The sequence below is a fragment of the Melospiza georgiana genome, chromosome 2, assembly GCF_028018845.1.
Source record: "Melospiza georgiana isolate bMelGeo1 chromosome 2, bMelGeo1.pri, whole genome shotgun sequence".
Classification (NCBI taxonomy): Eukaryota; Metazoa; Chordata; class Aves; order Passeriformes; family Passerellidae; genus Melospiza; species Melospiza georgiana.
The window spans coordinates 86831057-87119414 of record NC_080431.1 but is presented as its reverse complement, the minus strand read 5'-3'; the positions used below and the strand labels follow the sequence as shown (position 1 = coordinate 87119414).

Sequence of the window (288358 nt, the reverse complement as noted above, 5' to 3'; positions counted from 1 at the left end):
ATCATTACAGAAACTGCTGTTAGCTAAATTATTCTATCATGATCACGTATGTTCTTATATGTTATTTTGATTAGATGATGTTCATAGTGTGTAAGCTGAGCACTTCAGTGGTAAAAATAGTACAGATAAAGTTTATCTAGGTATACTTTAGGTTTAGATAAAATTAATATTTTATTTGGAGTAGCAAGAAAAAGGAAATAATTTTTATGTATGCCACACAGTTACAATTTAATGATAAACATTTTTATGCAAAGATACAAAAATTTTCAGTGTTCCCAGTGGAAGGAAAAAAAGTTTTCTGAAGTGCTTTTGGAATCTTGTACATATTTAGTGAGCTTGGTCCATCTGACACTTTACAGGCTTGGACAGCCTTTGTGTAGATTTCTGTACATGTGAAATACTTCAGTTCTATTCCAAAAGACTTCAGAGAAACTGGATCAGTCACCACACAAGGGTGGGGTTTTCATTCTATTTCAATTTCTCTAGACAGCATATGGCAAATTCATCTACTCTTTGAGGTTTGAATTTACAGTCACCTTTTTCACCTACAGGTCTTGACCTCCCTCATAGATAAAATATCATAATTTCTGTTTTACAGCTGAGCCAAATATAAGGCTGAGAGAAGCAACTTCCTTGGAGTCCTGTGGGGAGTCACTGTGATGGGTCCCCAGGATTTTGTTCAAGCCTCTTGTCTTGGCCAAAATGAACAATATCATGTATTAATAATGTAAAGTACTAAAAAGTCTCCTCCCTGAGAATGGTTACAAGAAAGACAACCCCAGCAATGAAGGGCGGTGTGCAAAAACATACCAGAAGAATCGGCTAAACTAAAGACAGCCTATACGAGGCACTGCATTACACAATTGCATCTGTGTTTGTCATCGAATTCAGAACCATCAAAAGTCTGCAAAACCGAGCTGTTTTGCTACTGTAATACCTCAGACATTTCTGGGAAGTTCAGGTTTTTGTACTAAATACAATAGAGTGCTTATCAGTCATTGTAAAATTAGTGTGAACTGAGACAAGAACCTACAGCATTAAGCAGTGCTTGTCTTTCTCAGGGCCCTAAACCCAAACACTTAACTGAATGTTTTCTACATATATTACAGCATTTATTAAAAACTATGAAAAGTATATCCCATATGCATGTACGCAACAGTCAAGCAACCACACTTTATTGATTTCAGCTCTTATAACTAACAGATAATAAAACACATATAGACCTTAACATAAATACAGCAGCCTGATAAGAAACCACAGCTCTCGCACCATGACTGGGAAAAAAAGCAATCAATCACCATGACAGCGAAGAGGACTATGACTCCATTTCATGGCAGCTCTCTAGAATACCAAAACAAAATTTGTTTTGCATATAATAAAGCAAATTGATGTTTCATTAAAAAACAGAAGCAAAGTGTTGCACAGACACTTTGATAGGACTTGGAAAGTGGTTTGTTTTCTTTTAATTTGGTCTTTCAGTGCTGGTCTCTCTGTGATTCTGAGCAGAGGCTTCATTCAGACAAAATAGGGACCAGTCCTTATATAAAGTCACTCTTCCTTCATCTTCAAAGTTTTCCCAGGGAAAATTTTTGTTCAAGTATAAATATTTCTGCGGTGCTTCTTGAATGACAGGGACACTTTTTGTTCAGCTGAAAATTTCCTCTCTCCAGGTCTAGCCTCCTAGGACACGGCTGGAGTGGCAGGGGCCCATCCCCATCCTCCTGCTGCTCCGCACCCCTCCTCTGACCCGCAGGACTTCAAGCTGTGAGGGTGCTAGGAGGTTGGACGTATCCATGGGGAATAGCTACTCTAATAATCTCCTACACACACACTCTCCCCCCCATCCCCTCCCCGCTCATGAATTTGTCTAGACACGCAACATTTTTCCCCAGGGCAGATCATCCTCCTCGGCCATTCCTGCCCCTGGGCCGGACTCAACGGCGAGAGTAAGGCGACGCGGGAGGCAGACACACGGTCCTAGGCGCTTTTCCCGGGGACAAGCCCTCTGGGACTCTGGGAAGCGCATGGGCGAGCTCTCCGGGACACGAACCCGTGGTCCCCGGACCCACTGCGCCGCCTGCGGGCGGGGGACGGCGCCACCTGGTGGGGCCACGCGGGACAGCAGGTGCGGTGCCCTGGGCCAGCACCGCCCCCGGATCGTCGCTGTCCCTCCCCCGACCCGGTGTCACCCGGCGCTCTCTGGCTCCGTTTCACCGCCTTTCGCAGGACATGCCGCTCCCCCTCCTCGGCTTTCTGCGGGAGGCGCCTGTTTCGGTAGCAGGCGGAGCTGTTTGCGTAAATGCCTCTCCCACGTGTACGGAAAGGCGACTTTTGCCGTATGAACAAATGCTTGTGTAAGAACAGAGGGAAGAACAAATTCAACCCGTCTAGTTTACGTAGCCCCACGCTGTCCCCGTGTTTGTGAGGTGCTACGTGAAATAAACAAAGGGCCAGGAGACTTCTTCTCCTTTTTAATGCCTTTATTAAAAGTGATCAGCTCAGGATTGGGCGGTTCGACGGGTCTGCAGCGTCCGTCGTCTCTCTCCCAAGGCGGGAGGATCCAGAGAAGGAGAATATAGCACAGCTCTGTCCACCAGGGGCAGAGCTGGGGATCAGATCCTCTTGGGAGCTTTTAGGGCTTCCTGATCCCTGTCAGATAGTACCTCGGTCCGGGTCTCCCAGACCTCCCAGACCTGGCCCGGGGGATCTCGAGGACAGGGTGAGGAACGATGAAGGTTTCCCGCATCTCTGCAGGCCTAATGCTCTGCTCCTCACATCCAGACATCACTCCAGTCTCTCAACTCTTATTTGGCTCGTTTTTTTTTGGGGGGTCTTCTCAGTACAGTGGAGGACCATGCTGCATTGGTCTCGGAGTCACTTTGCATAACCCCCCCCCCCACCTTCTCAGGTGTCTTCACTATGAGAAAGGTACAACTTAGCCTCGGGCAAGGCTCTGCTGATACAAAAGGAGCGATTAGCCTCAACGACTCGTGATTACAATAACAAAACACACAGAACTTGGGCAGGGCCAATGGTCTGGCTGCCTTTTTGAAACTTTTTCTCATAAAAAAATATTAACCGAATTTCTGTTCATAACACTACGGGACAGGTAGGAAACTGCCTGCGTGAAAGTCTCTCTGAACCCCACCGGTGACCTGACCTTTATGGGTGGCACCGGAGGTTTGTGAGCCACTGACATGGCAACGACTTCTAGACCAGCCAGGCCTTCCTCTGCGCCTCCTCTGCCCCCAAATGGTACTTGTGGCAACATAACACACGTCGTGCTACTGCACCTCCAGAAAAGGAAGATCTCTGTTCAAAGGCAACAGTTAACCCCGAGCGTCCTGTATCGGTGCTCCACAGCCTCCTTTCCACCGCCCTTCACGGCCAAGTGCTGTTAATAAGCTGGCGAGCCTGCCTGCAGCTGATGCTAAGTGAAAATTAAGTCAGCATGCTTCGATTCCCTAAATGCCATTGCAAACTTTTCATGATGAGCTGCTAAACTCCAGTGAAACCGGGAAATTTTGAGGCTATTACAACATCAGAAGGGATGTTTGCAGCCTCAGATGCAGACAAGTGTGAATTTGCATTGCCTGTCTTTCCAGATGCCGGGATGTGTGCTGCTCCAGAACATGCTTGGATGCACGAGCATGGGACTGGCACATGAGCCACCAGAACACAAAACATGCACTAAAATGGGTGCCCTCCTGAGCTGTCACCAGCCCATGTGGCTTGCAGATTGGGTGGAGCTACCATCACTACGCAGATACACGTTGTAACTCAGCTGTGGTTTTTAAAGCATTAAGGGGCGGAAAGCAGCACATTTGGGTTAAAAAAACAAGTTTTCTTTTCTCTCAGTCACTGTAACAGCTAGGAGGGCTCTTGGGTGGAGGGTGAATGATGAGCAACACTTAACCAAGTGACTGCACGCTGCACTTGTATACACACTGCAAGAACTCCACAGACCTCATTGGATCTATTCATTTGGCATTCATAACAAGATGATGGGTACCCAAGTCCTAATCTTACAAATACCTGCAGGTATGTGAGCATGGATTTCTGCTTTACCTCCTCTCTTTTTCCCCATGTTCAACTTAGACTTTTTAACATTACTTTTGCTTGTCATGTAGCAAAAATTGTTCCTTACCATGCAACATAGGCCTATTAAGAATACCTAAACTGTCAGGAAAGTTAACTTCTGTTATGCAGTGGTTCTGGGAATCAGGTCCTAAACCATGAATATAGCCAGACCTGAGCATCTTAAAGTTAATTCTTGTCCTGATTGGGCCATTGAGGGGTAGGCTGAGAAAAGGTTCAAAATGGTCAATGGGAATTGGCCCCTCTCAACTGCTCCTGTAAGTGTTGGATTGGTTTTTTCCCCCCTTTTGAAAAGCCCTTTAGAGAACAAAGTTCTATGGGAGAGGAAAAGGAAGACTAGAAAAAAACCCCACACTTTATTTATGCAATCTTGATAATGGCAGAAGTTCTCATCTGAAGGATGAGGTTTTCTACTCTCTTTTTTTTAAAGACAATGCATCCTCTTGTTTTGGATGACAGTTTATACACATGTGCAGGCTAAAGGAGCTGCCAGAAGACAGCATTTTTGGGAAACATGGTGCACGGGATAGCAGGGGAACCAGGCTTTACTGTTTCTAAGGATTCAGCATATCAGCTTTGTTACAGATGGAATAATGAACTCATTTCTCTCTTTAATGCATACTAAGTAATCCGTGTTTAATCCCAAATAGCATCTGTAATTAGACAATAATCTGTTTTATTGTCTAAATGGGACAATCACCTTAAAATAAAAACAAATAAAGTAATTAAAAATGTACAGTGGTCCCTAGATCTAGAAAACATGCCATCTGGACTATAAGATTTCAAACAATACAGTTCAGAAAACACATCTTGAAAAGCATAGGGTATAAGAATCAATGGGGAAAGAAATTAAAAGGGGCAGGACATTCAGTATCTGTTTGCAGCTGAACATTTACTTCAAGGTTCTTGCTTCAGGCAATTTGCTAGCTAATAAGTATCAAATTTTCCCACTGTAGTGTCACCTTTAGAGAGAGTTTTCTGCCTGTGTGCCCTGCCATTACCAGTCACACAGCAGCTTGTAATATTCTAAAAACTTCTCACTTGCTTTTTTTTTTTTTTTTTTTTTGTCTCCCCAGTCTGAATGTGGTTACCAGATGCAGTGACAGTTAAACAAAAACACCATTTAAAAACAGACCAAAGAAAGGTCTAGCTAAATGCAGTATTTCTCAGTGGCTTATTTTCTAGTGGGTTATCCTTGCTGGAATGAGTATGTAATAAACTGTGCTAACCAGTGGAAATTCCAGAGATATGTTCATAGCACAGATACCCAGCTCCATGCAGTTCTGGGCAACTGTTGAACAACAGTCAATCTAAACATTCACTGGAATAAAAAACTACTGAATGCACTTGGTAGCTTTTTGTGTGTGTGTGTCTCATTTTGCTTGTAATTCATGGAAGCTCATAGAAATAAATATATAGCCAAGAGAACAATCATGGCGGCAAGGTTTTGGAGATGCTTGTGAGAAGGCAACAGAAACATTCACATATGATGCTGGAAATTAATTTTAAGTTCAAGAATTATCCATTCAAGACCAAGCCCCCATGTTGTCTGGCAATATATCTTTTTGCTCAACAAACCTTCTTGATTCTTGGAGGAAATTATTTGGAAACAATTCATAGTGTGGACAATATTTAACCATCTGAACTGTTCGCTGAGCCCTTCAGAATAACCAATTCATCCTTAACTGTATTTCTTTATTGATAATTTCGAGCAATGCTGGAGTTGAGTTGTGAAGAGAATCTGCCTGGGGACCCTCTAGCAGCGGATAACCTATGTGAAGGGAGGACAAAGTGCAAGGATACCTCCAACCTTCCCATTCAGTGAAAAACAATTTGAGTAGGGGCAGTATCACCAGCCATGCCCCTGAAAGGAAAGCCCTCAGGTGTGTGATGGGAGATCAGATCAGTTATGTGATCGGAGAAACAGACTGGAGAACACTTAAGAAAGAAAAGCTAAACTACAAAAGTGGAACAGGTAGGAACTATCACATAACTTCTTCTCTGTGAGGTCTGTCACTTCTCTAAGGCTCAGAAGTATCTCTGTTACACTCCCATGTGATGTATTTAACACCAGCTCTGCAGAACTGCCAAATTATATGATGAAACTACAGAAAATACAAGCTAAGAGACTAAATCTCACATCACTTCAAGCTGCATTTCAGGCTCTTTCCCTCCTACCTTCCCCTTCTAGAATTGTTCTTTTTGAACACTTGTTTCACATTCTAAAGCCCCGGGGTCTTGATATGCCAGGCAGGAACTGATACATTGTGCATCTGTAAGTTGCCTGCCTTGTAGCTCCTTATTCAAGTGGTGGTGCTTCATTAGCAACAGCTAAAAATTTGATTCAAACATTATGTTCATTGCACACAAACACTTCTCACAAAGCCTTCTGTTCCCATTGAGGCAAAAAAATTCCATTGTATGCGTAATCTTTTATGAGTGCATTCATTGAATACTTTATTTCTTAGAACTGTAACAGTTCTGTTTATAAAAAGAAATCATATTGATAGCAATGTTAGGAACTTTCAGAAGGGACAACTTAGATCTTTAAATTTCCATATTAGTCCTGTTTCAAGAAAAATACAAAACAAAACAAAAAGCCTCGATTACATAGTTTAAATTCTTTAAGAAACAGCTTCACATACCAGGCTAAGAGGATAGAAAACCCAATCTTTACCCACTTTATCAGATCTTGCAGCTTTCTAAGGACAGATTCACACAGGAGTTTTTAATTTGGTACAGGTTTAATGACCAAATCAGGTTTTCATATTGGACTGGGATATTTAGAGAAGATAGCAAGCTGAGGGCTGAGAAGCAGCACAGGGCTGACTCCTTCCTGAGTTTCACAGGGAACAGGGAAAAATTCCCCAGGGATTCTATGTATGTCAGCCAGAATCTGCGACCAAGGAAACAGATGGAATGATGTGCCCACTGTCCTCTTAATATCCACATACTTTTTAATATGAGTTACTGTTAACTCATGCGTGCTGTTCAGAAAAAATTCCCACTAAATCCTCTCACTCTGAGCACAACAGCTGTGGAAATCTAGCATGCAAGGAGTTGGTCTGAATTACAACTTCTTTTAATTTAGAAGAAACATCCTTCTTTTTAATTAACATCCTGTCTCTCATTTTAATGAAGAACAATGATAAATAGCACATTGCTTTAACTACTACAATTACCAAATAATCAATCTCAAGGAAATATTCACTCAGGGAAATATTCAGTCTCTCACAATGACACATGTTGTTGGAAAAAGCAGTCAGCACTGCCATGGGTGACCCATTTTTGTGTGCTTCACTCTACTGCTGGTAAATGCTGTAGTCTTGTACAAATCTGCTGAGAAATGAGGATACATGGGAGGATGGAGAAAATGCCCTGCTCTATTCCTTCTGCAGAGGTAATTACGCAGTGTCTGAAAAGCATTATATCACTGGACAGGTAGGCAATTTTAGAATTCTATAACTCAACAATCAGGGAGAAGAAATAGATCTGACACCCCTCTTTACAAAAAAGCTCTTCAATGCCTCAGTCCGACTTGTCAGAATTAAGTAAAGATTTAAGAGTTCTCTTTCTACAAAGGCACTGCATTAGATTAGAAATAAGAGCATTAGAAGTTTTCAGTGTTCAAAGCCTCTGTTGTTATGGATCAGCACTTCATGGGCAAACTAAGACATTTCTCTGCTCTACCTGATCTCCTTCTATAGCTTTTATTTTATAATACTTTCTTCATGTTGCTAAAACACTATTTTGAAGGAAAACAGCAAAATATGCTGCTGCAGTAAAGCCTTGGAAAGAGTGTGTTGGACAAAAGTACCCACAGTGAGCATGAAATATAGCATCTGAAGAGCTTTGCTAAAGCTACTGCATGGACAATACATGGCACCCTTTTTGCCACGATGTCTCAGTCATGGCAAAGTGAATACATCTTCCATAACAGAGAAGATTTGACCCCTTTGACCACTTGGTTCTCTTGATCTGCTTGAGATCCCTCTTTAATCCTCATGCTACCTTCTGTTTTCTTTCCACATCAAGCCAGTTACAATACATTTATTAATCACTGCATAGTTAAACATTGATATTTAACAAGATTCCCTCCAATTAGCCTGATTTGAAAGCAGAAGATCCAGGTGGGACTGAATGCCTCTATTACCTCCTAATCCAACTTAGAAACAACCAACACTCCATTTGAATTATCAGTTGTTGTATGATGCATAGCAATCTCACATGAGAGGAAGCAACTGAGTTGTAGCTCTAACATCATGGCATGACCTTTTTAATTAATCTTGGTGTTTGTACTGCCTGTAGCTGAGAGAACCTCACTTTTAATTTGCTGCTCTTTCTCTTGCCATTTTCCTGGTTCTTCTCTTATACTGTTGCTTTGGGAGGAAATCACTCCTTAGTCACATCTTCTGTTAATCTTGATAGCAGCACAGGTCTTGCCCATTTCCTTCCTTTCAGTTTGAGTGCTAGTCTGAATATGAATAAGTTTAGTTTATTTGCAAAAGCACTTGCTTCTTTTTCCTCACATTAAAACTAGTGCAAATAAAAAACATAGCAGGATTTATAAAGTACTTAAAATACATGAAGTAGTCACCTCCAGGTGATGCCCATGTAAAGCTTCAAGTGTCATGCATGAATGACATAGGAGCTTGCTGGAAACAGTCTGGAAGAGAGCAACGAGAACAAGTGGAGGTCTACACAGCAAGACCTATGAGGAAAAACTGAGTAGGCTGAAATTATTTTCTTCTCTGAAGAGGAAACCAAAGTGAAGAGAAAACAGAAATATTTCAAAATGTAAAGGGCTGTAGCAGAGTGGAGAGGATACCACTGATTTTTGTGCTCACTGGAAATAGCATTGGTATTTGTTAAGGGAAGGGAAAGAAACCATCTAGTTTAGTTGTTTTCTCTGTGATTCATGAGAATTTCTTTCAACTTTGGTGTATTCTGTCCTTTTCACTACAGACACTCTCTCACCAGACTTAGGGCAGATTCTTTTATTTTATAGTACCAATTATCACCATTGAACCATCTGTGTTGCTATACTCAGAGGAGTGAGCCAGCATTTTCCTGGATTTTCTCTGATTTTAACTGTAGTTAATTTTCTCCTTCCTTTTCAGACCTCTTCTGCAAATCGGAAACCAAATTCCAGTTCAGTGAGGGTGATTATTTGAAGTATGTTGCTGTCCTCACACAAGAACCTTTGTATTTAATGTCTACACTTTATTCTGCCTGGGTGCCAGCCTGCTGAGCAGCACTCCCAGAGGTAGCCAGGTTACCGTGCACCATGAGTGACTGGCTTAAGACAGTGCTACACTTTAGAAAAGAAGGTATATTAACTCAGATTCATTCCTATGTGAATGAAACCATCTAACTTTGAACTGGCTTGAAGAACTGCAAGAATAAGCACATCATGGCTCACAATATATCACAGAGATGTTATCAGAATTTCAGAATCTTTGATTACATTCTTAAGCCACTTCCCTGAACGATTCTTTTAGAACTTGCAACCTAAGCAGTAAAAATTCATGTTCAGCACTTGCAGTGGCATGGCAGCTGTTCGCTGATGGTTTGAAGTGACAGACATGCTGTACAGTGTGTCTCTGTGCAAATGATGGCACATACAAGATTCTATTAGGGCCACAGACTCATTCTTTAGCAGAGTTAGGACTAAAACATACAATTCTCACCTTTACAGAATAGCTTTCAAAAACTGCCCAAAACCTCAATTCGTTAAGATTTCTGAAGAGTCACAAAATATATTTTGTAATGGCAGGTTTTATGGGAGTAGTTAAAATTTTACTTTTGTCTTGCTTCTCTGGTTTGTTGTGGGGTTTTTGTCCCAGCCATTTGAAATTCAGGCAGCTATTAGCAATGTCTGAAAAACATTTTAGCAAACAGTTCTTTGCTGCTATAGGGGATAAAAGCAGCCAAGAAAACCAGACATCCTGATGATCTTTTTGGTGGTAAAGCCTGACTATATAGTGGAAAGGGAGAAAAGGTCTTTCAAGAAGGTATTTTTTAGCTCAGAGGTAATGAGAGGCATGAAACATCAGTGAACTGCCAAATACCAGCAGGTCAGGGAACACTGTAAGAGAAAAAAAAAACTTGGTTGCCACCCAAGTATTTTATATTCAAACTGTAATTGAATTTAGATCGTGAAAATAAATGGGTGAGAGGGAGAGAAGAGACAAATCTGCATTTTACATTAAATTTATGGAGTTATTTGGAGAGTGCTATCAAACCAAAATTGGTGGAGTTTCCCAGAACACCGTGGCAATAAAAAAATCTTTGTATAGGAGAAAAAGCTAACACCAGCAACCCAGTTAGTTGACAAGAGCAGAAATGACAGTATCTACTGCATTTTTTACCCTTGCAAATCTCATGCCACCCTTGCACAAGGCATTCCTACCCAGTAAATGTAATCAGAGTGCTGTAACTACTCTGTTGTGGCTATTTCTGCCAAAACTACCTCCTGTTGACACTCTATTCTGGTACAATTAGTAAGAGTAATTATTTCAAAATGAAGTTGGTTTTATTCCAGAGCACATTGTCCACATGAGGGAGTAACACTGAAGTAAAGCCATTTCTGCTGTAGCAATGCTGATCAAATCTCTATGTAAACAAACCCTTTGACTCTGATACCAAATTACTTTAATACAGATGTCTCTTGAGATTAAAGTTCTGTAGTCCAAGAGAATCAATATTCCAAACCTAAGAGTATGGCTTCAAAAAACTGACCATAAAAAAACCCAGAAGCACATTAATTCACTGGTTTGTGCATCTTAACTCAAGATACGTTGTGTGAAATGTTACAGAAATAACTATAGTTTTAAGCAACTCTCTCACACACACATATACTTCAGAGTTTATTTACTATAAAATTACTAGAAAGTTGGATGGGTGACAGGAGGAGAGGTCAACAAAGGATAGGTAAATAAAACACAAAGATGCATTAAAAGTTCAGTAGTTGCTGCCCTGTGATATAGACTTGCAAAGGCATAAATGTAATGCCACAACATGTTGTGGTCATTCCTGACTGCCATAAAATCCTAAGCATAATCTTGGAAGGAAGTATTGATCCTTGTTCCTGTATTTCTACTTATTCTGTAGGATGAGGATGGGGAGAAAGGAAGGACTGTCTCTTCTAGGGAAAAAGCATTTTTCTCTCATCTCAGGATAGTACAACAGCAGCTTCCTAATTCTTTTGATGGAAGCTCACCTTACCATAAAAATGACAAAGAGCAGGTTCTAAGACTCTAAATCCCATGTGCAAAAATGTGCAACAATGGCATGAGAGGGTTTCTCTGGAGCTCTTTTCATGCATTAGGCTCCTTCTGAAGGCTTTGTGAATCCAGAAAGAGAATAGCCTCTGGTTTTCCCTCAAAGGCAGGTCAGCTTTGCATTGTTCACAAACCTGAATCATGCCAAAGTGACAGCATTAACTTCAAAGGAAAAGAATATATTAAGAATATTCTTCTTTAGCTATCATCCCACCCTACAAAAAAAAAAAAAAAAAAAAAAAAAAGAAAACAAAAAAAACAAAATTAAGAGCTATGTTTTTCTGAGCATATTCAAATGCACAAAGCCCTTTCTGGCAACTTTCCCACCAGATTTAACATTCCACCCACACCCACCTCAGCAGTACATCTGTTCTAAAAGACTGTAAACTTTTACTTTACAAATAAAAAAATTAATTTTCTTTCATTCTCAAAAGGGATTTGGTTATTGAGGCTGAACATTATCAAATAGATTCATTTGAGCATTCAAAAAAATGTTTTCCTTCTCTCCATAGCCACAAACTGAGGAAGTATAGGAAAATCTGAGGCCCTAAGAGAAACTACAGCACAGATGTTTTAGCCAAGGTTAATACAGCTGTCTGCACTTTTCCTTTTATAAAATGAGTTTAAATGACAGTTCCAACAACTCTCATATGCAGGCATTCACAAAATCATACACAGTAATGCATCCAGTGTACCAAATGCAGATTTCGTTCATACAGATCCATTCCATCAAATTCCTGCAGTTTCTCCCTTGTTTGAAGAAAAGACGAAAACTTATCCTTAGTAAGAGAGTGAGGGCATAAAGGATACTTCATTTACAGAAGCTGGAATAGTGTGCTGGTAAATCTTACTGCTCTTCTCTCACAGTGAAGAGATATGTTACATCTACAGGCACTGAGTGAAGCTCTCACTGCAGCCACTTCGCCTCGTAAGAGATCACCATAAACAGGTTGTGAAATCAAGAGATTTATGGAAAAAACTTGAAAAGTGTTCAAGGACTGTATATATTAAATCAATCTTGATTTATTCAACAAAGCTGTTGAAGTTATTTATACAGGGGAAGACACATACAAGACTATTTGCCAAGACTTTCATCCTTACGTAACACAAACAGGTACCCACTTGAAAACACCACACAGAACTTGTCTACCCCATTGGGTGCAGATTGACCCAGCCTCACTCTGCTTGTACTCTGAATAGGAGGGACATAACCTAGTCCTGGTCTGAAATCCATGCACCTTTCAAACATTGTGCTCCATCTACTGGGGTTTTTCTGCCTTTTTGCCTCTCAAAAACAAACAAGAAAACCAAAAATCTAACAGTCTACCCCATCCCCACCAAAAAAACCCAAAGCAAACCAAAACCCATCTGTCTCACCCAACACCCTAAAACAGTATAAAGAAAGTAATCTGACTTCTTCTGGTACTACTGTTCACTTTCTACCTTGTGTCCCAGCAGGAATGGTATAATGGTTGCAAAGAAAAATAGATCACCAGCTTATAAATTAGTCTTATATGGGAACTTTGGCTTCTTTTTATTTGACGGTAAGTACAGAATTCCGGTTTCGGTCAGCATCATTATGCATTCTGACATATCTAACCTGAAGAACACTGATGGCATGTTTTGGATCATACAGAGAAAGCAGATCAGATGACATATTTTTAACGTGCCTTGGACACCTGCTCTTGCACACAGAAAATAAGAGTCTTTGCTTTCAGAGATTCCTTTTGGTTTCATGTGACCAAAGACAACAATTAGAGCATAAGGAATTACAATTTCCTGATTTTCTCTCTTCTAATGATAACTATAGTAAATCCTGTTGTAAGTAATTTAATGTCTTTTCCCAGAATATGTCCATTCATTTTGAGGGTCCCACTTTTAGACATCTTAGTCCTTGTGTTTGTACCAAGAGAAGGAAATGAATCCTCAAAGGGCAGGTACTGAAGGCTTTGGAATACAATGCAATGTAAAATTGCTTGCTTTGAGACTCAAGTATAGGGATTGCCAGAATGTAAAAAATTCTGAAATTTTAAGAATGACAAGCATAAGGTGTTCATCACTGTTAATACTAACTTTAACTGGAAATGGAACTATATAGGGTTTCTGAATAGCAGCCTGGAAAGTCTGGAACTGAACATGTTGAGCAGGTAGTGGTACAGTCTCTTGAGTTTGTTTTCCCAAACCAGTGAAACAGAGGCAACAATCTTCATGAGTTTAAACTGTTTTAATTTGGAATTAAGATTTTGCCACATTCTCAAAAGACTATGCTACCTGTACAAATTACAGAAAAACATTTTAAATCCCCTACCTTTTATTTTGTACCGTTCATAACATGGCTCATAAAATCAAAGTTTATATTAATTGGCAAATAAATCCAGCTCCAACTCAAGAGAAACAGTAGCAAAGACCTTCAGGAACTATAAATATGTTTGAAAGCTGCTTGAATAACTTGCAGATTAAATGAACATACTTTTAACAAAAAAAGGAAAAAATACAGGAAGAGGATACCCTGATTATCTACATCATGAGAATCCAGATGAGTCTACATGGATATTCAGACACTTTTAACCTCTCTCATGGTGAGTCCCTGTGTAAGAGCAGAAGGATGCTGAGGTAAAGTTGATTTCTTCCTGACTGGGAACTTTGTAATCAAAGTTACTGACCTCAGTAAGTGGTGTTTTAAATAGGTTGAATATCCTACAAGCAATGCAATGAAAATCCAGATGTCATAGAAAAAGTAAAAAGATCAGAGTAGGGATTTCTTCCCTTTGAGATGTCAACTGAAGACTGTTCTTAGATGCCAGCTGAAGAGATGGAAGTGCAGCTAATGATTTTAACTTCATATTTTAAATTGTCCAAATCAAAAGATCCCAAAACCACCCAGTTTCACCAAATAATAAAGCTTGGTGACCTCTGTGAGACACAAACTCTAAGGTGAAAAGAAGTAAACTCAAAGCACCTTCTAAAACAACAGATTTTATTTGTTTGATAAATGGTTATGCTTTCTATGCTTCCAGAATGGCTTTCCATGTGTTTCCTTATATGGGCAGATTTGCCTTCCTCCAAAACCTCACTGGGATGCATCTATCCTGCAAGTCATAAGGAAGAGGGGGAAGAAGTCAGCAGATCTTGGAATTTAGGACTACCACAGAGACAAAACAATTGCTATCTTAAATATGAAGAAACAAAGCAGAATTTTTTTCAGTTAAATTCAAAATTATTTGCACTGGCAATGGGACCAAGATAGAGCTAATATATATCTATAAAAAATCAAACTGGCCAAAACATACACTGAAATGTCCTCCAGACCAAATGACAATATTCCATGCATATACTGTATTTTCCATTTCCCAATGTTGTTAAAAAATTAACAAATTAAATTGGCTGTTAGTCCCTGAAGATACACAGCAGTATAGATTATAGTGGTTTTAAATGGGAAATAGGAACATGAGCATCATAAAGCAAGGAGGCTCTCCTGACTACTCTTACAGGCACAGTCTTGCCTTTGCCCATGTTCTCTGCATAAACAAAGGTGATCTGATATTTATGAACTCAGTTCATCTATTTACTAGAAAAGGAACACAGTTTGCCTTTCTAAAACATGTAACTGCCTAAATTTAAGTAAATTGCATTTGCTGTTGCTTGTAACGTACTGAGAAGCATTCCAAGAAACTGCAAATTGTCATGCATACAGAAAATACTGAGAAAAGACCAAGTAGAAAATCAGCATTTTGGGTGGCACATGATAATGAAAATCACTTCAGCTTCCATTTTACAGCAAAAAGGCAGCAGGGGTTTCAGGCTGACTTACTTTGGATAAAATATCTTTCTTTTCCATTCACATGCTACAGGGTTTTGGGTAAAAAAAGTGCTTGCACAGTTTGCAAGCCCATGGCCAAAGAAACCTCTTGGCCTATGTCTAAAGAGAGCTGCAGATTTCTTCCTGCAACTTTGTTCTTGGTCCGTGCTTGCCACAGATTAGTGGTTGTGTTTTAGAATTCCAGATAGAAGACATTCAGCTATCTTCTGCAGTGCAAAGTGAAATAATGGCATTATGGGTTTTTTTTTCATTGGTTTAATTGTCAGGATTGAATTTAAAAGCTTTAACAGTGACACAAATCTTGTCAAAGGCAGAGGTTTGACCTAATAAATTATTTTTTTAAATGCAATAAAATTCTAGGATTATTGATTACAGTGTCCAGAATAGGATGAAATACACTCTTCTCAGTACAAAGATAAAACACTGCCAAGGGAAAATGACAGAATCAAATCCTTTCCACTTGGAATGGAGAGCCAAGAAAATTTCAGTCCTCTTTATTCAGCATTTGAAGGCTGTCTTGTATTCCTTTCAGATGCTGGTACCATACTTCTCTCTTGGTACCATACTTCTCTCTTGGCAGTGGGTGCCTGGCAGGCAGACCTGGCATGGCTGCTGCCATGAGCAAATGGATCATGGCTTTCACACAGCAAGCTCATGAACAGTAAGAACTGCTGGGGTTATTGCCATTGGTGAACTTCCTTGTGAAAACAGCACATTAGAGAACCCCTGAACAATTGAAAGCAGTAACTGAAGTCATTGGAGTTTACCAGCCAAACTAATAAGAATCTTTCCATTCCTATCTATCATCATAGCAAGTTAGAACTTGCAACGCAATATGTGTTTTCTAGGAAAAACCTTTTTCATAATAATTTACAAGCAGGTCTTTCTCTCAGAGACTCCAGATATCCCCTGCAAGTATGTGCAGACCTCAACACACTGCCTTGATTTACAGGTGAAGCAACAGAGGCAGAAATAGCCAGATTATATCCTGTGTAAAGGAAATACTTTAGTGAAGACTTTGAAGTGACTGTAAGTAGTCAGATAAGGATTCAGTCTCAAAAAGTATTGTACTATGGAGCTTCATAAAGGACAACTGTGTCATTGTCTATGATACTACCAGAGCAAGAACTTCATTTTCAGAGGTTCCCACTACAATTTTTTCCCCACTGACACTGGAAGCTTAGGCTACCTTAACATTTACCCACTGATCCTATAAGAAGTATGTGCTTCAGTTTTTATGGCACAAGACCTGACCTGCAGTAATGAAAACTATAATGTTGGTTCAAGTGTCTGAAAGCCACTGAACCCTCCACTTGGACAGATTTCACAGTGACAAGAACACTCAGGTCTTGGCGACAGGTATTCTGCATGTAAAACTATTCGCAATAATATGAATTTTAATTATAAATGTATTCTTAATGATTATTTAATTAATTCCTCAATAAGAAATGTTATCTTCAGAAGAAAAAATGAAGCAATGAATAGAAGGGAGTTTCAGGAATTGAAACAGAAGCTGCATGCAAAATCAAGATGGAAAACAGAAGCCAGATACAGAATTTTCTTCTGGGATCATGAACCCTTCCCTAGAATTTGATCCAAGAATTCATATCACCTACATGTCAAGGAGGATCTGCAGATTTGCAGTGATATTAGTAAGAAGTTACACAAATAAAAGGATCTTCTTGCTGGAGGCTAGAAGAGCTCCCATGATACTCATACATCTAATTAATAACAGCAGATTGGAAGGGACTCTTGGGTCATTAAGTTCCGTCCCTTGTTTTTGTAGGCAACCATGACATATAATCTTTTTCATATGATGGCTCTGCTTATAATCAATTAGATTTTTTTTTTGTTTGGGGGTTGGGTTTTTTGGTGCTTTGGCTCTTGCTACTCTTAGGGGAGAGCTTCATAGAGTCTCATTTCTTTAAGAATCAGAAACCTTTAAAAAAAATAGTTTATATCCACTTGTTCTTGTGTCAGCATTTCCTTAGCTTAAAAAGCACTTTTTCTAATATATTTATAGAATACAATCTTACCCATCTTTTTGTTTTGCCTGAACATGCTGGCTAAGCTTTGTTATTCTTCCTCATAGGGTCCCTCCAATCCTGGGAGCACTCTTTTACACCTGTTTGTTTTTACTTAAGATGTCTTAAGTAACAGGTAATCTGGCTGTACTGAGTATTCCAGTATAAAAACGATCAGCTATTATGTTTCCCAACAATGTTTTTGGAACTGAAACAGCATGAAGCCCATTTCTGTCAGACATACTAAATGAAAATTTCAGAAAAAGTCCCACTGCCTTCAGTGGGTAAGCCCTGTCTGCTTTTTGTTTTCCAATATTCAAACATCATTTTCCAGTAAAAATATAATTTTCACCAACTATTTCAATTTTGGATAATAACAAAAACTAGCAATATGTATTTGAACACGTTTATGAAATAAGAAGCAGTAGTACTTGTACCAGCATTGGAACAAATACCTTTCTGAGAATTAATGTTAAGTTGGTTGAGTTCAAAAACAACAACAGTATGTTCAAATTATTTGAGGAATAAATTTTTTGAGCAATGTTTGTAACAGTGTATACAGAATATTTATCACAAATAAGAATTTTAAAACTCCACTGTAGTTCACATGAAAGAATTCAGTCTTATCTCACTGCTGGATGCCATATTTGGCATGAATTCCAAACTTGCAAGAAATGAAACATTGTGAAATATTTGATCAAAAGATCCAGAAAATTTATGTGGGCAGCCAAAGTCAATCTGTTTGGCAAAGCATGCAGATGATGTTTCTCTCACATTGCTTTGGTATTTTAGAAAACCTGCAGTATCAAAGGAAAAGTCTGTATTCAATGCACTGGAAGCAGTAAGTAATTAAAAGGTGTTTTCTGAAGGAATGAGTAAGCATAGAAGATGTAGGATTTGAGGCTGCAACTTGTCTTTTTTAGTACACTCTGTAGAAGTCCATCCGAAAATCCTTCATTTTTTGCCTCACAATTGTCATGAGAAAAGACTACCGAAGAGTTAAAAGTGCTGAGCCAGTTGGGAAAGAAAGCCTCCTGCTTATCTAGTGTGTTCACAAGTGATGCTTGCAGAACACGCCATGCTGTACTCGAAGGGGGCATGCTGCCCTTTTCTGGACAATTGAACTGGACTTTCTTCCAAACTCCTGAGCTGGCTGGACTGAGCTCTGGGGTGGCTCCCCCCCGCTCCATGAGAAGACCCCTCTTGCCTGTCTTCAACCACCGTGACGGACCAACAGAGATGCGAATCCCCTCATCAAGGAACCAAGAACCCCTCTGGCACCCTATTGACACCCCCATGGCACCCCCATGGCACCCCCCTGGCAACCTCCTTCCAGAGACTGGGACTGTACTCCCTCCCAACTCAGGGAGGGGGAAAACTTAACGTACATGTGAGCATTCGGCCATGAAAACAATGGACTTCTCCCCTCCATGGAAACCTAATTTCAGTTACCTTCCCCCAACCAAGAACAGTATATATATTGGGGTTCGGCCCGACTGTCCTTTGAGATCTCCCCAAGACGTGTACCAGTGAGTTTCGGCGGCAGGACCCTGAAGACATCACGTCTTGGTAGCTATACCCCATTCCCTGACCTTCTTTCCTCCCTTTTTTTCCTTGTCTTACCCTTCTCTTCCCCGGATCCCTTAACCAAACGCATATTTAGCTGTGGTTATAATCAATAAAACTGCACCTTGTTGATTTGTTACTGCAAAACCCCTGTGCCTTGTGTTGGTTATTTTTGCACCCAAAAATCATTCGGCACCCGTTCATTTCGGGCGGACCTTCACACACTCATAGTACAAATCCTGGAAATTCAAAATTTTACCTCCATCTGCTACACTATCCACACTTTCAAAAATGGCAGTTGTTAATTTGTACTGATGATACACCCTGAAGTGATACACATTTCTGATTCTGCTGAAAACTGTGCCCTTTGGAGTAGGTCCTAAAACTAAGGCACCACTAAATTCACATGAACAAGCTGGTAAGCATGCTTAGTATCTTCATATATTATATACTCGTTGAGAACAATAGAACAATAATCCAGCTACAGGATGGTCTAATGATGAACTCTCATTTATGTGTATTTTTCTTTTTCAACCATGTTTCAGTTTTGGAATATGGACTTAATTGATTTGTAACATTTTTTGGCCAACTCATGATTCCAGAGTAATGGCACTAATCATACTGTAAATCAGAACTGGTCCTATATTTACTACTGGTCCTATATTTACTAGATGTGCTTGCAAAAATCTTTGAACACTTTTAAAAGACAGATCCTTAAGCTGGAAGTCTTCCCACATTTCCTTCTTGGTCACCCTACTTAATCAATAGGTGGGATTAAAAACGTCACACTTTCTTCTAAAATGAAGTTGTATTTGGTATTGGTGCAATTGCTAATGCAAACTAACATTTCTATCAGTCAGAAGGAGTCTCCATTTAACAGGAGTGACACTCTCTTCATCCTGGAAAAATGCTGAGATAAATTAACTGTCAAGATAAAAGAGACATGTGTTCAACAAAAACTAGTTCTAATCTTCTAATCTAAAAACTATGTTTTCACTGCAACTATCATTATTGCAAGACATGAATTTATCAATACTTCCAACAAGAAAAAGGAAGAATATGTAGACATATGATTCTTGTCAAATATCAGGCAATTTTAAAAATGGTATCAAGAAACCCATTTTCATGTAATTACTGAAAGTCATGTGGAATTTCCAGTATTATCTGCAACTAAGTCTAGTCCTTCTCTAAGGTCTTATACTAAAGTGTGGTTGAACTGGAGGATTGGGAAAGTGACAGCTTATTTGCCCTGGCTGTCAGTGTGTCTCAGGACAACTTTGATATAAAGCAAGCCAGCTCTAATCCCAGCTTTCAGGAACTGGGCAGTGAAAGAAGAACAAATAGTTTCGGCTTCAGCTTATCCAGGAACTCCAGAGGAATGAGTTATGCTGTCAGTGAAAACTGCTTAAGCCAAACAAATTTAATTTTTCATCTGTATTTGAATGTAGACATGCACAAACTTGGCACACAAAAGGCAGAGGAAGTGTATGTTATTTCATTAATCATTTATCGTCAGCAGTAGCAGTGAGCTACCTCTAAAATCAATTTGTGGGTGCTTTAAGCAAACTCCAGCACTTGATCAGAACAGGACTGAAAGGTAGAATGATTATAAAATCAATCAGTGGTACCCTTCTGTCCCTCCTTGAAGTCTGATTTCAGTGGGATCAGAGTCAAGCTAGTCCATGGCATAGTAGAAATCTGTCATAAGATTCAGGTCTGTCTGGACTACTGCTGTATTAGTCATGGATGTCTCTGGCCTCCCTTCTTTCCTCTTCTTCTGTGCTCACCCTGTCAGAGCTTGTGTTACTGTTCCAAAGGTGCTCCTGCTTTAAAAAATGATCTCTGAGGTCTGTTTGCTTTTCCACAGGCATGGCTCTTATTGCAATCAAATCCTCCAAATCCAGTAGAACGGAACTGAAGCTCTGAGAAGCCAAAGAATACTTCTGAATTTCCATCGTTCCCTGAAGCAAGCACCAGAGCCCAGCAAAGAAACATTTCTCACCTCAAAAGAACTGGCCAGGGAAGGGAGACCTACATGCCACAAATTGACAGAAAACTCGAATCTGTAGTACTTGTACTATGGGAAGGAAGAGGGGAAAGAAGAGCAAACTGCTTCCTCACATGACAGGATGATTAGAGGTGTGCACGAAGGAGAAAGGGGGGCTTGATGCTCAGCTAGGTTAATCAGCTCTGATTAAAACACTTGGATATACAGTCCAATGAATTCTGAGTGTGTCTGCCCATTTGTATGTCCAGCTCTGCCTGAGGTTACATCAGTTTAGCACAGCTGTCCAGTTGAAACTGTACTGCACAGCAGCAATAAACAAACAAAGCCCCTGAGATTTCCAGTCACTTGGAACTGTGCCACTTCCAACCCAGACAGAAATAGGCTGATTTTGCATGGGAGGGGTGCATCAATTTTGTATATTAACGGATTATATCTCACACTTCACATGGCTGTAAAATAATGTTAATAATTTATTTAAGGTGCTATGTTATTTGATTAAGGAAAAAATGCATTTTGATTCTATTTCTGTAATGTTTGTTTGCTGGTACAGTGAGTAGCTTTAAGCAAAGAACCAAATTTTTCTCAGACCAAAAATAATGAACTAGGACATCTTTTTTGATGAGTATGGTCTCTTGTTGCCAAGTGCTTTACATTTATGTAATGGCTTAAATCTTAAGTAAGGCTGTACTTCCTAGGTAAGTCTTTTCTCATAACCTCTTAAAAATTATTTTTAATCAGTCCATATACCATATTAGAACTTCACATGTGGTTGTGAGACCAGATATTTGATTTTTGACCACAAAATTCAAGGTCTCATTGTGGACTTCTCATTATGTATTTGAATGTGCATTTGAATACCAGGGTATAGTTTGGCACCTCCTTCTATTTTTTTCTTAAATCAATTGTCTTGCTTGTTTTATTTTAAAGGCACTTTGCTACTTTTATTTCTGTAGGCACAGGATAAAGCAAAAATGAGCCTAAACACGGTCAGAAATAATGAAGGATGCAATGAAATGCCATCATGAGGAAAAAAATGAAGAAATTCTGTTTCGGGTTTTCTCTTTCCTTTCATATTTAAACTGAAAATATCTGAACAATTTGGTTAATGTCGGTGACCAGAAGCAGCTGAGTACTGCATGCAATAAAATAATGAATGTAAAGCTAACTACCCTGCAAAATAACCAGCAAAACTCATATTCCACTTTAGCTCTTAAAACAGGACTTACATGAAATCCAAAGGGTACATCGGTTTGTGGAAATCGCTGAATAGCTGTCGACTTCCTTTAAAAATCCAGGGGACAAAAAAATTAAAATTCTATTTAATTACTTTCCTGTTTATAATTTTACCACCATATTACTTTGACTTCAGAGAGTCACACTGGAGTCTGTAACTGTAGGTAGGACCATCGCAGTATTTGAAACATAGTGCAATGCAGAAGTACTAACCTCAGAGATCATTGTATCAGAGAGCTCTCATACAGATGTAAGAACTCCTGGTCAAGGCTGAACCTTTTGCAGTTGCTGGCAATTAAAAAAAAAGTTACAGCATAACAATCTAAAACAATGCATGTCTTCAATTTTTAGCAAATCAAAAGGATGATGTGTTTATTTTTGTTTCATTTATTTTTGCTTAATTTATTTTCAAAACAATGGTTTCGAAAATATACTTCCAATAATTTAGTAGGTTTCTTTTCGTATCTGAAAAGCTTTGTTTCAAAGTGTTTCAAACACAAAACTTCAGAAATAAGACTACTTATTTTGAACAGAAAACCTTACCTATACTAACATACACTTATGAAATGTTTTCTTTCACAGTTTTTGCGTGCAAAGTTCTGACCAAGACATTTTTCAACTCTGTTTCATTTTCACTTACTGCTTTCTGTAGATGCACAGTATTAAAATGTCAATATTTCAGTCCAAAAACCATACAAGAGTGCCTAGATGAAAGGATTCCACTCTACAGCTCGACAAGTCACTTGCCTCTCCCAAATTTTTAGTTAATGAGGCAAGTATTTGCTCTCTTGCATTACACACAGAGTTTGAATAGGCGCTTTGGATCTGTAGAGCCAGACTGAGAAGTGGAAACCTGTCAGAGAAGTTAGATAAAACCACAGGATAGCATCATAGAAACATTTACATTGGAAAAGACCCTTAGGATCATCAAGTCTGACTGTTAACCAGTACTGTGATGCCTTTGGCAGATTTCAAAATCTCTGCTCCAAGAGAAAGCATACAATGAAGGAGAAATTTTGAAAGACAGCAAGAATGAAGTTCCTGTGTGTCACTTATGTATATAAAGAAACTGCTTCATTCACACCATGCCCTGCTGAATTTCTAATACTGCAATTAAACAGCTAATGGCATAACTCTATCTGTGACTGTAACCTTAAAACAAAAATGAAATATAATTATACTCATTGTTACCACATGCCTTTTACTTTCTTGGACAAGACTATCTAGCACGAAGAGATTTATTAGTTTCAATTAGCTGCTGCTTCTCTCCATAGCTACCAGCATTTAGCTGACTGGTAACACAGCTTCATCTTCAACTTCATTCATCCAACAGACACTGGAGTGAAAAATACTGCTACTTTTGCTCTAACTGACATGACCCCTACCTCCAGACTGGATATCTAAAAATGTTTTGTCCTCCTCTGTCAATGAAGAGATGCTCTATTACAGTGCAGGCTCTGCAAATGTTACTCAGCAAAACCAAGATGGTACATAGCTTTATTTAGGTAGGATTTTTAAAATAATTAACTGGTTTTGGAGCACCAACACCACTGACTTTCACTGGGATTTAGACAAAAAGGAATACTGGGGGGGATTCCACCTCGACTGGTTGTTTTTTCTGCTATGCTACACAGTAATTTTGAATCTTTTGGGGGGATGGGGGAGAAATGTGAAGAAAATGTGAGAAAAGTCAAGAAAAACAAACTAACAAAAAAATAAGAACAAAAGTCCCACGAGACTTTTAAAGAAAGCAAGCTGCTTTGGGAATAGCTGTTCTGAACACTTACTTATTTGAAAGTTTTTAAATACCACATTCAAAAGTTACCATTTAAATGTCTCCTTCCAGTTCTAAGAGAACAAAAGCCTGCATCACAACACCCACCGAAATAAGTCTGCCAGAGATGGCAGGGATTGCATGAGTTGCAGACATTTTTCCTTCCTGGCAAGGTGGCTGCACAATGCAGACAGCATTTCTTCCAGCGTCTGCCTCCTTGCTGGAAGAAAACCCCCAATGCCCTACCCATGCTGATTCTCCTTGATAATGCCCCAGTGATGCCTGGCAACTGCTGAAAGATCTCCAGAGAAGATGCTCAGATCTGTGAAGTATGTCATCATGCCTCCTTCAGTTTGTTATCTGTTTTCCAGAAAGTGTCAGGCCCTGATCTACTTTATGAATCAATTTAAAAAAAAATCAAAACCACTACACCATTAAAAAAAATGCACCAAAAAACCAACCAAGCAAAACACAATTTAAAAAAATGCAACAAAAAAACTTAGAAATTAATCCTACTACCATCACTTGTCTATGTTCTGTGAGGTTTTGAGGCATTTTGCAAGTTACTGTTATATTATCATATGGATGGCCTAGGCTGAGAAAAAACAACCACACCTCTGGCTTAATTCCTTTGTTAAAAAAGAAAATATATTTATGCCCAAATTTTTTGTTGTCAGGAGCTCAGGGCAAACACCCACATTATGCATTTTAAGAGAACACTATTTAAACATGGAATAAATTACTCAAAGCCACAATGTATGGACACCTCTTCTTAGATAGTGGAATGTCCTTTGTAATCAGCAGGTTTAAGTCCTCTCTACCCCATTCACTCTTTCATTAATTAAGTCTACTCACGGCATACAGATGAGAGAAAACTTTTGCAAGCGTGAGAGCCACATGACTCATTTCCATGTTTTACACTTTAGACATCCCGCAGTCTGACACTGTGCTGATGCTGCTGAACATTTACTTTTGCAGTTACTCAAAACAGCCTGCTCTGAGATACAGCAGAATTTGTCCATCTTTCCCTCCACATGTGGGAAAGGGATACAGATGCCGTTCCTACAAAGCTACAGGTCATATGAAATCTAACCCTAGAAGGCAAAGAGAATCCAAGCAAAGAAATCTTGTGTCCACTTGGATGTCCAAAAAACATGAAAGTTTCAATGTGAGATTCAACAACTGATCAAAAGAATTGTTTTGCTGCTGTTTGTTTTGAAGGTTAACATTGCTGATATACAGAGACTACAGTCCAGTGACAAGCAACTTCATCCAATATTTTGTGAAGAGAAATCTAAATGCTGGCTCTCTTCTTAGTTCAATCAGTAGCTAACAATAAGTTCCTTCTTTTCTAACAAGATTCTTCCCTTTGTCCTTCACCAGCTGCAAAAAGATAGTAGTGGCTGGGATGTGGGTGTTTTATTTCACTCTGTAACAAGTCTAAAAGAGCACAATTACTGTGCTCTTAGATATTTAGATTATTAAATCTGTCAAGATTTTTAAATTCCCAGGGGATGTTTTTTAATATTACTATTTTTTGTACAAGGCAAAGAACAAAGAAGATTTCATTTAGCTTAAGGAGTATAGGCATTATTGTAAAACAAAAAAACCCCAAACATAAATCTAACCTTTGCCACTGGCACATGTCTGTACTGAGGATGCAGCTATTGTGGAAGCTGATGAAATCAGCAACAGCTGCAGACTCTGCCCACTGAGGGCTTAGAATTTGACACTTGTGACAGACAGCCAGTGAGCAAAATAATGGAATGAAAGGGTTACACCACCCTATGGTGTTTACTGGACCAGCTGCTGTTCCCATGTAAGTAAACAGTGGTGAGGGTAGCAAGCCATGAACTCCGCCACTTCCTTCCACCACAGACCTTGGGAAGGAGTTCTGCTAATGGTAACCGGAGGGAGCACTACTAGAATATGGCTGGGAACAAGTTCTGACATCCCACTGAGTTCTTTCCATCTGCTATTTCCTTTGTATTGTATTTACACTTCTAGATAGAAGAAAAATATATAGCACCCATACAAAAATCAGAATCTGATTTTAACACATAATTATTAGCCCTAAGTGCTAAATCAACATCATTAAATACATTTCCAATTTTATCACGCAACAGATACTCTTTCAGAAATTTTTTTTAAGAAACATTTTTTGCCTTAAGTTCTTGTGTTTGGTCTGTAGCCAGAGGAAATTATTTTGGGAAAGTGTTAAGGCCACTTGGACAAGAGATCCATGGGAAAGTGGGCTTAAAAAAAACAAGGGGGGTTGTTGTTACTTGTCACTTCAGAAAAAAGATTGCTTTCCCTCACTCTTTTCTTGCTTACAAACATACCTTCAAAAGCTGGGTTAGAAGACAACTCAAAAATTACCTTTTCTATTATGTAAGAATGCACAGGATTCTCTCTCATAAGAAAAAGCACACACAACTTTCGGAGATGATCACCAAACAACCCAGACTATGACTTCTCCATCATGGAGTGTTTAGTATCTATCTACCATGCCACTCCTGTATATATAATTTGGAATTAACATCGCAGATATTTTCACTCACAGATGGTTTATTATGCATGGTAACAGCCCATACTAATATCCAGCTATCAAGACAACAGAAACTTCCCAGAGAAAGACCTCTTCCACATCCACCACTGTATTACAATTCTATGGCACAAGACAAAGAAATTTCAGTTTGTTCAACCCATTTCACAGAAAGGGGCCAAAAGGAATCACATGTCTGAAAAGTATTTTCATGTCCTCAGACTAACCACACATGCCTTCTATCACCTGTCTGCCCCTAGCATACGTAGCACAGAGTTTCACCTACAGTCAATACAGTGTAATTCAAATTTACCTTGACTATGCCAGATATCTGCTATCAAGAACCATCTAAAGATTTAAGTGCCACTCAGTCCTCTCCAGGTTTTTATAAACACTGTGCCTGAAATATCTTCCTTTATGGTCTATTTTAGACCAACAAGGAAAAGAATGCAGAGTATTTCTATTTCTTACCCAGAAGACACAGAGTGCCTAGTTAGTCCTTCTGCAAGAAGGGTCAGCTTGATGCCTTCACTTGGTGGCATCTGTGGCATTCACACACAAGGAAAAAGTCGTCTTTTCCTTCTAATCATTTACAACCATTTGTTTTGTTGGGGCTAGAAAATTGCAGCTCAGTGTAGAAAAGGGCAGGAGTCTCTCAGGGATTTAAATAGACATGGAATCTCTGACATGGAAGGGATTTCAGTGCAGGCAAGGAAGGATGAAGGTACAAGATAAATCTAGGCATATGCATCTTACTCTTTCTACTGTTTTCCTAGCACATGAGAAAAGGATAAAACCAATAAAATTTCCAAGTCCCCTGAGGTGAATCCCAGTGACAGACCTACCTCCTCCCACAGTGAGGATCTCACAGGTGCCCAAGTGGACAAGCCAATTGTCATAGTTTAGCCCTGGCACAGAGCCAGTGCCCCCATAATACCCTCTCCCTCGTGTCTGCTGTGAGATGTGACCAGGAATAAGCAAAGCAGGCTTCTGCTTAGAAATAAAGAAAACTTTATTAACTAAACTACAAGAAAAGAAGAAAGAAAAAAACCATAAGGGAAAAAATGAAAAAACCTTACAAAAGCACTTTCTTCCCCCCGCCCCCACCAAATTTCCCAATGCAATACATTCCCCCAAAATCACCAACTCTCAGTCCAGCACCACCCTTTAGAATACTCAATCTTCAGTTCATGAAGAGGAGAGGAGTCCTTCTTGCACCATAGGCTTCCCCTGGAAACACGTTGAAACCTCGTGTGCTTCCATGTCACTCAGCACCACCCAGAAAGTCCTTTTGCCATTGTGACACCTTTCCTTCCATGCCCAGTGCTCTCACCACTGTGCATGGACCAGAGCTGCTTTTAGGGTTGTCTTTCAAGGATGCCTTGTCTCATTCCAAAAAAAGGCACAGTCTCTCTTTCGGGACATCTGTCCCCCCCCAAATTTTCACCCCCGGGGGCCGAAGGGTACCCACACTGAACCCTCCTGGTTCTGAGGCACTGCCTTCCCCTAAATGCAGTCTCTGTGTCATAGGAAAAAAATGGTTCAGTCTATGGCCACACAAGAAAAGTCCAGCCAAAAGGCCACTCTGTCATCTCTCCCCCCACTCAAGAGTCTTCTGCACTTCCCTCGTGGCCCATTCCCTGTTATCTCTTAATCTCTCTTCTCATTCAGCTCCAGGAGGATCAGCATTTTGCAAGGTCTCAATCATGCAAGAAAAGGGTTAAAAATTTCAGTCTCTGCCTGTCCCAGAGCTCTGGAACTCCCACGCTGCCCTGGCCGGGCACTCCCCCCCTTCTCCTCCTGGGCCAGCGCTGCTATCGAATTCAGACGCTGGCTCTCCCTCTCTCTCTCCTGGGGGAGGAATGGCTGCCCGATGTCTCTTGGTCTCTTCCACCCTTCCATCCTTGGGCTGGGCCTACCTCATGGCCGTGTGGCTTTTCCCCTCCCCCTGCACAGCCACCAAAGCCTTTCCTGACAGAAGTCCCAAGAGAGACTCCCAGGGTCGAAGCTCTGGTTTTTAACCCCTGTGTGTTCTCAGAGGTGTGTCCAAACCCCACTGGCCACATCAGGTGCCAATATCAAAATCTGAGCACCCATTGGTTTGACCACAGCATCCCAGAATTCCCACTTCCCGGTCAAACCAGCACACCAATATAGCTGGAAAAGGCTCCCCTGTTATCCCTGAGCAACAGGGACACATAGTTCTGTCCAGAGCAAGGCCCACTGAGAAGCCAGGGTACACTCAGAGAAATGTAAAACACTATTTATTTTGCAACTATGACACAATATTACATCATCCCCCTTACTAACAATCTTATATTGCCCTGAAATATAACTTTCCTACATGCTCAGTTCTGTGGTTCAGACTCAGCAGTGAATATTCACAGCTAGTTGTACCTACACTGCAGCTATGATAGAAGCTCTGCAAATAATCCCAATGTACACAAGTTCAAGTATTTTTCTCTCTTCTACATACTCACTGGTTTAACTATATATTCAGTGACATTTTCACTATTGTAATGATTCCATAAACACATTTTTAGATTCTTGCCAGGGCTTTTCCTACGCTAAGTGCTTGCATGTGTATATTTTTGTGTATGCTAGTTTTTTATACTATGCTAGTTTTTTCAGTGTACTATTCTTTCTGACTGCCTGATGGTCAGGAATGGCAGTCCTACACCGAGGTTTTTTTCTATGAGGCTTTCCAGTAACACAAAAACTTATATCCAGATGAATTAATTGACTCTGTGTTTGTTTAGTCAGCTCCCCCCCTACCTTAATCAGGCCTCTACACACATCACTTTCAAATAGAAACTCCAGGTGTAAGTCAGAGTACATGCCACAGGCCACTTCACGAGCGTGTGATTACGTGATGCAGGTATCCTGCACTTGGGCTCACAGACCAGGATATTTCACCCAGAAAATAGTGGATATTGAGTGAGGCCCACAGATTATTATCTGGGAAAAATGACAGCCAAGGAGGGTTATAGTAGTGGCCCATGAAATCATGACTGTTACAAGAAAATTATGATAGTTCTTCATTGCCTCTTCCACACAAGAATTATAGGACAAAGTTGTTGCTCAAATTCAAATTCTTTGGGTGGCTCTGGCAGCAATAAGAAAAGTTAAAAGCATTAAAGAAAACCGTAATCTGTCACAGAAATACACGTACAATGTGCTAGAAGCTCTCTGGAGAAAACTGATAAGGTTCTGCCCAGTCACTACATAAAAATGGTTCCTTACAGCTTTTCTTTCACTTAAGGGAGTCAGACTCCAAGCAACTGGTAATATTACAGAATTAGACTCAAGTCCTCAAAAGGTGCAAACAGAACTTGACTTGAGAGAAAGAGCTTAAAAATGGCTAATCAGGTAGGAAGGCTGTGCACATCACGAAAAAAAGATATGAGGAAGCTAGGAGCACAAGCTGCAAGAAGACAGCTGTATTGCAGTAGCTGTATTTGAGATCAGTTGCAAACAAGAATGGCAAAATGCATCTCACTGTCTAATTTATGTCCTGCAAGTATTTACACAAAAATAATCAAATTTAGATAAGCAAGCATGGTCAGGTAGTTCAGTATTTGAGCCTTCCAAAGCAGTTAAAGCCCTGTTGTACCCCTGGACATGTACAATAAGATCTGGACTGTGTCTCCATTGTTCTTTATAGAGATTTTTTCCCCTCTTTTCACTCATTTAACCACTATTTCAGACATTTTAGGAAGTTATTTCAGATTTTACTCCACAGAATGCAATAGCAAATGCAACATTTTGTCTGTGTTCTTAGGTAGCACAAAGTATCTTTTGTGATGTGTGCAAGAGAGAAAATGAGAGCAACAAAATGATGGGGAAGGAGAACAAGGAGGGAGGAAATTAGAGAAGAAAAAAACCCCTCCAAACAGATTGACAAACCATTGGAATTACCAGCTTTTGCCTAATATACATTCAGTTCTCCCTTAATTACAGAGTCTGGACTTAGCATTGGTTCAATTTCTAAATGATGGTTTATTCCTCATCTTCCTCTTTGGATTTTATGTGAAGACTTCTTTCTCTCTGGGAGGAATCATTAAGGAGATAGCTGCCCTTCTTTTAAACTATCCAGAAATGTGATCTGCAGTTATGGTCTCCATCACATGGGGAATAAGAATCTAGATTTATACTTTGCTCATTGGTGCCCTACAAAGCCAACAGGATGCAATGTTCTCTCTTTGGGCTCCTTTCTTCCCTCTGCAGAGGCACCTTCTGGATGCTATGGAATAGGCTTGCTGACCCAGACCCTGAGATGTGACCCCCTCTGTATGGCCTGCATGTTTTTCTCAGGCCATAGGGATCCTTCTGAGCCCCTGCAACAAAGAACAACTCCCCTGCAACTCCCCTGCAACACATGTGCAGCCGAAATCTCTCTTCTCAATAATTCTTTAACTGTATTTACACTAATTTTAATTTACTACCCCTTTTCCTGTGAGTACATATCACCTCTCCCTAATAAAATTTTAAAGCATCCGTTTTAAGTGAATAAAAAATTGTACTGCAGATACAACTGAAAGTTCAACTATATTTACAAATAACGCAAGTTTGAACAGGAGATGAGAGGGATTCTCCAAAGAAATGTCTAAATTTATGGCATAAATAAAGATGCAACAAGTATCAGTTTTCAAAAAATGTTTCCTTCACCAATGTTTGATTGGCAACAGTCAAACCATGAGACAGTTCAATTTAAAAAAAGTCTAAATTATATTGTTTTGCTAAGAGATGTCCACAAGTAGTCACACACATGCACACAGTAACTCTGAACTGCAGCAGTTTATCATTTGCTTTATTCTAAAAATTAAGAGAGTGTTGGATCATGATTCAGAAACAAATATAGCGTTCTGTAACAACTTTTTATAATAGTTTACTATCTTCTGATACTGTCCCTGATCCCCCATTTTATACCTGCATGCCTCAAAATTAGGATACAATGTGAAAAGCCTGGTTTTGCAGTACTCTTCTCATCTACTGGAAGTCTGAACATTAGCTAAGACTCAGGACTTGCACAACAAGCCTGCTTTCTTCTCTTGCTAAAAGCAGCAATGTGCCATCAGTGGAATCAAAGTTATTATCTAATATAATTTAATAAGTTATATTAGATAGTTAGTTAATTAGTTAGAAGTTAACAAGTTTCTCTCCTAACATCTATTTTCTTAACTTACTAGGATAGTAATCTGATTTTTTTTGATGGATGAAGTCACTTCAAGAAGAGGAGGGAAACTGAAAGGTAGGGCAAAATGTCATTTAGAAATTGTAACTTTTGTTTTCTTCTTGGTATTATCTGATTTCTATGATTCTGAAAGATAATGTGAAGTGGGTCAGTGTTTCTGTTTAAAATATAATTTAGAAAAGACCTTTGGCACATATTTTCTTTTTCCAAGAAACACATTATTCTTTATTAACAGCTCTACCAACCAACAAGGGCATAAACTGGAAACAATGGGCAACTGGAAAAACACAGAAACATAACAGAAGAAGATGGACATGGGAGACAACAGAAAACAACCACACTTTTAAAAATTATGTCCATGTGAGAGGAAGTAATGTGCAACATGAGGACTGAATAAATGGGAAAACCTGGAAATATTAATGCTGAATGATTTACAAGGAAAAAATAAATACTGAATGTGGCTGGACAGTTCATAGATATAACTTAGGTCCTTTTAGTTCAGAATTAATTCCTGAACAGATCAGCATTCAAAATTATTTAGGTAACTTTTTAATGTGACTATATTCCACTTTATAGACTGCACACAAAATTTTCATAATCACAATGGCCCTAAGTACATACTACTCAAAGCATGTAATGTCATTTATAGTGTTTGATACTGATTCTCACACTGTATAACTCCCAGTGCAACACAGAACTCTCTAAAGTTGACTGTACAGATGTTCCAACAGAACCAGACTAGTTGAGATCCTTCTGTAAATAAAGAATTTATATGACAGCAAACTCTGCTTTTTGTTAATCCAAATTTTGACCTTTTATTCATTTGCCTCTCCTTTGTAATGTGCTTCTACATACTTCTGAAGGCTTTTAGTGTCCCTCCTAAACTTTCTCCTTCAACCAAACTACCCAAGCTCTTCTCCATTTCTCATAGGTAAGGAGTCACAGACCACTGTGATAATTTTCTGCTGTATTCTGACCCCTCTGCCTCTGTATAATCATATCTTTAGAAGCTGAGTGCCTGAAGTGGAGCCTTGTCAGCTCTGTCAACAATGTGAATAGTTTCCTATGCAGAAAGACACCTTTTTGCAGAAACACTCATGTTTTAAAATTACTGTGTGTTATGTGAACAACCAAATGCAAAAAGAGAGAAGGTGGCACCCCAAATATTCAGGTGGTAAAAGCCAGAACTGGTCTTTTTTAGTTTAAATAAATTAATTTTCTGTCTCTGGATATCCATAATCTATGTTTTTATTTTGGTCAACCTGTGTTAAGCACCAACAGAAAGACAATGAATAACCAATCAACAGGAACACACTGAACCCATTTAACTGCTGAACATGTATCAGTCCATGCAAGTTTCATTGGAAGTTGCTGAGCAAAAATTCAAACACTCTACCTAAAAAATAGCAGGGTGTTTAATACTTGGGGAACTAAATTAAGAGCTATAAGCCACCTTTCTAATGACTCACTATTAAGCCTTTTTACATCAACCCAGTATAGCACAGCTACATATGTACATGCACACATAAGAAAACACACTGCCCCAATGCTAAATCAAATAATTACATGGAAACAAAACTCAAAACTTAGGTTCATTCTTATTAAAAGGTCACAGATTTTTTTCCTCATATATAGTATAATTTATTCTCAATTGTTTTAGGATTGTGAAAATGTTGTGACATGAATTGCAATTTGGGGGCATTAAGAAAGTTAAATGTTTATATTCAGGAACCACCCTTGATCCTTCTTCTGTAGCCAGTGTGCACAGTGCATATTACAGATTTAAATATAACTGCATTCCCATTTAACTTACTAGCCAATCTACAGACTATGACTGGTTCCCAACGTTCATTTTTAAGTAAATAAATTAATATGTATGTTGGAATTCCCCCCCCAGACAGTCACACTTGGAATACACTCTTTCCTTTCCTAAAGATCCTAAGTTCAGTCAAACAAGGGAAAAAAAATCTCTTGAGGACTGTCCTAGGATGACGTTATGATGCTTGTATCCCCAGTTGTCTGTTCTGTTGGATATGTTCTGTGCCTTCAAGACTGGCTCTGAAAAGCAAAGTTTTGTTTTGTTATCAGCCTGCTCACTCCCTCCCCCCCCCCCCCCGCCTCTGATTCGGCGGGACACAGAGATGGGACAGTACAGCTTTTGCTTTTTGCTGTTGCTTTCACTTTGCTCTTGCCTTTTTGCTTTTGCTTGTTAGTTTAGCTAGGCAGTCCGAATTTTCCCAGGACTGCTTTTCTTTCCCTTTTCTTGGAACCACTCGAACCTGCTCTGGACTGGGATCTGGGAAACACCAGAAGTTTGCACCGTGTGGCTGCAGCAGCCATTCCCAGCTCCGGAGGGACTGAGAAGAGAGCGACCACTCCCAGGAGAGACCTTCTGAATTTGTCATCTCTTCAGAGCGGTGAAAGAGTGGTGTCATCCGGTATTGTTCATTTTGTGTGCTGGAGGATGCTGTGCCTGTTAAATAAACAGGTTCTTTCCACTTCTCTCTGAGGAATCCTTCCCAAACCAGTTGGGGGGAGGGGCCCCCTTTAGCGGTTTTCTTCCAAATTTGCTATAAACCAGGACAAGGACACTCCTATTTTCCCTTCTCATAAGTCTGGAAAAAAATATGCTGAAGGAAAATGAGCTCAGAATTGTACATGAGACCTTTTTTGATTGACAATGAGTATTATATGGGTATGCTAATGTTAGGGTTTTTTGCCAGAATATCTACAGAACCTAGCTGTTATATAGAATTTCTTCCTGAAACAGCTTTATTTGAGGGAAAATGTTGGAAGTGCTCAGTGCCTTTCCAAAATTTGCCCTTTTAGTAGTTTTTAGAGGGTTGTTTGTTTTTTGGGGTTTTTTTAATGTAAGAGATCCATAAATTTGTTAGCAATGTTTACCACAATTTTAGCGACTTCAGTAATGGAAGTATGACCCATTGTAGGGATCTCATTGACAAAAATAACCTCCAACAAAAAAGAGCAAAAAGTGCTAATAAGAAAATAAATTAATAAGACATTTCTGAAGTATAGCCATATTTGAATCCTCAAGTTGTAATTTTTTGTAATTTTAAAAAAAGTTACAAAAACTATAACAGGATTGGCAAATTTCTGGAGTGTTATCTGATATTCACTCTGTCTTGTCTCCTCCTGTGGATTAAGTTCACCTCTTCACTAGTTCTCATGAACTTCACCCTGAAATTTGCTGCTCCAGAATCATAAAGTTGGCTACAGAGACACGGTTTGGAAAGGCCTGATGGAAATTGGTCCCCATTAACTGAACACCATGAAAAAATAAATGAAATCATTTTTGCTGTTACCACACTGTGGCATTTGCTATTATTGTACAACTTCACCACCTGCAATATAGAGGGAAGAAAAAAATAATTTTTTTTTGCTGGGCAGAGGAAGTGAGTTTGAAGGTAAGAATCAGAGTAGAGTGTAAGACAAGAAGTGGTAAAAAACTTTGAAACAATCTTAAGCAAATGGCAAACCTAGATTTCATGGAAAAGAGTGCATTACACAGCCTTCAAGCTATCTGCAACTTCATCCCATTTTGATTTGTTTACCATAATTAAAGAAACACTAAAAATTTTAATTTGCTTCAGGCAACTTGACTGGGATTTCAAAATCCCACTGGGATTTCAAAGTGCACCCTCACAGACAACAAGTCAGTTCACAGACAACAAGTGGGTGAGTGTTGATCTACTAGAAGATAAGAATGCTTTGCAGAGGGGTTTGAACAGGTTGGATTGGTGGCTGAGAGCAGTTGCAGGGATTCGATAAGGTTCACTGAGTGCCAGGTCCTGCACTGGGGTCACAACAAACCCAGGCAGCACCACAGGGTGAGGCAAGAGTGGCTGCAAAGCTGCCTGGCAGAAAAGGACCTGTGGGTGCTGATGACAGCAGCTGAACACAAGCCAGCAGCGTGCCCAGGTGGCCATGAAGGCCAATGGCATCCTGGCCTGTATCAGCAATAGTGTGGCCAGCAGGACCAGGGCAGGGATTGTCCCTCTGCACTCAGCACTGGTGAGGCTGACTTGAGTCCTGTGTCCAGTTCTGGGTCCCTAAATTCAGCCAACAAATTGAGGTGCTGAAGCCTGTCCAGAGAAAGGCAATGAAACTGAGGAAGCACTGGAGCACAAGTCCTATGAGGAGTGGCTGAGGGAGCTGGGGGTGTTTAGCCGGCAGAAAAGGAGGCTCAGGGGGGCGGGCACCTTATTACCCTCTACAACTGCCTGAAAACAGGGTGTCGTGAGGTAGGGGTCAGTTTCTTCCCTCAGATAACTAGTGATGGAATGAGGGATTTTGGGGTCCAGCTAGCTGCCGGGGCCCCCAAAACTGGGTGTGTGCCGTCGTGTCCCCTCCTTGCCGTATGCCGCCGCGGAGGAATCCAGCCGCGGTCCCGCGCACTCGCAGCCCCGCATATTTCAAGCTGACACAGCCGGATAGAGAGGTCTCGGGAGGCTCCGGTGAAATTCCAACAGGCTTTATTTGCGGGAAGTCCGAGGGTGCCGACAGGGGAGCAAAACGAGATGCAGCTCTGTTGAAGAGCGCCAGAGCTGGGGCGCCGAACCCCGAACCAGGGCAGGACTTAGATTTAAAAAGGGGAATGGAGTAGGCGAGCTCGGGGTTGCCCTTTGACCACTAGGACGGGGGTACAGGGGTGGTCTTTTGTGGGGTGACTTAAGTATACCAATCGAAAACCGGGGAGGGGGTGGTCTTTTGGGGAGAAATCCAATGGAAAGGGGGAGAGCAGGGAACTTTCTAGTACAAAAGTTATGTTTTACATTTGATTGATTGCTTCATCCCAGGGGGTCCCAGCTTCATCATCTTTGCCCCTCCCCCCACATCGGAATAAAAGGAAATGGATGTAAATGTGTTTAGATTGGTTATTAGGAAAAAAAATCCTCATGGAAAGGATTGTAAAGCCCTGGAACAAGCTGTCCAGGGAAAAGGCTGAGTTGCCATCCCTGGAGGTATTTAAAAGATGTGTAGATGTGGCACCTGGGCACATGGTTTAATGGTGGGCTTGGCAGTGCTGGGGTAATGGTTGGACTTGATGATCTTAGAGGTCTTTTCAAACTGAGGCCATTCTGTGATTCTGTATTCTTCTAGCAGTGCATCTTACCCTCTGAGATGTCAACAGAAGAAGAGCTCAGTACATGTGATTTTCTTTCTTCCATAATACTAAGCAAACAAATTAATATGAAAATGTTATTAAAGAAAGATTATGGAGAAAACTAGCTGATAGTTCCAAATCATTAACGAAGTACATATAACAATGCCCTCCTCATTCAAAACTACTCATCATAACAGCCTGAGAAAGAATGCAGTCATGGTATTTTCTCCAACACCAGAAAAGTAGAAAGAATCTTCCTCTGCCTTCTGCTGGCTATCCAAACCAATAAGTGAACAAGGACTTACCCCCAGCATTTCTCTGGAATGTATATCTGATTAGACAACATTTTATCATGCAAAACTGTGATAAACCATGGCACAGACATAGGGGTGCAGCACATCTGACAGTATTTTACACCAAATTTCTCTTCCCTGAGTGGTTCTTTGTTCAAAGCTGCCTCAGTTTTGTTGCATGGTAAGAATATGCAGAGTTGTGAAGCAGCAGCTGACTTGCCAAACAAACTACTTCCTTGTATACTCAACTGTGTATACCCAGTTCATTTCTGAACATCTCTGGGAGGAATTACTCTAGAGTTGTTCCTGGGAAGCCTAATGGAGCTACAGAGAACTGACTCCATCAGTTTAGAAAATCAGAACAAAACACATAAAAACCCCACCCAAAAATATGCAAATAGAAAGCTTCTTCAATTCACATAAACTTCATCTGATGTCTGTGGGACAAAACGATTTTGGCTTAGAGCTTATTCAAAAGTTAACCGTAACATAAAAACATTGAACTGTTTGAGAAAACGTAACACTTGTTCACTCCATCCAGTCCAACATAAATAGAAATAAATGCTTTAAGATATGAAGGGCCTTTGCATTTGGATGGAGTAGAAAGGTTTTTACATAACATGGTATGCTGAGAATTAAAGCTTCAGTAGTTCAGCCTGCCTTTTCTTGTTGCAAGTGCACGAATGACAGATGCTGGAAGAGTTCCTGTTCTTTTGTAAAATAAACAACCTTGAACAGAGCACTCACGGAAATAAAACAACGTCAAGTTCTCTATACTTTTAAAAGTTTGTAACACTGAGTTTGGGCACAGAGATGGGACTATAAGCAGTTTGATAAAGAGTATATAAGTATTCTAGTGCAAAAGAGCCGCATTGTTAGAATAAGATAAGTCTACATAACTACCAGAGGAGAATGTAGGGTCTGTACTAGACACATTACTCTCCTTCTCTGGAAGTGGAAGCACACTGCTATTAAAAAGATAAGATAATTATGGATGCCTCACCTCCCTGACATTAATATAACTGGCCTGCACCAGGAGAAAAATTCTGTGAAAGAACATAAAATGTTCTTTTCTTTTACCGATGGTCCTCTTAATATGTTGGCCAAAGGGAGATTGGAGATGAAGAATACTGGAAAATCCTTTCTGCAGGTTGATTTCTAGGTTGCCACTGAAGTCTCTCAAAGAGACAAACACAAATGAAAAACAAGCTTACTAGTATCATCTTAAATGCAAAAGGTCTAAGTAAAGTAAGTGGTGAACTTACTCTCCTGTCATTGGTCTAGCATTACTGAATGCATTAATGAAGGCTACTTAAAGCTTTGGATAGATTAAATTAAAATAGTAATCACTGATCTAACTCCTCCACCTATATGAAAAGGATGAGAATGTATCCATAACATAAAATGAGACAAGTTTATAAAACCAAATAAATTGTTATGAACTTAAAGTTGTCTGAATTTCTAGAGTTAGGAAAAGGCCTTTGTCCAGAATATAATACATAGAAATGACCGTTTTCTATTCAATGTTTCAAGGTAATATTTTCAATGGTCACTAGAAAAGAGGGTTTCTTTCCAGATGAAATGCCATGGCAAAAAAAGAGACCAAAGTATTAATTTGGGAATGCATGCAGAAATGCTGATATGTCATTAAGCATTTCTTTTTTATTCCTTCTCTCCTCCTGGTGAACATGCTGGCAGGCAAATTTCTTACTCAATAATAAAACTCAAACAACTTGAAAAGTCTGAAGAGCACTGAAATTTACTTAAGTGTTTTATGTGCTCAGTAACAGTGTCAAAAAAACTTTTCATCCACACCAGAACTTTTGCTGTAGCTGCTGCCCAGTAGCAATGATTTCAAAGATCAGACACAAACTGGGCAGAAAACTCATGCCTTCTTCATCATATTGCTAAGATGAACTCAGAGGTTTTTTTTCCATAATTCACTGCTCTTTTAGAAGCTCACTAAAGTACTTTGTTCTTAAAAAAATAGGAGGGTGGGGGAGGGCAGGAAGAAAACTAAAATAGGGGAAAAAAACCTGTAGGGGTCCTTCACTTCCATGAGCTTAGCCAGCCTATGATTCTTGGGAATAGGTTAACATTGTTTAATATCTACACTTAAAGAGAGCAATGGAAACACTGAACTGTGAACCAAAATCAGTAACTTGCAACTTAACTTACTGCAACTTAATATATAATAAAAAAAATAGGACTGATGAAAGGTCTGTAAATGGCATTGAGCTGACAGGTTCTTTGCTGAACACTCCATAGCCTATGCTCTGATCTATTACAGCAAAGTAAGAAGACTGAAATAGAATTGAAAAGCAACTGTACCAAAATCTGTGAGCACTGCTAACCATGTCTCTGCTCAAGCTCCTATTTTGCCACAGTACAACTGAGAGCAGAAGCTGCCCTGCTTCCTTCATAACACATTCTCAGGAGTTAGAGTAAAAAAAATACTGTGTCCCCCAGAACTAAAATTTTAGTCAATTTGAAGAAAATGAGGGATGTTGCTACAAGATCTATTTTTGCCAGCAGTAAATATGCAATAGAACTATGTTTTCCCCAGTTCTAAAGAAAAAAATTGTAACGATGTTTGGAATCAATTTCCTATTAGTGCTTTTATCATAATATTAGGCAGTTTGAACATTAATGGAGATTAAAAGTTTATTTCTGCCTTTATACAGCCTCTTTTTTTTTGTGCTGAAGGGAAAATAATTTATAAATGCTGTAACCAGGATATCAAATCAGTCTATTATTTAAAAAATGATTAATTGTGTAGTTAGGAAGTGAGCAATATCTGTGAGATAAGGGATAAGACCTAAGCAGTAAAGATGGATGAGAAAACATGAACATTTTTATTCAGGTTCTGTTTCATTCCCTTTTTAACTTCAGTGTCACTGGGCCAAGTATTTCTTTTGATCATAAATTTATTTTCCCAAGGATGCTATCTTTCATTTGAAGCAGGGCACAAATTGTCTTTCTAAAATAATTTTTAAAAATCCTACACAATCTTTCAGCAGAAAGTTTCCAAAGAATATATATATCTTACAGACAAAATGTGTGCCACTTGGTTTCATTAAATAAAATTTCAGGAAGCTTATATAAAATATTAAAAATACACACACAGAGTGCATAATACTGCCACCAAGCACATTCTGGTGGAATGGAACACAAGTTTTATTTAATCCTCAATCATGTGTTAAAAGGTTATGACTTCCATGTTTTATCTTGGTTACTTCTCAGAAATGGACAAACACTAGGTTTCAATACAGGGACAATTTATCAGGTTTGATCATCATCTGGGCCAATGTCCCAATCTCTGAAATACCAATGAACTGACACCCTTCTAATCTGAACTCCTGTCCAATATCACCTAAGTGGAAACTCAGTATTTTTGTACAATGACATAGCAATACAGCACCATTAGGAATATTAGAAGATCTTTAGTGGAATCAGCTCCTGCTTGAAGAAGGGTCAGTCATGAAGTCAGAACAAGCTTCTCAAGGTTTATCCACTTGGCTTTTGAAAGCTTCCAAGGATGGACCTTGCACAGCATCACCGAAAATCTGTTCTGCTGCCTGAATGCTTTTGAAGGGTGTTGTCGTTATATTGCAAGTTCCATATTGTTGTCTCCTTATTGCAAGAGTTTTATACCTCCTTGATGTTTCTTGTTGACAGCTCCTCCAAGCACTAACTCTTCCTTCTTCTCACAGTAACCAACTGACTCCAGTTCCCCCTCAACCAACCAATTCACTCTTTTATAGCACTCTTCTTTTTATTGGCTACAGCTGTGGCCTGTTAAAGTCAGGCCTGCTCCTAATCTTTAATAATTAGCCCAGCTGCAACTTCTTAGGGGTAAGATTACTTACTATACTACCTTTATTTTCTTATATTCTAACCCCCTACAGAAGGGAAGAAGCTTTTCCTTATATGCAGACACAACCTCCTTTTTTTCAACTTAGGCTGTCAGTTGTCCTTCCATCACCATGGAGCCTGTCTCTACCTTCTTAATAACCTCCCCTTAGGTACTGGAGGCAGCTGTTTGACAAACCCCAAAGCTGACTGTTGGGGCCAGGCTGGACAACAGTCCAGCAGCCTGACCTCCAAGGGCAGGGGCAGCAGCCCCAGATAGAACGTCAGTGGCCCCCGCTTACCCTGATGCATTTCACTGGCATCTTTCTTGCACCAGGAGACTCAACACCGGACATGATCTTCTAAATATGGCCTAGTAAGTGCTGGGCAGAGGGAGATAATCACTTTCCCAAGCTGCTGGCTATACTCCTATGATTACAGTCCAAGATAATGTCCTCCTTTGCTGCCATGAACTACTACTGGCTTGCATTCAGTTTGCTGTCTAGCAAGACTCTTCCAGTTTTACTAGAATTCCTTCTCCAGTCAGTGAGCTCACAAATTTTATATTTTCAATTGGGCTAATGCTGTATGCTCACCTTCAAGAAAAACTGTCAGTCTTTAAGTTAACACTGTAAAGAGTTGCTCCATTAAAAAAATGTATTATCTTCTTTTTTTCCGTTTTAGTATGGCAAAGCATCAACATCAGCTAGAGAATCTCAGTGGAAATTCCAGAGCTGACACATAGATAAAGGAATTCAGTAAATCTAGGAGATAAATTATGCATTTGTAGACTGGATTGACTGAATTGATACTAACAGCTTTGGACTGTATTCCCTTTTCACTGGTGGAAACAGTGAAACACTGGTGGGTGTAACAGAATCAGCACAGTCAAGACATACAAAATGGCATTAGTTACAGTTACAGTACAGTCTGTATCAATTCTTTTTCTTTTTTCAATTCAGCCTCTATCAGGTGAGGTGCTAAAGAATCAACCTTGTAATACTGTAGTAAACATTGTTTGAGGTAGACATGTGCTTCCTCCACACACAGTAAGGCCACGGGTGTATGCTCATCTACAATGCAAGATCTGCATTTTCAAAATGCGTCCTGATTTTGTATCCTACACTGGATGGCATACAGTGGTTTTGTAGCCAGACCATCCCACTGGCACTAATCTACAGATACAAATGTGAAAGGCAATATCAGACAGATTCTCAGTATCATGCAGAGAAAACTTTGAGAACTTTGTTCACTCTCTCACATTACTCTCCCCTCTAAGTTTATGAATCTACTATTTTAAAAAGAAACCCACCAGCCAACAATACTCTATAAAAACTGCAGTAGTTTCACATCTAATTCTTTAAAAGGCAAACTTGCTGGAAAGACTTTGAATAAAACTTACAATGATGGGAAGCATGACAGAAGACAGAATGTTGCCTGAAACCACAGGTTAATAAAATATACCACTGGTGAAATGGAGACATTGTTGGTGTCTGTGGTCCTACAGTCCTACAGTCCTACAGTCAAATAAGATGAAAAGAAGAATATACTTACATGAGGGTTGCATGGGGTAACAGAAATTTTCCTGTAGGCTGTTAAGCATAATTTTATATTAACAACCACCAAAACAAATTTCCTGAATCATGAATTTTTTACATTTATAGCTGAAATTTGGAAGTGTTAACTTTTACCTCACAAGGCTGCTATTGCCTGTGTTATCTCACTTTATGTTAGGAGGCCTCCTTCTCATACTTTTTGGGTTGTGATTAAAAACAACATTGACACTTTTACCTTGATAGCTAATCTTCTGCCATCACCATGCTATCCAGCTGTCTAGGGACTCCCCTCCTTTGAGAGAGTAGCCACTTCCCCGAGCTACTGCTGTGATGCTACATAAACAGTCATTTATCTCCAGAGGTTCAACCTCCCAATCTATCCATGGTTATTCTTTCCACTACCAATACTTTAGGTCACATTATTTTAGCTCTGTCCCATTCAGGGCAAACTGGGGGTAATCAATTCCTTTATGGAACAAATTTAGGAATTTTGGTTTTTAAAAGACCTAGAGTGAAATGCATGCCACTTGTACAGCTATAGTTCTCACCTCTCTTAAGGATGATGCTACTTCTGTTATTGATTGCTCTTTTGCCATGCACTTTGTATTCCAGAACTAATTTAATTTGAAGAAGACTCTACTACTAAACAAATTGACAGAAGACTCATTGAAAAGAAAATGTGCATCATTCTCAAAAGTGTCATGAACCATCTATCCAAGTTTGAGTACTTCATTTAATTGATTCTGTTACTAGCAGTTCTGTTCTGCACTATGTATGTAGACCTACCCTCAAGTAAAGCAAGGACCTGATACAGATTTTGGAAAGGACAGGCTGCCTCAAACAATTCTCTCAAGTTCATAGCAAACCAATCTAGATATTTTGAGGCAAGAATGGAGTAAGCGGGCTAGAGCGCTGGAGAGTCTTATTGAAAAAGTAGCTTTATTTTTAAAAGGCAGATGGAAACTGAAAGTTTGGACATCACTCCTGGTCATAGGATCATGACAACCTTTCCTGCCATGTGTCCACATTGAATTTACTGTCCAGCCCAGCAATGTGCCCTGAAATCCACTTGATCATATGATGACCTAATTCAAGTTTCCCACAGATATTTTGGTGAACTTTCATTTACTAAAAGTCTCATTAGGGAAGATAAGTGTTGCAGTGACCAGAAACCTGTGGGTCTTGGGACAGACAGGTGTGTTTACAGATTGGGGAACAAGAGGCTGGAACGCAGTCCTGTGGAAAGGGACCTGGGGTCCTGGTCAATGGAAAGTTGAAATCTGAGTTAGCAGTGCCCTGCAGCCAGGAGGGCCAGCCCTGTCCTGCAGGGCATCAGGCCGAGCATCACAGCCGAGCAGGGGAGGGGATTGTCCTGCTCTGCTCTGAGCTGGGGCGGCCTTGCCTCCAGTGCTGGGGGCAGTTCTGGGTGCCACAATGTAAGAAGGATATGAACCTGTGAGAGAGCTTCCAGGGGAGGTTAATGAAGATGGTGAAGGGCCTTGAGGGGAAGCCATATGAGAGGCTGAGGTCACTTGGTCTGTTCAGCCTGGAGAAGACTGAGGGAAGTTTTCCAACAAGTGGATATGCAGGGGAAGGAACCAGTCTCTTCTCTGTGGTGTTCAGGGACAGGACTCAAGGGAATGGCCTGAAGCTGTGTCTGGGGAGGTTTAGGTTGGATATTAGGAACAGGTTCTTCACCCAGAGGGTGGCTGGGCACTGGAACAGGCTCCCCAGAGAGGCAGTCACAGCACCAAGCCTGGCAGAGTTCAGAAAGTGTTGGAGAAGGCTCTTGGGCAAAGGGTGTGATTCTCTGTATGCAGAGACAGGAATTGGTCTTTGGTGATCCTTGTGAGTCCCTTCCAATCAGAGAATTAGTAATTCTATGAAGTCTCTGAATAATGTTGTAACCTCCTCAGATAATCTTCCATATAATTTCATCATGATGGTGCTTTAATAAATATTAATATAGGTCTAATACTTTTTATCCACATTATACATTGGTATTTAACACTTGTAAAGTGCTGTAGGATTCCCCAAAGGAAGGAACTAAAGAAAAACATTAATTATTTTCTTCTAGAAGTATAAAAAGGTAAGGCTATCCTTGAGTCTGCAGTACTGTAGGATATGTGATCAGTGCATGCAACCCAGAGCGCAGGGAGAAGTATTGACTCAGTTCTGAGAACTGAAGTGGTGCTTAGCACCTGAAGCTTATGGTCAGAAGTTTAAAAAACAAACAAAAAATATACCAACATACAGCTAGTCCTTTACATTCAAACTTTCATTCCCAAGATAATAAAAAACCAAAACTTCACCTCCTGAAGGTAATGAGTTTATAGAAATATCCACCAGTTTTAGAAGGGACCTACAAAAAGCTCAGCAATTTTGAGAGAGCAGAGCAGTTTAATCATCAAAAAAGGATGAGGGTACCTATTTACTCTCTAACTGACTGAAAATCTCAACCTAGATTTGTCTAAGTACAAAATAATCTGATTATTTAGATGCTAGCTGATTAGCATTCCACTTTATGTGTATCACTTAGTCACTTGAACCACTACTAAGTGCCATAACTGAGCTAACTACATAAGTTTATTGCAGTAAATTGTACCCTTTCTTTCCCTATTCCCCTGTTATAATTAGTTTGAGTAGCCTTCCTCAAAGCACACTGTAACCTCCTCACAGCAGAAACTAATTTCTTCTTGAGAACTGTAAAAATACTTCAAATGCTGCAGAAATAACAAAATAACATAAATTCTTTTCCTAATTAGTTGCAATAATGTGTAAAATACCCTAGCTAACAGCAAATCAATACCGGTGAGAAATATTTGCAATTAAACTAGTCCTTTTCAGTTTGACAATTCCAAATCTCAGAGGCTACATCACCAGGGTTATGCAATTTCTTTTGCCACATAACACTGTCATCTAAGTTTATGGGTGCTTGATTTTTAAGCCTTTTTGTAAAAAGACAAGACTAAATAAAGTTGTATGCAACTCACTATATTCTGATCAATTCACTCAGTACTGCTTTTTAAAAAAGAAAAATCTTACAACTCCTTAACCAGTGATCAGTTTGGCCCTTTTGCAGAAGAAGTAACAGATATCATATCTCATCTCCACAAGCTCTGCTACAAACTTATCTCAACTCTATAACTAAGATACTAATTCATTTTTCTGCCTGCTCTTTGTCAGATTTCAAGTCAGGATAGACCTCTAGACTTTCCCATAATTGCACACTACTGTTCTCCCCTTGCTGTTCTATCTTTCCAGCTTTCTCAACCTATTACATGTTCCAATATGACACAGATTTTACTTGTGTATTATGGAAAATAATACAGACCCAGATGCCTCATGCAGGAAGATACATAAATAGAGAATTAGTGTTTTTTAGATGGGTACAGCTGTTTCACCTGCAGGAGCCAGTGTCTGCAATCTGTGCCATCCACTCTTGTGAGTGGAAAGCAATGAATGAGTTAAAATGAACAATGAATGATTTTACACAGAAACCACCAGGAATGCATATTCCTACTGGTTTGTCTTTTTGGCTACATTTGCCTTTTGAGAATACCAGTTGGTAAAACTGTTTAGAACTCAGACACAGTGAACAATAAAACTGCTCTAAACTGAACTGCTACAAAGTCAGTGTGTAGATGGAATGCGTTACAGCTGCCTCAAGAAAAAGCTGTGCAGCTCAGCAAAACAGAAACTTAGGAGGGTTCCGGAGCTGAGATCTAGCAGATGTTTGGAATATAAAGGAAGTTCAATCCTTGAGAAAACAGACAACTTCAAAGATCAAGGGGCTGATTCTTCATAGCTATCCCTCTTCAGAAAGGGAAACACTGACCTTTCTGATAAAGATTTTGTATTAGTATCTGACTGCCTCAAAAATCCTTCCAACAGATTGAGACCTAGTAGAATTGTAACTGCAACTGGAATAATACAGAGATGTAAATTTAGAAAAATAAATACAGTAGAAAATCTTCAGTTAACTACAGATTTACAAACAAACAAAAAACAGAAAAACAAACAAAAAAACCAAACCAAAGGAAAAAAACTCCAGCAAATAAATCCAACATTATTTTTCATGTATATGCCATCCAGCTTGCTTTTCCTCCCTCTCTCTGTTCCCAAACTCTGCAATGCCTCCTGAAGGCTGTCTGCCTGCTATCTTCACTGCCCACCTACCATGGGGAGCAGCTCCTCCCACCTGCACATAAAAGCCAAGTGCATACTACCAGCAGCAGATCAGAGCACTTTCTCAGTCCTCTACTGTTTTCAGCCAGTGATCTTCTCTCCTTGGATCTTGTGTACTCAAGGTAAGATTACTGCTACTTCAGGTTTCTGTTCTACCCAGCTATTGTGAGGAAGTCTTAATGTGAACTCGAGCACTGCCTTGCTGGGTGGTGCTGGCTCACCCCCCTGCCTTTTTTTTTTCAAATGTAGTGTCATCTGACATTTAAGTTAGTAACAGTCTGTTGTTTTAGCAGAGAAATAAAAACAGATCTTGCTGGGAAACACTGTGGCTGGGAAAAGGGCTTCTCTTCTTTTCTGATGGATTTTGAAGAGATTAGTATACCCAGACCAATTATAGCGATTTATTATCCCTCTTAATAGTCTCCTTTGCAGTCCAGTCAAGTTATGGGGAAAAAAATCACTGTAAAGCTTCCTTAAATTCTGTTTGAGGAAAAAAAAAAAAAAAAGTTGTTAGTGGTAATTTAAGGAAGGAACTGGGTTTTATTGCTAATATCATTGACTAGACAGATTGAGACAATCTTGGGACTGAAGTGCATCTTCACAGGTTTCATTGCCTTTGGAAAAGGTGTGATGGAACTTAAGCCCTCACAGAAGCACAGTAATAAGACTAATGAAATTCATTATCTTGTACCAAACATACTTACAGTAGATATTTTACAAGCAAAGTTGTGTTTCTTGGAACAAGAGACCTTGTGTCTCTATGAAGCTTTTAGATCAGCTTGTTTATATTTTTCTGCAGTTCTACACAGGCATTTCTAGCATTAGAGGAAGGAATAGTTAAGTGCCTTAAAGACAGCTACTAAACAGTTAAAACATTTAAAAGTGGTTTAAAAACTATATTTGCATTCCCATCCATGCATCTGTCTGTCCTCAGAGATTAATCTATTAGTGACCAGTAGCAGTTTTTTACTTTGTGTGAGTCAGTGTACTTTTAGCACACACAGTCACCTGTTTAAAGAAATTCCATCACAGAAATCCTAATCCTACAATGCCTCTCCCCAGTGCTCAGAGAGGAGGGAAAGCATGAGCTGCCAGAACCAGCAGTTAATGCTGTCTGTAAATGCAAAATACAGTCTTCAGTTAAATAGTGGTATTTTCTTCTTAATGTCTAAATCTCTTTCTAAACTGAGTCCTTTTTGGTCTTTCACAAATAGAAAGTTTTCTCTAGAAAATAATTATGTCCATATATAACTGTATTCACGTTAGCTGCAATACTTTAAGTGACAGTACTGTATAACAGCAGAACTCTGCTCCAAGTAGCCTTTTCTGCATACTTTATCTAAGATTTTTTCTGATTTTATATGTTATCTATTCTAACTAGTGGGGAAAGAAAAACACTGCCTTCAGCTATTTGCCTGCAAGATTACATAAGTATCTTTAAAAAAACCCAAACAACAAAAATCCAAAACCCAAATACATTGAACTATTCAGAAAACAAAGTACAGTGTTTTCTACAGCAAACTTACAGTAAAAATATTTTTGCATCCAGGTAATTAATATAAATTTCCCATAGAAGACAGCCCAGTGGTTTTCATCATAACTAACATTAACTCTGAGCTACAAAATTTTATTTCTTAGTTAACATGTGATTTTTACAGCAAACCTCCCCTTTCCAAAAACATCCCTGTTGTAAAACACAGATATGTGGTCTTAAGTTTAATACATACAGAATTTAGGTCTACAGTGAGGCAGTAAAGCCCCACACAGAGTTTTACTCCATCAGATAAATCAAAATTTTTAATAGAGCAAATTTCATGGGGAAAAAAATGCATTTGCCACAGGAAATGTGTATGTAGCAAAATACCTTTTATTAAAGCCTGCTGGGAAATGTAATATTTTGGCATTTGAAAAATGGACTGCAGGACATATTAAGAAAACTTTATTCAAAGGAATGCATCTAATTTAGATCAGAATATCCTCTGAGCAGTTTCTCTCAGGCTGAGTAGACAATTCAGCTTAGCATCATTTTGCAGCAAGGGATGAAGGGAAACTTCGCACAGCAGGTCTCCCAAGAGAACTCAGATGTCTAGGAATGCATTTATTGACCTCTGTGCTCATCTGAAACACCTTTTTACAAGATCAAAGCATGCTGATATTAAAATAAAAGTACTGTTTAAAGTAATGCTACAACCTGAATTAAGGAAAAATAAAAAGGAAATCGTTGGGAGAGCGAGGAATTCAGATTTTTTGAATAATGATCATAACATTTTAAAATAATCAAGGTAAAGAGACTATATTAATTTTTTCAGCCAAAGACCAGTTAAGTGTTAAGCAGGGATGCTAAGTCACTTCTGTTGGCAGTTATGCTTAGTTTTTGAGGTGTTCATTTAGGGCAGTAATATCTACTTAATCCGCTAGTGTAACTCTCAGTGCTGTTTAAAGTGCTAGACTAGATACATAGAAACAGAGGATAAACATATCTCTCCCTGCTTATCTGTGCGTACTTCTGCCACTGCTTGGGAGAAATTCTTACCTTCAGGAATTTATTTTCACACCTCTCTTTAAGGACAGATTATGTTTTCGTCTGGCCCTACTATCACTAAATATATAAATTATTTTACTCAAGGTCACACTGAAAATTCATGGAAGAATGTCAGATTTAGCTCCTCTGGTTTCCAGGACAGCACTAATCCCACACTTCATTTTGTATTCCACCTTATAAAGTCCACCCCTTTGTAGCTTCTCTGTCTTTGTGTGACTCCTTAGGGCTGAACATCAGGGAGAGTTCCAGTGACAAATTTTGAGAGAGGTAATTTACTCCTAACACTTTCAAAATTCCTGTGAAACCCTTCACAAACCCCTTTACAGAATTTACAAATAAATCATTCTTGAAGGGTGTAAATAAACAATTAAACAAATAAGCAAATACTCATCTCTTTCTTACACTCTGTGGTTAAAGGAGACCAGCCGAGTCTTGGCAGGCTGAGGAAGCAGAGATCCACTGCCATGGACAGAGAAATCATAGCCAACATCTGACTATGGAACTCAGCCTTGGTAACTCAGCAGCAGTAAAGAGCTCAAAGAGAAGCTCATAGGGCTTAAGCAAAATTATTGAAAGGATGTTGTAGGGGACATGAAGATTCATCTTCCTTTCTTTTTCACTTCTATAAACATATGGGATATCATTTCATACCCATTCAAACAAACAAGCAAGCAAACAGACAAGAACCAAAGCCCAGATCACCAGCTTTGTCCTATCCCTCAAGTTTTCAGCCCTTAAGTTAATTTATTAGGGTACAGATTCATAATTGCTCCTATGGCCTTGCAAATACTGAATTTCAAGAAAACCTCAAAGCCAACAAAACAAAACCAAAACTAAATAAACAAAAAACCACACCTCATCCAACAAATTCCAGTGCTCAATTTCCAGAGTTATTACCCTAGCAATAGAGGTCTTCTCTCTTACTCTTTTAACTTAAAAATTACTGCTAAGCATGCATTGTTTGTAGGGAAAGTTGTGAACATGTGACAGGTAACTGGAGGACTAGAAAAGGAATCATTAATGGTCATCTCACTATCTGCCACAGAAGGCAATTTTTATATATCTGTGAGCATATCTGCATGGCAGAATTTTCTGCCCCCTTATTCTGTATCTTGCTATGTATCTCAGGGGAGGTAAGATTAAGTTTTATCTCTGGAGCCTAAATACATACCTATACTTTCCCTTACTTCTTTTGCCTTCCAGTTATTGTCGGCTCTATGTTCTTTCTTTCTACAGGGAGATAATTTTTAATTTACACTAATGTCATATTCCTAAAAGAGCAGTGTTTTAGTGGAGGTAATGTAGTGAGGAACAAGACAATAAAAAAACATTAGAGGTGGTGTGTTCAGCCTGTTAAAAAAAACAGCAAACATCTGTACTTAACTGTACAAATGATCTTTATTTTTTGCCAGTTACACTTTCTAGAGTTTTGTATAAGTGTTGTTGCCTTTTTTGTGGCTTTCCCTCTGCAAACAGAAATCAGTTGTGGATATACATATATATATATATATATATGTTCAGAAAGATAATGATGACTCCTGGTTGTGAAGCCTCTTTGTGGGTCTTGAGCAATAAGTATGCGTATTCCTGTAGTCACCAGCAAACAATAATGCTTGCTCTCCCTGCACTCCTGAGATGTTGGATGTGTTTCTGTAATTGTCTTGATGTGTAATGAATTTAATGTCTCATAATTGCACTGCAGGGAGTTAATACCACTATGAAGCCTTGGGCCATGTTTAGGTGATCAAAATTTCATGCAAGTCCATATTTTATAGCAAAAGCAAGATAAATGTAAATTTGTCGCTTATGAATGGCAGATGAAACTGTATAGGGGTGACATGACATGGACCCTTTTCAGAATGTAGTGAGAATCAGTGGCCTCCCTTGGTTATAAAAAACACATAAAGCAGCCCTATGAGAGTGTTTATCATTTCCCTTTGCTGGCTACAAAGCCCAGACCAGATGAGCAGCTGTGTTTGCGGAGGCGAAGGTCTGAAGTTCTATTCTTAGTGCTGTGAGCCGGTGGTGAGCTGATGACTGTGGTGTCTGTGCACATGTGGACATCATTCTTTATTGGGATCTCATCAACAACCACACTGAGTTCAATATGAGGGCAGTCAAAAATAATGTGGACTGCCTGGTAGGTAAGAAATTTTCCACTTTGGATGTGGAAGCATGACCGCAGCTATGCCATTCATAATTCTACATAACCAGGGCATCCTTCTGTTCTGCATCTTATGCACACCTTGCTTTTTCCACCTCTTCAAGACAAATGCATGTCTGTGCTCATTACACTCATTTTAGAGACATCTGGCCAGTTAGCACAAATATTCTTGGCAATCCTGAAGTGTAACACTCCAAAGTGACAGCTTCTGAGAACTCTCACATTTGCAAGTAAGAAGTAAATGGTACCAAAAAGAGCACTCTAACTGTTAGAAAAAAAAAAAAAAAAAAAGCCAAACAAAGCAAAACTAACAGAAACTGCACCACAAAACAAAATAGAAAAAGAACCTAACTACTTCTTTTCCATTCCTCCATTCCTGTAGGATAAGGCCTATATAACCTGGGTACACAACTGGAGAAACAGGTCATAAAATTTATGCAGTCACTTTGAAATACAGCTGAGATGAAAAAAAAGAAAAAGTACTGCAAACTTAAGAAAAGGTTTTTGTTTTAAAAAAATATCCACAGCACTAAAAATAACAAACTCCTGGATCAGCTATGCCAGTTTACTTCAGCTCCTAGGAATCTATCATGGCAATATATAGGATACATAAAACCTATCACATTAAAGGGAGAATGAGGCAGAATTAACAGCTTGACATAGTAGATATCAAAGGTATATTAAAAGCCAGAACTTTGAAACATCTGCAGCATATGTTTCCTGCTAACTTAAAAAGCAACCACTCTTTCCAGACCAACATACTTCTGCATTCTTCACTCTGAAAGTGAGAGGCTGACAGTAGCACACTGTGGATTTGCATAAAGGAACTCCAACCAAAGCATTTGACCATTTTTGCAACAGAAAATTTTGGAGGGTAAAACAAGTTTCTAACAAAACCCACTCTTATTATATGAAGCAACAACACATGTATGTAATACATAATTTCTGGGATGGAGATGCTTACTTTGCCTCTCACTCAACATAGTTCTTTCAAAGGGACAGAATGGAAGGTGGCACAGTCCCAGGGACACACAAACAAAAGGTAATCAATTTACCACTAAAGGAATTTAGCAGTCAAGTCTGCTTATGCTAGCACATAACTCACCTCTGTTCTGCCCTTCCATTCTTCCCAGCACACATGGAGTTCCAGGGAATGCACAGTATCAGAACAAGAGTCTTTATGTAGCTTGGAGATCTGAAATTTTCTTTCAGCTTGCCTTAAAGAATACCAGCAACAATAACAAAGGGTTCTGATATGTCCTAGTGTTCCTTTTTAAATGAAGTAAGTGATCTTAGTTGAGCTCTCAGTTGATGGATATTAATGTAAAACACGCAACTGGGACACTTGTTGGCAGATTTCAGCAGAAAGCCAAGATGTAGTTGCTTTAGGTCAAAGCTGAGCAATAAAAGCAGATGTGTGAGGACAGTTTGTGTTGTCAGCATTAATAGGTCTGCTTACGAGCAGCTATTATTGAGCGAACCCATCTCTGTGGCAAGAGTGGGATGACTTGTCAGTAGAGGTGAAAAGCCAATCGAGCTGGGTGATAGCTGGTTGCCTGTGAAACTAATCTAATTCTAGTTCACTCTCAGTTCTTCTCCAAGGAAAACCTACAAACCCTCATGAAGCAAATTAAGGACTATTCAAAGGGGGTACAGCTCCTTTAAAAAAGAATACAATCTCTATGAGCCAATAAATACTGATTTCCCAATTACATTGTGGGCCCTCAAGCAGCCATCAAGAAAGAGTGTGTTAAAGCTATACACTACAAAAATATAAGAACTTTATGACTCCCTCCCCATTAACAGGCTAACCTATTTCAAATAGGAGAATTAATGCTACAATGAGTAACCAGGGTCCTCCCTCTACAACGTAACCTGCACTATAGATGAAAAGCAAATAAGCAAAGAGGAGTTAAGGAAGTATATCTCATAAGCACTAGCATTCACACAAAACATATGTTAGAAAATTAAGGGGAAAAAAAGACAACATTCAGTACTTATTTCCTTTCAGTCAGTGGCTTGAAGTGAATTTACCATAGTAGCATGTCACATTGTTTGCTGCAGAAAAATGCAATGCTTAGGCCTTTAGGAGTAAGTCTCTTGTGCTTTACTGATTCCAAAAATGTCAGTGCTTGTCAAAGTATTTTTGAAATAAAACCAAAACCGGGTTAATAAAATGAATGTTCCAAGACAATGCTGGCTAAAACTGTATCTTAGATTTCTTTTCAGTAATAAACTGCCTCTGCGGTGGCTGAGTTGATAGGGAAAAGAATTTAAAGAATCAAAGACAAGTTCTCAAGTTCTGGTTAACTCTGGGTAAAAACAAAAAACAACAACAACAACAAAGAAAACACCCACAAAACAAAACAAACAACAACAAAAACCAAAACAAACAAAAAAAACCCAAAAAAACCCCAAAAAACCCAAAAAAAACCAAAAAACCCCACCCCACCAAACAAAAAAACCCCACCACTGAAAACAGAACACAAGCCCTACAGTAAATGGACAGACTTTTGCTGAAGGTGGGCAGAGCTTAGCAAAATCTAGCTATACTTTCAAAAATAGCTGTAATCATTATTACGCTCTAGTTGAAGATACTCCAGGACTGCAACATTCACTATAGGTACACCTTGTGATAAGCTGCTGTAGGTTACTGACAAGCCTCAGTACTTTAATATGTAATCACAGGCTGAATGTTAGGTCAGAACAGCTACCATGCCTGTTTATTAATTCCCTAAGTGAATTAACAACTGGAAGGATTCTGTCCCATCTTATCCCAGCCTAATGGATGAATAGCTCAAAAATATGCTGCAGTGAAGGCTGAAGGTGTTCGTGATTAGCTGAGTTCCTGCTGTGCACACAAGCTGCATTCAAAGCCAGGCAGTGAGAGCTCTGGACTGTTCTGCTTTATGTTCCTGTTGGTGCAGATGCAGCAGCAGGTTGTGTCTTCCATGGAAGAAAGTGGTGCCATAGTTGGACATTCTGTGTCTGTTAGAGGACTTTTTGCTCTCTTCCAGTTCAGCCACCCTGTCTAAATTTAGGATGCCTGTGCACTACAGTCCAAGCTGCCCCTGCAAGGGTTTGTTGGTTTTTTTTTTTTAGATTTTATGCTTAGGAACTCCAACAGACTGTTATTATCTTTTGGATATCTTAATACATCAGGAAACATGGAAGACATTTCAGGATTGTTCCCTAAGCTTGCATTACTAGTCTCAGCTAAAAACATTGTTCATCCAGAAAACTGTATTCAGTCATCATACTTGATTAAAGAGTAATTTACAGGAGTATTTTTTTTTTTAATGCACTGGTAGAATTAGCAGATGGCTTTTAAATTGTAGTTTAAAGGAAATCCATTCATCTCAGGTATGTTTTGTAATGTCACCTTCATTCTGTTTTGATTTTAGATTGCTCTTAAGCAACTAGCTATAAATACTCAATGTTTAAAATCCAAGCGGTGGTTAGTTCTGGCCTGTGATTCTTATGGAATATTTCTGTTCCAGCGTCAGGATGAGATAACTCTTTGATTCAAATTTCAAACATAAAAACTGCCTTTCACTGAGTTCAGAATTCACTTACAATGAATATTTTATATTATTTTTCTAAATACACTATTTTCAACATCCCATCTCTCACTTGTATGCTAAACACTGTCAAGAGCTCAATACAAAATACAATACAAGCAAAATAAATTAAATTTGTGATTGCTCAAACGTCTTTTCTCTGCTACATGTGCTTTGAACTAACTTTTACTAGCTGCTTATCTCATGAAAACAAGTATTTCAACAATAAGTAAACAGAAGCCTATTATATTTTCAATGCTCCACTTGTCAAGCACATTTCAAGAGCTGGGATTTTAGCTTGGAAAATCACAACATATGCACAGCCTTATCCTTCAAAACAATGACTGCAGCTGAGACCGAGAGCTGGTCCTGCAATTCCCCCCAAACCTGAAGGAGACTGAGGAACTAACATGGCACTTTCTGGGGGCATTCAGCATCAGAGATCTCAAGTTCGGGCTGCAGCAACCCTTCCTTCCTGGCTTCTCCTTCTCTACCACCAGACATGATGAGGTGAAATATTTTTGCTCTTTCAGCTGCCTATTGAGAGAGTTGAGAGAGTTGAGAGAGCTTCAGGAAAACATGAAATGTTGTACCTAATGCCCAAAAGCTATGAAGATAGCAGGAGTTTGTCTGCATTTGTGCATTCTGTCTTCATTGTGTCCACTGTCAGTGGGCATCCGTCTTCCCAAGCTTTGTTAATCTCTCACCAGGTCTAAGATGACAGAAGCATGTGAAGGCCTAAACCTTAACATCAAGGCCTAAACCTTAACAAGGCAATTCTACCAACAAGTAATTAGTTTTTCTACCCCCTGGCCATCACTTAGAGTTTGCTTGTTAGCTGGTCTCTGTTTTGTGGATTAAATCTCCCTTCTTGTTGATTAGGCTTGAAAGTATACAAAGATTAAGCATTAAAGAACATCCTTTCTTAAGAAAATTTTACATATTCCATACTTTCCAACAAACGGATTGCATTTAGCCATGGTTGAGTTTTAATGGTGTTGTAGTCTACTCTAAAACAAAACCAAACTGCAGGGTGCCCTGAGGGCTTCACCTTACTCCATGGCCAATACCTGCCAGTGGCACGGTCTTGAGGAAAGCTGCCATGGCCTGGCAGGGGGGTGATAGTTTACTCTCACCAGATTGTAGAGACGTCTCACCCTCAACAGGCTGTGGTGAGGGCAGGGCCAGCCCAAGCATGGCCCTGGCTCAGGGCCCCTGTCAGTCACCTTCTCCCTGACGCACCTCTCAGCTCCTGCGGTGGTTGTGGTTCCCTCACGCTCCAATGTCAGCGCCATTTCTGCACAGGGGCAGTCAGAAAACTCATTTACAACCTGCGCCTCCCATTCCCAAAGGAGAGGCAAGGGTTGAGGAGAGCAGAAGCTCCCCACAGCGCAGTCAGCTGAGGAGCATTTATGGAAACACTCAATACATTTGAGGTTTCTTGGGTTTCGGAGTTACAGACCCTGGGTTTTGCTGCTGTGTGCCAGCCCTTGGTGCCCCTTGGAGAAGGATCTGGGCAGCATTAGCTTGCACAGATGCCGATGGTGCTGGAAGGCCAAAAATGAAGGGAGCTGCGGGGGCCGGAGGGGCTCAACTCTCAGCTGGAAAGAAAATGTCACATCATGTGAGGGAAGGCTGCTCAGAGAGAGAAGGAAAGCTGCTCCAGCACACACTCCAGGAGGTTCAGGACCTTTCAGATTTCCACATCTGGAGGCAAAACTGAAAGTGCTGTACGTTAAAGGAAAAAAAATAGGAGGAAAGTAAAATAAGGTCAATTTTAAAGTTAATGTTCCTGGATCTTAAAATCAAAAAACTCACCTGCAAAAGATGCTATACTGTATATGGTATCTAATGTAAGAGTAGCCAGTCCTGTGGAGTTGAAATTCTGAACCCTCAGAACTCTCCCAAAAATACCAAACACTTGGGTGGGATGTGAGGAAAGAAATATCATGTGAGGAAAGAAAATCATAAAACTACTGTACTCAAGAAGCAGGGAGTTCAGAAGGCAAACAGCTGAATGGAATAGCTTCATCATTTCTTTACAATGTATTTTCCTGGCACTGCTTTGTTCTGCACAAAGGTTTTTAAGTCTGAGTTCTTTTGTTCTGTATGTTACACCTGCTAGCATGGTGAAGTCCTGACTCATGATCAAGGGTTCGAGACAAACAAAAAGCAGTAGCTCCTGAACTTCAAGGCTTGTAAATTGTACACCGAAGAACGCTGACTCCTGGACTCCTGCTCCAGTCACTTTAACACAGTCCTGTTTACACAGATGATTGGTATGTCTGGAAAGACACTATGCTACAAATGCTTCACCTCCCTTTTGTGGCTTCAGAAGCATCCAAGGACCTCACATACAGCCGGTTAATAAATTTGTCCTTACAAGAACCCTGACAACATCACTCTCATTTTAGAGGAAATTGAGGCACAGAGAAAGTTCCTAGTGTAGCATTTCAGGAGATTGTTTCTGTCCAGATTCTCAACTGTCTTCCCATCATGATGGGAGCTAGATGGAGAGTTTGATTTCCATCTGATCACCTCAGTAAGAACCAGATTTTCACAAGTGATCAGCACCCAGTAGCTCTCACAATGACACTTGCAGACAGATTTTCTAAGTTCCTTTGATCATCTGTCCATTGCCTCAGTGGAGGCAGAGAGCTTTCGAAAAATCTGATCCTGTTAGTGGGTGCTGGGCACTTCTCAAAATTCTTCCTTAAGTGACCTGGCCAAATATGCAGACTAAAATCTGAGCAGAACCATTTTCCCTAATCCCTAGGCCAGTGATTGAACCTCAAGTGTATTCTTCCATCTTCAGCAGAGAAAGAATAGTTGGGGGGCAGCAATCAAAATGCCAAACACCCACCAGTATCTGTGCCTGCCAAGAAAAATGCCCAGGTACTTTTGGACAAACCAGACAGCCACATTTTGGTACTTTCCTGAGAAAGAATTATTTCTAGTAGCAGTGCCAATCTGGCAACCTGGTTTATGCTCTTTTCAGATGTACCTCTTTCTTTCTGGGCTAAAACCTTTGTGAACATGCCCCCATAACAGGCACACTCTCTCCACTCTTCAGAAAAAACAGCAGCTATCCAAATACTGTCCTGTCTTCACTATTCTCAGAGAGCCAGGCACGCTTGGGCGAGACAACACTATTTTGTGTTACGATATTAAGAAACAGTGCTTGTGTCAGTGAAGATTCTTGTTTTCATTGAATATTTAATTCATTTTTGAACATAAGCAACCACTTAGATGCAGAGAAGAAACACATGCTATTCTTGGCTAGACTTTATCTCTGTGGGAAGCAGCAGCCTCCTTAAAGCAGTCTCTGTACACTGTATGATTTAGCTGCATTTATGGTTGTCCTGAACCTCAAGCAAGGACCTGAGTACCTGAGAGTGTATATGTGTGCAAAACCCCCAAGCCCCAGCATGGATCCTCTGTTTTATGACCTGTTTGTGTGGGGTCCATTTGCAAATGACAGTTTCCAAAGCCGTGAGCTAATGGCTAACTTATAACTTCTTCTTCAAACTGACTATGTTCATTCAGCTGCCAATTGAGATGCTGCTCTCTGTGTCACTCAGCAGCAGCTTGTTGGACTATCACAGGACTCTGTGTCAGAATCCAGCTATCATTAAATGTTTTGACTTTCCTCTATCCCCAGCTTTCAGACCACCTCCCAAGTAAGTATTTGACCAGTCAGGCAATATGAAGATAAGGCACACATCACTAGTATGCTTTAAGGGAGCACAGATATCACATGGTAACATATTGAATGAAAATGTTTACAGAAAAATAGTTTTGTAAAACAGCTCAGACTAAGTTGTTGCTGATTGTTGAGCTCAAGCTTCAAGCTGTATAAGCCAAAAAACACAGCTGTATCTTTTCTAGCTGCAGCTAAAATCAGCAAAGTGTACTAGAAAAACCTTTTTGGGGGAGGGGGGTAGGGAGATATTCTCCTAACAGAGGATTACATCTAGAAGTAAGTGTGAACATTTTTCTGCTTTGCTGGTTCTGTACCTGCAATAGCACACAACATAAGTGATGATTGTGGTTTGTACTTTGATTGTTGAATGGCTGCTTTCACTTGATTCTGACATCTGCTGCAGTAATTATTCTAAATCTTATCAGAAGCTGGACTTCAGAGTACTGCCCCAGTCTGATAATATAGCCTCAGCTTTACAAACAGAAAAAGTGAGGCAGGAAAGGATGAGCTCATGAAGCATATTTATGCAGGCAATTAATGGCACATGCTTTGATATATGTTGTGACCTAAAATTTTAGAGGGAATGTCACAGAGGAACTTGGTTTGTGATTAGTTGTATTGTGGGCCTTATGGTTTTGTTAGTAAATTCATCACTACACCTTTTCACTTCTTCCATCTTGTAAATTTTTCTTTATTTTAAATTCTCTTTTCCTGTCCAAGAGAAACCAAGGCATTTCAGTGAAAAATCTAGGGTCAACTGAGGGCCAGATCAAGAAGTCTGTCTTGGGTGTCACTGCCTGTAAACTCAAAATCTAGCAACAGTTCAAAGAAAGGTCTTAGTTCAGAGAGCAGTGAGGTAATCAGGACACAGCCTGCTGGTAAAGGACTGTGAGATGTGATCTTGGAGCAGAGGTACCAGAAAGGACTCGTGAAAAAGGCTGGCAGGTTTGATGTGTCCAGCCTGATGTGCCTTTGGAGCAAGAGCAAACAGGAATTCCACTGGTGACAGGGAAGGACGCTGACAGTAAGCAAGGTTGATATGCAAAAGATAGACCCTTCTGTGCAATTGGCTTACTCTGGAGTCCAGGTCTTGGGACAGTAGGGCTGTTCCAATTTGCTTTTCGAGCTATATATATCAGCACTGACTTTTTCTCCTGGTCTTAAATGTAATTTATGGCTTACATCTTTTGTATTAACAAGATTGCACAGAGACTTAAAGGTAGGATAATCAAGTCCAGATAATCAGTCTCATTGTGAGATGCTGTTACTCTGGGAAGTCTGTGTTTCTGTCAAAATTTGTCAAGAAATGCACTCCAAGAATTGGGAAACATTTCCTTTTAGTACAAATGCTTGAATTTCCACTAGGAAGCTGTTGTTTTGAATTTACATATTCTGAGAAAATATTTTGCTTATAAATTCCTTCTTATTCCTTCGGGAAATAATTGGAATTACTTATTAAATATTATCACTTAGGATTGGAAGAAAATTCGCTGTCAGGAGAGAACAGTCAGTATTTCCCAAATCATTCTTCTCTCTGTGCCCATGCAATCAATCACTTGAAATCACTGCCTGACACAGGACTTCTAAGAACCCAAGTCCCCATTTTTAAACCAGACAAGAGAAATTTGTACTTCATGAAACTACAAAAGGCACCCTCCCTAAACTGAGTAGTGTTCCAGCCTTTACAGATTCACTCATGACAAAGCAAAACAGTCTCCTGACTGAATTTACACAGCTAAATAAATAACTTTTTAAGAGTTTAAATGTCATTGTGAAAGTAAAAAGATGAAATGTCCTGTAAATCATCTCTACAAGACCAGAAGTAGTTACATTATAAATAAACAGAGTTTGCTTGGTATTAGGGACATAGGAAATTCCATTCAAGAACAGACAAATGGCACATCTTGTCTGGTATCCTGCATCTGGCACAGGCCTATAACAGATGCTTAAAATACTTGGCTCCCTTGGTCCCACAGTCTCCCCTGTTCCACCTGCCACTAACATTATAAATCACAGTTTTCCTAACTTCTGGTGAAAGTCCTTGCCCTGCTCACTTGCATAATGTGGGAGGTGGAAGCAAGAGCCAAAGGAATATATTTGCCCTGTGTGATCTTTATTGCACTCTTTGGTACTGATGTTGCCCAAACTGTGGTTCTGACTGGTCCATAACATGTAAGGCATTGCTGCCTGTGTTGCCCATGTAGCCAGACAAAGCTGCTTGTAGGTGAGCACTATGCCTGGCTCCAGGGAAAAGGGCAGGGACCCCTTTTCATCCATATTTGCACACAGGAGGCCAGCACAGCTACCACTGGCCTGGAACTAATCAGCTGCCCTCTTTCTATCAAGGCACTGCCTCCTAATTGCCCTCTATTGCTCAATGACATTTATATCCTGGTGTTGCTTTCTTAGTAACTTTGAAATTTTAACGCATGATGACTAAAATTTAAATTAGTTTATTGTTTATCAAGGAGAGTTCACTTTTGTCCTTATTCCAAAGTTTATCAAATATGGTTCATCTACCCAGTGGGCCACTTAATGCAGGTTCTCCTCTTCAGGTGACTTCTGCTTTTAGCCATTATCTCCAGTGTGACATGCCTGTATCCAACAAAACTGACTGTGACATTCTCCCTAACTAGAGATGTTACTTGCCACAGATGATCTCCGTCATAACCAGCGTTAAATTCAATGGTACAGTTCATTAAAGGTCTCTAAAACAGACAAATGAAAAATCAAAACATTCAAATTTAAAAAGTTAAAAGATTTAATACCCTATTTATTAATTGCATTAAAGCCTCTCTGTATTCCCATGTGAAATACAATAGAATATTAAAAAGGTTAAAGAGAACTTATGACTATAGGTAAAGCAACCAGCCAGGAAAAAAAAATTTACATTTGAAGGAAAAAAATTGTGCCCCTCGATTTGAGCATATTGTCTCTACACTTGCTAAATTATGCTTTTAGAGACTGACCTAATAAATCTTTATGTATTTATTAATCAGGGAAAACTCAATCCTGATGGTGTGCAAGGGCTGTTGGATACAGTTTGATATCTCAGTTTTCTCCATGCTCAAGGATTTTCTGATTTTGGTTCCATCCTACTGAATAGAACATTCAGTGTCAAAGGTCTGAATCTAGAGCAGACCTTTGATCTAGCTACCCCAAATTTTGTACGAAGGACAAAATCCACAAGGGACAAGACTTGGCCACATCAATCTTCTTGAAAGAGTGGACATTTTAAAGCTGCTACAGTACCTAGGAGAAGTTTGCATCCTTTAACATATTCTAAACTGATATTACATTCAATGAGGTTCGGTATTAACAGGAGCTCTGGGACTTTATGTACTTCTTTCCTGTTTCACAAGAGCAATGACTTTCAGAATATTCATCTTATTCCAGTCAGGAACAGTTGTAGAGGTTTTTCAAGGCAGACAAATGAGTCAACCACTTGTTCCAAATAAATGAAAATGGTGTTCCAAGTTTCCTAGACAGCTTTAAAAACTACATACAGTAATTCAGCTGCTTAATCTATTATGTTCTACATCTCACATTTAAGAGGACACAAAATTGCTTGCATTTTATTCCAGATATAGGTTGTCCACAGCCACCTCATTTTGTCTCTGCTGTTAACATACATGCTGGCCACCTTGCTCATGCCATTTCTAAAAACACAAGTAGCACTCTCCAGAGCAAAGAGAAACTGCTGAGATTCCCAGACAGCCGCAGATATCCTAAATAATAGTGAAGCAAATGTCCTAATGTCTGTGATTGCATTAGCCCATTTGTTGAACAAAGGTGTTCATATTTTGCTCTGTGAGGAGAAATGTCGCAAACCTCAATTAATATATCCATTACAAAAAGGGCACAAATTACAGCTTTAACTGTGCAGTAAAACAGAACATCTGTGTGAATAAATAATTAAAGGGAGAGATATGAAACTATAAAAAGAACTTCTTTACTGCAAACCTTGCCTTAACAAGAAACATAACTCCTTCCTCCCTCAAGAAATCTGAATACACTGACTCATGTCTGTTTAAGTGTCATGGTAAATTTGTTCTTTTATAACATGTAGTAGTTTAGCTTTGAACTTCTGAGTTTTGGAAAAGGCAGAGCGGAAAAATGTTTTCATAGGAGAGGAGTGCACATTCCAGAGCTGTCGACTGTTACTCATTTATGAGGCAGAGGAAAAACTACTTTGGTTTTAGCTTTGGTTGATGCAATTTGTTGTCTGGTATTTTGTGATAAACCAGAGCTTACACTGTACACTGAAGTACTTCAATTTTCTCTCTCATCTTTCCAGCTTTTGGTTGTTTAAAATTCTGACCAAGCTTGAAATTGACTGCTGTTGAGGAGAGAAAAACTAGTTGTGTACAACTACAAAGAATGATCCTTTGTAATATACAAAGTTGTCCAGTGAGAAAATAACACAGTTTTCTGTGAATTATAGAGCTGCACCAAAGCATAGGCGAGGAACACAGATGATATAACACATAAAAAACAGAACAAACCAAAATATGAGCTGTTCATGGTGCCTTTGTAACCTGAACAACAGTTTTAAACACAATTTTCCCTGCCTGTTTCATGTTTCTTTCATGTATTAATGTCTGATTATGTCAAAAATTTTAAAATAAGAAAATAAAATAAACTCTCAGCAGCTTGTTTATTCAAGTCAAAAATATCTTTTTGCTGTCCTGCCTTTTTGAAGGCTATTAACACACATTCTTTCTTCCTTCTCTTTCTAGAAAAGAAAATGCAGATTGTCAGAATCCTTCAAATTTGATACTCAGCACTGTTGTGATCTCTTCATTACTGGATGTGGACATCAGAATTGATATAGGGAAGTACTCCTCTATTAAACTGAGGTAATTTTCTGACATAATTAATGAAAAAGTCTAATGCTGAAGCAATGCAATTAACACGCCTAAGTTCCATTTCCTAAGAAAAGTTACTGCCATCAAAAAGGATCTATCTTGTAAAAAATCTTCAGAGACAAGAGGTAGAAAGTACATGAGAATGCTGACCTCTAGGCAGAGATGAGAACTTCTCCATTCACAAAGCCAGAAGATGTCAGGATATTCTGGGAGAGGGAGGCTTTGCTGCCAACATAATCTTCTTTTCAGATGCAAATTGAAATCAGTTTCTGCTCATTGGGATAGACATGCCTACAGTGGTTTACTTCATAAGTATGACTCACTCAGCAGGGAAAGGCCACCAGTCACTGGTCAGCAGTGTCACGTTTTCCCTGTTCAGCATCAGAGGGATGATGTAGGCACAGTGTGTTACAGGAACATGCAGCTGACGATGCAGACAGGATGGCACTCAACTGTAGAACTGTAGTAAAAAAATACAACCTAAGCAGGTGGCTCTGAGGCTTGCCCATAAGCATGCAAAGCTATAATTAACTTTAGAACCAAGCTAGGTAAAGATGATTTTCAGAAAGTATCTTTTCCTTTCCTGGCACACCAGTAACCAAGATACTGTCAGTTTTAACATATTCCAAATTGAATCGATGAGGTTGGTATTAACAGGAGCTCTGTGACTTTCTGTACTAATACATAGGGTACTAATAACTCTGTACCCTAATAGCATTGCACAACATTCATAGTATATTACCATGAATCCTGAAGATTTAAATGGGTTGTCATAAAATCACCACTCCAGACAAAAAGAAATAAAATGCAGAGCTGGGAGCACAGAAAAATGAGCTAGAGGATAGATATATCTAACAAAGCTGCTGCAGGCTCCATGTTTGCTTTCAAAGTACTAGAATTCCATTACAAAACAGTAACCAACATGGAACATAGTTCTTTGAGGTCATTTAAAGCTTGTCTGTTCAACAAATGATACTCCAGTTTTATTTTTTTTCCAAGGCTTCATATTTCTTATATATTTTCAGCAATTTTTGTCCTATCCGTCTCCTAAACCGGCACATTGGACTGCTGAGAAATTCTTTGCTTAAAGCCAGAACTCTGATTTCAATACGTTTCTGTTATTAATATTCCTTAAGTTACATTTCAGCTTCCAGTCAAGGTTTGCTGCACCAGTTTCTCTTTTGATGCGAGTCCACTGTACAGTACCTTGGATTTCAGCTAGAATGCACACCATGTCATATGAGCAGTAAAAAAACAATATAGCTCAACTTCCCCAAAGTAGGTTGAATCAAGAGTTTTAAGGATAATCAAAACCATATTTTTACCAGCAAGCAGAGCCAGTAAGTCATTGAAGCTATACAAGTATATTCATGTACACATTGCACTTCATTAGAATAAGAATCTCACACCCAGGAACACAAAAATTCAGAATATTGAATAATTGTGGAACCAAAAAAATGGAATACGGTGGTCTTTGCATGAGAAGTGCATCATAAAATGGATTCCAGTAAAACAAGGTGATTCTTCAGACTTTGTATAAACTTTTTTATGCCTTTCTTAGCAGACACTGGAAAACTTGAAGGACTTTTGTACAGAGCAGTATTACTTACAGAAGAATTTATTACTTCTTTTCTTTAGATGAAACTCACTTACATATTAATTGATATACAAATACTTGCAAGTATGGAAGTGCATGTATGTTTCCAGCAAAGCCTGTCACTGAATATTTAAGACCACCTGATAGTCTGTGGTAATGTCAATAGATAGGTGCCAGTCAATTTGATGTTTTATGTCTACAGGTTATTCTACACACGAGAATACCTCTGTGTAAATGCAGCAGTATGTTTCTTATAGATGTTTATATGCAAATCTTTACAGTACTTGTGCCTAGACCAAATCTGAATTGACTGCTGTCACTGAGAGCAGAATCTGTCTTTGCACAGTTTCTTTTATGTTTATTTTTTATTTTAAATACTGGCTTTCTTTTCACTGCTAACTACAAAGGCTGATTTATCAATATAAGTGGAAATTACCCGAATAGCAGCCAACATAGAACAGAGTCAATAGCAGCAATTAATGAAATTAAATTTAAATTATTTAGTCAAAACTAAACACTTTCCTTATCTCAGAAAGGTAGCACTGACAAATTCAGCCAACTTTTGGCTACCTGAAAAAGGGAAAAATTTGATCACATATGCCTGAAATCACATATTTTTAAGTTGTTCTAAACACAGTGTAGACATAGCTTAACTGAATGATTTCACCATGCAGAGTTATTTCCCATGTTCCTTTGTTAGTCCAGTGGTGTAAAAAAATTCAGGAACTGGAAAGTCATATGATCCATAGAAAAGAGAATATTGTGGTTTCTAAGAAAAATATTTATTACCGAGTAAGCTTTTTTGATTTATTAAATGATAGCTTCCCATCATAGTGGTTTTTGATATGGTGCTTGAAACCACAATGATTGTAAAAAGCCAGCACCTTATTTGTTTAAAGGCACTCACTTGTGTTTTTTCTTAATATCAGACCACGACAATGCCAGATTCATAGAAGCTTGTCCAAGAATACGTTTTGAAAAATTATTTTTTTCCTAGAGTGTCCATTAAGCCAGGGCAGGCACTGTGTCCCAGTGCTAGTCTTCTAACATTAGATTTATAGGATGTTATAATTAACAGCAGGTGATGGGCAGCACTACATGTGCAGCAAGCAAAGTGAAAAGATTGGCAGCTAATAGCTACTTGTGAATCATCAAAGTTTTTCCTTGGATAAACTCAGTAGTAAACCTGATAGGTCTTCTGGCAGTTGTTTTGGGTTGGGTTCTTTTTGTTTGGTTTGGTTTGGTTTGTTTGCTTAGGTTGTTCTTTTATTCCACCACCACCCTTGATCCTTTTTCATATTAAAGATTAGGGACCATCTGTTTGTTTTTACAGTTGTGTAGCTTTTCCACTTCTGCATTTACTATCTATAAAGAGACAAATTATGCTTCCCTACTCACAGAGGACTTAGAGGATTACAGACAAGTCTACACAAAATTTTGAAACTATGCAGATTTTTAAGAGACACTTGTGTCTCTATTATTCCAGCTCTTTCAAACTTGTGTTCTGTACAAATAACAGGAAAAAAAAGGTTCAAAACACATACACCCTCCCCTGCAATGTTAAGCAAAGCTTTGCTTCAGCTTAGGGTTAAAAAGGAGGAGGAAAGACCCTGAAACACATGAATTGGCAAAACAAAAATATGTCCCAAATGAATTTTCCTTTGCATTGCTAAACAAATACCATTTTTCTTCTTCAGCTGTGGGAATATAAACAAGGCAAGGCATGTTGGGAAAGGCAGTGACTTTGTTTAACCAAGTGAAGGACACGCATCCCAAATCTACCAACAGATCTAAACTGCTATGAATAATTCTCAATGTACTAAGCTGATGTGACCATGATATTCATGAGCTAATTATATGTTGTAACATATTGATTATAACACAGAAGTATTTTATTGTAATTAAAAAAACACATCTGTTTTGGATAACCTGCTCTATATTCTTATGGACACTAGTAAATACTTTAAATGCAATAACTGGTAGAAAGATATAAAAAATAAATACTTAAAAAGAAAAAATACTTAAAAGAAGAAATATTTAACAAGAAAAAAAAGTCAGTATTCATGCTGTAGAAAGGATTGGAGATTTTTCACAGATATTGTGCTAATGCTAATAGTCCATGATTTCCTCTACAAATAACTCTTATACATTAAAGTAATTTCTGCTGAAGTTCTTTTAGTGTGTTTCTCCCCTCTTTTCATTCTCCCCACCTCAAAATGCACTTGAATCAGTAACCTTAAGTTCTTAGCGCTATTATATTATATTATATTAGAGAGCAATTGCTATTATTCTAGATTTACATTACCAGGTTGCCAACAGGACCACATGGTGCAGTGGTGAATTTGTCCTACTTGCCACAGAGTTTGCACTTCATTAAAATCCAGACAGCAGTGCTTATCTATAGCTGAGACAAAACATGGCCCAGGGGAACACTTGTTGCTGTGGGTACTTAATCAGAGGTGATGGGAAATTTTTCTTAGTGTTCCTGATAATCTCTAGGGCATCATCCAACTGTGAAATTTTGGTGTTACTGAAGCGGAAAGCAAGTTGCATCAGTAACTAGAACAGGCCAAGACATTTCTCACAAAGCACTTCACGACCTGGTGTCATCTGGCAAAGTTTCTTTCTCAGTACAGTCTTTTTGCAGAGCTGGAGCAGCAGTTCATTCCTGTTGAATATTTCACATGCATACATTACAAGTCCCTTCTTTTGGCAATCATAAGCATATTTTAAGAAAGGTTCTGCACATTCTTTAGGGTAAATATCTTTTTAAAGGGCTTGAATCTATACTCAAAAAAAGTCTCTCAGCTCAGTAAACTTGCAATCATGTCCTCAACAAGAAACTCTTGATTTCACATGGGCAGGGAGAAAATACATAAGACTGTCAAAATGCTTGAAGATTCAAGCACATAGCTTGACACAGCTGGAAAATTTCCCCTTTATAGAGTGAGGCTCAAAGATAATTTTTTAATTAGAAAAAGAAGAATCATTGCCTCCATCAGATGCTTAAACTTAAGGTTGTGTTAGTGAAAAAATAAAACCTTAAAAAAATTACACCCAAACAAATAGCATCTTCTTGTTGTGGTTGCTAGGCATAGGTTTTCAAATTAATTTATGTGGAGACCAAACAGAAGTGTGTTGTTCTTACTGAAGTGCTTCAGGATAGCTAAACTTCTAGTGCATAAAAGAAGAAGGAAGTTTAAAAAGACTGAAAACATTTTCAATTCAAAAGAAGAATCTTCCCTAACCCAAAGGACTATTCAAACATCAGTCAGGTCTCTTAGAAAAAGCTCAGTTATTTCAACAATGTTGGACAGAGCTGAAACTGACTCAGCAATTTTATTTCCATTTAGCTCTTCCAGGTACCTTTTTATTACCGATTGTAAATGATGAATTAACATTTATTTCACATTTTTATAAACTATTCATTACTTTAGCCCTTCTTATCCTATACCTAAAGGTTTTTTTCCAGCTATATTTAAAACAACATTATTTCAAGAGGTATAATACACACAAAATAATTGAATCATGAACAGTTATGGTATATAGGACAGAAGTTTACAGGCTAAATTTAAATTGACCAATATTTAGGTGTTCTTGCAGCATAGAGAACTGCTGAACAGATACTAATGGACAGGTTTATTGAAGCTCACAGAGAGAGCTAGCTGCAAGCTTCCTATTTCTTTTTTAGGCTGAACCTTGGCTCACAGTAAGTTTTTTTTTCTGATGAAGAAGATACTGTGTTACTGCTGGATGCTCTTGTTTTGAGTGTGTTGTACAAATTTCACTGTGACAGGAGCTAAATGAAAGCTCATTTTCTCAAATTACTAAATAGTATCATGAATTCTAGCTAATTCTGGACATTTCAAAAAAGTTTCTCATTGTGATGATTAATACAAGCTCTCCATAATAAATTCACAAAGAGATTAACAATTTTATGAATTTAGCAAAAGTAACTGGATCTTAGCATTAATTGCTGCCTTGAAAGTCTATCCTAAAAAGTCATCATAATGCCTCAGATCCAAAAGAGAATCAGTTCTCTTCTTAACAGGTAGATACTTAGTTGGATACTTAGCTTCTTGATACTATTTCTTCTAAATGAAAGTTCATGCTGGTATTGTGCTTTTAGAATGAGCTACATGTCACTGATTGAGTAAATTATGAAACAACATTTCTGGGGTCAGGGTACCATGCATGCCAAGGTCTGCCTTTCAAGTGCAGGACCTGGATGCAAAATCTGTATGCATACTCATGAGGCATATAACTTTCCCTGAATACTTCAATGATCAGCAGCAAGGTCACGCACTGCTTATGTAAGTCTGAGTACAATTTTTTTGTGTCTCAGTTTCTTTGTGTGAAAACATGCTAGTGATACATTCCTTAATATACGAGTTAGGATGATAAATTGGTTAGTGTTTGTGAAGTAATAGCATGTTGAAATCTGCTTAGCTCACCTCCCTGAACTCAAGGATTGAGCTATATGAATTCTCTCTTAAAGAACTTACAGTCTTGCCGTTTGAGACATCCATGTTGCTTAGATAAGCAATAAAATGAGGCTCATCTTAACCTGCTGAATCTCATTCAGCTATCTCGGTCTGTGAATGGCTGGAGTTAAAGCAATGTATACATTTCATACCAGGGATAGAATTAAGTATCTCCCTGATGCTTTGTTTAATATTTATGCAAGTTTACACATGCTTATATATAGAATTTTCTTAATGGAGAGCTAAAATCAAAAGTCACATAGAAACAATACAAACTGCACCAAATTTGGACTACAGAAATAAGGGAAAAGATGCACAAATAAATTACCTTAAACCTTGTAGGTGAACAGCACAACAAAACTCATAAAATTTCCAATTCAGCAAAAATATCCTTTCTATTTCTGTTCCCTTAATAAATGAATGAATACTACCAAGCCTGCTAGAGACAAATAGGGTGGTATGTGCTTGTCATGCTAACTAACATCCATATAGATACTAGGACACTTGCTGTTATTGTGTCAGGAAAAAAATCTGTGATAGCAGGAGAACAAAGGAAATTCAAAGTCTCTTCAAAGATTATTATGCAAACTTTACAGATTTACTTGCACAGAATTACTCATATCACACCACCAAACAGGTGAGTATGACTGCCCCCAAAACTCTGCAGATAAACCCTGTAGAAACAAGCTGTATCTATATATATTTGCCTGAGTTTAGTACTACATCTAGCTACAAATTTTGAAAGTCGGTTACAGAATATGCTGCACCTCAGACCTGATGGATTAAAATAAATAATAATGAATATAATTTCTTTCAAAATAAGTAAATCCCAAATTACAATATTTTGGAAATTAGTAGGAAAAAGAGCAGCTAAAGAGACCTGGATTATTCACAGACTTAGACAAGATGGAAAACAATTAGATCATCTATCCCATTTTCCTGCCAATGCGACATTGTTTCCTGCAGTACATTTTCTAATGCTTAGTTTTTGAAGTCCCTTTAGAAGGGATATTCCAGCATTTCCTTTGGACACATACTGGCACACTGTCAGGCAGGTTTATCCTCCCTCTTTTCAATAAAGCATTTCCTGTCTCTTCTTACTTCATCTTCCACTCAAGAATTCTTCCTCCTCCTTAGTGCCAGAGCCTTTCAGGAATCCAGAAGGGACACACTGCCTACAGGAACAGATATTCCCAGAATAGGATATTTCACAGTATGGAAACCTGTAGCAGACAATTTTAGGAGAACATTCTAGTAGGCTCCTTTTTCTGGGCAGGATGCACCTGAAAGGTGCTTAACCACCTTGGAACATTTTCAATTCTTCAGTATGAATTTTGGGAAGAATATCTGTTGAAAACAAATGTTGGCTGCCTCAGATCAGGTTAGAAGGACTGCTAAATGGACATCCTGCAGTGAAAAATGTCACTATGTCACTAGTGATTAGCCCCTGTAAATAAGTGAACATAAGAAAGAGGCCTGAAGAAAGCAGAAAAATACATAGAAAAACATTGGCCCAGTAGAGACAATACAAACCCATCTGTGCTGGATGGATGTGCTCAGGAGAGCAGCACATCTAGGTACAATATTCACAGTCATGCTACAAACAGTAGCCCACAGCAACTCATCCCAAGCAGTTCTCTTATTGACAGAGTAGTTGTGGAAAAAGATTTATTACCACTCAGCAGGCTGTGTGCAGACTCAGCATTGTGAAATCCTGGCATGTCTTGGTAAAGAGATCCCTCTGCAGTTCCTGCAAAAGCTGGTGGTTCCCAGGGAACCCCAGGTCAAATATGGTCTAAAGGTTTTAGACATCTGAATAGTCAAGTCAAGACAGGAATTTAAGCAGGGTTTGCTGAGTGGAAGTGTTAAGCTTGTCAGATTGAATAATACAGTGTTTTAACCTGAGCAGTCCAAGTCTGCTGCCTTGACGACAACATTGTACTACAGGTCATGGTAAGTGTCATTCTTGAACTAGAGCTTTAGCTTTGTCTTGAAAAAGCCTTGCCAGAATACTTGGGGATATTTTCTGAGAACAACAACAAATGTTAAATATCTTTTTGTTCTTCAGATTTGAGCAGGTGGACTTCGTAGTCATTGGTCTTGCAAAACAGCTTGCAGCAGGGAAGAATTAAGTTTCCATTATCTAAGTCAAAAGACTGGCCAGATATAAAACAAAAATGATGAAAGAATTTGGTTGTAATTTGGTCTGGGTCTTTGAAGGGATAGAAATATTCTTGGATGTGTCCTTTGTTTTGACACATTTATGTCAATTACAAATGGAAGGGCAAAGTTGGAGTATTATTTTCTCCAACTGCCTCAGCCCCACTTTGTTCTAGTGTCTCTGACAGAATCCCTTTGACAGTGAATAAACTTTCTCTTTTAATATAATTGTTCTTGAAGTTGTTTAAAGCATCCAAAAGAGAAAAAGAAATAGTTCTACAAGTAATTTGTTAAAATCTGTAAAGTATCTATAGCTTGTAACTTACACAAGGCAATGTAATTTTAATAAATCTTTTGCTGCTCTTTTAGAAAAAAAAAGTAGAGATAGAAAAGCTGTTTCAGTAACTGATTTAATTTAAAATTCAGAGAGCTAAATCAGTGTCTTTTCTTTTATGTTTTACTGAAACTGTCCTGGGTGCTGCTTACTTCAGCATCAATTTCAGGAATGAAAGCTAACTAGTGAAAATAAAGACAAGCACATCTGGAGTGAAAAAGAAAAACAGGTTAAAAATTAGATCTTTACATACTTCATTTGAAGAACAGTACAAGCATTCAAAAAGGAGAAAAGCAGAGCAAAAGTGCTGTGAAGTGCAAGATTTTTTGGCCTGAATTACTGAAAATTGGATGATCATCAACTGACATCCAATTTCTATTTTAAAACATAGGTCAGCCTTAAAAAGGTTTTTTTTTAAATTTTGATCTAAGTAGAAAAAGATATACTTGTTGTTTTGAAAAGAGGGGGGAAAAATTTGGAGTGTTTTGCAGTGCTGAATTATTAATTAGTAACACAGTAACCATTGGTCCCACCCACACACAATGCTTCCTACTTCAGTGATGCACTCCCTGGGAGTGCAGGGACAGTGAAGCTCCATTGGGGCACATCTGTGCAGCTTCAATGGGTGGTAAATTTGGGGTTTCAATTAATTATTTTCTAGTAAACTGTGGAAAGGCAGTTCCTGGGAAAGCAGTAGAAAACTTGTCCCATTTTAGTGCGCAAGCTTCACCCATGCCAGAGAATGTTTTCGGCAGCAAATGATGAGGCATCCTAAACTAAATTTTAAGCTGCACCCTGACAGAAAGTGAAGAACAACCATCCACCTCTAGTGAAGGTTATGTTTATAGACAGGATTGCAGCTTGGGCAAGCCTTCTCTGGTTAGGGCTTGAGGCAGTAGCTTCAGGGCAGAGACAGCACAGTAACGCTGCAAAGACCTTAAGATCAGCTCAATATTTGTGGTGAGATTAAAAAAGAAAAAACACCTTCTATTGAATCAACAGTCACAGGAACTGTGAAAAAGAAAAAAGGAGCAACTTAGACCTATGCATGGAAGTTACCATCTGTAGTATTTCCAGCTATTCAATCAAATGCACAGTTAGTCATAAAACTTAGTAAAAGAAGCACAATTCCCCTGAAGAATCAGAGGGAAGAGAAATCTGAATCAGAGGCTTTTTCTCTTATACAAACAGCAAAACAGTCAGGTATTTGCCAACACTTGTATGAGGTCTATAAAATTGAAAAGAGGAGGAATTTAGGTACTTGCACTATTTCCACTCTCACCCACAAAAATCAAAAGCTTATTTTTTTCCTAATACACAGAAATCAAAGAACTTTTGCATCTATGAATTTAGGAATTTTTCATCAGAAAAACTAACAAAAAAAGTAAAACCCAAAAGCCCAAATACTGCACAAAAATACCCAGGCACCACACATCCCCAAACACACCACAATCAGTTTGGTAGGTAGGTATGAAACAGAGATGTAGGTGGACAGTATAACACTAGTTAAAGCTATTTGATTTTGACCATAGCAAAACAGGTGAAGTCTGTTTAATAAGCCATCATCTTTTAGAACACAGGAGGAACATTTCCTTGAGATGCATTTTCTGTTTTCCTCTCATTCTTTAGAATGGAGAGGGATGATGCCTCCTTTTCTGTCTGGGGCAGATGGTTTCACAGCTTGAGCTACTACTTTGATAAAAGCAGAGGGGGAAAAAGCTTTCTAAGTCCAAATTCCCATGAATAAGCACATCAAGCATCTTCACAAACACTTCACAACAGCTTCCAAGCTTAGTGATGGCATTGCCTTGAAACAGTCCATTGAAGAAGATTAAATCAAGTAAATACAACAAACTGTAATGTGTTTATAATATTTTTTCACATCTAAAATAACTTCTTTTTAATGCAATTATGTTATTCCTGGAAAAGACTCACTGCAGAGACAGATTACAAGCTGCTTCATTCCCTTCTGTAAAAGGATCTCTGTTCACTAGGAAGAACTCCTGTAAGGCAAATGACTTCTAATCCAGTTGTAGGCAGCTTATTGACTCTGTATCACTACATGTGTATGAACCACCTTCCTTATTAATCCTTGGAGATTCTACATTGAGCAGAGCAATTGAAAACCCTTTGTAGATAAGCAGTTGTCAGTATGGGTCTTCCAACAGAAGCCAGCTTGACATAAATCATTTCCATTTAAGTTTCAATTGATATTCCATGCCATTTATTTCACGGACATTGCCTCATCCCAACTCCTTTATCTGCTCTACATCATGGAACCCAACCCACAAGAAGTACAAGCTGTGGCAAGCAGTAGAGACCATGAAACCTGATGAAAAGCTCACTGTTGTTTGTGCTGTCCATTGCAGCACCAGCTCAGCCCACAGAGCTTGGTCAGGTATTTTAGCAATGCTGTGAAAACCACAGCATTGCTACACAATTTTGTAGACAGCTACACAAACCACTGTCAGTCTTTGGGTGTGAATGATTGCTGACAGCACTGAACTGTGAGGTGCAGAAGGCAGTTTCTGATTATGGAGGTCACAGTCAAGTCCTCTAAGAAAAAAATTCCAGTGACTTCAGCTCCTGCACAAAGCAAACATACTGACTAATAACACTTGGTCTCCCTTCTCCATCAGATATGACACTTAAGCTCTGTCAGCCACCTAAGAGTTGCTAAAATAAATATGCAGTGCTACTAGCGGGTACTGTTTCCACTTGTTTCTCCCTCCCTGCCCCAATTCATGCTATCAAGACAGTTTCTCCAAAAGAAAAAGAAACTCTGGGTTTTTTGACAAGGAAGGAAGACCTCAATTTTGTATCTGCTTTTTTAAATTTACCAAAGCATTTGCATTTACATTATGTAGTAATAAGTGTCCAGTGAGTCTGACATGTGATGTTCAGACTCCCTCTTTGTGTTGTCCATGTGACATGAAAACTGCACTCAAATCAGAGAGAATAATTTTATCAGATACACTGCTTTCTTTAAGGGTATTTTGAGATGCAAATTCTCTATAAACTTACAGAAATATAAACACGCAGACCTGAACTCCAAGCCTGTTCTCACACAACTAAGTTGTCTTTCTTTCCTTTTTTCTTTTTTAAACTATTTTGGTTTTATCCCATATTTCATCCAGGTTTCACAATTGTTGTACTTTGGAGATATGTTTCTTAAAGCAGGTTCCCACTTCCATGGCAAGGTCTACTGAACATTTCAAATTAAGGGCTACTGTTAAGCTATATGTAAATTTTTATGTGATAGTTCACTTTTGTTTAATTGGTTTAGTAGGGAAACTCAGATTATGCTTTTCTTATGAATATCTAACAGAAAGATTCCAGTGCAGAAACAGCTAAAGCAGAAATGAAGATACATTAATATTTTTTAATTTATTTCTGCAGTTAATTTCTTAGCTGATTCATCTGATTTCTGACTGATTTCACAGGTCACTGGACTTGCCAACACATTTTTGCTCTGAGTCACTTCTTTGCCAAACCAAAGAGGAAGGAAACAAACTTGTCTTTCTTCCTCCACTGCTAAATACAAGATGGGGCAGGAAATAATTATGGAGACAACAAAAGGAGTGCAAATACTTTTACTTTCTGTGCATAAGCACACATGTACTCTTCCATGAAAGAAATAATTTAATGCATAAAATTTTAGCAAATATTTCAAAGCCAACAATACTTGACTGTTTAGTTCTGAATCAGCTCTTCTTTATGGTACTTTAAATGCATACCTCTGAAACTAAAGAGCTTTATATTCCAAGCTAGATCCTCCATCAGATGCCAGTGTGATTCACAAACGTACCAATGTGACAATCCACCCTTCAAAGTGAAGAAAATTCTGCATTTAAACCAGAACACCCTGTTACTAGATACTCAGGTAGTTTCCTATTATAAATGTAGCTAAAGCATCACACTACAACAAGTGTTTCCTGACAAAAGGCAGAAGTGCTCTTCATAATGTGATAGGGACAGATTATACAACAGCTTTCACATCGTTTATTGGGACACCGTTCACCATTTTCTATGGAAACAAACCTTTAAAAACGTTAGCATTTATTTATTTCTACCCAGACTTCACTGTGCTAAATGAAACAGACTGGTTTTTTGGCATCTGTAAGACCTTAAATTTATTAAAGGATGAATCTATGGTAAGTTCAAATGCTAACTCAATTAGAGTGTTTACACAGAGTCTTTGCACAATGTTTATGACATGAAGTTTGAAATAAAATCCAGACATACTCTGTTTCTGTTTTGTACCACAAAGATTGCAGTGCAGCTAGGAAACATACTTCAGTGAGTCACATCTTGGAAAAGAAAAAGATAAATGACTAAAAATGCAATAATAGTCAGATATCTGGAAATAAACACTAACTGAGCTATCAGATTTTTTTGTAGTCCAGCTCACAATCACTTCTAGTCCATGTTCAGGATGCTGCTTCTGTTACCCAACTTTAAAAAAAGGGACACAATCACTTCTCTTGATGACATTATATCTGTAAGAAAGGCAACAGAATTAATTGCTGTTGCTGTCCTGTATTCAGCTGAGCAAGGCCGTAGAGTTGAGAGTCCAGTTGTTTACTATTTCAGCTTCTAGCTTATCAATAGCCCTTAACATATAATTTCATTTAAATAGAGGAACTTGGAGCCCCGTGCAAACACAATGAGCCAGTGCTTTAGTCTTGCGAAGACACACAGCATTGTGCAGGTACCCCTGCCATGAAACAGGAATTAGCAGCAGGAATTGCATATGTACTTACAGCAGCAGAAATTGAGAGGCCAAACACTAATAATTCTCTTCATATCATATACCTCTAGGGGTTTTATTGCACAGAGGCATTCATTACACATAAACATCAAAGGAAAAAGGACACAAACATTACACATAAACATCAAATGAAAAACAATGTCAAAATTCAGGCACTTGATGCATTTGAAGTCTTACCTTTGCAATTCTAACTTTTCACTTCATTCCTGCTTTTTGGCCAGGGTAAGAACTGTGTAGGAAGTTGCAGTCCAGTGCCTCTGTAAAGAAGAGGAGTAGGGTATGTTCTACAAGCAACTTTCTGGCAGTGTTCGGCTCCAAATATCTCTTCCTCACCTAAATACATTGCCACAGTTGAAAGTTTTTGAGTTAGGCCTACACCCTTTGTCACAAGAAACACTGCCTTACTCATGTCCTCTGCCTCAAAGCAGGGCTTTCTTACATTGCAGATGTTTAACCAGAAACAGGACCAAAGTAATCTTTAACCTGAAGCAACCTTTTTCAAAAAGTGCATTACTATAACAGCTGCTTGCTGCATGCATTGCATTTGCAAGCATATACTGTCACCTTTTCCAAGTGACTAGGAATTTATTTTGAAGCAGAAGCAAAGGGAAAATATCCAATAAGTCATCTGATTTATTGCAGTAACCCTCATATACATGCAGTGTTAAAGTGATCATGTGGTTGGCAGTAGAAATGCCATGTAATTAAGTTCAGTGAAAAGGTTTAAAAGATTAAGTGATACACATATGCTTTTGTAATTACATCAACATGTTTAAAAACCCAGTTTTTTAAAAAAGTGCTAAATCACTGTATAGGATATGCAAGCTAAACCAAAAGCCTCCTTTGGAGAGAAAAGTGAAAATATTTATTTGCCAAGGTAGATAGCAAAAGTTTTGGCACCTCTGAAGATCTTGAATGTGTCTACACGTAGGTGTGATTCAAAACAGTATACACACATTTCCAACAGCAAGATCTGCAATTCCTCACCATCCTACCAAAAATCCTAAAGGATTCTGATAGTCCGTACTACCTTGGCTGAGCCTGCATGTTCACTGGTGCCAGATGCCATTCTGAGCAGTTTTAGACTCCAGCATGGACAGCAAGACTTCGTGTCCAAGAAGTCCTTAATGCTGTGTTATTTGTGAGAAGTAAAACATGAGGGCTTACCTTTCTTTCTATAGTTTTGTTTGTTTGAACTTGGGGTTTTTTGGTTTTGTTTGTTTGTTCTTCTAAAAAGAAATGGTTGTTTAGTGTGATGTTTCCTGGTCTATCCATCTATTCCTCCCCTGAATAACTTTTGAGATTGCCAGGCAATAACTCATCCTGAAAGTCTAAAAGAAAGCCATATCCTTGCACAAGTTCCTGAAATCAGTGGGTGAGCAAGGGGTAGAGACACAACTTGGCATCTTCACAGACAGAAAGGCAGACAAGATGCATCTGTTAGTCATTCAGTTTGGCTTCAGAAAAGCAAAGAATGCAAATCCAGGAGAAATCAAAATTCATTGGTTTTGCTGCTAACATAGCAACTTAGAAAATCTTAATCTTGCTATCTTGGGTGATACATAAACAAACCACTAGGGACCCAATCCTGCTTCCTTACTGTTGATTGAGGTAGGAAGGGAACATCAGTAGAAATACAGTGAGATAATACAGTTTAGGAACTTACTCTTGTATTCCACTCCAACACCACATCTTCCAAACATCAGACTGTTTGGTTGGATTCTTTTGTGCTTTGTTTATTTGTTTTAAAGTGTCACAGGACAGTTATATGTTTCAGAATAATGAATTTTTCTTCAGGGAATATCTGTTTGATGAGACTATTCCTCAAGGACCCAATTTAGACTAATGATACTAACTAAATAGCAAAGATACACACATAACTCACTTTTAGCCAGCATTCTCCTTCAGGGTGATCTGCATGGCAGAAAACCAGAATTCATTACATTTTTCATTGGCTTAACTTGTCTTGTAAAATCAGGCTAGGACTCCCTTGTGGCTAACTCTGACTACAGCTCTTGGGGTGCTGTACCTGTCATCAAAAGGTAATTTCCATTAACAATGCAGATATTTTCATGGTTAGGCTGTAGAATGAGCAAGGGAGAGACAGGGATAGGTTGGACTTAAAGGAAAAAATCTCTAGAATAATTCATTATGAAAAAAGCAGACAGGCATAGGAGTTTATATCCCGTTTTGAAATTACCTTTTGCTAACATTAGTGACTCACAAAAAATTGATTAAGATTTCAGCCACATGGATGTTACACTGGTTTTGAGCATGATGGAAGAATTCACCAACTTCAGTCCATTAGGTAACCTAGTTTTGACTTGGGTTCCATGTTTCCTTGAATAAAATTACAGTGATCTACCACAGCTTTTGTCCTGTGGGGAAAGAACTGTTCAAAGCTGTTTAGGTGATCTGAATGTTTTTTCCCACAAAACTTCTTTTATAGCTTTATTAGGTTCTTGTAAACCCTCTGAAAAAATATGAACCCTGATCATAAAAAATCCTAACTAGAAAAAGATGAAAGAGGGCTTTTTCACTTCATTTGTACTAAAGTGTTATCTTCTACTCTTAACAATGTGTTTGTAATCAGTTTGTAATCAGAATTTTATTTAAGTAGATACAGATTTTAGCATCTGATATTTGATCAAAATATCAGATGTCCTTATGGACATACATGAGGACATATATTTCAAAGATTTTTGCCTCGACTCAGTAAGGTAATGCTCAGCTTTGCATTTTAGGGGCCAGAAGTTGCCCTTACAGGTTTAAAAGCCTGCTTGCAGATGGATTCAGCTGCAACTGGCTGCTACAAAGAACGTGCCTAACAAAACATTTTGTCATTTAGAAGCCTAAAGACAGTCAAAAAATTCAGATGAAGATTTCTGGATTTTGTTTTCTACTACTAGTATTTGCTCAGAGAAACAGACTTACCAGAGAAGCTGAGTGAAAAAGTAGGTTGCCATGTTAAGAACACCACTGAATATGGCAGAGCCAACATGCACACCAGACTGTTGCTATTATGCTGAAATAGCCACATTTCTGTCTAGCTTGCCTTCCCATGCACTGTCTGCATCCAGCATCCTGCCTCAGTGGCATATGTGTCCCATTGAATTGATTAGGAGGAATGGTAATTATTCAGATCATCTTAATTATTTATTCTTCTGCAGTGCACATACTCGTGCCTGGTCCTTCCACTGCTCACTCACCGTCAGCAACAAAATTCAGCTAGGTTTCCATGTGCAAATTCTTTTGAATATTATCCTCATCCTAACCAAATGTGCAAATCTTGGGTGATGTGCAAATCAAGGGCACATTACCTGGGTACAAGATCAATGTTAACATAAACACAGAATTTGTGGAAGGAGAACAGCCTGATGATCTATCTTTTTGAAAAAAAAATGAGCCCTTTCCACTGCTTGTTTGTTTTTCCTCATGCAAAACCTTCCATTTAGCAACACATTTTAATCTGGAGGACAAGTTAAAGCACTTCAGATTTGTAATGAAGCAGATGACAGAAAAACAGAGCAACCATCATTCCGATCTACATGTCCCACAGGATGGAAAACAGATGCCAGTGTCCAGTGAGGGGACTGTGTACTGAATTTGAAAGAAAAGGCAAAGGAATTATTGCACTGTTGGGGGGGGGGGGGGGGGGGCAGGGAAAGCCTTGCCTGAGAATGCTGTACACACAGTAGATACCTGAAAGCTTATCACATATTCTACTATATTTACTGCTATTGAAATACCAGATTCTATGTTTTGGCTTTTTTATCTAGTCCTACTCAATCTTAGGGATTAAGCAAAATGAGTTAGTAACAGAACACCTTAAAAAATAGTAAAGTATCCTTTAAAACATTGAAGTCTGCATATTTAGAAATAAACAGTTAATCACTAGAGAATGTAGTCAGACTGCAGAAAAGTAATAAAGTGGTCACCGGCCTATCATAAGCAGTATTGCCTCTTACAGGAATACATACCTTTCCTTTTAACACTGTCAGAGGCCCTTCTCTCTTACCTTTGTAGCTTAGAATCTTATCTGCATCCACCACAGGCATATTTCAAGCTTCAACATTTTCAAATATTTGCACTAAGTTCTTCAGCTTTTACTAAAATATGGAAACCATCCACATAAGGGGCCTGTTCAACACTTTGCCTTCAGGTAATGCTCCTACTTTCTTGAAAACAGAACTTTGCTTAAGATGAGGCAGGTATAGACACAGTTCACAATATCCACAATATTTGGTGTCTTCCTGGGAGAGGTTATTTAGAATGAAAAATAGAAACAGGAACTATGCTCTCTAAACTAAGTCTTTAAAAACAGGGACTTCGTAATTATGAATGCCTTATTCCTCATTACAGTATTTTTTGCTATCAAACTCAGAATGGTAAAATGAAGGAGTTGGGTGGCATCAAATCAAGGCACTTCAAGAGCCTTTGGCGCAACATGGCTTTTCGTGTTATGTAAATCCACCTCTATAGTCCAGAAGAACATGGAAAACACCAGACAGATTACTCTGCCTATAGGCTGGTAGGAGAGATCCCTACAGAGCAGAAACACAAGATACTTTCCCTGCCAGGCCTGGGAAGAGACACACAACCACAAGTAGGTTTAGCTCCCTGTGCTCCATCTTCTACAGTCACCTGCCGAGGTAGCTCTGGTAGTGTTTGTGAGGTTAATGTGCCATTGAAAGTTATAAAGCTGCTGATAGTTTTCAAAAGTATTTTTGTTCAAAACTTACTACATTTGAGTTACATTTAATTCATATTTTTCAGGACTGTTTCAAGCCTTCGTGAAGTATAAGGTTCACAAGCAGATTTACCAAATAAGATTTGTAAAGTAAAATTCTAATATAATCCCTCCCATTTCAGGAGAACTAACCTTTATAACATCTCTGCCTTTATTTTATTAACAGATACAGGATGGAGAAAGTGTATGCATGTATGGTATAGAGCAGAGGGAATTTGGCAAATTAATTCAGAAGTGGTTAAATGCTCATCCTACCTTCCCTCCTTCCTCCCCTCCCCCAAAAGCACAAAACCAAATCACAGCACTTTTTAGAGGCCTAAAGATTGACAATCATTCCTCAGCGGTATTTTTTCAAAGTATGGTATGGCAGATATGTTATCAGCTCAAAGTTTAAAATATATATATATATATAAAAATACACACACTCGTTATTACTTTTTCCCCAGAAGAATGACATTTAACAAATATAAACCCACTTCAAAAGACTTAGTGTTTCATTCTGGTTCTGAAATTCATATTTCCATTTTCACTGTCTCCTTAAGTGTGACAGAGAAAAAAAAAAGAGTATTAAAAATATAGCAAGAGTCAAGAGCATTTATCACTTGGAAGAAGGAGGTGTAGCAAGCTGCAAACAGCTCCAAAATGGCCCCACTAGGGCTGTAACTTCTTGGCTCTACCAATAACGAGGATAAAGCCACAAAAAGAAGCACAGTGAGGAGAAAAATTCTTGTTGCTGTTTTGCCAGCTTTCAGATATGGTATTTTTCATTAAGAACTAGATGTCCTCAAGAGACTACATGATTTTTGCATTTAGAAACAAAAACAATGACCCCAGATCTTTTTTTATTAAAACATATTTGCATAGAAATGCAAGAACAAAGTATGAAAACAGTCCTCCTGCATCCAGCTCCTGAACCAGTGTAAGGACAGGGAGATGGAAATAATACACCATACTTAACAGGCTGTGGGAAGGGCTAAGTGAGACAACAGGTGTACCTCAGTACTAAGGAGGAGTTAGCAAGTGTTTTCCATCATCACAATTCTTCTAATTTCTTCCTGCATCTTTGTTTTTCATGGTCTGTTATTGTTATTTATTCGGTATCAAGAACATTTTTTAGTGTTTTTCAAGTGCTGTGCAAGTTCCAAGTTACTAAAATCGTTTAAAGCTAGTTAATATCTGTACAAGCTTCTATAAGCTCCCGGAAAGTAGCTGAAAATTATCTCTTAAGACAAAACTGAGTAAAGTTAGGCCTAATTTCATGCAGGAGTCAGAACACTTGCACATTGAGAAGTGGCTGGTAGCCAGCTAGGAAATGAACTTCCAGTGCTTTGGCTAGTTTGTGTTATCTGCCCATACATAAGCACTGTAATAAACATGAGATGATTTCTCTCTCAGCCAAAATAAGGAATAATTACCTCTGACTTTATTTTTGGAAGGCAGGAGTAGATAAATCTATTAGCATGGACAATGTAAAAAAAAAAAATCTCAGGTTATCTTACAAAAAGTTGTTAAATTGCGTGTTAGAGAATATAATGGTGCTTAACTGCAACACACATACTTTGGACTGAAACTGTAACCCTAAAACCACCCCAGAGCTGCCACCTAAGCATGAGGAGACCTAAACTTCAAAGGTGCCTCACTTGTAGAACTTCCTTCTGTGATGAAGCCACTTGCCTGAAGACAAGTGGCAAGACAAATGAAAGACAAATTTATTAGGAGAATAGTGATGCTTGAAGTTTGAAGTTAAGTGAAAGTAAGAACATATGAAGAATAAGAATCTGTGTCTTGAGAAAGGCTTATTCCTACCATGTGACTTTGAGAGGGTGTTCCTTTAACACAAATAAGAAAATTTTGCAGGAAAATATAATAAAAGGAGATCAAAACTTGTCACAGAAGTGAAGCAAACTTTGAAATCTGAAATAACATTTTACCATGAACATTTCCCTATCCTTACACTGCTATGCTAAGAACATGCTTGAATTGTGGAAGTTAGTCACATTTATATGAATTCTACTTTACATTTCTTGCATTGAACCTGACCTCTGATGGCTTCAGACATGAAATCTGAAGTCAGTCTTCCCTTTCACTTAGCCTCACTTCTTTCAGAATGACTCAACAGAAAAGTTTGTTGCTTAATGCTGTTCCATAAAACAGTTAATCTAGACTTGACCTTATAAAGCCTGACCCCTGTACATCATATTTCTGGCACAGATCTGATCCCATGCATATAGGGCTGGCTATTAGTGATTTGCTTTAGATTTCCAGGGACTCAGTGCAGACTGGAGTGAATTTTTTTTCTTCTAATTATCCAGTCCAGAAAGAGTAAGGTGAAAAAATCAAATAACTCTCATGCTGATCTCTGCACTAACCTTGTTTACACAATATTTATGGTCCTAAAACAATAACTTTTTCAGGTCAGCAGGCATAAGGCAAGTGTACTTCCAGTCACTCCTTCTGCCAACAGAAAGTCATGCAGAGAGGACTCATGTCAACATGCAGGAACTCAGTCCTGATAGATAATCAGTACGTACAATTTCCTCTGAAGAAAGAATGAAAAATACCTGCAAGATGATTGTAACAGATAATTAGTGTACCCTAAATATTCACCTTGTATGCATATGATAGAAGCTCTGTAGCTCAGCCTTGTTACATCTAGTCCATAACCCTAAACAAAAATACTGAATGCCTGGACCAAGGTGCTTATATCTTTGCTTAGCCATAGCTGAGCACAAAAATTCATTCTCCCAGTCTCTAGAAAATTTTGATGCTCAGCATCTCTGAAATGAAGCCAGGCTTTAGGCAGTGACATTTGGAAAATGTTGGCCAAAGCTCTGTGGTTAAGCTCTATGTACCTTGATAAAGAATTTTGTAAACATGGAGCAAACAAGCAATCATTGTTTGGGCTGTAGGCAGCAGTGCTTGAGATATGCTCAAAGAAACATTTTGATTGGAAGGACATAATACCAATGCAACATTAGCTTGAGGTGGCTGAGGGGGGTCCACCTGATGGCTGATAAATGCAAAGGCTCATAAACCTGAGGCTACTTGTTCCTGGTTGCTGTATTTTTAAGAATTACAAGTTTTGTTTTCCCCATTCCATGGATTAAACATGCAAAATCCTTTATGCCATATCTCAGGGCTTAAATAGCACTTTTCCTGACATTATAGGCAGCACTATGAATTGTGAAGAATTTTTGGAATATTTAATAGAAAAGCAAAAAGCCAAGACACTCTAAGTGTACCCTACTTACATGATAATTGACCCTTTTCTTTCTCTTTTGCAGCACATGCTTTTTTCCTTCTAAAGTTCTTTAGGGATTGTTCTGGCAAAAGCAGATGTTACTTTACAAAACACAGCATTTACTAGTTTTTTAACTCAAGACAGTACTTTTCTGTTGGCTAATTGCCCTAATTCATGACCACTTGCCACAATCTTGATAACAGTGATAGTAAAACTGATAACATTTGTTAAAGACAAGCTTGTGTTCACAGAGTTTCTTAGCAATCTTTTATTTAGGTTGGTTTCAGTTCTCAAATTGTAACTTACTTTTCATTTGAACAATCACTGATAATTATAAAACTGATTTCAATTTTTCTTCTTGCAATCAGTCATTCAGTCTGTGGGCACATATTTAGCTACTTCAAATTCCGCACACATCAGATGACTGGAACACACATTCAGAGGAAAGAGGGATTTTGGATATTTGGCTTTCCAAATGCCCAGCTGGAGACAGCGCAAGGCCAACCTTCATCAAGTACGGACCACCCATTTCTGAGAACAAAAAGGCCTCAAAGTGTTTCAAACTGAGGTTCAGACACTTTTAAAACTTAGGCATACTGTCATCATTTGTATCATGCCCAATACTAGAGTTACTTTTTTAAATAAAGTAAGGAAGGTGAGACATAAATGTTCATTACTTCTAAAAAACAGGTGTGATTTTCTTTTTGTTATAGTCATGGATTGCTCTGCAAATTCCATCACCTTGGTGCCATAAATAAAGCAAGACTGAAATCTTAATCAGACAAAAGCCTTTTTTTCCCCCTGCTAGTTTAAGCTAGAAAAAGAGGAATAGAAGGGATCCATAATATATGAGCAAAATTATCTCTAAATTGAGTGTTTAAAAATGTTTCCATCAGGCATCAGTAGATGGGTCTTTAAATGAAAGTCAAGTATTACAATGGCACCTCTTTTAGGTCTTGCATTCCAAGAGAAAAAATATGAGCCAGATATGTTAGTCTGTGTTGACATGTAAAGTACATCACTCCCATTAGAAGGGCTGTTGTGGATCTGAATGACCGAAAAGATGCTCTGTGGCTTAACTGAATACCAGAGAACAGAAGCATAAATTAATTTGGACACAGATAATTCAATTGTAGTTATTGCACTTTGTATCAGCCTGTATGTAAACTTCCACAGCCTGTATGTAAACAGAAAGCACCTGGAAAAGCTCTGCTAAGAGGGCTTGATTCTATGACAGCCTACTAAAATAGACAGCCAAGAGAGACATTGTCTTGTTTTTTCACTACAGCATTGTTTTTAAGATTGCCTCCAAATGCCCAAATTTACAATTAGAAAGCATTCTCTGCAAAGACAGCATATAATTACGTGCTTGAGGTTTTCAATATATGCTTGATGCTTTCAACACTCTTCACTCCAATTCATGCTGGTTTTCTTTCAGTGCTTATACCTCATTCTCCCCTGAAAGCTCTAAAACTGAAATTTTTGCATACACAAAAGCTTCACTTAGTTATTAACTTAAGGTATGACATCACTTCCTTTTGTTGTTTATAAGCAAGAAGATTGTTCAGAAATATCCTGGATTTGTGTAATCTAAATTATTTGAAAAAATAATCTTCATTTAGACAAAATAATGTGAAAATCAACATGATGTCAAACTGATACTGATTTCAGTAGTAATGAGAGTAATTGATTAACTTCATTCTGCTTAACAACACTGCTTACATTCTCTCCCTGCCTCTCCTTAAAGTCAATCATTTCAAGACTCGAGGGGTTTCTCTTATGCACATCTGCAAATTCAATGCCAGATCCAGATTCGCATTTTGGTGGTGAATCAAGCTGGCCTCAGTTCACCTAATGAGAGCCCAGTTCTTACCAAACAAACAAATTGAGGTGATTTAATTCTAGTGGGGTTTAACTGACATATTTACTTGCTTTTGCCATCCTTTTTTCTCTTCTAATGAATCAAACATATTACTACACACTGTTGATAAATTGAAAATGACAGGATAGAACAGATGAGATAGACATTAACAACTTTAAACAAAAGACGCCCAGTTTAACTCACTAATATCTGATACCACCAGTCCTTCAAAGGGAAGGTTATGTTTTTTTAAAGGATTGGTAAAGAGAACTAAGATTTAAGGATTTTTTCTTGTTATTTAAGCTAGGCATGCTAGAAATACTCGAAATTACTGCACCTTCAAAATTTTATGTCTCAGTAGCATACGCATACAGCTTAACTACACAGGTTACCTATATGTATTCTCTTTTTATAAATGATCAGCACATCAATAGATAAGGAATTTACTTAAATCCCTGGAAAATGAAAAAGCTGAGACCTGTACACTAATGTATACTAATTTGATATGTATATGCAGTTGTTTAACCACACTACAAAGATGAAGTCTGAGTCCGCTTTTTAATACAGAATTGAATGATGCAAAAGAAAAAAAAAAAAGACAATTTGTTACTTAGTGTCTAGTCATGACCTAAGCCAAGTTATGAATTGACATGAATTGGACTTTTTCCACCAATGGGAATGAAACTTGGCTGCTAACATTTCTATTCAAAGAGATACTTGAATCTACACAGAGCTCAGCAACAAGACCTAAGCTTGGCACTGCCAGTGACTTGCTGGGAACCTTCAGGCAAATTCTTTCAATTTTCCTTTGCTTTCCTAACTGAGGAAAGTTAGGTAGTAACAAAGTTGGTAGTAATGAAAGTTGGTAGTAACGAAACCTGAACACTTATCCTAGAAAGTCTTGTGGCTGAAAGTTGTCTTCAGCTCTAACCAGCATTACTACACAGCTGACAGTGTTGAGCAGAGGCATCATTTCATTTCTCTGGTTGGGGTATGTCAGCATGGTCCCAAAGGAAGCAATACCCTTTCACAGCTGTTTTTAAATCCTGACTGAAAACCAGCAGCCTACCCGGTAATGCTGTTTCCAGTGGGCTTTTTACACCTTCACATACATTTGTTGTTATACTATTGATTCACAGGCTTTTCCATCAAGTGGAAATGAGATTGGGCTGCTCATATCAGCAGTGTTGGTTTGCTGCTGAGCAATAGCAATTCATGAGACCTGAAGAGTGATCTTAAGCACATTGCTCATGTTGACTTGTACTGATCACTCCCTGAATTCTTTCATGAGAGGCGCTGAAATCAAACACTTGATCAGGTTGAGAGAAGCAACAGCATCCATTCGTAAGCCAAATCAGGATAACCTCAAGTCACTCTCAGTTTTCTGCTGTAAAGAAAGACTTAATTAAAATATCGTAGAATTCTTTCTTGATCATGTAGAGCACAGAGTCTTCTGCTGATACCATTTGATGCAGTGAAAAAAGTCAGAGGACCAGTTTAAACTGAATGACAGGCATTTCTGCTGAGAAAGCAACAGCTGCCTCACAGACATTGAACAATGAGGTCTGCTTTGAAGAGCTAATGGAAGTTTATTTGCTCTGAAACAGAGAAAACCTTCAGTTCTGATTTTTTTGAAACATTCTTTCAATAGTTTAGCTTGGGTTTTGCACAACCTTTACAGAATTAAGCACTCTAGCAGACTTCTGCCAACAAAGGTTACTTAATTCCTCAGTAAAGGGGGAGTCTTGTTATTTAGATAAAGTAACTACTGTAGTAGATTTGCAGATATGTTAAGAGTATTACAGGATCTAGAGGTAGATTTAGGAAGAAAATACTATAAAGCAGAAAAAAATAAAGAGTACTTATTGAAACTTGAAAGACATTATGACATGTGATGTGATTGCATCAGATACGAGCAGGTGGAATTGTGTTACCTGCAGTGTATTGCATGTTGCAGAGTGACACTTGATCATAGTTACACTTCCCTTTAAAACAGTCACCTTTTAAATCTCCCACTACTAATTACATTGGAGGAAGAAAACAGAAGCCACAGGGTTCTTCTGTCAGCAAACCATCATAGTATGTTTTCCTAAGTACCAGTATGTTACCCACAAATTTTTGTCTGAAATTGGACTGGTGAATTCACCTACCCTAGGTTCACTGTGACAGGACAGCAGCTGCTGTTACCAGACGAACCACAGCAACACAGACTATTTAGTCTAATGCCTTTGCTGTGGTCATAGGGTCACTTTGCAATAGCCATTCTGGAAAAAAAATTCCAGAGTCAACTCAGTTTCCATTCCTTATGTGAACACAATCTTTCATTCTGCTTTACTCACCAAAATGGAAGTATTAAGTACTTCACCATGGTACATTACAGCAGATGGGCTGCCTGTTGCTGGTTGATGGCTGACTGTGCATGCTTTGAAACAAGGCGTCAGGCTCTTGTCCAGGCTTTACATAGAAACCTCACCTAAATCACACATCTGTGTGTTTAACTAGTGATATAGACACTGGAAAGACACAATCAGTCTAGATTTTTTCAGTTTGTGAAAGTTCATCTGTCAAACCAACCTCTTGAACAAACATTCTGAGATTTTGTTGGAAAAAATTACTTGAAATGTTCCCCCAGCACTCTCAAAACCCTGTATGCAAATTTGGTCCCTTTAGAGACTAAACAAATGTTTTAGCAGACTCAGCTGCAGAGGTTTTATTGGCAGGTTATTAGAAGCTGCAATTTTTTTTAATATAACTTCAAGAAAAAAAATTAGACACTTATGGGAGACTGACAATACTAAAATACAGAGGAAGAAAGAGACACTTGGCAAAATACATTAGCAAAACACAAAGCTGGTTCTCCTCAGAGCTTGCTTTGCATAAAATATTTATGATCTCCATCGAAGCCCATGGATTTGCAAAAATTTGAAGAGGAGTCGGTCGATGTGTTTGCTGCACAAAGTAAATGCACAGGAATTCTTTCCCCATATTCTTGGATGATGTTTTGCTACTAGAAATTACAAACCAACTAAGCATTGAAAAGTGCTTTTCCCTAACACCACTGAATGGCCTGGTTTATGACTTTTGTTTTGGGATGACAGTAAACTCTGGAATCAATCTGTTTTTAATGTAAGGTGTGATCTATCTTTTTTCTCTACTAGATATTTATTACGCTAATAATATTCGTTTGGTATCTCAACATCCCCATTATTTGACACTGTGGATATCTGTCAGTGTATAAATATTTCATGAACCTTGTAGATACACATATAAATCAGTAACAATTGTAAGAAAAATTCTGGCATGTATCAAGTCAATGGCAAAACTTTCCTTGACTTCAGCAAGGATCATATTTTGCTTCTGCCCTGTTTACAATGTATCTAGCAGTGTCACTGTCCTTTTAATGCCACCTGTCAGCAGGTGTCTGTGCTAGAAGTTCCAAATAACAACATTTGCCTTATTATCCAGAAAATTAAAACTGTATTTTCTGCTGGCTCACACTGAGCTTTCAGTCCAAGGTGGAGGTGGTGACATCAGCTCAAATGAGATTGCATAGTGCTGGAGTGAATTCCCAGATCATTCCTTGGTGTGTTTGGAGCTAATAGAATCATAAACTGAAGCTGATTTGTGTTCTATATGGCCAGAGAGTTGTAATAAAGTCTTAGGATGGTTGGATCTTCCAAAGCCCCCTGCCAGTTATAACTGTTATTTATACCATTGACCTCATCTGAGCAACTGTCCAACACTGCGTTGCATCCAGTAGGTTTCTGTGCTGGCATGTGGCAAACACGTGAACAAATCATCTGGGTATAGAAATAATAATATTACCAAATATCTTGGATCTCTGGCACACCTTTCAGTCCAAGAGCTTTAAATAACTACACATGTTCATTAATATCTTCCAGCTTCCACTATGAGGTGTGTAAATATTAATATAATCATTCTGTAGATGGGAAGACACTAGCATAGAGCTGTTAAATGCCCTGCCTGCTGTCTGGTACGACTTCTGTGGAAGGTGGACCCTGCATCTAACCTAACAAGGCAGTTTGTTGTGTGCTCTCAGGCAAACCAAGGCAGCTGAAGATAAATTGACAACATATCTCTACATGTTCTGCCTAACGTATCCATCTTTTTTCAGTCTCAGAATTGGATGAACCGTGTAGGTGATAAATGTCTTCTTGAAAACCACATTTCATTTCCTCTGCTGAAGATACTCATGTTGAATGAAATGGTGACCTCTGCAAGAATTCATCTCTAAGTAACGGAGAGTTCATCTCTGGGGGGAAATTAACCCACAGGGTTATCTTTCTCTGAAGAAGAGCTCATTTTAGGAGAATGAAATATTCATTTTCTCTTGTGATTTTTGGGAGTCAGAGCATATCTGATTTTCCCCATCTTTGGTCATTATCATCCCATATCTGTCCTCAGATATTTTTTCACTTCTTTCCCCAATAAAAATTCACCTGAAAATAGTGATATAAAAAGAGGGTGTTAATAGCTGTGCAATTCTGTTGCTAGTTTTGATCTCTAACACAGCTATATTGATCAGTCACATACAAATCTGACCCATCTTCCTTCATCAGACCTCATCCCTGTCAAGTCCAGTATTAAATTAAAATAACATATCCTTTGTTTTACTGTTTTCGTAAGCAAATATGTTATCTACTAAAATTGCCAACTATCCTACTAAGATCTGAAATATCTTTTTAATGTTTGCCAGATGTAAAACTTATCCCAGTCAATCTTGTACTATTACTGCCTAAGAAATTAAAGGCATTAACCAGCTGCTGAGGAGGGTAAGTAATTTCATGCTTTTGTTTGCATTTGTCAGTTTTTGAGGGAAGAAATGGCTTGTATTTTTCCAGTTTCCAAAAGCTAAATGTTCCATTTAACTCTGTGCTTGCATAGCTTTAGATTATAATTCTGAGGTCCCACATGAAATCAATAATAAAATATAAGTTCATAGGAAATATTTAAGTCCCAAGGAAATTCAAGGCCAGGTTGGATGGGGCTCCGAGCAACCTGCTTTAGTTGAAGATGTCCTTGCCCACAGCAGGGGCATTGGAGCCAGATGATCTTCAGGATCCTCTTCCAACCCAAACCATTCTAAGATTCTATGATCCCCCCATCTCCCTATGACTTGGACACCAGTGAAGGTGTTTAAGTCTCTTAAATTCTCCACACTTTGAGTCATGGAAACAGAGGACGGATTTATTTTCTATCAAATACAATACAGAAATTTTCTATGGGTAAAGTTATATCCATGTTGGAAGTTAAAAGTTTATAGATTACTTTGACTGACATATCACCAAGATGTTATCCAGAACAAGGGTGGAACTTACCTATAAAGTGATTTTACAACTGTTGCAGCATATTACTTCAGATTAATTCAGGTTAAAATACCAAGGATAAAAGTAAGTGGGCCTAACTCCTATGGAGTTCTCCCACATGCACGTAAGTTTGACTTCAATAATAATTGTAGTTTGAACTCTAGAACGGAGAAGTTATATTGCCATGTTCAGATGGCTGCAATATGTAGAACAATTTAGATTCAGCCACTCCATCCCATTCTATCAAAATCCTTCTTGCTACCTCCTGAAAAAGCAGACATCAGACTCAATTCTATGTTTATAGAAAAGTAAAATGAAATGAATGAACTAATATCATCCTGAATTTATCTTAATTAATCTAAAATGATACACATCTGATTTAGACTTTAAAAGACCATTTCCATTCTGCTGGCCAGCATCTTACAATCCATATTTATTCAATATCTGTGCTTTCTACACATCTTCATAAATTCAGATGTATTAGAACTGTGATTTAAAACATTCTATTACCAAAATCTTTCTGTTAACTTAGAGGAGGTATCTATTTTTAGAATTAGTAAATATTTTTATTCTCAGGAAATCATCAAAGCCTGGACCTTCTGTGGCTTTTTATAGCTGAAATATTTACAGAATCTCTGCTTAGTTATGTTTCCATTCAAATGGAAACGTAACTAAGCAGAGATTCCTGTTGCTGTCTGTAGGACTTCAGCTAATTGAAAGTACTTACTTTATTTTGCAGTGCTTGTGCTATCTCTTACTATATACATTTGAGGAATTTTTGAATGCTTTGTAGCAGGGGGTCTGGAGCTAGGGGTTCTTTAGGGTCTTTTCCAACCCATATCATTCTGTATTTATTCAATGTCATCATTCTTATCAGCCCATGTTATTAATTATAAATATTCAATGTACTTGCCATGTTTATTGCATGACTCATGCCTGACATCTGAGCATTGTTGCTGACTCGTCATACAACTCACCTTACAGCTGCTGTCTCTTTAAAGCTTTTAATCTTCACAGCTGTACAGCTGACAGCCTAATGCAGTCACGTGTGTAAGTACCACCTGCATAAACCCATCAAGGGATGAAACTTCAGAGCAGAAATTCCAAGCATGATAGAAACACAGTATGTGCTGTAAGCGTTAAGCGGCAAAGTACACTCATAAGATAAAAATAATTCAGTGCTTGGAGAAGTGGAGGCATTGCTTTTTGGGGTTAGGGAGTCAAGGGGCAGGGGAACATGAGATCTGGCTGAGTTCACAAGGACGTATCCCAAGTACAACACAGTTCAAGATGTGGGATGTGTCATTATTCCTTCAAACACAAGCAGTGTTTGTGCTGCTAGTCCTGGATAAGGCTCCATGTTCCTGTAGAAAGGAAGGCAGACCCACTAAGGCAGTACCCTGAGAGAGGAAATACCTCCTTCCTATGTCCCACATCTCTTACACATCTCCTGACCAGCCTTGGGGAGAGGACTTTGCCTCATTCCAGACACAAAATGGGAATAGTACCTCTTCCCTATCTTACAAGGTACTGTGGAGATAAATATGTGAATATTTAGGTACTACTGTAAAGATGACCAAATAAGCCAATGGCATGGGCTTATTAGGTACTATATTAGCATGGAGAGAATTCTCCTTCTTGCCTGTAATGGGAAACTCCTAGAATCTTGCCTTAAAAGGAAGAGACAATAAACAGCATTAATCCCTAAGGGGAATGAAGAGGACGTCATACTTTACAATCCGTGTAGGCATTTTACTTCCAAGGGGAGCATTTTGAACATATTCTCTACTTTTTCCTTGGTAAACCTGAAAGCATTTTCCTCTGTGATAAAATGTACAAATATAACATTACTCCTTTTTGATAAATAGTATTACACCATGTTCCTTTTCATTTCCTACTCCTAACCTAAGTATAAAACATGTCCGTTTGAGTATGTTTCATTACTTTGATTTTATTTAGGAGGAAAAGTATAGTGAAAAAAACACCAGCCATACTTTCCTGTCATTGGTATTTTGATCCTTGCTAAATAGTAAATTCTTTACTGAATATGGGCTCATATTTAAGTGGGGGCATTTCCACCACTTTAATATGAGCCCATATTCAGTAAAGAATCTAATCACATACACAGCTCAACATCTGACACTTACTGTCAAAAATAAATGAGATGCCTGCTTAATTACTTCATCAACTTAGTGCTCTGGAGACTTGAACAGAAAAGTTTTGCCTTTTCTTTATGATTTAAGATTCTATAATGACAATGTAGTAACTGTTTGGCAATTTCATCTCCTTTAGGCTTTTTCCATTTGCAAAAAATCAAAGGTATACAGTGTTCTATATTCAGTTTTCTGGGTATCATCAATGAAAGACAGAATTTACTTTTGTTTGTTTGCTTGTTTCTGCACATATATAGTGTGCAGATGACAGTCAAATTTGTTCTCTGCCCTGATATTTTTCATCTGGATTACATTTATGGAGTTCAGATCATTCTTTCAAATATGCACTACAGAAGTTGGCATAGTCCTTATGGGTCTCCCTAACTTTTAGAGAGAAATTACATAAAAGGATGTGATGTGGGTCATGGAATTTAGCCAAACAAATTAACAAAGCAGCAAGAATTGCCTGGTGCCAGTCAGGGAAAGGAACACTACCTATACCTGTGATAAACAGAGCACATGGGTCATTGCATGATATATTAGCAAATTATGGGTTCTAACTTTTTATTAGATTATATAAAAAATGTGCATTTCACTTCATTTTTCCTTATGAGACTAAGCTGATAAAAATTCCAGAATGGATAAAGAATTGGTTTGTTGAGATTGGCATCAGTAAGGAACTGGAAAGTTTACATTAATTTTCTTCTTTTTTTTCCTTCTTTTCTTTTTTTCTTTAAGAGGCACACACAAATAACCTGACTAAATTACACTATGCCCTTTATACCTACTGTGTCCTTTTACAAGTACCTCTCCCAGAAACAGCTAGTCTTGGCTGCGCTAGCAAATCCTTCTATGTGTTAGTTAGAATCAGGAAAAATTTCAAGGCAAAAGTTCAGTAGTCCTAACAGAAGTTTAGATTTCATCATAAATTTGAATTTCAGTCCAAGTTCATGGTGTATAAACATACCACAGATAAACATGCAGAGATACAAAACTCTGTCCTGAAGGCCTGGCAAAATTTCTGTCTGAACCAATAATACCTCCTTAAAATCTTCTTGGCCCTCAGAGGCCTGCTCCTTAATTGCAGTTCAGCGTGTGCCAACAAACCTTTTCGGGGGAGGTGGTTTTGGAGGAATTACTTTCACTAAAACGCCTGAAAAGCTTATCAGTTATAAGCCACTGTTAACAAGAAACACATCTTGTGATAGTTCCAGTAAGAAACTGAAGACCATTACCCCATGTGCTTGTGTTTACCTCCAGGCACAGATCTCACACATTGCCTGGCAAGCAAATACTAAATTATTGAATTTTCATGGACTAAACAAAATACAGCAACTATACCTATTTGCAAACAAGTTGCAATCACACCCCAGTAGCCTCTGATAGTCATGAAGAATCAAGTTACTGATGTTTGATGGATTATAGAAAATGTGTTTTATACCTATAGAATAAGTCCAAAGTACTGCATAAACTAAGGTAGAAAAATTCCTTGGGTATGATGAGGCAAATTAAAAATTGAGAAAAAGGAGAACTTTATTTTATTGGCTTAAGAGAGCACCTTTACAGCTAGATACTGAAAGCATTGTGCTGGTTCCTAATTATTCAAACACATATTTCTCTGAATAAAGTCCTCAGGAATTGTCTGGTCAAGACTACCCATTTAGTTCTTAAATTTTCCATAAAGTGCCATAAATTGTCCATAAAGTGCCTGTTCACTTTCCATGTTTAGTGTCTCCTACACAGCATGAAAAAGTGGCATAAATGCAGCCCAGCCCAGCATAGTATGCACTAAACAGCTACTTTTGTTATCATCTGAGGAAAAGACAGATTTTGGTAGGGAGTGGGTAGGAACAGGGCCCCTGCTCATAAACCAGAAGAACAAACAAGTGGTGTTGAGCAGTTTATCTACCTAATTCACTCTCATGATGAGAAACATGGCTCCACTTCAGTCCTTAAGAGTAACTGGTGGACTTTACAGCACACATGCAACTGCACTGAAGTTGTCTTAAATGGCAAAATACAGGTCTCCATGTGGATGCTTCTATCCTTCCCCACTGTTTGCTAGAGTGGGGCCTGGCAGGCTGAAGTGTCTGTCAGGTCCGTATTGAAGCCCCAATGGTGCAGACAGGGAAGCTGGAAACTCTGATAGTGCACAGAGACCTCCCTCAAGAACTCTGCTTGCCTCCATCAGGTACTACAAAAAGCGCATCATTTCCCACGAGGTGAGGCTGCTGACAAGCTCATGAAGGAAGTTTACTATTTTGCTGACTTGAGCTCTTTGTTGGGTACCGGATCAAGAAGAAGGAATAAAAAGAAAATGCTCAGGGCCTAGAAAACAGAATACCTTGTTCACCCAACAGTGAGTCAGATTATAGATGGTATTTTCTGATCACATCAGATGGAGTGAGTAATGTTTCTTAAGTCCAATAGTGAGTGGTAACCTACTTGAGAGTGTACCCTGTGTGACTGATCCTAATTACTGTACTCTGAACAAAAAGCAAAATTATGTTTCATACACAGACTAAGTTACCCACATATACTGAAATAGTAAATTCCCTTTAAACGGCAGTCAGAATGATTCTTTTCAAAGACAGAAAACACGAGATTTTTTAAGCAGCACAGAAATCCTATAAAGCTAACAGGAGTACTATCTCAATGATTCTGTATTTACTACAACGGAAAAAAATAGGCAAGAAGATGCCATGACATCCCATCCTTCTGTTGTTACTCTAAGTCACTGGTAGAAACTTGGCACCCCATTTCTGATGCAACTGCAACAAACTCAATTTTTCTTATTTTCTATTTTTTTGGTGTGTCTGTGAAAGAGCATAAAAATGCTTTTACCTCAGTGTTGCTCAAAGTTTTGGTTATGATTCAGTCATCTCAAAATATTGAAAATAATTGCAACATTATGTGCTGCCAGCATTTGCAGTACAAAACTCTGTGTCTTTCTCACACTTTATTTAAAAAAGAACATTTTGCACCTCAATAGCTAGTTGTGGTTTTGGATCATAAAGCGCTAAGAGTTTTGATCTGTTCTGATTCCCACTCCTTCTGTCTCATTTTTCTCATGGCTTAGAACAAAATATTAATGTGACTTATCTGTCATAAGTGATTTTCACATCCTCTACCTCTTATTTCGGTGTGTGATTAGACAAACACTGTAGTTATGTAAAATTATTTGTGGGGTTTTTTTTATAATGGAAGATATGAATCACAGGTACTTTAGGCAAAAAAGACAACAATGTCAGGAGAAAAGTGAATTATAAATGAAAGCAACTTGTCTATATTATAATTAATAAATACTTTAAAACATGCTATTTCAATTACTATTTATTAGTATTAAATATTGCAGCTGTCATCTCAAACACTGTAAAAGGAAGTAATAAATGAGATAAAAACCTGAGTTTATGGACTGTCTTATGCAAAGTGAGTCCCAACTTTGATACCAAAACATTTGCAAGGACACTAATTATACTTGGAAAGCTGGAATTCAAAATTGTAAATATCAGTTCCAGGATGTTAATGTTTTCTGGTACAGTTGAGGAAATCCTAGGTAGTATGCTACTTTCAAAAAAGGCAATTATGTGTATATACTCCTGTAACTTTTCTCCAGAGCAGCCTTCTATCTCACAGTAGTACTTTCTCACAAAAAAACCTTTAAAAATTCCCTAGAAAAAAACAGAACAGTCAATCAGTACAGAAGTGATTTTGCTACAGAGGCATTTCCAAGAGTTGACCAGGTTCTTCTTTCCTCCCTCAAATAGCAGACTGAAATATTTTACTAAGTGGATCCAGTTCAGCGCAAGCTTCATTCCACAAAAGTCATTTGCACTTGGGCTGAATACTGAATCAGTAGGACTTAAATATCTGCTTAAAATAGAAGTTGTGTTTCTGTGACTACTTAAATTAAGTAGGGATCATGCTGTTTCTGTGCTAAGAGAATACAGTGATTTTGTAATTTTATGCCTTTCTGCTTTTATCTTTGTGCATTTGCATTGCAAACAGAAAATGTTGTTTTCCACACTCAATTATCACCTGCAGGTAGCAGACTGGAAAGGAGAGAAGACTGCAAGCCACCTCATTACATTTGAAGATTAGTACACAGAATTGTACTAATTGAAGATTAGTACACAGAAAATGAGTTCTCTCCTTTCAGATACAATTTTGCACAAAATAATTCTTAAAAGCAGAGCAATGAAATGAAACACTATCAGTCAGGAAATGCAATGCTTAAATGTGCTCTTAGGAGTTATTTCTCTCATTCTCCTCTCTCTCATATTCCCTCCCTCCCTTCCTTCTCCAAGAAGCCTTCTTGGGATTTATTTTCTCCATAGCAAAGAAAGACTCTTGTGGTTCCAGTTGCTCACATCATGGCTTGTACTTGGGATTTCTCCCAGTAGTCCTAATCTATATGTCAGGATCTGCACATGACTGAAACAACACAGAGAAGACAGTGATTGTATCAGTAGGAAATCTTTCAAGATACTATTTTGTCAAGTTAAAAGAAATTATCTCACTATTGTATTTCAGGGTGCCCCCTGAGAAGGAAAATTATTGACATCTGACTCCATGGCTTTGGGATGCTCACTTTATTAAAACTTTATTTTAATAAATATTTTGAAATTTATATTACATTATACTATATTAAAGAGATAAATACTATACTACATCATACTTGCTTCTAACTTCTCTCCTAATTGAAAAACTCATGACTCTCTGCCCGAGAGTCCAGACCCACACATGTGGATCCAATTGGTCACCTTGGGTAAACAATCTCCAGAATACATTCCACATGGGGACAAACACAGGAGCAGCAAATGAGATAAGAATTGTTTTGATCTCTGTGCTTCTCCAGGAAAAAATCTGAGAGAGAGAATTATGTCCCTCTGTTCAGAGATTGTGAATGCCACATCTCACCATTACAGGTTATCAGTTCTGAAAGTAGTTAAGTGGAGGAATGCGCATCAAGTGATTGGTCTCAGAACACTAAGAGCTGGATGATGATGATGACAATAATATATTAATGTTAAATAAAGCATCTCAAAGTGGCCAGGAGTTTCCCTAAGAAGAATCAGTGGAAGCCTGTTGAGTGATCTACTGGAACTGGAATTTATCTTATTATTTATTACACTATGTAGTAAAACCAAACTCCCAGCTCAGGGCATCCTTGGAGCAGACAAGGCAGGCAGGGGGTAGCATTGGTGGTGTGGGATGGGGAAAGATATGAGAGTGAAAGGTGGGGATTGAGTGGCCTTTGTGTGAGGAAGTTTAAAGGAGATATGGCATATTTTCTGCTTATGAAGCTGCTTCTCCTCCTTGTGACTCCTTCTTTTCCTTCATTTCTCTCCTCCTCAAAAGGAAGACACCCAGAGACCTTCCCTTTACTTCCATTGTTTCCAACATCACCATCTGTACATTTTTCTGTTCTTTCTTGATTGTCAAGGATGGGTCAGTCCTGTTTTGGAGGGATGGCAACTAGGCCAGGACCAGGGCAGAAAGGCAGAGAAATCCTGCTGCAGATAAAAGGACTGATGTGACTGCTGCTGCTGTACTGGGGCCCTCTGGTACACACTGGCACTCCTTTACCCTCTCCCTAATCGCACAAAGGAAGTAACACCAGCATGGATGGTACATACAGGAGGCAGGAATGAACTGTTTGGCTGAAATGTCTAATCCCTCTCTCCTCAGTCACAGGCAAAGTAGCTGCCATCCCCTTCAGTCTGGCAGGTTTCCATTTTGCTAAGTGCACAACGCTACATCTGACTTAGTGACTTTCCCTCATTGACTCAAGAAGCTGAGCCAAAGCCCCAAACTCAAATACCTGCAAGTTGCAGAGAAGTTTGTATCCCAAGCTGAACCGCAGAGCACTAAGGTGTCTCTAATAGTTCGGATAGGGTGTAGATGTGTTCTGAATTACTTCCTAATCCTTTGAAGCAGAAGGCCTGTTTGGCAGGATAAACAAGGAGAACCTACTCTTCAGAAAACTAGGAAGCAAATGACAACTAAGTTCTGCGTAACGCACTGGCAGTTTCTGCTCTTCAGGTGTTAGAGTCCTCTCAGAAAGGTGGCAAATACACATTTCCTTGTACAGCTCCAATTAATTGGATGAAATAAATTGCAAATAACCCACGCTACTCAGGCATTATCTCCTATTGGTTCCCCAGGTGATTACATATTTCCTAAACTGCACCCCAAACTCATCGGGGATCCGCTTGCAAGAGAGGGTGAAGTCAGGAGAAAATCAACACAGATTATCTATAAAAGCAAGGATCAATTGGAGACCAGATAGGTATTGCCAGAAAACTTAGCCTGCTATCATTAGAGAGATTTTTTAAAATAAATTTTACACCAGAGGTCAGAAAACTTTGTCATGATTAATCTAATCCATAGTCTAAGACAAAAGGCCTGAAAAGAAGCCAGTTTCTATCCAAAAGGGGTTTGGGCTTTGAGAGGAAGGTGCCTATCAGGCTGCTATGATACAGCAGCTCTCATATCCTGTTCTGGGACTAGGTGGGCAACTGAAATCAACTGAAGGGACAAACAGATTCCAGCCAGCAATCAGAAACTCACAGGCTGGGCGGAGATAGTGTACCGTGGAGGTACTGGGGCTGTTATTTAGCAGCAGAAAACTCTCAGCTGTCTAGAAAATTCAGTAGTTAAAATGCACTGTTCTGAGAATAATTTAACTAGTTCTTTTTGTCAGATTTGAGAGACCTTACAATAGCCCTGCTGTGGCATTCAGATGAAACAGGGTAGTGGGCACATTTCAAACAGACTTGAATAAATTCTGAGATAGAACAGTCAAGCAGGGTTCCCTTGGGAACTCAGTACTCCTCCCTTTCCAAATGCTTCATGCCCCTGAGGTTTGCATGGTCTCTTGGTGGCCAGGCCACCCAGGGCAGAGCTGCCTGGGGTCCACTGGTTGCTGGGGTACAGGGCACTGCTGCAGCACAGCCTTGCTAGTGCTCTTGAATTTGCATTTTGCCCTGGCTGATAAAATGCTTAAAGTAAATTGAGAGATACCTTTGGGTGTGTTTGGCTCCTTGGAGTTACTCTGATTGGTGGGAAACCAGTGACTCTGGAGAGCAAAAACACAGGCAGGGAAGCTCTAGGCCAAATATCTCAATTTTCAAACACAAAGCAAATCAGCACATGAGGAGTGATCACCCTGCTTTTCCATGAGCTGGGTTGCAGGAGCCCATGGCTCCCTGTAGGACACATGCTGAGCAGCAAGTGCAGTGCATGGTGAGCAGCTGAGGGCAGGGGCTATGCATAGAGGTGCAGGGCCCTCCCCACCTCTGATCCAGCACAGCACTCGAGCATGTGCTCACTCCACTGGAGAACACTCATCCAGAATTGCCCATCCACAACTGAACCCCAAACGACTCAATGGCAGCTGAACCCAGTAAATCACGGACACTCTTCCCAGTCATGTCAGTGGGATTTGTGTCAGGCAAAGCACATAGGACTTGGTAGCAGCTGTGTGAGAATGATCAGAATATAAAATAGAAAAGCAGATTTTATTTTGTATAGAACTAGCATTGTCTGTGGCTCCCCTTTTTAGTATCCTCATATTATGAATGCAGTAATGCTTGGGACTTTGGTAGTTCCCAAGCACAATGCCTCCTTGGAACTAATGATTTTATTCATGCATTGCATGAAAGGGTTTATATTCAGATTTTCATGGGCATGACACACATGGAGAAATTTAAGACTAGGCAAAAGTTTTTCATCTGTATTTCAGACTGATAATTTTATACCTTGTAATCTGAAAAAGTTATGCAGTGTCTCTGTAGAAGGGTGGGAACAAGGCTCAAGGCACTTTTGAAATCCAAACCCATATTTTGATTTACAGCATAATTATTACAGGATTGCCAACAAAAACACCGAACACTAGGATTTTTGGTCCATATTCAAACTGCTACATCAGTTTTCGCAAGCGCTGAATAACTAAAAAGGCTACTCAGTGAATGAGTTGCCAGGTTTTCATACTTCTGAACAGTAGACCTTGAATAAGAAGCTGGAATAGGGAATTAAAAGACTAGGTTAAGCCACTATGTTTGAAAATTTTGACTAATGGTTCTTAATGTTTCTGGGGGGGGGGGGGGCATGGGTAAAAGAAGGATATTATGCTCATACATTTCTTAAAAGCTTTCTTTTTCCCCTAGAACCAACCTACAATCAACAAAGTAACACCAGGCCTAACACAATCAGGAAATCTGTGCCTCAGAGTGAAAAGCAGCCAACCTGTCCATCTTCTGCCCTATCCCAAAACCTCAATGTAAGTAAGCTTTGCAGTGTAAGCTTTTGTAATGTAAGCTTTGCAATCCTAAGCAAGTTCTATGTAATGCCAAAACCAAAGCCCAACAGCTTAAAACTGAAGTTGTCATAAAGCCATCACCTACACAGGATTTGATAAATTATTCAATTGTTTGCTATACACCAAAGCTTTTGAATTTTGACTGGAAAATTATATGGTACATAAATTTTGGTAATCATCCTCAGCAGCAGTTTTTATCATAGATAAAGAAATCTACCCTTTCAGTCATTCTCCGTTGTTTGATAGGAGAGAACATGTATGGCATTTGGCATATTTGTGTTTCTATAAAGAAGATTGGTTTTATTCTGGAACTAGAGTGAGCCATGCTGTTGATGTGCTTTTGTTCCCCATAATGCATATGTACATGTGTTCACTTCCAAATGTATGTACATGCTAAAATAAACAGCAGTAACATTCATTGAGAAATCCATACTTAATACAGTGTTTAGTTTAGCTCAATAATGGGAAGAATATGTTAAACATCATTCCAAGCCTTAATGGAAAATTTTCTGACGAGACATTAGCTCATGCTGTCCACAGTTGTCTTATGCCTATGAGTATTGTTTGTTATCACATGTGACTTTTGGAAAAAAACCCACATTATTGCTTAACAAGTTGCATTGCAGTAGTGTCCTGCACTGTTTTGATTTCTAGAAAGCTAATTAATTGAAAGAATCCACATGGTAAGAACTCATCATGGAAATCCCTCAGACTTTCTAGACATCTTTTAAGGAGGATGAGTGCCACATTCAGTAGCGTGATTTGTCTGAGATGAAAAACCAGCAGGGTCACACAAACATGGGACCCCACTGGGGAGCTCTGAACTATGAACCCAGTGGGGTGGACTGGTGAATTACAAATTTTAGGATATCTGGCCACTCCATGGCTGGAGCTGTCCCTGGTAACTGTCTTCACCCGGCATCAGCTGCTGTGACCTACCCTACATCAGGTGCTAGAAAAGTCCAACAAGAGAAAAAAGAAGGAACAAAAAGCAAAAAATTGCTCAAGACTCCAGCCCACAAACTACTGACAGAGAATAAAACACTTCTCAGTTTTTACATTCTCCAAGAGCATCCATAAAGTTTTAGAGCTCTTCCACTTAAGAAAACATCCATCCAAGAATGGCAGTGGACTTTGATAATTCAGCTGCGAAGTTTCTGTAGCAGTTGATAAAAAGACTGTAGAACAACTCTGCTCTGTTCATTAGTAATTTCTTTAAACCTTTCAATAAATATCTTCTGGTGTTACATAATATAGATCACTTTTTAAAAGTATTGAGTTTTCAGTGTTTTAGAGCCCTTTATTACAACAGATGAAACAGTAATATAAGCTATTAAATATAGCTGCTAGACAGAAAAAAGCAACAGTTAAGCTAAGTAACAAATTAGCACCCACTACTTTTCATGAGTGGCAAAATTGCTTTGAGAAAAAAAACTGTCCTCAACAATTCACAGATATCAAGGAACAGAGAATTAAGAGGAAAACAAAAAGAGGTTGAAAGTTCTGGAAAACATTGTTATTTCCTCTTTTTCTTTTAATCTATTCCAGTGAATAAAGAAGAATTTCAGCAAAACATTCAGATCTGGATAGAAATATACCTCAAATAAAAAGGAAACAAAGCCCTCTATCTGTAGCAAGAATACAGAAAATTTTCAGACTTGAGCATCAACTGGCAGATAAACCTGAAAGGCATTTGGGTCAAATAGAAGTCCTGAGCTGCTACCAAAATCAACAGTCTAATTGTCCCAGCTGAAACTGGGGCTTAGCTGTTTGGTTTCCTGTAACTAAACCTTGCCACAAACAGCTCTGTGAAGTTTTTCCTCCAATAATAAAATAAAACAGAGCAAAATTGAGATAAATACAAGAGACAGTGAAGATGAGTATATAGTTCCCAACATAAGGAGGGGAGCAGATGTTAGAGAAAACTCATTAAGGTATCAAAATGGTTCTTGTCAGTTCTAAATGGCTGACATAACATTTCTTTAAAAATAAACAATCAAACATCTGAAAGTAATTGCTAGACTAAGGGATTTATTTTATTTAGGCAATAAAGTATTTAAAAAATGTACTTAGAATGTCTAGCCTGCTTCAAATTGCTTTGGTTTTCTACACAATGTCGTGGTAGTCACTACCCACCCAAAAGTGGTATTTTAATAATATTTTAAAATTGAAAAACAACAGTTGAAACAAAGAAAGCAAAACGTTACCAGAATGCACAGCTTGACTTCAGACACTTTCTAATCTGATCAGGAAGCAAAAAAAAAAACCAAAAAAAAACCCAAAAAAAAAAACAAAAAAAAAAAAAACCAAACAAAAAAAAACACAAAAAAAAAAAAAAAAAACCAACCCAAAACAAACAAAACTAAACAAAAAAAAACCCTGTGCTGAATTCAGAGGCACTGAGTCAGGTGATAAAATTATACAATTTTATGTGGATTTACTGAGGTCATATCTCAAAATCCAAAGCAAACCTAAGCAACTGAAAGTAATGTTTCAGTTTATATAGTCTGATATTTTTTCTGTCTATCCCTTTTCCTGTTGAACTGCCTTTTATGCCTCTCAGTGTATAAACTTCTTGAACATAGGCATCTCCTCTGTCCATAGTTTCCTCCTCATTTTCTCATGCTTTATGTACCTCCATTCAGTCCCTGCTTTTCTGATAGTAAGAATTAGTTTACTGGTCTGCCTTTTCCTGACTTGGGGAGCTGGAAATACTGGAAGATTTTAGTGGAACCTAAACCTCAAATTACTCAAGTATTTATGGAAAGGTTACCTTACATTTATTTTAAATAGGAGTCAGTTGTTGGACTCCTTCACTCACTTATGAAAACCGAGCTTCAGACTCCTCACAGCAGCTTTGGATGGGAGGACATTAAAGGAAAACTACAAAAGAAAAATCTTTTCCAAACACAGCAGTATTATTCAATAGCTTAGAAATTTACTTCTCCTGTTGGTGAATGTGGTTTCTTTAACTAATCCAAGCATTATTGTGAATAAACCCAGTGGTTGCTTTTGTCTGTGTTCTGAAGAAAAGGGGCTTGTTTAGGGCTTTAGTAGTGATAATTGACACAAAAAACTCCAGTACAGAAGAACACATAAAAAGAACAGGATAAACTTGCCTCCATGAATCATTAGAATTGGGGATGTTGTATAGAATCCTCCTGCTTGCTGTTAGTAACCACGATGACAAGTTTATGATCTGAGGCTGTACAGAGCAGAGATCTGAGGAACCTGCTGCTCACTAAATTCTCTGCTTCTGAGCTCCCCTACGCCCCAGACCAACTCACATGAAAAGAACTTGAAGGCAGTAGGCAGCAGATTTTTATTTTGGTAACAGGAAGTTTGTGGAAGACTGAAACAATGTGCCTCTCTGATTTGAGAAACAGTTATACCAAACCATAAATGTTCTTATGGGTTTTGCATTATGCATAAATCCTCCTGTTTATATGCTAAAGCATCTAGTTTATTAACAGGTAGCTCATTAACAGTCACATATAGAGCATACAGCTGCCATCATCACTTTGTCAATGTTTTCTACACATTTTCCATAGTTTTTACATTCAGGGAAAAGTAACACTAAGTGAAAACTCTTCTTTCAAAAGCCTTGTTAACATAATGTACCAATGAAATGATTCCTTGTGAACTCAGTTTCTTTTGGATACACCAATGTATTTTCTATGCAGAAATCTCTCAGGAAATGGCTCATTTTAAGACAGTTTTCTAGACCCTAAAATGTTCAGACACAGCTCTATTAATGCCTTTGCCTTGTAAAATTCAATGAATGCTACCACAGTGTGAAATGAAATTTGAAATACAGTCAGAATAATTGCCCATCTAATACTAAGAGTTCAGCTAAAACATTTGTTATATAATTCAACCTTATATTTAATTTCAAAGGAACTTTATGTAGCTGTCTGGTTTATTTAAATAACTGATTAGGCTGTCCTGTTTTAATTGGCAAAGTTATGCAAATAGCAATGATGATTATAGTTCACAGTAGTTTTCCTTAGGAATAAGAATGGTTGAGGTCTAAAGGCACCTCTAGAAGTCACCTTGTCCAATCCCCCTGCTCAGGCAGGAACACCTAGGTTGCCCAGGACCATGTCCAGAAAACTTTTGAATTATTTCCTACTATGAGACTCCACAACCTCCCTGGCAATCGATGGTTTAGTCATCCTCAGTTTTTAGTCACCCTTAGTTTTTGATGGTTCAGTCACCCTCAGTTATCTACTCACTCTACTCACTCTCACAATTTTTACTTTATACATCTGAAATGTCCTATGCACTTGTTCTCTGCTACAGTCTAGCTCCTCATTTACAAGGTTGGATGAATGTTGAAGCACAAGGCTGAAATCAGGGATATTTCATTTAAGAAGGTGATGCAGTTCTTTGCTGCATGTATTTTGGACCATTTAGTCAGCAGTGTGTTCCTGTGTTAATGGAAGATGGTGTAAATGGAGTCAGATGTGCAGCAGCAAGGATTCGCAACACAGCTTGGGAATGTGAGCTATGCCAGCTGATGGCAAAGCTAAGACTTTGTATAGAATATTTTCTGCTTCGGGTGCAAACAGCATATTTCATGCTACTTTGCTTGTATTACAGCCATTTTTAAGCAATTCACAGAATGGAGACTAAGTATTTTGAACGTGCGAAAGGTCTGGTATGTGTTCAGGTCCCCCCTCCTGTGCAGTGTTTGTAAAGCTGTCCCTTGATAAATTACAAACTGAAAAGAAAGAAAAGGCAACAGCTTGTAGCCTCTGCTGAAAGTGTAAATAGAAATTTGAGTTTAGCAGACAAAGTTCACAGTTTGCAGTGAAAGGTCAGAAGGATTTCAAGCATTTTTGGTATTTTGTCTCTGCTGTCTGCTCAATATCAAGCAAATAAAACATCCCTTATAGACAGCTTCCAATTCTGTATACTTGATTTTCCTGCTCAGCCTGAAGGAACACGGAAAGTTCTGTCTTTGGCATTCTGCAATTACTTTAAGACACACCATCCTAACAAAGCTTTAACACGTACTCAATCCCAACTTTTGATGTGATGTTTGGTAAGCTAAAAGACTTACCCAGCTCAGGTAGGCCCAGTGGTCTGCAGTTTTTCTGCTAAAAATTTAGAGTGATGAGGAAGAGTTATATAATATGTTAACTCTCAACAGGACATGTTTGTTTTTTCCCAACCATTGTACACACTAAAATACATCAAAGACTTTTATGAGAAATCTCCTACAATCTGCAGTTGAACCAATTGATTCTTGGAGGAGTCTGACTTTTTATTGTTATAATTTTTGCCTGCAGTGAGTTCATTCCCTCTTCTGGATATTATTAACATCTCTTTTAGGAAAGGCTTAGCTCTGGCCTCAAAAACACTGACAATGACATTTTTATTTCCCAAACTCAATTAAATATATACCAAGTGGAAATTGTTTTCCTGGAGGTATGTAACCTCAGAAATCTAAAGAAGAGTTATATTACTATGTATCTCAGATGTGACTACAACCACTGCTTTTTGTGAAATCACTACTTGCTGTATTCAGGACTGAATAAATAGAAATGAATGTGGAAAATGGAAATGCTGTGGAAATGGGAAAAAAAAATCTTCTGTGTTAGTCTTGTCTTTGGGTGCATCTCTCCTGGATTCAGAATTTTTAAAGATATCTTAGGTGTGTGATTGGGATTAAATAGTAAAAATAGGACAGATGGTGAGCCAGGTGTTGGCTGAATTTTTTTGCAAAGTGTATCCTTTTAATCTCCCAAGTAAGCTTTTTCTTTGTGTTCCTAACTTCACAACCTGTGGCATATCTCAGCATGATCATACATGAGGAGATTGTTGTACACACTGTGAATGCCAAATACCCAAGCCCACTTTGTGTCTACAGGTGTTGAACATGCCTGGTGGGGTTTTCCCTGTTCCTCCCACAGGCATACTTGACAATGTCATGAGAGATCTATTTTCGATCTCAGATGCTCACATACTTTGCACACCTTGTCCTTCAGGCTTGGGCAGAATACCCATTCCAGTCATTGTGCAACTTATTCTTTCATACATATATTTTTATACCTTGAAATACAAATTTCTTTAGTTTTAAAACCTGATGTCCTTTGTACCTGACTCAGAAGTTTCATTACCCGCATGAGTAACAGTGGTTGTGAAGAGCTGAAGATTTAAAGTCTTGCCAGAAAGTCCTCTTTTGACTTCCCTCTCCTTTTGATTTTCTCTCCCCTCTGACTTTTTACCTAGATATGGACAATTCTTCTCCGAGATTCAGTAGTGCTGAATGGAGCAGAAAAGATGCCTAAATGTAGGTGTTTCCTCCTCCCACCATGGCCAGATGTGGAATACAAATGCCATTTCCCATTGTGATTAAACTCAGCCAGGAATGGATCTGTCCCCTAATTGGAAGTTATAATGCATAGGAAGTGCAGACACACTCAAACTTTGTTCTCTTTTTCCCCTTAATCTAAAACGGTTCAGATCAAAGGGCTGATGCCTACCCATTTTCTACTCACCAGCAGAAAAATCTGCAGATTTTGCTGTGCTCAGAGCAAAGCACATTCCAACATGATACATTTCCATCATAGCTAGAAAACAAAGCCTTTTGACAAATGAGAGAGAGTCTAAAAAGTTTAAACATGGTCTAAAGACAGGAAGGCAGAAACGACTAAAAGGAAAGGTATTTCTTAATGCTTAGTTTATATAATATTTGCCCTCACCAACACAAGGAATACAGTGCTTTTAATGAGCTCTCTGTAGGTGATCAAAGTACCTGAAAGAAAGGCAGACTCTCCCCATTCAAAGGCACAGGAAAACACCATGTCTTAAAATACAATTTTACCTTTACCAAAAAAAAAATATCTTTCATTTATCACAACACTGAAGGCATTGTAACACAGCTGTTCTTCAGCCAACACGGCCTGCAGCACCTATATAAAGGACAGTTATGTGAGCATGTTTTTATTATTTTGCTTTTCTTCTTTGAAACACAAGAGGGTTAGATCTGTGTCTGTGCTGATCGGATAACTCACGCCACCTGCAGGGCAGCTTCGTACCAAGACGTATCTGATCTCGAGGAGCACCCATGAAAACCCAATGCAGTTTCCATCCTGATCAAAAATTGTTCCAACTGACATTTGACCTGGCTGTAGTATCTATAAGAAACATTCGATCTTCAGATGCTACACCATTTGGCATTCAGTGTGCTTGATTTTATAAATATACTTTATAAATATTTTTAAAACGCCATTTTTATCGTGGTTACAGATAAGTTTACAAAGACATCTAATTCTTCTTTGTTATTGCCACAAATTAGTTATGGTAACTGTATCTGGAGTTAGAAAAATTATACAAGATGGCTTTTAAATGCCAAACCCATTCTGTCTAAAGACTGCAGTAGGGAGTCTAATAAACACCAAAGTTCACAAAGCTGCAATTGCTCTTAAGAGCTGATCATCCCTGAACTGCCCTGTGCAGTGTTTGCATTAAGCCAAGATGAATCCCAGAGTGCTGCTTTAGTGCTAAAGAGGAAAATGTCTTGGATTATAGCTGTAGAAATAGTACCCTTTCCTTAGGACCAACACTATTGCCTTTACAGAACTGTGCAAGTATCAGCCTTCCCAGTGCTTTCAGAGGCTCATTTGTATCACCCATTTCAGCTCTCTTTTTGCTCATTAGCGCTGCCTAGTCCTTAAGTCATAACAGATCACCTCCAAAAGCAGGTCACAAGCTGAGCTGCTGAGCTTGAAAGTGGCACCACTGATGCTAGTAGGAGTCCTTCCCTGTCGAGCAAAGGGTTAATCCTCTGGGACAGCAGCCCCAGGCTGGCGCTGGGAGAGGGTGGAGGTGGAGGAGCCAGAAACTGCATAGGTGAAGACACAAGGACTGCAGCACTCCTTCCCCACCCAGCCAGAGGACTGGAAACAGCCTGTGGCAGGAGTCCAGTGCATGCCCAAGACATGGCCTACCCATGCATTTTACCCAAATCATGCCTTGCTTTTCTTGTCTTCCTTCAGCAAACCAGGCCTTTTATGGCATGACAAAGACTTACATGGTCTGGAATAGTTTTTTTCACTTACATAAAGAAAACTATTCCAGACCATACTACACTGTTTTCTCTTTTTTAATGTACTAATGTGCAGCAGGTAAGTGTGATTTTTGGTCAGTGCTTCTTTACTCTCTCACCTCCTACTCCCCAAGACTTCTGCAGTCTCAGTGTATGCAATATTGGAAAGTTGGCAGTAAGGAGGGCTCCCTTCCTATCTGTCAGGAGATAAATTAGCTACAAACATAAAGTAGTAGTTCTGTTCAGTTATGATATCCCAATTTTACACATGGGCACTGCCATTGATTCAGTGGAGGATTCTTTTACATTACACTACTCAGAGATGAGCATCAGGGCTTAAACTTCACTCTTCTCTCACAAAGTGTAGAGTTATTGTAAAGTTTCCTTCCAGTAAGATCTTCTTGACAAATGTCTTTTCAGGAAACAACTCTTTTGCATCTCACAGCCTTGAAGAGAACCTGAAGAAATGTTTCTGCTCCTCAAGCAGACTTGTGGTCTCTGTGTGGCTTTATTTGAAGTCAGAGGTTCAGAGACACCTGTAAACAGTCACCTGCAGGGACTGGAAACTGTGGGAAACAATGCAGTGAATAAAAGAGCTTACTGCCATACTTAGAGTAAATTCATTGGAGAAGAGTGTAAACAGTACTTCCTTAGTTTTCTTGGGGCAGCATGTTTTCCTAGGACATGGGAACAGTATTTCACAATTATTATTTTCTAACCCACTCCCCTCCAGCACAGTTGGAAGAGAGAATATTGGATGAGAATAGTAAACATTCAGCATGTGCCTGTTTCACCATTCTGAATCAGAGCACCAGCCCCACATTCAGAGATAGCAACTGTGGGAGGCTGTCTTTCATCTGCAGTAAAAAGCATTGGCTTTTCTGCACACTTACATTTCAACTCATTTACAATGTGCATTCCTTGGCAGCACACAGCTGAACAAGATCATAGAAATGTATTTTAAAATGTGGTAACATTCAAATTGGGTTTTCTTTGAGAAGAATCTGTGTTAAAATGACAATTACACTGTTGCATTTCTTCGCAAAACAATTCAATTTAGGGTTATTATTTTCAGTCAGTGAGGCATCATCACCAAGAGTGTACAAGGCTGAACTATGAAAAAGTTTAAAGTATCTTAGTAATGAGTTTAATATATTTGGAAGTCCTGGATACTCACATGCTTTTTTTGCACTAATTTTCTGTGCTTGGACAAAGATCAAACATAGTTGTGTAGCTGGCACACAAATATGCATGATCACTTTGGTGAAATTATAAAAAAGGCTAACATCTAACTTGTCCATGTCATGTTATTTGGCAAAATAATGATGTAATTAAATGGGTTTTAGTACCAAAAACATATGTATCCATTTACTTTTAAACTTTTTTCCTCCTCAATTTACAAAATAACGCTTTTGTTAGAGAATAAAATTCAATGAGCTTCACATGTAATTGGTGGAATTCTTCATCACAATGGGAAGAGAAGCTTCAGCACACAGATAATGCAGCAGATTTATAGATCTGATTGCAGCACTGACCCTTGGCCTGCAGAGCTCCCAAGCAGGCCAATGAGGCATAGCCTTTTCCACAGGTAGGAAGTGGGTCTGCTGGTGGCATCAGCTAACCCATGGTGAAGGATATGAGTAGAACATTTACAGCCCTACTTCCAGCTAAACCAAGAAATCTTTGGAGTATGATATGTTGATTTCATGAGTGTTTAAAGAAAATTTCTGCAGGCAGTGGGATCCACATGTGTGTTTTCATGGGAGTTCCTTGTAAAACAATAGTCAAGTCTGAACATAAGTATGTATTTTTAATGTGAAAGGTTTACATTACAGGTTCTTTCCTCATTTTCCTACTGCCTGTAGGCCTGTACACCAACAGAGACATCTAAAATCTGGTTTCATTTAATTAAATGGGATCTTTGTCACCAGTTGAAAAAAAAATCTGATATATGAAATAATGTCTGTTCTCTTTACATTTCCAGCACAATTTCCAAGATTTTGGGATAGTTTTGAATAGATGAAAAGAATGATAAGAAAAACATTCCCTTAAAAGAAAATAATTAAATGCAAGCAACACTCCTACTTATGTTCCAACTCTTCCATCTTTGGAAAATTTTCTTTTAGCTCAGAGGGGCTAGGCCAGTGAAGCTGTTCATCTGGGGCATCCCATTAAATGTCATAACTAGCAGCATAAGTTGCAGTAAAATGGACTCAGTAACAATCACTGTTGTCCACTTCAAACCAGACACATTAACCACTCTGATAATTTCTACAGCAGAATACCAATATCAATAAATTAGGTGCATGCCAAATTTGGGACTCAGTGATATTGGTTCTTCTCCTTATAAATGGGAGTTACCTCCACTGCAGTCAAAATGCTTCTATAACTGAAAACAGAATCTGGGCCTGTAGTAGATACCTATTTATTTAGCTGCACAATAGCTGGCCAAGGTTTGGGTATTTTTAAGTTAATACAAACCAGAATGATTCTAATTTTACTGCCTGAAAATGGTAATGTCATAGATCTAAACTGACATTTTCCCCTTGCCAAAATATTTTGCACTGGCACTTACTGTTGGAAAGACTAATTTTTTTCTACTGCCAAGAACTGAGTAAAAGTTAGCCAAATTATTCAGTTCTTAATTGAACAAAATTCTCATTGTAGTTTTGCTTGATTAGGAAAAACAGGCTGCAGTCTACTGCATGGATAACTGTCTGGGTATGTACAAGATGAGATTAATTCTAAAATATTTAACAACTAGCAAATTTTATACAGGTTACAGTTCTCATTGAAATTAATGGGGTTATCTACATATGCCAAACTGCCTGTCTGTACAAGTCACCAGTACTCCAACTCCAGAGTTTCACAAGCTTCTAATGTTGCTAATTGTTACATGGAAGTAATTAATGGAACTACTTGAGAAAAATCTATTCCAGATCATGAAGTGGCCCAAATTACTGAACTCTAGGAAATATACTTTTTACTTTACAAAACAGATATTCACCAGTATAATCAATGCACAGGAACTGGTGTGACACAACTTTCTCAAAGTTACAGTCTCTACTGCATGTAGTTTTCCATCATGCCTGTTCAGATTTCTGCATTTTATCTGTGTCATAGATCCTCCCAAAGAGAATTACTAAACCTTCATAGTCAGGAGGTTTCATAAAGTATTAAACTTCAGCAATGATTTTTTGCCTGAGGCAGACAAGGGAAAACTAGCCAGGAAATTCTTCAACAATATTGCGTTAATAATTTTGCATTTATAAATGAAAAATAAGTAGGCTTGTCTTCTCTTCCATAACAGTTATCACAGGGCTATGAATGCCACAGCAGTGTTGAATGGTCACAAAACATTGATGACTGCAAGTGCAGGAAAACACAAATCTCTCCCCTTCCTCAGGATAACTTGTCATTGCTTAGTCCTCTGAACACTTCATTTCAAGTGTCACATTTAATCAAGATTAGGACTTCATTTCAAGCCAAAGACATAACGGCATGTAATCTTTATTACAGTACCCAAAAAAGTAAATAATTTTCAATAGACCACTGTTAAGAGACTGATTTGGGGATTAAATATTAAGCACAAGAAATGATAAAACAAAAGGATAGAACAAGATATAGCTATTAGTCATAAAGAGAGAGAAGTAAGAAGGAATTCAGGAAGACGAGAAGCAGGAGTAGAATTTAGCAGCGGTTCTCAAGGATGATTTATGAGATTTGTACACATATTAGGAGATAATCCAGTCTGGAAGCTGAATAGGCAAAAACCCCAAAACTGAAAAAAATAATATACCAAACTGAGGCGTTTTTGCAATTTCTTAGTGATTTTGATTACTGGTACTGCCTTTTAGGCTGAAAAGGAGGGTGATAATTTATTTCTATAGATACTATTCAAAATGAATCCATTTAAAGGCAATAACATTGTAATGTGGCAGCAGTTTGTACATTCTGCTCTCTGTTTCTTAAGAGATGAAAACTTTTTGAAAGTTTGCTTTACTTCCCCTCCTGCATTATTCTGTTCTGCATCCCCTCTCTGCAGCACAGGTTACTTTCAAAAACCTGTACTGAGAACAGTATCTAATGAAAGAGCAAACATGGATGCCATATACTCCCAGAGATTATAAAATCTTTTTGATTTTTGTCCAGTACAATCACTGCTGATTTATTATTAAAGCTTAAATCAGTGATGATGGAAGAAATTGGATTACCTCCCAGTTCCAAGCAGAGAGCTGTTAAATCTCTGGTATCTCAGTTAATTTCTTCACACATTCTCCTCCTATCCAGACCCAGCTCTCCTCCAGATGTTTCTTCCTTTGCCTATCATGAAGCTGCTGTGCTCTGGGGTCCCTCAGTGTGAAACAGTTATGTCAGTACAAGCTACTCATATAGATGCAGAAATACCAGCAAAGCTGATTTGGGGTTTTGATTTTTTTATTTGAATTCTCACTGATTGTTTCATTTGTGTGCATATGCTCAGATGTGCGTGCTTGGGCTGCCCCAGCACTCTCCCAGCACCTTGCTCAGGGCTACTGGTTTGGCTGCTTTTCAGCTGCAAGTACCTTGTCATTTAGTGTTGTTTCAGCAGCAGAGTGCTCCTGCTCTAAACACAGCCCAAATTGCACCCCATATCCAGTGCTGGCACTTGTCCAAGTGTCTCACAAAGCTGCAAACACACCTTTGGAAACACTAGCCTTTGGGTGACTTTACTAATAAACTGTGAGTACAGTCCTCTAAGGAGCTCATTCCTGCAGGATCTAATCAGCCTTACTATTTAATTTATTGAGAAATTTGTGACAATTTTCAGGCAATACTGTTCAAACCAAAGAAAAAACCCTCCCACTCCTATCCTGTGGGCTATAATTATATCCTCCAGAATATCTCTTTCATTAGCATAGTTACCACAAAGCAGATCAGAAGTATTTCTGTCAAGAACACATGATTTCTGTTAACATTTGAAAATCTGAGCATGTTTCTCGACTAAATGCAAAATTAACTTGGAATTAATGTAGGTGCCCCATCTCAGAGTCAAAAAACCCACACAAATGAAAATATTTTTAAGCATTGCTGATAGCCATCCTGCTGGTATGAAACACAACTCCATTCTGCTTGCTAGAGAAATACCAGCCTAGTGGTTTATTTTTTAATGTGATTGAGCCACAGCCTGTAGGTAGCCATAAACCTTTGGTTCTGATGTTCAGCAATGAGAATCTGGTGGACAAAGTTTAGAAGGAAGGATATGGCATAATTTAAGTGCATTGCTTTTGTGGAATTAGTCATTGTTGATCTAACTGCATCATCCTGGGAATACCTAGCACATGCCTTAACTACGCCATTGCACAGATACAAGAATAATTTTTACAAATACTTAACCGCTTTTAAAAAGTCTAGATTTTAAACAAAAAAAAAGGAGGATGGGGCAGGGAACGAAGGCCTTAGCTGATTGACAGTACAGATATAGAACCTTTCAGATCCTAATCCATGAGGGGATGTTTGCATCTGGCTCCATAACGGAGTTCACACGCCTGAATTAGATGCCGGCACTCTATGCATGTGTGTAAATGGAGTTAAGTGCCTTGGAGGGGGATTCACAAAAGCCACTGTTTGGAGAGTTGCCTAAGCCAGCCAAATAGTGAAGGCTGAAGACTGCAGTTCATCCTAAGTCCTAGCTCTCTCCTGGTTTTAAGTGCCTTCTGGTGAATGAAGTACACAGGCACAAGTCCCTCCTCTCTCAGCTCATAGCTCACCACAATCCTCTTTAGAAAGCAGGTGCCAAATTTTTCTTTCAAACTCCAAGCAACCATCATCAGCTCAAGCACAGTCTTACTTGGGCTGAGGAACATTGGTCTAATTCTCCCTTTGGCAAAAGGCACTTCTGAGGTTTGCATTCCCTCCCTCCTGGGCATGCCTGAGCCAGCAGGCTACAGGCATCAGCTCCCAAGAGGTGGGTAAGATTTGGCACAGGTCACAGCAGACTCAAGAAACCATAGGGAGGAGGGAAATCAATGAGAGATTTTGTCTGAAAACCTGGGAAGTGTCCACAGGTAAACAGAGCCTTAAGTCCACACCCAGCACTAAGAAAGGCTTGTGCACTGGGACCAAGGTGCCTTTGAGGAGGATTTCAGTGGTCTAACCGCTCAGGCATCAGCTTCTCAGGCCCTGATAAGGGGCTTGGATTTCAGTTGTGGATTGAAGTGCTTTAATTTCCTCCACCAATCCTACATTCTCCTGTGCTTCCAGCCCCAGCTCTACCTTGTAGTGCTGCAGGAAGGTGAAGAGAGGCTGGTGTTTACCCTTGACCCAGTTGAGCTGCTTGGTAGCTGCAAGTTTGTCAGTCTATCCCTTCATCCTGGCTGCAGTACAGATGAAACGCACGTGCTGGCGCCTAGTGCAGATATTTTATAACTATTAGTCCCCAGAGCTGAGCACTGACCAGCTTTCCAGACTGTGCATTTGCTAGTCTCAGTCATCATGGGTCCAAATGGCTACACTGAACATTTCAGATTGTTCTCCTTGAGTAGAGTTGAGAGACTTGAGTGACTGATAGTATTTGCTCCTCAGGGCTTGACTTTGCTTTCCTTTGGCCTCATTTGGGTTGTTCCAAGGTGTCAGATGTAGTAATTTCAAGTTCTTTAAACCATAGCACATTGGATTGCATATAGGAAATTAATTCCATCTCCTGGCATTTTTGGAGTTCAAATGACTGTATATTTTCATGGATCCAGGATAAGTGTGTGTGAGTGGAATGGGGAGGGTCTTTGTGTGTGTGTGTGCGTGCGGTTCAGAAGGTTTTTTTTTTCTTTTCTGTGCTTTTGAGAGGCATGGCAAACTCTTGCTGTAAGTGTTCACTGAATCGAACCTTCAGGGAGTATTTCACAACTCAGGCTGAAAATTTTTTTGGTTGTGTCCTGCTACCCTTATTTCTGCACTTGCAGAGTGGGAAGTGGATGCTACCTGTGTAGGCCTTTAAATGTAACACTAACAAATAACAGTGATTTCAAGCTTTTTCTTTCTGCCCCTACACTGATGTGTGCTTTTGTGCTGAAGCAGACTTGAGTAAGATCTATTTCTTACGTGCTACACAAGAGGAAAAGACAGAAGGTCTTTAGAAACAGATCTGTTCCTGCATGACACAGGGATGTGTGTGTGCAGTTCAGCCATGACGGTAGCATAGAGGAGTTTTCAGTCATTTTCAGCCTTTTTTTTACGCAAGTGCCAGATGATGAAGGGACCTACATTGGCACATTGGTAGATCTACTGCCACCATCTAGCAACTTCTACCTTCACGTCTGCCCACAGGTGTGACTCAGAGCACAGAGGGTCTTTCATGAAAATTACAAGCCCGGTTTTGAAACCATTTTAACCAAGTGAGTGTTCAGTTGTAGTTATTGTCATCTTAGTCTTTATCAAGAAAAGTAGCATAAAAGTAAAATAATTTATCCATTTAGGAAATATGTTTGTGAGCTAAGACCTGCTTGAATTTTGGGAGTGGAGTGTCAGGTCATGATTAGCACATCCTAACAAATATGATGATACCTGCAATATTTGACAATAAAATAGGAAATTAATTACTGCTAAATAATTTAAAAGCATGCTCCTGATTTCACTCTTGCTGGAGTAGTCTAGTATGTTTAACCCTTTAAGGCAAGACTATTCCACTGTTTGAGCAAAGGTAGGAAAAGCATGCAAAGGGCAGGAATGTTTTTAATTGAAAATAACCTTCCAAAAAATTGTCTGAGAGGAAGTTTTTTCAAGAAAAATATTTTACAGACATTTGTTACTGTTTTCATATCTCCCTTGGACTGGGACTTTGGGTTTCTGCGAAGTGGCAGAGTTAGAGCACAGCAAATAAAAATAAGGGAGAGAAGAGCTGCTCTTTTTCTCGACAGGCTCATCAAAGCAGAGTGAACGGAAATATTGTAAAATGGTAACAATTTGTCTCCAAAATAAAGCCTTCAAAGCCTCTTGCTTTTATTTTAAAAAAAGGGTCATGAAAAAGCATGAGGGAAAGAGCCAGGAAAACATTTTGTAGGCCATCAAAGTGGGAAAAGGAACAGAAATGCTGTGCCAGTTTCAGACAGAGGCAATCAAGTAAATTTTCATGCAAGAAGGCAATGCATAAGGCCATAGGATTGCAACAGGAGTCACAGAGAAAAATAAATTATTTCAAATTAAGATCAGACCAAGTACTTCAGGAGTCCGACACAGATTTCTTGCTTTGTAGAGCAAGAACTCACTAGACTGGTAAAGTGACCATTGCTTGGATTGCAAAGGCTGGAGTATGATCACTACAAAGGGGCACAGGAAATAAAATTTATTTATGACCAAAAGACTACAACCAAAAAACTTGTGCACCCAGAATTAGGCTCTCTTCTTAATGAGATTTAATGGTCTTGATTCCTTGATAGGGGTTCAGCGCTCCCTGTAGTGGATCACTGTAAAGCATTTAAATTTAATCAGTATGCATACAGTGCTAAAAGGAGCTAGAAAGTTCTACACCTTAGAGAGGGTCCTGCTTCATGCTGATAATAAACAGGCTAAAACTTACCCCTTGCCAAAGAGCCATCCCTTCTGCCTACTCCAGGCACCCTAGAGCTGCCAGGAGCCCCAAACTGTCCCACAGCAGACCAGTAGCCAGACCAGGTGTTAACAGAGACAGACATTTGCCTTTCCAAAGCTGTGGCTGTGTTCTGTCCACCTATGACAGAGCAGCTTTTGCATCGCCAAAATGAAGACATGGTGACAGTGCCCATGGCATGGCAGGATGTCACACCACACAGGGTGTCATGAGTGGCTTACAGGCCATGCAGGGCAGGTCAGACCTCAAGCAGCACTAGCAACTGAAACAGTACTTGCTACAGCCTCGGGATCAAGAGAAGCCCAAGGGCTGCTTCTGGCCACTTTTCCTTTGTGTCCTTAGGTTTGGCACCAAGAGTACCTCAGGCTAAGAAGTCCAGCCTACACAAGTATTACAATTGCAGACAGCTGTACTGCTTTACATAACACTTAAACTAATAAGAAGACAGATTATCTTCCCTGCAACACTTGCGACAATTAGTCCCTGTCATCACCAAGAACACTTCTATAATCAGGATTTTTCTTTCTACTGCCATCTTTTGGGAAGTGTTTAAGAAACACACATACTTCAGCACCTCTTTGTGTCTTGCAGGTGTCAATGAAGGGAATTTCTGCATGCACATCTAAGTTTTCCTAAAGGTGTTGAGATCTACTAATTCATAGAATGCTCCTTCTCCAAGAAATCCTTCAGACACAAGACATAAAATCCTAAACCATGCCATATTAGAATAAAATATATATAGACAGATTTAAGACTCAGTGCACCTTCACAAAGCTGACAAAATATTTTTCTGCTTTTAGTACAGTAATTCAGTTAATCAAAAGAGGAACTAAGAGTTCTCTAACCAGTAAAACTGGTTGATATCCTTCAGAATAGTATTCTGGCACCTATGCATATTTGGCCAAAGATTTAGGATATGCTGAGTTTGTTAATTGTCACAGAAAGAGGCAGTCTTCTTCCCTCACTTCTACCTACTCCCACACATCTGATGAGATGGAGTTTTACAGTGAACTGTGTGGATTATTCACTTGTCATTTAGAGCCAATTGCTAGCCTGTGGCTTGTTCTCAAAGCTGTAGCTGGCTAACCCAAGAGGTAGTGAGTGAAATGGAAACTCTTTACACTTCTACCCGTGAGTATAATTAATAGCAGCACTGCTAGAGGCACCACTTTAGATTAAAACAGTAAAACATTGTGATGCACTCTGCAAACTATTGTACCATAGTAACACACAAACAATTCTATCATGAAAATCTGGGCAACTTCTACTGCAGGGAGCCAGCACAACCTATCCCTAGACAGAGCAAGGCCAAGAATGATGAGTGACAGCTGAGAAGGGAGGTTTCCAAAGCAGGCCTGCAGTTCCCTATTCACACTGAGATGGAACCAGTAATCACCATAGTTCATTATCAGCACCTCAAGGTTCAGCCTCCTGATCACACACTTCTGAAGTGCATCACCAGTTTGCCTCCTGATCACACACCAGTCTGAAGTGCATCACCAGTTTTTTGTCTTTGCATTATTTTTGGAGTTAGTGGACGGGCAGTAGATGTGAAGTGTTCTCACCAAAACAAAACCCAAATCAACAACACCCTTAGGAAATTGTTGGTTGACTATACAAGCACTTCCATGAGAGCCAGCCTCCTTTCCAGTGTGTTGTGCATGGCAAACCCATTCTATCTAATAAGGAGAATTCCTTGGACGGAGTCAGTGGCTGTGGCCTGTGAGAAGCTCCTTCTGTAGTGCTCAGTAGCACCAGCCCTGCAGAGAAGGAGCCCTCAGCGCAGTTCCCACGTAGAACAAACAGCTGTACTTGGACATGTTGGTGGCCAGGCCGAGGCTCAGTGCCAGCAGCACGATTCTGTGCTGATAAGCAGGGAGGTGGCTCTGCACTTTGATCACTTGGTGTGTTCCACATTACTGGGGCTGGCTTTGTGTGCTGATCACCGCTGATCACTGAATGGGAACTGAGTGACAGTCATTTAAGTGTCTCCATCAAATCTGCCTGCCACCAAGACTTCAGGCAAATTGCCCAGAAGAGAGCATTAGGCAGAGGATTTGAGTGCATGTTGTATGGCAGAGAACAGGAAAACACATTCAAAGGCAGGTATTTACTAAATCCTACCTATAATTAATTCTAATCCCATAATTAAAGTCGCATGCTTTTCTGCAAACATTCCCCCACATTGGACCTTCCTCCCCAGCCCAAGGTCAGGCACCAATTCGAGCAAATGAGTACATGCCACCAGGAAAGAGAGCTATGTCCCCAGGGACTGTGGTCACCCGGTCAGTGGTGCCCAACTTACTGATCCTTGTCACAGCTCCCTGCCATCTGACTCGAAGTAGCTTTCAGGCATTTTCCACCAAACAGCATGCAGGCCAGACCCTCAAAAACACGCAGAAACAAACCCGCCTGGAAATCAATCACCAGTGCCAAGCATCTTAATATCATCGTAAATTGTGAGCTTTGTGTCTGTGCTGAGCCAGCAGAGGCCTGTGTATGGGAGTTGGGGTTGTGATAATGTGAAACTTATCATGCCCAGATTCGCAGAGAGATGAGATGTGTACCTGAGCCCACATAGGTAGGCTTACAGCCCACTGGGCATGAGGAGGAGACTAAAGGCAAGATAATTATGTCTTCATGGACTAAAAATGTCCTTCTCACTGTAGCTGCTTCCACTGGCAGGGTGTGTTTTCACACATAGGCACACATCAATACCTGCACACAAGCAACAGATACACTCTGTTTGGAAGTAAGAAACTGGGGAAGCCCAAGGGTGCCGTTTTCTTACAGAAGGCTGGGTGATCATCCAGAGTGAGCACACACATGAATGTGTTTGCAGACAAACTGGAGCAGAGGCAAGTGCTTTGTTTTTGGAAATGCATTTATAAATGGATAAACAGAGACCTCCCCCCAGGCATTGCAAGAAAAGATCATATCATTACCAGTGAGGCCAAAGATAGCTTATGGATGACCATTGGTTTTTAAGATGAAGCCATTTATTTAGATGTTATCACACTTCTCTAAGAAAGAAGCTCTAGGCACCTTTTTCAATTTAAAAAAAAATAGAAACAAGCATCTGCCATGTGTTGAATATTCCCCATTAGAAGCAGGTTTATGCATGCATGCATTTTAAAATGTTTATTATGACAATACTTGTTATGACTGCCTTAGATTTAGTAAATACCACATGATAATCAGACACAGTTGTTAGACCTTGAGCAAAATATGATTTAATTTATTTTTAACATACTGAACAATAGCTATTTCTTGGTAATCTAAACTGAACACAGGCACTTGAGACTACTTTGTTTCCTTGGAGGAGACAGTGAAAAGGAGGGAGGGGAAAAAAAATAAACCTGATCTCTGTGGGAGAGTTTCTCAAGAAGCAAAATGGCAAGATTACATTTACCATAAATCCTACTTTTCTCCCTACTGAATGCACAAGCTCTTATAGACACTTTAACAAGGTAAATTTTTCACCTACTGAAGAAACAGGTATTGTCTTCAGTGAAGCTTTAGGCACTGTTACAAGCAAAATGGTGCAGGACCCCAAACCTTCTGGGGCATAGATCAACCATCTTGTGCCAGTAGCATGGCTGGGTCTTTGCCCAGGTGCTGTGCTCCCCTGTACTGTCCTCCTGCTCTTCACTGCTGAAAATAAGATTAAATCAGTACAGCTAGTGTTAACTTGGGTTACAAAACAGGTTAGCTTTCAGAGGAAATCCATCTCAAGGTATATTTGGTTCCTTCACTCCCTGCTTTTATGTGGAATATGACTGAATTTTCAAAAAAAGAAACCCCCTACACTGGTGTTTAATTAGTTTGCTGGCAAACTGGAAAACATCTGTCCAAATTATATAAAGACTCATTTGGCACAGAATGACAGAAGTGTGGCAATGTGTGCACTAAATGGTGCTTGAGCACATGCAAAATTATTTGGCATGCAAAAGGTTTTTTTTTTTCCTCTACCTGAAAACACAAGTTTCCACTAAAATTCAGTCTCTGTACAGTACAGGGTACCCTCAGATCTGTTCAGAAAGTACTACTGACTGACAGGTTAGTCTTCAAATGATCCAGAGATGAATTTAATGAAATCCAGAAATGATCCAGAGTTAATGATCCAGAGATGAATTTAAGCTGTGATGAAGTTTTGAAATAGTGTCTTTGAAAACTGTGGACAACAATGAGCTGGGAAATTCACTGCTCAAGTTGGTTACATTTTGCAGCACCAGTGCTGAGAACAACAAGCAACATTTGCTTGATTCTTGTATCTGAAAATGCCCCACCCTTGAAGTCACAATAGCTATTCACTGGATAGAAATAGCTTAGTTTCGTACAGGAACTAAAGCCTATATAGATGCTCTTCTAATTTTGTGATGAGAATTCTTCCTAAAAAGGTAGCTAGCTAACAGAACTGGTTTACAAATGCCAACACCTTCCTCCCCAATTTATAAGCCCGGTGCTCAATCCAATGCTTTTCATGTGGTGGAGACCTTAAGAAAGACATGTATTTGGTGAGGGGGGTCCACACTTTTGCAAGCACAAATCCATCAGTAGTTTAAGGGATATGTATTGTAGAAAGCAGGGACAGGATAGGTACTTGTTCCCAAAGTAGCCGTAAAAATGAAAACAGAAAAAAAAAGTGCCATCACTTTGTGAGGACTTCAGTTCTCTCTTATAAGCCCTTCTGTGACATTTCTTGAGCTGCCATGCACCTCTGTGTATGAACTGGGTGGGGCCTGTCAGTGAAAATCCCCCAGAGAGCAGCTGTGCACCTCACCCACCAGCTCTCTGCAAAGCAGCAGGGCTGCTCCTTATGCACCTCAACACTCTGTTTGCAATTTCCATTGCATTATACTGCTTCTTGGATGTCTCTGTATGACAGACACTTTAGTGAGGTGTATAATGCTCCTGTGGCATTGGATACACTATTGTAGATACTTGGTAATAGGATCTTTTGTCAAGGTCACTCCAGAAATCACCCTAACCCCTTCTGATCTCAACAAAACACGCTGGAGAATGTAGCTTTTTATCATCAATTGTTTTTAGTAGCACTCTTCTGTGAACAAAATCTCCAGAGTCACTAGGATTTTTATTTTGCAGCACTCATTTTCCTTGTGGAAACCAGAACACTAGCAAGGCGATCCCCTCAGTGCTGTGGGGAACTAGTCTCTGCAGCTTCAGGCAGCCCCTATAGAAGGGACCACAGGGAAAAGATTTCAGGTCACTGAGATCCACTCATGCCTTACGCCCGTTTGGGAAATACAGCAATTCAAAAGCAAGAACTGGTAAGTTAAGCCCATGGGGGTAGTCCCTGGGTGTTTATCTTAGAAGTTCTCAGACAACCCAACCTTGGTTGCATAGTGATGACTTTCCTGTAAGAACCAATAAATCAAGGGCTAGTTTCCACTCTTTGCAAGACCACCTATGATTTCAAGTCCCAAGTGGATGGGCATCACTCTTTCCATACACTCTTTACATAATTACGCTAAAACAGCCATTATTTCATCACACCCATTTAAGAATTATGACTGCTGGTGCATTTTGTTTAGTCTCCTATTTCTGCTGACAAACTCAAATAGCCAAAGAAAGGTCCTTTATAGTTTTCTCAGGAGAACAGCTCTACCAAAGAGATTATTGAGAAATGTTCTCACTCACTGTAAAAATGTGTTTTTTCAAGGATTCTCTCTTACCCACAGAACCAATCAGATACCTTCACACACAAGCAACTGAACACTGTGGTTTAGGATAATGTTCCTTCACCTCAAGTGTCTTGTTCCACCCTAGGTAAAGCAAAATGTTGTGGCTTAATCTGAATGTCTGGTGCAAAATGACATGTCACATTGTGGGAAAGCTCAGTGGCTCCTCTCCTCCATCTTCCTTCCAACATCCAAAGTTACAGTAAAACTTTGCTTTCTCCAAGCCCTTGGCTTCTCTAAAGGTGTACTCATGCACTTATTAACCTGCCACAAATTCACAGACACATTCCTATTGCTTTCTGACAAAAACCCTGGAAAATCCCAATCCGAAGTGAAATTATTGTTCCACCAACAGTCATCTTGGAAAGCATGTCAGATTGCATTACATGAATGCATTTGAGGGTGATCCCTAAATTGCTGGGATTTGGGTGAAGGGGGTGGAAGGTCTTACACTTTGGCTGAATCTTCAAAATAGGTTTTTTTCCTTCTCACTCTCTTTGATTTCTGTCACTGTGAGGAAAACATCTCCTTTTGCTGTTCAGAAGCTCTGGAAGACCTTTCCAACATGTAGGATCTATAGGCTTCTTTTGAAAACCAAGAGCAAGATTTTCAGTAGCTTTTAGGCATTTAAAGATGCCCATAGTGAATGGGTTTCACTAGGAAACCCATTAAATGAGTTTCCTAGTTAGGTCTTCAAACTAGAGCTGTGCACCCAGGCATTCAGAAACAAACTGCAAGGCAGAAAAAACACACCTTCATCTTCTCTCAGTGCATAAATAACATTTTAGAGTAGGATGAGAGGAATGAGCAGAAACTCTGAAGGACTATCCCCGGCATCTCTCATGCTTCTGAGCAGGCTTTCCCTGTAGTGATGGTATCTGACAGCAATAATGCAGCGGCAGCACATATGACTCTACCACATCTCTCATCAAGACTAATTTTGTCTGATCCCTCCTTCCTTTGGGAGAAGGGGGAGATGAGCTGGACAGACAGTACCAAACACAGGCTGTGTCTCCAGTAACTGCAGCAGATCCCAAGCCCCAGACAGCTCACGAGGCCACAGGGGAGGCTCTGACCTCCTCCCACAAAGATATCAGCCAAATCACATCTAGCCCAAAGTTGTTCAGTAAATAAACTCCCACCTTCCACCTCAGCTAGTCACAGGCACCAGCCCAAGCCAAAATCAATAGATGAGAAGCAATCTGTCATTTCCAGGCCACACTGGTTGAGTTATGGATGAGTCAAAAAACACTACAGGAAACAGAGATGGGGTGAGATCATCTCCTTCTCTGGAGCCCTCCTATCTCTACAAGTCTTGCCTAATCTCCCTCAAAATTTCCATGTGCATATACAAAACCATCTCGTGTACCTTGTGGTTGTGCCTGTTCCAGTGCAGGTGCATTGTGTGATGTTTGGCAGGGCCAGGCCAGCCTGGCACAAGCAACAGGAGCCTGAATTCACCTGAGCAGCAGGCAGGCTGGTGTCTCCTGTAGGAAAGTTTTTTCAGTTATTTCAAATGCCTCCCACTCGCACACAAAGTCCATGTTTTGTAATAAAAACAAGAAGAAAATCTCATCCAAAGGAATTTTACCTATTTCCCCTTCTACTTATTCCACTGAAGTTACCTTTTTAAACCCTCCCCCCACCAAAACTGGCCACTAGAACAACAAAGTAGCCAAGATGCTAAATGAATAACCTAATTCTTCAAAATCCACCTTGTCCTTCATACTAACAGGTTTCAAACCCAGTCCTATATCATCCAGTATCTTATAATTTTTTAAAAGGTTTCACTGAATTTCTCCCTTCATACAGGTAATGTTCTTTCCTTTGAGAGAGAGGCAGAGAGAATAGTGCCTCTCTATAGAAAATAGAAAATTTTCCAGTAACTGAAATTTTCCATGCAAACTTAGGTAGGCATTACCCTATTCAGCTGCAGAGAAGCAAAGGTGTTGCAATTTACTCCTGTACAGAAAGGAGCAGGAAGGCCAAGAAAGACAAGGGGGATATATTCCTGCCTCCCCCATTCCCCCCCACCCCTCCAAAAAAACCCCAAAAGGTTGCTTAGGGTCCATGTGCCCAGATGAAGCTGCAATGGGTTAGTTCAGTCACCCCACCCCAGCCAAGCCGCAATAACTGATCATGCACAGGCTGTCCTCCCACTCCAAAGCTCACCATTGAGCTTTAAGCAGAAATATCACATCCCAAGGCCCTAATCCTTTAGCTCACAGCAGCACAGCCAGCTGTGGGCTAAAAGCCACATTAAACTCACTGGAGGAGAAGCATTTGCTGAAATGCTTTGCTGAACAGGATGAGCAACTGTGCTTGGGCTTTAGCTACCCTTACAAACTTCTGTACATCTTGGCTCTGGTTTTCTTTGCCACATGGCAGCTGGTTAGTTCAAGAATTCCTGGGAGGGAAAGTGACTGTAGAAACTCAGCTGTGCAACATATGCTCCATCTAGTGTTTATTCGTAGTATTTCATTTTCTTAAAAGGTTTGGTTTGCTGTTAACATATATTTCCATCTTTTCTGTAGTTCATATGTCTGTAGGTGATCATTGCTGAAAATAACCTGCTTATTTCAACTACACCATTTTGATCTAGCCTCCATTTACACCTTCAGTAATGACTATACACCAATTTCCATTTAGAGGTAAAATCTCATACAGCAAAATTAAGGGAAAATGTTTTAAAAGGGCAGCAAGGGTTTCCCCAGGTGCTTTGCCAACACCAAGTGAATGGAAAACGTCAAACAGGAGTAAAACATAAAACCTGGCGGGCACACAGGGGAAAGTTTTTCCCCATAAATGATACTTCCCAGACATGAGGGCACAGTGCTGAGCCCCTTTGCCATAGACTGAGGTACTTTTTCATCCTCTATGTCGATCCAGGCCGCTGGGGAAGGACAGAAAAATAAGCAGGTGACACAAAGCCCTTGCTGCCTTTTCAGGCTACCCTCATCACACCAGAACACGGCAGCTGCTGGGAGCAAATCCTAACAAGTAATTTGGCAAAGCTCTGGAGCACAAATGACCTGGAAATGCACCCAGGTTGGGTGCAAGGGATTGCAGAGTAGAAAAAAGGAACAGTGGCAACAGCCATCAGGTTTGGCAACTGCCATGTGTATTTTGAAAGGGCAGAACTTGCATGCCAGATTTGGCTGTGGGCCAAAACACTTCAACACACAGAGTCTCTTTTTACCACATGCTATCCCCTAATTTACATTACTTGAAGGAGTTCCCAGTTCCTAATTTGCTGTTCAGCTGATGGTAGTGCCCTTAACTGCAAAAAGAAAAGCCAACAACAGGTGGGACAAAAAGTCCCAAGCTAACATTTTGATAAAGAAGTAAAAGAAAGAAAGCCCAACCCCATTCTGTGGTCTTAGCAGGACTGATGAGGTGCTGGGGTGGGCTGCCTTGCAATGGGCCAGGATCTGCTGTGGGGAAGACCTTCAGAAAATAGTTGAACATTCCCAGAGGAAGGCTTGGGTTGGCTGATCCTACCTGGAGTGGTGGCAGCCTAAGCAGGTCCACTCCTTCTGGGAGGAGGCCAAGAGGATCCCAGCCCAGCTAAGAGGAGAGCTGGCAAGGAGCTGTGATAGAAACAGAACAGCCCTCGGACACTGCAGCCACAGGGTACAATCCCAGGCACAGATTTAAGCTCAGAAACAGCGCTTTCATTGCTGTGGAAAGAAGAAGGGGAACTGACAATACAGCTTCTTGGGCAGAACACATTTAGGAGATCCCCACATCCCCTGCCTGCTCTTCCCATGTGCCAGAGCTTGCAGCAGAGCTCCCCAAATCTCAGGTGAGAAGGCAGCAAACTGGGAGCAGGCTCCTCTGTGAAGTAACCACAAAGGGCTCCTCTGGTATGGCATAAAACTAAACACATAGAAGGGCATTTGCTGTAACAGCAGTGCTTGAGTAGACCCTCCAATTAATCAGATACAGGCCTTCTGCAGGATATCCTCCAGGGCAGCACACAAACCAGGGCCACTTTGCAGAGATTTAGGTCCAGTTTGCTGCAGAAAATGAGAACAGCTTACCCTAATGAGGAATGCACAACATGAAAAAACATCTTCCAACTGTGTGTTTTGTGGTGCTTTTCATAGGTGATGGCCATGCTGCTCTTCCCCATGCAGCTGCTGGTAGTGGCTGTCACTGTTTACCTAGAGCTGGTGAGGTCTGCTCAAGGTGGTGCCTACTATGGGATCAAGCAGCTGCCACCTCAGGTGCCCCAGTACCAACCCCTTGGACAACAAGTACCTCACATGCCACTGGGCAAAGAAGGCATCCCAATGCAGCACCTGGGCAAGGAGGTACCCCGCATGCCTTACGGGAAGGAGTACCCCCATCTGCCCCAGTACAGGAAGGAGGTCCCACAGATGCCCATGCTCGGCAAGGATATGGCTCCCAAGAAAGAGAAAGGTAGGTCAGCATGTCCCTCTCCACTCCTGCACGGTCCCATCTGGCGTGCCATGGGGAAACTGAACATTGGAGCAGGCTGCTGCTGCAGGCTGGGCACAGCACCCTTGTGCCCAAAGGGCTGGCCAGGCTCATACCTGGCCACAGGTGGACAAAACAGGTTCAAGGGAGCTGTGGGGCAGCTCAGGGTCACCAGCACAAGACCACAGTCATCCTCTGGGCTGCAGCACAGCCTCTGAGCAGCCCTTCTTGCAATGAGCCACCAGCATACAGGTTTGCTCAGGTTCTGTTCAACTCTAGGAAAAGCCTTGCTGTCCCACCTGTAAGAGACCCTCTGACGGGGTTTCAAATGATGGCTCAGAGTCCTGTCTGGATCTGCTCCTACTCTCACTGGAAATAGCAGACATATGAACTAAGAGTCCCAAGGTTTAAATTTATGGGAACATCACTGTTTTTGTCTGACTTTGTCCAGACCCTGTGATTTTGAGGTTTGCCAATAAAAACATACAATTTCTCTACAGACTCTGGAGTCCTCTTTCTGTAGGTTATTTATGTGTGTAACAGAGGCCATCCTGTACAGAGGATTAATGCACAGGTCTGCGCGTACAAGCACTTTCTCTGTTCAGTAAAGGAAGTTTGGACAGTATTAAGGTATTTAAGAAAACAAAAAAAAAAGTCCAAAATACAAAGGGTGACCAGGAACACCCAGTGTCATAAAATTCTTGTGAGGACCACCAGCATCTGTGCAAGTGCAGACAAACTGGGTAACTTTGTCTTACTGAGGCCCCAGCTAACCACAGCCTCCACTGACTTCAGAGGGAAATGGAAGATTTCAGGGCCTATTTTTGGAGTGTATGAACAAGAACTATTGCCTGTAGTAAAATCAACCTACCTCATGAGGAAAGATTTTTGATGCGCATAAAACACAACATGTGCAGAGAGAGAAGGTTTCTGCCTCCCATAAAGCAGAGGTCTGCCCTCAAACCTCATCTCCTCTCCTTCCCCAAATCTCTTACTTCTTTACACATTTTAGAGCCAGAAAGAGTTTCCATTAACCCAAAAAGCAGCAGCTTGAAAAGCAACGAACCCCAGCAGCAACGTCCCTACCCTGACCGTCAATGACAAGTGGTGACATACACAAAAATACGGGTTTCAACAATAAAACCTTTTTCAAAGTGTGTAGAAGAGCCATAACTAGACATGGCTATGCCAAAAGAGCAATAGTGACTAATGCTGCAGGTTTCCAGTAATACTCTAATGGGAACCAAAGCCTTCGGGAAAATACAGACATACCTTATGTATAAACTTCTTACTAATACAATCTAATTTAATTGATCTTGCTTATTTTCGCCCATCCAGAAAAAGCACTTTTATGCCAGAGTTCCTCCCACAGCACGAGAGCACTGAGTTTCCTGCAAAAACTCTTAAAGGTAGACTGATCTACCTCAATGTGGGACAAAATGCAGATTTTGCTGTTTAATATTGTCTAGGTAGAAAACTCCACCAAAGCACAAATGGCTTTTACATATCATGCACAGTAATTACTTTGTGGTAACAGAAGCACACATGGAAGTTTGGAGTATGAAAAACAGTAACATCCTCTTTAATTCTCAACACCAACCTGTAACTCACTTGTTGTCTCTGTCTACCACAAAACGACAAGGCATCATTAAAAGCATATTCAATTCAAAACCCTGTTTTTGGAAGGATGTGACTGCACTCACCTTTTATCTCTCCCTCTCCCCTTTCTTCTTTTCTTCCCAGAAATTCCCATACGCAGTCTGAGGGGTGAGCAAGGTCCCCCGGGTGAGCCTGGACCAAGAGGGCCACCAGGGCCACCAGGATTACCAGGTCATGGTGTACCAGGAGCCAAAGGAAAACCAGGCCCGCAAGGATACCCAGGAATTGGAAAGCCGGGTTTGCCAGGGATGCCAGGAAAACCAGGGGTCATGGGGCCCCCAGGGCCAAGAGGGGAGATGGGGCCGAAGGGGGAGATTGGGCCCATGGGGATTCCTGGACCACAAGGCCCACCAGGGCCTCATGGGCTTCCTGGCATAGGGAAGGCGGGTGCTCCGGGGCTGCAGGGGCAACCAGGGCCAAAGGGTGAGCCTGGGATGAAGGGGCCACCAGGAATCCCTGGGATCCCAGGGCCAAAAGGGGAGAAGGGAGTTGGGATCCCAGGTTTGCCAGGTCTGAAGGGTCCACCTGGGCTTCCTGGTCCCCCTGGCCCCATAGGACTGCCAGGGGTTGGCAAACCCGGCATGGTCGGCTTCCCTGGCCCACAGGGACCCCTAGGCAAACCCGGACCCCCAGGAGAGTTGGGGCTGCAAGGGCCTCCAGGGGCCCCTGGGATCCAAGGCCCTCCCGGCGCGCCTGGTATTGGCAAACCAGGCCAAGATGGCATGCCCGGCCAGCCCGGCTTCCCGGGTGGCAAAGGGGAGCAAGGACTGCCAGGCCTGCCGGGGCCCCCCGGCCTCCCTGGGGTTGGGAAGCCGGGCTTCCCTGGGCCCAAAGGGGAGCGAGGTGTGGGTGGTCTGCCTGGGCCCCTGGGGCCGAAGGGGGAGAAGGGGCATGCAGGGCCACCTGGCATGGGAGGGCCACCAGGGGAACCCGGCCAGCCAGGACTGCCGGGCATCATGGGACCCCCGGGGGCCGCCGGTTTCCCAGGACCTAAAGGAGAGGGGGGTGCTGTAGGGCCACCAGGACCAGTCGGCCCCAAAGGCGAACCCGGCCTGCAGGGTTTTCCAGGAAAGCCAGGCTTTCCTGGGGAAGTGGGTGGCCCTGGGCTGCGGGGGCTGCCGGGCCCCACAGGACCCAAGGGGGAAGCCGGACACAAAGGCTTGCCGGGACTGCCGGGTGTCCCGGGGCTTGTGGGGCCAAAGGGTGAGCCCGGGCTCCCTGGAGCCCAGGGGCTTCAGGGCCCCTCGGGCATCCCGGGCATCGCGGGACCCAGTGGTCCTATCGGCCCCCCCGGGCTGCCAGGGGCAAAGGGCGAGCCAGGCATGCCCGGCCCCCCTGGCTTCCCTGGGGTAGGCAAACCTGGTGCTGCGGGGCTGCAGGGACCCCCGGGAAAACCTGGGGCACTCGGTCCTCCTGGCCAGCCGGGGGTCCAGGGGCCACCGGGCCCCCCCGGGCCGCCAGGTCCTTCTGTCATCATCCCGCCCACTCCACCAGCTGTGGGACAATACCTGCCTGAGGTGGGACCAGGGATAGACGGCTTGAAGCCCCCCTACAGCTACAAGGGCAAGAAAGACAAGACTGGCGGCATTGTTTACGAGATGCCTGCATTCACGGCAGAGCTGCTCACGCCTTTCCCCCGAGTCGGGGTGCCCGTGAAGTTCGACAAGCTCCTGTACAACGGCCGGCAGAACTACAATCCCCAGACGGGAATCTTCACATGCGAGATCCCCGGTGTCTACTATTTCGCCTACCACGTCCACTGTAAAGGCGCCAACGTGTGGGTGGCGCTGTACAAGAACAACGAGCCGCTCATGTACACCTACGACGAATACAAGAAGGGCTTCCTGGACCAGGCTTCGGGCAGTGCCGTGGTGCAGCTGATGCACGGAGACAAGGTTTATGTTCAGATGCCATCCGAGCAGGCGGCAGGACTCTATGCCGGGCAGTACGTTCATTCGTCTTTTTCAGGGTATTTATTGTATCCCATGTAAAGCAAACAGACACACACACACACACAACACAAACACAAAATCAAAACCTTTCTCCTCTGCTTCTTTTATACAACTAAAGGTGCATTTTATGACCATTTGACCATCTTGTACAAAAACAAAAATAATAAATACAAAGTTTAACATTATGCACAGCTAGTTATAAAAAAGGTGTGGCAAACATATCTAAAGATGTATATCAGGTTCATAAATAGTTGTTTTGCACCCAAGGGGGAAATATTAGCTGTACATTATATATTTCTGCAATGCCATGCTTACTTAATTTCATTCACAGTAATTCAGTACTAAAGTTCAAATCAGTGTATGTCACTCACTCGTGTTGCATTGATCATAGTTATGAGACGAAAAACAGTGACTTAAAGCAGAGTAGGTCAGTCTCTAATTATATTTTAAAAAATTGAGAGGCTTATTTGTCTGGGTGGGGGTTTTCTTTGATTTTTTATAACCAGTCTACCTGACAAGCAAGGGTTCCCTTAGCTGGAGACTTTTATTTCCCTTCCCCTGTAATAAAATAATCCTGCATGTGTGAGTTTTTTTCCTGAACAATTTATTTATGATGGAAGAGAAATCCTGATAGCATGATCATTCCCCCCGAGCCTTCTCCAGCAGTCACTGGACCTAAAATGTCACCAGTGCCTCCAGCAGGCACTGGCTTCACTTCTAAATTCCACAGCACTTAAAAAGTCTCCGTTCCCTATTCACACAGCTCAAGTAGAGGAGGTAAATCTCCCCCATTAATTTGTGCCACATCATTGAGACATTTTAGCCAACACATGGCCATACTTCCAGGTGGCATAAATTTGCTTGGATTTCTGTGCTTGTACCAAGAATACACTTAGCTTGTCAGAAGAAACATCTATTCTGCCACTCAGCAAAAGCTGAATCAGTTTGCTTTTCAATGACTAGGCAAAGCAGAAGTAGCTTTGTTTGCTTAACTGATTTACTGCTTGAGATCAACCAATAACTTTACTGGCAATACTGATCATGCAAATTTATCTGAGAACTTGGTTCTATCTAAAAACTGATTTCCAATCCTTATTTATACGTTACCAGTTGTCAAGGAGAACCTGCAGGCCTCAATACTTTTCTGTACTTGAGGACAGTGACTTCTGTGCATGAAGTCTCTGTCTGCTCATCAGTGGTGCTAAATCTCACCTCAACAAGTGTTCTGTTTCCAAAGGGCAGTGGACCTTGCTGTGGTTCCCTGTACAGTGCTGCACATCACACATGGCTGCACTAGTTCAAGGAGCTAAGTGCTCATCACTTCTTCAGTGTCTTTAGCTACCGCTACTGCTTTTGATTCAAAAATGAACTAGATTTTTTCATGTAGAACTAAGATTGGATTTAACTGGCATGACCATTATTTAAATGCAGAGTTTAATGCAGTCTAACGTTGACTAAGGACTCCAGTGACATAATGTGGTGCTTTATCTCAGAAATTTTATGGAATGGTGGCAGGAATGGACAAACAGTTTACCAGACACTGGTGACTTCAGTATGTTCCCAGAATATAGGAGATACGTCAAAAGCAAATAATTTTGTATTTAAAATTTTTGTACTGATTTGAAAGAAATACCTTATTAAATATCTTTAAAAATAAAACCAAAAACCAATTCTGTCTTCATTCAGAACTATCAGAAGGAACATTCATCCTGCTGAACTCATTTATCAGACCACAAGGGCTCTCTGAAACCACTGACAGCCTGATAGAGGGGGGGGAAATTAAGAGATACACCCTTTTCTCTAGTTCCCATCTCCTGGTAAAACATGCTGTAAGCCAGAGAGGGAACACATCCCATTCAGTGGCAGGGCACAGCAGGGTTTGGGGGGTACATGAAGAGGGAGGGACTCCCTCAGGTAGCCCCTGGGGACAAATACTGCTCAGCATGAGCCAACATGGGAGTGCAGCTGAAGAAGGCAGAGGGACAACCAAGGAATCAGCCACAGAGGCTGCTGCTAAGGGCTTCTGTTGCCTGAAAAGGCAGAACTGGCTGCCCAGGATGAGAGGTGCTGGCTCTCCTGATGTGGTTTCCTCACCTCAAAGACAAGCATTTCCTCAAAGCTGGTGAACACCTGAACTGTCCATACTGAAAGCTATGCACTGAATACCTACTTTGCCAGAGAATTGTTATCTGAATCTCCCTTGGACTCCCTGAAGCCTTCAGCACCTCATTTTTACTGCACAAAGGAAAAATACTGCACTCAGCATCTCTCTATCTAAAGCCATTTTCCCTTTCTAAAATTTTTTATCGCACACCATCTTCGTTCTTCATCTCTTATTTTAGCAGTCCCCCATCAGTTCACAGTAAGACAAACAAGATTCAAAATACAACGAAAAATTTGAATCACAAGGATGCTGCTCTTGATCTTACCCACAAAAAACATGTCTTGGCTATGGTTGTATTCCGCCTGGATCTCTAGCCACGGTACAACTCTGTCCATCTAGGTTCAAAAACTTTCAGCTGTTTGTTCTACAAAGCACTGAAGTTTGTTCCAAAACTTGAAACCATATCTGACAACACCATTTACTTGACACACGAATAATAACAGCCCTGGGCATACCCACACATCCACACACACAGAACACCAGCCTTGCAAAAATAAGTCTGAGGTCACTGTCTTTAAGAGTTTATTCACAGGAAAATAATCTCCTTCTATATGTAGCATTCAAAATTTCATTTGAAACAACTCAAAGAATTCTTCAAAATACAGGTGGCATTTCAAAGACATATAAAACTTAAGACAAATAGCAAATAAAATAAGTATTTCCCAATACCAAAAACATATGCTGAGCTTTATATGTTCTTAAAAATCAGAGTCCACTTAAAAGTGAAGGTATTTATACTCTTCCCCCAGAGCATTGCTAAAAATGAAAGCATGGCATTGGAAACAAGAAGTACCACATGCTAATTAAACATCAAAGTTGTGATTCTGTATTATTATCACCTATATAGTCACTGGAAATATCTGGAATACATTTAGGAACATCTCCTAGACACTCAGATTAGTATTTAGTGCAATAGTCTGCGACTTCCCTTAATTATTACAGCAGAGGAAATAACAGTTTCCCAACAAAGAAACCTCCAGAAAGTCTGAGCCAAACAGAGCTTTCAGCCAACATGTGTCATCCTGCCTGTTTTGTGCATAGTTTGGTATTTTAGAGCTGTGACTATCTGACAGTGCAGCATTTTGATATGGGTGGCAGATAAAATGCAGAAGGACCTTTGCTGTAAATTCAGCAAGCTGCCAAAGAACATGAACAGAATAAGAAGAGAGGAGAACATCTTACTTCAGCTAGAAAAATGATGGGAGACACTGGGGACCTACACAGTTACACCATTATCAGACACATAAATAAAGCTGGCAGCACCCTGGGATTCAAAACTGGCAGCTTCACTCCCGATATGATTAAAAAAAAAAAAACAGATAGCTTTTAAAGGGAAGTTTCAGTGCAGATTTCATTTTCAAAAACGGCAAAAAGGTAAAAAATGTCCTAATAGCAGGTCACGCCCAGAAACTATCTAAGTATTTGATGTTAGCATTATTGTTTTATTCTAAAAGCCCCAAGTGTTTGGTACTGCAAAACACCTCTGAAAATGTGTGCCCAGACAGAAGAGACACTAATTTGTGATCACTGCTGAGAAACACACTACATATGGGTGTTTCTGCCTCTGTCCTTGAGGCAGAGCAGCAGGAATGCTGTACGTGAAGCAGGTGCTGGAACAGGGCTGGTGTACACAGGATCCTACAACTTGTGGGGAGAAAAATTCATGACTTGGCTCACTGCTTATAATAGAAGAGAAAAAAGCTACTGGCCTGCAAGCAGGGCTTTCAAAAAAAAAAAAAAAAAAAAAAAAAAAAAAAAAAAAAAAGAAAACAAAAAACCCAAACAAACAAAAACCCAACAACAACAAAAAACCCCCACCACAAATGCCTGATAGTTTATCAGCAACATCAGCTCTTGGCTTGATCCTGAGGGAACAGTTTCATTCAAAATGTTACCCAGTCACCCAGGCACAAAAACTGCAGTGGTCTCAACACCCCTGGCAGGAGCACAGAAGTGGTAGAAAAATATCCCTCAAAATACCGCTTAATTTGAAAAATAAGTCAGCCATACCATGGGAAAGCTTATTAGGATATGAAAAGAAACAGCTGATATGGATAAATGCTTGTCGAGAACATATTAAATTCATTGAGAACACCACATATTATTTAAAAAAATATTTTAGGGAGATCAAAAAGCTGATGTGGCAAAAGTGGAAAAGACTAAAGGAATTTTTTTTTTTTTAAGTACAAAGATTTTGGGAGACACCATTTGTTTGTCATGAGGCTTCTATTTTTTTCCAATTATTTTATTTGATCTGCTACAGCTAGAATCCAAATCCCATCCTCCCAAAAAAAGCAGAAAACCTACTAGAAAAATTGGAGAAGGAATCAGTTTAGATTAGTGGGAAGACTATCTCTGGAGATGAAATAAAGCAGAGAAAATAACCACATCTTCAAAAGCAGAGCTCCCTACCCACTTCCTGGAACTGGAGACAGGGGTGGAGAAGCAGAGGGATGCAGTCTGCACCATCACAAAAACTCTCCTCACAGTGTCCGGAACATATTCAACAGCTCTCCTGGAAAAATACCCTCCTGGACAGCTTCCTGCAAGATGTTACACGGATGCAGCTGAAATGTGGCAACAGCCATTGGGAGAGCAGGGGGCCCCAGCTCTGGAAGTAACCACAGGTTTTGAGGGTGAACGAGCAGCCCCCCACTTCTGCTGGCCTTGGCTCTCAACACAATCTAAGATCTCCCAGGGGCTTCTCTGCAACAACAGCTTGGAGAACACTGCTATGTCTGCAAAAAGCCTTGCCACAGCAGCTTTTGCAGTGGAATTACTACTGTCCGGAGTTTAAATCACTGTAGGTCTGGGGCTGCAGAATCACATACAAACCTTTTTAATTAACTGAAATAACCAGGAGAAATGAATGCTGTTAGAGACACAAGGACAATAATGTCACTATTTTCTTGAGTGAAACCCCACCTGTTTGTATTGAGATTTTCAAGCGGAAATCTCTACAAAGTCTCAGGAAAAAGTAAAGGAAATACAAAAAATTAAGAGCCCTTCCGCCAGTTGGTGAAGAAATGATGATTTCCTCCATTTCTACCACCAGTGTCACCTGGGGACATGACCCCCTCTCCCCCACACCCCGACCTGCCACCCTGCACACAGCTGGAGTACAGCTGCAGCCAAGCAACATGCAGCAGACAAGACACCATGACACACCCTGTCCCTTGCTGGGACACACCTGCATCCTTCCCCAGCCCATGCCACAGATTTTTCTGACATCTCAAGTTATTTCAGGCATGTCCAGCTTGCTTGAAACAGACCAAAGCTCAGGAATCACTGGGTGAAAACACAAGCCTCCTTTCCCTTCAGCTGTGGCACCTCTCCAATCCACACTGCCTTCCCCTTAATTCCCAAATGGCAATTCCTCTACATAGCTGCAGCAAAACAAATTGTGTTTTTGCAGTCTTGCAATCCTCACTTTCTGAAAATAACAAATACCCTGGTTTATGTTCATATTGTGATTGTATGCATTACTCCTAAATGTCCTCTCTATATAATTTTATAGAAAAGCAACCATGGTATTCCTACCAACTTCAAAGACTTTTTAAAGTGGACTTATTTGCCTTTTCTTCAGGTTTGATTAATAAAGATAACCACAAAATCATCCAGAAATTCTGCCATAATTAAAACAAAAATTTTATATACATGTTCTGTGAGAGAACTGGAACTGCACGTGGTTGTTCTTTGACAGCTGTCAAGCATGTTCCCAAGCAGATTTCATTTATTCACAGGCTTGTCAGAGACAAACCAATACAGGAAATATAAACTTCCCATTAAATGTTTCAACTAAAATCTTGAGCAAATTTCCCACTGCTAAATGACTTAGTTCATCCACACACTTCAAACTTAAATGTCAACAGAGAAGAGGTAAACAGATGCCAAATGATAATTCAGCCAAAGTACATCCTGGATATTCCCTACCACACTCTAATGCCAAAAATGGGAGTATTCCTTGTTTGTATTGATGTATTACAACATCTGAGGAAGGAGACTGTCCTCATTTGGAAAAATCCACCTGTTTTTGAGGAAACAAACAAAAAAAAAATGCATAAGATGCTGTCCTGGAGAACTAGGACTCCAACAAACATTGACTCTAAACTCAGGCATGAACATGTTTGTCCAATCTTTTGTTTCTATTGTGCTATGGGGGCTGACACAGGTAGTTCAGACAGCTCTTCAGTCTTCATATTCCCTCTTTTTTAAGTCAAGTCAGCAACTGTAAAATTTACTGGATGCACAGCACAGGAGCACAGGGAGTATTATTATTCTACAAAATGTGTACAACATTGTCAACACCAACATCTCCACAAATCAGACAAAGGGTCTTCACCTTCGGCAGAGGCAGACAGAAGCCGAGAGTTGATGGTCAGTGCAGAAGCTGTGGGTGCTCGGCTGAAGGTGGACATCCTCTCCTCAGGAGTATGGCAGAACAAAACCTGTACAGTCTGTATGTTCCCCCTTCTCCAAAACACACAGTAATGATTTAGATGCATAGTTTTAAAGCAATTTTCATACAAGAAGACAAGATAGTCATGACTTTATGTCCACCTACTGAATGAACACCGGTCATCTCAGTCTCTTGACAGTGGAACTCTTTTGGAGGACAACATCAGAAATAAAAGTATTCCAGAGAATTAATCATTTGGAAAGTGATGTACATCACATTTTTATATATCCCTGATACTTTCAGTTGAAAGTTTCATGGTTTCCCCACTATTAAATATCTTCACAGAAATTCAGTTAACTTTGTTTGCAACAGTCCATTACCCTCAGTTAAAAGCTTTTGCCTTGATGAGGTTTCTGGGCTCCTTTAAACAGTAAACAGTTATGTTGCACTTAAAAAATAAAAATGTCATACAAAAAATAAACATTTTTCAAATCTTGAAAATAGTGATTGTTCTTTGTATTTTCCATTCAGCTTTCATGTCAAATTGATCACAAAGTTCTTGTCTATAAGCTTCTTCAAAAATTTCTGCTCGGCGGTGATGTTGTGGTATTCATTCTAAAGAGATGTGAGGGAATAATAAAATGAATTATGAAATCAAATTATAACCAGCAGCACCACTTGGCCATTCCTTTCTATTACCTGGGATACTTGGAAGATGCTAAGAACAGAAAAGGTCTGGGGAAAGACTTCTTAGCAAAGGCTTAGCACAGTTTCCCAAGAAAACAAGATGCTCAAAACTAGATTAGATATTTCCATAAGGACACAACTGAAAAGGATGACCCTTTGGTGATAAGAACAGGTGAAATGTGGGCTCACAGAAATCCTTCCATTATTAACTCTTCCAAATCCTTGCCCTGCTTATTCAGAGCAACAGCTCTGTAAGAACATTTACAGCACAAGCAGTAAGAAAATGAGTAATCGTCAAAGCTCAGTGCAGGTTCTTGAAAAAGCACAGCAGGCACTTCTAGTTCAGATGCATCCTGCCAATTAGGTTCAGCAAGCCCAAAGCAACCCATCTTCTGTGCTGTATCCAGGTTCTCAAGGAGACCACTAAGGTTAGTGGAGGGCAGCACAAGGAAAGTAAATTTACTTAAAGACACTGAATCCTGTAAATAAAAACTAATATAATATGTATACTGCATAAAAGATTATACGGATATAGTATGGTATTTGCAATTTATTGCCACTAAAGAACTAAAAGGAACATTTTTGTTTAATAGTTTGTTTTTTGAAGTTTTGAGACTTCAGGAAACTTATGGATGTCTATTCAACTAATGATCAGCCTTACTCAAGCTTAGTATATGTTGAAGAAACGCACCTGCAAAGAAGACCCTCCAAAGGAGGACGAGTTCAGTGTCAGAAAATTATCTCAGAATACCAGGCATCTAGGAGTTCTGAGAAAAACATGAAAGGCTCCTATGGGCATTGTCTCTACCATTCCTCTTCAGCAAATGGAAGAGGAAGAAAATGGCACCCATATGCTCTGGGCAAATGACCAAAGAAAACTTCACACTGCAGTGAAGGGCTAAGACAGGGTTGGCTTGAAATACAGAGATTAAGACAAATGAATACAAAAGCAGAGACATAAAAGAAAACAGAGGCATGGCCTTAGCAAAGCAGGAAGGAGGAGAAGGCATTCCTGATACTTTCCAGGCTCCTGCTGAGTTGTGGCTTCCTCCTCCTGGAAGCAGTTCCTTCTCTTCCTAGCCTCCTCCAAGAGCCGCTTTTCTTTTCTACTTTGAATTTCCAAAATTCAGTTCTTTTCCTATGCAAGACCTATACAAGTTCATAGGTCTTAACTCCTTCCATTCCCCTTTGCTCTTCTTTCTGCCTTTTAAGGAGTCTGATAGCTAGGACATACAGTACAAGTAGGTGCCAAGGAAAAAGACAACACCAAAAGAAACAACATTGCTTATGTGCTGACAGTGCTAACAAAGATGTCTCTAGGACAAGAGCTGTGCAGCCTAAGGAAAACACCAGCAAAGCTGAACACAACACACAAATGGACATCTCATGCAGACACTGCAGAATATGGTACAGCACAAGGGACACAACGATCAATATCTACATTTTTCAGAAACAACAGCAGACAGGAAGAGATGCAAGCAATGTTAACCCACAAGCAGCTGAACCAGGAGAAGGTGGGAGGCCCTTCTGACCTGCAGTCCACACTTCTATCTATATTGAATTGCCTTCCCCAATTACCAGCTCTATTTCTCTCAGCACAAACAAGTGTTAGTTACCTGCATCATCTGAGACATGGTTTCATTGCCATAGTAGTGCAAAGAGCTATTTCTGTCAGTGAAGTCATACTTGAAGCCTGCCAGATGGACTTCATGGCATATGTGAAATGCCAGTGTAATGGCAATTAGCCCTGTTGTTGGATGCTTGGGTTTCTGCAACAAAATACAAAGAGAACACATAAATACATACCTGGCAGCCTAATGGGAACAGCAAACTTAAGAACAGAGACAAGGGCAATCAGGCAGCCTGGGTCTTCTACAGATGTTTGGTTTTTACAGGTTGATCCACTCCTATTGCTAAAGAAATAAGGTACTGCCCCCTCAGGCTTCCTATGAACAGGGGTGTCTGTGCTGTCAGCCCCACAGGCTTCCCTGGAATTCCTTGGTTTCTAGTGAGGGCTGAGCCCACAGTGTAGTCCTTCCCTCCACAGAGGCATCAGAAAGTCTCCCCATTGCTCTGCTCAGCTACTTTCATAAAACTGGGCAGGCTTCACTACACTGGAAAACAATTTACAACCCCCTCAAATTTGACTCAATTATGAGATGTGTTCAGAAGTCGCCACATGATGGAGACCCAGATGAACAGAATATGATATGACAAAATTTTCATAGCAACAAACTAAAAAAGCATGAAGGCTATGACTACACAAATTTGACTGAATTTGCATTTCTTCAAAGCAGGGAAATTCCAGAAGAACTTTGCTTCAGACCTTCCCATGCTATTCCCATTAGAAGAAACAAAATTATTTCTCCCTACAGTAAGTTCGGAAGCAAATGCAATGTAAAATGAACAGCATGTCATGAACGGGTTTTAACTGTGCAAAATTAAGAGCACCTAACCAAAAGGTAGCATTTCTCACAAAAGCACAGCAGAACTCCATGCAACCATCTGCCCTATCTTGTGTTCAGATACATGACTTCCTTAGTACCAGGAGAGGCTAATACGATCTGGGGAAGTAAATAAGGCATGCTTTTTTAGAGAGAGATGAACTCATTCATTTGACCATGATGAAGCTAAGGTGAAAAGGTGTCCCCAGAAATGAACAAAACTTTCAGGCACCAATACCCTTCTTAGCTACAGAAAAATTTTTTCTCTGAGACCAAAACAGCTATCTTATGCTCTTTAGTAGCTGCAGTCAAACCTCAAACTGAGCACAAAATCATGGGCTTTTTTTTGAACTCTGACCCCAAGGCTCAGTTTGTCTCTGAAAAAGATGCAGACAAATCAATACTAGACAACTCTGTGCATAGAAAAGGCAGATGCACTCAATGTTTTTCTTTGTGACAACACTTCATATGACAACACAAAAAATCCCCAGGAAGGAGTTGCTATTCTCAGCTCTTTAAAGTCTAACTGAAGTCACAGAAAGGAACTATCACCTTTTATGGAAAAAATTTTGGTACTTTTATGCAACGCTTGGAATATTCCAGATATAGTATCTGCTTAAAATGTGCACTATGCCCAGGGCTCCTGCCAGTTAGCAAAATAACTTTCTGCCCTAGGGGCCCAACATCATAAACTCAGTGGTGACTCTGTTGCAACATCCATACTAAACAGGATCCCAAAACTATGGCAGGAATGCTACATGTCACGATTAGTGCTATTTGGAAATATCAGGAGTACCACAGGTTGCAACTACCTCTGTTCACCTGTAGCTATCATAAAATTCACTTCAAAAAATATCATTTAAAAGCAACTACTTTTAAAATGTACTATCATGCTATATCCAGATATCCTCTTCCCCTAATTAAATATTTTCAGCCTACTTAATGGGAATAGGCACAGCCCTGGAATGACTCCACTACACTTTCTGAGTTTAGAGTTCAGTGGTGCTGGGGCAACACATCTGATTTTATTCCCAGCTCTACCAACAATCAGAAATGCTTATTGGCTATGCACTAATGTGCTCACTGGGAACATGAGACTGATTTAATGGAAAAGGTAAGGACAGCAGGGAAAGCAACAGTGGTTGCTGGCATGTCCTGCAGGCAGAGGGGGCTGAAGCACAGGACAGTGAAGGCAGCACCAGCCCTGCCCAGGGACAAGCAATGGGACAGAGGGCCCCGGTGTGAGACCTTCCTGCCCATGGAGCCTGTGGTGTGACCTGCACCTTAACCAAGCTGTGCCAGTGCCACTGCAGATGCGCAGGCTCCTGTTATCTCCCAGTCACAGCCCACCTCTGAGATGAGAGGAAAGGGAGGAAGAGCATGCTTGAGATTGATCATTGTTGTACAGGGGCGGGGAACTGCAAAACCCCTGGCATGCAGTAAGTAGGATATATATGCGGGTAGCAGAAGGGGACTCTAGCTCTGTGCAGGAGCACTCAAAGGCAGGAGAAGAGCCAAGGGGCTTGTGCCTACATATCAGCTGACACCATGCACATCTCTCTGACTCACTGACTTTTAATGTCCACTTCCACTGAGAGGGGAGCCCCAGAAGAGTCAGGAGGAACTTCTGGACCCATGGAGGCCATGTGCGTTCTGTGGCCATTTAGAATAGTCAGGCATCCAATTACTATGCTGCTTTCTTGCCACCCTTGGCTGAAAACCTGAAATGCCAGGGGCCCAAGCAAGCACATACCAAAATGGCTATTCCAGTCTGAGAGTTAGTAAGGGAGAAAAAAAAAACCACTATTAGGCTCAGAAAACAGAAAGAAATTTTAGAAAGAGGTACAGAACATACCCCCATGCCATCCACTCAATATTAGAAAGAGTAAACCAGAAAAAAATTTGTGGCAGATACTCCACAGTGACAGCCTGTTAACATTTCCACACGTATCATTTGGGTGGTGTTGGTGAAGTGGGGATGGGACCCCAGGTAAACTGTCTCTGTGCAAAACAGCACATGGTTGATCCTGACTGCACAAGGGAGGTTCCCAGCTTGAAGCTTTACCTTTCATCAAAAACATTTTTCCATCAAGACCCGACAATTAAAACATATTTTTATGTCCAAATTGCTGGTTAGCTCATTACAATGCTTGGCATCAAATCAGTAAGTACAACCGTGCTGCCAGACATTCATTATTAGCATAGGGTTGGAATATCTTCATTGTTCCCTAGTCCCTCCCCAGCCCCAGGAACATGAAATTGCAGAGAGTTAGAATTACCAGTTTGCTAGGGTTTGGAGGGGGGGGGTATTTTTGGTCTTTTGGGTTTTGGCGGAGGTTTCATTGTTTGTTTGGGGTTTTTTGTCTGTGTTTTTATGTGCCTTGAGGTTTTTTTTTAAAAACACCCAGAATTCATATTCAGACTCCCTATTATTTCTAGAAGCTCTTTGGATCTGTCATGCTGCATTACCTCCCTGTCTTCCCCAGTTTTGATAAAGGCATTTTGTCTGTCAGGAAAGCAGCTTCATTTCATACCAATTACAGAACCCATAAAAAGGTACTTTTGGCACACAACGCTAGCCACTCTTTTTGGGTTCCATTCTCCCATCTTCTAAAACCACCATCTAAATGGCAAACTACTTTAATGCACACCTAAAGGGTTTTCTACATTACAGTCCACTGTAATAAACATATAATTGCCTCTAAATACACATTTGGTTGTACAAAACTAGAAGAGACAAAAGGAAAAAGCGTACCTCCTTCTTAGGAAACCTTGTTGGGAAATGAAGCCACTCATAAGCAGCTTTCCTGGTGATGCTGGGATCAAGAATCCTGATTTGACTCGATTTGTAGATCATATTCAGAGCTGGTTTCTTCCAGAAGCCCTTCACGCTCTGTGACAGGCAAGTAAATACACATTTTTAACAAATGAAAACAGCTGAATTTAGTTTTGTAGCAACTCTAACCAGTGTAAACTCCAAGAGCATGAGGTTAAAGAAGAAGAAGAGCGCTTAATCTCCCTAAGTTCAAAAACACCTCCTCCTGCAACAGGAAACGGACTGCTGCAGCCGTAGCCAGCTGGCTGGAAAACAGCTTTGCAGGAAGGTCCCTGATGGACGACATGTACCAACAATATGCCCTGGAGGCCATAAATACTCACTGTGTGCTGGCCATGTTAGTAAGAGCATAGGCAACAGGCAGACAGAAGTTGCTATTATTCTCAATTACTTTGCACTGTGCCCTTTCTGCAGTCCCACAAATGCTGTGTTGGGCTCCCTGCTGTGCAGGAGAGTGTCAGCAGAGGGTCACTACAACAGCCAAGAGGCCAGAGCCCACAGCAAACAAAAAGGGTCTGAGCAGGCTGGGTTTGTTCAACCCATCTTCAACTATCTGAAGGGGTTAACGAAGATGAGATCACACTCTTCTCAGAGGCACACAGTGAAAGAAGGAGAAATTTTCTCCTGCAAGTGTGCTGAAGCACTGGAATGGTGTTTGTAGAAATATCCTTGGAGATACTCAAGATTTACTCAGACTGAGAACTCAGTATGACTTTGAACTTGGTCCTTAATGAAGAAGACTCAAAAAGATTTTGGACTTAAGACCTTCTGAGAGAGGTCACTTTTAACATAATTCTGCAATTCCTGCAAGTGCACAGGATAAAATAATGTGGAAAATGGCTGGAGCATGTTAAAATATCAAACAACACTAGGAAGAGGATAAAAATACATTTTCCAGAGGTATACTGCTCAGTGGGAGGAACTGATCAAATATGTGCATTAGAAAGAAGACAAAGCATTTATGGAAGAGGGATATTAAATAAAATGACTACAAGGAGATCCAGAGCTCCTCACAGAATTCACAGAATGACTAGGTTAGAAGAGACCTTAAAGATCATTGAGCCCAGCCCATGCCCTAACACCTCAACTAAACCATGGCACCAGGTACCTCCCTCTCAGCTGGAAGGACTACAATTAAAAAAAAAAATGTGTATTTTACAGAAGCAATGTGTGGCAAGATGAGCCAAGGCATATGAATAATTGAACTCACTATTTTCTGACCACCAAGTATCTCCCAAAGCCACTTCAAGTCCCGTGGTTTGAAGACGATGAGAACAATAGTGGTATTAGGGTCATAGTGGATGGGATCTGAGAAGATAGATTCTGGGTAAGAAAGGCGAAAAGTTGTCCTCCTCCCAACATCCTCTTCGTACCCTATCACAGGGCCATTATTCATTCTGTAGAGGACACAGGCACAGAGACATCAGTGACAGCCCCACCCGTGTTCCTACTGTGCAGCGGCTACCACATGTGTTGTTAGTCTGCAGGACAAACACTGTGTGTGGCTACAGGAAAGTTTAGCAGCCCAGCATTTACGTATCACATTAAACAGCAGAGGAGCAATTATCAGGTGCACTCACCCTCCTGTACACTCAGAGGGATCAAGCACACACAGGAATGTGGCCAAGGTGGTTTAAAATACAGTCACACAATTGCGCATCGTGTGTCACTCAAGCAGAAAGCGTCTTCTAATTTGGCTCCAACACACACACACACTAGAGAAGGGCAGAGAGAGTACCTGGCCTTGGAGAACTACCCATTGCTCCGTGTACACAAAATGCAAAGGAGATAGCATTTACCTTATTATGATATCATACGAGTCAATTTTCTCCCCTAATGTCTTATTTCGAAGTACTCCTCCATTACCAACCACAATGCACCGTCGACAGGGAATGCTGTGGAACAAAGAGAAGTTTTAATATACATGACTTCCTTGGCTTCATATTATTAATGATACTTCTGCACGTTATCTGGATTATTTTCTAAGTAAGATTGTGTATTTTTTACAGCCCTTGGTCCCTAAAAAGCAGATTCAATCCCTTATCATGTACTATGGCTGTTTAAAAAAAAAAAAAGGCACTATTTCAGGGACTGACAAAGTCCATAATTGGCTTCTCTCTTGTGAAACTGTTTTTACACATCTCCTTTTTCTAGTGGTCTGCTGTTTAAGATCACACCTAACCAGTTTGTGATATGGGTGCCATTTGATAAATTATCTGCCACAGTCCTTCAAATTTGTACCAGTCTGGAAAAGCTAACTCAATATTAAGGTGCTTCTGCAGTATTATACAACTGTACGCCTCCAACACAAACTAAAGCAGCAAAATTTATGTTCACCTTACAGGCCTATGAGCTGTTCATGGAAAAATCTTAGCCCAATGACACATGGCAGCTTTTCAAATGAATATGGTGTTGATTTTTCTCCCTCTACTTTAAAGGTGCTGTCTAAGTCAAAACGCATTTACACAAGTGACTGTGAATGCTGTCATAATGTAACAAGATGGATTCCTTGATGAAAGGTTGCATTCTTATATGACCAGATTCAAATTAGACACCATTACTAGGCCTATAAAATACTACGTGCTGAAAAGTAAGATTTTATACTTCATCAAATCAAGAGAGAAATTTCAAATTTATAGTACATTCAGAGATAAAAAACATGCAAAATAGGTATTGCAGAGATGTTAAACTTATGAAAGTTTAAGCTCTTTGAAAGTTTAAGTTTAAGGTTTTCAAAGTTACCACAGGTTTTTTCAGTGCATATTTAGCTTTTACCATCCTGTTTCAATGCTAATAAAACATGCTGAAAAAAAAAAAAAAAAGGAGGAGGAGCTCACAAATAGGCTTGCTGGTTTTTTTACTCAATATATTTTGCCTTTTTAGGGAAGGTTTAAATCAAACATGTAAAACTGTAAACTCCTTTCAGAATAAGCACATCATTTTTTGTTGTAAAAATGCCTCTTTGTTTAGAGCAAAAGCCATTCAATTTGGTTGCAGCAGGAACAATGAGAAAATATAAGTCACCTCACAGTAACATCCCACTCCTTTAGATCTTTCTTCAAGTAAGAAAAAGGCACCATGCCACTTCTTGCTCTAGGTTCAGGACACCAAAACTATGTCCCAAAACCCACTATAACTTATATTGAATTCCCAGCATGGCACTTCATGCAAACTAATTAACTTCTTTCTCCTCAAATAGTCCAATCTGTTTTTTCAGCTCAGAGTTATTATTCAACATCAATCAAAACAGCTGGTTCCAGCCAAGACTGAGCAACATCTCAATGTACAAAGCAGTTCCCTGAATTTCCTACAGAATTAACAACCTCTGCAGAAATAAGCTGTCTTTAAATATACATACACACACACATATAAAACCAGTGCTCTAAATGCAGCTTTCAGGGTTGGGTTATATGAAAAAAAAGCTAGCATACCTTTCTCAACTGTTTCCTGAACAGCTTAGTAGAAGGCAAGCATTCATTAAAAGACTTCCAGCTAATACCATACCTCATGTGACCTGGTATCTTGAAAATCAGAGGGATGAAAACCTGTTATTCCATCCTGTCCGCAGTACACTCACTCCCTCTACTCCCCCTAAATCCCTTCCCTCTCTACTCTTTTTGCCCATTTTCCATTTTATTTTTCTATCTAGTCTGAAAGTATCTTAAGAAAGCAGGCTGATGAACATATGCCTCTTACAATTTACAGCAAGAGTAAGAATGCAGAAGTTGCCCTTTTCCTGAATTACACCTTGTGGCTTACAGCTATAGCTTAGAGCTCAATGTAAGGAAGGAAAAGGGAAAATCGGATGAAAAGATGTCATCAGTAAGTGATGAGGGTGGAGCGAGGCAGAGGGGCAAAAAGCACAAGATTAGCACATGGTTGTATCGTGTCCTGGCATTTACTTTGAGGAGGCACTGCTTTTTCTGTTCCTTGTAGACTAACTTAAAGTAATTCCTTATTACATACCTTTCAACTTTTGGAAGAGGTAATTTAAGATATTTGTTCAGCAAGTTAATCTCTAGCAATTGAAATAATGCCTTCCACTCTGGTATACAATTAAGAGGTCTTTGGTTTCTCGTTTCTGTAGTCATGATGCAGCACGACACACTCAGGACAGGGAGGGCAAAATAAAATGTGCCTTCAGAGCTGAGCAACTGAGGTTTGCTCAGCTACAGAAGTTGTGTAGCTGTTCTCAAGTCAAATTCAAGTTTTTTTCTTATTGCTGAACGCAGACTAGATTTTGTGTATGACTAAAAGTTGACTAGTACTAATTGGACAGAAAACAGAGTGAAATTTGAAGCTTGTTAAAGTTTTTGAATTACAGTGCCCTTCATAAAATGCATACTCAAAAAGTTATCAGCTGCCAACAATTATCCAATAAAAAGTTAAAATTAGTATTTGAACTTTTGAAATGGGTACAGTCAACAAGCAGATCAAATATTTCTAAACAAGTGTACACAAGAAGAGTCAAACAAATTTAAACAAACAGTAGTACTGAGCCCACTAACAACAATAAGCAGGGAGGGAAACTGTTTATGTTAAAAACCAGAGCATAGTATCATAGAAAATGAACACATGACACAGAGATAAAAAATATGTAGCAAGGCTGAACTACATTTAAAGGTTCTTAAGTTAAATAAACTGATTTTTACTTACAGCAGATCACAGGTCAACACACGAATTTTCAGCAGACTGTTACTCCCAGATATTTTAACAACCTCACTTCATAAAATTTTTTTTCCTGTTTTCAAACTGAACTACCCCAAACACTCAACCTTTCTCCAAGTCAATATATTGACAAGAAGAGAAATTAGTTTAGATATCCTTAAACGACATCAGCTGTGCTACAAGAAAAATATAACAGATTGCAATATCTGGATGTTCAGTAGCACAGTATTTGTGACAGTGAAAAATATTAAGACCTTGGCTGTACCAACAGCTGTAGGAAAGGTCTGAGTGACAAAAGGATTGCCTTTACAGGTTAGAAATCTACTAAAAATATAAACAGATGCCAATGTAAACACCATGGTAACTGATCTCCAGTGTCTGCAGGTACTAAGTCACTCAAACCACTGCCCCATTCAGGTGGTGCACAAAAGCCTCAATCTCAAGGCTAGGCCTTGGCTTATGTATTTCCTTTATATGGTGAAATGCTAAAAGAAACATTTTCCTAGTCTATAGAAGAAAAATATTGCTAAATGGAAATGTATCCTCTAAAGGTCAGAAGGTTTGCATCCTCCACATTCCGCTGAAATCCTGTTTCAGTGGAAAAAGAAAAGAAGATCTCAGACTCCACTCCTTCAACACACCCCTGTAGTCACTTGAGGAATGCAAATTATTTCCTTCGAGGTTATTTGATAAAAAGAGGATGCAAAGGTCACATTTTGTTGACTCAGGATTGTGTAAATGCATTTGTTAGAACTGTTGAGCTCAGAGACCTTAGAGCACTCAGCAAGGAACTGAACTCACAGTCAAACTGAAGTCAGTGATACTGTTCATTTCCAAACTCTTTGGGAGAGCCACACCTTTACAAAGTGAGAATTTGATCTTAGTTTGGGGGTAAAAAAACCTCTGTAGCTCACTGTGTACAGATTTACCTAAGTTGTACACAAATACAGCTATATAAGCACCAGAGACTTCATGCTTATCTAGGCTAATATTTGCCTGCCTTAAAACACATTTATAGGGAAATCTGGTTTGTGTTCTGCCAAGAAGGCTGAATTGGACAACAGTATTACAGAGTTGCCTAATAATTCTGTATTACTGAAGAACATTGTTAGGATTAACTCCTAAAGAGATTCACTTTTAAAAGCCACTATATCTCAGTGAAATATATGTATAAAGATTCTTCCTGACTACAGTGATTCGTGCCTTAAGAGTGCTGTACACAAAACCTGATGGATCTAGAAAGAATATATTGTATTAAGTCATTGTCTGCTTGATTTGTTAATATTAATGCCTGTTAAATTGTAATAGGTCTCAATTTGCTTCAGTACCACTGAAGTATGTTACTTTTTATTAAAAAAAGCATACTTCCTAGAACTACTAACCATATCTACATCTCAGACAACCTACATTTAAAGGATGAATACCTATTTTTCATCTGCAGGACAAGTATTTCCACTTAAAAAGGTACAAGCATCTCCGCTTTAGAGCGCAAACGATTAAGGTCCTGAACTTCTTTCTAATATAACATTTGGCACTGTCCTTCAAACTACACATAAAATAGCAGCTTCTATGAGCCAGTTCTGTATAAATTTACCCTGTTATTACACTCCTGATAGAAAATACAGTTTTACTTTTTTCCTTCCTTTTCTTAAGAGTAAACTTGAACATCCTAGAAACAGACTAAACACAGAGAAAGGCAGGAGTACAGTAGGGGAAAAAAAAAAAAACAACCTCTGTATTAAAACAAAGCCTTAGGTTTGAACATATTCCACCCAAGTTTAATTAAACTGTGATCCTGACATTTGGCTTCAAGCAGCAATCTTTTATGATAACTGTAATTAAAAAAACAAAAGTACAGCCAAGCTCAGCGTTATTTGTGTTCAACTCTATTAAGAAATGTGTATATTAACATCACATCTGGCAGGCTGTCAGCCCATTTGCTAGACTGCAAATCCAAGGAGTCATTTGCATCACTTTGTAAACACAGGACTTTAGTCTACTTGCCAACCCTGCCTGCAAAAAATCTCAACAAAAGCCAAGCAAAAAAACAAGACACACCAATACAAAGAACCTCCAAAACAAAATAAAACGTGGCAGACATGGCTTCCAACAAGAGATTTAATCTAATTAAAGATTTAATCTAATTTAATCTATCTAATCCACGAGAAACAAGTTATCTCAGGTATGTTCCCTTCCATACCACACTCCTGTTACTTCCAAAAGGACAGACAGCCTTTCCTGTCTTCCTAGGTCTCCCTCATCCACAAGGAAAAGGAAATTGAGCATATGTAGGAACAAGGGCACACAGCAGCCAGCAGATCAGAGGCACAGGGATATGCCCAAGATTTGTTCTGCTTAGAAGCAGACACTGGTTTACACCTGCATATCTCAAACATTCTCCATCTTACCCTGAATTTGCAAGAGGAGATCACAATGAATCAAGTATGAAAAGATACTATAGGAAGATGGGACTGCATTCAGCTGGTGAATTTCTAAAACATTTATAAAAAGAAACTTCTAAGTTAAAGCTCTCTCAAAGGGTATTTTTTCTTGCAGGCTGGTACTACTGAAGTGTAAAACCAAGCCTACTGATACCGTGGAATCAGCTACACACTGCTTGGACCCTGTAAGTCTACTCTAACTACATGTCTTGACTACTTTGAGCAATTTCAGGATAAACCCACAGCCCCTCCTTTTCAGGTAAGTACTAAATATTAAAAATGCAAATAAGAGAAACAGTAGCAAATAAACAATCTCACCTGTCTTCTTCACTGGAAAGGCCACAGTTCTGCAATCTTGAAAGGGCTAAACGAAAAAATTGCTCTAAAAAGAAAATATAAACAAGATTAATGAAAACACTCAGTATTTGCAATACAATAATAAGCATGCCATCCTGACCACAATGTTTTTAAACACAGTAGTGCACTGTGCATAAAAACATCAAAGTCAGAACACTTGGAACTTAGTGCCACAGATCAACCAATGATGCCAAAGAACCTGAAGTTTATCACAGCTCCCCTCTGAGTTTTTTCTGCCTCAAAATACAAAATGGCATGAGATCTGCATTTAAAAACAAAATCTTAGTTACAGTAAATAAGAATTGGAATAATTTCCAAGATACACATCCTAACTCACTTTGGTTTTTCTTCTACCCACCTTCAGCTGACTCAAGAGCATTCATACAGCCAGGAACAGTAACAGTATTCATATCTTTGGGGAAGACATCAATCAATGTGCTAAAGCTAGACAGAGACACCTTCCCAGCCCACTCCTGGTGGGCAGGCTCCTGCTGGACACTTAATTTGCCTCAGAAGAGATATCAACTCATTCCCAAATGTAGTTTTCCTCGCTGTAACCCCGAAAGTGCAGGAAAATGCACCATCCCTGTTACCACTGATGGAGGGCAAATCAAAAGTCTAAAGCCCAGATTAGAAAGGTGCACTGTTAGTGTTAAAAACTCTGAAATTTGAGACTTTACAACCCCTTCCAAAAGGGTGGCTAAGGCTCTTCGGGTGTCAGCCCTATTTACTCTGGCCTGACCAACACAGGCAGTGGGAACGTGCCAGCAAATATTTCCACAGGTCCAGCAACCAGGCAGTGTCATCAATTCTCCCCTGTGGCCCTTTCCATGGGAGGAGCAGCCAGCTCAGTGTCGTGGTTTAGCCTCAGATGGCAATTAAGTGCCACACAGCCACTGAGCCTCCACCACTTGACAGGTAGGAGAATCAGAAAAAGCTACCATTTGTATGGAAAAGGAAAGAGAAAGGGGAAAACCCAAGAAAAACAACTGATGCAGAATACGACTGCACACCACCTACTGACTGACGCCAGTACTCAGGCAGCAACCAGCCCCTCCTGTTTAAGTATTGACATGTTACAGGACACAGAATAGCCACTTTTCAGCTGGGGTCAATTGTCCCGGCAATCCTCCCCTCGGCTTCTTGCGCACCTGCTCAGTGGCAGAGCATGAGAAACTGAGACAGCCTTGACTTAGAGTAAGCACTACTTAGCAACAATTAAAACATCCATGTGTTGCCAACATTATTCCCATGCTGAATCTCAAACACAGTACTGTACCACCTACTAAGAAGAAAATTAACTATTCCAGTCACAACCAGGACAGTAAAAGGAAAATTTCACCAATGGAACTGCCTAAACCTGAGGATTTCTGCCTCAGTAGGACTCTGGATTCCAACCAGTTTAGGTGTGCTGACTGAAGCCCATCACATCGACGCCTAGCAAAGCATAGCTGATTATCTTTAGCACTCCAGCCCACATAGAAACAGAAGGAAGCTGAATAAGGTCCAGTCTTCCTCACTCACACCTTTTTGGAGCTTCTCTGCTAGGAGGGGCAACCCCAACCCAGTGTTTTACTTGTTAAAAACAGGAAGGAGTCAGGTCAGAGGGACTGAACAAAACCATTAAGACACTACTAGACACCCCAAAAGGACTGGCATCAGTGAACAGGAAACATCATGGTCACAGATTCAGGTGGCTTACAAACCATTTAGGTATTTCTGATTAAAAATAAGGTACATGGGAAATACAAACCTGCTCTCTTTATTCCATAAGGTAGTTCAAACTTATTGCTCCCTTGGAACTCTGCCACTCTGATAAAATCATTAGCGCACAGGAATGGGTATATTTTGTCAACACTGATGAAGGAAAAAAGGAAGAAGTTTCAAAATTGCATGATGTACCTGCATAAGCTAGTAATTCATGCAAGTGCTTTGTGAAAAGCTCTCTTTATACTATTACCATTTTTATTGTATTATCACCCATTTTTAAAAGAAAAAAAAAAAACCACTAACACAGGGAAAGCCAACAGATGATGGAAAAGCATAAGATCTTGTAACAGAAAATATAGGCAAAGATTGAGATAAAAAGACTTGTCTATTTGTACACTTTATATAGACTCATTAAAATGGTGTGATTGAAAGCTTACACCATGAGACCACGTATTTAAGATAATACATAACCCAAAAAAGACAGTGAATAACTTCAAGTTTGAAAATAATACAGGTAAAAAGGAAAATTAAAGGTTATTATTGTATATGGCATTTGAATAAATAAGAACAGGGTGTGAAGCAAGGTGTTTTAAATTGAAAATACCATTTCCTGATTTGGAGCTGCACTCCTATTCCAAACAAGTGACACTATATGACTGTGTTGACACTAGTAAATTGTTTGGGGCAACAGGGGTGTATCCAAGCAGTAAAAAAGTATGGAGTTCTCATGTCCACATTACATGCATCTTGGGTATTTTATATTCTGGTCTAACTCTAGAAGGTGTGGTGCAGCCGCTAAGGTCCCAGCCCTTAGCGGCTGCACCACATGGGCTGTGCTCCTGCAGTGCATCTTCTGGCTTAAGCAGATATCTGAAAGGATCCCAGTGCATTTACACAAGGGCCACCCTGGGATGAGAAGCACGGTGTCTGGGGATCACAAGGAGGTTTGCCTCAAAAGCACATTCTTCCTGCAAACTAGAACATGATGGAATTATACCTTGTAAGTGTCACACTAAAAAGAATGGGTCACTTCTTTTGTTGGAAGACAGGAACCACAGAAAAGGGTCTCATAGCAGGGAAGGCACTCCTACTGCCTTAGTGCCAAGTCCACCCCAATGAGTGAACAGCGGACACAAACATGTCACGTGCTATCATGCCCTTGGCTTCACCTTTGAATTAAGTAAGCAGGCACTCAGTGTACTAGTTGACTTTATAATGATCCCCCATATTAGGTCTTAGATTAAAATGCTAACACAGAAATATACAATCATAAGAAAACCTAATCTTAATCATAAAAAGCCCCAGTCAGCACATGACTTGTTTGTCCACTAAGAACCTTAACAGCTGCTAAGAAAACCTTCTCTTTAAGCTCTAGGTATTCAGAAGATACTGACAGTAAAAAGGGGGAAAAAAACCCAAAACAAAACACCACAGCTCACACACCAAGAAATGGATCACAGCTTAACTATGCAAGACCAGCTAGCTTTGAGACACGATGCACAAAATATCCATATTAAATTTAGTAACCTGCTTTGCTGTTCAGAAACAGCTCCTAAGCTTAGACATAATACATAATTTACCTACTGAGAAAAGATCCTCAATTCTAGCTTTTCTAGCTCTGGTTCCTTTCCAATAAATAATTCTGCAAGGTTAGAAATCCTTTCAACCTCCCCAGACTATTACCAAAGTGCACAGAACAGATCTTCAGCTCATACTGTCTGTATAAAGAAGTTACAAAATTGTGTGAGACTGTCCTAGCTGTGCATGCACATTCTTCTTGCTGTGTACCTCTGAGCCCATTCCTGCCCATCTGCTGAACACTAGAGCTATCCTGCTGCACCCAATATCCAGACAGCCTGGGCACAATCCATGCGCAAGGGAATTAGGATCACCTCACCAGACCAGGAGCTAACTAAAACTCAAAGGCTGCAAGTCTGCTTTGAGTGGCACAAAGATTACAGGCTTCTATGTGCTTTAAACCCACAACAGTAATAAAATTATAGCAACATTTGCTTATATAAAAAAGCACCAGGGGGAAAAAAAGGCCACAGTGTCTTTGCACAGAGGTTTAAGACTCCTTCAGCCAGTTCTTGGTCTGAACTTTCCAAGCTTTCTCAGGGCACTACTCAGTGTTTGTTCCAAAATGTGTAAATAGCCCAGTTTTACCTCAATCAGCACAGCCAGTCCTTCCCCATCTCAATTCTCAAAGACTCACCCCAGTAAAGATTCAAATGCTGGTTTCAGAAGACAAGTGTCCAATGCATTCCTCCTCTCTACAGCTGTAGGTGGCAGCCTGCAATAAAACAATTCCAAATAAATAGCAAGACCAGGAATGGGTAGCAGAAACAAGGTAAGAGAAGTTGGACAAATCAAATTAGTAAAAGCTAACTACTGAGTTAAGATCACACCAAGGTTTCATTACTCCCTCCCCCTGTGTGATAGAGATGAAACTTTCTCATTGCAGCACAATTACTTTTAACTAGCAAAGGCTTTTATCTCACACTGCTGCTCCAAGGGGAGCTGTGACCTCCCTTGCTCAGCAAGTATCAAAGCAGGCATAATCAGAAGTGAGAACCAAGGCTCATCTCCAGAGAAGCAGAACTCCTGGGCTCTATCACCCCTGCAACCATTCCAGACAGCATCCTCATCACTCCTCAGGGAGGAGACAAAGCCTTGTTTGGAGAAGGAAATAGGGTACTTTATGGAAAATTATATTCTTTGGGGATAAGTCATTCCACCCGTAATAAGGTTAAGACTCACACTCCTAAGCACATTCCTCACTTGGAGATTTAGCCCAATTAATCACAAATATGAAGTCCAGAAGGGAAGGTAAAGTTCAGTGTGAGCAGCATGTGCCACTGGATTGCATTAAGGACAGAAGGATGAAATCACCACATCAGAGCCACAAGCCAAAGAGACCATTAACTGATTTTGGTAACCTCAAGTTCTTATGTGAATACTGACACTGAGAAAGCACCCTGTGAAATCTATCAGCTGGCCACCTTGGTGCTTTCCAGCATCAGCCCCACAGATGGCATTTTGCAGCACAGCTTCAGAGAAAAGAGAGGTCTGCTTTCAAGTTTTAGCATAGGTGGTCATTAGTTCCACAAATCTAACTCCAAGAAGTCACAAGCACAAGAGCTGCCTATACACACACTTGAATACAACAACTGAAACACACTTCTGGTTTAATAAGTTTTAAGCACTGAAGTTGCTCTCCAAGTTCTGCTAACTTTGTTCAGGTATAATTCAGAATTGCACAGATTTGAAAATTGTAAGCCAATGTCCTTACAACAATTCACTGCTTGTTAGAGACAGTTATTGAAAGTGGCCATAAATATTAAACAAACACTGGAAACATAACATGGACAAATTCATTTTTGACAAACACTTTACCACTGTGTTTATAACAGCAGTAGCCACTGGACGCAACTGTACAACTGAGCAGGGAGCCTATCGAAAAAGGCTATAGATTTTAGCCTCAATCCCTCCCACCTATCCAAAACCAAAAGAAAACAACAACCCCACCACAAAAATACTCAACTGCTGAACTTACTGATTGTAACTGATTGTAACTCCACTAGTCACATAGGAAGGAGAAGCCCTCACAGAGGAAGTCTGTCCATAAAAGCTAATCCTGCAAAAAGGGAAATGTCAAAACACTGTGGTTTGTTGTCAATAGAAACCACAACAGAAAACTATTTGTATCAATTGCACACCATAAGCAAGATAAAGGGAGCACATTAGCCACTACTTTTAAGAATTATAACTTATCTTCATAACAGTCTGGTCAGTCCTGGTCACAGCTGTGCAAAGACCAATGGAAACTCAATTTCTTCTAGTAAATCCCCCAAATTTCAGGTCCCAAGCCACCTGTCCTGTGAGCCTGGAGACAGCGAAGCCTCACTGCCCTCAAGGGCTGCTGTTGGGCCTTAACAAATCTCAGCTTTTCAAAGGGTGCCCCCTGCACCTGCAGTTATTCCCATATGTGGAAAAGGCGTCTCCCACATCACTTATCAGACATTTAATGGAACAAACTAGCAATAAACCCGCATGGGGTGGAGGGGGACGTGGACACCTTATTTCTGCACTTCATGTAACTCCTCACCTGAGCACCTATTTGCATGAACCTCAGAGAGGCTCCCTACCACTGAGGTCCTGACGTCTCCATACAACCAGGCTCAAAATCAATTACTAGGTTTGAAAGTGACACAGGAGAACAGGTGATAGGACAAAACAATCATAGCGATTTCCTCAGAGTACCAGAAGATCTCAACCACAAAACACACACACACAGAGTAGCAATCACTTATGATGATTACTAGCAACACTTATGGAGCAACACAAGAACTCACATCTCTCATACAGCCATGAGGCGTCTGCACTCTAAATCAACAAAGCATCACCATACCAGTAGAAGTTATTTCTCCACAGATTTCCATGCAGGATACCATACATAACAGCAGCAGCCAGGATAAAAAACAGAAGAATTCGTTTCATGACTAATAAACCTGAAATGTAAAAAAAAAAATAAAACAAGAAAACTGAACACAAGATGAACTAATGCAAGAACTTTCTCTAAAGCATCTGGAAAACTACACAGAGAAGTTATTGTTATTATAGTCATCCTCTACCACCAGAAGTCTGACAGGTGATCCCTCCACTTCAGTTTCTCACACAAAGACCCAATGTCAGGAGCTGAATGCTGCTTTGCACCTACCATATGTGTGCTCTCTGCAAAGAAGCATGGGTTCACTCTAGGTTCTCTCTGAGGCCATGTGATAGTAGAACTCTTCTGTCCACTGGCAGCCCAAAGAAATCAGCTGGCCTTTATAGGTGCCTGTGCTTCTCTTGCTGTTTCTTGTGCCACATGCTATCAGTTTCCATAATTACACAGTTGAACAAGCATTGGCACAGTGCAGGAGGCAGATAGGCTGATGCTGATGAAACAGAACAGGGTATGAGTTGCCACAAATTTCTACTGCCTTTCTTTAGGATCACTGAATGACCCTCAAGTCCAGTTTGACATTTAAAGCTGCACTGAAACTATCTGCTTATGCCTGCACAGTCTTCAGCTACTGACACAAGCCAAACTTCATTGCTCAAGCAACAGAAGAATGTTATTTTCACACATTACAAAGTGAGGAAGAAAAGTTAGGATCCCATCTGTTGAACTTGTGAAATTATGAAGAAATATTCAAAGAAAAGGTCCATTTTTCAAATAGAGTTTTTGCTTCATTGGACAGTCTAGCAAAAGAAAAACAGAGAAATATCAGAAACACAGATCTGGCAAGACAGACTCAAGAAAAATCAAGTCCTGTGTTGCTCACATCCTAAACACTGAGCAGCCTTATCAGTAGCTATGAATGAACTGTTGTTGCTTAATCTTGTGAAAGTCCAAAATAGTCATTCCAGCCACAAGTTATCATGGAAATTTACTTGACAGGTACAACCTCCTACTATTCCACTTCTCCCCTAACAGTGTCATGATTACTTTACTTGAGTACAACAAGGCACTACTTCCTTATTCTTCGCCACTCATACCTTGCACTGGAATTTAATTGTAGAGTTAGAGAAGTGGTTTTATAACAGTACCTACCAGTAACAAAGCCATGCAATGAACCAGTTAGAATTTATCAACCTTAAGTATATCCTACACGCTATCCTGCTCTATTCTGGAGGAAAATACTTCACAGGCTGCAGCTGTTGCAATTCCAACCTTTCAAGGGAAAGGTGCTTCTCTTTGGGAAGTAGCACTGCCACTTCTCAGCACCAATTCCCTTGACTTTACTTGAAGGATTGCCACAAATTTGTCCAGATAGTCACACTCAACTTCTAGAGACATCTCTAAGTTTTTGCAGTAATTCAGTAAGAGGTTTTCCCCTAAAATTCCAAAAATAGAGGAAAACTCACCTACTGGGTTTAGTCGTGTGTCATTAACGGCAACTGGCTCATATTCTTGAGTGCCATGACAAGACACATATGGTACAAGTGAGGGATCAGGCCTAGCAGCATGGGTTTATGAAAGGCAGGTCTGGCTTGACCAACCCGATCTCCTTGTATGACAGGGTGCCCTGCACAGAGGATGAAGGAAAGGCTGTGTATGCTGAGTACCAAATCCCTCATAAGGCCTTAGATAGCATTTCCTACAGCATTCTCCGGGACAAACTGTCTGCACGTGGTTTCGACAGTGTGCCCTCCACTGGAGAAAAAGCTGGCTGGCTGAGCCCAAACACAGGTGGAGAACGGAGTTACATCCAACTGGCAGCCAGTCAGTAGTGGGGTTCCTGGGGCTCAATCCGGATTAATGTTTTTAAAGAAAATACATGGTCTGGACAAGGGGATTGGTCGAATCTTACTTTGCAGGTAACACCAAGCTGAGTGGGAGTGTTCATCTGCTGGACTGCTGGAAGGCTCTGCAGAACAATCTGGACAGGCTGGATCAATGTGCCAAAGTCAACTGGAGGAGGTTCATCAAGGCCAAGTTGAACCCCTCTGTCTGGGTCACAACAACTCAATAAGCACTACAGGCTGGAGGAAGAATGGCTGGAAAGCTGTGTGGCAGAAAAGAACCTGGGAGTGCTGGTCAGCATTGGCTGAACATGAGCCAGTGTGTGCCCACATGCCCAAGAAGGCGAATGACATCCTGGCCTGGATCAGCAAGTGTGGCCAGTCAGATGAGGGAAGAGATCACTCCCTCCTCTGTTCTCAGGACTGGTGAGGCCATACCTTGATCTCTCTGTTCAGTTTTGGCCCCTTGACTGCAAGACAGACACTGAGATGCCAGAGCAAGTCCAGAGAAGGACAAAGCTGGTGAAGTGTCTGGAGAAGCAGCAGCTCAGTGGGGATCCTGTCACTCTCTACACCACCTGGAATGGATTTGTAGTAAGGTGGGGGTCAGTCTCTTCTCCCAGGCAGCAAGTGGCAGGACAAGCAGAAACAGCCTAAAGTTGCAGCAGCGGACATTTAAATTAGGTATCAGGGAAAAAAAAAATCTGAAGGGATTGTCAAGCACTGAACAGTCTGCCTAGGGAACTGATTGAGTCACCATTTCTGAACATATTAAAAAGATCTCTAGGGGTGACATTGAGGATATCTTTGAGTGGTGGATCTGGCAGTGCAGGGCTAATGGTTGCACTCCCTGATCTTTTCCAACCTAAGTGATGCTATTATTTACTTGAAAAAGACACTGCACTCTCAAGAAGCTTTTTTCCTTTCACTATTAGTATTTTATCCCCTCCTGCTTTAAAAAGGTTTGCCAAAACATCCCACTCAAGTGTTTAGCCTTACTCCCTAATTCAAACAATGCAAACTTCAGCTAAACAGAACATGACAAACCAGCTGTTTAGATAAAGTTGCTAAACTAGCAACTGATTAAATTGCTGATTTTGCTGACTTCGGTGTAAGAAAGAACCTTGCTGAAGAGTCAGACCAAGGTACAAAAGAGAGAAAAGACAAGGAAAAGCAGCCCATAAAGGATCTACTGAAAACCAAAAATATTATTTGTAACAGTATTTTTCACAGAGGAGAAAAGAAATTGCCTTTGTAAACACTTTGCAAGTCAAACATTCATACAGCCTGGATAAAAATAAATCATTAGAACGCAAGACCAGAAGTCAGCATCATTCTTCAAACAGATCATAAGGATCTTAACAACTTCCCGTGTTTTACGCTCAGCCTGGCACAGATGTGATAATGAGTCCACCCCAGCTCCAAACAACCAATCATTAAGAGTGCACCTAACACAGCCCTTAGACACATCAAATGGTCCTTAATTTTGTGTGTTCTCACCATCCCATCCCCCAGTGCCTGGCTTCATTCCACGTTTGAAAGTTCTGTAGCCAAGAAAGTCTTCACTAAGAAGACTGTTTTTCTTAATCTGGTTTAGTAAACAGAACCATTGCCTTGTTTACAGAAGAAATTATTCTGGGAGTATTTTTAATGACGACAGCACCTTCCAGCTCTTTCTTCCTATTTTGAAACAGCTGAGTGTTGTAGAAAGTTAATCAAAGGGAAACAATACAAATATTGCACTAGAAAATTCCCATGCAAGAAAATAGGGAATTAAGAAGACACAGCTCAGATGGAAAACAGCAGCTCCATTCCACTTTATTCACTTCAATACAAGAGCCAGCAGATTGATTTAAGCCCATCAATCCAAGTGACAGAGGCCATGGCTCCTTCCCTTAGGTCAATGTCAATCAGAGTTACGCAAAATAAAGAAGACAATGCTGGAACTCAACTATTCAATTTCCTCCTCTTTCTTAAAACCCACAATGAAAGGAACAAGGAACCCAGTATGATCATGCCTGATGATCATGGTGTCAGCTGGTCAATTTTCTAAAAGCAACCAATGGGATATGGAAGTGCTGCAAAAAATGCATGAGCATTTTTTTAATAGTAATCGAAGCTAACTTCTGTGGGTCAACTTCCCACCTCCCCCAGAGGACAGAGTTACAATTACAGAATTAGACAAGACTGACTATGTTATGGTATTAAGACACTCTCAGAGATCAGCCTGCATCTCCTATTGACAGACAGATTCCCCCAAGCTCCCATCAACCCACCAGAAAAACCCATTTGGGTATATGATCTATAAACTATATAAGACCTGAGGCTAATATTTTCTTCCCCGGATGGAAGCAGGGAACCCCAATCCTTATCAGAGGCAAATCATTACTTACAATTAGTTTTTAATCTAGTACAGTGTGGTATCTGCTATGAGGCACTATCTCACACCCTCTCTTCATCTTCCAACTTACACTTGCAGTCAATGCAGTGATGCCACAGGATGAACCCTGCAGGAAATCTACAGCTGTTGGACCAGGCAGTCAAATGCTACCACACTACCATCACCCTTCTTTCATAACTCTCACAAGCCTCCCTTTCTTCCTTAAAAAACTGCTAGTGTTAATAGCACAATGCAGGAAGCTTTTCCATCTGTCCTATTTACTTTGTAAAGTACTTCTGACTATTACTGAAGCTGAGACAATAAGTATTTAACTGTAAAGTGGCTACTACTAAATTAAATACTAGGGACCTTAAAACAATCTTAGCTCCATAAACTGTCACAAGACAATGTAAGTTCTTTGCTGGTGCCATTAAGTGACAGCTTGAAAATTTCAGCTCACTGGGACCTCAGATTCCTAGCCCTTGTAGCTGTGGGGGAGGAAAATATGCCGAAAATATGCCTGAAAATATGCTTTGAGCAGATCTTGAAATTTAAAGGGATAGATAGCACTAAAAGCACATAAAGACCTAATAAAGGTTTAAAAAGAAACATCAGAATTTTTAAGATGTAGTCAGTATTTTGTGGGTTTGAGCTTGTGACCTGCAGCACTGCTTCCTTTTGGTCAGGATGTAGCACATGCCTGGTGAAACAACCATGCAGCAAAAAGATAATCGAGGAAGGAGCTCTCACATCATCATCTTTCTCAAGCTGTAAAACCTGAGCACATTATGGCACAGATGTATTCTGCCAAATCTAAACACTATTCATCTATTCACACTATTCACTCTTTCAGCTCCTCCTCTAAGTAAGTGCCTAATTGCATTGTTCATTAATTTTCTCCCTCTTCAGGAAGGGAATGCTGCAGAGACTACACAACAGCACTGCCACACGGTCTAAAAGGTACTGAAATGGCTGAGTTGGTCTAGTGCTTTCCCTCATTCCCATGCACCTGAAATTCCCATAATTTCTAATGTTCTTTTTCATTTTAGTTTAAGAAACAAAAAGTCCTTAGAAACATTGTTTAAGCAAGAGGTATTGGGTTATCCTAGTAAAGTGGCTCAGAATTAAAACTAGTTTTCTAACTCTCCAACAACGCAGACTTGGTTTTGAAGTTGTACTTTTGAAGTTGTACATTTAGCAGCATCAGAATTGGAAAAGGTTCTTGTTAATCTGTTGTGCCCCACACCAAACCAAAGCATTTATTCCTGTTCCTGAAAACCTGTACAAACCATGACACTAAAAAACCCTAAGGTTTTACTGTGTCAAAATGTCACTAAGGGATGCTAGCATCACACCACATCACACAACACACACAAGTAACTGCAGCCAAAGTTACTCCCTGCTCTGGAAGATGAAACACTTTCTGTCCTAATCTCTTCCAACAACATGGGGATAAGCAACAGAGGAACAATTTGCTGTCTATGACAACTGACGCCTTCTTCCCCTCCAAGAAAACACCAAGCTACCCATTTTACTTCCACAGTATGCAGGTATCTGAGGAAAAAAAACACCAACAAAAAAAAGACAGTCTTTCTCCAAATACAACTTCTCTCTGTTAAGGCAAGTTTCCAATGTTTCCCCTATCATTTCCTCTCTGCCTAAATACTGCATCAAGCCTGACACCAAATAGCAAGACAACCTTTTCTCCAAGTACCCAACAGCAAGCAATGTCCAAGAGATAACACATCACAGCAATAGAGATGTTTAAAAGATTTAGCGAATCTTTAGCGTTCTTTATCAGTTCCCACAGCCAGAAACGCAGCCTCTGTTGACATTAATTTACTGTGGAGACACAAACTAGAGCTGTGTACATCTTTGACCTTGTGCAGCATTTCAGGACAGGCTGCAATAGATTGATTTTAGGGCCTACGTGCTTATCTTCCTCCCCTTCATCATCCTGCTGATGGTGAAACATTCTGTACCCCAAGAGACAGCAATACATTTATTACTTTGTGGACAATTCAGGATTCTTTTATTCTGTTTTTGTCTTTCAATAACAGACACTGGTATTGTGTTCTTCAGAGCATAACTGCCAGCTGGGCCAAGCAAAATGAAAAAGTAATTTAGTATTTTTCAGCGATGACTGTTATTCCAGTTTGCTTTTGTCTAGAGTCTACAAGATCTATGCATCACTTTCCCTCTGGTGTGGCTGTGCGGACATATTTATAATTTCAGAAACTCTTACCACAGAAGCATATCCTTTGGCTAAAGGATACTGATAAAGATTTCAAGTCCAGTTAAATCTATTGTACTTTCACCCCCTCTAATACTAATTTACCTAGACAGCACATCTGGTGGAAGAGTAAAGTTAGCTGCCTTCCCAAAGGCTGCAGGAACAAGCACAGTTCATCTCTGTGTTTTGGGCAGAACAGATGACAGCACCTATAGCTCTCCAATCCTTATCTCCAGCTCCACAGATTCTCAGCTCAGCAGATCACACAAGATCAGAAAAACACAAGTTTGTAGCCTTCAAAGACAACGTCATCAATAGAGGGTTTGGCAAAAGCTGCAAAAGGCCTGCATGTCCTGACTTACAGTCTCATCACCATGCTCAGACTCCCTTGTTCTTACTGCATGAGATAAGGTGTCATCTGTTCAGTGGTTAACTGCTCTTTCCCCTCTTCCTCCCTCATTCTGCCTGAGGACACAGGAGCTCTTACACATATCCCACAGTGGAGGCAGAATCAGAAAGAAATCAGAGGCTGCATGCACTCATCAGACTGCTTCTTAGAGAGCAAAAAGGCATGTGTACAAGCCTAGGTCAAGTTACAAGCTTTTTAAAGCTCACTAAAAGACGTCCCGATTTGGCCGCAAAAGAAAACACTGTGATCCTGTTCTCAGAGGGACCACAATCAGTTATGTGCACTGTTTCACAGAGATACCACTTTTGAGCCTACTGATGCAAAATTTCACATCACTTCTAACTGACATGAAATACCAGCTCCACAGATGAGAAACAGAAGCACAAAGCATCAGCCAGTGCATCCTGCCAGAAAATCCTGGTAAGCAAACTACAAGGGAGCACAGGCATTGGCTTCCACAGAAATGGCCCTTGAATAGGAACAGTATCCAGGCTGAGTTCTTTAGCCCTGCTGAAAGGCAGAATATGTCACCTCCAGCTTGGGGCTATCACAGGGTTGCTATGCCACCCTTGAGATCCGAGCTAGTATTTTGGCTGATTATCACAGCGCAGTGTGGATCCCTGGCACCAGCTCAAGGTGACAGCATGCTCCATAGCATGGTGCACACACACAACTGAAACTGCAAGCACAAAAAAAAGATAACTGAACTGGTATTTTTCATCTGGTAAATTGTATTTTTAATTATTTTCCCCTTCAAGATAGAAAATATTCTTTAATATTCCAAGACGGCTTAGGATTTAGTCCAATAATGGACATACAGTTAAATACTGCTAACTCAAGCTTAAAAGTCAGCCCTGGATAGATCCAAATCCAGCTTGTGGTTTTGAGGAGAAAGAGAATACTAACTACTGGATTCTCATCTAAGTGGTACTTTGTCAGTATCACAGATTTCCAGAAACCTTGCCTATAATTACAATCAAGAGTGAGATCAAGTCCACAGCCTCATCTTCTTGCCTGTCTTTGTGCCTTGAGATGAGGGAGGACAAGAAGCAGACAATCCATGCAAAGGCACAGGTAAATTGGGAAGAGACGTTTCCATATGCTTTCCTTGTCCTGACCCTCTACAGCCCTCCCGTCAGCACACTTCACTTCCTTTCCTTCCTTCTTCCTCCTGTGGACTCAGAATACAGAGCAATTTCTGTCACAGCCAGCAGCCACAGAGATGCCATACAGTACACAAACAATTATTTGGGGTTTGGTCAGAAGCAAACCTGTGCACACAAAGTCAAATGCAAGTATGAGCTGAGCACAAATAACTCTGCTTCCTTAACTCCCAATGCTTTAACCAAACATAAAAAAAAATCCAGCTCTAACTATATCTTAAAGAAAAATTATGAAACCCACACATACAAAGTCAGTAATACAACCTTAGCTGACAGATTTTTTTCCTAGCCCTCTTCGTTCTCCCAGATTAACCTTTAAAGCTTTAGCCAACCTAAGCTAGGTTGCTAATTATATTTTACACATCCTAGGTGCCTGTATAATAAAGAACAAAGAAACAGATTACTATAAATCCAGGCAGGTCTTCTGCAAGCTGTAGTGACAACACTGCTCCTTCCCAGTCTCTTTCCCCTTTTCTTTCAGCTCTTTTGCCAGAGGGACTGAAATATAAACAACCATGAAACATGTTCTGGGGGTCAGAGTTCAGGTCATTCTTTTCTCATACTTTGACTTATACAACTCAAAGGTTTCAGTCAACTTGAGTTGTTCTTCCTCCACGGAACAGAGCATCATGACTGAGTTGTTTTCCTTCTTCACCTCCTTTCAAAAAGGCCAAGACCACAGAAATACTACATAATAAAAAAAAAAAAAAAATGAAAATTGAAAAAAATAGAAAATTATTAATAGAAAGATATATAACCCAGTACTAAATCAGTTACTCATTCACACCACTGCTTTGTCCACAAGTGCTTGCAGAGTTAAAGGATTGAGGTCAAACCAGCAATCCTTCTTAGGTTTCCCAGAGAGAAAAAAATGGAAAAAAGTAAGATAAATGGCTGGGAAAAGGTAAATTAGTCAGGTTTCAAAACAGTTCAGTTACAAACCCTATCCAGCACATCATTTTTTCCTCCAGAAACTGTGATCAATCTAAGCAAAGAAAGGCCCAACCAGAAAATTTGATCTGTATTTATTTTATGTGCACATTCACTACAGCATTAAGTTCACCTTAAAACAAGCCACACTTTGTCTTCTAACAATGCCTAGCATATCTAAAACATCCTGGCTGATTTGGAGCTAGAGATTTAACCTCAGCTCTCACTAAAATGGCTGGAATTATAAAACTTAATCTACCAGTTAGTTAGGGGGAAGCAAAGAATAAATCTCAACACCAGGTTAAAATAAATCCCCCTCAAAAAAAATCCAAGGAAACGAAACACACAAAGAACCACAACACCAAAGCCCACTCACAAGCAAAATTAGGGTTTTCAAAGGCATGGAAAAACCATGGTGGGGTTTTTGTTGCCTTTTTTTCCTCAATGGATAATAGAGGGCTAATTTACTAGCTTCACTGCCAGCACCTGAAGAATTAAATGCCCCCCCATCTACACTGCCAATAAATCCCAAGTAGATCAGACTATTTTCTTACTTCACTGTAACAGTATCAATTCTGATCCATACTGGCATCAGAATCTGTCCCTAAATAGAACCAGGTATTTTTTGTATGACTAGTTTTCACAGTAACATTGGCAAACCCCAACCATAATAAATTACAAATGCACTAGGACTGCCATCATTAGATGGCACAGCTTTTTACTGTAATTTTTATTGTCCATATGTCCCCACACTTTAAAAAGGAACAGGTTACATTAAGTAGATTTGTATGGATTAATAAGCCAAAAACATAGGTGAGAACATGCACCTGGCCAGCATACAAAACTGAACAGTTAAATTTTCATTTAAATAACATGCCAAACATGTCTGTAGTCAGAGCCCCAAACACAATACATTTCTTCATTTTTGTTGTGTTGCTCCCGGTCTTGCCTCAACTACCAAAAAAAAATTTTAAAATCCCCAATACCACCACCACCCCAAAAAATGCCCCAAACCAATGACCCAAAAAAAGCCCCAAACTAACGACCAAAAAATCCCCTAAATCCCCAGCTGTTTGTGATGCAATTTGCCCCAGTAGCAAATTCTGATGCAAGTCAATCTGCTGCAAGGCATCTGTGCAGAAGAGAGCTCTGGGATTCTCAGGAATGCAGCAAAACAAGTAAGTGAAAAGTGTAAAGCTAAAATAATTCAAGAAGGGAGGAAAATGGAGACAAGTGGTAGAACTTACCCCACACTACTACAAAATCCTGGAAGCTTCTCACAAGCAGGGATCCTGCCAGCTCAGGAGAAATCTGCAGTACACCAGCAGTTTGAGCAGCTTCTCTGATAATGTTAAACCCTCACAATTCCCAGTGCTCTCAATGAATGAACTGACTTTGCCTTTGGATGAAAATCAGAACACAAAACTTCAGTGCTAACTACCATCAGAAAACTAACCCAAAACTGACAGTGTCACATTGGAAAAACTTGAATATTGTAAACATTAAGACTTTTCACAAGCCTTCTTTATACACAGCTTTGTTTTCTTAGTACTGAAGCTCAAATACAGTATTTACAATAAGAACAAAACCACCCATAAGAAAACCTCTAATGAGCTACTTTGTAATCAAGAGAATGCTCTGTGGACATAAAATATTTTAGAACTCACAAAAAAAGCCATACATCAGAGTTTGCATCAGAGCCTGTATCTGATCCCCTAAATGCTTTTAGTACTTTGTTTTGTTTTTTAATGTGACAGAAAAACTACCACATAGAATATTCAAACAGCGCATATCCTGACAACTGAGAGCTACAAGATACACAGCATTGTAGAAAAATGTAGGCCTGTACAACATTTAACACTGTGTAAAGTCCTGGCATCTTCTCTGAATGGAAAAGGTTACCAGTGAGTCTACATGCATTAAAAAAAAAAAAAAAAATTGTTTGTAAGGCAGTGAGCTTCCCAAGTGGAACACAGATGAAGGTGTACCTAAGTTTAGCATTTAGAGTATCATTCATCGTGTTTCGTTAAACAAAGCTGAAATCAAATTCATAACAAAGAACAAATGAGCAGGGTACACAGTGTAAACCCAGAACTGGAATTTTTCACAGGACAACTGTCAGTTGCTGTAACAGAATTCAGCTCCTTGCAGAAAAGTTTTCACAGGTTCATTTAGGTACTTCTGTGTATTCAGAGCAATAAAGTGATGTACAGCAATCTGTACTGCAGCGCAAACTTTTAGTGGGTATCCATCTTACAGTGCAGTTCATAGCCCCGAATTATGCACTTCAGTTTTCTTACCTATGCAAGGAAAGCTAATTATATCTGATAGTAATCTTCAACTGCCATCTGCCTGAGAGGAAAGCTGCCTACATTAGTCACTAGAGCATGCTAGGAAAGCTTATATGCTTTTCTCAGAGCTACACAGAGACACCCATTTACAAGACTTTCAGACCTCAATCCTCAGTGAAGGTTAAACACAACCCCTTTCCTCCCCAACACTGACATACTGCTTCCTTTTTCACTTTTTTTTTATTAATTGAAAAGGACAGTCATGCCTAAAACTTAGGGGAGTTAAAGGTGCCTGTCACCCCACCTATGCACCCTCCCTGCCAGTCTCACAGCCCTCCTGCTGGGGGCTGCTAAAATTCCTAGAAGCCCAGATGAGAGCAAGGAGGTACAAGGGCAGTCAGGCAGGAAAGTGAGAGCAGGCTGAAGACACACAGCATGGTCTCTGCTACAGCAGTGGCTTCGCACAGTACCTTCTGCATATCACAGCTCCCTCTGCACGTTTGTTTTGCTCCTTTACAATCCAGGTCTGGTTTGTTGTAGGTGAAACAGAGAATTTGATTTTTCTGCTCAATTCTGTTTCACCAGACCTTAAATGCTACAGTAAAATGAAGAGGAGTTTCTTCAGCACCAGAGTATCTTTAAACAGATTAACTATCCTTCTCTACCTGATCTTTTCTGAGCACTGGATATGCTCAGGGCTGCATGAGAGTGTCTCCTCTGATGACAAGAGAGTAAGAGTCTGATAAGAGAGGGCTCATGCCCCTGTGAGATCACAGCAGGGCAATTTGTGGCACAGATCTGCTCTCCCATAACCAAACTGGCCCATGCTGTACCAGTGATAAAACACAAAGTCTAATATTTCCTTCAGCATCAAACTTGAAGTCCTCTAGAACAATATACACTGCACCTGCTGTGCTGCCTACTGACATCTTTTCTTGCTACCCTGACCGCACCAAATGCGGCTCAGCCTCCAGCACCACCATGTCCTATCAGATTGCTATCCATGCCACAGACAACGCAGAACTCCATTAGAGCACAAAATGCCATACAGTAAAAGGCTTTTTGTTCTGTTCTACTGCATGTGTTCTCAGCATGAAACGAGACTTATGCAACCATACCCTGTTTGTGTGCATGCATGCCCTTCTCTTTCTCTTTCCTTCCCTGAAGAACTTTTGAACTCCTTTGGCTGATTTCAGTCAAATGTGAGAGATCAGGAACTTAGCGTATTTGAGACCTCCTCAAGTTTTGCAAAAATAAACACTAGGCTGAGTAGAACAAAAAAACTCTATAAATTCATTTCTCATTAAATATCAGAAAGTACATACAACATAAAGACATCAAAAATATGGTTTCATTTTATCTTGTCACACAGCTGTGTGGTACAGGTATCACAAGAGCATCTAGCCACTGAGGAAGAAAAAAGTGCTCTAATTTTGAAATGGCTTGCACAAACATGTAAGTGTCCAAATTTCCCAAAAGAGCTGTATGAAGTTCAACAGCTTAGATACCCTTTTCAACCACTTAACAGGTAGTGTTAGCAAATTTCCATCACCCAGTTTCAAAAAAGTCACTTCAACACTAACCACTATTTATTATAAGTAATGTTCTCTGTGAAAACTGAAGAATGAGATATTCTATTTCACTTCACATTTCTTTCTGCAAAGCTCAGAACAACAGTTTCTATTTAGGCTAGAAATCTTACATATAAAATCTACCTTAGCTGGAAAATAAGCCATCTAAGAACCAATGTCCCAAGTTAAAAACAAATTATAGTGTGCTGTTAGCGCACAAGAATGAAAATAACTATTCCACTCAATTCGTTTCAATGAAAATGAATTAACAGTATTTCCTTAACATGTACTGCAAGAAAAGGCAGTCACTCTTGAGAAATTGTACTAATGGTATGTACACTAACCAGCATTTTAATCACCTGGCTACTGAAAACCCGGTTTTCAGATACCTGGCCTGTGCTCCACAGCACAAAGCGAGCAATGAAAGCACAAAAAACACTCTGCTATGTCAGAGTGTCCATCCAGCCCAGTTCTGTCTCCAGCAATGACAGCAGGAGATGATTACTTAAAAGCAGTATTTCATGGCCGTTTTGTGTTTCATTCCCATTGTGCACCCATACCTCCACATCTCAACTTTCTGAGAATGGAAAATTAACACCACCATGGGTGGCTGTAAAACTGGGAGGTAGTGAATACAAAAGGAGAAGGCAGTAACTTGTCTACACAAGGGGCACAATCAAGACTAGCTACCACATGCCAGCAAGCCTTGTGTACATTCAGCAATCTGGACAAATCCTAACTTGTTCCCATGCTTCACCAAGTGGATTTAATATTATGTCTTCATTTAATCTTGTGCAAATGTGTTCAAACAAACCTTACAGCCTATCTCACATCTACACCACCTTCTCCTTGTCTCAGTCCCACACATCAACTTCAGACTACCCCAAGCACTGCAGAGATAGAAATGTTTCCAGGGTGCTCAGATGCAGCACTGGTGGATGATACCAGGTTGGCTGGTTCTGTAACTTAGAACCAGGAAATACGTGTCTTAACTGGCAAATGATGAACAACGTTTCATTCACCAACAGCTCCTTGCCAGCAAACATATTCCTGTGTCTTCACTGCAGTGAGAAAAACCCACAGGATCTTCCCTTGCACTGTTGCTTGGATGCCACTGCTCTGAAACAGGTCAATTCCCCCCACATGTCATCCTGCAGGCAAAAAACTGTCAGCACAAGCCACCTTCAAAAATTACCTGCCCAGGAGGGAGTTACATTAACTTACAACTACGTGAGGGAAAAAAAAAAAAAAGAAAAAAATATTATGGCAAAAACACAACTTCAATTTCTTTATTACTCTGAAAAAGGGACTTCCCCCTCATCGCACATGTGATGCAATTTGTATTTTATAAACACACACATACATTCCATATTGACTATTAAATGGCCATCACATTTCCTCTGCCCACATCTGCTAAGGCCCACGGTAAAGCTTATGCCCCTCACACCATTCTCATTTCACTGCTGGCCTCAGGCTTCCACAAAGCAGGGAAAACAAGCAGTGTCTGGATACCTCTGCAATGCACATGTCAGTCTGTAGATCCAGTCCAACAAAAAACTTTTCTAAGCTCTGCAGTAGATCCCTATTTTAGTGTTTCTAACCTGCACTCACAACAAGAGATAAAACTATTCTTTTAAAAGTGAGTTGAAGAGTCTGTGCAAATCTAAGACTGCTAGCAACACACCTCACAAATAAAGTTTCCTACTGGCTAGTGGCCGAAAAGAAAGCAATACTGCAGCTCAGGAAATGGAAACTTACACTATAAATTAAGAGATATTAAGAGTTTCAGTGATTAACAGAGACCATAATTTCACTCGTGCCTGCTCTTAAAACCAGTTCCTAGATTATTCCATTCTAGCCTTCCTAACAGAATGGGAGATCAACTGGCTCTGTAGGCTTTCCAGCCATCCCTTCAAAGTCAGGGCAAGTGGAAGGTATTCCATTCTTTTACCTTACTCTGCCCGGCTCTCCTTTTACACTAGAATGTAAAAAAAAACCTGGCACACCATACTCCAGTTTTACTACTGCTGTTAGGGCTGGGAGCAGAGGTAACTGAACAGTTCCACACAAGTTTAAGTTATTATGCAGGGACACTCACAATTCTCTTACTCTGTGACAGTGCTTCAAAGGGTCTTCCTCACAGGATACCAAGGCGTCATTTTTGCCTTCAAGGCCAAAGAACAACCAAGCTTGGAACACTGAAGAGCCAATCCAGCTGAGCAAAATAAACTTTAAAAGGACATGGTATTTCAGAATGACAAGTACAGAACACAGCAAGAACTACTGCTGCAGGGTGTTTTACCACATTCTGCACCTGAATTTTTTCAACCCGTTTTTCAAAAGGTAGTAACACTGCATGCAACCCACGCACTTCCCTGCTTTTGCTTCACAGCCCATGCTAGCTAATATTGCCCATCACTTTTCAACCTCTCTACACAAATACCAATACTGGTATTGGTATCAGGGATTAATACACTAAACTGCAAAGTGAGAGCTGCTGAAAAGAGACTTATAAAGAAAACAGCAGCATGCACATCCTGTTTTCCTCTAGACCTCAATATACATCAAATCAAGAAAAGATGAAGTTGTAGACTCTTCTGGAAGGATGGTAAAAGAAAAATTTAAGCTTCAGAAAATTCACACAACAAATAATATGTTCAAGTAGCTTTATTTGCATTTCCCTTGAAGACTGAGAATAAGTATACAAGCAACCATACGTAACACTGCAAAAGCAGAAGAAACTGGATTAAAGGGGAAGTTTAGGGGGTCATTTACTCTCTACACAGCTTCTGGTATTTTGAGAAAACTGACAGTAGAAAATAAAAACTCTGAAAAAGGAAAAATTCTGTAAATTCAGTTATCCCATAAATTAGTTAATTAGTATTTCTATACTATAGCTTATCTAGAAAGCTAAAGAAATTGATGAATAAATTATTCAAATGAAAGACAAATTACATGTCATAAGCTTGAAAAACTAAACTCCTCCTCAAAACATAGGGCACACTTCAATTGATTTAGTTGAAACAGTGCAAACATCTGTAGGGAAAGTTCTCTGTAAAAAAAGGTATTTCAAGAAGTCTTGAGCCAATTCCTAAAATGCATTTAGCTAGGGAACCAAGGCAGAGTACCTCACATCATACATGAAGCAAAACCAACCTTTTATGCTCTTAAGTAAAATAACCTTAAATGTTAATGTACAAAGACAAACCTAGATCCTGTCTACAGCTAGCAAGCTATACTGTGGAGAAACAAAAAAAAAAAAACAAACCAAAAACCAAAAAAAAAAAAAAAAAAAAAAAAAAAATAAGAGCCTTTCCTCAAAAGCCCTTTTAAGTCAGTGGTGTAGACAACCTCATTGAGAATCATGGTGGTCTCACACGTTTTATGTTCAAATGATCCATCTGACTGCATCCTTTTCCAGGCCAGTGTATTTGAATCAACACACAGAAGCATATGAAACAACACCAAGAAGAAAACCACAAATCAGCCAAAGCTGGTTTATGTTAAATTTTCCAAACCTGCTTTGGGGAGACAAACCAAACTTTTACCAAGAGACAACAATCACAGCATGCTCAGAAACCAACAGAGAACAAGCCTGAGACAGAAGTGCTGCTAATGGTACAAATAGGCTATCACAACAGCTTCTATCCAAAAATGAACATCTAAGGAAGAAAGCAATCATCTAAAATCTTCTAAAGCTGGCTCTGCTTGTAAGCTATCACAGTCTTGAGGAGAAGGTGAGGGAGAAGCATCTCACGCACTTCCCACTGCAAAGGAGATCTGTCACCACTTCACCTGCTGTATTTCCCTCTTCAGTCAGGCAACTCCCCTGCCTAACTGCTAAAACCATTAACAGCACACATAGTACATATCAACATAATGTCTTGTCCAACACCTTGCTCTAGTCAAAACCCCTGTAACTCAAATATCTCCCAACCTGTTCATAACTTAGGACTCAGGTACTGGTGATCTTCCTATCAGCTTTCAGGTTCTAATGTCTCAACTGAACACTCTGCAACTGCTCCCATGGGCACATCCCCGACTAGCAACTGCTTCCAGAGAAAAATTTTTCCTCCTACCTTTGAACAGGGAGGGATAAGGACACTGGGCGACTCATGAGCCTCGGGGGATGATTCATATATCCCACAAGCATGAGAAGTCTGCTAAAGCCAGTATGACCTTCAAGGAGACCTGAGACTAAGACACCTTTAATTCTGTTGCCTTAATAACAGCCATAAGCCTAAAATGTAACTTAATGAACTGTATCAGTTCAGCAGAGACAGATGAGGTAAAGGAGCAGGTACTGCATCAGATTGGGGAAAAAAAGTAAGCAAATTTATTTAAGTGAAATAGAAACCAGAGCTACAGTTGGTGAAGCCCTACATGTGAAAGGAGAGTTATTTGACTTTTGAAATATCACTTCTGAGACCTAGTCAGACAAGCATACTGCGTGTTGATGGGCAGGAAACCCTACTCAATGCACATTTCCTATTCCTTCAACACCTCTCTGGATTTAGTTCCTTCAGCTTAGGAATGACCATGTAGTACCACGGCACCCTCCAGAAAAATATTTTATATATACTTTTTCTCTGTAACATTTTCATATTTTTTTATCTATAACATTTCCGCACAGTTCAGCTAAATTACCAGATTAAAGTAAGTAATCTTATCCCATCACTAAGCTCAATCTTAATAGTTCTGCAATCACACTATGTGAGAATAGCTCAGTAAAACACGGATGAAGAAAGAGAAAAAAAATAAAGAAAACTAGATAGAAAGTTTCAAGTCGGTAACAACACAACAGGCACAAATCTCAGACCAGCCGCTCATCTCCCAGGAAATTTTGAGAAAGGGCAGCACGACTGATCTCACCACTTGCTCTAACTCAAACTGAAACACCACGGCCGCTGTCAAATAATAATACAAGTAGTTTTAAAAAAAAAAAAAAAAAAAACAAAAATAAAAAAAGGCAGGGGACGTTAAACTTCCAGGGTTTGTTTCTTTCCTCAAATGCAAATAATGGATTTGCATAGCTTAAGGCAGACTCTACCCACAGAGCCATTGTTCCTTCCCCGAGGCCTTCGGGATTTCCACGGAGCAGCTCCCTTTCGGTACCCTCGCTAGAAGCAATCTTTTATCCGAACCTACCTGACCGGCAGCTATGGCAAAACGGTCGGGGATTACCCGACCCAAGCAATTCAAGAGAAGCCACCAAATCTCCCGTCCAGTTTTACTTACGGGTCGCCGTCAGCTCCGCCGGGAGGCTACCCCTGCGTGGGGCTATTCTGCCTGCATGAGCTCACCGTTCCCCAGCCCTGCTCTGCCCCCCTCGCAGCACCGGGCCCCACCGCCCCTTATCGCCCTATCCATCCCCCCCTTCCCGCACTCGCCTCCCGCCGGCGCGCCCGCCGCGACTCACCGCCCGCGGGGGACCCCGAGGCGGCTCCGCCCGCCGCCCCAGCCTGCCAGCGGAGCTACTCCGGGAGGCTGGGGGAAGGCGGGCGGCTCCCCCGCCCCGAGCCCACCAGCCGGGGAAAGTCGGGCGGCCCCTTCCTTCCGTCAGGGGTCCCCACCCGGAGCCGCCTACCTGTGTACGAAGGCGCACAGCTGCCCGCCGGACGCTCCCGCGCTCCCCGCTGCTCGAGGTGGCGACACCCGGCTCCGCATGCGGACCCGGGCAGCGCCTCAGCCCGGCCTGTGCCCCGCTCCCCGGCGCCGGCCGCCCGCCTGCGGCATCAGGCGCATCCAAGAGCCGCCGGGAAAGCGTGCGGTGGCGGCACTTCGGTTTCTGCTGGGCTGACCCCCCCGGGAAGCGGCTCCGGGCTACACCGCCGTGTTAAGATTTTTTTTCCCGTTAAGTTCCCAGGAATCTCTGGGAAAGGTCTGGGACGTCTCATCTCACCAGCTCTCAAAACCGATTAAAATTGTGTTCTCTTCAAAGGAGGCTTGTAGAGGCAGGCTCCATCCCTCTAGAAATTCAGTTTAATTCCTTGAGTGCTTTCACCGAGGAACACGCTGATGTATTGAAAGAGCTAGCTCTGCCTTTGAATACGCGGTAATTTACACTGAATAACAATATTTTTGGCAGCTGCTGCCATCAGCATTCACCTGAAGGAAATTTTAAAATTGGAAGCATGCATACAAACTCTACACGACGTTAAAGCTGGAAGCTTTCCCGTCTGGAATGACGCAAGAAGATCATGGGACAGTTAAGGCTGGAAAAGACCCTCGAGATCCATCGTGTCCGCCGTGGAGCGTGTCCCGACAACCGTCACGTGTCCAGCGCCAGAGACACCGGCAAACTCGGGAACAAGCACTCCCAGGGCACGCAATCCTATGGGTTCAGGTACCGTCCACGAGATCCACTCAGCCTGTGCAAGGGTTTACAGAGCTATACTAGATAAACCAGGGGTGCTCACTTACCGGTTGTTAACAGAGCAGCTTATTTTATCTTTAAATCATCCCAGAGAGGAGGACAGAACTCATCGCTTCGGCTTAAGGCCGCCGAGGCTCTTGCTGCAGCCTCTAGTAGGTCTAGCCCGGTTCCCGCATGGTGGTGCTTACGACGGGATTCAAGAGGAGGGCTTGTTCAGCTGAGCCCCATCTGCAAGAGAAAACGTAGGAGGAAGCACGTTGTGTATTTACACAGAAACGTTGGTTAGCTCGAGCCTGCTGAAATTCCTCTTCCATTTATACCGAAGCCCACCAGGGGAAGGAGATACGTGAAGACAGATGAAGCAGCGCTACGTCTTCCCGTTAGTAGTGTCTGTCGTAAGGACCGACTTCTCTACGGAGCCGCAGACGCTACTCTTCCTCCTTCTCCTCCCCCTCATCGGGCGGGCGACAGGAGCCCCTCCCCCACCCCGACAGTCCGAGAGGGGGTGGGAGACTCGCAAAGCGGGGGGCAGCGAACCACCCCCAGCCTCCCGGAATTACCATCTGGTAAGAAACTAATCGTCATCGTGTGTATGTCGAGGGGGGTTGGGATCGTGCAGGGGCAAGATTCTCCCTCCCCAAGTTTTGCCTCCTGCCATGAAACCCTAGGGGAAGCCGGCAGGGGAAGAACTACCCCCTGAGGAGCTGCTGCCAGGCGCAAATGAAGCCCCACCCAACGGAGGCGGGAGTCACTGGGCTCCTGGAAAATCTCTCCGTACTTCAGCGCCCAAGCGTTTGGGGCTGGACCTTACTATTTCGAAAGGAAGTTATTAAACAATTCTGCCTCTGATAAAAAGGATAAAAAAATAAATTTGTTTGGAATCCTGTTCTGCATCAATGCTGTGTTTTGCCCAGAGGAGTGTACATGCTGGAAAAAATCTGAAGAGTTGTTAATAATTTAATTGCCCTCTCCTGTTTCTATCTTTATGATCCTGACTGCTTCCAATCTGAAAATTTTCTAAATGATGCTTCAGTGAGCTCACAGTATGTTTTTAGCATTGTCTCAGAACAAGATGCTTCCTTAACTGGAAATGCAGCTTCTGCTTTTGATGGCTGTCACTGGGAATGACCAGAGGTGGATTCTGTTCTCAGCAGTTTTCTACAGCCTATGTGTACACATAATAAAAATAACAGATTGAAAGCTGGGAAATTTTGTCTATTCTTCAGGGACTGTTCCAGTCTTTTGCTTGCCGAGATAATTTTCAATGTATTCTGGGCAGGGAACCAAAGTTCAGACCTCTGTAATTTCTCTTCCCTTGAGCTGAAATACCTTAGTACTTTTCCCCCTCTCCCAAGAGGCTCCTCAGGTCTTCACCCTTCACATCCTGCCCTTTACAAAACCAAGCTTCTTCCAAGTATATAGCTAAATTGTATGCATTCTAAAGTTACTTTATTTAACTGTGCTATATCTTTTCCCATTAGCTATCTGCTCTTCAGTCCCTGCCCTTCAGTTCACCTAGACGTCATAGTCACACAACCAAATTTAAAAAATCATTAAGATTGTACAACAAAGGACTCAGAATTAGGATATATTAGAAGGTTGATTTTGTGACTTCATATCATTCCCCCTGCTCATATGTTTCAGGACATTCTTAAATTATGTCATCTAGTATTGTTTTGTTCTGGCCTTGCTTTATTTTGCAAGGCCTTGTGTTTGTTTATGATACAGGATGGACTTTCAGGATGTACCAGATTTTTGCAGAACAAGATGTTGGGACTATTCACCACAGAAGAGTGTAGGAAACTTTGAGGAAATGCATGGTATTCCTGCCTCTGTTCCAGACAGGATGTGTGTGCTGCAGCTGCAACTTTTGTGCATGGGTTCATGGGCATGAGCTTATTTCACACTGGCTAAGGTGGGGTATCAGTACCAGTCCTGCAGGGATCTCTGGGCAGGCTGAAGGGCACAGGAAGAAGAGCATAAAGATGCTGTGGGCAGGACTGGGCCACGGCTCAGAAGCAGTACAAATTACTGGTGCACCTCTGAAGCAAGCTAGATACATGCAATGTTCATTCCTGTGGTGGTGCCATGTGGCAGCTTAGAAGTCATTTGATTTTACAGCTGACTGCAATTTACTCAATCTTGCACAAAGCATCTTACTCTCGGAAGAGCTGGGTGTTCACAATTGCAGCCCAAAGTCCATAGCAGATACAGTTCACTCACAGTTTTATTCCCTTCCATTAAAGGCAGTGTGTGTAAGAAATACAAATAATTCTCTAAGGTAGCTGAATACACCTTTATCTGGAATGAACTGCGCTATATTTGTCAAGTAATGTAATTTCACTTCGGTTTCTTGTGGCAATTGTAGCTGTCCCACAGAGCAACAGAATGAAAGCTGGTGTTTGTTGTCATCTAAATATATTGAGCCAAATTCAAGGATTCAAATGGCAATTTGAATAATTAATATAGTGCAGGAAAAGTTTAGTTCCTAGATGTTTTCCAAATAATCTGTACAAGCAAGAATTTAGTAACTAATCTGCAACCCCATGAATTTTTGGGCACAAAGTACAAGGAAAATACAAAGAATCACTGGGATATAGTCTATTGCAAACAAATTATTTGACAACAATAAGATTTTTTCAAAATTGTTTTGAAATGGGTGACTACCAGGAAGTCAAATGAATACGCCTGAAAACAAATGCAATGCATATGACCAAAAAGTCAACAGATTTGCTCTTTCAGTTGAAAATCAACGCTCCTGAGACACAAATCTCTCCCCAAACCAAAGATAAAACCCCATAAACCTTTAAATATAAAGCAATAACAAAAATAAATCTGAATAAAATGTAGTCATATTTTAGTTCCAGGAGAAACCACGTACTTCCTGAGCCATTACTAAACTAAGAAAATGTTGTTGCCTCTATCCCAGCTTGCAAATCAGAGAAAAATTAAGAGGAAAATTACAGGAAATGGAAGGGAAAACTGTTGAACATGGGAAAATAAAAATTAAAGAGAAGAAGGAATAAAGAGAATGGAAAGTTGCAGCATCACAAAAGTGATTTCCCTGTCAATCCAATAAGATGACTAATCAAGCTGCCTGTAGGCAATGCACCATATCTATCATACACATCTGGTCTTAGAACTAAAATGCAACAGAACTGTCACCCTTGATAATTACTTTGGGAGATCACACATTTATAGAAATACAGATTGTCACAATATCCTTGTGGGTCCCTTCCAATTCAGAATATTCTGGGATCCCTTCTCCACCCATCTTCTGGCTTTACTGCCTACCATCACAGTCTGATCCTAATCTTTATGTCAGGCCATGAGAACTGCCCTGAGTCCCACGCATGCCCAAATCTCCCCTACTGAGCTCCAAAACCTGTCTCAGCACTACTCTGTTCTGTACAGGTTCTCAGTTCCCTTGCCTAGGTGCTCGGCCCTGCCCCAGGTGCTCTTCACTGTACTTACAGCTCCAGTCGAGGTAAGCACCAGTCCTTACATAGCTTGAGTCATCAATCTGTGGTTGCATGATTTTTCTTCCACAGACACTTTGCCAGGAGACAACTTGCTAAAGCCTGTCCCACGAGCTTTAAAAAATCTGGTTAATGGTTATAGCATATCTCATCAGAGCCCACAGTGTTTGTCATGAGCTCATAATGTACAACTCCCACCTGGTTTGAGGTCACTTTTTCAAGACCTGATCAACCAAAGAACTGCTGAGACAACCAAAGAACCAAAGTCATGGCTGTGACTGCTTTCTCAGTCCCCAGGGCCTGCCTTTGCTGGGAGTTGCAGAGGGCTTTCCCCTGCCCCGGGCTGTGCAGTGCTCCTCTACTCAATCTGGGAGACAGGACGCCAGCAAACAAAACATGATGGCAGGAAATGTCATGGAGGTAACCCATGTAGGCTGAGACAGCCTCCATTTATTTTTACCCCAGTAAAATGCAATCTGGGGTGGTGAGCACATTAGGAAGTGCTATTTGCCAACCAAAGTGAAGCCTTTAATGCATGTGTTTATGCATGAGCATCTACAAAGCCATAAAGAAATACATTATCTAATAGGCACTAGGCATTCTTGTACTTCATTAGGCATATACAGAGGAACAAATAGGTCAAAGCACACCCACTTGAAGAGCATTGCAAACAAAACAGTGGAAAGGAAAAGGGAAAATGGTTTGGAAAATTACAGAAAATATGTCCTGTGCACCTTGTGGTTTTCACCAGGTCAAGAGCAACATTAAACCTCAGGTTTCACTGCACTAATTGTTCTCTTGTTTCCATTTAATTACAGTGTCATATGGAATTCAAGTTCTCTGCTTGTTGCTTAATCCTCCCAATTGTCTGTATACTGACTCCACCTCTATGTGTGTCTGTGGATAACCCAAACTGAAGCTTCATGGCGCCAAAAGCAGCAAAGCAGGCAAGAGCTGCTGCTTCCTCCCCTGGCAGGAGACAAACCTCTCAAGATCCAGTTCTCCTACCCATCTGCCTGGGACACAGCAGTCTCCTCCCTGTAGCTTGCAGGCATGCAGTGGACTTCTGTTCCCAGAGAATGTCAGCTGTGGCATCTGGCACAAGGGAAATCTGGGAAAAGGAGAGAGGTGGAGGGGTGCATGGGAGAGTTAAGCAGTTGAGGGGGGCAGCCGGGCTGTGGGAGACTCTTACATGCAGTCTGCTGCTAGGTCACAGCCCCAGTGCCAAATGCAGGGGGGCACTGAGCTCAGAGAGAACAAGAAGTCCTTGATCCTGTGGCTCTGGGTCCCTACCCACTTGGCCTTTGTGCTCAGATGACTGACATAAGATGCTTCTGGAAGATGAATCCTTGCCCTTTTATGATAGCTCTGTTAGTCCTAGAGTATCATGCTAGGACACACTCTCCTTGTCTCCTTTCCAAGAAGAGGTCTGCATGTAAGATGCCTTTGCCATTTAAAGCTCAGCTTAATGCCCAGTTTCTTTCTCTGTGCATTTTATGAAAATGTTTCCCTGTTCTTCCTGCTGGCTCCGCCAGCCTCTGCTTCTGGCCTTCAGACCCCCAAGGTTTTGTCCTGTGTCCTGCTGGCTTCATCTGTACAGCCAAGTCATTATTACAAGTGCTCAGGCAGCTACTGCAGCTCTCAGATATCTAGCCTTTCCCCTTCAAATTTTTGGCCCACTTCTTCGGCCAGTGTTAACTGGCCTGCATTTCTTTACTGGTTTGCTGCCAAAGATCTAGGAACAGGTGCACAGTTTTTCTGGCAGGTACTCTTCAGGCTGGTCTTTACTTGAAAATATGATGTAGCAAGTCAGTACACAAAACAGGGCTACAAAAGCAATACAAATAGCTATGATTAGATTCCAGGGAGGAGAGCGAGAAGTTAAGTGAGTCTCTGTAAGTCAGAAATGTTATGACAAACTGCTAGAAGCCTTGTCATATGTGAATAGCATGCTAATTTCATGTTTCTTACTTTTAAGACTTTTGCATGTTCTTTTTACTTTTAGGACTTCAAGTTGCACTCAAAAAGTCTTGGATGTAGGCAAAACATGGGAAAATTTCAAATGCATTTCTTTCCATGACTGACTTACCCACTTACAACTCCTGCCGGGTAATGCCCACGGCTAGTGAGCAAATGGTCACTTGCCACAGTTTGGAAGAATCAGTAGAAACCCACACAAAATTGGACTGGTGACACAGGAGAAAGAATCCTCCCTTCATGGCACTCCAAGCTGAAGAGAGCAATCCTATGGCAGAAAATGCTGCCTTAGTCTCTGTAACTTGGGAGAACAATAGCTCATGGATCTGACTTTTCTTTTTCACTGCTCTGCTCCTGTTCCAAATGGAAGCTAGACCTGACCCATGCGGATATGATCAATAGCCAATATCCAAACCATGTGCAATATTCATTCTATTTCAATGTTTAGCCATTTCATCCATGCAAGTGGAAAACATCAACTGATCTTTGCAATTTATTAAAAGCCATCTGTCAGTTAACTCACCATCATTTAATTAATCATAAAATTCCCCATTGCATGGAAACACTTTCAGCAGCCCAAGCTACCTGCTCACAGCCTCTGTTTTTTTAAGGAGTGGTTGTTTTTGATTTGGACACATCATTGAAACCTGGCCTTTCTTGTCTGCAGCTAAAATATAATCAAGAAAAGTTCTGTCACTGAAATGTTATTATAGAAACACTACTGGAAATTGTGCCATGGCCGATTTTAACTTCCCCGATACTATTTGGGAAAACAAATGTTTCTAATAATAAACTTGGGCCCAGCTAGCCATGTGTGTGATAGCTGCCAGATTCCTTCTCAGTAGTCACTGAGACAAAAAGAGACAACCTCAAATTAGTAAGTAATGAAGACACTAAAAAAGAACTGGTCATAGAAAACTGCGTTGGGCTGAGTACTCAGCAACCGCTTCCATTTCCATGGACAGAATAACAAACACAAGCAAAGGGCAAACTGTCAAATTAAGGAAACTCACTGGCAAATTCACCTTGACTGAGGAGCTGGAATACTTAACTGTGGAGGGAGATTGGAATAGATCTAGATCAAAGATACAAAAACTCCCAAAGTATATATTCCCAGCAAGAAAAAGTCTTATTGGGAAACACTTTAGACCTGAATAAATGGGGGGAAAACCACTTCAGAAAGGTTCTTAGGAGTCAGAAAAAGTAAACAATACTGGTCAACAAAGATAGCTTTAGAGTAGAGATACATAGGATTAAAGCCAGTTTTGTCAAAAGTCAAATGAGCTGGAACATGCAAAGATGATTGAAGTAAACAATAAATAAATCTTCAACCACTCACAGAAAAGGAGAACATGCCTTAGATAGTATTTCCCTAGAAGAGGCAGGAAAGCAGTAATGCAAGTATACAGAATCTCTGTGGTGCTTCCCCCAGAACGCAGTGTATGATTTGTGCTCTCACACTTGAGAAGAAAGCAGTTCTGGAGAAAATACAGAGAAGCGTTACACTGAGCATGAACAGTCTGTCTTGTGAGAGCAGCTAAACAAGAATGGCAGGAGAACAAAGGGATACAAACTGACTGTGAAATCAGTGAATTCCTTGCCATAGCAGAAACCTGCGGACTTGTTGGTACCCTTGCCATGCTTTCTGCCCCTCTGTCTGTAGCACATTATCCTTTGGTTCTTGGGCCTTTTCCTACAACCCTCAAGTTTGTTGTAAAGCACTTGAAAAGACCCTTGGCACAACATAAATTGGTGGAATATGAAGGAAATGTTTTATGGACACTTTTGAACAATAAATTCACTGTGCAAAGTTGCATGGCCGTGCCTCAGAGGGTGGGGTTCATCCAATAAAACTGGCATCATTTGAAGAAAAATGCATTTCACCTTTCTCCTTCTTCAGGGAAGGGCTTAGTCAGAATACTTACAAATACACACAAAAAAGAGAACTCTTTGTAATCAGAGAGTGCTTGTTGTAACCCAGCTGACAAAAAGCTGCAATCTCACACCTTGTCTTACAGAAATATAACCAAAATTAGCCAGCTTTCAGTTATATTACACCCTCTCTGGCACAGCAGATGTTTGCATCATTACTTGTGCTTTTGAGCTGGTTGTTGAATTTGGTATGACCATGTGGAAGTATCTTATCTCCAGCAAGTACAAGTGAAGCCCAGCCGTCATTGCAATGGAAGTAGTGAAAACTAGGCACTGGCCCTCTATTATTCACAGCTAAAAGCAGAATCCACCTCATTGCCTGTTTTAACAAGTTCTTTTTTCTTCTTCTGAAGATTCTTTTTGAGTTTGTTTAATTTTTTTTCTTCTTCTCTATTTTAGTAATTGGGAAGCTCAGTTTTCTTTTAACTTTCTTATGAATCTGCTCCAAACCAGAGCAGATTCTTGCCCTGAAGGCATATAGGAAGAAGGAAAAGACAATTACAGAATTAAGTTACCTGTGACAAAGAGTTTCACTTTGCCAGTTTATGAAGTTGTCCCATGAGCTAACCAACTTGGGTAGCACAGTATTTGGGATGGTCAGAAGTCTCTATTTAAATCAACTCTAATGTACATATGTAATAGTTATTTTAAAATAATTCCACCTAAAGAAACAGCTCTGTCAAGAATTTCCCATTACTGTGCTTGGTAGGAGCTGCCAGGAATTAGCCTTGTACCCCCACAACAAAAAAAGACAACCTTGCTGGAGTGTTGCCAGTAAGATTTGCTTAAATATTTACTTAGAGCTGAATTGATAAACCCAGAATGCTTTATAAAGTGAACATCTACCCTCAGGTGACAGAAAGTTTGATCCAAAGTAAAGTCCACATCCCACAAGTAGATATGTTCTTGTAACTCTCATTATGTTGAAGAGTCATGACCATAAACATGACTATTACTCCACTACTATTGTGCCACTGTTGCTGGCAAGACATCACAATCAGTGATTTATAACAGAGCATTACAGAGATAATGATAGAGAAATTTGAGAGCAGAATCTGAATCATTGATGCTGCAAGTCAAAAGGTGCACTTTATTGGAGAGAAAGGTCCTGTGACTTTTGCAGAAGAGTCGAGTAGCACAGGATGCCAACAGTTGCAGAAGTTACCACCTCAGAAGCAGGGGTGGTCTTTGCAGAAGTCATACCAAGGATTAAAGACTTATTTTCAGAAGGAAGAGGACTTGTAAGATTTTATCTTGTCCAGGCTGAGCTTTTTTGCCTTTACTTTTTCCCGTGTTTCCAGTTTTCTACTCCAATAGGCTTTTCTTCTTGTTTATCCAGTATTTATTCACTGCATGTGAACAGTGTTTCAGCATGGTAGGTAACACAGCCTGCTTTCTGAACAGGTTTTCTTCCATCTAAAATGCCTGCAAAATGGATGATTACTAAAATACACCAAATTAACTATCACTTATTACTAGAACTTGCCTGATTATTTTAGATTATCGTAAGATTTTTCAAAATGTTTGTCACTGTTAAGAAGCTTCTGGAAAGTGAATACAAATGAATGATGTCATGTGCCATTCTAAGTGGAAACTTTTTGCTTTTTACAAACAAAAAAGGTGATTTGTTTAGCCTCTTCAAAACAATGCTCAGTCATGTCTTGAACCAAGACAGCAAACTGCTCCTACATAAATGTTGACATACATCTTGATTTTTCAGGTTTTCAAGACCAGTAGGCAAAGACAGAGGAAGACAAGGCTGTTTGGAAGAAAAGAAGAAGAGTGACTTAAGAAACCCCAAAAATGTTGAAAAAGGATTGGTTTGGTTTTTCTGAAACTCCACAGTTTTATTTTTCAACAAACATTACCTGCTTTTTGGCAGTAACTTCTATTTATGTCCAAGGTATCTGGAAAAAGAGGTTTTGGGCCAAACTGCAGTGCAATTCAGACATACCATGATTCAGATCAGTCTTCAGTTGCTGCAATCAGTGTGTCCTGTGGACAACTGTCAGCTTACTGAAAGCATTTCAGAGCTTAGGAATAAGAAGATCCGGACAAGCTGTAGCTGAAAAACTACGGAAGGGGATCTGTTTAGTTTTAAACTGGTACAGATGTGATGTCACTGTGAGACACCAAGAGGCAGAAATTCCGTGAGAAAATTCATATTAGCTGCATCTGACTCTGCATCCAGTCACTGCTGCCAGTGTTCCCTAGGATGTTCAGCTACTATTATGCAGACTGCTTGCTTCCCCTCATCTACTGTTGTAGTTGCTAGCGATCTTTTAACAATTGCATTTTAAATCAAAGTCAAGGGACACTTGCCCCTTGGCATCCTGCTTGAACTCCTATTAATTTACTCATTAGATCCTTGTAAGTTCAACAGACAGACTTTGGGGAGTACTTCCAGTGTCTTGGCATGCAGTCAGCCTCTTTAGCAGATTTTGTTTTCTTTCAAAGTCAGGAATATTAGGAGCTCAGCAGATCCTGGCAGCTTTCAAGGGAAGGAGTGTCCAGGATTTTCAGATTTCTTGTGCCCAGTAGTCTAAAAAGGAAAGAATCTCAGGTGCTCCCCTCCCTCTCCTGCCATTCCACTGCATGGGCTGAAAGGGAAGGAACAAACAAATCCCAGCTTCTATGGCAAACCCAGAGGCTTTTGAAATTAGAAGACCCCATTTTCTTAATCTTCCCCAGTCCTAATTTGTTGAAATCAGCAAGCCAACATTTTTCAGATTGCTGTTCTTTGGAGAGCTTAGCAATTATCTTTCAATGCAGTCTGGAACGAAAAACAGAAATGTCGATTTTCAAAGTCATCTCTGATGGGAATTGTGTTTCTCTTCCTGCCTCTGGTTTGGGAAGCATCAGAATTGTGTATTTGGAAAGATAGGCAGGCAAATACAAGTCTGAAGAAGAGATAATTATTAACTGTCTGCAGATGTTGCAGTGGCAAGTTTGAAGAGGAAAAGCTTCTTCTTAATTTAAAATTGGATTTAAAAAATATGCATCTCCAAAAACATTTTCCACAGAAATAGAAGCTATTTAAAGGAAAAAAAAATTAAAACTACAGTGAGAAAAATCCCATGAGGAGATTTGCAAAACTACTGAGATTTGCAAAACCTCTGGTACAGCCAGTTTTTTTTACTTCAGCACTTTTTTAGGGCTCAGTTTTATTGAGAATATTGGAGATTCAGTGTTTGGCTGTTGAGCTGATTAGACTGAGCAAAACCAGCTTTTCCTAAACAACAGGAGGACAAAAAATATAGAACAACAACCAACCCATACCTTTGACTGGGAAAGAATTTCTTAAATCCAACACTATAATCTGAAATTCAACAGGAGTGCAATCAGATGAATTACTCTACTAGCATCTTTAAGATAAAATGTATCTACAGTCCTCAGAGGCAACAATAAGACAGCTAAGCTGATTTAAATACTGAGCAAACAAACAAAATGCAGGTTTGACCATCCTGGTATTGGTCTAAAACAATTCTACTCCCATGCATGTGTTTAAATTCTATATTATGAACTTTAAGAAACCTTTTCTTTTCTTGCAAAGCAAAAAAATGAAGGATGAAAGATGTCCCACTTTGGAGTAAGCAAACACTCATTTGATCAGTGTGTTTGATAGTTATCCCTGCAGAAAAGGAACAGACATTGCAATTACCAATGTAAAGAGAAATAAACCATCATTGGACTTTTCTTCCCCACCCCAGTTTATAAAGCAATTCTTATTGCTCTTACTTTCAGCTAAAAAAGCTGTTTTTTTGACAAAATTGGTACAGGTTTCTATGCAGGTTTCACCTATGCAGGATGCTGAGGCTCGCACTTACTTGGGTTGAGGAGTGTGCTTTATCAGTTGTGGGGATAAAATGATACAACAGTGTTAAAATGAGAAAACAAACCCCGAACTTATTCATACATACAATACATTTTTTCTACTATTTATTTATATGCCAGGAAGCTCAGCTGCATCTAATGGTTTGTGTTGCTGCATGTTTTGTTACAAAACACAGTATGGTCAAATGTCAATAACAACCTGCCAAAAATTTATTATGTTAACAGCAAAAGACCCAAACCTAATTATCAGAAGTAATAGCAGTTTTAGACTAATGAAGTATGTTTGGTAAGTTTGTCTGTTTGTCCTGTTCTTCTGTTGCTTACAAGAAAATCTTGAGTCTGTAAATTTGCTAACTTGTAATTACTTGCAGTAATTACTCATGATTAATTGCAGCAATTTTGTAGGAAAACTTAGAGGTGAATTTGCATCATCTTGATTCAAAATTAATTTTAGTTGGCTTATATGAATGTAATCACTAAAAAAAATACTAACAACAAACCCCCAAAACACCAGCAGAAGCAGGCTCAGTATTTAGTTAGAGTTTTGCTCAAAAGTGGACCTTGACTGCTTAGAATACTGTAACATTTGCAAAGTTCAGTTGGGATAGTATGAGGAATGTTTTGTGGTATGCAGGTAGGCATGGGTACAGCTGGAGTGGAGAGTTGCCAAGTCCTAATAGGGAGTCCACCAGTGAAACTTGGAAATGGCAAAGGGCGTGACTCAGATTTTCAAGAGATGCCAAACATTTGTTGAAAAGCATTGCTAGGGTGATCTATCAAGTGTTTATCACACTCCCTAAAGTCCTGAGAAGGAAATCACTAAAATACACTGTTAATGTAATTAGCTGCAAAACCAGTCCAAGTTTTCTGTGTTTGAGTAACTCAATGAGTGTGAAGTTGAACTAATGATCCCTACAAATGAAAACACCTTCAGAAAACAAGTGCAGTCCAGTCTGTGCCACTTGATCCAGCTGGCTGCTAATACCAACAGTAAGAGCCCATAAACACCATCTCCAAAACACCAGCAGCTTTTTCAGTGCTTCTTGTCAGGTGTCCCCACACACACCTCAAGAAAGAAGAAACTGCAAGGAACTGAAAAGAAAAAATTAAAAAAGAAAGGCAGATAGTTTGTTTCTCTCTTGTAGCCTTGGTGCACTGGTTGGCCAACACAGCGTCACAACTGAAGTATTTCTGTTTGACTCGGATCTCCCAGGAATGTCCACAGCAGGTGGCTGACCAACTCTAGAGAATAACCAAGGTTTAAAGGAACTAATGGAAGCAAAACTTAAGAGTCCTGGGTATTAACATTCACCCATGGAGCAGAAGTTCTGAAGATTTCTATCCAGGAAGTGGCCACCTTTAAGAAAGAGTTATCTAGAAAAGCTTTAAGCTCTTCTTGATCTGTCTCATCTATTGGATAATGCTTTAGCTCTCTGTAATAAAACCACAAGACACAATCATGGGACAACGTCAAACACACACTCACTCATTCCTCCCTCTTCCCTCTTCATTAATGCCATTTTGGGTTTTAAATCAGACCTCTTGGTTAAGGTACAGCTGGAATGATGCAAATTTCTTAGCAGTTGAAGAGAAAATGAATAGAGAAGTCTAGTAAAGCTATTCTAGCTACTCCACAAATGAAAAACTACTCTCACTATACACCAATTTGTTTAAATTGGTGATTTCTCTATTAACTCATACATGAGCTGCAATCTGCCTCTTATTTTGGGCAACTATTTTCTGTGTGGATGCCTTTTCAGTAGTCCTGTTTTCTTGCATATTTTCTTGCCATGCTCCCTCCTTTCTGTTAGGCACAAAAGCATGCCTGTTCCCATACTTTAGTTTTTCTCCTCAAATATCTTATCCTCTTTTCTTTCCTCCCTATGAAAAAAATAATATGTGCACAAAAGGCTTCTCTCCTTCTTCAGTCTTCTTTTTACCACTCACATCCCTGATTTCTGTCCAACTCTTTGGTCACTTGGAAAGAGACTTCCCTGATCCCAAAAAGCCCATGGATACAAAAGATAAAAATACCCTAAAGAGTTCCAAAAATGCTTCTGTTGTATGGTACAGAATCTGTGAGCCTGATCTAAAACACTGAAAGCCTCCTGAAAGCCACTGAAACACTCTGATTTGGACTGAAAGTTAGGTTTTACAAAGGGGAACAAAATAAGAAGCCTTCTATAGACCAGCTCTTCTCTGAGTGAGCAAGCAGAAAGCTTGGGTTGCTGCACCCCTGTGTAAACAGCTCTTGCTGGAAAGAGGATCGGGGGTGGGGGTGGAAAAGGAAAAAAAACTTAGTTTGAGGTAGCTACCTGTTCCCAAAGCCAACAACTGAGAAGAGCTGTCTTTGCACAATTGTCTGAATCCATTGTTGATTTTGCTGGCATTCGTTCCATTTTAATCAATGTAATTTTCCTCAAGGTCCAAATGGGAAAAGATTACTTCTTTATGCATTTATTTACCTTCAGAATCTCAGCAATCAATGATCCTCACACTCCATAAAAGAGGACAGCTGGCCAAGCTTTGTGTCTACCCACTCAAACTCTTTACTCTGACTTGGTTGTACTGATTTAGTTAAAGTAGACTGACAATCTGAAATTAATTAACCACAGATAATAGACTGATGACTTCAGCTGTTGATGACTTAGGAAGAATATGCACAAACAGTATATGCATTGATTAAAATAAATAGATTGAGTCAATCTAATGCAACTGTCTTGATCATCTTCCTCTTGGTTTCTCAATCCTGCATTATTTCAAAAGGGCCATGACATCAGCTTTTTCCTGGAAAAATGCAGATAAAACAATTGCCTCAGAAGACTTTTCTAATTAGAGTCCATGTGGTGACCACCAGAAAAAAGATCACAAGGTGGAATGAAAAGAGATAGGCATAAAAGCTGTTATACTTAAAGCCTAGTGCTGCTTGGTAAAGCAGTGTTTTTGTGTCATTTCATTGATTGGGAATATGCACTTGCTGCACTGTCAGCCAGACTGCTGGTGAAAATATTTAATGGTGTTCCCTTCTGATCTAGGCACTTTCCAGTCTGTCTGCATCAATTAAAACTGAATAATGCCAGAGCTAGAAGAACAACTATTTGAGTTTAACATGTCTGGGTTAAAGTAGTTTTCTACTTGGGACCTCATGATATTATAATAAACACACATGCAACAGAAATAAATATATATGGTTCTACACAGTGTCTCGGTCACACCATGTGGTTTCACATATTGCCATCTATTATGCCATGGCCATATGCATGCAGTACGTACGAAAAAACCTGGGTTAGTAGGAGAATAGAAAGTGCAGCGGGAACAGAGGTGGTGTGAAGGAAAAACATAGTGATAGGAAGAGACACAGCAAAGGAAGAAAACTAAGATAGAAGGAAAATGGGTGTGAACTGAAGATGTATTAGAAGAACAAGACTGAATTAAGAGGAAAAAAAACCAGTAAGATATTCCAAAATTTCTTCAATAAGAATACTTGAATGACTATAAAGATAATAAACACATTGCCCAAATTATTACTAGGGCTGGAACTGTCAGTCCAATTTGCAGACATGTACAATTCAGTTTTCACTTTTGAAAACTTTACCTGGGATACAGGCTGCTTTTTGCTGGCATTTGAAACATCGTGGCTACCTGGTGCTTACTATTTCAGGGGACATTATGTCATGTGGACTTCTCAGCCCAAAAGGTCCCTTACATCATTGCAGATTGCTTACGTGATCTAATGTTATACAGCAATGCATGGGCCAAGATTAGGGTAAATTGTGGAGCATACACATCCCCAGGCTTAGACCTGAATTCTGCTGTTCACAAGGCAGAACTGAGCCCTCTGTATCTTTACACTTGTATACACAGCCACAGACTGGTTATGAAATAGCCACCTCGGCTCAAGAATAAAACAACTGGCCCTCTCTGTCTTTCCTCCCTTATACATGTTTTGTAGGCATGAATGAACTGTGAAAAGTAGTCAGAACATCTTGCATTCTAATCCTTGCCTTGCTGGAGGCAAGGTGCTCTGGTGTGACCTCAAGAAAGTTATGTCTGATAAATCCCTTATTTCAAGTTTCCCTAGTCTTAAAACTATAGCCTTCTCTATCTTGTTAGCAGTTTTCGTAATTGCCGTTGTCTTCCTTTAGTTCATAAGGAGTGAAAGCAATTTAGATTCTTTAACATACCCTTCAAAAAAACCCCGCTCCAAAACTCCACGCCCAAACTCCAAAGCTAAGGGGGAATCTTAAGACAGGTTAATACAGCCATCAGGACGGTGTAACTTAGGCTAGCTACAGTACTTAAAGTTTATAGACAAGATTATAGTGGAACAAAAGAGGCTTATCCCAAGTTCTATCTGGAATTGCTGTCTCCACTGTTATTTCAGGTGAATGCCAATGTAAATTCATCACATGCCACCTTCTGATATACAAATATATGTTTTAGCTTTTGGATAATGATAAAATAGTAATGTATATATACAACTTCTATATGGAGAAATAAGGTATACTAGTCTAATTAATTTAGTATCTTCTGATTTGGTTTAACCTGAATACTGGAGAATGGAAACAAAGCATAGAGGCAGTCAGGATACTCCTTTCCTGTATAAGTAAGTCTCACATTGTGCCAAGGCCTTACCTTGAACTCGGGTGATTTGGAGTATGTGGCCATTGGCATGACTAGTTGTAGACTTGCTGGGAGGTCCATATGTGCTGCCTGACAGTTCCCTCTACAAGGTTTAGTGGAGAGGAAATGCTGACAGAGGTTTTGCATTTTACAGCTTAGGTATGTGTGGCTTTTAGGCTACAGCAAGCCTACGGAGGAGATTTTGGAACCAATTCACTCAGAGTCCATTTTTACTATCATGAATGCTGCCAATCACAGAGGAAGAGCCATCAGGAGTGGATTAAAAAGAGGATGGTTACATACTGTACGTTATGGTTCTCAGCATCATTCACTTTCAGTCTTTTCTTTTAGAGTCATGAGAGTGCCTGAATCATGGCTGGTATTTTGCAAGTGCTGCTTTGACACACATGTGGCCCTGCAAGGAAACCTGGATGTTTTCTTAAGGAAGCATTAATTTACTTACATGCATGCTGCTCCAATAAGTGTTTTATCCCCACATCCTGCAAAATGTGATCTCCCTATTGCTATAGGGAAGACTCATTATCATTCTTTGAGATTACAGCAACAAGAGGGTCCATTCATATTCTCAGGAAGAATTACTAGAAGTAGTATATTTCACTGGTGCTGAAAAGCAATTTAAAAGGACAGTAATGCTACTCCACATTGTGAAACAGTGTAATATCTTCTGTAATGCTCTTCTGTCTGAAGGCTAACTCATGTGATCACATGACTACTACACATAACCTTCAGCTGCTTTGATAGAAGTAGTCTTTCATAAGCCTTGTTAAAGATCTAAAGCTGAAAACTCTGACCTCCCCAGGCAAGATGGCAAATAGAGAAGAACTCTAAGTCATTATCTATTTTAAATAAATCTTGTGACTTTGAGTGATCTTTGAATGATCTTTGAATGGACGGCTTGGGCAATGTCCCTTCTTCTAACCACTCCTTAAACTCTGCTGATAATCTCAGTCCCCCAGTACAAATATTACAGGCAATCTCATTTTAAGAGAAGTGTGTGGAAAAGATGGTACCTTCCAGCATGTTTGTATTGGACCTGGCAGTAGGAGGCCTCATTTCCAATTGCACAGTGCAGGATTGTAATTGCCATTTGAGCAAACAAAACAACAGACACTGCATCAAGTATTTTCTTTTTATCTCATTGTTTTTGTTTTACTTTATGGGGAAGTGCTATGTCTACAACTGAATAACTACTGCAATGGATGGCCTGCTGCTCAAATAATGAAGGCTGAAGTCTAGAGACTCTGGATTTCTCCATTCAGCTCTGCAGAATTTGAAAATTATAAAATCAGAAGCAGCCAAACCATATTCCTTAGCTATGACTACTATTAATATCTGGTGTATTGCATAGCTCATAAGACACTGGATCCAGACCCCTATAATATCACACATTGCATAAATGCAGAACAGGAAGCCTGGCTTAGTCCCCAGGGTCTTACTGCTGAGTGACTCAGTCATTTTTGGATACTTTGCTGGCAACACATTCTGCCAGTTTTCAGAAGTCCCAAGAGGAAGTAGCTCTCAGCAGTAAGAACCAGGGCTGCAGGTCCTCAGCATCTTTCTATTTGACTTAAGAAGTGAACACATTATAAGATCCCATGGCCAGTGGTTTTGGTTGGCAATAGTTTCTTAAAGACTTATGGTCAGACAACATGAATCCAAGTTGTTTTAACAGGGCCTAGGAAATGTCCCAGACATTGAAGCTTGCAGCATTAGCAAACATTCTGAAAATGTTGGCAGTTGTCTTTGTACGCATCAGAATGTTATGTGAAGCAGAACTCACCCACATTCTGCAAAGGGTTCATTAATCACTGCTCAGTCTTTACAGTTAATATGATTGGACCGACATACCTTAAAAACACTAATAAAGAAAATATGAAGGACCAATTTCTTCTCAGCTAAAGCACCCCATATACTATCCAGGTTGTTAATGAAACAACAGCAAACATGAAAAATGCAACAAACAAACCAGAAAAGTAGTGTGAGCCCCAAGCTGCTGCTGTTTGTATTCATGCTAGCACTAAGCAATGCAACCATATGCTAAAAGTTGGGCTGAAGGCTTTTTACTAAACCCGAACAACATAATGTAAGAAGCAGAGAGTATCATGACAGAGTCACTCTTAATGGGAAGATAGGTGATTGCCAGAATGTCTCAAGGGCTATAATGTACATCAACAAACCTTGCAAAAAAAAATGTTTAGGCTCCACCTCCCTGGATTCTGTGATAATAAGTCTGAAACCTACTGAAGGCTTTGGATTTAGTTGTTGAGTTTATCTTTTTCCTTTTTCTTTCTTTCATTTAGGAATCCAAGCCTATCTGAGGTTGTGTTCCAGTTAATTTTGTTTCATTTTTTGTCTGTACCCAGAAAAGAGGCCAGCATTTCTTGTTCAAATGCTGGATATTTTGCCTCTGATTACCATGAAGCTAATTATTCAATAGGTTTAGCCTCAGGTATCCCATGCACTCAACTATTTATGCATTTTAGTCCCTCCCATTACAATGCTAATACAATGTATCACGTTTGCCGCACAGGCCCATGAAATGGCTCTTTCAGCAATCCATGCTTCTTCACAGGCGCTCAGCAAACATGGCAGCTGAAGAACTGGGGTTTACATGATGACTTGCCAGAGAGCCTTTGAAAGATATCTTTTTCAGTACATGTATATGACTTGCTTTCATATAGTCTGAGTTAACCATTCAAGGTTTTGAAAACAGACGTCATAGATCAAAATAACTGCTGTGTGAAATTAGCCAAATATGCTGTCACTTGGCCACATACATTTTTGACAATAACAAGTCAGAAACCTCAGTTTGCTTCTCTCTCAATGCTACTGCCTTGCACCTTCTCCTAACACTAATGAGTTACCCTGTGGTATTGCTTTAACAAAAGATCCAGTTAATGTCAAAAGGGAAAAAAAGTCACTAGGTATATGGTTAACATGAAAAATATATCTTATGGTTTCCTTTGATGAAAGTAACTAGTGATTTATAATATAAAAGGAAGAGAAAGTTATATTTAGAAAGCAGTGTTGCTATTTTTTTAAACAACTTTCATGTCACCAGTTACATTTTCTTGAATAAATGGCTGTCTTCCTCTGGAAAATGTGGGGTGTGTTTGACAAGCTTCGTGCCTACAAACCTTTCCAGAACCTCTATCTACCTTTTCCACAAGAGAGGAAGAGTGTGCATTGCTCCTCCATGTATTTGATTTGTCACCTTCCTTCTAGTTTCAGCATTCTTTTAGAACCTTTCATCTGAACAGAGCTGTAAAAAAGAATAAAAATAGCAAGGTATTTGCTGTCTCATAGTTATGTTCAGCAAAACTTGAGCACCAAGTGTAAAATGTGTCCTATTTGTCATTTATGGTTGCAATTATATGTGATACGGGATGTGGCTTCTAACATATCTGGTACAAATTCAACAGCTTGTATAGGTCTTCCTTGTAAAATGAGACATGCAGCTGCAGGTAAGCCCAGCTGCAGACATAAATATCCCTCAGACCAAGAAAAAGCAAGAAAGATAAGCATGAAAGCAACTCTGAGGTCAACACTTCTCCCTCTCCACCCTTTCCTGCCGCCACAAAAAAGCACAACTGTCTGATATGAATGACAAAAGTGTTTTTCAGCCACTCCATTTTTGACAGAAAATAAGACTGATTTTGTGACATTCATGCCTGTTCTAGTATATTTCTGTAGTGGAAGGCACCAGAAAAGTACAGCACTATCCATGAAAACTTCCTAGCATTGGTGCTAAACAGCATGGCAATAGAATACTGGTACTAGCTTAATGTAACTACATCATGTTTTGTTTACTTCATCATAACATCAGTGGACCTAAATGGTGAAGGCACTGTGAAAAATCAGATTGAAGCTCATATTCTTCTTATTTGAAAATAATAGCCAATAAAGTGGCATCTATACACCCCTGGTATTCTGTAAGATGTGCATTTTGGGTAAGGTACAGCTGGAATTTCTAAATTAACTTCTAGCTGATCTTAAGGACAGTTCTTCAATAAAGCCAGAGGAAGAGAATACAAATAGTGTAGTAAAACACAAATGTATTACTAAACAAATCATTGGTCATTTTGTCTCTTGCAGAAACAACTGGAGAATTGCCTAGAAGGGATGAGAATGTCAGACTCTTCTCTGCTGAGCCCAGAAAGCAGCCATGTGGGACAGAGAGAACCACAAAATCATAGAATGGTTTGGAAGGGACCTTAAAGATCATCTACTTTCAAAATCCCTGCCATGGGCAGGGACATCTTCCACTAGACTTCCACTAGGTTGCTCAAAGCCAGGAATGAGGCATCCATGTCTTCTCTGGGCAACCTGTTCTTCTGTCTCTGAAAGAAGGAAAATGTGTCAAAATCAACATGTCTGATGTAAGCTGAAAATTTTCTAGTATAAGCTAACTAAATAAAGAGTTAGTTCATAATTTTCCCTTTTCCCTAGTGGGGAGATTATACCCATGCCAGTACCCTAGTATAACAACTTTATTATAAATGGCCAAAAGCTCACTCTCTAAATGAGAAATAAATGGGAATTCACCTTGAAAATAAAGCAAGTATTGAGTTCCATGTAATTCAGGCTTCAAAAGAGGCATGATATATATTCAAGACCTTACAATTCTCCAACTCCCTCTTATTGGAATTCCTTGTATAGTCAAGTATTTAGTTTACAAAAGTATGAACTTACCTTCTTATGGTAAATTCAACAAAACAAGCAATCTTTGAAGTCTGTCAGTGGTTGTATCAGAGTGAATCTGAAACAACTCAGCTGTATTCTGCAAGCTCCTTCAACCAACAGAAAAAATAGAAGTCAGGCTCTGGAGCTCAGCACCCAGTCTGAGCTGAGCTGGAAGTGACACAGACAAGTACTTTTAGCTCAAAAGAATAGCTCAATATGCTGACAATTCAATCATCTTCACTTATTTCCTTGAACTGTACCAAACAGTGCTTATTTTAGTACTGGAAGGGACTATTGTCAGACACTTAGGAGAAATTGCCCTTTTAATTTGTTTTATTTTGAAAGTTATGGTCCATATTGACAGGCCATTTTGTTCCTGCAGAAGCATAGAGCTGGGGCGCTGCTTTATTGTGAACCTTTAATTTTCTCTTTCTGGCAAGCGTCCTAGATTTTGTAATTTAATATTCCTGCCAAAAGCACTGGAAACATTTGAGAGGATCCTCATGGGATTAAGGACAAACTGTGGATTACATTCCTGGCATTGCACTACACTGGAAGCCATAATTTTTCTTGCTATCCTTGAATATTTTTGAGCTAACCAAATAAGAACACAGCAGAATTAAGAGTGTTTTGATGTTGTTTTACTCTTTCTTCTCAAATCAACCCAGGATCTAATGCACTTCTGCTCTTAGTCTAGGGAGTACATTTAGGTCAAGCAGATGTGTTTATGCTGATTAACCTTGCATATTAACAAAGTGAGAGCAGGTTGTGGTGTGGCTGAGGACATGACTTTCACTTTTTTTCCTGCACACTAGAAAATGTGTACTTAGCCATGAATCCTGCATCCTGCTTCCCAGATGTTGGGAGTCAGTGACTTAAGAACAGCCACAGTGAATCAGACCAAGCCTATAAAAAGCCCGGCTCCTGCCTCTGACAGTGGCCAGTGATGGGTATTTTGGGAAAGAGTACAAAAAATGGGGCAAGATTTCTTCTTCTTCTAATACATCATAGTGAGATCTACTGATTCGCTGCTCAGGGACAGACAGAGCCAGAAGCTCATTTTACATCTGTGTATCTAGAAGCCTTTCTATGATTTTCTTAGTTCCTTTTTTAAGCTCATTTACATCCCTGGTCTCTGTAACACCCTGCACCTCTCAGTCTCAGTTTATTTCAACTGCGCTGTGTAAAAAGAACTGGCCTTTGCTTGCTTTAAGCCTGCTTTTGGTAATTTCCATAGACGCTCTGACTTCTTGTTCTGTGATAGAATAATCCCCCCGAATCACCCACAGACCATATGCTGAATACCAGGTCAGCAGCAGTGGAACCAAAATCACCAGTGTGTGTCCCACAGTCCTCTGTGGGGCAGTGGCTTGATGTCCTGGATTGTCAAGCAAATTGTAATCCAAGACACTTGATTTACAAGTGCAAAAGAAGATATGGAGACAAAACAAAGAACATAAAGATAAAACATACATTTTATCTTTTGCCATCACCATTCCCACAATACAGAGAAAACTTTCATAAAAAGAATTGCATTTAATCTCAACAGTTTCTGAAGTCACTAAATAACAACCAAATGCTTCAGGGATGCAATAGGTCTCCCTTGAAGAATAAGCCCAGGGTTTTGTACTTTAAACAAAGAAATGTTCAGACTAATGGATGACAGCTGTTAGAGTTCACCTTCCAGTACTTCCAGAAGGGCTGGAAAACGTGCTAGTGTTTTTCAAGATCCAAAGACATCAGTATTAAACAAGTCAATCAAATATATCAAACTGTTCAATGCAAGCTGTAACCTGCTAGCTGAGTTGATGTAGAACTTGTCAAAAATGACACAAAAAAGTATACAGCAAGCATTAAAATATAGAGAACGGTTAAGTAATTTGTCTTTTACAAGTGTAAGTGAAATAACTAAGCTTCAGTGAACATTGACTTCAAATTAGCAAGAATCACAGAATCACAGAATTTTCAAGACTGGAAGAGACCTATAAGATCATCTAGTCCAGCCGATGTTCTAACTGTTCAACTAGATCATGGCAGCAAGTGCCACATCCAGTCTTTTTTTGAATTCTTCAAGGGATGATGCCTCCACCACCTCACTGGGTAAATGATTCCAGTTTCTGACCACTCTTTCTGTGAAGTATTTCCTTCTTACTTCTAACTTACATCTACCTTGACGCAACTTGAGACTGTGTCCTCTTGTTCTATCCGTTGTCGCCCGGAGAAAGAGGCCGACCCCCAGCTCACTACAGCCACCCTTCAGGAAGTTGTAGAGAGCGATGAGGTCACCCCTTAGTCTCCTTTTCTCCAGGCTGAACAACCCCAGCTCCCTCAGTCGCTCTTCATATGGCTTGTGTTCCAAGCCCTTTATTAGTTTCGTTGCTCTCCTCTGGACACGCTCAAGTAACTCGACGTCCCTCCTAAAGTGAGGGGCCCAGAACTGGATGCAATACTCCAAGTGAGGCCTCACCAGTGCCGAGTACAGGGGAAGAATGACCTCTCTGTTCCTGCTGGCCACTCCATTTCTGATACTGGCCAGGATGGCATTGGCCCTCTTGGCTACCTGGGCACACTGCTGGCTCATATTCAATCGACTGTCAACCAGCACCCCCAGGTCCCTTTCCACCTGGGCACTATCCAGCCACTCCATCCCCAGCTTGTATCGATACAGGGGATTATTATGGCCGAAGTGCAATACTCGGCACTTGGACTTATTGAAGCTCATCCCGTTTGATTCTGTCCATATGTCCAGCCTTTCCAAGTCTCTCTGAAGAACCCTACACCCCTCTAGTTGATCTACACTCATTCCCAATTTGGTATCATCAGCGAAACTACTAATAAAAGACTCTAAGCCCTCATCCATATCGTCAATAAAAATATTGAACAAAGCTGGTCCCAACACAGACCCCTGAGGGACACCACTGGTGACTGGTTGCCAGCTGGATGTGACACCATTCACCAGCACTCTCTGGGCCCGGCCATCCAGCCAGTTCTGAACCCAGCAAAGGGTATTCCTATCCAGACCACGGCCAGCTAGCTTGTGTAGGAGTATGCTATGGGATACAGTGTCGAAGGCCTTGCTGAAATCCAGAAAAACAACATCTACAGCCTTCCCTGCATCCACTAGCCGGGTTACCTGGTCATAAAAAGTGATCAGGTTAGTTAGACATGATCTACCCCTCCTAAATCCGTGCTGGCTGGGTCTGATACCCTGGCCATCCTGCAAATTTTGCATGATGGCACGTAATATGAACTGTTCCATTATTTTGCCAGGTATAGATGTTAGACTGACTGGTCTATAATTGCCAGGATCATCCTTTGCGCCCTTTTTGTGAATGGGTATCACATTGGCCAGCTTCCAGTCATCCGGAACCTCACCAGTAATCCATGACTGTTGGTAAATAATAGAGAGTGGCTTTGCAATCTCATTTGCCAGCTCTCTCATCACCCTGGGGTGGATCCCGTCTGGTCCCATAGATTTGTGAATGTCCAAGCATTTCAATAGTTCTATAACTGCCTCTTCTTGGATACTGTGGGGACCATTCTGTTCCCTAAAACCATCTACCAGTCCAGACGGACGGGAGTCTTGAGGGCAAGTCATCTTCTCTTTAAAAACCGAGGTAAAATAGGCATTAAACACTTCTGCCTTCTCCTTGTCTGTAAATACTAAATTCCCACCTGTGTCCATTAAGGAACAAAGGCTGGTCCTACCTTTTTTCCTACTATTAATATATTAATAAAAACATTTTTTGTTATCCTTAACAGCAGTCGCTATCCTGAGTTCAAACTGGGCTTTGGCCTCCCTAATTTTTTTCCTGCATACTCTAGCAGCCCTCTTGAATACATCCTTGGAGACCTGACCCTTTTTCCAACTCTGATACGTCCTCTTTTTATTCCTAAGCTCTTCCAAGATCTCCTTACCCAGCCAGGCTGGACGTTTGGCCCGTTGACCGATCTTTCGGGATACAGGAATGGTTTGTTCCTGCGCCTTCAAGATCTCTGCCTTGAAGTAAGCCCACCCTTCCTGAACTCCTTTATTTTTAAGGGCGGCTTCCCAAGGGACACTCTGAATTAATCTTTTAAACAGGCCGCCCTCCGGAAGTCCAATGTACGAGTTTTACTCGTGCTCCTCCTAATATCGCCAAGTATTGAAAACTCTATTATTTCATGATCACTCTGCCCTAACGACCTCCAACCATCACATCCCCCACCAGCCCATCCCTGTTTGTAAATAACAAATCTAATGTAGTCCCTTCCCTGGTGGGTTCATCTACCAGCTGTAACAAAAAGTTATCTTCCATAGTTTCTAAGAATTTTCTTGATTGCCTCTTTACTGCTGTGTTAAATTCCCAGCAGATATCTGGTAGATTAAAGTCACCAACAAGAACAAGGGTTGATGCTCTTGAAACGTTGCACAACTGCTTATAGAATAGATCGTCAACTTCTTCTTCTTGATCAGGTCGACGATAACAGACTCCCAATGTGATGTCGGCGTAGTTGGCCTTCCCCTTAATTCTTATCCATAAACATTCGACACCTTCTTCGTTTCAATTTCAATGGCATCGAAGGTTTGCTTAACATAAAGAGCTACGCCACCTCCTCTTCTTCCTTTTCTATCTCTCCTGAAGAGTCTGTATCCAGCCAATGTAGTACTCAAGTTATATGAGTCATCCCACCACGTTTCCGTGATGGCAACTACATCATAGCTTTGCAGTTGTACCATGGCCTCCAGCTCTTCTTGTTTATTGCCCAAACTGCGTGCATTTGTATACATGCACTTCATCTGGGCAACTGAGTTCACCCCTATCTTACGTTTACAATTCTTGGGCCTGCTTCCAGTTAGCTCAGCTGGTTCCCATTCCCCCTTCGAGCTTAGTTTAAAGCTCGCTCAATGAGGTCTGCCAGTTCATGAGCTAAAATCCTTTTGCCCTTAACGGAGAGGTGTACCCCATCTGATTCCAGCAAAGAAGATGCTGTAAAAGTTTCGCCATGCTCATAAAATCCAAAATTATGTCGATGACACCAACCCTTAAGCCACTTGTTAATGATACGAATTTTCCTATTTCTTCCATCTTTATCCTCCGCCACCAAAGGGACTGAGCACATCACTACCTGTGCTCCTGCCTTGTCAATTACCTGACCCAGTACCCTGAAGTCCTTCCTGATTACCTTAATGCTCCTCTTCTCGATCTCATCACTGCCAGCCTGAATTATCAGCAGTGGATAATAATCAGAGGGCTGAATCAGTCCAGGAAGTCTCTCAGTAATATTTTGTACCCGGGCCCCAGGGAGGCAACAGACTTCCCTGTGGGATGGGTCTGGTCGACATATAGGACCTTCAGTTCCTTTCAGGAGGGAATCACCTACGACGATTACCCTTCTTTTCTTCTTGGTACTAGAGGTAATAACTCGTGTTGCAGGTGAAACATAATTAGGAGGTTCACTAGGCAGACAATTCTCTCCTAAACCATCTAGTTGTATCTCTGGATCCAATATCTCATACCTGTTCTGTAGTGGTACTTGGCTGGATGATGGAGGGGGGCAGATTTTTCCATTTTTACCCCTCACAGGGACCCATTCCCATTCCTCTTCATCCACCAAATGCCCTTCTAGCGTCTGAGAGTGGGAGGCATATAAATCCTCAGTCTCTTGGTTAGTAACCTCCCTTAAAGATGATAGGGCTGAACTCCACCAATCTATTTCCCTTTCACTTTCCCTAATACTCCTTAATCTTTCTACTTCCTCCCTAAGCTCAGCCACCATTAAAAGGAGGTCATTCACTTGTTCGCAGCGTAAACAGTTCTCCTCCACAGCACTCCCTGATGCCACCAATAAACTCAAACATTCTGGGCTGGGGTGCGTCTGTACACTCACGTCCTTTTTGGAGGGCCCAACTTGATCACTTATACCAGCCACAGCTTTTGATCTTGTAGAAACCATTATTAACAAACACCCCAGAAACAACCAGACGGCAGGGGATTCAAAATCCGGAGGTTCAGAAATCCAGGGATTCAGGAAATCTGAGAGTTTAGGAATCCAAGGATTCTAAAATCCGAGGTTACAGGAGTCTAGGGGTTTAAAAATACAGAGATTTGGAAATTAAGGATTTAAAATCCGGTGTTTCAGAAATCAGTCAGTTTAAAAATTACAGGAATTAAAGAACCTTGCCTATTGTAATATATGTTGGGAAATAATTCATGCTATAAAAGAATGTATTTTATAAAGATTGTGAAATCCAGACTAGTCTCTGACCACAAGCAGCCTGAGAGGTGGTCTATTCAAACTCTGAAATTCCTGAAGGCGGAGGAAGAACAATCGGCATTTAGGTTATAATTTGATGCACCCAGCGCAATGATCACTGTTATCCCGAGTCATCCGAGTCATCCGAAGAAGTTTAAGAGCGATCAAGATAGCCGAAGTCGCCAGAAAGATACATGTGAATATGCGATTCCCGGGATACGATCAACGCTGGCTATCAACCAGGAAACGGCGATTGTCCAAGCTCTGAAAGAACCAACTATGAATATGCAGAGTTACAAAAGAAACTTGGACTCCGTCGCCTCGGGCATAATAAACTGTATAAAACATCCCCGCTAGAAGCGACTCTTGTGAACGAGGCGGGGGTCCTATTGCAATAGAGGTCGGATCCAGGTTCACCCAGTGCTGATCCTGGGCTCGATGCTGTCTCTTTGGCTGTGGTGGTTTTGAGGACCGTATTTTGGTTGCGGAAAAAGATAAATAAATATTTTTGCATTTTTTATAATTTTGCTATCAATTGATCATTTATAACACCAATTTTCTATATTGTAAGATTATTCTTCAAGAAAGGTATCTGCTTTCTAAAATGCTCATGCTTTCATGAAGCACTCATGAAAGTCATCCAGTAGATAATACCACTATAATCCTGTGACAAAACTGCCATGGAAATATAACAGGAATGAGTCAATATGTTTAAGAACAGTATCTTCCACAATTCCACAGTCTAATAGAAAGTACTGTATATGGTTTGAATTACCAAGAGAAATGTTACAGCACTATTAAAAATAACTCATTTTTCACTGTTACAATAGACAGATCAAATAATGCTCCACAAGTTTACAGAACTTGATGCACAGTTCTGAGAGAGCTTAATATTTCATGTCCTGTTGTCGCCTTCTGATGCAAGGCGAAGTGACCTGGTTCCGAGGAAACGGCACGGCAACCCAAACTCTCCAGGGTCACTCGGGCCAAGAACACACACAGACACCAGTATGGTGGACGGTTCAAGACCTTTATTGTCCCGTTTCGTCGGGTTTTATACCGGGAAAGTTTTTTCCCTACGTCAGGGGGCCTTACTTTACTGTAATTGGTTAGTAAGGAGTAGAAAGTTACTAATGTTAGGGGGGACTACATTCTTGGGTGATCCCTTATCACTAGAAGTTAGGGGGAGAGGAGCTCTACTTCCTTCCGTAACATCGCGAGATTTTCCAAGCGTTTGACCCTATCTACTACACCTCCCCCCCCTTTTTTACAAATGAACGAAGTAGTCATATACATGGGTACTGAGCTGAGGCATGGGGTTGTCAACAGAGAAAGGGGTTTGGTGAACTTGGGTAGAAAATCTTGTGACTGGCAGTGTTCTCTGGTCGAATTCACAGCAGCGAATTGCTGGCCTATGAACAGGATGTTGGCCCGTTCTGGGCAGGTCTGAATGAATGAGACCAGCTTGTTCAGCAGGCATGGTCCAAAGGTGACAGATAAAAGCAGCATTGCCAATGGACCTGTTAGGGTAGAAAGTAGGGTGGTTAGCCATGTTGATCGATTGAACCAGGACTCGAACCAACCCTGTTGGGCTTCCCTGTCTCTCTATCTCTGAGCCAGTCTGTTTCGGAGTTCTGCCACGGAGTCTCTCACGACTCCCATGTGGTCTGCATAGAAGCAGCACTCCTCCTTCAAGGCGGCACACAGGCCCCCTTGCTGCATGAACAGGAGGTCTAGTCCTCGCCTGCTCTGCAAGACCACTTCTGAGAGTGAGGAGACTGACTTCTCTAAAAAGGAGATGGATTTCTCGATACTCTGCGGGTCCTCGTCAATTGTTGTCTGCAGCTGTGACAGTCTTTGGTGCTGGGTCGCTAGGGCTGAGACTCTTGTGGCCGTTCCTGCTGCTCCTGGGCCCAGCAGCATTGTGACAGCTACACCTGTTGCTATTTCTCTTTTGTGGAGCCGGCTGGGCTCCTCGAAATGGCAATACACTTCTTCATCTGCGCGGCACAGGGCCCTAGGAACAATCAGAACTTGGACACAACAGTCGTTAGAGTCATTGAGTTTGGCAAGGAACACACAGGGACTCACTCCAGATTGCTGGCAAACCCACATCCCAGACGCGGATGGGACTGCCCACTTACTGTTTTTCCCGTTGGGTTTGACAACTTCGGTGCAGACGTTGCCTTTCCGCTTAGCTAGGGTTGCATTGCCAAAGCATCTGCCTCGGCCTGTGACTTGACTCAGGGTGATTCCTTTGCGGGGGGTGTCCCATCTACATTGGTTGGGTGCATCGGCTGTGGGGTAACTGAAGGGAGTGTTTAAAGCGACTCCTTTGTAAAAGGGAGATTCGACATTGTAACAGAGCCAGCAGGATTCGGTTAGGTTAGGGTTAGATTCGTTCAGGGATAGGAAGGTAGCTTCTAACATACGAAGGATTGGATCTAAGTCTGACTCGGCTAAATGGTCTACCTGAAAGGACATGTGTGTGGAGTGTGGGGAATTGGGGTCTACCTTTGGCCATCTTGGAAACAGGTCGGTGATGCAGAGCACGAAGGATGGGGTGTTCGGTGTGGTGATTCCTCTGAGCACCTTGTCACTACTAAGGTGTTGCGTGACCCACCTGAATGGCTGATGGGGGTAGTGGTCTGGGCTGACTTGCCCTCTGGCAACAAGCCCCAACAGCAAGATCACACAGAAACACCATTGATGCTTGGGTCTCACCCGTGCGGGTCTCTTGGGTGCTGCCTGACGGCTTGGTGGTCGGTCACTTTCGTCTGGAACCGGGATGTACGCGTCACGAGGACATCCCACGAGCAGGTCCTGTAAACAGAAACTCGCAACTCTCGTCAGTCTCATTCTGCTCGCTATGGAGGTCCGGCTTAATTGGCTTAAGTGGACACCACCTAATTTGCCGTCCTTTTTGACAGCTGCGTACCCCCTCCCCGTGAGCATCGGCCTCCAACCCCGTTCCCATTCGCCTAGCTCGTTTCTGATTACCACCTGTGGGCCCTCCGCTCCTGTTTCTGCTCTCAGGCCTTCTGATCTTCCCTTTTTCATCTGCTCCAGTCGCTCCAGCTGCCTCTGGCCTTCCTGGTGCAGCTCCTCAGCCCTCAATGCCCGCTCCTCTACATTCTGCTCCGTCTGTTTCACAATGCCCTGCCGGGCTCTCATCAGCTCCTGCTTCCTCTGGCACTCCAGCTCCTCCTGGACCTCCATGTCCTTCTCTCGCTCCATTTCCATCATCTTGTCCAAGCGCTTCTCTTCCTCCGCCAGTTCCTCGAGGATCATCTGCTTCTCCAGGACTTGCTTGTCCCAGATCATGTTGCACTTGGCACTGAGGAACAGCGCGTTCAGTTCCCGCACATCTTCCTCCTCCTCCAGCTTCATCCTTGTCGCTCGCTGCGGCAGCTTCTGCTTCCCCTGCTGCAGCTCCTCATCCACGTCTCTCCCGGGGTCCCTCTCGTCCTCCAGCTCTGCCTTTCTCTGCTCCTCGATCTGAGCCTTTTTCAGGGCTTCCTGCAACGTCCAGACGCCTTTCGCTGCGGCGTCCGCTTTGTCGTTGCCGGTCTGGAAGTAACCTTTGACTGGGTCGTGGCTGTTGATGCGAATGACTGACACGGTGCCCTCTCGTGAGGAGAGTGCTTCTTCCAGCATTAGGGCTGCTGCTGATGTTGACACTCCTGGTCCCTTTTATGTGTGAAGTGTTAAAGCCACCAACTGAGTGCTTTTCCACGCCCGGGACTGCCCTCCCACTCCGTTCACTGGAGGGACTTCTTTGAATTGCCAGTGTCCGGGCCAATGCACTTGGGGAAAAATCGTGCAGTCTGATCCCGTGTCTGCCCAGAACTGAAACCCGATGACGTGGGGATGCTGACTGCCGTAAAGGCGGCATGTCCCCCACACCATCAGGGGTTCCTTCCCTATTCTCATGGCCAAGGCCACCCAGGGATCCCACGCTGGGGCATCCCCTGCTGTTCCCGAGACTCCGGCGTGGCTTGTGGCAGTGGGGGGTGCGAAAGCATTACTGGTGGTGTTGTGCAATTCTGGCACTGCGTTGTAGGTGGGGATGTAAAATTGACCGCTCCCTGTGGGGGCATGGGGTATGAGGGTCCCCTGCCCCACTGGGGGTTGCTGTAGTTGGGCCGCTGCACATTCCAGATGGGAGGGGGCTGAACACGGCCCGGCCACCCCCTCCCTCCCCCGTTTCCCTGGAGCCCGGATCTGCATTCCTCAGCTAAATGTCCCTTCTTCCCACATGCCCAGCACGGTTCCCTAAGTTCTCCTTCTCGTGGTGGAGCAGCTGCTGATAGGCACCTTGGCTGGGGGCAGTTTGCTGCCACGTGGCCTGCCTGGCCACACTCAAGGCATGCCATCACACTGGTTATTGCAGTGTGGACCGCTGCTTGGATGGGAGCAAGGTGTTCCTCCTTTGCAACGTGTCTGATCATGTCGGCTATGTTAGCCCCAGGTGGCAGTGATCTTAAGATGTCCTTGGTGGCTGAGTTGCATTGCTGGCGTAGGCAGTCTGCCAGCACGGGACCCTTCGCCTCTGAGGGTAATGAGGAGGAATCTAATGCTGCCTGCAGCCTGTCCACAAACTGAGTAAAGCTCTCACTTTCACTTTGTTTTATGGTGGACCACGGGGCAGGGTTAGCCACTACTTTGGAAGCAGAACGAATGGCCTCTCGGGCAGCCCGGGTGGTTGTCATAACTTCATGGGCCCTTAATCCCTCAGCCTGGGCCTGGGGGGTGATCATAGTGGGGTCTTTACCCATCAATCTCTGTATACTGGAGCCGTGTAGTGGATGGTCCGGTCCCGTTATCTGGGCTAGCTCCTTTGTGCATTGATCCTCCCACTCTTGTTCAAAAACAATCATTCCTGCCCCATCAAAAATCATTCTGCACGTCTGTTTAATGTCAAAGGGAAGCATGTCATCCCCCGCAAAAGCCCCGTCTATGAGTGTGTTAACCATGGCAGAATTAATTCCCTTGTCTGCAATCGCTTTAATAATCGCCTGTACCTCTTTTGGATTCACTGGAGAATAGGTCCTTCTTTGGTTTTCGCCTGCCCCCCCTACACGGACAGGGAACACTAACTTAGCTGAAGGGTTGTACTCGGCGCAGGCTATCGTTATTTTTCGCCAGTCTGTAAGCGGGGTCCGGTCTTTCTCTGATGATCCCTTCACCCATGCGGGAGCGCTGCGACTAGAGACCTTATATGCTGCTGCTCTCCCTCTGTTAAGGCTAGTATCCGAACCGGAGCTCCCCAACTCCCTCTCGGACTCGTCCCGGCTCAAGTCTGAGTCGGAGTCGGAAGCCAAAAGACCGAGCACTTCCGGGCTGCTCTGCCTTTTTATCGGGCTCCGACCCCGCCCCCACCTGCGGGGGGCGGGCCGTTCCCTCCCCCGGGGGTCTCCCCGCCTCCTGCTGGGGGAGGTCCTTGCCTTATGTGGGCTTAATTTGAATAGAGCGCTCTGATTGGTCTCACCCTTCGCCGCGGGGACCGCCCCCCCTCCCCGCTCTCCCGCGCATGCGATGTTAGGCGCGCTGACTCCATTTCCGCCCTTTTCCCCCTCTTCTCTTCCGCCCTGACCATGCGGTCGGTCGCCATTTTCGAGCCCATACGGCGGCGGAGAGATCGTATCGATCCGGGCGGTTTCTGACCGTCCCGCCGCTTCCCGCGCCTCCTCCGCCAGCCCCCCCCAAAAACACTGCGCCCGTTGCTCTGCCTCCTGCGTCGGGTCGGCAATCGGCGGGGGGGAGACGGGTAGAGGGGCCGCGGTTTTGTCGAGGGGCTCCGGGGGGGGACTGGGATCTGGCGGGCTCCACGGGGGGGTTGGGGGGTCTCCCGGGGGTTCTGGGCTGGGGTTCGGGGGGAGGTGGGACGCGCCTAGCCCCCGCACGTCCCCGTCTGCAATCTGATCACTTTCCGGGGTGGTCTGTGTCGCTGCCCCCACCCCTAGCTGCGGAGTAGCTATTAAGCAGCTTCTGGCAGCTTTCCAGGTTTCTTGTTCTTCTCGAGCTTTTTGCAGAGCCCGGATGACTCTGCCCCACGATTTTAGGGCTTTCCCCGAGCCCGAAGACATGGTCTCCTCGGCCAGGGTTTTCGTACAATTATCCCACACCTCCGGGTGTAAAATATCCCCGGGGCTCTCTATAGCCCCCAGCTTAATCAATCTCGACAATGCGAGAGTCGTATCTTTAAGCTTACAATCAATTCCCCATCGTGTGCACACTTCACTTATGACCTTTGCAATCACTTCCATGATTCGAGGGCGTCCCCTCCGCTGCACAAGGCCAGCTGTGCAGCCGCCGTCCTCCGTCCGGGCGATACCCGTTCCCCGAGCACTGGTTCGATCCCGGGTTTCCGGCACCACTTGTCGCCTTCTGATGCAAGGCGAGGTGACCTGGTTCCGAGGAAACGGCACGGCGACCCAAACTCTCCAGGGTCACTCGGGCCAAGAACACACACAGACACCAGTATGTTGGACGGTTCAAGACCTTTATTGTCCCGTTTCGTCGGGTTTTATACCGGGAAAGTTTTTTCCCTACGTCAGGGGGCCTTACTTTACTGTAACTGGTTAGTAAGGAGTAGAAAGTTACTAATGTTAGGGGGGACTACATTCTTGGGTGATCCCTTATCACTAGAAGTTAGGGGGAGAGGAGCTCTACTGCTTTCCGTAACATCGCGAGATTTTCCGAGCGTTTGACCCTATCTACTACATCCTGTATCTCTTCTTCTAGCTAAATACAACAAAAGCAGGCACCATGCCCCGGTGACAGGTCATATCTGACATTAGTGGAGAATGGGGAAGTCTAGAAGAGAGAAAAAGTTTGAAACTTGTGGAGAGGAGATGCTGCAGGAGTGTTGTTACACACAAATGGGTAGAAAATAGCTCTCTCATGAAAAGTAGTCTCAGGACAACAAATGTAAGGACTTGTGTTATCAACAGACATGGGATCCATGGGGAAAACCAGTGATGAGCATGTGACAGTCTAGCCAGGGCTTTTCAAGGCAGTTTTGAAGAACAGGGGAAGTAAGGCATCAGGATAGTGCTATGGAGTTTATTACACTGAAAAAAATGAAACAGAAGAAGTAGCCAGAAGGGAAAGATAATGCAGAGCCAAGATCCAGTATTGTCTAACACATTCCATTTCATTTAAAAGTTGAAAAGACAATGAAATCCCACAGAACTCATGACAAGGCAGGCCCTGGAAAGAAGGCCAACTTTTATAAATAGACAAAAAAGGAAGTCTAATGCTGAGATGGTGCAGCTGCCCTACAACATCCTACACCTTATCAACATTTTTGAAATCGCTGGTAGGGAGTTGTACAGAGTAAGCTCTTGACAGGGTCTAGCATCAGTTAGAATTTGTTTCTGTGGTTTTCAATACACTGACTCAAATCCATTTCAGTCTTTGCAACCCACAGTTACCCAAGAGAGCTCCCTTGCAGGAGTTCAGCCTGCTTTGGAAAACTAACTTTTAAAAAACATTTGTTGTGTCCGAAAAAACTATCCCAATCTTTCCCCAGAAAATTCTGCTCTCTGCTTCTGCTCTCCTCAAAGTACCCCCATCTGCAGGGGGCCTGCTCCACCTCTCCACTCTAGCCCAGTCTCCAGCACTCCTGCCTAGACTTGTCTCTGCAGTCCTCAGGCTCATCTCTGGCATGATATTTCCACTTTGGTGACATTGCCTCATCCACAGACCCAAACCAATGTGAGGTGAAAGATTAAGAAATTCAGGCAATGAAGGAAGTGATTCAAAAGGTTTTGATTCACTAGGCAAGACTGCAATCTGACAGCTGCCATGACTTTTACCAACTGGCCTTTTGAAGTGCTTCTTTTCAAACCAGACACAAGAACAGGGAGTAACAAAACTCTTTCAGAGTTTTGAGAGAATAAAAACTGCTGAAGGCAGTGAGTTCATTTAGGAATCCACTAGCCTGCTGATGAAATTTCAGGTTGAGAAACACATGCATTTTCATGGGTAAGCAATGTGTTCTTGACACACCCTTTGCTTGGGGATGGGGACAGTGGTCACCATGCAAGGATTTAAAGGGTTATGATCCTCTATGATGCAGAGACAGGTCTGATGGCATGGATAGGAGAAACTCTTCAGTGTCTCTTCAGATATTCAAGAATAAGAAGCCATCAATGATGCTAAGAGAAGCTGTGTTCTAGACAAGCTGTACAGATCACAATGCTGCTTTTCTGAGGATTTTTTAGCTGCAGAAAATTCTAAAGAGAGCCTGAACAAGCATTTAGAAGAGAGACCTGTTGACAGTCACTTACTAGATCAATCACACAAGGTTAATGAAATCCCTAAAATGAAAACACACTTAGTCTGAGAACGTATCTGGCTGAAGTTTTGTGCCTTATTCTTCTGCTTCCTGGCATTTCCTTTTGGACTTGGCTTGCTTTCAGTCAGGTCAGATGTTCATCTGGTAATTGAATAATGGCCTTGGCAAAACCTGGAGTTACAACTTCTATCAACTAACAGCATGAGGAAAGAGTTACCTCTTACTTGACAGTGAATAATGGACTTAGCAGGCTTTATCATTAGTTTTCTGGAGGCAAAGCAGGAAAAACAGTTTATCTTCTTTTTCATTGAATTCCTGAACTTATCCCTGCAGTACAGTGTAAGGGTCAGTTAAAGATGGTGCATTAAGCCTACAGTTCTACCAGACAGTGAATGAGTCCCACTGTACCAGGTTAAAAATGCCTGAGCCAGGGATCATCATGAGTCCCAAACTGCCAGCTTTAAAATGACCACCAAAGCCCTCTTGTGTGCTGTCCACAATTCTTAATATTGGTCACTTTCCTTGTCAGCAAGAGTGAGCATAGCACCTTTTTCCATAGAAATTGCTTTTCTGCCCTAAACTCTCCTGCTGCTTCTCAACATATGCATCCCACCCTTCCCTGCCTCTAGTCTTCCTGATAATCCTGAGCTGGTCAGACAGAAAAGAAGTTTCAATTATACTACCACAATGTATGTGGTAGTATAATTGAACTCAGAACTAGCTGCAGACACAAGTCTCTCAAGACCTGTGAGCTAATCCAGCCAGTCCTTTAGCTTAACCATAAAAACATGTAGCTATTATTCCAGGAGGACAAAAAGCAATGTATTTTGGTTGCTGGATGGACTTTCATAACAGTAAACATTACATGTAGTGTGTATAAACAGCTACAAAAAAATAAAATTGCAACACTGGGGCAGGGGAGTAACACAGAAAGAATTCTTGCCAACAGATCACTTCTGCCCATTGTTTCCCTTTCCTTGGAAACCTGGGAGAGAGGTCATGCTTTGGCTTCTTCTGGATGAAGTCACATATGCAATAGCCATGGCTGGGGAAAATTCCTAATGTTTTATGAAGATGGTGCTGTGTGACAGCAAATCTGAAGGCAGAGCTCAAGGAAGGGCACACAGGAAGTGGGAAAACAATGGATCTCATCACAGGGAGTGCTGGCACATTTCCAGGGGAGGCTGCATGCAGGCACATTTTGGGGCCTGTTAGTGCAAACCTCTATATTTCATTTTTTCACTTCTCTTTTATTAACTATGCAAAAGTGATCAATCAATAATGGAAGAAAGGTTTTCCTAAAGCACTGCATAATTCCTCTTACCTCCCAGGAGGTAGCCTGAAAGAATTCCAGCAGCTTCTTGTTCTGTAGTTATCCTTTCTTTCCTTCATACACCTGGAGGAATCAATCCTGCATTTTAAAAAATCGAAGAAAAAAAAAGGAGGATTCCTATGAATCTGCCATCCCGACAAATTACTGAGATAACACATGCAGAAAGAAAGGTTTTCATCTTTCTCTTGCAACCTTCATGTCACCTACTGTTTCAGCTCAGTCACCAAAGCTTTCACTTCTCTCTCACTGTTTTACTCAGGTAATAACTTAATTCAACTTGTAGTATCATGCAAAACCTTTGAGATGACTGTTAAACAAGAGTACTTATCTAACTGCAAGCCCTCAAAATCTTTTTGAAGTCACAATCAATGCTTTGTGTGATAAAGTGGATGAAAATGGCTCTTTCAATTTCAGAAGTAAGATAAATGCCAATTGATGGGGAATTTTTGGGTTCTCAACATATCTTTTTCTTCCTATTTTCTGATAATCAACTGCATTAATTTAGTACTCAAAATAAAAGTATCCAACAGCCTAAGTGAAAGCATATGCATGTCTCAGTATGAATGAGACCTGATCATGCTTTGCTATCTTAGAACATGCAGTGTCTCTTGTTCTTTTGTTAATATAATTTTTATCCATATATTCTCAGTAGAAAGAAAAATAAAACCAAGGTAGATGACACCTAAATACAAGCAGCAGCAGAGAAGCTTCAGAACTCTTTTCAAAGTATAGGGAAAAACAACAACAACAACAAATTAAAAGCATTCTTTTCTTCATAAGAGGTCACCTTACATAATACTGTAAATAGAAGTCCAGTTCTTCAAATCTACTTGAAATCACTGTAGCCTTACAACCTTCTCTAGAATTACACTCACTTGCACCAGTAAAGGTTTTGACTACAAAGCAAATCTAAATGGCTTTTCTGTCACTGAAAACAAAACCTATTGCAAGACCCTGACAACAAAACACATACAGGTATGAAAATGGACAACACGCTAAGAAACAAAATGTTCAAAGTCATTTCACCATGTGTATTTTCAGTCAAACTTATAAAACTGACATGGAGATTTTAAGGGAGGCCAAAACCTTGGGATTTCATGTAGTTGTCTAAAAAAGCAAAAGGTACATGTCCTCAGATTCAGGTAAATGCAAGACCAATTCCAGGTTTAAGTCTTGGCCCTAAGCTAAGCTCCAAGTGCCTTTTTCCTCTCCTGTTAGTACTTCCACAGAAAGACCTACCCTATACCCTACACACGCTATGCACTGCAAAAGCAGATCAAAATGTGAGCTGTCATTTTTTTACCTTGTATCACTGCTGAGCATCTCACACACATCAGTACTTGGCTGACATTTCAGCCTTAATGTGCTGCCAGAGAGGAGGTCCTCACAAGGTGCTAACATGACAGTATTAGCACAGAAAGAGTGTGAGTGTTTTACACTCTGTCTCTCCTCACCACCAACAGAGAGTGAAAGCCTGACTAGGCTTCTGCATCCAGCCTGAGCGATCCCAGTGTGTAAAGCAGTCATGCTTCTAAACCTCACCAGCAAGACCAAGACATTGATCTGGCAATGTGGTTGCAGCAAAGGAAATTCTCACCAGATTCTTTCAGGTGGGGGTGGTGGAGCGCTGAAGCAGGAGCCCAGGAAAAACGAGGAAAGAGGTTTTTCTAACTGCAGCTGGACAAGGAAGGCCTTGCACAACCTCATCCAGACTGAGAATGGTGAACCCCTGGGGCTGGACTAGAGACCTCCAGAGGTCCCATCCAGCTGAATTACCAGATGTTATCAATTAAAGATTGCATTCAACCTAGTACAGAAAAAACCCCACCAACATCAGCGGGAATGTGTTTTACATGTCTTGGCCCCGACATTTATTTGTTTTTAATAATGTCTAAAATAAACCTACTGAAAAAGCAGAGCTTACTACAGTGAAGAGCCTGGAAGGGCAATACCATCTTAGGGGTTTTGGCTGCTCTTTCCACAGTTCTTTATCCAGGGCTAGCAGTGATAGCTCAGTTTCTTTTTGAATTGTATCAACTGAATACATCTAAACGTTTTGATGCTAAACAGTATGCATTATGCACTTCCAAGCTATTTACAAGCCACAGACCTCTCTTAACACATTCACTCCTACCTCCACTGGGTCGGGTTTCCTTGCTCATCAGGGATCATATTCTCCAGCTGATGGCAGAAGAGAGATGAGCTCAGGGAGACAAGCTGAGATCTGTTCCTTGTTGCAGAGCTTCAGAAGTTTCACAGCATCCTCTGCTGCCAAAGAGAAGAACCAGATCAGAAATAAGAACATGGACTATGCCTTTGAGCAAAGATTATCACTTTATACAGACAGACACTACCTCCAAAAATCATCTGCAGTGAAAAGAGGCAGATAATGAAGCCCAAATCCTTAATAGGGATTAACCTCCACACTTTCCTCAGAGCCATACTTGAAACTGATCTATGCTCTGGTAGTACAGGTGCAAATCAGTTAATGAAATAAATAGGGCAGGAGATATTTCTCCTTTTTTAATGCCTTTATTAAAAAGCAGCTTGGGCGGGAAGAACCGACAGGCCGCTCTCATGCCGCCGCTGCTCCCAGGAGTGGCACGGAGGAGGAGGAAGAGTGCAGCTGTGTTCGCTGCTATGCAGGCAGAGCTGGGGCTTCCATCCTCACGAGAGCACCAGGAGATTCCTGGTTTTTCAGTTTGACATTCAGGTTCCTCTTTCTTTTTAGATTAGTATGAAAGGTAAAATAAGGTCTTAGTGGACACTGGATTCTGTTCTTCACGTCTAGACATCACTTCAATCTCTTAATTCCGTGGCGGCTCGTTATTTTTAGAGGTTTTTCCTGCTGGATTTGGTGAGGGGTTTCCTCATTTGCATGCCAACCCCGATGTCACCTCCTCCTCACAGTCCCAGGTGCCATCTTCCAGGAAGCAGCAGGGTGATACTCAACAAAGGGGGATTTCTAACCATCAAGAACAGGTAAGTAAAGGAAAACTATTAACAACAGGTGATTACAACATGAAATTATTAGCAACAAATAGTTAGAATTCCAACTTGGCAGCAATTGGTTTAACTTGTGAACTCTGCAACCTTTAAAAAAATGGACAACTTTTCTACTCACAACAGTTCAGAAATACCAGATTACTCTTTCCAAGGAACAGTCCCATACCAAAGTGCAAATTTTGCAGGGCTAAGCCATTTTTGTGCTATGCAGTACTTTTCAACACCTGGAGGTACACAGACCTTCTCTTTGTTATTTTGAATTCTCATTTTCACAGAATCACAGGCTGAGTAGGTTGGAAGGGACCACAGAGGATCATCTGGTCCAACCTCCCTGCTCAAGCAGGGCCATCCCGGAGCACATGGCATAGGATTGTGTCCAGACAGTTCTCCAGGGACGGAGACTCTCTGGGCATCCTGTTTCCATGCTTGGTCACATTAAAGAAGTTGTTCCTCCTGTTCAGGTAAAACTTCTTGTGCATCAGTTTCTACTCAATGCCTTCTTGTTCCATTGCTTGGCACCACCGAGCAGAGCCTGACACCCTCCCTTCAGTTATTCATAGACACTGATGAGGTCCCCTCTCAGTCATCTCTTCTCAAGGCTGAACAGACCCAGCTCCCTCAGCCTTTCCTCAAAAGAGAGATACTCCAGACCCTTAATCACTTTTGTCACCTGTTGTTTCTCCAGTGGGTGTCAGAGTAGTTAAAGTCCCCCACCAGAACCAGGGCCTGTGACTATGAGGCTGCTTCAAGCTGTCTGTAGAAGACCTCATGCACTTTCTCCTGCATGAGGTGGCCTGTAGCAAACACCCACAACAGTGTTACCTCTATTAGTCTGCCCTTTTTCCCTTACCCATGCGATCTTGACTTGCTTGTTGTCCACCCAAAGGCAGAGCTCGATACGTTCCAAGTGCTCTCTCACAGAGAGGAAACTCCACCAACGCACCTTTCTGTCTGTCTCTCCTAAACAGTGCATAGCCCTTCATGACAGCACTGCAGTCATGCAAGCTATCCCACCATGTCTCTGTAATTGCAGTGAGATCAAAACCCTTTCACTACCCTTGTGTCTAGTTCCTCCACTGTATTAGGAAACAACACGTGCTTCAACTTTAGAAAGAACAAAGGATAAGCATGTGCCCTCTAAGATCCACGGGAAAGAATCCTATGGCACAAAACTGGTGGTCCCAACAAACTATTCAGATCTAAAAACTCATTACTATGAGTAGAAAATCAGAAATGTCATACACAGAAGAGCAATTCTGTTGCATGGTTCACAAGACAGCTCAGTAAAATACAACTTCACTCCTACTCCAGCAATGCCCAGCTGGCCCTGCACAAGCCATTACTCACAAAATTACTCTGCAGCCCCACGTAGTTGCACCAACAATATCAGGTTATTTGTAAGCAGTATGCAGAGATGTTTTACAGGTACAAGGACAGCACAGCGCTCTCTCCCAAAGCTGCACCAGGCAAGGTGTGGCACCTGAGTGCTGCATCCATTGATGGCTCTCCCTGTCACGGCACCCTCACACAATGGGCAGCCCAGATCCAGATGGGAGGGTTACGGGATGCTTTCACTCTTTCACAGCAGTCAATGTGGATGGGCTTTCTTGCACACATGTATGAGCCAGCTGAATGCCGATGGCATTTTGGCCTGTTTCAAAAATAGCATGACCAGCAGGACTAGGGAAGTGATTCTGTGCTCAGCACTGGTGAGGCCACATTTCAAACACTGTGTCCAGTTCAGGGCTCCTCAGTTCAGGAAGGCCATTGAGGTGCTGGAGCAGGTCCAAGGAAGAACAATGAAGCTGGTGAAGGATCTGGAGGACAAGTCTTATGAGGAGCAGCTGAGGAAGCTGGAGTTGTTCAGCCTGAAGAAAAGGAGGCTAAGGGATAATCTTATCATTCTCTATAGCTACCTAATAAGAGGTTGTAGCCAGGTGGCAATCATTCTCTTGCAGGCAACCAGCGACAGGACGAGAGGACATAGCGTTAAGCTGTGCCAAGGAAGGTTTAGGTTAACATTAGGAAGAATTTCTTCACAGAAAGGGTAATTAGACATTGGATTGGAACGTCCAGGGAGGAGGTAGAGTCACTGTCCCTGGAGGTGTTTAAAGAAAGACTGGACGTGCCAGTTAGTGCCCTGTGGTTTAGCTGACAATGGGGTGATAGACGACAGACCAGACTAGATGATCTGAGAGGGACTTTACCTAACCGTTTCCGTGGGCAGACACAAATTCATACCCGGCTCGGCCCCCGTTCCGCCCCGCCCCGCCCCGCCCCGCCGCGCCGGCACTGCGGCGCCAGTGCCGGTCATGGCGGCGGCAGCGCGCTTGTTCCGTGGGGCCGCCCGTGGCCCGCCGGCCCTCGCCTTTACCCGGGCACTGGGCTCCGCGCTGCCGGGGCCGGTGAGCCGGGGGGCGCGGCGGTTCGCGCTGGCGGCCGCAGGGACGCTGGGCGGGCTGGGGCTGGCGCTGGGGCTGTGGCGGCGGCAAGCCGCATTGGCGGCAGCCCGGGAGGACGAGGAGGAGAAGGAACTACGGCAGCGGTTCATGGCGCCGCCGGTGAGCGGGCTCGGGGAGCTGCGGCGGCGGCGGCGGGAGCTGCGGAGCCGCATGGAGGTGCTCATCATGGAGACGCAGGCGGAGATGTGTCGCGCCCTGGCCGACCTGGACCCCGGCGCCTCCTTCGCCGTTGACAGCTGGGAAAGGAAGGAAGGTACGGGGGATGCGCGGGGGAGACCGCGGATACCGGCACCGCGGGTTTGGTCACCCCTCGGTGACCCTGACCTGGAGCCTGGCGTTGGCAGGCGGAGGCGGCATCAGCTGCGTGCTGCAGGATGGCGAGGTCTTCGAGAAGGCGGGTGTGAACGTGTCCGTCGTGTCCGGGTTCCTGTCCGAGGAAGCAGCGCGGCAGATGCGAAGCAGAGGGAAGTCTCTGAAGGCCAAGGACGGTAAGGCGTCTATCGCGCAGTTGGGATGGGGAACCTGGACGTGTTGACCTGAGTATTCCCGTTCAGGTACTCTGAAAGCAACCTGGCCTTTGAGCAGAACATGAGGAAGGCAAGACTGATGAAAGTTCAAAGGTTTTCATTTGTATCATAGTGATTTCTAATCAGTAAGCTTGACTGGTGGACTTTCATATCCCTAGAAAGCCAGGTATGGGAGTGCTTGTCTGTCTTGCTGCAATGAGGAATGTATTGTAGGCAGAGGTGGCCTCTCAATAATGAGTCTCTAGTGCAACAGTGAAACAGTGCAGGAATTATGTACCAAAAAGGTGGAGGGAGAAAACCAACAACACCTGAAGGCTAAAGGGGACTCAACACACCTTTGTGTAACAAAGGGTAATTGTGAGGACTGGGGGTGGTAGAAAGCCTTAGCAGTGCCTTATGTTTTAAGTAGTCTTCATCTGGTGGGTTTTCCCAAGTATTGTCACGTTTTAGAACAAATACCAAAGAAATCGCTGAGCTAGGTGCACAGAAGTGTATGGATAAGAAGTAACTTGCCCACCGACTAATAATGATGGGTGACCCAGTATGAGACACTTTCCTGTTGTGGCTTGGAGCCTAAGGGAAAATAGTGATATTCCTTAAATGATAACAAATGAAGTTTATTGAAAAACTGACGAGCTTTTCCTGTGCATCCTTTTATCCAGGGAAGCTGCCTTTTTGCGCCATGGGTGTGAGCTCTGTTATCCATCCAAAGAATCCTCATGTTCCAACCATGCACTTCAACTACAGATACTTTGAAATTGAAGAAGCAGATGGTAAGGATTATAGTCCAATGAAGACTGTATGAAATGTCTGACTCTGCCCCAAGGAAGTGTGAATGCATGGCAGGGTAAGAGATCAAGAACCAGTGCGAGTTTGCTCCCAGGTATGTCAAGAGTCACCAGCCCATCTTGTGAAACTGCTGTCCTGTAGTCAGGGTCAGTAGTCCAAAATGGTTTTCACTACACTGAATTTTGTGTCATCTTTTCTTGAAGTCACTGATCATTGCACTACTTTGTAGTCAAATTTTTAACTATTGAAGTCTAGGGACACCGCTGAAAAATGATGTTGTTTTGTATTGTAAAAGTAGATGCTAGTTTTTGGTGAACCACTAGCAACAAGTTGCTGTTCAGAAGTTTAAAAGAAAAATGTTGCTGTTTGCCTCTGCTATAGGAACTAAACAGTGGTGGTTTGGTGGTGGGACTGACCTCACTCCAACTTACCTGAATGAAGAGGATGCTGTTCATTTTCACAAGACTCTGAAAGAAGCCTGTGACAAGCATGATCTAAAGCTGTATCCCAAGTACAAGAAATGGTACGTGGACAAAGGTGTGCTTGGGAGGAGCAGAAAGCAGCACTGGATGTTGGCAGTTAAGTGTACACTAGGAACTGTAGGTTCTGATGCCTTTTGAAAAGTATCAGAAAGCCCTAATGAAAATCAGAAGTGTACTGGGACAAAATGTTGTCTAAAGAAATACCTTATTTACAGAATCCTGGATTTTTCAAGTCTGAGGGCTGACAGCTGGGATCATAAATCTACAGCCCAAAGAAAAACTAAGCTGATAAAATTCCTTTTAGCCTCTGGTGTTAAACTAGGATAAGACTTCTGAACTTGCACAAACTCTCTTTACAGTGAACTCGTGTAAATGTGCATGATTTAGTGTGAGCTCTTGGGCCATCACAGCAGTTTTAAAAATCTCCTTTTTGTTTTTCTGCCTTCAGTCTGGCCTTCATAGCCAGGTAATTTCCAGGTATGTCAAGGACATTGTCCTTAATGTAGAAGCTTCATAATTTGATGAAGCTGTATTTTTTTCTCTGTTGACACATTCACTGGGAGTTCAGCACATTTTCTAAGATGCAGATTTTTAATGTTGTTCTTGAGCTGAGAGATACAAGTGATGGGATCTTCCACTGCTAAGTGGGAACTTGCTGTTCTGTGTCTGATAATCCTATCTGCCACAGGCTGTGTATGCAGGAAGGTGGGGGTACCCTTTTGTAAGCTACTAGGTCTTGTCTGAGGACAGGAGATTAAGTGGGTGTTGTAGTTTGGGTGGCAACCACTTAGTAGAGAGACATATTGTAGAGCCTTGAGATTACAGTCTTGCTGTCGGAGGATTTTTTGCATGGTAGTTTAGAGAATCTACCTTAATGGTCTGGTTCTTTGCTGCTTAAGTAGGTTTGCAATGCCAGCTGCAGGGGGTCGGAGACATTTTCCCACTTTGCTAAAGAAAAACATTATTACACTTACCACACTGTCTAGCCGATCTAGATTTAAGATTTTTGTCAGGCTTATTCTCTTTTATGTTTCTGACTCGGTGTTTTTCCCTAACTCTTCCTGCTATCATAAAATAGAAAACACGGATTATCCCCGTGAATAAAAAAATAGAGTAGGTTATCTGTTACATGTCTATGTCTTTCTTGTTATGGCCATGCCATATATAATGCTTGAGAACGATTGTGGATATATGGAAAACTGGTCCTGTATGGAAAACTAGTCCTAATGGAAGGCCAGGTTTTCTTGATGTTGATAGTTCCTGCTTCATACTTCATTTTGCTTTCTCCTCCATATGAAGACTTGCATGCCCAAGCAAGGAATTATAAGAAAGATGGAGTTAAGTCATTCAAGTTACAGTAATTTCACAACTAAATACTCCCTGTAAATACAAAAGAGATTGACTGCTTTTAGGATAAGCTGTCCTTACTCATTTATAAACTTAAACATGAGTCATGAAAAGCCACTGCTATAATGATTCAGTCTTTCAAATTTTAACTATTAAAAAGCCTTTTTCCAAGGAAGGGTGCCATGACAGTTGCTTTCTTATCTGGTCTTGGGGCCTTAATTTACTTTTATTTTGATGAAGAAAATTCTTTTACTTGGATGCCAAAGAGAATAAATTCTCTTCCAAGTCTGAGTTCATATGAAAGTCCAAATAATGTGAGAACTACATATAATGCTGGGAATGGAAGCTGTCAAGAGCCCTCAGTTTTGAAATTTTCGAAATTAGAGGTCTCTGTTCAGAGTTGGTTGAGGATATGAATTGGATTAACCCACATGGACGCATCTGCCAGGGTGTTCAGTGACTTTGTGGTGATGTGTAGCTTTACAGAGACCATTTAATCAGAGCTTTTACTGCAAGTGACACAGGAGTGCTTTCCAGGTGATGCTGCACTGTCCTGCCTCTGGGCATCAGGGAAACAGTGGGGCACCCAGCCCTGCAGAAACTGACTTATGGGCAGTATTTCACTGGTTCTGTCCTGCAGCATGCAGCTCTTTGGAGTACTGTTCATGTCTTTGAATACTCTGGACCATATTAGTAATCATCTGACACTGCTTCTAGGTGTGACGACTACTTCTATATCAAGCACCGTGGTGAGCGTAGAGGGATTGGAGGCATATTCTTTGATGATGTGGACTCTCCTTCCAAGGAGGAAGTATTCCAGTTTGTAAAGAGTTGTGCCAAAGCTGTTGTGCCTTGTTACATTCCCATTGTGAAAAAGCACTGCCATGACTCCTTCACACCAGAGGAAAAGCTATGGCAACAGCTTCGGAGAGGACGGTGAGTACTGGAGGAACAAAAGTATACACAGGAGGTGGACTGGGCTGGCAAGAAAAAAGTATGAGCTAGTTCTTCACGGTTACAGGTTGTGTGGGCCAAAAAAGCTCACCAAGAATTTAAGCATTTTTGTGCATAGAACTAATTCTGAAATCCAGTGCTAGATTGCTAAACAGGGTGCAAAGAAGGCATTTCCCACTCTCCCATGTTGCAACACAAGCAAACCAAACAAAGCGCCACCATTTCTTTTCAACTCCTTCAAAAAGCAAGAGAAGCTTTTGCTGTGTAACAGGCCAAGGGGTGTGGGTGTGCTTCATGTCCTGAATCCTGCCCTCTCCTGCAGCCCAGAGGTAGTGTATATAGGGCTGCTCTGTCACATGAGGAGCTAAGGGTAAAAGAATGGTGGCTTCCTATTAAGTAATGCAGGAAAACCCCAGAAAGTCAGGAATAACTGTACTTGAGTTCTTTCAGCTCCTTACATACATCTGATCCATCTGATCTTGGCATTGAAATTCCTGTAAAGGAATTGAGGATACCTGTAAAAGAATACAGAGAGTTGGATTTTTTTATTCTGGCATGGTCCAAGGCTACTGTAAAATACTTAGGAGGATGTCTAATGTCACCAACTGTTAATGCTGCAAAAGCTTAAGTACATTGGTCAATACAGTTGTACTCTGTTCTCCACGTCCTGTGACTGTTTGAGTGTATGGAGAATTGAAACTATGCTTTGTGCTTAACTAGAGTCTTTAGTTTCTGCCTGTTCTGCAGAGAAATGTGAGACTGGCATGGAAAGAGTGTAAGCATTCAAGTTCAGATCACTGGCCTGCAGCTGTTGGTCACTTAAGCAAGCATCCTTAATTTGGTGGGACTGTTCTTGGGAACATTGGGCTTTCAGGATCCAGCCTGTGGATGGGATTTAGCAAACCTGCAAAGTTTAAAAGGTGGAATAACTTTTCTAGGTTGCAGCCAGGACCAGCTCTTGAGGTCTGTCTATTTCCCTGGGTCTGTTTGCAGTTTATGGGGCTATGTAAAGCTTTCCATTTCTGCACATGAATAAGAGCTTTTCCCTTCCTGTATCTTTAAGTACAAACACCCTGTATTGGCTCTCGAGATAATCCTTGATGAATTGTCACAGCTCTGTTCCTATGCTGGGAGCAGAAAACGGTCTATTTCATCACTTACAAATCCCAGCCAGCACTCTGAAGCTGTCTGACTTTTGCTGTTTCTAGATCATCCCAGGAACCAGGAAACACTGTTCTGGCCTTGCTACTTATGTGTCCTTCAGCATGGAGGACTGCACAGTAGAATTTTTTCTCTGGTTATTTTCAGTACCTTTAAGGCCTCTTTATTACATCTCCACAAAGAGAAGAACCAAGGTAAATGTAGTGTCAAGCTTGCCAGCAGGGCTGAGGCCTGGGAGGAGTACAGTACAGCATAGGAGCCTGCAGACTGCTCTCCTTAGAACAGTTGGTCTGCTCTAGTCTCTTACCTGAGGTCACTTCTCCCTGTGCTCTGTGGAGTGGCAAGGTCACACCTGCATTCCTATGCAGAGGATGCTGCAGAACAGTTGACATAACAGTTGACGCCAACTCAGCAGAAAAACAGGCTGGTTTTGTTTGACGTCTGCCATTTGAAGAAAGCACAACCAACTTCTGCTAATAAACTAGGGATTTTTCTGTTGCATCTCTTCATTCCTGTAGGTATGTAGAGTTCAACTTGGTTTATGACAGAGGTACAAAGTTTGGCCTTCTGACACCAGGATCAAGAATCGAAAGCATTCTTATGTCTCTGCCACTGACTGCAAGGTAAGGGTGTGGTTATGTGGAGTTGCAGCAGACACTGTTCTTAGTAAAATACTTCATAGGATTAAATCCAAGGTCTCTTCTGGTCTCTAGTCTCTTAACAGTGACGAGTTCATGCCTGGTACAATAACTGGACAAGTACAGTTCTCTATTCTGCATATGCAGCTGCATCTCCGTTGTACTCACCTAGTTTCCAGTAGTATGTAGTAGTAGTAGTATCTCCATAGAGATTTTCTGGCAAAAAAAATTATAGTTTTTTTGCTTAGTTCCTCTTGATAGATTTATTATTCTCGCTCCATGGATTTTTGCTTAGTAGCCCTTAGAAACCATGAGAGCCTCTGGCAGTCCTGCCAAATGTGGGGCAGGGAGCTGCACCGTTTAACTAACTGTGTGTTGTATGAGAAAGTACCTCTTTGTTTTCTACTTGAACCTGATGACTTAATCTGACTTCTCACTGAGTAACATTATTTTCTTCCTGTCCATTTTCTCCATAACAATTTTTATTTTACAAGGCTTCTGGGGAGTTTTCTTTGTTTGTTTTCCAGGCTGACAGTTTGTTTTCCTGCTCTTTTTATTTTTTTGTCAGTTGATGTTTCATACTTTTGCCACTTTTGCTAGGCTTAAATTTACTGTGCCCTTTCTGAACTGGGGATAAGGAACAGACAATGTAAGCTACATATCTGGATACAAGATGCAGGTGTGCTCCTGACTTATAGTGGCATAGCAATATTTTAATTCATTATTCTTTCCACAGTCCTAATATTATGTTTGTTGGTTTTGACTGCTGTTCAGCATTGAGGTGGGTTTTTTTATAGAGCTGTTACAATGCCAAAGTCTTTTCTGGGCAATAAAATTTAACTCAATCTGTGTGCAACCTTTTTCTGTGTCCATCACATCAATCAACAGTAAATTTCACCTGCCATTTTATTACTCAGTTGCTTGGCTAAATACTGTTTTTAACAGTGCTTTTAGGTTTTAACCCATCTTGCTTATGCTTGTCACACCAGGAAATTTGGCCATTTACTATTTATTCCCATTGCTTTTGGGTGTCCTGTCATGAATTCCATAAAACTCACTAGTGAACCTCCCTCTGCTAGGGAGTGAAGGCAGTGCTGTTCTTACCATGTATCTTTATCCCACTGACAACACCTGATGTATCCCTGACCTGGTGGTGTACGTTCTATGTTTTGACATAATTATGGTGATTGTCTGGGTTTGCCTTTTTTCATCAATGTAACTAGCTCACTTCACAGGATGAAGGGGTCATTCCTTGGGGGGCAAAATGGAAGGAGAATGTACCCATCTCTCTGTGACTGCTGACACTTTCCTTTCTCTGTCATGTCTCTTTCAATTGCTTTTTCAATGAAAAAAGGGATCTTTCACCACTTTTGTTCTTAAAACCAAAATTCAACAAAGACTCATAGAGCTTCCAGTTGAGATTCTGGAAAAAGGTTGTGTCACCGTCAGAATTCTGTGGGTTCCTGTTTTTGTTCCTCTTCCTAGTTATACTAGTGTGTCACAAGAGACTGTTACAAGATTTTTGCAAATAGACCTGCATGCCTTATGGGACATAGGGGTACTGCTCTTTCCTTTTTCCTTGTCCTTCCAGATTTTTCAAAAGTTGGTAAAGAGATGAAGCTAACATTTCTCCCATCTGCCCTGGTGACATTATTATTTGTTTTTACTGAACTTGTGATTTGTAACCATATCTGTCATCTCAGCCAAGAGTATCAACTGTGTATGTAGCTTTGCATCCTTAGAAAAGACAACTCCAGTCCAAACACCGCCTGGTGCAGGAGAAGTGGCTGCGAGCTGGACCATTTGAGTGAGTTTCCCTTCTCCTTGCAGGTGGGAATACATGCACAACCCACCAGAGAGCTCGAAAGAAGCAGAAATGCTGGAGGTTCTTCGAAATCCCAAAGACTGGGTGCACTGACATGGATCATAAACAGGATTGATTGCTTCCACTGAGCCATTCTGAGAGAACAGGAATGCCTGCAAACTAGCCCATTCAGACTGCTGTTGCATGGTGTTTCAGTGCGTCTATTTATACTCTTACCCCGTGCCTTAATTATGCTGTAGACTTGTTAAAACTTGCAAGTGTGTGAACTCATTCTTTTAGATTGATGGGCTAACATTGTTATCCCTAGCTGCTGTTGCCTTGTGAAGGACTGGTGAACACCTCACAGGGCTACTCTGCATGCTTTAGATGACTGCAAAATGGCAAACTACTGTGGTGTCTTCAGGGAAATGAAAGGATTATCTGTGCCTAAATAGCACTGCTTGCCTTTATAAAATGTTGGTATGCTCAAAAACATTTTTTTAAAGAATGAAGGGAATATTTGGTATTACATTAAACCTTAAACTGTGCTTTCAGGAAGCTGTGGAAAAGGTAGTACTTCATCACGTGTCTTTTGATGGTATCTTGTTGATTGTAGAGGGGGGAAATGGTTTAAGATGTGCTGCAGCAGTATAACTTGGCTGATGTGAGTTGAGGTCTCAGTGTTACCTCATGAGAATGGAAGGATGGCTGTCCGTTTGAGAAAATCAGCACTGAGCATCTGTGCAGCAGACCACACAGCAGAACAATGCTGCTCGAGCCAGTTCCATTGCCAGGGAGGTTGACGGTGGATCAGGATGCTGTTGGATGTTGCCCTAAGGCACCCACCTCTGCCTTCGCGCTCCTCCTAGCTTTGGGCTGATTGGCTTGTCTCCCAGCTCGAACTTCGCTGAGGAGCCGGAAGGGGAAAAAAAGCAAGTGGGGAACAGGTTTTCTTTCCCCCCGATCGAGGGAAAAAAAAAAAATTGTTCTTTCCTCCCCGTCGGGGAATCGAACCCCGGTCTCCCGCGTGACAGGCGGGGATACTAACCACTATACTAACGAGGAGTTGGACATTGGTATATAGTCTCCCCTCCACCTCCCGGTAGCACCTCACTTGCTGCGAGCTTCTGGTGTACGGGTGGTGCCTGGCTTGGCCCCACGGGCAGGGCAGGGTGGGGAGAGGCGGTGGCGCGCCTGGCACTCACTGTCCCCCCATGATCGCCCAAGTCCAGCTTCCTCTTGGGAGGGACCGCGTTCCTTTCCGTATTAGCCCTCCGCCCCTAAAACAAAATAAAGTGATCCTCTGCTAAGTCAGAGATCTCCTCATGTCCAAGGGGAAAAAGAAAAAGGAAAAAGTGGCCCGTACGGGGATCGAACCCGCGACCTTGGCGTTATTAGCACCACGCTCTAACCAACTGAGCTAACCGGCCGATTTCGCGAAATGAGTTTGAGGATCAAGGGGTGAGGCGCTCCCACAGACGTGCCGTGGGCCCAGCCGCTGCTGAGCGCCGCTCTACAGCGATCGCTCTTCGTAGACACCGCCTCGGCGAGTTGTTTCACGGAGCCATGGCAGAGCAGCAAGGGCACCAACCGGGGGGACGAGCATTCCTAAAAAATTGAGACTTTCACACCTTTCGTTTTTCTCTGCCTGCTCTCTCCTCCGGTGCGCGGAGGTCAATTGCGGGCGGCACGGAGCGGCTCGGCTCGGCTGCACCACCGCAACGAACCGCCACGCTTTGTAGGAGCCATTACCGACCCTTCCCTCTCTCCCTCCTTTTGGCCACGCCGCGGACGGGGATGCGATGGAAAGAGTGATGGGTCCATTCTCCCTGTGAAGGGTCACTTGTGAAATCAAGGCATTGATTAGAAAAATGCCGAAAATATTTCAGAATTAAATACCTCTGAGTCAGTGAAAAAGTTGTAGAGGAAGAGGAGATAATTAAATTCCCAGCCCTTCCCTTCACAAACCGTCAGTATGAGTGCTAAATTGAGCTCTTCTCCTTTGTTTCATTTGCTGCTAACACGACCTATCATTAAATACATCAATAAAAAACATACTAGGAAGCCAAATATAAGGTAATATCTGCATAGAGAAGCATATATAAAGGTATCATGATGTGAAAAACGCCAATCACTTGTTTTTAAATTTTTTAAAAGTTTAATAGTAATAAAATGGTTAAAAAGAATAGTAACACAATTAGAGTAATAACAATTCGGACAAATTGAATCAGGACAATATGAGACAATAAAAACAAAGAGTGAGGGACGTCCAGGTACCTTTTTCTGGGCATCTGAGCCCGAAAAAGGACACCCGTTAACAAAGGATTAACCCTTAAGAACAATAGCCCGTTGTGTATTCATACACCTCATACATGATGCATAAATTCCACTCAAATACAGGATTCCGTCTGGTCAGTTTCAGCTTCTTCCTTCTAATCCTAACAGCGCCTTTGAGGCGGGAAGAAGTTTGTTTCTTCTGACAAGAAGGCAATAAATTCCCTTTCTCTGAAAGATCTAGGTGTCCTGTGGCTGCTATCTTGCCGCAAGTCCTTTCTGTTAAACAAAGCATCTTACATAGCATGGTTTCTATTTTAACAATTTTTATAACCTAAAACTATATTTAACACAGTACTTAAGAGAATTAATAAAGCATTTCTTTCTAACACAACACATATAATATTCATTTTAATATTTGTGAAAGGCCGATTATAAAATGCATGCATTGTGAAAAGCCAATCATAAAATACATACATTTTTCACAATGACAATACAAGAGCTTCCTCAAATCCTGGGCAATATTTAACAGAGATGTTCCCACGTGCTGCAGAAAAAGACCCCAAAGCAGCGACTAAAACAGTGACCAATAAATCGTGTGAGAAGATGGTCACAGATCATGTGTAAGAAAATATGGAGTGAGGAAGGAAAAAGACAGGAGACACCTGATTGACAAAAGGGCAGAAAACGTCAGATATCCATGAAGAAGAAAGAAGCAGAAAGCCCCACAATAAGGGGGCTTTTTAGAATAAAGACTTTTAAATTGAAAAGGCATCATTTAATGGGCCTTAAAAAATAAGTGGGCAGTCAGAAAAAATTATTTGATTAGCTGTAGAACTGGAATAACCTGCAAAAAGTCACATACCTAAAAACGCAACCCTGACGTGGTCTAAATTCAACAGATGCTGTTTTTCTTTCCTTAAGCAGCAGCATTCAATCACTAATACTGTGGGACTCCAAGACTGTAGGTTTTACTCTATCAGAAAGCACAGTCCTCAGAAGTTGATAAAAAAATTTTAGGGAACAGCACTGAAGCAGTAGAATCACTCCAGAGGCAAGATGAAGACTGCCTGTTGTGAGCAGAATATGGATTTTAAACCGTGTCTCAAGCTTTCTCAAAAATTGATTTTGTTAGAATTTCAAGCTCAAGAAGCATCATGACAAAGACAACAGTCAAAAAAGAGAGAAGCTGTACGGTTTCTGGTGTTGTGAGTAGACCTCATCTCACTGTAAAATAATTTCAGAGCCACTGGGACAAGGCCTTTTTCTGAGCAGATTGCTCAGTAAAGAAAGAAACAACTGTGAATTTGTGTGCCAGGAGCCAGAAGATACAATGCAACTGCAATGAAATGTGGTGTCTTTCTGCAAGAGAAGGGATTGCAGCCCTAACTCATATTATTACCAACATTGATCCTTTTCTCTTAGGTTATCCCTAACTTATTGACCACTCATTCCTTTAAAACATAATTTTCTAAGAAAATTATTATATAAGTATTTCAGTATTTAAAAATGCAAGAAGCACAGTTTGTTTTGCTCCTATTGTGTCATTAGAGTTCAAAATACATTTCCAAATACATTTCCCAGTCTTTCAGGATAAGAAGAATGCCTAGGGAGAGGTTTACATTATTTTTTCTTCCAAGAGTAAGAAATAAGTAATCGTCTTGTCAACAGTTGAATCCTTAATGTGCAGGTGAAAGATGGTGAATCTTTGATGACAGATGTTTGTCAAAATGCAATACTTAGAACTACACGTTTGAAACGCCTGTTTCCTTTTCCCTTCCCCAAGGAGTCAGATTTAATAAATTTAATACTTTCAACAACTATTCCAAGAAAACCACTTAAGATGAACTAGTCCAGGAATGAGGAAGTAAAGGATGACATTTACTTTCCCCCTCTTAATTACAGTACATTGCAAGTAAGTGATCATGTTCATAAAACTCATTTTTGAACTTCAGTTTAGCCAAGAACTCTTCTACCATGTAATGGTTTTCATTAGCCTTCTAACGAATTGTTTTTAATAAATCATAAGCTGTGTTTACTACTCATAAACATTGTGATTTTCCACTTTAACCAGCAAGCAGCTGGTTTTTACAGACTGCTATCGTTAGAATAGATTGGGAAATTCACTGAAACTTTTAAAGTTTTGCTAAACTAACCCTGATGAGCTTCAGTGAACAAAGCCTGGGGGACAGAGGTATTGCTACACCTGGAATGCAGAATTTATAGCCTTCTAGGACATGTTGCAGGAACCAGAAGTTAAAGAAGACACTAAGAAAGACAATGCAGCATGTGTGCTGGAAATGCCTTATCAGGGAAAAAGACGGTAGGAAGACTGAAAATGTGCATGAGAAATCAATAACCAATAAGACATAGAATACTGTTTAATGAAAATAATTATATAGTTTATAACCAGTGGACATTAATTTCTTCGTTTGATAAAAATGTATAAATAAGTGAAAAGTTTTAAAAGTGGCCCTGCATCTAGGCAGAGCTATATCCATGCATGCCACACTGTGAATAAAGCAAAGCCAACTTTCTAATACTAAAACATGGTGTTTGATTTATCCCGACGCTTTCGGCGACAGGTGGAGCAAAAACACACATGTGCATGGCAGAAACCGGTTACAAATGTGGCTTTAAAACGCCAGCTTCTGATGACAGCTTTCTGCAGGTTCCTGATCCCCACCAGACTGTGTAACGCTACAGGAAATGGTATTTTTAACTTGTCATTCCTCCCCCTCCCCCCTTTTTTTTGTTACTGAAATCAATTACACGGTGCCAACTTTGCCGCCTGTTCAGCAAGGAAAACCCAACTACCCTTGGGAGATTATCTGAAAGTTCTGAATGTAAACCACTCAACAAACCACGCCTCGCATGATGGCAGGCAACAGGCTGATGGATTTGGGGTCACGGGGTGGGTTTCCCTGTTAGCCATATCCTTCAAACCCGCTCCATGAGGCGGGACTCACCGTAAACCTTGTGTTCAAGCTTACAGCAAGGCAACGCCGGAAATCGCGGGCCGCAGGTAGTTACGAAAGCCTCGGTAGGATCTCCCTCGGTGCCCACTCGGGCATCGCAGCGCCGACGACTTCCTGAAGGTCCCCGAATGGCCGCCATTGCCCCTCAGGCAGTTCCCAGCTTGGGAGTGACACCAATCGCACACTCACCAGCGCGTTCCTCGTTAGTATAGTGGTGAGTATCCCCGCCTGTCACGCGGGAGACCGGGGTTCGATTCCCCGACGGGGAGGCAATGGCGTTGTTTTGCTGCGCCATTGCCACTTTCTGCCAGGGACATTCCAATCCATATCCCCTTACCATCAGGAATATAGCTGCAGGAGAGCGGCAGGTGTCAGTCGACGGCCGCCCCGGTCGCGCCGGGTGCTGGTTGGCCGTGATCGTATAGTGGTCAGTACTCTGCGTTGTGGTCGCAGGAACCTCGGTTCGAATCCGACTCATGGCAAGAAAGGGGGCTTTTTTTTCTTCTCTTTCTCTTGTCTTCCTGCCCCCGTCGTTGTCTGAGAACGCTTTAGCCGGTACGGGCGAGGTGACTTCGGTCCTCCCGGCTGCGAGGTGGGTACGCCCGGGTCCCGTCTCTGGGCGGGAGTGGTTTGATACCAAGAATGCTAAAACGGCAAGAAAAAATAAAGGTTTTAAAAAACAAACAAACTAACTAAATAAACCCAAACTTTTTGTTTTTTTAAAGTTTGTTAAGAAAAACAAACTCCAAAACCCAAAAAACTAAACAACCAAGAAAACCCCCACCCAGCCAAAAAACCTGTTGGCCCGTACGGGGATCGAACCCGCGACCTTGGCGTTATTAGCACCACGCTCTAACCAACTGAGCTAACCGGCCCGCTCTATAATTTTTCCCACGTGCTCAATTGACAGCCTATCAGCTGCGTCGGCCTGCCCCTCGCTCGCGGGGTCCGGGCGGTGGTTCCGGGACCCGCGCGCAAATCCCGGTGACCCTCTGCGGTGGGCGGCACCGAGGCGGGAACGCGCAGGAGGGAAACACAGGAAAAAGTGAAGGGGGCGGATCCGCCGCTCAGACGAGAAAATGCAGAAAACCAAGCAGCTCGCTTGTTCGGTAGTCGTGGCCGAGTGGTTAAGGCGATGGACTAGAAATCCATTGGGGTGTCCCCGCGCAGGTTCGAATCCTGCCGACTACGACGGAGCTGTTTTGTTCCGCATGAATGTTCACTTGTCTCTCCGGTGTCCCCTGTTTGCCTCTTTGTTTTTTTTTTTATTGACACGATAAAAAATTTCACCGGTAAGAAATTTAGAAAACGAAGGAATTCGGAGCCACTTCCCGAGAGCCCCAGCTCGGAGCAGGAACCCTTCAGCAGGGAGAAGATGCCCCCAGGGACGCGCCCCGCCCTTTACGGCCGGGCGAGGCGAAACTGCACGCGGTCCACCCGGCGCCGTGGCTTAGCTGGTTAAAGCGCCTGTCTAGTAAACAGGAGATCCTGGGTTCGAATCCCAGCGGCGCCTGGGCTATTCTCGGCGTTCCCCCCAAGTTTATTTTGGAGGAGCCGCCTCTGTTCCCTGGCCGACTTTCTTCCCACTTATCCCATGCTCGCAGCAGCCCAGCGCAGCTCGAGTTGCTCGTGTCTGCCCTCTAGCGGGATAAATTGGGCAGGGCGCTGATCGTTTTATCACTTCCACCGCAGAGATGGAGGTGTCCCCCTGTACCCAGGCGCCGCCCACTAGCGCAGACGGGGGTCTCGGCCCGTGTCGTTTCCTACAGGAAACCGGGCTACGCCCTCCTGCGGGCACTGCCCGTGAGCACCACGCTCTAACCAACTGAGCCAACCATCTTTAATGGTATCAGCATTCCACATGTCGGACTGCAGTCAGGGCGGTGCTAAACATGACCCGCGTGGCCGCCGATCTCAACCGAGCCAGCCTATGACGGAATCGCCTGCACCGAACAGAAGTGCAAATGCACGGGCACCACGCGTGCCCCTGGCGCACTTACCTCCTCCGCTCGCCCACGCGCGCCCAGGCGCCCCGTCCACACCCACCCAGGTTTGGCGGGACCACGCATCAAAACAGCACCTCATGGGGCGCAAAGAGAAAACATCATGTCATGTCAGGAGTGGGATTCGAACCCACGCCTCCAGGGGAGACTGCGACCTGAACGCAGCGCCTTAGACCGCTCGGCCATCCTGACCGCTGCGAGCTTTTTGTGGCCGTCCGACTTCCCTTCTGGCGCACCCCAGCGTTCCCCTGAGTACACATGGATTAAGTGTGCGTTGTTTATGGCACCTGAACAGACAGGGCAGCGGCAGAGCGATGCCAGGGTAGCAGAACACCCCGGCTGCCTCTTGCAGCCTCCAGGCATTGTGTAAGCGCCCCTGACAGACCACGCTGAAAGACCATTTAGCAGCAGTAACCACAGTTCTGTCACCACCTCAGTGACCACAGGCGAAGTGAGCTCTCAGCCCTCCACAAGAGGCCAAGGATTTTTGCGTTACAAAGACCTGCTTATGTTAGAGCAGTCCAGAGACCTGGACTAACATCAGAGATACAGTTTTGCTCAGATCTGTAGATAACTGTGCAAAACGAAGTCACTTATTTATTAGTACTTTAAAATAATTTTACTTTTAATACCAAAACCACACATTCACATCACTTTGCAGCAGAAATTTGCCAGTTCATGAGATGGCAGCTAAAGATAGGTGCTACACCTTCAACTTCAGAATGTCCTCAAAACTAATAGTCACAAAAAAATCCCCACAACAATGAGGCACTCAGGTTCCATTTCATAGAAAAATAAAAGAAATCTAGGTCCCTGCTTCAGTAAATATTTTGAGCAGGGTAGAAAAAGTCCTCTTCAAGAACAAAGGAGAAAGTGAAGTATTTGTATTGGTGGAACAGCAGGCCAAAGGCCTTACACACTGAACCCTGACTTGAGCCAACAGAAGCCGTGAGAAAGCTGACAGCTCTTTGTGAGAACAGAGTCCTGCAGCAGTGGAAAACAACCTACTTTCCTGCTTTTTTTTCCTGAGAAAAAACTCTAGGATTGTGAAAAACACTAGGCTGTATGAACTGGTTTTGCAACCCTTAGGTAGAAAAATGAAACTATGTCACAAATAACTCTTTCTGCATGTACACACCAGGGGACTGAGTGACTAATCAATACAGGGTAACAACTTGTTACTGCCCAATCAGGGACAGACAAAGGTGTTCTTTAAAACTCTATATACAGAAACACGGGAATAAATTGACACCTTCTTTTGCTCCATGAAAAGTGTATCCCGTGCCTTGCTTTAATGAGCTTAACAGTGATAGTATTCTTCTAAGTCCTGCCTTAATTTTGTTACTTAAAATTCTAAAACGTATATAGTCTTATAGAATCATGCTCAATTTTTTTTCTCTTTCTTCATGCCCACACAACCTCACCATGCAACCTCTGAACTTCCCCACCTCACGTGTTTCCCTTGTTCTTGTTTCACTTAGGCCTGTGCATCTCCTGTCCTGAAAAGTGTTCTAAGTAGAAGGCATTCAGAGAAAACCAAGAACCATTTGTTTCAAAACAATACCTTAAAACTTTATTAACTTTTGTATAAATGATCAATATTAAAACTAGCTATTGAAGTTGATAACTTTCCAGAACAGTTACAAAAATGTAGTTGTTTGTTCAAAATAAATGACCACCTCAGAACAGAAGCCTTATGATGAAATCTGCAGTTACTTGCAGGTAAAAGTTACCTTCTCTTGGGTACTGCAAAAGATAATTAGATGCCAAAGAGAATTTTGAGGTCAGCCAAAGTGAGCTTAGTGAAGGTTTCTCCTTTGCCTGACAGAACCTGCTGGGCAAGACCTTTCTTCCTCTTCTGGAGTTGTAGGATCTTCTCTTCTACTGTTCCTTCACAGACAAACCTAAAAAAAAATAATTTAAAAGGACAAAACAAATCCACACCATCTCAAGTGCTATGAAAAAAATGTCAGTGTTATACAAACACTTCCCCAGTACATTTCGAAAGATTTATCTTACTTAGGAATTAATAATTAGTCAATTATGTGACTGACAAAATATTTTCCTCCTATTTTGTCTCAAACTGCAACAACCTCTGAACAGAAAACAGCTATCCTCATATCCAACCATGATAGCATTTAAAATATAAGTCTGATGCACTTCAGGTCTCAACTTAGGTCATCTGAAGTAACAGCAATTGTGCGACAAAATCCTGTAATTATTGCATGATAAGTGATGGCACCTATTATACAAAAAACATTGTACCCAAAAGAACATTTTAGATTCAAGTCTTTAAATGTGCTGTGCATTTAATTTAATCTTTCAGTACTTAGTTACAGATGCTTTTTATAAAAGTCAATTTTGCCACCTATTAGAAATGCTTTATGTGTTTTTTATTAGTGATACTAGAAAGGTTCAGGCTTAGGGATCACAGTGAAAAAATCTCCACTCAATCAAGAGAAATCTTTTGGTGCCCAAACTGTTCTCAGGAATGAACAGGACATTGCCAATACTCCAGGCTGAAGAACAAGAAACCCTGCTAGCTGTCAGGACAGCAACATGCATGCAAATGCCACACAGAACACATGAAAACATGTTTATCTCACTGCCCAAATCTCAATGCCACTGTCAGACCTTGTGTCTAGCTGTAAGTAGATAAAACAAGGTCTCGTCTCACTGACTAAAGCCAGGCAGTATACAAGCAGCAGCTCCTCCTTCTGCTAAGTAAAATGCTGACCTGTGTATCACAACATCCTTCTTCTGCCCCACTCGGTAAATGCGGTCACACGCCTGGTCCTCCAGAGCAGGATTCCTAAAAGGTAATTAAAAAAAAAAAACAAACAACAAAACCGTTTATACTCATTTTCCTGCCTCCAGGGAATCCTGTTTTCTTCCTCTGTAGAACTAAAACTGCTCCCAGGCTACCTCAGGTTTACCAGCTTGATGGCTAGCCTGACACCCTGACTGTACTTCCCTTTGCCCTGGGAAAGCCAACTGCATGACTGAGACCACTGGTCCATGTAGCCCCAAGCCGACAGTTGCTACTCAGAGAAAGCTGAGTAGGTGGTAAGGAAAGAGAGCGAAGCAAAAAGGCAAACCCCAGTGAAAAAGGCCATCACTCAGGAATATTTACATAAGAGGTGGGTCTATCTAATAAAGTTACAGGGAATACTTGTTGGTGTAACCTCCATATTGTGGAAGCATCTCCTTAGTGCTACCACATAGCAGTTGGTTTTGCATGAGAGACATTTAGTTTGCTTTTTAAGTTCTCATGAGTAATGTTTAGTTGAAAACACCCGCGATTGTGACTTTGATGAGACAGCACAAATATCAGGAGCTTGCACACACTCTTCTCGTATGTAAAACCCAAAGGTACTCTAGCTGTGCCCAGCTGCTGACTACACTCAACACCATTGATTCATTTGAAGCCAAACTGCCTGTAGACATTACTGCACCATTTCTATTACTGCAAGAAATTAAGCCAGGGACTGCCAAGTCCCCGGCAGCATTTTGTGATACAGAGCTGCATACCTGGATTGCTGTTATATTCCTCTATTTTTACTTGCCCCTAGAGTACTGTATTTCTGGCCAGTGAGCAGTTGGATTGACAAATCAGTATCTTGGATGAAGGCCACAGTAAAAACACTTTTCCCCAACTAACCACTAACCCCAACTATAAGCTAAACACCTCCTGCCTAACCCAGTTGCATCAAACATTACATCCAGTGACAAAGCAAGCAGCATGCCCAACATATCCTCTCCATGGAATTTGTATTTCTCTTTACCAGTGCATGTCAAGGAGAAAGAGATGGTTTCCTCCAGTCAAGTTCAGGCCAACGCCTCCAGCCAGCAACGAGACCAACATTACCTTCAAAGGCAAAAAGAGAGTTGAGGAATCTGTTTACAACCACTGAGTCAGACATCACAACTGCTCACAGCAGGGCTAGGGACTACTTCCCTGCCCTGAATGCATACCTGAGGCCCTTTGGGATTGTTATTGAACTCTTCCACCACATCCATCCTCTGTTTGGGATTGACAGAGCCATCCACTGTGGCATACTTCAGCCCCAGGCGCTGCAGGTGCACAGCTACAACTTTGAGCATGCTCGTCCACTGAGAGACAACCACGCTGGAGAGAGAACAGGGAGTTCACAACCAGCACTCACTACTGGAACAGTTTGGTCATTGCAGTGTCTCACCCAAGTGGACACAACAATTCAGGCACTCTTCCCCACTGCAAACTGCAGCCAAGCCCCTTCCCAATTCAGAAGTAGAGGTGTAGTGGTAGAACTTACTATGAAAGACTAATAACCAATAAACTTCATGTAAATTAAGTCTATAACTTTCACCTCTATTTTTTGGATTTTACATTTTCACCTCCCAACCACAAACCCGAGTCACAATACAGCTTTTTCTGAAAATCACAAAAATCAATACCGATACCATATTTAGATTCACTATAGCCTCTCACTCTCCAGTTTGTTGGACTAAACAGTTTGTGAGGCAGTAATTTGTTTAATAGTTTCTTGAAAGAGTACAAAAGCAATGTTGGTGCTCCCATTCTTATGAAGGGAATATTTTTTGGAAAAGACTGGACAAAAGCTTTCTACAGGTCCTCTGATCAATGCATTCCTTTATCTCTACCAGGTTCAGTTTTAATCTCTACTTTAGTCCTCCACTTCTTTTGGTTGTAGGGTGGGCAAATACTTCTCATCACAACAAAATTATTCCCAATCCTACTTCTGGAGAATAGTCTTCCTGGGCCTCAAGGCCTGAGACTTCTCGCACATTTTCCCTTATGCTTACACTTATCAGTATCTTAAACTCCCCTCTTTTGTCTTAGACTTTTTTTATTTCCTCAAGACTTATGTTCAACTACTGCAGTACTGACATAATTTTATCATACCATGAGTTTTGTATTAAATTATTTTAAGCTATTTCTGCTGTTGTCAAGAAACAATATGCTTCTCTCAATCACTATGACTAAAGAAAAGGACATGGTTGCTAACCTTTTATGAGGCTCTGGGTGACTCTGAATAGTTTTCAATTCGGCCAAGAGTTGAGCTATCTACAGGAAAAAAAAATCCAAAACATTAGTCTGCTTGCTCTCATAATCCGGCTTGTGCTTGGATATTCTTTACTAAAAGCGATCAAAATAGCTTTTCAGCTGAAATTTCTTCTGTGTTTAGAGTTTGAAGAGATTTTAATAGTCATTGGCAAGAACACTCCCCCCACAGAAAACAGGGCCAGGAAATCAAATCATACAAGCCTGTCTTACGGATTCCAGCCTTCCTGTGGGAAGTTATTGCAACCTCTCCTCTTGCCGCCACCCCTTTTTTCTTGCTCATCACAAGCACCATGATTTCACATACAAGCTCTTCTGAGCTTCTGGGAATCCAGTGGTTAAGATTTTCACTTACAGTTTTTCAGCAATCACATTCTCACAGCTTTACTAAAAGTACTGCTCAATGTGTGAGAAGTTGGAGCTCCCAGAAGGGGCTCAGCAGGCTATCAATCTATTAATCTGATTTCATCTCAGTTGGCAACTTAGCCTGATCTGCAATTACCATTTAAGAGGCAAAGTGCTGAAATCCAAGCTTCTCAAGGAAGGTAAGAATGCCACAACCAGAATACCTTGGTGCTCTCCCTGGTGATGTCAAAGATATCTGTTTGAAAAGCTGTGCCATTGAGGTAGACTGTTGACTTGGAATCAGGAGTCTGGAGCTCAGACAATGTCAAAGCACCAAGCTGTTCCTCAATGGAGAGTGCAAGGCCTTCACTGTTCAAGTTAACTTGATCCAGAGCCTGTGGGAAGAAAGGAAAATAATAAGAGATCACAGTCAAGTCTGAGATCAAATTCAGTTCTGATCCAGTGAGCACAGTATCTGCCTGAGGACACTGTGTTTGAAGGATGCTATGCAATATGAAGACAGAACAATTAAGAAACACTACTGGATCAAACAGTTCCTTTAGACCTGTTCTGCCCCAAAAGGGGCAGGGCAGTGTATGGAAAGCATGTGAGCTTAGCCATTTCGTGTGGTCCAGTCTCCTTGGACTCCCGCCGTGCCTCAGCATTTAACAACTGCAGGATTACAGATGTTAGCACATAAATTCCTGCCTGTTCACCTAACAGCTGAAATCTCTCTACAGCTGCTATATATATATATATATGAGTTCAGAGCTGAGAACTCCTGAAAAATTAGTCTGCTTCATGCAAGGCAACTTCAAAGCACTGACAGAGCTCTCCAATACAAAAGCCCTTGAAACAGGCTACACAGGTGCACTTTTCAAGAGACTAGGTTAAGACTTTTTCACCATTAAAATTCTAGTTCCCATTTTGTCTGAATAAAGGTATTTCCAAAGACACAGCTGCCCATATAAGTTATGCTGGGGAACTCTTCAGTAGAACGTAAGCCCATCTAAAACATCTTGGGCTTCAAAACAGAGTCCTAAAATTGACTCTGTTCATACTCACATAGCTAAGAGAAACAAAGGTGTTACCAAGTCTGTTAATTTGCATAAACACTTGGAAAAAACCCCACACCACTACAATGCAATTACCACTTTCAGTAAGGACAGATGGCAGCAGCACTGACGGAGCCTCAAGAGCATGGACAAGACATGGACAGTACTTGAGACCTGGGAGGCACTTTGTGAGCCTGCTAGAAATTCCTTTTGACTGACTCCAAACTCTTGTGCAACTGCCAAGGAAGGAAGACAAAACATCAGGAGCTCTTGGAAGCATTTCAGAGCACTGCCCATCCACCTCCAGGAAGAGGTTCACAAACAGGAGTCAAGAATGAACAGGCAAGCAAATACCTGATTTATCATAGGAACTAATCAACACCCAATTTAAGTTAAAAAGGGAAAGAAAGATAACAACACAAGTCAGAGTATGATATACCATACACTAATGCTGATATATTTTATCTGAGCAACTAGATCTTTATTTCAAAAGCAATTTTAGGCCCAGAAGGGTTAAGAGATTTTCCCAGAGCCACAACGATGAGAACACACTTAGAATACTAAGGTATAAGTCTTTGGAACATGAGGGGAGCATTTTCTGAAGAATTCCTAAGTCCTGACCACAGGTCTGTTCCCCCTTCTGAGCTGTGCACTTAAGAGCCACTTCTGAAAATGTCTTTAGGGGAGGGCATGCACAAACCTTTCTCAAATGGGTTACCACCATCATACTCTCTGTCTTCACTTTTCTGCTCTTGTCTCTTTAGGTACGACTGTAGTGTTGACCTGTAAAAAAGACAGACACTGGGATTCACAGCAAGAAAAAAGGCAAGAGGGACCTGAGCTTAGCAAGCTGATGATGCGTTAAGGTAAGGAAGGTTTCATTAATCATTCAGTCACAAAAATGATCACAAAAAAAACTCCAGTCTTGTTTGACCTGAGTATGATCAAAACCAAAGATGCATTTTATAAATCACAAGAGAAAGCAAGTCTGCCTTTTAAATATGAGAAGACTTTTAAATCCATATTTAAAAGGAAGGGAAAATCTTTACAGGGAGACTGCTGAAAGAGCCTAGGAGAACACAAAGTGATGCTGGCTTGCATTACAGCTATCTGGAGAGGCCAGCATAATTTCTAACTGTATAAGAATCACAGAGCAAAGATGATAATTCTCTCATTTACAGGTGCTCACACATCATCATTTAAGAACTACTTGTTGCAATTCCAAGTCTTTGGAGTCTTGAAATCAGTGAGATTAAGTGTAAGGCTAGAATACAAAGCTCATATAAGGCATGAATATATGGGAGAAAAGAAATTAATCAGTTTTGCCTGCTACCTGAACAAAAGCAGTGTATTTTCAAACACACTAGACAGGTAAATCAGAAGGGAAAAAAATTAACAGGAATTTATCCAAAAGCTCTCCTCATCCGAAGTGAATGTCTCCTCTGATTTCCATATCAATAAGAAACAAACCCACAAAATACCATATCTCTACCCACATTCATACCTGGATCTTGCAAAGAGCACATTGTACACAGATTGCTCCTCTGCTGTAAGTTTTAACTGATGCAACTGCGTTCTACGCTGGGGCAGAGATACCTAAAGTGAAAATTCACAGGATCAGATGTATGTAGTGTATGTCTTAGAGAGCATCACAAACAGCAGCAATCCAAGATTTAACACAACAAACACTCTAAATTTCAGAAGACAGCTGTTTGTGCACTAAAGCCAAACGTATTAATGCAGTTATGACATAACAGGCACTCACAGAACTCCAAGGAGCCTGGTTAACACTCACAATAAAATCTTTATTCCAGCTCATCCAATAACAAGTTCATACTATGTATGGACTGCTCAACAACTACCACAAAGGGATAAATTTTTGTGTTGTTAAAGTACCTTATTTCCCCTTTCAAAATCACACAGTACACTAAAACTATACCTTTTAAAGGCTTAAGACACACTTATGACTAATACTCCATTTAACAGACTGTTTGTAAAAAGCAATGCAGAAAGCCAATGCTCCAGTACACACCGGGTCCATGTGGCAGCTTGGGTTCTCAGACCTAGGCTAGTCCAGCGATCTAGACTAACTTTCCACTAAGTGGCCATCTATATGCAATTACTTGGCATATTTTTGTCTGATATAAATAATATGTGATTTATAACTGAAAGGTTTCATTATTTTCTATAATTCTGCTTTCTGGGTAAGCAACCAAATCATCCCACAGACATTTGCTTCTCTTGCTCAAGAGGCTGCAGCAGATGGGAAACCCCACCCATTAACAAATTTATGCATGTAAATAACTGTCTGCTGCAAGGAAAACAATGGAATGATGGTATAGTTTTGGAGGATAAAGTTCTTACCAGGGGCTTGCCAGCTGAATCCAGCTGGTCCTTAGTTCTCTGCAGTAAGAGGCTCCTGGTTAACAGGCTTAGCCTCTCCCCTCCCTTCCTTGTGTTGTTATCTACCTGGTACTTCCAAACTTTGTATTCATCAAAAGGAGAGCAACGTAGAAACCTGTGACAGGAAGGAAAGAGACTTCATACCAAGGGAAGAAGAGTTCTTCACTTACTCTGGAGTGACCAGAACCAAATTTCTTGCTACCAAAACAAACCATTTCCAAATGCCATAACTGCATGACCAAGGAGCAGTAATTAATTTCCAGTGTAATGGTGGTGATAACGTTTTTGCTTAGATGTCCTACCATCACTAATGCTGTAAGTACCTCTTTCTGATTCTGTACCCATCACTTCCTCTTAGCCCATTATGCTTCAAGCATCACCAGCAAACAAAGGACATCCAGATGAACTTGCCAAAAACCATATTCATCAGTTATTTCAAAATAGCAAACTTCTTACTTGACAGTTAATTTCAATTATCCAAAATTAATTTCAAATGCAAGTTCTCTCTGGTTCTACAACACCACTTGTAACCTATCCTCCCTCAGCAATGAGGAGCACCTGTTTATCACTGTTCAGAGAATCCAAAGTTTCACTCTTTCCTTCAATGCCCTCGCAGCACAACACTCTAAGAAGGTCCTCCCAGGATACCCTGGTAACAACACAGATTAACTCAAAAAACCTCTGTTCATTAAAATTGGTTTTGTGCATACTCAACCTGAAGACAAAGGAGATCCAAGGTAACTTCCCTTTTGTTCTCCATGGAGGCAGAAAAGCTACATGCAACAGCAAACACATGGTCAGACTTTTGCAATGCCTCACCACAGCCTTTGCAATCAATTAATATAACTAATCCTACTACCTAATGGTGCTAACCATTAATATAACCAATCCTACTACTCCACATATCTTAGAGACATCTCAAACTTAGAAACAACTTCAGCACTTCATCAGAGAAGAATTACTAAAACTGGATCCCTGCCCATGTGTCACATGCAGCCAGCTCACCTCAGCAGAGAGTACATGTCCAGCAAGTTGTTCTGTATTGGCGTCCCAGTGACAGCCCATCTGGCACTGGCTCTCAATTTGCACACAGCTATAGAGGTTTGAATCCGTGGATTTTTAATATTGTGAGCTTCATCCAATATAATTCGAGCCCAAGCTACCCTGAGCAAAGGGGAACTGGGAGATGATCCACTCTGAAAGAAAAAGCTGACTATAATCTGAATCAAAACCTAGGTTCTCTAAGGAGGCACAGGCAAACACATTTTTCCAGCACAAAGTATTTTTGTGATGTTAGTCAGCAGCAGTTTGTGTTCTTACTGTCATGTACGAAACGGTCTCCAAAAATCATCTCTTTAAAGCTTCCATGTTTAAAGTTTATAAGCCAAAAACTAACTTATTTGCCTGATCTCAATAACAATTTCTAGTATTTTGTTCATTTTCATGCTTTTAACATTTTATCTTATAATGTTGTTGTTTAAAGAGGTGTTTCATAACAGTAAAGTTTTGCTATGCTGAGATGAAGGACCACATATAATGTTTCTGAAACTCAAAATTTCATAGATGCCACTAGAAATTTCAGAAAATTCCAAGTTCTGTTTTCTTCAAGAGCCACATCTGGAAATTGGGCAGTAGGTAGGAGACAGAAAGAGACTTCCTCTACACTGTGTAGTCATTTCAGTCAGCACTTAGCAATCGCATCATTATTTTCATAGCCCAGCCAGCACACTGCTGTTTCTTCAAGGCAGCATGGAAGCTGCCTCAGTCTCAGTTCAGACTAACCCAGAGCCTGAGGTTTCTGGTAGTTTGGGGTGGCATTAGCGCTTCAAACAACAAACAGAAGATTCTACTACTCCTTCACCTCAAAAGGAGAATGAGATTCATCACTGCATTCTTGAAATTACTTCTTAAGACATTTCAACTGTCTGAATTCAATGTAACATATTCTATAATTCCACAGAACACATATATTGTGAATATATCTGTTCTTGCTCCACTTCACAGCACTTCCTCTCATCATTTTGCTTTTACAAAAATAATCAACAGGGGCTTATGAAAAAAAAAAAATCAAGTTGCTGCTCACTGTAGCACATATAAGGTGCTACTTCAAACAACAATGGTTTGTAACACCTCAGAACAAAACTTTAAGGCAATTCCCTATAGACATTATGGCTTCTCACCTCCACATCATGGTCCTGAGCAGGGACTTCCCCCTCCTCTTTGGTTGTGGGAATCTCCTTGGAGAGAAGGCTGTAGGTTGTGACAACAACATCATATCCAGAAAGCCTGAATTAAAAGAAAGTAGTAAACAGGAACAAGAACCAATAAGAATTTTTTTTTTGCAAGAGAGACTAAATGCATGCTGAAGAATGCATTTAAGAACAACACAGTGCTGCACAAGCCGAAACTCTGAGTTTTACAGAAAACTGAGCTTCATTGCAGTTAAACAGGAAAAACACATTGTCCTCATTTTAAGGATACTGGAAGTAGACACATCAAGCTCAAGATGACAGGAAAAGCCCATTGAGCAGAGTGCACACCACATGGCATGAGCTGTACTTAGAGCCTGGCACCCAGGAATACTGTTCAGCATCACCTGAAGAGGTCTAGAAAATACACTGAATTATACACATCACTGATAAAAAAATACAACTACCAAGCACAAGCATGGAAGAAACTGCCATTGACAATCTTTACGAGCAAGAGATCTTCTGGAGAATATACACCTTTTTTTTGATATCAAAAGCAACAACAGCCTCCACCAGAACCACTGAGCATGGGCACAGGCCATAAACGTTTTACTAAGCCCACCTTGATAGCACACATCAGTCTGACTATCTGGACGTTCCACATTTTAATACTTCACATTCTCCCATCATTCTAGATCCACTTTCATTTCAATTTTGATAAACAGTGTCTCTTGCTACATCGTATTTTGTTTTTCTTGGTCATATTTATGGTTTAGCACTTACACCTCTGCATGCTTATCTCGATTTGCCCCGTGGTACAGATACACCCTCAGTTTGCCAAAGACCACACGTCTCTCAATCTCTTTCTTCCAGTGATGGATCAAGGATGCAGGACAAATAACTAAAGTGCCATGGGAAGGGATAACAGTGAAGTCTAAAAGAAAATATTGCAGACAGGTTTCAATGTCTTCACATTAGACTAGAACAAAGACAGAATTTTTGGAAATTTGCAATTGAGAAGAGTGTCCAACCAATTCCATGAGGATACAGACAGTACAAACTGTGGACACAGAAGCAATACTCTTTAAAAAGCACTAACATACCCAGTGTCTGTGGACAAGATAAAAGTGATCTTTGGGGGAGAGTTGGAAAGAAAAAAGATCAGTTACAGAGAGGTGAGTAGTAACTATTTGAAGTGCCTATGAAAACTACACATATGTTTAAAAAACTGTGAAATCTTTTGCAAACCCAGCATATCACTCTCTACAACTTCCTGAAAGGTAGTTATAGTCAAGTGGGGGTTTCTCCAAGCAGCAACATACAGAACAAGAGGTCACAGTCTCAAGCTGCATCAAGGGAAATACAGGTTAGATATTAGGAAGAAGTTTTTCACACAAAGAGTGATAAAGTACTGGAATGGTCTGTCCAGGGAGGTGGTGGAGTCACCATGCCTGGGTATGTTTAAAAAAAGAGTGGATGTGGCACTCGGTGCCATGATTTAGTTGAGGTGGGAGGGAACAGGTTGGACTTGATGACCTTAAGGTCTCTTCCAACCTTGTGATTCTGTGAGATGCTGGCTTTAACTATTTCAGGAAATCAGTGAAAAAAAAAAAAAAATCTCCAAACAATATAAAGGAATGAGTCAGAAAATCCTACACATCCACTGTGAGACAAAAATGACCCTGATCAGAGAAAGGCCATGTAAGGAGGCACAGTACAATTTAGCCAAATGAAAGCTTCCTGCAGAAGGAATATGAGCACAGATACAGTGTGTTGCTCTACAACCCCTTAACCTATAATGCTTTAGGCATTTCAGATGGCACTTCATCATAATGTATGTGCTGTAGAATGGAAAAAAATCTGTACCATTTTTGGATAGCCATATTTCTAATGTTTCCTTTCTTTTCTCTGTCTTCAGCTGCTTCTGGGCCAGAATGAGAGCAATCATGGTTAAAGTCTTCCCTAAGCCCATGTCATCCGCTGCAAAAAGATGCACACAAGTTATCACCTGCAGAAATGAGCCCCCTTGGATCTACACTGAGTGAAATACTACAACAGAAAGTGTCCTGGGGAACCCAGAAAATCAAAAATACACAAATGAAAATGTCAGCATATGATTTAATCATTGGTTAATACCTGTACTTGGTAATAGGGCACAGAAAACGAACCCTTTTGACATGTCTACAAAATAACCAGTTATTGGCCATAGATCTGCCCCACAAAATCCACTTTGCCATTCTGTTTCTCACCCAGAATTCCTCCACACGGCCTCTGACTCTCCCTCCAAAGGAGCCATGAGAGCGCCTGTTTCTGGTGCTGCAGCAGTGGGACCTGAGGGGGTGAGTGAGACAGAGGATTTGAAGGAAATACCTGGCAAAATTTAGACACTTCTGCTTCCTGTACCAATTGCCATGTTCAACTGTTTTACTACAATCCTAATAAAAGGAGTTTACCTACCTGATCTTTTTCCACAGGGGCTGAGATACCCAAGGTAAGCAACTTCTGCAGTCAGGAGGCAAGCAGTGCCATATGTGAGTCTTCCTAATGTTTCCTGCACTAACCAGCCTAATGCCTCAGAGTGCTCTCAGAGAGCAGATAACAAGGGCTTGTTCAGCGGGAAAATCCACCCCAGATTGCTTTGCTTACAACAGCTACCACTGTCAAGGAAAGGTATTGAGAACACTTCCCCTTTTCTCACTGAGTCTAAGACCCCCTACACTCTTAAAACAGGAAGAGGGACTACATACTACCATCACAGGACATTCAGTGGCCTTCCCCACCACTGAAAAGGTCCCAAGACAATGTGACAAGTGACACAACATATATGCATCTACACACCATCCTGTAGAGGCATGTGCCTTTGTTCCAATACCTTGTATATAACCTCAAACAGATGAGAACTACTCCAGAGTCCATCACATTCCATGAACGTAATCATCTGCAAACCTTTCTTGAAAGATTATTTCTTATAGCTCATCAGGAAGAATGAAAAATGAAGTTCTCAGCCTGTTCCTCACACCTCTGTTCTGCCAGTCACATATAAACAACACGGATGGAACTAAATAGACTATCTCCTTCCAGCAGGATGCAAAGTATGTCAAAGTGGGAAGGAAGGAATGCTGTAGGGTACCACTCATTGTGATTCATTCATCAGCATGACAGCTTCCGTCCTTGCCAACCCACCTTCAGTCCAGCGGGATCTTCAGCTGCTGTCTCCTCTGTTGGACAGGATTCTAGAGATTTGTGAAGATGATTAATAGCCTCAAATGTGGCACTGTGTACAGCCCTGATTCGGTCTTCTGTCATTCTTCCCCCATACAGATTCTGCACACCAACACTCACTGCAAAAATACAGTACCAGAGATATGTTTACAAAGCTAACTTTCCCAAACAGATCTTTCACCCCAGAGATTGACTTCAGTGGCTACAGATGCCTGAGGGACAGTATGCAGCAACAAAACAGGCTTTGTACTCTCACATGTATCCACAAGTTGCAGGATTATTTCAGAAATAGTACTTAACTGGGTTCTCTGTAATAGCAAAGTCTTTCTATACTTACTTCCAAAACTTTGGCCACTGGAACCCAAAGTAGCAGCAACTGAGAGGTGACTCTGTGAGCCTGCAGAGGCCTTTGCTGTAGGATCATGAAGCAGGAGAGGTGCTATCAACTTTGTACCACCTGGCCTGCCAATTGGGTTAGATAAAGACTCTTCACAGCAGCTGCTGCTTGTGCTATCCTGCCCTTAAGGAGAAAGGAATCACAGGCAGAAAAGGTTGGACAGTGAATCTCAAGAGCCTTGCTCTATAGCCCAGACAAGAGCCTTCATTTTGCCCAACAGTCTACTTGCAAAATACTATGAAGTGGTGACACCAGTTTAATAGCAGATTACCACATCACCTGAGCTACTGCAACTACGAACATGTGCTCTCAGCCTGCTGCTGTGACAGGCAATGTGTCCAGCTGCAGCCTCTGTATGTGGTTTACAGCAACACAGTGAATTCTGTAGCTGTGATCAGAGTAGTGCAAACAAGGTCAGTTTTGCACCCTGTTCCCAGATAATTTATTAATATTGAAGCCGTGTCTCTTGTCTATATTTTGGACACAAAAACTATATATGCAAGAACAAATGAGCCAAGAGAGCTTATGAGCTTTTCTCTCTCAGGAATGGCACACTGGAAGCTGCTGGTAACTGGAATATTCAGTGATAACAACATGCATGAACAACACAGATCCACAATGCAACAGAGGGAGTGAACACTTCATTGGCATGTTCTCATAGAGATACCTGTTTCAGTCATGTAGCCAAAGCTGGAAACCTAGATCCCAAGGGTAGGAGGAAATTCCCTTGGGAAGCCACTACATTACAGAGGAAACATTTGAGTTGCTCTGTTCATCAGCTCCTAGACACGTACTTTGCAATTAACAATTTTCCTCTTCAGTAAATCTCAACAGACAAACGTTTTATAGACCACAAGCCACATATAAGTATATGCTACGCTTCTTGCATATTAACAACTATTTTAAGACAAACTGTTTTGGAAACTTCTGGAGAAACAAAAAAAAAAAAAAATAGCCCTACCTTTTTCACTAGTATCTGCTGCTGAAATGTTAAGAGCACTGAGTGCAGCTTCCAAATCCTGCACTTGCTTTAATAAGCGCTCCCCTTTATCTGGCAGCATCTGTACATTCACTGTAGCCAATGTACTCTGCAAAAAAGAAAGAAACCAAAACTTGAGTGTGGTCACTAAGCTGTCTGCCAACACAGAACAATCAGGTCAGAAGTCTAAAAAGAAGTAATCCTAGGCCATTTTAATTTGCTTTTAAATACTGTTCTGTAGTCTCCAAAAGCTTTCAAGCACCATTCAGTGCAATTAAACAGTCTTTTAGGAGAAAATAAACTAACCATTAGGGTTCTTTAGAAAACTAACTATTAGTGTTTCATTAGAAAATATGGAAGGACACAGGAATTCCTCCTTTTTATGAAACAGGCAGTCAGGTGAGTCAGACAGTCTTAACACCTCTCAAAACATTCAAAATATTTAACCTACTTGCACCTTTCTCTCTGTGCTTGCACAAACAGTTCTGACTTCATTTCAAAGTTCTGTTCTGAACTCCAGACAAAAAGGGGGGGGGGGTCATAATGAAAAATAAAACATAGTGATTGGCAATTTTCAAATTAAAAAAAAAAAAAGCAAACAGGCACGTAGGTTATTTCACCCCAATGTAAGCTTTCATAGCTAAATCACTCCTACTGCACAAGGCCAAGAGACAGCCATGTTATTTACAAAGGTTAAACTGGCTGTGCACTATTCCATTTTATGCAAATTATTTTCAGGGTAAAAGGCAAGACACAGCCTCAGGTAGGTCAAAACTGAGCATCCCCAAATGCAGAAGATTGTACTACCGTCAAAGTTATTGGTTTGTATCTGCTTATTACAACCAGTCTGTACAAAGGCTGAATTGCCTTCCATGCCACATCTTCCTAAGCCCCATTTTGAGTTTCTGCTGTGAGGAGACATATTCTGATGCCTGTCACGAGTAACAAAGATCACCTTGAAAACAGAACAATAAAACCCCCAAATAATAGGTGCAATAATGACCTTCTTCTGTTTCAGCTCGAGTAGAAGACGGTTATGAAGCACTTTAGGGTCCTGGGGTCCTTCCATATGATATGATGCTGCTGCTCCAGGCAAAGGTGTCCCCTGCGCACTCTTTCCTGATTTCCCTGAAGGAATCTCAACTGATTTCTCAGGTTTACTTTCACCTGATGAGGAACAAACAAATTCTTCTTTATCACTATCACTGGCAGAGGCTTCACCAGGAGACTGTGGCAGCCCTGGCCCAAGTTGTGCCTTGGGCAGCTCTGCCTCTGCCCTTCCCCTCAGGGCATCACACTCTGATGCCAACTGTGCTCCTGCTGGGGAAGGGGCATATTCCTTAGACATTGGTGTCATTTCACCATTGTTCTGACCATTGCAATCTTTCTTTCTTGTGTCTTTATCCTTACAACTTTTTAAGCTTTTTTCTCCAAGCTGCTCCTCTCCTGGAGGCTTGGTACTTGTACTTTGCTTTCCAAGACTTAGTGGTAAGAATTTTGATCTTGTGCCTGGCTCCTTGTCCACACAATCAGAAGGCTTCTTGGATTCCCTGGCACTGCCATCATACTTCTCTTCCTCTGAAAGTGTACTTTTCCCTTTCCTGGTCTCAAAAAGGCAAAGTTTGGATTCAGATACTGTAGTCTCCTGAAGTTCTGGGTCACTTTTACTTCCTGTGGATGTTTTCTTTTTATTGTTGAGCTCTTCCAGAGGTACTGTCTCTATGGAGGACTCAGAGATCAATTTCTTTTCTTTATGTGATACCAGCACACTCTCATTCTCTGCTTTAGCTCCTTTTGCTTTAATTTCTTCTCCATTTCTTTGCCTCATTTGTTTCCAGGATGATGGTGCCTGATTCTCATCTAGCACTTTGAATGGATTTCTTTGGCTAGTGGGATTGAAGAAAGGTACTGTTCTGGGCTGGGATTCCAAGGGGTTTGACACTTTGGTAGCTTTTGGATCCTGCAATATGTACATGGCAGTAAATGCTAATGTAAAAATTATTAAAGCCTGTTAATAACACACACAACCTTATCAATTCAAGCAAGACTTCATCCTCTACCAAGATCATCTTTCCTATCATTTTAACAGAATCAGGATAACATTTCATAAGAAATCCAAAACAAAATCTGGTTTTCTACTTTTTTTGCAATTCCCATTGTTTTTTGGGATCAAGTCCCAATAGCACAATCTCTAGAAAAAAAGCTAGAAATCAAATCCAAGCTTCTTCTAAGACTGAAGAATACTGAGTACTTCACAGAACTCAGAAGAAAGAAAAATCTCATCTAGAGGACAGCAGGCCTGATACACTTCTTGACTGGAAATTATAAAATCTCCCACTAAGTAGTTTCAGAGGTGGTTATGGTATATGGAATGAAAAGCCATGCTGGAGTAAGGTGATACTATAATACAAACAAAACACTCTTACCTGCCATGGCAAGCTTCCACACCATTTCTTCCCATTCAACTTACTCTTAAGGCATCGGTAAAACAACCTACCAAGGATTAAAACAAGATTTCAATCCCAGGAGCCAATGAAGAAGCTCTAAGCATTATTTTAAAAGTACTTTCCACCAAAAACATCACAGACAAGTTCTACGAGTCTGTACTTTTTATCCAGACCTTTGCATAACAAAAGGCTGTGAACACTAGCAACAGAGGTTTTACACGAGTAGTGTTCTCTGAATAAAGATTCCTAGGGTTAGAGGTTTTTCTAAATTTTAGCAATATCAGAGTAACTGCTCAGGCAAAAATACTGTCTATGTTTAAAGCCTTAGAAGCATCTTCAAGGTGCAAGGAAGCAACTCTTCTTTTAGTTACACTGCACAGGCTACCTCATCTTTATAACAACTCTTTTTTAAAACTAGCAGCCAACCAAGATTGCTGCAAGTATCTTATCAGAACTAACATTGGGGAATTTGATGCTGAGTTTGGATGAATCCAATCACAAAGCCATGTTCAATTCTGTTAAAAACAAACATTATCTGATGAGCCAGGTTTATACTATTGGATGTAACTGCTAATAAAAGTGGCAAACATTTGGAAGCAGGGTAAGTTAAGGCCTCAGGGCTCAAATATTCTCTTCAATTCTAGAAGGAAACGGCAAGTTCTCTCTGGTTGTCCAACACCATTTGTTTCAATATGTGCAATAAACCCCTGTTTTCACTTTGAATGATTGGTAGTTCAACTCTCTCACTTGTTCATAAATAATAAAGAGAGCTAAAAGCCTCCTGATCCTAAGAATAACAATCTTTATTTTTAAGAGGCAGCATCCTACAAAGTAAGTCTTCAAAGATGCCATAAAAATGAGATACTCTAAATAATGGGCCTCCTTTCCCACAGAACGTAGGTACAGCTTAGGTGGATGTTAAATCCTCATTACAGAAAAACTACTTATTTACAGGATGCAAGCTTTTCTGACGTAAATGACTAAACGACCATTAGTCAGAATCAGTTTGAGAACATTAAGAAAAAAAAAGAACATTTTAAGCACTGAACATTTAAGAACATTATTTTAAGCACTGAACATACGATAAAGAAGGAAAAAGGAACACAGTTTTTACCCGTTTGAAGGCAGACATTCGGTTTTTTAAAAATTTGAGGAACTTACTGGTATTCATCTCTGTCCGGCTGCTGAACCAGGACTTGCAGCTCCACCACGCACCCCTCATGGATCAAGCAGTGAGAAGCAGGAACCCTGAAGGGAGGAAAGGAGAAGCGGAAGAATACAGCCAAGATGAACTGCCCAGGAAACTGCCACCGCAAAGCAATCACTTGCGACAAAACAAAGACTACGTAAGAAAACAAGTTTGCGACTGCTGACACAGTGATTGGCAACTTCCCCCAGGACAGCCAAGTGTGTCCCCTGTCGCATCGTCCCCCTCCTGCCGCCCCTGCCCTGCACCTACTGCGCTGGGAGGACGAAGCCGCAGGAAGCGGGGCCCTGCGTCCCGCACACGTAGAAGCTCTTCCCTTTGTTGGGGCCATCGCGGACGCCCGTTTTCAGGAAGCAGAGGGACCCTGCGGCGCGGAGAAGAACGGAACTGGTCAGATCGAGCCCCCCATACACCGCCCCCCACGGAAGCCCCCGGGCCGCCCCTCACCGTGCTCGGAGCACAGCACGGCCTCCATGGCCGGGCGGCACGGCCGCGCCCGCCCTTCGAACCGGCCGATCCCGCCGGGCCGGCGCTCCCACCAATCAGCGCGGGGCAGGGGCGGGGCAGCCAATCGCCGCTGCGCTGCGCTCTTCCTCGCGCCCCCGAGGGCGGGAACAGACGGAAGGGGAGACGCTAAGGGGGCGCGGCCACACAATGAGGGGCGTGGCCTTGTGGGTGCGGCCTCGGGCCCCGCCCCGGGGGCACACCCGGCGCGGCCGCGCTCCCAAAGCCCGCGGGGTGCGGAGGGAGCCGTGCTCCACCCGGACACCTCCCTGTCCTGGAAACGGCTCCAGCTGCCGCGCCTGACAGCATCAGCCCGCCCGCTGGACACACGTTCAAAAGTAAAATACTTAAGGGGAAAGGTAAGTTGAAATAATAGTATAAACACCACAGACCATCGGGAACTGGAAAGAAGTTGGTTTTTTTTCTCTTCTGTATTTAAGGTGGGAATACAGTTTTACAAAACGTGTGCATTTCTCAATTACTGATCTTGTTAATGACAACTCAAGTGAGAGAACAACACTGGTTATAATGTTGGTACAAAAACATGAACAACATTTACACTAAATAACAGATTACTGACATTAACACAGGCAGCCAAATTCAGCCATGTGTAAACTCTTGCAACCCCCCTGACCTGCTTGAAGGCTGCATTTGTCTCAGTACCTGTGTGAAAAATGTACTTTTTACACAATACTATTGATTTTGTGCTTCATCACGTGCCTTGGAATTTTTTCTCCTAAACACAGCATTATGGGCCAGCACCTACTCCTCCTCAATGCATTCATACTAGTGTATGCCCTTCTGGCATTCATCAACGCCCTGCTCAACTTTTTTCAAGCAGGAAAACAGAATAAAAGGGATGCACAAAAAAAACTTCCAGGCAAGTGCACAGCTTAAGGAGTGTTGAATACTACAAGGGACTGCGACTGGAATGGTAACGGTAATGACAGCAATAATGACCGCCCTGCAGAGTGTTTCCTGGCAAATACTGGGATTTTTGGTTCTTTTTTTCCTAATGAGTGTCCCCAGGTCCAATCTCTCTAACACATTAGAAGTACAAAATGCAGGAGTTAGAACCTCCCTGTTATTAATTTATTTATTCCTGCATAAGAGCCAGCTTTCTGGAACTTAAGTGTTCTTGCTCTAACAGCCTGTTCTTAAACCAACAAACCATGTACTGAATTTTAAGCATGCAGTTATATTTTACATGGGAACGCAATGGGATTCAGGCTAGTTCAGAAAGTCAAGTTGCTTTGTCCAGAGATGGATATAAGCTTGTGCTGAAATACATCTCTGAGTCAGGAACAAGACAAATAGGATGTCTAAATACAGTACTGGACCAAGGCTCTGCCTCATAGCACTTTGCTTCTGTGCCTCTGAGTAAGTCATACAAAGACAAAACTCAATGGGTGTACACCCCGTTTTTACCCAGATGGAAACATCCTGATCATGATTTCCAAACAATCTGCAGCAAAACCTCATACAAAGCACTTCTGGGGAAAGGTAGAGGCACAGGCGAGCAGACACAGAGTAAACACATGCAAACCCTCGGTCCTTAAGTCCATTTGCTACTGACACCCACTCCCAAGAAATTATCCTGCTCACTTACATTTCCTCTCTGGCATACACAGTAAGGCAGGGTTTTAACCCCACAAAGTAAGGAAGGGGGTAGCCCACAAAGGCACAGAAAAGTTCCTCAAGCTGGATATACTCGAATGATCCACCTCATCCCTCTTTTCCTTATAGAACTTGCCACCTTTGCACCTTGTTTCACTGCCAGCAGCTTGGCTGTGCCGAGTTCCCCTTCTTTGGCAAGCAGGGCTGATCAACCCTCTCACAAAGGCCTAACAAGGTAATGTCTGTACAGTGCTTAAGAACATGCAAAGTGCAATATAAGTGCCAAATGTTCTTATTTTTGAGATTAATTAATTAATACTCCAAGAAATAAAAGCACTGAGGTAACTACAGCTTAAATACTACATTCCCTCATGATTAAAAAAACCCAAAAACAGCTGTCTTCTCTCTAGAAGATGAATCCTGAATATGAAGTGATAATATCTCATTTATATTCTGTCAGGTTTAGCACAGCCACAGAGTGCCCTTTTAATAACAGCAAAACATGAGCTGAAGTTCTCAAAGAAACCAAGAATTCTGCACTAATGATTTCCTCAAATCCTATCTCTGTGCTGCTCCCAGCACATGTTTATTCCCATTCATTACATCCAGAGGAGCTGGTGTTCCATGCCGCTGAAGCAAAACACAGTCCAATGTCAGATATGGCATTCTGATGGCTGAACAGACAGAAATATCCCCCAGCAAAGGTAAGTAGGACCATAATCTGCATGAGCTCTGGGAAAAGTTCAGGCTTTGTCTTTAGTGAAGTCCACATTGCTCAGCTGGGAGTAAGGCTTTATGTCTTATCCAATGCACAAGCTCCTATTGGAGCACTACAGCTATCAAGTATCAGCTGATTATCCTGGTGGTCAGAAAAGGATGGATGTAACAATGAATTAAACACTGCACATACCTTTTCTGTTTTGTTCTGGTATCAGCTTTGGCCAATGGACCCAAGATTCAACTGACTAATGATGTGGTCAATGAAACCAAGCTCTGCTTTCCTTATGTGCTGTATGATAATGATGTGCAGAAGAGTCAGTAGCACCCCAACCAGTAAACAAACATTGCTGTAAAATGCTAATGCAAGTACCAGAACCCAGCTATTTCCCTGTGAAAAAACACTGGAAACATTCTGACAAGGTGTCCTGGTTCTGGTGAAACACTACCAGCTGCAGTAGGACCTGCTTGGTGGTTTCATTCTGTTTTCCCACTCCAGTGCTTGTGTCAAATGTTCCCTTCATCGATGCTCTGCAGCTTCAGTCTTTGGCTGGCATGGGGCCTGGCACCACGCCGGATGTTCCCACTGCTTCCTGTCAGAGTCCATGAGGGGAACAGGGCTCCTGGTAAAGCATCTTCCCCAAACAGGCTGAGTTTCACATCAGCTTCTATAGCTCGGGCCAGACTGGCTGCGTAACTGTCCAGAGATTTATGCACTTCAGCTTTTACATGAAGAACAGAATTCTTTGCAGCCTCTGAAAAAAAAAAAGGTAACAGTTGGTAAGCATGGCTGTGAAAATGCTTGAAAACTAATATAGACCCTGTTGTAAAGGCATGATCATGCCCTCTGGAAAATAACTACAGAGTTATTTTCCAACAATTATTTATTTTCCAACAGTTATTTACCAACAATACTCAAGCTTCCTACACCATTCTATGAACACAAAGCTTCCAGAGCTTCAGACCTGGGATAATCTGCAGCTATTTTTGTAGCATCTGTACACCTCTCTACCCACCAACTTGTTGACCAATACAAGAGTTCATCCTAAATATAACTCTTCAGTGAGGCTGCTGAAATAATTTAAAGCCTCAGGGATGCTGAAAAGCCTGAGACTCACCAAGGAGAACTGCTAAACCTGTGGGGAATTGTGCACTGAGACTTTCCTCTTTCACTCACAAGAAATTAGATGTCTGCTCCTAGATAATCACTCAGAAAGATAGTGGGAAATGTATGCTAATGTGTTTGTACAAGGAAATATTAATCTCATGCTGGGAAGAGGGCAAAAGGGAATTTTGCCAAGATGTTTAAAAATTCCATAGAAAGAATTTTCTCATTATTTTAGGTTTTATTATTACTTGATTCTTAAAGGCATTCTGCTCATTTTCATCCTGTCCACAATCACATATTGTTTAGAAAACTCAGTTGTTATTATCAAGTCTTCTATTGAAATTTTTGTAACTATCAGAATAAATTAATGTTCGGACATGATGATCACTGCAATGTTCTGCTAGCCCAGAATCAACAAGCTGACTGAAAAAATTGCATGTGGTTCATCTGTTTTCACCCATACATGCTGAAAAACACACCCAGTAAAGTAAAGTAGAATTTAAGTAAGAAAAAGTAAATTAAACAGAATAAAATTATATTCAAATCATCGAAGTCTGTAAATGGAAGAATTTCAAGTCTGTAAATGACAAAGTTGACAAGAGACAGCAAATGAGAAACACAGAGATAATGCAACCAAAATATGAGGGTAGGAAAATATATTTCCCAAGAAACACAAAACAGGCAAAACTTGTAACAGCCACTAAGATGAGTGGAATTGCAGAGAGGATACTGCTGTGCAATTTAATTTTGATATATGCAGGGAATCCCAGCTTCTAACTCTTGTCCTTAACTGCTGCTACTTGAGACCTGGAAGAAAGGCCTGATTTTGCTTTCTGCTGTACCTGCATGAGTGATCAGGTCTGTCAGTGGTCAGATACTTTTCAAGACAATTCTCAAGGTCCTGTGAGGTTTCCTGAGCATTCAGTATAGTTGACTCTGAGCATTTTCATACTTACCCCTACACTCACCTTTGATTTGTTCCACTTCATCTTCAAATGTCACTGAACTCCTCCTTCGAGGAGGACAGATGCAGTGAGGGGCATGAGGGCCATCTGAGCTATAATCTTCAAGAAGCATTGTATCTGTTCCTGAAAAGAGCAAGAACCCCCAAGTAAAATAGTAACATGGAGATACAATATGGTAACAATACATTTTCAGCCTATTTTCAGCAGTTCCTTCAAAAGATGTCTAAATCCAGCTTTTGTGAGTAAATTTCAGCTCACATTAAACACTGCACAGGAAAGAATGAGGTCAGTTTTCATTGAAAGGATTGGGAAATATTCTGATTAGAGACTGCGCATTGCAGGCCCCCGGATCATGTACTAGGTGCAGCTAGCAACACGCAAGAGGGACTAAGGCTTCCTTCTGCTCTTTAGTAACTCACAGTAAAGCATACAAAGTGAAACAGTATTTCACAGTAGATCACTGTGTATCTATTCCCAGGCTATGAACTGTGCTCCCTCCTTAACCAGCAACGGCACTTCTAACAGCATTTTGGCATCACTTTAGTTTTGTTCATTTGTTTAAACTGCTCCCACAAGATGGTAACACCACATTCTCTTAATTGAGGCAGGTTTACCAGGAGGCTGCTCTCTTTTATCACATACAATTGCTGAATAAATGCACAGACAGAAAACAACTATCAAAAATAAATCCCAGCTCCACAGACTTCCTTTACAAAAGTAGGAAACAAACTCCTTACACCAAGCAACCCTTAAAAGATCACTCTCTGGTGTCTCTAGACCAGAAATACTCTCTAAAATAACTACTGCAGTTAAGGACTGGTAGCTGAGTTAACTGCCAGAAAAATCTAGCAAGAGATCTGGATAGAAAATTACCATCAGAACTCGGTTTTTTCCCTTTTCCAAGCCATCTTCAATTGAGAGATCTTAAGTAGTAATGAAATTATAAGCTGAAACCATCCTAAGTGTTTATGTTTATACTGCAGGATGAACAAGACAAGGTCTCTTACAAAATACGAAACAGAGAGTACATTGTTCACAGCACTTTTTTGTTCTGTTCCTTGTGAATACAGAGAAAGTCTCCAAAGAACAACAGAAACTGAAGGAGAAGGGCAGAAAAGCAGTGAGTCTTGTTCCCAGGACACATTACCAAGGGAGTGTCACCATTCTGTAAGCACCATTTTGCACGTAAATCTGTTGAGGGCAAGGGAGGAAAAAAGCAACTGTAGCAGTTTTGTTGGAACAGCTAGAACAGATGCTTCATGTCATCTGTCCACCAGAAGACATCTGTGTCTGTAAATATTGACTGTCCACAAGACTGCTGCCAAGTGCAAACTTCTGCTCAAGTAGGGATCAAGAAACTTGCAGTTACCTGAATCCTGTGAGCAGCTGAAACCTGTATCTCCTGTGCTGCTGCTGTTTCCCAATGGCCTCCCACCTGCCATGAGGGCAGTAAGGTGAGGAGATAGTCCCAAATCTGCAAGAAAGTTTTGTTTTTATTACACAGTGAATGGTTAAGGAGCTTGCAGAGGTAAAAACCTCTTCTAGTAATACCCACTCTACCTCTTTATTTATTATTCTGCATATAAAACTTACATTGGTGAAGCAGAGAGCACAGCTTCTGGACTTACCATCTTAGAAATCCAGTCAGCACCTTTCAGGTTTGGAAAAGCAAGTCTCCTTTCTCTCTGCATCATCTCCCTCCCACTCTTGCTGCATATGTGTGTTTTACCAGCCAGACAGGCTGAGCACCAAACATATGCTCTCACATGGATGGGGAGATTGGCCAGGCATCTTCTAGACAGAGAATAACCTGGTAGCCACAGGCAGCTGTGACAGGCCATTAGTGTGGGAAGGAGCTCAGGAGCAAGGTTGGGGCACAGAGATGTCCAACTTCTTTCAAATCTCCAAAACAAGAAGGGAGGAGATTGTGAGATTTTTACAAAGACGCTGCTTTGGATCTCACATTGAGATTTTATTGTGAGTTTGTTGGGAGTTTTTTCTCCTCCCTATCAGCCTCCAGCTAAGACATCTGATAAGAAGCTGACAGCTTCAAGTTTATCACTTGGAAAAAGAAAGAAATTTCCTGTCTTTTCCCTCCTCATCTCAGTTTCCAATGTATTAATCCATAGCATTTCCTGGATACAGACTTGCCAAAGCTCCTGGAGGTTGTTATGTGGCTACAGCTCCATAACTCTTTCATTTGCATGACAGTCTCTCCCAATGTTCCCAGGTTGCAGAAAACAGATGCCTTGCTGCTCTCATCTTCCTTCTGCATTTTAGATCATCCTTCCCAACTTCAGTTTATGCCTTTGCATGAAATACCCCTTGAAGATGCTCTATTTTTGGAAGCTTATGAACATGATCAGGGAAATTATTAAAAATCTGAATGTCACTGTGTTGCTACTTTAAAAGAAAAAAAAAAAAAAGAAGCCACCAAAGTGAGCAACTGGAGGTCTCAGTCTGCAGCTTGGGAACACATCAAATAGTTTATGGTTTAACACAGTTTTACTTTGTTTATGATCTTTTCTTCCCAAAAATTAAGCCTAAAAGTTGAACTTGCAGAAAGTTACGCCAGTGGAACCTTAGTGGATTTTAAAGAGTTGTAGCATAAGGCCATTAAACAAAGAAAAAGTGCAGTAAAAAGTACTTTTGGTAGAGTTCAAATCTGGGCAACACAAAATGGAAGGCACACAAAAGGAAATGCTTGAGAAAGAAGAAAATAAATTCTTTTTATTGACCTCATCACTATGTCTTCTCTGCCTGAGAAAATTTTACTATAGTAGGAGAATGATGTTAACTATAAAAAATTAGAAAAACTCTCCTTTCAAATGTAACCTGACTGATAAAAGACTGCTAAAAATTCCAGAAACATCCAACTCTCTTTGGAGAGCCCTGAAACATGCCAAACACAGTCAGACAGGAAGCCTTGCTCTTGGTGATATTAAGAACGTGTCTTTTGCAGCCACATCTTACCTGTGATCCTGTTGGAAATGCTGAAGAGCCTAGATGTCCTGTGCTGCTGAACAAAGGACTTACGGTAATACCGATCCCCAAAGCACATTCCCAGGAGTTCCTTGCGCACCGTTTTGTTCCACAGCCCATAAATTAGCGGATGGCAAATGGCACTGGAAAAGGACAGCCATGTAGCCAATGTCTCCAAAGCAGGGGAAATACTGTTTTTACCCCAAAGTGCCTCTGATGTTATTACTACCATGTAAGGTCCCCACGTAATGACGAAAGCCCCAATGACAACCAAGATGGTTATGAAAGCTTTGCACTGGTTGGCTGAGTAAACAACCCCTTGGAAAGCGTTCCTTCGGCTGCCAGAGGATGACGTGGAGGTGCTGGAGTTCTTCCTCCCATTCCTCTGCGAGTCCTCCTCCACAATGACAACACTCCCACAGTGAATTTTGCGGGCCTTAATCCTTGCCACACGGAATATGAATCCGTAGCAGATCATCATGACCACGAATGGCAGCAGCGCACACCAGATCTGCCAAAAGGCTGTGTAGGCAATCTCCTTGTGCCAGGCTGCCACACACATCCACTTGAATTGGTCAAACTCCAAGGAGGACCAGCCAAAAAGGGGAGGGAGGCAGCCGATAAGGGAGTGCAGCCACACGTACACAAGAGCTACCACTGCTCTGTTGCCCGTTATCTTCATCGGATAAACCATCGGGTACAGCACAGCGTAGTACCTGCAGGGCAAGAAAATAAGTAGTCCACAGGAGCATAAAAGACATACAATAAAGAAAAGAACATGCTTTAATGATGCTGATATCTAGTTCTTTTTACTTCAAACAGGCTCAGAAGCCGTTTCTAGAAACAGTTACATGTACAAGTAGGTATCACCGCAGTCAAGACTGTCAAACGTGGCTGAAGCCACACATGCAACCATTAAATCTGCTCTTATGTGTGAGTGTATGCTTAGGGTATAATATGGAATTTTAAGTCACTATTTCATGTTTATCAAATAGTATGCTATTATACCATCAAGAGCTTTAAAAAACTCTAGATGAACGTCTGCATTTTCCATTATTGATGATATCACTTTCTCTTGCTCCACATCAAAATTTCATGAGGGGCTGAAGTAAAAATGATACTCCATCAGTACACCGTGTAACCTTCTCCACGTGCTTCTCAACTCTATGAACAAGCAGTGGTTACTCTATGAGAGGAGCAGACAATTTGTTACAATTCATTACCAAACAGCAGCTTACCGGTCTATAGCTATGAGTCCCAGAGTGAGCATGCTGGCTGAGCTGATCAGCATGTAGAGCAGGGCTGAAAAATTGCACCAAACAACCCCAAAGATCCATTCTCGCCTGATGGAGCTGGTCACAACAAAAGGCAGCACCAGCACAGAGAGTAGAAAGTTGGAGAGGGTCAGGCTGAACACAAACTTGTTGCTCAAGGTGAGAAGGTATGACTTGCGATACAGAGTGACAACAACCACCAGGTTGCCCAAACAGATGAAGATGGCAATGACAATTATAGCAACAGACTCAGTGACTCTGACTGCCCCATCTTCCTCTGTGGTCAGGTTCCTCAGGCCCTTCCCATTGCTGAGGGAGGAATTGCTGCTCATGGTCAGAGTGTGCAGATCTGGAGCAGCCAAGACACGCTGAGCAGCTAGAAGCAGAACAACGCTCAGAAACATCCAGGTAATAGTTCTTCAAACTCTTTCCAAAGACTGGAGGCCCTTTTGCCTTTGTTAAAATTTACCTGTAGCATGCAGGAAACTACATATTTTAGATGGGCAAGTGAAGGGGCAGTAAATTGCCTGTGGGCACACCAAAGAGGATAACACCAAGCCTAGAACAGGAAAGACAAGAAGAGGTGAAGGGGAAGGGAAATAAGAAACAAAAATAGGCACATTTTACTTTAAAATTTTCTACAGAGCTTACTTGTTTCTAAGTCCTACTTACCAGCCCCTTCATCTAGGTTGTGAAGAAACAAGAATATCACTTGTTTCTTCAAGAAACAAGACAAATATCAAATACCTTTGCTTATCTTACTTTAAAGAAAGTCACATTTTAAAAAATTTCTGCCTATCCTCATAGTTACCTTGTATTCTGCCTATACAGCATTTGCTGACGGTCTATGGATGCCAGGCTAGTCATACTCTGCTATGGTATTGCATGAAATAGTTTATTTAGTTGTTGTTTTGCACTGGGTTTGGTATTTACAAACATACTGAATAGTATATTTGTATCCTCATGGGATTCTCCTCTCATATCACATGTCTTCCCCTCTCCCCTAAGCCCCAGTGGTGGTGGTTTCTCCCTGGTCTATCCCTCCCTTCGCCCCTCTCCTCACTTGTATCCCATTGGCTGTAGCCCCTCTCCTCCACCTCCCTTCCCCTGCGCTTAAAATCTCCCAGGAGGAACCTCTGACCTCTCTTTGTCTCCCTTGGACTTCCCTGGAGTGGTTCCACAACAAAGTGGGATGATGGATCATGATGGATCATGATGGATCATGATGGATCATTCCGAGAGGAAAGAGTGCCTCTAGTCTTTTACTTTTGTTCTTGTAAGACTGCGAAGAGCCAGGGTCCAGAGCTAGCTGGATTGGACCTGAACGGCCCCAGAGATCAGTCTTACATCCTGCTGACTCTTCCTTAACAGTTGCTAAGTAACATTCAAAAACTCAGGGACCACCACTGCATGTACTCTCCCAACATAATTTCTGCATGTTTATAATCACCTTAGCTACACTGCTGATTGCATTTTACTGCCAACACCAAAGGACTGGAGGAATTGACTTTCTGTACATGAGGTTTGAAAGACACTTCCTTGCATTAAGATGCAGTCCATGCTACAGAAATGCCTGAGAACCTTTAATCCTTGACTTCTCATCCATTGATTCACAGCCTCATTTTGTGAAACCTTGTTATTTCTTCCAATTCCTTAGCAATTCCTCTTTTTCCTGCTGCCTTCACACGGCAATCACTTCTTACTTCATTCAGTCCTTCACACATCTTTAGGATAATGAACGAACAAACAAACAAACAAATGCAAATATGCAAGCAAAAAAAAAGTAAAAGAGTCCATCAATGAATGGAAAGTTGATTTTAGCATTTCTGGGAAGGGACTCAGGAAAGTTATCTTAGCCAATACGACAACTGTGGCAGACATGGGTTCCAGACAGTACTCACAGAAACGCTTCCATCTGCGTGGCTGTTGTGGCATTAGGCAGCACTGTCAGTCTGGAAAGACACCTTTTTCCCATTTTTATCTGTACTTTCCTAAAAACGTAATTAAAGACATTACTGGGCCATGCTTTGAAAAAAATATAACTTGGCTCTTCCCTAGCCTGTGACTGAGGACGTGTGCACAAACACTTTCCCTCGAGTTTCTTTCTCTCTCAGCATGCTTGCACCAACTCTGTGCCTTTCCGACACTTTTTGGCCGGAGTGGGTTTTGGAAAGGCGGCTTCCCCCGCGGCCGCACCCTGCGATACCGATGCCCGGAGCACCTGGCGCTCCCCGTCGCCTCATTGCCCCACTGCACCCTGCGGGGGAAAAAGTGACCTCGGGGAGAGGTGGCCCTGGCCATCCCGGGCCAGGGTTGCCCGGGTGGGGACAGCATCCCATCCCATCCCCGCCGCGGGCAGAGCGGTTTGGCTTCCCGCACACCCACGAAACGAGTGGGACCGAGTTGTAAATACGGTGGGGAACGGGGGTTTCGCCATTTTGCCCCCGCGCTCCCTCCGGCAGCGAACAAAGAGCTGGAAAAGGGTCCTCCGCCCCGGGCATCCATCGCTTCGCCCCCACGCGCCGGGAGCCAGCGCGTCCCGCCGTCTTTGTCCCCTTCCTGGCTCCGCACTCACCGCCCGCCGCCGCCAGAGCAGTACGTTCCCGGCTGGGGCGCCCGGGACCCCCGCCAGCCGCCGCGGCCCGAGCCTCTCCCGGCATGGGCACGGCCCCAGCCCCGTGCCTGCCCCTCCCGCCGGCCCGCCCCCCAGCCTCGGCCCGCCGCGCCTCCTCCCCGCCCGCCATGTTCTGCGCGGCCGCCCCGGAGCGGTCCGTGCATTTCCCGGGAACTCGGTTAAAGGGCAGGGGAAAAGTACTATCCATGGATAAGGTAAAATTATTTGTCCCGGCTCGTAGTGCCAGGCAGCCGTAGAGCCTAAGTGCTAGACTTCCTAGACCCCCAAACACTATTAAAAGTAACACAAATAAGATTTGGGAAAGAGTTTTTCGCCGCACACACATCTGAAGCAAGACATTGGATATAGTGTCAGTATAAAGGGTACAGCGTAAAGGGTGAACAAAAATTAAATGCTGTGCTTGCCCTCCCTAGTTCCTGCCTTTCTCCGGCAATTCCCTTGAGCACAGAGGGTGACAGCCTTGATCTGAGCTGTGCTATATTTTGATTGCTCTGTGGGGGTTTTAATGCTGTGGACATCAGTTTCCTGTGGCTGCTGCCTGAGTTTGCTCCAATGTTCCAACAGCAGGAGCTGGGCTGTGTGTCTTGCTGCTGTGCCAGGGGAAGTCCCTAGGGAGTTAGTCTTCCCTTTTGATGATGCAGAAAAGCAAGACAAGCACCCACCCATCAGTGCTGGAATACTAAGCTGATGTATTATTTTCAACCAGTTCTACTGATACTTTTCTACAGGACTTTTTAAAGCTTACTATGCCATTGCACTTTGACATTTTAAAAAGACCGTCTTTGGACAGCACTCAAAAATGTATCGAACCAGCACAAGAGATTCCACAATGAGCAAAAACTGATGCACAGAAGTTCCACCTGAATGTTAGGAAGAACTTATTTCCTGTGTGAGTGTCTGTGCGCTGGTTGCTGAGAGAGGTTGTGGAGTCTCCCTCACTGAAGATATTCCAGACCTGTCTAGGCACAATCCAGTGCCATGGGCTCTGGGATGACTCTGCTTGAACAGGGAAGTTGGACCAGATTATCCACTGTGCCCCATTCTAGCCTTGCCCAGATGTGATTCTGTGTGCACACACGTGTGTGTACTAACATAGCGCAGGGCACCTATTTGATGGAGCCAGGTAATGCTTGCTGCAACTGTTAGTGTGGCCATGGAGATGGTCCAGAGGCTTCAGAGCTCCCCAAAACTGCTCCTACCCAGCTGTCCCACTGCTCTTGGTGAGGTACCCATGGGGAAGTAGCTGAAGGCACAAGCACTTGTGGGGCACACAAACATTCTCCACTGGTTTCTGCAGCCCAGCTTTGCTGGAACAGGGATTTGGGTGAGCTTGCTGGCTCTTCATCCTGGGCAGAGGAGATTAGAGAGCCCACTCTCCCCACGGTGGCTCCAGCAGCACAGAGAAGTGTGGACTCCCTTCCTCACCCATCTGTCCCCCCATATCACCTCACAGAATCACAGACTGGGTAGGTTGGAAAGGGCCACAATGGGTCATCTGGTCCGACCGCCCTGCTCAAGCAGGGTCATCCCAGAGCACATGGCAGACGGTTGTGTCTAGACAGGTCTGGAATATTGCCAGTGGTGGAGGCATCACAATCTCTCTGGGCAACTTGTTCCAGTGCTCAGTCACTGTACAGTAAAGAAAGTCTTCCTTACGTTCAGGTGGAACGTCTGTGCATCAGTTTCTGCCCGTTGCCTCTTGTCCCATTGCTTGGCACCACCAAGAAGAGCCTGGATCCATACTCTTGGAATCCCCTCTTTAGATATTTGTACACATTGATAAGGGCCCCTCTCAGCCACCTCTTCTCGAGGCTGAACAGACCCAGCTTCCTCAGCCCTTCCACCAAACGAAGATCAGTCACTTAATCATTTTCGCTGCCCTTCGCTGGACCCGCTCCAGGAGCTCCATGTCTCTACTGTCCTGGACAGAACACTCCAGTTGTGGGCTCACTGGAGCCGAGCAGAAGGGCAGGATCCTCTACCTCACCCTGCTGGCAACGCTCTTCCTGATGCATCCCAGGATTCCGCCGCCGCCGGGGCTCCGCTCCGCGCGGCCCTGGAAGCGGAAACGCCACGGGGCGGCGGTTCCGGGGGCGCCCGTGCTGCTGTGAGTGTTGTGCGGGAGGAGGCGGGAGGAGAGGGGTTCCGCCACCTCCGCCCCTTCCGCCGCCTCCTGCCTTCTGCTCGGCGGAGAGGAGGCCGCCATGCACCCCGTTTTCCAGAGCAGCCGGCGCGACTTCACCTTCGGGCCGTGGAAGCTGAGCGCCGCCCGGACCCATATCATGAAGTCGGCGCAGGCCGAGAGGTGGGGCGGGCTCCGGGCCGGGGGCTCCGGGGGACACGGCACAGCACGGTGTCCCCGCTGCTCGGGGAGCCACCGCGGGGCTGCGGCCTCAGCCGTCACAGCGAGGGGCTGGGGGCGTCGGGTGGCCTTGCGAAGGAAACACGCGGCGTTCCCAGGGCGGGGGAGACACTGCTCGGTCCCCGGGATTGTTCCTTCTCCTCAAGCTTGATTCTCTGGCTGGAGAACTCGGGCTATTTGGGTTACAGGTAACTTCCAAAATTTTGTTTTAATGATTACGGAAGGCAGCCAGCAAGAAAGATGAAGAAGGACTTTTTACAAGGGCATGTCGTATGGGGAAAAGGGGGAATGAATTCGAACTGAAGGAGAGATTTGGATTGGACCCTAGGAAGGAAATTGCTGACTGTGAGGGTGGTGAGTCGCTGGAACGGGTTGCCCAGATAAATTGTGGATGCCCCATCCCAGGCCAGGTTGTATGGAGCTTTGGGCAGCCTGGTCTGGTGGAGGTGTCCTTTCCCATGGCAGAGAGGTTGACCTTTAGGTTTCTTCCAACTCAAACCATTCTGAATGTATGATTATAACGGTTTTGGATCTCTGTATCTCTGTGAACTGAGACCTGCTAATTAGAAGCCTGATTTTTAAAATTATTTTTGAAAAAGAATATTTTTAACATCTCATACCATGTCTCAGTAGTAGCTATTTTAAGATAGTGGTTTTCATTAAAAGTGTATAATTTGCTCTCTTCTTGTAGAACTTTCCAGTCCACTGAAATCATTGGAGGCAATGTTCCTGTATCAGCTTCAAGTACTTAAGTCAGATTTGCTAATGTGGAACTGGAGAGTTCAGCTGTACCACAACTGACCTTATAGACAGATGGATTTAGCAGATATTTCTTGGTTTCATTTTCTGGAATAAATTTCAGTATACATAGGACTCTCATTAGTCTTGTTAAATGTACTTTCATTTATCTTGCTTTTATCTTTTTTGAGGCTAGTAAGGCATTCTCTGGGAGGAACTGGCTGCTTATGGCTGGGATGGGTGCACTGTTTGCTGAGTAAAACCTTGTCTGGATGACTGAGCTCAAAGACTGATGGTGAATGCAGTTACATCCTGCTGGTGGCCCATCAACAGTGGTGTTCTCCAGGGCTCAGTATTGGGCCCAGTCCTGTTCAATATCTTTATTGATGGTCTAGACAAGGTGATTGAGTGCACCTTCAGTAAGTTCACAGATGACCCCAAGCCAGGTGGAAGTGTTGATTTACTGGAGAGTAGGAAGGCTCAGCAGAAGTATCTGGACAGGCTGGATCAATGAGCTGAGGCCAGTTGTAGGAGGTGCAACAAGGTCACAGCGACCCATTTTGTTTTTTTTATTGCTTGGGGAACATTAGTAGTACCTGTAGGAATTTTATTTCTGGCAAATATATATTGCAAAAATCCCTCAGCAACCTGTGTGGAAAGGTGAAGGATTAAATGTGCCATAGCTAAGAACTCTTCTATGCAGGGGTTGGGTTTTTCAGGTCAAGGGTCCCTACACTTGATTAAATGGAAAAGTTCATAATGTTATTCTGCCTTCTTTGGGAAAAACATAGGATCTTATTTTCCAGGTCTGTGAATTTATTTTTTTTAATTTCAGTTAGGTTGACACTGTCCTTTTGTATTAAGAGTTACAGAAATAACCACTTTTGTTCAGCCATGTTACCAATGTGAACATTATGATTAGGACACTCTTCTCCCTCCCCCCACTCAAATAGGTGGTGTATTTCCTAAAGCTTTCTCCTCTCCAAATGTCAGATACTCCTTTTTGATCTTGGGAAGTCGGGTAGGTGAGGAGGAAAAGTTTAGGAAGTGTGCCAGTACATGTCTTCTACCAGCAGAGTACAGTAGTGTCTTCTGCAGTTTTTACATACTCTGCCTGGGTTGTCTTAAGCATCTTTTTTCTAGGCTTCTAAATTTGGAGGAATGGACCATTGTGCTGTGAATTCAAACTTGCTTATGTTGAGTCCTAGTTCTTGAAAATTTCTTTGAGTACCTACTGAAGTTGGTCCACTGACCATCCAGGGATTTGCTAGCACAGGTGGAAAATGGCTTCTACATGTTTCTCAGATACTCTTCATTCCTCATGTGTGAGAATTTTGTCTGAGCCTGATGGTGAAGGAATGTTTTAGGAGTACTTTTTTAGTGGAAAAGTCACTTCAGATCAATGAGTCTGCATTTCAGGTGAAATGATTAACCTGGTGATGTGTCTTCTAAGTTATCACGGTCTAAAGAGTCCTTGTTCCAAAACAAGGACTGCTTTCACTGAGCTGTGATCAGCTGATTGATGCCTCTTTTATTTTTCTCTGCAGGTTGGCTGATGAATTACACATGCCTTCCCTGCCAGAGATGATGTTTGGAGACAATGTCCTAAGAATACAGCATGACCATGGTTTTGGAATTGAGTTCAATGCTACAGATGCTTTAAAATGTGTCAATAATTGTCAAGGTATGATCAAAGTCGCTTGTGCAGAGGAGTGGCAAGAGAGCAGGTACAGTATTTTATCACCAGTGGGCAAGTACTCGTGTGTTGTATATGAAACTGTCATACAGTCGTTAAAGGAACAAATTGAACTCTTGAAGACCACATTGCATTTGATTCTACCCTAGATATAGCATGTGATCACAGAGGTCACTTTGCTTTTCTTTGCTGTCATCATCCTTTCTGTTAAATTGGGTCAGCTGTATTTTTCCGCTGTGTCATGGCTTTCTTAAAGTAAATGTCAAGTTTAACATGACTTAATGCTGTTTCTGTTTACTTAAACTTATAGAGCCTTGAGCATTACAAGACTGTATTGTGTGGTGTTGCAAAGTGCTGTACATGTTCAAAATCTTAGCCTTAGGAACAAAGCAGAACATGCTTTGTTCCTAAGGCTGAGATGCATGAGAACTAATTATGATGCTTAGTATTTACCAAATTTGATTTAGTTGTAGAGCATCAGGAAATAAAGCACAGAAACAAAGCAAAGTTATCATGAAAACTAAGCTAAATTGCAGTGTTAATGATTGCTGTGTGTTGTCAAGAGATCACTTTCTGCCTACTTAAAGAGACATTGATCTTGAAATACAAATTTTTCAGCAATATTGCATGAGAATCTTTGAGTCATAGAACTGAAATAGATCAAGAATTTTCATAATTGTTTTCAAAGTTATTATGGAAGCAGACGTGAAACCATGATTAAGTCTTGACATTGTGATTGCAGCTCAGACAATGCTGCTATTTTTCGTTAGGAACAGTGTCAGAATTCTAATGCACAGTCTTATGCGAGGTTGTAATTTTTTGAGAATTGCTATAAAGCAATTACTACAAAGCTGTTTTCTCTTTCACTGTTGAGGAGTGAGACTGAGCACAGTAAGGAAGTTGTCAAGCCATATGACTGGACTTACACAACAGATTACAAAGGAACTTTGCTGGGAGATACTGCAACATTAAAGGTAATAATTTTCTTCTTGTTAATTGCTGACTGCATCTTGCTTCAGTCAAACTTCTTTTGAAGCTGTCATTTACCTTTCAGTAGGCTTCTTTAAAATCTTTTGTGCTTTGTAATTTTTGATTTCAAAGTGTAATTTGGGCTTCTCATGTTTCTCAGCTCATGATTTTATCCTAATCAAATCATGGCTTATTTTAATAATGAGGGTGGGTGGTGTCTTAAAGCATTTTAGGATTAAAGCACATCGGAGGCTTCAGCTCTTGCTGGGGACTGCTCCGGGGCCCCGAGCTGCTCATGTACAGCAGAACTATCAGCTGTGTCATTCTGTAGTGCCTTCATGCTCTGCTGCTTGCATGTTTGTCTGCTTTCTGACCTGGCTGCTTTCAATGGCCCGATGTTTTTCTGCAACAGCAGCTCAGTAATTCCTCATATTTAAACTCACAGGCCCTCCCATGTCTTTATTTTTGTGAAAATAAGACTGAAGTTCCCAGCTTCTGTTTACTGCATACAGGTTGCTTGCTACTAAGCAGATATATTAATTCACTAGTATTGCTTTAGTTAGAGATCATTTGAGTTGTGCTGGAATTAAAAGTACAGTATAGAAATAAACAATTTGCTCCATAGTATTTGGACACCAGAAGTGTCTGTGGAGACCATGAGATAGAAAACATACAGGTACTTGATTTCTGTGAAAAGGCTTTACTGGAATAATTTTCAAGGTGTGTTGTGGGTTAGGGATGTTAAATGCACAGAAATCTGTTTATAAACCTGAACTTCTCATATGTATCTTGAACACAAGACATCTTCAAATGTTTTAAAAGAAAGCAGAATTGTTTGCAGCTGAAACCCTACTGAGCCTGGTACCCAGAGAGAAGTTTAGTCAGAATTTTCCACTCTTAAATTTTGTTTTTGCTTGATATTACTTCCAAGAAGAAACTCTTGGAAACTTTGATTTTAATTTTTTCTCTTAGAAATTTGGAGTGTGTTAAGCTTAGTGCCCAAGAAGTTTTTTCCTTTTTAAAACTGTGGAATTAAAAATATCAGAACAAACTGTATGTAGTTTGGCAAAAAATTAATATGCTAACTGCTCTTAATATTTTTGTCTAGGTTGTTCCTACAACAGAACACATAAATACAGAGAAATTGAAAGCCAGGGAACAAATTATGTTTTTTGAAGAAGTACTCCTGTTTGAAGATGAACTCCATGATCATGGAGTATCAAGTTTGAGTGTGAAAGTAGTGAGTATTGGGAGGTGTATAAAAGATACCCGGGCACTCAGTTGGCTGATTAATACAAAACACAGCTGCATGTTGTTCCTTCTGGGATTTAAACGTTAAAGCAAAATGTTCTTCATCCTTGCTCTTAGAAATATGACCTTACTGGAAATTATGTTTTCTTGAAATCTTTGTCATCTGTCATTTGTTCCAGGGGACAATCTTTTCCCTCCTGCTTCCTGCCTAATAGTCCTTTGAGACACTGTCTGCCCCACTGGCCAGTCATAGCTGTAGCACATCAACTGCCCAAACTTTTGACTTAATTCTTGGAAACTTCTCATATTGTTTTACATTGTGAATGTCTGATGTAGACAAGTACATGCTTAAGTAAGCCTTTGTAAGGTGCTGAATGTACCCTCTTTATTTTTGCAGAGAGTTATGCCTTCCAGCTTTTTTGTGCTGCTGAGGTTCTTCTTGAGAGTGGATGGGGTACTCATCAGGATGAACGATACAAGGCTTCATCATGAGGTAAACCCTTACTTTCCATCATGAGTTACTTTACAGAGGTTCCTTTGCCATTTTACTTCCAGTGACCCAGTGATATTCCTCTAATTTAATACTGATGTTTGGGGGCACAAAAACTTCTGAGTGTATTTTATTATTGTGGTGGTGCCGAGCTAGCAACCAATTGCTGGATGCCATGTGTATGAGCAGAGTAGGCTACCCATCATGTGATGTAATAATTTAAATACATTTGACAAACACAGATTAGAGAAGGAAGCACAAGAGGAAAAATAGGCAGCAGTAAAGAGTTCAATACTGTCTTGTCTTCAAATACGTTATTGTAACTTGCAAATAACTGTCCGCGGTACATTGAGTTCTGGTATCTCACAAATAATACAGGATATTAAGATTTGGGTATTGGTAATTCTGTGTAGATGTGTAGGAGTTCTAGCTGAGTAAAAATTAACAAACATTTTCAGTCATAGAATTTTTTTAAACATGCACGTGGCGGGTTTTTGTAAAAAAACAACATTGTTGTCATCTATCTTCATGAATTTGAATGTACATTACTTCTATGTGAAAATTTGTGGTCAACCAAATTCCAATGCTTCCTAAATTAAATGTATTTAAAATGCTTGTTTTACTGATACCAGATGATTGCTTTTTTCCATTAGGCTGACAAGACCTACATGTTGCGAGAATACACATCCAGGGAAAGCAAAATATCAAGTCTAAAGGTATTGCATTTTTAAAACTTTGATTTTTTTCCTTCTGTCTGCTTTTTAGTTTTATGGTCAGCATAGAAAATACTGTGTCTCTTAAGTCCTTCTTTGTTAGTTTGGAATTAATACAGAAGAAAGTTCTTTCTGCTTATGCAACTTTTGTTTTGGTGATTTTAGAGCAGATTTACATTTTATAAATGCTCAGATCACATGACAGGGTATAGGATTAGGTCACTTTTTCTACTATTGAGTTAACAAAATGTTTTTATTATTTTATTTTTTCATAGAACTGTTCAGCTGCAAAATCAGGTAGTCCATGTCCCATGATGTTAAATTTCATGTGTTAAATTTATGTGCTTCCAAGCCGTATTAGGGATTAAGATCTGTTTGGTAATAGACTCTTTCAGTTTTTGTCAAATATTTGAGGTTAATAGGCCACCTTAAAACTCTAGTGGCTCAGAATAATTTGTGGCACATTTGGAATTGGAGCTGTTGATTTTTATTTGTGACAAACACCTCAACTTAAATTTTCTTGTATCTTTCCTCCTCCCTTTTTGTTTGCCTCTAAAAAGTTTGCCTGGAGTGGTGTTTACATCCAGTAAATAATAGGTTGTCTGCAATAGTTTGGGGTTGGAATACTTTTTCTTATCCCCTCTTTTCTTTCACTCATTTCATGTAAAAGTTTTGCTTTTTAGAATGTTCCACCTACCCTGTTCACGGAACCTAACGAGATCTCTCAGTATCTACCCATAAAGGAGACAATCTGTGAAAAACTAGAATTCCCTGAGGAGCTGGAGCCTAAACCAGAAACATCACTGGAAACCATATGTGCTAAGTCTAAATAAATGTGACTTTATAAGGACTTGAAGTATGGACATTATGTGGTCACATTGTTGACATGGGGGTTGTTTCACTACTAGTGGAATAAAGAATTTGGCTAATTTTTCTGTAGCCATAAGAGAAAACATTTCAAGCAGATTTTGCTAATGGTGGTTTTGGTTTGGATTTTTTTTAACCTGTATTTGTAGTTGATGATAGACTGGTGGTGAGTTACAGTTTTCAACAGCATTGAAGAAATGACTGTTGGGAGTCTGGGTTCTGTTTAGTTCACCAAGCAGGCAGGAGTATTGTCTGGACTCCCATCCACTTACAATTCTATGAAGATTTTGTTATTGCTGCTTCAGATACTATGAAGCTACCAGAGTTGTAAAACTAGCATGATTTTATTTTTATTGAGAAATAATCCACAGTAAAAAAAAAAAAATTCCTCTGCATTTATTTTGATCTGTTTGTCCTAAACTACCCATTTTCCTTAGCTTCCCTACTGGTAACCAACAAAGTTATTTCTTGTAGTTTCTGATCCAGAGTCTCACCTAAGAATATTAATTTCATCTGAGATAGGTTTAAGTGTAGAGAAAAAAGTATATTTGTTTGACACTATATAAAGGTAAAAATTATTTGTGAAGCATTAACTCCAGGAGAGCTGGAGGTTAACAGAGAGCCACTGCTAAATCTCTTCACAAATGCTGGTTTAATCTAGTGTCAGCTGGAGTTCTGGGACTCTCACTTGAGGTCCCTGTTCTGCTCCAGTAATGTACGCTGCTGGAAAGGCATCTCCCTGCACTGGCCTTCTCTTGGATGTGCCCACATGGGACTGTTCTACTGCCCTGACAGCCAAGTTGCAAAACTGCCTTGAGGCTTAAGGTTGGGTAAGTCTGATCCCTAAAGGGTGCTGGTATTTGCAGTTTGAGAAATGAGGTCCTGTATGGCCTTAGAAGGATGCTAACATATATTCCAGATATATAATTTTGGTTTATTTTAAAATTATTCTGAGTTCTAGTATTGATAGAAGTGTGATCACTTGTATAGTCATGGTTTCAACACTCTGTAGATGAAACTGAATACTTGTATTGCTTTTGGAAATTGTGCAATGTATTACTGGTTTGGCCTAAGAATGGGGCAGTTAAGCAGGCTTGTCTGGGTTTGCTGCTGACACTCAGTGCAGGAAGCATTGCAGTGAAGCATTGCTGCTGACACTCAGTGCATGTAACTGCAGTGAAAAGCAGACCTGGTGGTGCAAGGTGCTTGCAGATAAGAACAGGGACACATTCTGATGTCTTGGGGTTTTTGTTTAAAAATCTTCATATACTACACCGCATGGCTTACTAGAAGCAGCCCACCACAAAACTTTGTATTTAATAATATATTTTGTGAGGTTTTCATGTAGACAAGACCCTGAGGTTTTTTGGGGGGAGAAAAGTGTACTGCCATCTAATTGACTGTTCTTTATTAAAAACAAATAACACACTGATTTCACTTTTATTTGAGGCAGCCTGGTCTAGTGAATTCTACTGCAGGTGGAAAGGCAGGAACTAACTGCATTTTTTCCTGTGTTGCTGATTTACTCTAGCCACGGGGAAGACATTTTTCTGAGCCTACATTCCCTGTACGTAAAAATGGGATTTAATATATGCCTACTTCACAGAGAGACTGAGGATTAGTTTGTACAAAGTTATTGATTAGAATTTTTTTTTCTGAATATACCTTCAGCCTTATCTTTGGAATCCTTTGGAAAGGATTACTGCAAAAAAATTAACTATAAGATAAATGAAGAGAACTGAAACAGGTTCTGAAAGAAGTTGCCCAGCTGTGGTAATTACCAGGTAATTATCAGACATGATCTGGGTGAATGAATTTATGGCCACTTTGAAATAGAAGCAAGGTCCTCTATGTTACCCATTACAGTCCTAAAATCTGTTGGCTTTTTTTCATCTTCCTGCCCTTGTTTCCTAAACATTTTAGTGTCAGGATGAAGAAGAGGACTGCAAATGGATGCAGCACCGAAGAGATTAAAATCCATTTAGTAATAGAAGATTATTTGGGTCCACTCCAGTATTAGAGGGAAGTGAGGAAAGAGTAAAAAGGAAAGGAACGACAAGTGGAGGTGAAGAGTTATGTTTCTAGTAGAAGTAAATCATGGCACTTACTCTTAAGCATGTATTAGTATACATGCCTTGGCACTTACTCTAAGCATATATTAGTATACATGCCTTAGAACTTATAAAAACACACTTTTACAGCTGGTATGACCGGGAGCAGAGCTCATATAGTGCTGGCATGAGCTCTGTATCTGCATTTGTTAATTCAACCTGTGATTTGAGCTTGGTCACTGATGCTAACATTAAACTCCTTTGGTCTGAAATAGAGTGTGGGGGGGAAAGCCACAGAGTGGGGAGAGAGCAGTGGAAAGGGCACTCTGCATGATTAGCTTATACTGTGTGTTTTCTCTTGTCCATCATACATCCTAATTTGTGACCTGTGATAAAGTTTTATGGAATTGACTTGGTATCTAGTTGACTGTAGATAAGTGCTCTCCATCTATTCTAAAGGGTGCTGTGCATTTCAGTGGAACATGTGTTGGGGAAATCACAAGAACACCTTTAGGAAATTACAGTTACAGCAAGTTCAAAATTGGAGCACTTTGTGACTTTCTTACACAGATTACCAAGAAGCAGCGGTATAAACTGGTGTACAGCAAGTGCTCTGACACAAATTTTCTGCAGAAAAGTACCACTTTGAATAAATAACTTTACGGGGGAGGGAGTTGGGGTGGTTCTCCAGCTGTTTTGTGTCGAGTTTTATGTGGCAGTTTATATTGTTCCTTGTATGTTGCTAAATAAAACGTACCAAACATTTTGCAGTTCTGTTTTTAACTGAGCAAAATAAACTGAAATAACTACTTGTGATGCTGAATTTTGGCTGCTAGTAGAACTTTGCATCCAGATAGCTTTGTCTGTCAGGAGACTGCTAGGCTCATTACAAAAATAAAGTGAACGGGAAAAGAGCCACAGTCGTGGAATTAAAATGAAACCTCACTGACTATAAAACGAGTTTTGCTACTGCCAAACCATGGAGTGGAAAGTGCTGGGAGGAGATAGGGCCCATGACAACTGGACTACATTCCCCGGCAGTCTTCGCGCCGCCCCGCCGGCCTTCCCCTACCTGCGGCATGCAGGTGGGCGCGGTGGCTGCCGGGGCTGGTAGTCCCTGGGGAAGGGAGGGAAAGGAAGGGCAGAGCAGGACATTCCGGCCGGGCGGGGTGCGGAGTCATGGACAAGCTGAAGCGGGTGCTGAGCGGCCGCGACGCGGAGGAGCCGAGCGGCCTGGCCGAGGTAGCGCTGCCGCCCCGATGCCGGGTGGGGGGACCCGGCCGCCCGTCCCCGGGGTGCTCGGCGCGGTGGCGGAGCATCCGCCCCCGAGAAGGCGCCGGTGGCATGGGCGGGCGGTGCCCCGGCGGGTCCCGGAGCCGCGGCATGGCCCGCTTCCCGCGGGACACTCGGGAGGGTGCCTGAACGGGACCCGGCGCGGCAGCGCCTGGGAGGAAGGTTTCGCGCTCGGTAGGAGGCAGGAGCTATAAGTAAAGAACTTTCGCTTTTGATTTTCTCCTCGTTTCCAGGTTATCGATGCGACTTCCTTAGGTTGGGGCACGCGAGTGAAAGGTTTCATTGCGTGTTTTGCGATCGGATGCCTGTGTTCGATCTTGGTAAGGGCTTTTTGCCAGATTCTCCTCAGTATTTGAGTTTCAGGAGCCCAGATAATTAGAGCCTCCCTCTATGCTGCTGCTGGATTTTTCCGAGTCTCTGTGGAGACCTTTGACTCGGTTCCAGTTAGATAGAATACACTGACTTAACAAGAATGCCAATAAACGCGATTTACTTTCGTATGCGTAATTCTGCACTTTGGCTTGGAGTTTTCTTAAGAGTTCTTTCGTGATGTGACACTTCTTGGATATATATGTTTGTTTAACATATATATATATATGTTAAAACCTGTTCATTTTCCCCTCCCCGTTTCTCTAAATGTTCCTTTTCAGGGTAGTTGTCTGCTATGGATACCAAAGAAAGGGCTGGTACTCTTTGCTGTGTTTTATACCCTGGGGAATATTGCATCCATTGGGAGGTAACAATCTTTATATATAATTTCCCTAGTACAGATGAGAAACAAAAGCAGATTAATAGTGCATGAGTGGTAGAAGCTGTTGCATTTGCGAGAGATTTTCTTTTGTAGATTATTTTCTTGTTGAATTCTACAGAACAGCATTTCCCCAGTAGTGCTCTGAAATGGTAAAGAAAATTTTAATTTTTTAAATTGTTGTTAGTAATGCATTCAAGATAAAAGTTGCTCATTAGTAAACAGGAATCATACTCATGCTGTAAGCATTGAGGTTTTTTGGTTTTGTTGGTTCCTGCTCCCCCAGATAAAAACAATTCTTTGCCATTTTGCATTTGGCAGTGCTCTGTGTGTTTTGGTGAGTATGTTTGGGGCAGTCTGTCTGTCAGGGCAAGTATATGTAGTAAGACTTCCTGGCCTTTGAGGTTCCTGAAGCAAAGCCCTGCATACTCTGTGACAAGCCCAGCTTTCTGTGATTGTGGAAACTTAGCGCAATGCAAGAAAGCATAAATGATGGAATTGAAAGAAATATGCTAATGAGGCAGAATAATATAGAATATGAGGCAGAAATATCACTTCAGTTGAAACTTTCACCTTGTGTAATTCATCCAGTATCCATCACCAGGGCCCTAAATGAGGCTGCAGACCTGGTAAGGGATCAGAGAATGGATGCAGGCGTGAAAACAGCCTTTTATGTAGAGGAATTGAATTGGATTACCTGGCAATCCATGGAAGAGCCTCTGTGGATGGTGTTCTTGAAAAGCAGATTTTAAAAGGATTTTTGAAAAGCAAGTTAGAAAAGCATCTGTCAAGGATGATCTGATTGGAGCTGACCTTGGCCTGTGCTTCTAACTTGATAGTTGTGCTCTGCTTCCGTTAATTTTAATGGAACAAGTGTGAATAAAATTTTAAATACCTTGCACAAAGAAAGGATTTGGTCTCGTTGTATAATCCCATTTCTTTTGTTTTGCTGCACTGATTGCCATAACAACACAGCATACTGATGCCCCTATGGCAGCAAACAGTTTAATCTTACTGAGTTTCACTTTTGCCTTTCTCATTTCCATGTTCATCTTGACTTATTTTTCACAGCACTATGTTTCTTATGGGACCAGTGAAACAATTGAAGCGGATGTTTGAGCCTACACGTTTGATCGCTACTATTGTTATGCTAGTAAGTATCCAAGGAGTCACTCTTAACTCATACAAACCTGGCAACAATTTTTTTTGTGAAATCCTTTCATATCCATGGATCCAGCTATGGCTCAGGATGCGCCTGGGGGTGGTTTTTTCGTTCGTGTTTTTTTGTCTTTTCTTAAATTGTTGAATGCTGCACATCTGCTGTAGTGGAAGGGTAAGTGTGGCAGTAGAAAAGCAGCTCTCTGTTAGGCAAGACTGAGCTGAAGCCTGCTTGTTTAGCTAAATGAGCATTAAGGGTCTGTGGCTGGTGTGTGTGAACCATGCATGTGCTTTTTAGGGTACATGAGGTCACAACATCATATTTATGTGTCCTCTAAGAAGTGAATGATGGGAAGCAAATTTTTTCTAAGTTGTCCTATGGATATTGCTAGATATTTTGTTTGGCATGATTTTGTCTTTTTATATTGGGTCTGATTGCTTTGAAGGAGCTGTAGGTAATACCTACACTACCTATTTCATCAAGAAATATCAAGGTATTTCTTGATAAAATAGGTAGTGTAGGTATTTCCTTGATAAATGTGTTGGTATTTCCTTGATAAAATCATCTCTTTGTAACAAAGCAGCTGGGGAAACTGTGCCTTGGTAACCTTGCATTAGTGATCTTTCCAGCTGGCTGATAGCTTCAGGTTTTGAAACTTGTATGACAGAATGAAATTGCAAATTCAACATTCAGTGGAGTCGCCCTTGGGATTGTACTATTTTCAGAAGATGGAAGTTATAGCAAGCCTTGTGTTGTGTGTGTTTCTGTGTCTGAAAGTTGCTGGTAAGTTTCAGACTGACTCTTCTTTAAAGTACACAGGTTTTTTTTTGTCTCTGCAACTTTCCTGTTGGCTTCTGGCAAGTCAAAAAGTTGAAAGGTGGTTTAACTTGCATGAAACTCCCATTTTCAGTCTGAATATCTTCAGAGAGCTTGCTTGCATCAGCACTTCTCAATTTCTCTTTACACAAGCAGAGATGCTGCAGAGCTTGAGAAATTGACTGTGTATGCTTGCAGATCCAAGCAAGAAGCTGCTGTGTAGTGTGTGTGTGTGTTTTGTACGCATTCAGGATGCCTGGAGTCCGAAGAATTCCTGGAATGCTGTTCACTGCGATAAAGCCAGTCATTAGATGTATGATGCAGTATTTAGACCAATATCCCCACCTTAAAACTAATGAAAGAACTGCATTTATTGTCAGTACTGTTTGAGCTCAAGTGTATGATTTCATTGGCAGTGTATATCTTAGTGTCGGAGTCTGCAGTACTACATGGGTTTTTTTTCCATTCTGGCAGATTGCACATAATATTCTCTAGTAGCACAATGGCGCATGTGTATCTAAGGGCTGTTAGGTGCTGATGAAGGAAGATGAATTATCAGCATGTATCATAGATAAATGAGCTGTCATATCTTAAATTGAAAATGAAAACTAATAGGAGGTGTCTGTTAAATCTGAAGGTTAAAGCAGAAGATGATCTTACTACTCCCCAAGATTTTACCTGTAGTAAAGAAAGACACAGTGCAACTCTGAAAACAGAAAAAGTGCTTGTTTGAATGACTGTGCCTTACTTCAGTATGTACACAGGAGAGCTACTAAGCAATAGACTGAAGTTCTTGAAAGTGTAGCATGGTTTTAATTGGTGAGCTTTTAAGTAATGGCATAACTTCAATGCCATGGTAACCATGTAATCATCGGGAACTATGCAGAAGCAGAAAGACTAAGAATGGTGACTGAAAAGTATTTGAAAAGTCTTACTTATGCAAAATGATGAAATGGTGTGTGTGACTGTGACACCAAGAAGTGTGTGGGATGGAGTAGGGACCTGCAAAAGAGCTTCAGGAACCTCTTCCTCTTGCTCCTTTGCAGCCATAAAATAATTTTCTGGAGATACCACCCTGATATTTCCTGATTGCTTTAATTCACTTAAGAAATCTAATAGTGAGAACATTTTTAATACAAGAAACTTTTAAATATGAGGAACTCTTATGATGAAGAATTGAATAAAACTGAAATTATGTAATTCATTTCTGTCTCTGTGAAGGACCTCATTACAGTGTTGCAATATTTATAGAAACTGGAGTTGTTTCTATTTTTAATTAAAATCTTTTGTTTTCTTCTAGTTGTGTCTCATACTAACACTGTGTTCTGCTTTCTGGGTGAGTACTGGAGTCCTGTATGTATATATAACTGGAGTTAATGTAACTGTAGTATATTTTAAAAGTAAGATTCTTACACTGTTGTCTCTGCTGTGTTTCTTTCCCCCTCCTTTCTCCTCTCCCCTCCAGTGGCGTAAGGCAGGACTCGCGCTGCTTTTCTGCATCTTACAGTTTTTTGCCATGGCATGGTGAGTGATTTCCTCCCTACACACTCCACTTTCTGTTGCACCTGACACCAGTAGCTGAATTGTGAGGGGATTTTGACGTTGAGTTAGGTGGAAGGAAAATTTTTACCTTGTCAATCCCTTAGATTCAAGACAATGCATCAGTGAGGAGCTGATCTCTTCACACTTCATGGTCTCTCACACCACTACAGAGGCTGTGGAGATGGAGCTCAGGGCTCTATTTCTAGAGGAAGTTCCTTTGATTTCTCTGAGCTTGAACTGGGCTTGGTTTTTTTTTCTTTCCCTTTTAAATCAGTTTGTTGCCTACTATCTGGTATTTCTCTTTTACACTCTCCTGAATTTGTCTCATTCAGAGACCCAGTTATGCCAATCAAACTGTCAGCGTTCTTCATGTTAACATATGGTCTGTGCAAGGTCACCAAAGGAGTGCACAAACTGATATAGACTCCTAGCCAGCCCTCAATGCTAATCTTGCCTACTTGTAGGTGTTGGAGCATGAAGAATACTGGATGCAGGAGAGCTGCGTTTAAAATGCTTTTACAACATCCGCCTCTATTTTGTCCTAGTGTTTCATACCCTGGCTGGGCTAAGATGGCTTGCAAGGATACTCCTTCCTGTTACTCATAAACTCAGAGCTTCATTTTGGTTATGTAACTTGCAGTTTAGAATATCAGAGGGGTTGTTCTTATTTGTGATTCTAATAAAATCTGACATGAAAAGTAACTTTCAAAATCTTTCCTTTTTAGGTACAGCATTTCCTTCATACCATATGCAAGGTAAGTTTCTCTACTCTCTTACTCTTTGTCATTTTGAGGTTTAATCTTACAGAAGATTAGCTTAGAGAAGTGTTGTCATGTGTGGCTTTAGAAGGTTTTCCATGGTGTAGGAAATACAAGTAGTTACATGTGAAAATGAAAATAAGCATTTTCTCTAGTGGGAGAACACAAATGGAGAAAATGAGAGGGCTTCCCATAGGAATATGTAAGCCTGCTGACCAAATGCTGAGCATTTAGTATAAGCATAAGGCTTACCTTTGGAATGCCTGAATGTTGGTCCAAACTGCTACTAGGCAAGTGTATTCTTCTGTGTCCCTTTTGTCCTGTTCTCCCCCATGAGCGCTGTTCTGTATGAGCACAGCTGTGTCTCCTGCCCCACCCTTCTGCAGTGCCCTGCCTCAGTGCAGCCTTGCAGGTGTCGCTTCCGCAGCAGGTGGCCACTGAGCAGACCTGCTTGTCTCTAAGGCATTTGTGTAGTCATGCAAATCATGTTAATGCAATTTATACATGGTCAGCTGATCTCTACAGTCATTGGTGTCAGTGGGATAGCAGCATGGAATGACTCTTATCAAATCATGTAACTCGGGTGACTCTGATTCTCTTGTATTTTTTTCTTTCTCCTGCCTGTAGGGATGCTGTGAAGAAATGTGTTTCAGTCTGTTTGTCCTAACAGGAATACTGGATGCCTCACAAAGTTCTAGGAGCTGTGTTGGATCACTGTGCTGTGTAGTTTCCTACTTCTGTCTTGAACATGTGCCTTTCAGCTGCTTCTTAGAAGCTCCTTATGTTACACCCAGTGTCTGCACTTGCTTGGGTTTGTAGGCAATGGTGTCTGTGGGACAGGGGCTTGTGATCAAATGAAATTCAGTCTGGCAGAAGAACTGGGCAGAGGTCCACAATTTGTTATGGTGATTCTTGCATAAATTCATGCATTTGGTTTTGCAAAAGTTTCAAAGTAATGTGTGAAATTTGTAAGTTAAGACCTTGGCTCTGCTGGGACTGTGCCAGTTCTAGAGTTGAAACAACTTGGGATTTTTTAAAATAGCCTTATGTCACTTAATCTTTGAACTTTTTGCCTTAGATAATGGAATATTCGTATTCTTTCTCTTCCTGTCTCTCTTGAAAGATTTTAGGTTTATGAGACTTCTAAAAGATGTAATTCTAAAACCAAACACAGTTTTGGACTAACCATGAAATGTTTGCATCTTTAATGAAATATTTAATTCTCAGTCCATACTGATAGTCTTTCCTTAAAATACGTGAAAGGGACAATTTCATCTGAAAAATCTTGTTCCTGTTGGAAAAGCACTCGTAAAATAAGGTCCACTGATGTTTTCAGCTACCAGAAACCTGAGTTCTTTTCCTTGCTCATGGTTGCAAGGGAGGAAGCTGACATTTTTCACATGAAGTGAGGTGCTTCTCTTCTCCTCCAGCTGTAGCATAAGAGCAATGCAAAGGGCATGGTAGGCAAGCAGTAAAATAATTTATGTATGTCCTTTCTCAAAGGACAAACTGTCATAAGGTGGAAGTGGGCTATTGTTTTTAAGCAGTCTGGGTCAGGGAGAAGACATTCTCTTCTGAACTTGTAAATAAGTTAAAACTCCAAAATTTCTCTTTGTTTCTTTGTAAGTGGAATCAGTTTTCTTTCTGCTAAAACTCTTGCATACACCAGTGAACTTCTCTGCATGGAGGAGAAAGCACAATATTCTGTTTCTGTGGTAGCAAGGAAAGCATGAAACAATCCCTCTGCCAGCTCCAAACAAGTGCTGAGTGGTCTGTATCCAAATTCCAAGGCCACTCTGTTCTCTTCATCTTCTGAGCTATGTGTAATCATTTACTCCTGCGGCATTGCAGTGGTCAGTGTAATATCTGAGCACAGATTCCTGCTTCTGCTGTGTGAGATAATGTTTTACTACTTTCCCCTTTCCTCTTACCAAATTGTCTTGCTGAAGCCAGCGTTTAAGATTATGGTTTTCCAGTGCACTCTAGTGGGAACTGAAGCATCTCTTCCTCAGTCTACTAAGCGTTTAGTTGTTTAAGAGCATTGTGTTTGCATGGCAGGTGTATCCCTGACTTGTACCACAAAGACATTAATGCAGGAAAAATCTGAACCTATTTGGCTGTGAAGTATAAGCTCACAGTGAAGGCAAATAGTTCTATGGTTTCCAGAAAGTTACTATATCTTATATTTAAGTGTCCTTCTGATAATTTATAATCTTATATTTAAGTGTCCTTCTGATAATTTATAAAGCCCGGTACCACCCACCTGTAAGGATCCTCTAAGATAAATAAATTCAAGATTCCCTTTGTAGATGGTATGAAAGGGAGATTTTGACAAGTATTCTGTGGATTCATGGTGCCAGAATTACTGTTGCAAAGGCGTTTGAAAGGGAAATTCCACCTTGGAAAGACAGCACTGATGTTGGGATGCAAGTTATGCAGATTCAAGTACTGCATCCTGGTGCTCTTTTTACCTCCCAGGATCTAGAAGTTAGTGTTGAAATAAATTTGTTGACTATTACTCTTCTTGAAAAGATTGTTTGGTTAAATTCCCAAGAGAGACTGGGAATTAAAGAAAACTGATCCTTCTCTTCCCTGGCTGATCTAAGTGTCTAAACTTTTTATCAGGGACAAAGTTCAAAACCTAATTTACATCAGTCAAAGGACCTGTGCCAGTGTTTTCTTAGGACTTTGATAATGTTTACAGAATTCCTTTTGTATAAGGGAAATTGAAATGCAATCCTAATGCCTTTTACATTCCAATATTCCTTTAATTTTAGCATCTCTGAATGTTCCTGGAAAAAGCTACAAGCACAGTATCCATTGTTTCTCCTTCCCCTCTCCAACTAAATTATGTTAACTCTGATCATCATTCCAGGTTCAGCAGCCACAACAACAGAATTTGACTTTTGGGATTCTTTTTTGATTACTTCAGATTAGGAGGAGTACATGCCTTTTGTTTATTCTTTGGCCAGCTTGGGTAGAGTTCTGGTAGCCTGACTCTCTGGCAATTCTGGAAGAACAGTACTATTGGGTATGGTGAATATTAGTTTTTCAACATGCACTAGTTCCAGCTAACTAGAACCTTTTAGCTGGCTCTTGTGAACATGGCCAATTAGAAGTAGGAAATTTATTAAAATACCAGTAGATAGTACATAAATGGATTTTTGTCCTTTCCCCCTTCTCTTCTCAGTTTAAAACTCTAATTCCAGCTTCACAGCCTTTTATTCAGGAAGAGAGAAGAACAAATCTTCATCTGACTGCACAGCACATGAGGCTAAGCAATTGTGCCCTTACAGGAAGGGAACTCAAGGGAAGATGGCAAGGACACAAGGATCACAAGAGTGCCACTGGGGTTTATGTTGCCCTTTGGTGTTGTATTCTGTTCCTGGGGACATCAGACAGTAGGAGAGACTTGCCATATTCTTACCAATATGTGAAACATCCTCAGGGTTTGTTGCTTCATCTACAAACAGTTTTTATTTAAAATAGCTCTCCCAGAGCAAAACTCTTTAGATTCTTACTCACTTTTAAATAGTTGTAGTGAGGCTGTTGACAGTTTATCAGCAAAAGAAATTTCCCCTTTACTGAAGTACTTTATTTTATATGATTTTTACGTAACTGGGGAGTAAACTATATAAATATTCCCTGTTGAGTAGTTTTCAGTCCGAATTAGATTATATCATTATACCTTTTTTTTTCGGTCATTAAACCTACTTTGTGTTTTGATATCATCAGCTTTAGTTATCTGCTTGGCAGGAAGCATGGTGGGTATTTTTGAAGCTTTCCATCTCACTGTTCTTGAGGGCAGGCATGTTTGTTTTGTGCACTCTACTTGAATAGAGAGCTTCTATTCTAGGTTGGAATCACAAAGCTCCTTCCTTCCCAAAGTTGTTGCTCAGTTGCCTACAGCACTTAAGGCTGACTTCTCTAAGGAAACTTCTTGGATGTTGGGTGCCCATCTCAGTAGGATTTGGTGTTCTGACAGAAAGTGCTTTTTGCTCAGCCTGTTGACCAATTTGTCCACTTTTTTCACTTTTTGCTGTACAGATAACATAACCTCAACCAAGCAGCCTTACCGTACAGTTCTAGCAGAAAATTTGTATATCCTGGATCAGCTGACTTTCCAGCTATATTAGAAAGGCAAATAGGGAGGGTGGTAGTCATCTGTTCCCAAAGTACTGAGACTCTGTACATTGAAATACGGGATTTTTTTTCCTACTACTTCAAAATTTTGCTCTGTTTCATGTGATGAAGTCCATTATGAATGCTGGTACTATCTGAAATGGTTCAACACTGATGATGTGAACAATTTAATCTCATGTAGTATTTATAGTAATAAGATTGTGCATGAGCTGTTACGAAAACCAAGAAAGGATTTTCTGCCACAAGTTGAAATTCTTTTCAGATACCATGTTTTTAAAAGGAAAGTGTGTTGAGCTCTATGTGTGCCTCGAGCTTCCGAAAAACAGCTCTTCCTTAATTTTGGTACTTAATCATGTTCTTGAAAGTGACATCACTGTGCTGTTGTGAACTGAGGAGGAGGAGGATGTTTAAACATGTTTGTCTTAAATATTGATGTTTACAACCGTAGTAAATGATGACCATTTTGGAGTCAAAGCACACAGATAGTTTATTGTCTTAAAACCATGTGCCTTGCTGTAATGTGACTAAATTTTTTTACCAGCTGTGGAATTGTTTTGTAAAATAAAAACTGAACTCGGAAAAATTCTTTGCAATGTTTTATACTGTTACTGGTTGTGTTTGCTGATGTGCTTTTTCTGTGTATTTACACTGTTTGATTTCTA

General features: G+C 41.1%; 7 protein-coding genes and 7 non-coding genes across 16 annotated transcripts; 7 read left to right on the top strand and 7 right to left on the bottom strand.

The window, feature by feature from the left end:
- The first annotated feature begins 63343 nt into the window (after positions 1 to 63343).
- Positions 63344 to 134462, top strand: COL8A1 (collagen type VIII alpha 1 chain). Its single transcript, XM_058045820.1, has 4 exons — positions 63344 to 63387; positions 102246 to 102358; positions 128846 to 129161; positions 130923 to 134462. The coding sequence occupies exons 3-4, from the start codon at positions 128849 to 128851 to the stop codon at positions 132827 to 132829; spliced, it is 2220 nt and encodes a 739-aa protein (XP_057901803.1). The 5' UTR covers positions 63344 to 63387; positions 102246 to 102358; positions 128846 to 128848; the 3' UTR covers positions 132830 to 134462.
- Positions 134463 to 135452: 990 nt separating this feature from the next.
- ST3GAL6 (ST3 beta-galactoside alpha-2,3-sialyltransferase 6) lies at positions 135453 to 178661 on the bottom strand. Its single transcript, XM_058018450.1, has 12 exons — positions 178188 to 178661; positions 159217 to 159743; positions 158908 to 159007; positions 158053 to 158133; positions 156712 to 156789; positions 154540 to 154643; positions 152748 to 152811; positions 147120 to 147215; positions 146531 to 146717; positions 145240 to 145377; positions 141657 to 141809; positions 135453 to 139968 (listed from the first exon to the last, which is right to left on the bottom strand). Exons 2-12 carry the CDS (start codon positions 159242 to 159244, stop codon positions 139888 to 139890), a joined length of 1110 nt encoding a protein of 369 aa, XP_057874433.1. The 5' UTR covers positions 159245 to 159743; positions 178188 to 178661; the 3' UTR covers positions 135453 to 139887.
- A 41221-nt stretch (positions 178662 to 219882) lies between these two features.
- CPOX (coproporphyrinogen oxidase) lies at positions 219883 to 228303 on the top strand. The gene is made up of 7 exons (XM_058044992.1): positions 219883 to 220285; positions 220377 to 220520; positions 221222 to 221332; positions 221730 to 221871; positions 223895 to 224113; positions 225811 to 225915; positions 227761 to 228303. The coding sequence occupies exons 1-7, from the start codon at positions 219883 to 219885 to the stop codon at positions 227846 to 227848; spliced, it is 1212 nt and encodes a 403-aa protein (XP_057900975.1). The 3' UTR covers positions 227849 to 228303.
- A 424-nt stretch (positions 228304 to 228727) lies between these two features.
- On the bottom strand, positions 228728 to 228799 carry TRNAD-GUC (transfer RNA aspartic acid (anticodon GUC)). Its single transcript has one exon. It is a non-coding gene; the product is annotated as a tRNA-Asp (tRNA).
- A 291-nt stretch (positions 228800 to 229090) lies between these two features.
- TRNAI-AAU (transfer RNA isoleucine (anticodon AAU)) lies at positions 229091 to 229164 on the bottom strand. The gene has a single exon. It is a non-coding gene; the product is annotated as a tRNA-Ile (tRNA).
- A 4019-nt stretch (positions 229165 to 233183) lies between these two features.
- TRNAD-GUC (transfer RNA aspartic acid (anticodon GUC)) lies at positions 233184 to 233255 on the top strand. Its single transcript has one exon. It is a non-coding gene; the product is annotated as a tRNA-Asp (tRNA).
- A 532-nt stretch (positions 233256 to 233787) lies between these two features.
- On the bottom strand, positions 233788 to 233861 carry TRNAI-AAU (transfer RNA isoleucine (anticodon AAU)). Its single transcript has one exon. It is a non-coding gene; the product is annotated as a tRNA-Ile (tRNA).
- Positions 233862 to 234095: 234 nt separating this feature from the next.
- Positions 234096 to 234177, top strand: TRNAS-AGA (transfer RNA serine (anticodon AGA)). The gene has a single exon. It is a non-coding gene; the product is annotated as a tRNA-Ser (tRNA).
- A 248-nt stretch (positions 234178 to 234425) lies between these two features.
- TRNAT-AGU (transfer RNA threonine (anticodon AGU)) lies at positions 234426 to 234499 on the top strand. Its single transcript has one exon. It is a non-coding gene; the product is annotated as a tRNA-Thr (tRNA).
- A 599-nt stretch (positions 234500 to 235098) lies between these two features.
- TRNAL-CAG (transfer RNA leucine (anticodon CAG)) lies at positions 235099 to 235181 on the bottom strand. The gene has a single exon. It is a non-coding gene; the product is annotated as a tRNA-Leu (tRNA).
- Positions 235182 to 236609: 1428 nt separating this feature from the next.
- Positions 236610 to 254794, bottom strand: TTF2 (transcription termination factor 2). The gene is made up of 23 exons (XM_058044991.1): positions 254746 to 254794; positions 254551 to 254662; positions 254253 to 254339; positions 253071 to 253137; positions 251648 to 252604; positions 250627 to 250753; positions 249606 to 249788; positions 249230 to 249387; positions 248296 to 248377; positions 247913 to 248026; positions 246830 to 246980; positions 246038 to 246143; positions 244863 to 245053; positions 243819 to 243972; positions 242959 to 243050; positions 242155 to 242237; positions 241551 to 241690; positions 240624 to 240794; positions 239999 to 240057; positions 238965 to 239118; positions 238775 to 238857; positions 237727 to 237801; positions 236610 to 236893 (listed from the first exon to the last, which is right to left on the bottom strand). The coding sequence occupies exons 1-23, from the start codon at positions 254771 to 254773 to the stop codon at positions 236749 to 236751; spliced, it is 3519 nt and encodes a 1172-aa protein (XP_057900974.1). The 5' UTR covers positions 254774 to 254794; the 3' UTR covers positions 236610 to 236748.
- A 430-nt stretch (positions 254795 to 255224) lies between these two features.
- GPR161 (G protein-coupled receptor 161) lies at positions 255225 to 266122 on the bottom strand. Of its 2 annotated transcripts, XM_058018965.1 has the most exons (9): positions 266041 to 266122; positions 265367 to 265456; positions 265047 to 265189; positions 263935 to 264024; positions 263430 to 263841; positions 262183 to 262907; positions 260579 to 260683; positions 259213 to 259332; positions 255225 to 257891 (listed from the first exon to the last, which is right to left on the bottom strand). In XM_058018965.1, exons 3-9 carry the CDS (start codon positions 265069 to 265071, stop codon positions 257644 to 257646), a joined length of 1725 nt encoding a protein of 574 aa, XP_057874948.1. In that variant the 5' UTR covers positions 265072 to 265189; positions 265367 to 265456; positions 266041 to 266122; the 3' UTR covers positions 255225 to 257643. The 2 variants fall into 2 exon arrangements, with proteins under 2 accessions (XP_057874948.1, XP_057874949.1); XM_058018966.1 differs by having other exon boundaries at positions 263430 to 264024; positions 264916 to 265189.
- A 2065-nt stretch (positions 266123 to 268187) lies between these two features.
- On the top strand, positions 268188 to 278000 carry TIPRL (TOR signaling pathway regulator). 2 transcript variants are annotated; one of them, XM_058018655.1, is made up of 7 exons: positions 268188 to 268405; positions 270748 to 270927; positions 271771 to 271870; positions 272974 to 273105; positions 273514 to 273609; positions 274260 to 274322; positions 275003 to 278000. In XM_058018655.1, exons 1-7 carry the CDS (start codon positions 268305 to 268307, stop codon positions 275150 to 275152), a joined length of 822 nt encoding a protein of 273 aa, XP_057874638.1. In that variant the 5' UTR covers positions 268188 to 268304; the 3' UTR covers positions 275153 to 278000. The 2 variants fall into 2 exon arrangements, with proteins under 2 accessions (XP_057874638.1, XP_057874639.1); XM_058018656.1 differs by having other exon boundaries at positions 274990 to 278000.
- A 416-nt stretch (positions 278001 to 278416) lies between these two features.
- Positions 278417 to 285723, top strand: SFT2D2 (SFT2 domain containing 2). The gene is made up of 8 exons (XM_058045801.1): positions 278417 to 278479; positions 278764 to 278850; positions 279181 to 279266; positions 280350 to 280431; positions 282554 to 282589; positions 282719 to 282777; positions 283521 to 283550; positions 284181 to 285723. The coding sequence occupies exons 1-8, from the start codon at positions 278417 to 278419 to the stop codon at positions 284218 to 284220; spliced, it is 483 nt and encodes a 160-aa protein (XP_057901784.1). The 3' UTR covers positions 284221 to 285723.
- Positions 285724 to 288358: the final 2635 nt, after the last annotated feature.

Excerpts from the sequence above, each read along its gene's own strand:
- TTF2 (XM_058044991.1), bottom strand. The coding sequence starts at position 254,773 with ATGGAGGCCGTGCTGTGCTCCGAGCACG. Across the intron at positions 254,663-254,745 it reads CGTGCTGTGCTCCGAGCACG|GGTCCCTCTGCTTCCTGAAA; the intron begins GTGAGGGGCGGC and ends TCCGCGCCGCAG. Across the intron at positions 252,605-253,070 it reads GTGGAAGCTTGCCATGGCAG|GATCCAAAAGCTACCAAAGT; the intron begins GTAAGAGTGTTT and ends TACATATTGCAG.
- ST3GAL6 (XM_058018450.1), bottom strand. The coding sequence starts at position 159,244 with ATGCTTCTTTGCAGAGAGCACACATATG. Across the intron at positions 158,134-158,907 it reads TGGAGAAATAACTTCTACTG|GATTAGCTTTTATGGACAGA; the intron begins GTATGGTGATGC and ends CCCTTTTTGCAG. Across the intron at positions 154,644-156,711 it reads GCATTTGAATCTTTACTGGG|TGTTGACAAAATATACCCAT; the intron begins GTGAGTCTTTGA and ends TTCCTTCATCAG.
- SFT2D2 (XM_058045801.1), top strand. The coding sequence starts at position 278,417 with ATGGACAAGCTGAAGCGGGTGCTGAGCGGCCGCGACGCGGAGGAGCCG. Across the intron at positions 278,851-279,180 it reads GATGCCTGTGTTCGATCTTG|GGTAGTTGTCTGCTATGGAT; the intron begins GTAAGGGCTTTT and ends GTTCCTTTTCAG. Across the intron at positions 279,267-280,349 it reads AATATTGCATCCATTGGGAG|CACTATGTTTCTTATGGGAC; the intron begins GTAACAATCTTT and ends TATTTTTCACAG.
- COL8A1 (XM_058045820.1), top strand. The coding sequence starts at position 128,849 with ATGGCCATGCTGCTCTTCCCCATGCAGCTGCTGGTAGTGGCTGTCACT. Across the intron at positions 129,162-130,922 it reads GGCTCCCAAGAAAGAGAAAG|AAATTCCCATACGCAGTCTG; the intron begins GTAGGTCAGCAT and ends TTTTCTTCCCAG.
- CPOX (XM_058044992.1), top strand. The coding sequence starts at position 219,883 with ATGGCGGCGGCAGCGCGCTTGTTCCGTGGGGCCGCCCGTGGCCCGCCG. Across the intron at positions 221,872-223,894 it reads TATCCCAAGTACAAGAAATG|GTGTGACGACTACTTCTATA; the intron begins GTACGTGGACAA and ends CACTGCTTCTAG. Across the intron at positions 225,916-227,760 it reads TCTCTGCCACTGACTGCAAG|GTGGGAATACATGCACAACC; the intron begins GTAAGGGTGTGG and ends TTCTCCTTGCAG.
- GPR161 (XM_058018965.1), bottom strand. The coding sequence starts at position 265,071 with ATGGATGAGAAGTCAAGGATTAAAG. Across the intron at positions 264,025-265,046 it reads TGAGAAGTCAAGGATTAAAG|GCTTGGTGTTATCCTCTTTG; the intron begins GTTCTCAGGCAT and ends TTCCTGTTCTAG. Across the intron at positions 260,684-262,182 it reads CATTTCCAACAGGATCACAG|ATTTGGGACTATCTCCTCAC; the intron begins GTAAGATGTGGC and ends ACTTTCTTGCAG.
- TIPRL (XM_058018655.1), top strand. The coding sequence starts at position 268,305 with ATGCACCCCGTTTTCCAGAGCAGCCGGCGCGACTTCACCTTCGGGCCG. Across the intron at positions 270,928-271,770 it reads GAGGAGTGGCAAGAGAGCAG|GAGTGAGACTGAGCACAGTA; the intron begins GTACAGTATTTT and ends TTCACTGTTGAG. Across the intron at positions 273,106-273,513 it reads CAAGTTTGAGTGTGAAAGTA|AGAGTTATGCCTTCCAGCTT; the intron begins GTGAGTATTGGG and ends TTATTTTTGCAG.